This window comes from Delphinus delphis, chromosome 13 (assembly GCF_949987515.2).
Source record: "Delphinus delphis chromosome 13, mDelDel1.2, whole genome shotgun sequence".
NCBI lineage: Eukaryota > Metazoa > Chordata > Mammalia > Artiodactyla > Delphinidae > Delphinus > Delphinus delphis.
Window position 1 is genome coordinate 37446729 of NC_082695.1, and position 221801 is coordinate 37668529.

Below are 221801 nucleotides of genomic sequence, written 5' to 3' on the forward strand. Positions count from 1 at the left end.
ATTCGAGCCTTTGGCCCCTTGCATTTTAACAGCCTGGTGTGGCCTTTTCCAGTTAAGGTGAACACACTTTAGAGTGTCCATCACTTTTCAAGATTTCTGGAAAGGAAAGGCTCCTGCCAGTGCTGCAACATTCATTGGTGCAGGTTTTGCTTTGCAGAAAGGCTCCCAGAAGGGCTGAGCTGACTGGAGGGGTCACCTTTTTATAACTTACACAAAGGCACCTCTGTGGACCCGCTATGGCCATGACCTTGCTGTGACTTGTGGCCGACTAGAGCCAAAATCAGAACAACAAAAAAAAAAGATCCAGCAGACAAAATGCTAAGTCTGATGAATTTTCACTTTTCAACCCGGAGTGTGGCTTGGTATAGGCCACGGTTAAGTAGGTTCACGCTGCACTCCCTTTCAGTGTTGTTAGAGAGGCTGCTTGAAATCAGATTAGGTGGTGGCGAGAAACCCAGGTGAAAAGTGTGCTGCAGTCACCAAGCTCTCTCCCAGAGACTGCAGGCATTCGGAAAAAAGAATGAGTACTTTGATTTTGTTTTTTGACCAAGGCTTTTTTTGGAGGGGTTGCACGCATGCCGTTTGCTTCCAGAAACTAACAAGCCACATGTTCCCCATTAGTTACATGTGGCCACTCTTTCCCAAACACTTTCTCTTTGGGCTCCTCACCAAAGAAGGAGAAGCATTCATTGTGACTGGGGCTGGGAAGTGACAAGAGAGCTCCGTGGAGGCTGACACGGGTGTCACCTCCATTTGTGAAGCTGGTAGCAAAGTCATCAAACCCAGCCGGGACCGGCTCCTTGGCCGTGTGCTCAGGGTTGCATAGGACCTGTAAATTGCATGGTAATGGCCGGCGCCTCAGCAGGAATAGACATGTGCTTTGAGTTTTCCCAATGAGTCAGACGCACGCCGCGAGATAAATGCTGATTGCAAGCAGATGTGACGTGCGCTTTTTAAGAGGGACGGGCAGAGGGGGATCGTGTATTGGCATCTTCCACACTCTTTGAGATGACGGACTGACACTTAATGGAGTCTGGTCCCTTAACAAGAAACATTGCGTGGTGGGTGATTTCCCCCCCTCCACCTCCCACCCCCGACACCCTTCTTTCTTCCGTAAGAGGAATCTACATTTTAAGCCTTAAATGTAAACGTGTTCTGGCTCCAATTTGTCGGCTGACTCTAATCGCCTCGGAACTTACATAAACTCTAGGTGAGTAATTTCCCCAAGTACGGTGCCCCCCTTGGAATGTGTGTGCTGTGAACTCAGATTAAACTTTTAACCTCACATTTTTCTGGGAAGGATTATTATCCGTGTTTTTACTGTTTGAAAAAAAGACAATCAGAAACTCAAAAATGTCTAGTGTTCTTTCTGTGGTTGAGTTGGTACACCTCTCACGAGCCTGCCCTTTGTGTTGTGTGTGCCGAGAGATCGTGGACACCCTTGGCCCCTAAAATTGGGGATGAGACGGCCTGTTGTGGCAGAATTGAGACTGTAAGGCACGGACACTCTCGCCTTCCTTGGGACACTCCCAACTGAACTGTGAACTGTTTGTAGGGCCCTGTGCCCTCCCACCTCAACTGCAGAAATCCCGAGTGTCTTTCTGCTGATGCACGCCATGTCCTGTTGCCAAGTGACCTACATAACACGTTCGTCAGCAGAGCAGGAGGTCTGAGTCTTAGGTTTCTGCTGCATTTTTCCACACTTGGCTTTCAATCACCTCATCTCCTTCCAGCAACTGGGTCAGTGCTAGGCTCTCCCAGAGTGTTTGTCGAACCAGTACCAGACGCCAAGCTTGAAGATACAGCATCTCTTTACAACCTTAGTCCCTTACTCGTTAATCACTTGCTGGGTCCATCAACTAAGTCTGTTAGCCCTTTAATGCCAGAGTTTTTTGGACTGAGTTGGCATCAACGTGGAAACAAATGGACTGGCTTCTTCTCCCAGGAGCTTCTGGTTATTTGTACTTGCTTTTTGTTGGATGCCTAAAAAGAGGCAGCTGGTATGGTGTCCTGGGAGGAACGGTGGGCTGGGGGTCCAGTATTGGTTCTGCCGCCTTGGTCTGTGTGGCCTTGGTCAAGTCATTGTATCTGACAGGGCTTCAGCTTGTGCATTTGTAAAATGGAGGCGTTGGATTCAGTGGTCTTCCTGTTGAAACAGTAATAATCCCATTAGTTTTATTGGCAGATTTCGAAGGAAAGCAAACACCAAAGCAAGAGGCAAAAATGGGAAACCTTCAAGGTAGAAAGTAACTGCTTGTCGTATTGAACATTGCTGTGCAAGGCCCTTTTAATATGTCGCGATGCAGCATTCTGCTGAGAACACTGTGATGCTCTTTTCATGTTCTATTTCATCATCCTAAGAATATTCTGGATTCTTGAGCAAACGAGAAACACTATTCTGGCACTGGAAGAACAAAGGGAGGCTGGAGAAGCATCGTTTCCACCCCAGTGTTTGGAAAATTGATTGAGTAATTGGTTTCTGGTGTTAACTTTCCTTTGCACTCATATGCATAGATATTTGCCCCCAGGATACCAGGCTGCCTCCCATCCCCCTTCCTGGGCCTCTGTCCTCTGGCCTCTAGAATCACAAACCAGAATCAGCTGCACTTTTTTCTGTTTCTGGCTTCCCATGATTGCTGTTTTGGTGTTAGCCTCACCAATGGCAAACAGCTGAAACTGACCAAGTAGCAAATGCCATAGGTGGTAGTGGGGCGGGGCGGTGGGAGCATCCAGGTATTGCCGTCTCTAGAAGAGAGTTGGAGGATTGGGGTCTGCTCTGAGGACTGGTACCCCACCTTCTGGAAGACGGCATCACCTGCACTTGTGCTTCTAGCAGCCACCACCAGGTTGTGAATGTTGAAATGCATTTTGTTATCAACCTTGGTAACAAACATCAGAAGGGTCCCACGTGCTGGTGCTGGAACAGGAGCTCTCATTTACTCATTAATTTTACCAACGTTTGTGGAGGACCTGTTGTACATCTGGAACTTTGTATCTGGAGATACAAAGACAAGTGCAAATGGCATTGCCTTCCAGGGGTTTATGATCTAGCAAAGGACAGAGGGGTGTACCTGGTCTACTGTATAATGTATGTGATAAGCTGATGGTGTGGATGAAAAGCTGGGCAGGAACAGAGATGGGGACTCTTGCGTTCTGCCAGGCTTTTGGTTGACTGAGAGACAGGCAGAGGGTATTCCAGGCAGGGGAACCTACATAGGCAGGTGTAGAACAACACGAAAGAGCACAGCACCGTGAAGGCGTGACGTGGCTCAGTGTGACTGGAGCACAGATTCAAGGTAAAAAGTGGCCAAAGACAAGGCCGGAAAGGCAGATTGGGATCTAGAAGAGGCTTATGCAGGGCCAATGAGTTCCATACACATTTGTTCTCAAAAAGATTCGGGGCGGTTTACCCCAACACACACTACATAGAAAAGAAATTAAAGTGTAGGGAATATAAGGGATGAAAAATAATATAAGACCATGAACAGTTAGTTCATATAGAGTTTATGTACCGTTAGTTGTTAGGGGTTGGACAAAAATTGACTCTGAGCTTCCTAGATGCCAAAGCAAAAAGGGAACTGTGAACTTTGCTATACCCATATGAGAAAAAGCCAGTTGCTCAAAAGAAACAGGCTTTTGCTGGAACTAAGAGCCAAGGGAAATTTCTCCATTGATTCTCATCGAAGGCTCAGTGTGGGGACACAGTGGAAATATCTTCCCTGCACTAGCAATTTTTATAGGACTGTTTCTTGTAATGTCCCTCAATGCAAGCCAATGGCATACTGCCAAAGTGTAATTCAGTAAAACCAGCTGAACACAGGGCCAGAACGATTCAGCCTAAGCCTGCAGCTTTTCCGTGGTTTGGCTTGGTGTGCGGATACAATTTAGGGTATCTAGAGAAATAGAAGTTCTTCATATCTTTTAGGCAATCATCCATGAACATTATTTCTTACAATGGGGCTCTTAAAGAGTATTGGACGGCAGGCAGTGAACTTGAGCTTCCATTCATTGGCAGAGACCTCAAGAACAAAAGAATTTGAACTTTGGGTTATGTAACAAAGAAAAACAATATTTTTCCAAAGATGTTTAATCATGGAAGGAAAGTAATTGGTTATCCTGGACTAATAGTTGGCTCGGCTCCAACTGACCTGGAATTGAGGCTGGGTTGCTAAGTCGAGTTCCCTGACCTGCCGGCATGTGTATTGCTGTGAATCTAGGTTGAAGGTGGTAGCATAAAAAGTCCTCACAGAAGTAAAGCTGTGGGTTGAGCATCTTTTGAGATTTGGTTCTTTTCCTTAGCAGCTAAAGTAATTGTGTGAAGTGCAAACCTAGGTTCAAGAGGCTGATGCATGTGTGTGTGTTATGTGTGTTGCTGCGGTCTCAGAAGGCCTGTGGCATTCACCGAATAGCATCTAAGGTAAAAGTGTAAATTTTGCCGAACATAAATCAATCCCAAATATTTATACAACATGGTACAACTCGTAAAATGTATTCCCATTGTTCCCATCCAGTATCTAAGTTGAATTGCATACAAACCTTGAGCAGGCCTGGTATGATTATCCCATCAGACAGATGTGAAAACAGAGGCTTGATCAAGTTGGCATGGATGCGAGGTGGGAGAATCAGGATCGTAACCCAGGTCTTTCGATTTAAGTATAGTTATTGTTCTACCTTCCCAGGCCCAACTGACTTACCCAAAGGACCAGTGAACTGTAGGTTACGATGACCACGCTCAGCAGCCACCAGGCTAGAGTAGCGCCTGTTGGGAAAAATTCCAAACACTGTAGGGTTGGAAGGCTCACTGCAGTTAACTCAGAAAAAATTTCAACTCCTTAGGCCGGAATGCTAAAGGGAGGCATCTGTTCATGGGAGGATGAACACTCTCTAGTTCCTGGACCCCACGCATGGCCCCAGGTATACACTGGTCAGAGACAATGCAAGGATCTGTTCTTTCACCCTTCTATTTACCAAACATACATACATGTTGCCATACATGAGTGTGTGGATGGTGTAATGCAAGAGTAGCTTCAAACATTGGAGAAACTTTAAATAATCTTACCTATTGGTATTCAGTGATCAAATCTTCTCAAAGCTAACTCATTGTAAATATGAGTTTGAACTTGAACTCTGTATGTGGTAATAATTGCTTTTCAGAGTACTCTACTTAAGTGGAAGCGTTGCCACCTCTTTTCTACTTATTCATTGAACATCTAAAGAGCTAACTCGTATCTAGTTACTTTGGTGTTACTTTTGTGGATATAGACTGTTTTCACTTGATTCTCCCTGAAAATACAAAGAGGGGGTGAAATTCAGACATCAACGCCACTGCTGATACAATGCACTAAATTGTAAGCTAGGGTCCCAAAAGACAGCATTCTCCTCCGGATCAGCAAAATTACTTATAACTAGAGAGCCACAAGCACGCAAAAGGATGATTTCAGTATAGCACCAAATATCCCCAGTTTATAGTCAGGGAGGAGATTCCAGATCTCAGAATGGTGGGCAGACCTGGTAACTCAACACATGTTATGTATTCACTAAAAAACCGAGACGCTTTTGATGCAGTTACTTGCCAAAGGTTCCCAAAAGCAACCCATCCCCAAACTGATCAGGATGAAATGTTCCAGAATGTTCTTCCCTGTTCTCTGTTAGGGCACACACATTACCACTCATCTCTTTCCAGGTGGCATCTGCACACTCTCCCAAAATGAGAGGATACGTCATCTCCTGAGTCTCTTTCAGTTCAAAACTTGAGAGTTTACTGGTTCTACAAGACGAAGGCAGCTACACACCAAAGAGCCTGCTTCTCTCCAGCCTCCCAAATTGTTAGAGTTTATGTTAATTCAGTGGAAACAAAAGCCTTTGACAGCCAAACTTGAGACTGCTTTGGGAAATCCATTGTTTAGAAATGGCTTTGCGATACAACTGGAAATTCAGGTTAAAAAAGAAAGAAGAACAAAAGAAAAAAAGAGTGGAACCAGTTCCCTGTCAACACAGCTCCCTGCACGGTTGGTTACTTCCTGACAAATACCAGTTTGCTGCTGTGGGGACAATGTGTGTCCCACCAGTGTAGCAGCAAGGGGTGTCCAGGTGCCTTCTCTGACCTGCTGCTAAACAGTGACAAAAGCATTAGGAAAGCAGAGCCTTCTTCACTCTCAGGGATTATAGCACATGTGCCAAAGGAGTCCTTGCCTCTGTTATCGTTTTCATCTTTGACCACAGAAAAGAGTCATTTGCTGAATGATCCTTAGTGCCAGGAAATAGATAATGGAACGTCTCCAAAAACCTCTGGGTCCCAGAGAGTAGTTTCTGCTTCAAAAAATTCCAATTCAAGTTTCTCATCTTGCTTCTTGTTCAAAAATAGCTCACAGGGGGAAAGGTGTAGGCCATCTCTGCTTCCATAACAAACCACGGTTTGGGTAACAGGACTCGCTTCCCTTCCCAGATTTTGGGAGCATCTGAGGCCTGCTCTTGGAGAATGCAGATGTGATTGAGAGCAGTGTCTCCCCCTGCTGGGCAAAGCACTTCCGGGTCCTGGAAACTGCCACAGGTTGAGGTGGCACCTGTGAAACAAGAGTCTGGCAGTGTGTTCGCGCAGTGTTTTGTTTTCTTTTGTTTTTATTTGTGCTTTTAGTGTTAAAGAAAAAAATTCTGTTGGGAGCTTATCTTTGATCTTTCACTTAGAACAAAAGCCACTCATCAGAAAGCTATAGATGAGGTTTGTGGATACCATGGCGGAAAATGAATTCCCATTTGTGGCCTGATCTGTGAGTGGGATACGAGATTTCCACATCCACTGGCCAGGCTCGGGGATTAGCAATTTTTCAGAAGTACCACGCCAAGTTTCCAGCTCCATTCTTCAGGCTTGAGTCTGTGGGTGGCACTGAGTGAGTTTGATTCTCTCCGGGAGTAGGGTGAGGGAAGGGGAGGATTATTCTGAATTAGTGGAGGAAGACCAGGGATGACTTTATTTGTGACTTGTGGTTGGATTTAAGAAACTCAAAGGGTGCTTTAGGACCTACAGCGCTCTCATTTTAAAAATTGGCTGTATAGTTTTCTGTAGCATGGCTCTGTGTGTGTACGGGTGGGGTGTGTGTGAAATAGATATATGTATCTTGCTTTTCAAACATTCTTTCCCAATTCTCCTTAAAATAAGTTCCTTTCCAAAGTTATATTGGCTGAAAGTGTATCAGTATAAATTCAATGATAACAGTAAGCTCATCTTTTCAATTGTTAATACTCTTAGGAGAGTTGTGGTGAGTTGGTCTGTCTTCACACTAAATTGTGAATAATGTGATCATGTTGCTTTCCTTCTAACGCCTGGCTTACACGCTGTCCAGGAGAGGGAGTGTATGTTGTCAGATGAAGAGGTACTTGGAGCGAGGAATTTCCAGTAGCTGGCAGGCACATGAGCCTATGAGGACTTCATAGGCAGAAAGGGTGCTCAGAAGAAAGAAGGGCAATGCAGAGATACAGGCAGGAGGCCTCCAAAGATAAACTTCTACTCTGTTGAAAATGTGAACAAAGCTGACCCTGGTTTGGGGAGGGAAGGTGTGTGCTCTCCCAAGGGTTCTTCGACCAAACAGAAAGGGAGATAAAGGTAGGTGAGAATCTTATAAGCACAGTCAGTTACGGCAACTGCTCCCGTTCAGATTTCCCTGGGAAACAGATATTGTGGCAAAAGCTAGTTTTCATGTCACGTTAATTAGTTGCCAGGAATACCTTCAGTTGTTTCCCCAGCACAGCCCTGTTTAGTCCATGTTTCTGACATACCGGCTGTCTCGGATATGAGTGGCCACAGGTAGTTAATGAAATGACTTCAGCGTATTTAAACGGACGTTTACAAACTTCGCTGGGTGTGTGGTTGACATCTGGGGAAACCCACACACATACAAAAACTTTGAGTGACTCTCTCTATAAAGAGGCCGGTGGGTGATTGTGCGCTCCCACTTGGAAGCCACGTGTGCATGCACAGTAATGGTGGCGCCATGCTAATTAAGACTAATGGCCGAAAGAGCCATTGCCGATGATCCAATTAGGCGGATGGAGTTAGAGATTACACAGATAACTCTAAGACATCAGTCTAGTTCAATTTTACAAGGCCTATATTTAAAATGAGGTGGTATTTGACTATAATAAAATAGTATAATAGTCGTTTACTAGGTCTTGCCGTTGTGGAAGCTGAGGGCTACTAACAGCCTTAAAAGTTACCGTTTAAGCTGGATTTTTTGGTTTCAAGGACTAATTATGTTGATGGCTTATTACCAAGTTCTTTTTGTTCCTTATGCCTCCTGCTGTCCAGTTGAGACTGTTTTACAGTTCATTAGACCCTTGACTAGAAGGTAGAATGGAAGAAGATAAAATTCACATCCTTCTGCCTAGCAGCAGATCTGGTACGCTATTTTGTGGAGAAGATACTGAACCTGTTGATGAAAACAGACCTTTGTGTTCCCGTGGATTAAATTTTCCTTTGATTTCCCCGGATTCCTGATGTTGGAGAGAGCTAATAATTAGCTGAACTGATTATTTCTTGGTAGGGTAAAAAGTAAAGTCAGCAGGCTTCTGCTTTATATAACATTAATTTTGTCACATGTAAGGAAAAACACTGATAAACCCAACAAGATAGTGAAGCTTTTAAAAATTACACATGGTTTGTACTGTGGTTATACTCATCAAACTGAGCTTTGCTTAACTCTGTAAACGTTGTCAACAAAGAGTCTGAAATTTCCCAGAGCACATTATTTTTAATAATATCACACTCCAGTGTGACATGGAAAAACATCGCCAAGAGATTGCTCTATGGCATAGAAGCCTTCAAACATTTAAGTAGGGAGAGACAAATCACAGTGTTTTACTGGTGGAAATTTCCTCATGAGGCTTAGACTATGAGCAGAAGTTTCTCTGCCTCTTACCATTAAGCATGGATTTGGGGGAGAAAGAGGGGGTAAGAGGATGAAAAAGAGCCAGGAAGGGTGCTGGAGCCTCAGTTCACTGCTTTTTCGAAGGCACCCCTTCTAGTCACTGCTACACGATCAATTCCTCAATGTGCTCTTTAGTTTCATTTCCTGATACAAGAGAACACCAGCTTAAAGCAGGATATACTTTATCCCTCTTGGAAAAAGAAATAACAAATCATTAAGGCCACAGCTCACAGGGGCCCAAGTTTATTGGCAATAAAATGCAGCTGTGCTGACAACACTACCAATTAATCTGCCAAAAGCAAGCATGTCACTGTTAGAAAACAGAGCAGGAGGCATCCAGGGATCTATATAAAGCGTAGACACCAATCTTAAACAACAGGGGCAGCAATGTGGCACCCACCCTGCAGCAGATGGAGTAAGTTCTGCATTCTTTGTCCAAGAAAACTCCTTACTATGTAGAAAAAACCCCCAGCCTGAGTCAGGTATACACCTGGCCTCTTCCCGAGGCACTGGGTCCCTCAAAGGTGCTGGTAGGAACAGAAAAAAATATTGGGGAGTTAAATTTTTTGAGCACCTTGGGCATTTTCAGTTATGTTATTTCACTCAGTCTTCACAATTACACTGCTGAGGAAGTATAAGCATCTTAGTGTCCACAGGTGAGGAAACTGAGGCACGGAGTTTCTCAATTCAGGTCTCCCTGGTTCCCTTATCCATTCTTCTCCCATGACAACGTGTATTTACAGATGAACCATCAAGAAATGCTTGATCTAGACCTGGCTGCCATGAGTTCATGGTGTGACTTTGGGTAAGTCTCATAACTTCCCTGAGCCTCAGGTTTGTATCTGAAAAATAAGAGGTTATTGTTCCAAAACTATACATGCTCTTACCATACGAGCCAGCAATCACACTCCTTGGTATTTACCCAAAGGAATTGAAAACCTGCATCTGTGTCCACACAAAAGCCTGCACACAGATGTTTATATCAGCTTTATTCATAATTGCCAAAACTTGGAAGCAACCAAGTTGCCCTTCAGTAGGCGAATGGATAAATAAACTGTGGTACCAGCAGATGATGGAATATTATTCACCACTAAAAAGAAATGAGCTATTAAGTCATGAAAAGACATGGATGAAGCTTAAATGCACATTAAGTGAAAGGAGCCAATGAGAAAAGACTACATACTTTATGATTCCAACCATATGACATTCTGGAAAAGGCAAAACTATGGAGATAGTAAAAAGATCAGATGTTGCCAGGGGATATGGGGGAGGGAGGGACGAACAGGCAGAGCAGAGGATTTTTAGGGCAGTGAAACTACTGTGTGTGATACCATTATGATGGCTACGGGTCATTATACATTTGTCCAAACCCACAGAATATACAACCCCAAGAATGAACTCTAATGTGAACTATGGACTTTGGGTGATGATGTGTCAATGCGGGTTTGTCAGTTGTAAGAAATGTACCATCTGGTGGGGGCTGTTGATAATGGGGGAGGCTGTGCATGTGGAGGGGTGGGCAGGAAGTACGTGGAAAATCTCTATCTTCCCTTCACTGTGAACTTAAAACTACTCTAAAACATGAAGTCTTAATTTTAAACAAATTTAAATGAAAGGATAGAAACTCAAAGGTCTTACTGAAGTGCTTCTCCAACTTTAATGAGCATGGGAATCACCTGTGGATCTTGTTAAAATGCAGATTCTGACTCAGCAGGTCTGGGAGAGGCCTGAGGGTCTGCATCTAACAAGCCTCAGGTGATGCTGATGCTGGTGTAGGAATGGAGGTCATAGAGCATCATCACCCTGGGATTCCAAGATGGCAGCCACCACGTCTTCCACTCATCGCTGCAGGCTTGCGTTTTGGTAGGTGCCTTGCATACTTGGTTTTCAATAGTGTTAGAGACGTTGGATCTGCTTAGTAGAGTAAGTGGCTCAAAGTAAGGGAAGTTTTTAACTTTAGCTGCTCAGTGATTCTGCAGTTCCCTGAAGGCTCCATCCTTCAAGGGCCAAACCAGAGCCTGGCCTTCTCCTCTACCCCCACCCCACCCCACCCCATGGCAGAGTCCCTGATAATCCTTTCTCCACAGTGGGCTTATTCACCCTACCTCTATCTAGCCACAGCTCAGTCTGATTGACATGTTCCAGAATGAGACCAACCTTAAAGGACACCTGGTAAATACCATTAAGAAGCACCTTACTCTTCCAAAGATTTTATTTATTTTTGCAGTTTAAATCACATCCTCCCCATGTACACTGTGACATGTAAAGTTTCTTCCTCCATTCTGACACCCCTCTTTGTTCTGGTAACCAATACAGCACTTTATTAGCCGTCTATGATGGCTTCATGCATTTTTTCCTTGTGCAGTGGTAGTTACTGCTCTTAGGAATGGTTGCAGAGGCCAGAGGCCAGATTTTCATAATCTCTATGGGGAAACATAGTCATAAACTCAAGACAAAAATATGGCATGAATTCAAAACTTTTTCTTTCTGTCGTTTTTTTAAATCCCATTTTAAACCACTTGTTTAGAGTTGGATCTAATTAGAGTATTTCAGAAATAAGGGCTTACTGTGTTGAACCTATAAAGAAGCGGCTACGATTTTTTTAACCTGATCTTTTCTTATAATGCCCAAAAGGACAACACTATGTATTTTGTACCACTGTCAAGGGACAAAGACAGCTCCAAATATTTGACCTAGATAAACAGATTACCATTCATTTCATCTGAAAATATAGGGATAATTAACTTGGACAACCATATAAACAGCAGGGGTCTCCTCCTGAGTGTCTGCCTTCTTAAATCAGCAGATAGCCTCCCAGAGGGCTGCCACAGCGGGGCCATTCAGCTGCCTCTTTTATTGCTCTATTTCCCATTGTTCTAATGAACTGTATGGTATTGTGGAAAGAACTTCTGGGCATTTCAGTCTTCTGGGGTTTATTCGTAAGTCCCAGTCCACTCATGTTTATCCATTTGGTAAGGTTTATAATGGATTTGTTCTCCTGAGTTAAACAAAATTTTTTTTCTTCACTGTGCAAAGTTGTGATTTAGTCCATTATTAGTCACTGAGCCCTTGGAATCAAAGACATCTGGAATCACAGAGTTACAGCGGACCCGAAGGGTCACGTGGTCTAATCCCCTGTCCGATGCCTGATTTCCCTGTAGATTCCCTGCCCTGTGGGCTTCACCATAGTCTGTGTTCGAACCTGTTCAGCCACAGGTTATAAGTTAGTCTTTGCAGAGTTTTCATACGAAAGTTCTTCCGAGATGGAGCTGAAATCCATTTCTCTCTAGTTCCCACCCTTTGATATCAATGCAGAGAAAACAGAACAGGATGGTTTCCTCTTACACCTGACAGGGCCTCAGGGAGTTTAAGTACGGGTTATACTCCCGAGTCGCCTGTCTCTCTTTCCTTTGCCAGTTGTCCTTATGTCAGAGATCAGACGCTTCACCATCCTGGTCACTCTTTGAACAGGCTCCTACCTCACCAACCTTCCTCAGGTTCGTGGCTCAGAACTAGTACCTTCCTCCAGGTTGGAATGGGACTGGCCTTCTGGAACAGTTGTTCTCAACCTTGGCTGCGTGTTGGAATCACCTGGACGGTGCCTGCGCCCCACATTTGGAGATGCTGATTTCATTGACCTGGGGTGTGGCCTGAGCACCAAGATTTGTATAAACTTCTGGGGAAATACCAAATGTAGCTGAGGTTGGGGACGAGTATTCTAAAGTCTTTACCAATCAGAGGCATTGCTGGCCGCCCAGGCTAAGTGTGGAGAAGGGATGAGAATGGGAGAGGGTGTTAGAGTCGAGGAGGGGCTACAGCCTATTGTTGAATTGGTAGGTCTCTCCGTAAGCTGGAACTCATACTTGTTTCTTGGGTTTTAGATTCTCATCTTGAAGTTTTTTACATTGATACAAAACCAATATAATCATAACTTAAGTTTCACAGCTGAGCTAGCTGAGCTCATGTTTTTGTGTTTCATGTCTTATTTATCGTGTTTCTGGCACATATTTTATTTCGCTCTCTGGGATACTGTGATGAGACATTTGGGGGGTTGGGATGTGGGGAGATATACGTCTCCCTCCTGAGAGATCACTCCCCTCCATCACACTACATTATGACACTTGAGCTGTACCAGATCACTAACTCAAGGTGAATTTGCTATGCACTTTAACTCCTAGGTTTTTTTTACTTCTAAACCATTACCCCCCATCTTTTTCTGATAAATGCTTTTTGTTTTTAAATTTAAAAATTCACCTTTAATATTGATAAAGGCTAGGTGGGAGGATATGGCTTAGGTGTGCCACAGCAGTGAGCTTCCCAATCCTGGACTCCAGAATTAGCTGGACTTTCCTGTGAAGTTACAGGAAGTGCTGCAAAACCACAGACTTCCCATGTGGGGACTGCCATGTAAAACCTGCAGCATGGAGGCACAGACCAGAAAGTGTGTTCTCTGCAGATACCTCCAAAGAGGAATTGCATTTGGAAAGGAGAGAAGAAGAGGAAACTACAATACATTGACTTAATATGTGCCACATTCACTGTATTCATTGGCAATGCATGGTCTCCTTTAACCTATACAATAATCCTGTGATGTGCATGTAATTACGCCCATTTTACAGATGAGGAAAATGGGGGCTCAGAGGGACTTAAGCACTAATCAATGGGGTGTCAGGATGAAAGTGAGAGTCATGCCCTTTCCACCACACCATCTTGCTGGGGTAAGGAAGGCCCTACATCCTACTGCATTTCATCGTGTTGGGTTTGCTCCAGAGTTCCAGTCTTTCAGTCATTCTGAATCCTCTTTCTTTGTGTTGTGCACTTGCTACGTTCAGAAAACCTACTCCATTGTGATGAGATGAAGAACTCTTAGAAGACACTCATCCTGTCTTTGAGCAATTTGCTCTGTAAAGTAGTAAGTCAGACAATATGCTTGTGAAACTAATTGATCCTATATTCTTGACCCTGTGCATGAAAAGTAGAAAGGAAAAGGGATTTTTTCCCCCGAGTGTGTCTGAATGATTTACCTAGGTAGTCCCCAACTTGGAACAGGAAAGGTGATTTGCAAGGCAGATGTTTGATCATTTAAAGATATATTTTGCTCTAGAAATAATATTTTCTCTTCTGGCCATCTGCATTGCCTCTTTAAACTGTGGTATATCATATGTGGTGATGAAAATGCTATTCCACCTCCATCATGAGTATACTGCCGATTATTATATTCCTGTCTCCCGCATGTTGGCAAGTAGCTTTTTTCAGATCCCTAGACGATCACAGACCTGGTATGCTTGTTAAACATGCCCAGTAATGAGTTCTTGACATTCATAAATCCAGCAATTATTTTCCTGATGAGAGGTGAAGTGTTTTAATACAATGCAGAACCAAATTTCAGAACTGCAGAACATTTGAGATTTAGATACCCCTTTTTCCTCTGTCAGTTTCACGCCAGACTTATTGACAATTAAGGGTTTTTTAAATTTTATTTTATTTTATTTATTTATTTATTTTGCGGTACGCGGGCCTCTCACTGTTGTGGCCTCTCCCGTTGTGGAGCACAGGCTTCAGACGCGCAGGCTCAGCGGCCATGGCTCACGGGCCCAGCCGCTCCGTGGCATGTGGGATCTTCCCGGACCGGAGCACGAACCCATGTCCCCTGCATCGGCAGGCGGACTCTCAACCACTGCACCACCAGGGAAGCCCGACAATTAAGGTTTTGGAGCAGAATTATGTCTCAGTACGATGGACTATTTAAAAAATTCCTTCATACGTAAATACCCACTTCTGCGCTTTTCCACGTGTGCTTTGGAATGCGAGAGGTCCCTTCCTGCACTTACCTGCCTTTCTCTGAGGCTGTTTCCACTGGCTTTGACATTTATTAAAGTCTCAACTGCTTATCCCAGCAACTTTGACATTGGGTGGCTCTTTGGGAAAGGGCTAATTAAAAATGGAATCAAGATTGATGGAAATAGGGGACTTCCCTGGTGGTCCAGTGGTTAAGACTCCGAGCTTCCAATGCAGGGGCCACGGGTTCCATCTCTGGTTGGGGAACTAAGATCCCACATGCTGTGCAGTGTGGCCAAAAAAAAAAAAAAAAAATTGATATAATAAATGGCTCTTTACGTAGGGTGACTTGATAAGCGCCATTTTCCCAGGAAGCTGGAAGGGGACCAGGTGTGAGACTCTGCACAAGACCCTGTACCTCCCCCTCTCTGCTGTCACTCACTCTTATCTGCTCTCCTCTCTCAGACAGTGTAGACTCTGCCTGAGTTGAAGCTAAGGCCTGTGCATATGAGGTCTCTAAGCACTTGAAGCCATTCATTTCCAAGTTGTTAGACTTGATTTCTGATAGACCACTTATGCCATTCCATCAATCCATCCCAACTCTGGGGCCCTGGTCGGAAACTTCATGGCAGGGTCCTAACTAAAACCCACAACCCTGGAGATGCAGGGGATGATGGCTGTGTGGGTGTATGTGTATGTGAAACTAAATGTGTATACATGTAGAATCCAAATGAATGCGACACGAACAGTTGGCATACATCTGGGGCATTTCCTGTGGGCTAGACACTGGTGACAAAAGAATGAAAAGATACAGCTCTTGTCTGTATTACAGTGAAAGATCGTTCTCGTAATGGGGTGGCTCTTCAGTGCAGTGGAGTCCAGGAGAGGGAACCCAGGAAGTCAGGCTGCACAGAGGAGCTAGAGTTTTGAGATGGGTTACAAAGGGAGAGTAAAATCTAGGTAGGCAAGCAAGCAGGGAAAGGGGTTCCAGGCAGGGGAAAACGCGTGTACCAGGGAAGTGTGAGACAGTATAACGTGCTCTGGAAAACGCAAATACTCTGTGAATTCTGAGCCGAGAATGCAGGAAGAAGACAAAGGGGAAGAGGTGGGTGGGGTCCCACCTTGGAAGCCTTGGGTGCCATGCCATGGCGTTTGTTTCATACACTAGGCAGTGGGAAGCTCCTGAAAATTTTCAGGCTGGGGAAAAGATACGGCCAGACGTGTGGGCCTCAGAGCTGAGGCACATACACTAAAAATAATCCCAAATCAGAGGGAAGTAGGATTTTTTCTTCATCATTGGAAAAATACGTCAATAAAGCTCTTACCTCAGCTTTGGGGAGAAATCTTTGCTTTTCCTCCGGAAATACAGCTTCGTCTTCTCCTTTGTGGTTTCTGTGCTGGTGCTTTCTTAATCTGGCCTTGCAAGCGAAGCTGCCAGATGGCTCCCGTCCCGTGAGCTGTCCCGGGCACGCTCGCACGTCCGGGTTGATGGATGACCTTCTCCCTTGTCTGTCTGACCTTTGCATCCCTGCCTTCCCCACTGTGCGGCTCTGTGCTCACTCGGTCGGACCATCCTGCATAGAGATTCGTGAGCTCCCATAAGAGCAGACCACTCCTCTTAAATCACTTGTCAGAGGCCCTGAGAGGCTGCTGCATAGTGGGACATTAGGAACAGTTTGAGTATTTTGAACTTTGACCTGAATGAGCTGTGATTGCTCTGAAGTGGGGTCTTTCTCTTCTGCTGTTTGTTCTTTTCTTCTTTCTTTTCCCCTCCGGTTTTCCCCCTCTGTTTCCTTCGCTTTTCCAAAATGTGTAGGTTGCATGGACCTGGTCAGGAGTCAGTGAGCCCTTCTGCTTGTTACAACTTTTTCTGACGAAAATCTAGTGTTGCGATAAAAGGGTTGAGCGATCCATCCAGCCCTTGTCTCGCAAACAAAGGGAGTTGTTGGAAACCGTCCTACACTTTTCCAATGTCCCATTCAACCCTCAGCCAAGGGCAGGCAGGCTGCTTTCTGACAGTTTGGATGTAAGGTTCTCAAGGGCACGGGTGGGAAGAAAGAACCGGGAGGAAGAAGCACAACTGCTATAAAAATGGAAGGGACAGCAGGGGAGAGCGTGCACGGGGCCAGGGGAGAAAGGTGAGAATGGAGAGGGTAACAATCTGGGAGTGAAAAGGAAAAGGGGAAATCACTTGGGAAGAAGCGCACGGTGTCAGGAGGGTGGAGAAAAGGCAAGACAAACGTGGTTCTCTTGGCACATCCTCTGGCCCTGAGAATGGCCCCGTGGAGAGCAGTACAGACTGCCACATGGAGGGAGCCGCTCACGTCCGACTTTGATACTAGTTGCCAGGACCTCAGCGTAAGCTCCTGGAGGGTGGGCACCAGGTGTCCTCATTCTCTCTCCCTCACCGGCCACACCCTGCAGGACCCCATGTTGGTCAACCCATGGAAGGGCCTGCAGCAATCGCACCTGAGTGTTTGGTTCACAAAACATTGCACTTGGGGTTTTTACCCAGTTTCACAGGAATGGAAGGATATCCTCCGAGCCCTGGCACCTGTCCTTACGGCTACTTTCCTTAAACAGAGGAGCAACTTAAAATGGCTATCCGCCTGTCTGCTTTCATAACAGCTTTTATTTTTAATTCACAACTGGGGCAGATAGTCCATCTTCTGATGTCCCATCAGCTCTGTGTGGCCAGGCTACCGTGGAGCAGGGCACCCTCCAGGAAAAGCGCCAGGCAGTGAAAGCTCTGAGTGAACAGTGGAAAGTGTGTTGGCTGCTCTGGGATATTCCACCCAGAGGTAATTGCTGTGGTGTTTTGTAAACGTCTCTCTCCGGACGCAGGCGGGGCAGATACTTAGCTGGGAGTGCCGTGGGGTATCCCTGCTCATTGATTAGTGCTCATGCCAGGGCATTTATCAAATATTTGGAATATCACCTGGATGTGGAGTTCAGGCTGAAGATGTGCACTTCCTCTATTGGTTGAGCTGGTATTTGGGCTGTGGGATGTTTTAACATTGAATTAAACTACAGCCCTCTCAGTGGGGAAGGAGTACAGGCCCCACCCACTCACCCACCTTCCCCACCCTGACTCCTCGCCAGGCTGGAGCCCAGGAATAAGGGCTTAGATGTGCCAGCTTGTGGTGCCCCTTTGAATCCACGCCCCTTGTGCTGCTCACCGGCTTCCCTCGCTTTCATCATTCTCGAAGGCAAGTGCTCCAAGTTCAGGCTCTGAATAGACAGAGGATTAAAGGCTTTTGAAATCAAAACTAGGTCTTCAAAGCTGCCGGCAATGGCCAAGGAACTCCCCTCGAGCATGGGTCCCAAACCCAGCCCAGCCCACAGTTCCCAAATGCTGTGGGAAGCTCATTTCCTTTGTGCCGCAAGGCCTGTGCTGTCCGTGGGTCTCAGACTCAAATGCGGCAGGGCACGCGTTGCTGGAGGGAGGTGGCTTCCCTGCAGCTGGAGACCCTGCAGGATACAGGGTGTGTGCCTGTTACCTGGGATCCCCAGCACACCCTGTTGGTCCAGCCAGGGGATCCAAACATGCGGGACATCTGGTTCTAATTCACATGGGTTCTTTATGAGTTTGGGTCACTGGCCCAAATGATGGGCATCAGACCCCTTGGACTGACCTGTGCCGTGTGCTGGTTGCTCTCCTGCCATCTGGAAGCCATCAGTGTTGAGACGGTTTCAGCCGCTTGCTGTGCACTTGTGTTGCAGGAGGCGCAGCCCAGCATGGCCCTGGTTCCTAGGAGTCAGGAGCCCTTTGCTTCCTTTCGGATTTCCAGTGTCAACCCCAGCGAAGCCCTGCGCTGCAGGCTGCCATCAGGTCCCCTTCTCTCCCTTCCCTTTCCTCTTATTTCGGACCTCGAGAGCAGTGACACTTGCAGGGGGACCCTGGCATCTCTCCCCATTCCTTTTCTTGCCCACTTTGCAGTTTTGAAAGGAAGGGGGTGCAGATAAGTCACTTTTTTTTTTTTTTCTTTGTTTTGCGGTACGCGGGCCTCTCACTGTTGTGGCCTCTCCCGTTGCGGAGCACAGGCTCCGGACGCGCAGGCTCAGCAGCCATGGCTCACGGGCCCAGCTGCTCCGCGGCATGTGGGATCCTCTCGGACCGGGGCACGAACCCATGTCCCCTGCATTGGCAGGTGGAATCTCAACCACTGCGCCACCAGGGAAGCCCTAAATTCTTTTTTTTTTTAAGTCACTTTTTTAAAAGCCCCCAGGAAAGGAGTTGTACTTCACATTGTGTGCATTTTGTAAAAGGAATGTCTCAGAGGAATCGGGACTCAATCCTGTCACCATTTAAAGTCATGATAATAACTGCATCCTAATAATAGCTGCCAGTGGTACTGGATAACGTGCCAGGAGCTGCAGTTGCCTTACTTTCATCCTCGTAATAGCCCTGTGCGGACGGGGACACTGAGTCTCAGAGTTAAGCAGCTAATAAAGGAAGATTGGATTCTACCCAAGGTCTTTGCCGTTCCAGAGCCCACACCCTCTTGTGCTACAAGCTCGTGCCCTGTTTAGGCCCAGGTAGGGTGGAAGCCCCGGGGTGACAGAGGAGCAGAGGAGGAACGAACATCTGCAGGTCACACTAGATAGTCCAGTCATGGGTTTTTCTAAGGAAGCAAAATGATCTTTTGAAAGGAAACTCATACAGTCTGTCAGCTTCTTGCCAACTCCACTACAGTACAACCTGCCAAAAACAGCCAAACCTTGTTTTGGGTATGAAAGCAGCTGTTATAATAAACTCCTCTGCTCTACCTCTTTTTCCTGTTATGGTGGAATGACTGTTTAAAGTAAATGTCTCCAATACGCGGATTTTCTGGGGTCATGAAAACATTTTTTAATTGGCAGGTTCTGCTACATTTTTTGGTGAGGTTAGGAAGTAAACAGAATGCCACATGCCATTTCAGATCCATGCAGTAGAAATGTCTCTGGATTCTGGAAACTTGATTCCCTACCACCCACCCCCTTGGGCTAGAGCCTTCTCAGGCTTGGCCCTTGCTCCAGAATGAATGGATTTCTGCCTGTCTTCTATCCCAGGACTCCCAAAGCAGATGGAGGGAAATGAGTACACAGAACATAGAGTCAGATCTGGGTTTGAATCCTGGTTCTGCCAGCCACTAGCATGCAAAGTTATTCTGAGCCTCAGCCTCTTATATCTGTAAATTGGCTATTACAATACCAACTACTCATTAGGTGTGTCATGGAGTTTAAAACAAACATCAAAATAATAGCAAACAGTTACATAATTCTTATTATATGCCCTGTGCTTTTCAGGTGTTTTATGTGTCTTAACTCATTTAATCTTCTCAATAACCCCGTGCAGTAGGCACTGTGCTGGCCATATTCTAGCCATAGAGAAGTGAGTGCAGCTCACAAAATCTCCCTCTGCATGAAACTTACATTCTTGTTGGGGGAGGCCAAAAGATAAGTAAATTAGATCGTGTGTTAAATGGTGATGAGTGCTATAGAGAAAAATAAAACAGGAAAGGGGGATGGGGGAGCTGTAATTTTCAAAAGGTTGATCAGGGAAAGCCTCTCTAACAAGGTGACATTTGAGTAAAGACCTGTAAAGAGTAAGAGAGAGAGAGAGAGAGCTGTGAGGGTATATGAGGGATAGAGTCTGAAGCAGAGGAAACAGCAAGTGCAAAGGCCCTGGGGCCATGTGTCTGGTGTGTTCAAGGCACAGCAAGGAGGCCAATGTGGCTAGAGCAGAAGGCGTGATCCGCAGAGTAGATGAGGTCAGAGAGAGAAGGTTTGGGGAGAAGATAGGCTTTGTGGGTCTCAGCTCTTTATCTCAGTGAGATGAGAAGCTACCAGAAGAACTTGAGCAGAGGGGAGACATGATCAAGAGGAAGCCAGATGTGTAGAAAGGACATTTCTGATTCATTTACTACAGCTGCTGCTCCTGCTGTTGGTTCCCATAAGGACAGTTGCCAACTTTTTGAGACTTTAAGTAGGACATTGCTTAATGGGACATCTGGGCCTCCACTGTCAACATTGTACATGTTGATTTTTTAACAACAGATGAACACTCCCCAACTTCCCCTGTATCTGTGTCCAGCCTCCTCCCCTCTTCTGAATGATTCTGTCCTTTGCTGTCTCTTTGTATTGGGTTGTCTTGATGATGCTATTTAAGTGGCTTCATAGACAACTGTGGTCCACACTCGTGATTCATAATGTGTTGCTGTGTTGAATTAGTTATTGGGACCAGGGACTCGCAGATAAATATTGCTTGGGCCTGGCAATCAAGAGAATCAGCAGGGAGGAAGGGTGAAGGAGGAGATGTTTGTCAATGGAATTTCCCCTCCATCCTGTTCCATGGGGGAACAGACGTGTGTCCGAGTGACAACTTGTACCCTTGCATTCCTGTGGGAAAGGATTCTGACATCCTCATACATCCTATGAGAGGTCAGGCATCACAAGTTCTGAGCCCCAGGTCTGTGAGTGGCATCTGGAGCTCATGGATCTCCTGAAATCATGTCCAAATGGATGTCTGTGTACATTTTTCTGGGGACAGGTCATAGCGCTCAGTTGCGTGTTCATTGAATGGCTTCGTCACAACTGTAAGCCACATTTGCAACCTTGGATAACCTATGTGCGAGCGTGTGAAAATGTACATGTTTTATAAAGGGATTTAAAGGGAACTTTTAGTTCTGTAATATTAAGAATCTGTAATGTCTATATTTGACAAATATTGCTGATAGTGTTCCCAAGATAGATAAATTATGGTCCCTGAGAAGGTGTGGAATGTATTTTTGAGGACCTCAAGGTGTACTACCACTCAAGGTCTGTTCTGCCTCCTTGCTCAGTGACTAAGTCACCAGGAATTCACCCGCTGTATTAGATCATTTGTTCTCATATGCTCATCATTGCCTTTGAAACACCTCCAATTCTAGCAATGCTTTACAGACACGCACATGAGCCAAGTGCTTTGAAACAACATCCTAGGCCTGAGGTATTTAGAAGCCCCCTGCCACGTCCCCTCGGGTCCTTGGTGGAACAGGGCCCACACGCTAGATGAGGTCCAGGCTCAGAAGGGGAACAGAGAGGGACTTAACAGGGAGACTTCGGGACTTCGCCGCAGCACCATGGTAGAAATACACGTTCCCAGTCACGTGGGTACGTACTGGCCTCTTTTGCCGCTGGAGGCAGGGCACGCACCCGGTGTGTCTGTTGTCTGATGCTCACCTGCAGGTATGCCGTGAAGCACACCTGGCGGAGATGGTGGGGGCGGGGCGTCCTGGGCGCTAGAGTCCTGCCCCGCTAATCAGTTCCTCCCAGTTCAGGGAAGCCCTCAAGGGTTTCTTAGCTGGGACTTAGGGAAGTCAACAAAAGGATTGTCGAGAATGACTGATCCCAGGCCCTGGAATGCAAACCCCGCACAGTTGGTGGTACTTAATTATACCAAAAAACTACAAAGGACATACAGTGGGTTTTGATATCAGGTTCCAGTTCTCCTCACTAAGGACCCAGTAGAAACCCTTCATCGGTGTGGCTAAGGAAATAGTCCCAGTCCTGTCTGAATCCGGCCTGTGTGTCCACACTGCCTCCCCCACTGTTCCTCTCACTGGTTGTCTGCTCCTCCCATCAGGGTCAGAAGCATCGACATGCCCCCTGACTGATCTCTGTGCAGGGGGAAACGGGGACCGTCGGAAACACACATAGAGGTTTCACATTTTTCATCAAGACGGGAATTGAGAAAAACTATGAAAACTACCCTGGATTCAGTCTGTGTGACTTTCCACCACTGTCACCAACGTTTCAGTTTTGTCCTGGTCACGGGGAAGCCGTGGTCTGGGCTCCTCTCTAACTCGAATGGACTGTTAAGAGGTAAACTGAGGCATATTAAGAATTTGAAGAGTTTATTTGAACAAAAATCGATTCTACCTGGATGGCACCAAACCGGAAGTGGTTGGAGCATCCTGCCCGACAGGAGCTGGGGCCAGACTTACAAGGAAAAGGTGCCGAAGCAAAGATAGGAAATTATCGATCGGCTGTAGCTTAAAGCCTAGTTGGCTGTTTGTGGTTGGTTGTCTTTGGGTTTAGATTTCGTAACCTTGAGGCATTTCAGGTTCAGGTTTTGGTTTGCTTCCATAGGCCTTGCCGGGATTAGAGCCATCTCAGTCTGATGGCCTCCTTGTTTCATTAATTTAACAATATCAGTCTCTCAGAGGGATTCATTAGGCTTTGCAACAGAGCTGTAATCTGTTTCCTTTAAAGACGGGAGGAGGTTTAAACTGTTAGGCCAGACCCTTTTTCTGCTAGAAGATCAGACATCCATTTTGGATCCCCTATTCATGAGACATCAATACACTTCCTGTGTCACAGCATCAAACGTCCCCCTTGGCAGGAAGTAGTTGGAGGTGTTCCCTTGAATCACATACTGCTCGACCTTGCGTGAATTCTATTACCTGGTGTCAGTACCTTACAAAATGATGTTGGTAGGAAACTATTTTGTACCAACTTCTGCACCAACTTAAGGGGTTGAATAGCCTGCTCACAGCTGTGGCTCAGTGATCTCAACACTGTGGTGCTTGACTTAAAGGAGACAGTGCTGATCTCTTCAGTTTATTACCTGTTTTGTGTTTTAAGAGAGTTCATGGAGGGAGGGGAGTTGAGGTTGTAGAAGGACTCTGAAATACATCTACTAAAGGGGGATGCTTTCATTGTCTGGACATAGTGCGCCCAAGTGGGGTACATCTGACGGGGGGAGCCCCATTGTTTGGTTCCCAGTTTTCGTGCCACATGATGTACTTGGCTGTGGGGAAGGGTGGGAGGAGAAGGGGAGTGAAGTCTCGCCCTGCTCTGAGGACCAGGTGCAGCTATAAAACCTTAGTATTGGAAGCAGATTGGCCCTTTGGTAAATAAGAATCACCATATTTTAACAGTGGATACTAGATTGGCACTCATTTCTCTGCCTGACATACTGGTTTGATTTTGCCCTAGATGTCCAAGTAATTAACAAGACTGTTGGGCAAATATTCGTTTCATGTTCTAGTTTGTTTTTCCTTCACTCTCTAGAGCCTGCTCTTCATTACTAACAGCAATAATCTGTATCATCTCTGTGTCCCAGCAAGTGAAGCACAGACACTCCACCTCAGGGTTTCCCAGCTCGCTGGGACACAAATGACTTGATGGTAGGAACCTTCCTTGCAGTGTATTTCGTGAAGCCTGTTGTTGCTTACTTTCATTTCCCTGTTGCCACAGCTGTCCCCTTTCTCCTGTTCTGACTAGATAATCACAAGCTTTGCTCTTTTCCTCAAAAAAGAAATCTTGTTTCCGTCCCCTACTCTGTGATCCTTTCCATCCCACCCTGAGCCTGTACAGCAGAAGTCACTGAAAAAAGGGCCCTTCCCAGAGCCCCAGGGCCCGCCTGGAGCCCCTGACTTTTCCAGTTCCATTTGGATAAAAATTTCTCTTAGATGATTTGTGCCCAATTTGGGATGTGTGTCTGGCAAGTAAGCAGGGATGGAAACAAACTCAAAGCCAGGAAGATTTACTCCTATACAACCGTCCTATAGATAAAATTTAGTAAATATACAATCACACAGTCATTTAGGGCGCTGTATACCCTAATGAATTAGTGCTTCTCATTTTATAAGCACTGTCATAACCACGGTTGTAAGTGGGATGTTTCCTTTTACTGTGGTGTATGTTTCTTTGCTTTTCTAGGTGTTGTTTATAAGGTGTTGTTTCCTCTAAGTGCTGTATAAAGGGACGCATTGTTTCAGGGAAACCAGTAGGTTGTATTTACAGGTGGCTGGTTGTCTTTACTAGCTTTGCTGCTATAACACAACTGCTTTCCAGCAGGAAGGAACATTGCAAAGTAGCTGGAGCTATTAAGTCCAGACTTCATCTGATTCCTCATTTAGGAACAGACGTTTTGTGAATCACTGAATCTTTCTTTTTCAGTTCCTCTCCAGGGCCATGCATAATGTGAAGTTAATGAACTAGTGCTCTCTTTGTGTTCACCAGATGACACTGCTGGCCCGTCATCCCTAGGACCTGAGCTTCAAGTGGCTTTTCCAACAGTAGGGTTGGGAAGCTTTGCTTCCCCAAGAAGGAAGAGCCCTGCTCAGGCCCCATTCTAGATGGGGTATGTGTCCTTGGTCTGCCAAGCTGAGCCCATCCTTGGCATCCCATTGTGTAGTGGCCACCCAAGACAGCTACATCTTCTTAACCAAGAGGGACTGTTTTGCCACAGAGATTTTAAAGAATAATAAGCAGTGAACTCACACTGTGTTCTAAACTATATACAGATTTCTAGGAGTTCATGTAAACCAGTAGAGTTGCATATTAGAAATATAATATATGAATGACTCCCTGGTGGGTGATCCTGATATTAATTCCAAATTCCAGATTCGCGGGGGTGGTGGAGAAAACCCTGAGCTAGGTGTGGATTGGACAGTATTGTGAAGCACTTGTCCAAAGCCTCTTCTTTCAGCCTGTTTAACCAGTTTACAGCCATAGTTAGAAGCTGTTTAGCCATTTGGGCAATAAAATTCATTTCTTTGAGCATGAAATACAATTAAGTGATTTTACCCTAAGAATTTCATATTGTATGAAATTATGTATATATTTTCTGCATCTCTGATATCCGTTGAATAATGGACCAGAGCTGATGCAGCCCTGACCAAACTTTGCAGTTCTCTGCTCTAAGAGGTCAAGTTCAGAAGGCACCCGGCCTCCACTCTGAGTGGCTCAGCTGGTGTATCTGTAATGTTCTCCTCTTTCTGTTTCTGGGTCCATTTGTTGCTGTCGCAGACATTTGTGCATCTTAAAAATGTACAGAAGTTTCATGCTCTTTGGACTCTTGGATTTTTTTCTGCCTAGCAGGTGGGGTTTTAATTCCTGCATGATGTTAGGAGACCAGGAGAATATCTTCCAGACTCTGAGGGTTGTCATTCGAAATCCCTTCCTCCACATGAGAAAGAAATTAGTTTTTAGGGTGGCTGGTCAGAGTCAAGTCAGGTCAAACTTGTGTCCCTGGTATGAAGTTAACAGACATGTGGGAATTGAACCCTAAAATAAACATTGTCAGTTTCACTGAGAAACATTGTCAGTTTCACTGAATTTCATAATATCTCACTGACATCATGTCCCACTGATATGATGAATTTGTAATTTATGAACTTTCCATGCAAGTTTTAAATGCAAAACTTCTAATGTGCACAAGTCACCAATAGGAGCATGTGCGCTATCCCTACTGCCTTGAGGGGAGAGAAGGAACAACGGTCCAATACAGACTCCACCATGTCCAGCTTGACAGGGCCAGTGATCCTGAACTTCTCATGCGATTCTATGGACAGACCAGTTGTTTCACTTGTTTAAATGTGATGGGTCAGCTGCACCAGGTTGAACAGCATGCTGGCCAACTTTAACAACCAGTTCTCCAGGAGGCCAAAGCCCTGATTTGTAGCATTTGCTGATTTCTGTGGTGTAAATACTCCCAGCATGACCAGCTTCAAGCTGTCAACTAAAGTCTCAGAACACAGGGTGTGAAGAGATAAGAACATTTGGCTGGGGCTTCCCTGGTGGCTCAGTGGTTAAGAATCTGCCTGCCAATGCAGGGGACGTGGGTTCAAGTCCCCCGGTCTGGGACGATCCCTTATGCCGTGGAGCAACTAAGCCCATGTGCCACAATTATTGAGTCTGTGCTCTAGAGCCCGCGAGCCACAACTACTGAAGCCTGCGGGCCTAGAGCCTGTGCTCCGCAACAAGAGAAGCCACTGCAGTGAGAAGCCTGTGCACTGCAAGGAAGAGTAGCCCCCGCTCACCGCAGCTAGAGAAAGCCCGAGCACAGCAACGAAGACCCAACAGAGCTAAACATAAATAAATAAAGAAAGAAAATTTATTTTAAAAAAAAACCACTTGGCTGTCACCAGTCAGTGTAAGCTGGCTCCAGCACACCCCTGAGAAATGATGGGAAATCGTGAATTTGAATTTTGCCTTAGAAATCCTTTCTTTAAAAACATCTCTACCGTCTGAAGAAAGTCACTGTGTGTGTGCGTGTGTGTACATACAAATGTAGGTACCTACCTGTCTTTTCATCTAGTTATTTCAGTTTTACACAATTTTCTAAATTTAACACTCATTTATGAACTCTTTACATAGGCATGGAAATGATAATAAGCATATACTTTCCCCAATAAGTTTACCTTTTTTTTTAACATCTTTATTGGAGTATAATTGTTCTAAAATGGTGTGTTAGTTTCTGCTGTATAACAAAGTGAATCAGCTATACATATACATACATCCCTATATCCCCTCCCTCTTGCATCTCCCTCCCACCCTCCCTATCCCACCCCTCCAGGTGGAAACAAAGCACCAAGCTGATCTCCCTGTGCTATGCAGCTGCTTCCCACTAGCTATCTGTTTTACATATAGTAGTGTATATATGTCCATGCCACTCTCTCACTTCGTCCCAGCTTATCTTTCCCCCTCCCTGTGTCCTCAAGTCCATTCTCTACGTCTGCGCCTTTATTCCTGTCCTGCCCCTAGGTTCTTCAGAAGCTTTTTTTTTTTTTTAGATTCCATATATATGTGTTAGCATACAGCATTTGTTTTCCACATTCTGACTTACTTCACTTTGTATGACAGGACTCTAAGTCCATCCACCTCACTACAAATAACTAAATTTCATTTCTTTTTATGGCTGAGTAACATTCCATTGTATATATGTGCCACATCTTCTTTATGCATTCATCTGTTGATGGACACTTAGGTTGCTTCCATGTCCTAGCTATTGTAAATAGAGCTGCAATGAACATTGTGGTTCATGACTCTTTTTGAATTATGGTTTTCTAAGGGTATATGCCCAGTAGTGGGATTGCTGGGTCATATGGTACTTCTATTTTTAGTTTTTTAAGGAACATCCATACTGTTCTCCATAGTTGCTATATCAATTTACATTCCCACCAACAATGCAAGAGGATTCCCTTTTCTCCACACGCTCTCCAGCATTTATTGTTTGTATATTTTTTGATGATGGCCATTCTAACTGGTGTGAGGTGATACCTCACTGTAGTTTTGACTTGCATTTCTCTAATGATTAGTGATGTTGAGCATTCTTTCATGTGTTTGTTGGCAACCTGTATATCTTCTTTGGAGAAATGTCTGTTTAGGTCTTCTGCCCATTTTTGGATTGGGTTGTTTGTTTTTTTGATATTGAGTTGCGTGAGCTGCTTGTAAATTTTGGAGAGTAATCCTTTGTCAGTTGCCTCATTTGCAAATATTTTCTCCCATTCTGAGGGTTGTCTTTTCGTCTTGTTTGTGGTTTCCTTTGCTGTGCAAAAGGTTTTAAGTTTCATTAGGTCCCATTTGTTTATTTTTGTTTTTATTTCCATTGCTCTAGGAGGTGGGTCAAAAAGGATCTTGCTGTGATTTATGTCATAGAGTGTTCTTCCTATGTTTTCCTCTAAGAGTTTTATAGTGCCTGGCCTTACATTTAGGTCTTTAATCCATTTTGAGTTTATTTTTGTGTATGGTATTAGGGAGTGTTCTAATTTCATTCTCTTACATGTAGCTGTCCAGTTTTCCCAGCACCACTTATTGAAGAGGCTGTATTTTCTCCATTGTATATTCTTGCCTCCTTTATCAAAGATAAGGTGACCATATGTACGTGGGTTTATCTCTGGGCTTTCTATCCTTTTCCATTGATCTGTATTTCTGTTTTTGTGCCAGTACCATACTGTTTTGATTACCATAGCTTTGTAGTATAGTCTGAAGTTCAGGAACCTGATTCCTCCAGCTCCGTTTTTCTTTCTCAAGATTGCTTTGGGGCTTCCCTGGTGGTGCAGTGGTTGAGAGTCTGCCTGCCGAAGCAGGGGATACGGGTTCGTGCCCCAGTCCAGGAGGACCCCACATGCCACGTAGAGGCTGGGCCCGTGAGCCATGGCCGCTGAGCCTGAGCATCCGGAGCCTCTGCTCTGCAACGGGAGAGGCCACAACAGTGAGGGGCCCGCATACCACAAGAAAAAAAAAATTGCTTCGGCTATTCAGGGTCTTTTGTGTTTCCATACAAATTGTGAAGTTTTTTGTTTTAGTTCTCTGAAAAATGCCATTGGTAGTTTGATAGGGATTGCACTGAATCTGTAGATTGCTTTGGGTAGTATAGTCCTTTTCACAGTGTAGATTCTTCCAATCCAAGAACATGGTATATCTCTCCATCTATTTGTATCATCTTTAATTTCTTTCATCAGTGTCTTATAGTTTTCTGTGTACAGGTCTTTTGTCTCCTTAGGTAGGTTTATTCCTAGGTATTTTATTCTTTTTGTTGCAGTGGTAAATGGGAGTGTTTCCTTATTTCTCTTTCAGATTTTTCATCATTAGTGTATAGGAATGCAAGAGATTTCTGTGCATTAATTTTGTATCCTGCTACTTTACCAAATTCATTGATTAGCTCTAGTAGTTTTCTGGTAGCATCTTTAGGATTCTCTATGTATAGTATCATGTCATCTGCGAACAGTGACAGTTTTACTTCTTTTCTGATTTGGATTCATTTTATTTCTTTTTCTTCTCTGATTGCTGTGGCTAAGACTTCCAAAACTGTGTTGAATAATAGTGGTGAGAGTGGGCACCTTGTCTTGTTCCTGATCTTAGAGGAAATAGTTTCAGTTTTTCACCATTGAGAACGATGTTGGCTGTGGGTTTATCATATATGGCCTTTATTATGTTGAGGTAAGTTCCCTCTAGGCCTGCTTTCTGGAGGGTTTTTCTCATAAATGGGTGTTGAATTTTGTCAAAAGCTTTTTCTGCGTCTATTGAGATGATCATATGGTTTTTCTCCTTCAGTTTGTTAATATGGGTTATCACACTGATTGATTTGAGTATATTGAAGAATCCTTGCATTCCTGGGGTAAACCCACTTGATCATGGTGTATGATCCTTTTGATGTGTTGTTGAATTCTGTTTGCTAGTATTTTGTTGAGGATATTTGCATCAGTGTTCGTCATTGATATTGGCCTGTAGCTTATTTTGTGGCATCTTTGTCTGGTTTTGGTATCAGGGTGATAGTCGCCTGGTAGAAGGAGTTTGGGAGTGTTCCTTCCTCTGCTATATTTTAGAAGAGTTTGAGAAGAATAGGTGTTAGCTTTTCTCTAAATGTTTGACAGAATTCGCCTGTGAAGCCATCTGGCCCTGGGCTTTGTTTGTTGGAAGATTTTTAATCACAGTTTGAATTTCAGTGCTTGTGATTGGTCTGTTTATATTTTCCATTTCTTCCTGGTTCAGTCTCGGAACGTTGTGCTTTTCTAAGAATTTGTCCATTTCTTCCAGGTTGTCCATTTTATGGCATATAGTTGCTTGTAGTAATCTCTCATGATCCGTTGTATTTCTGCAGTGGCAGTTGTTACTTCTCCTTTTTCATTTCTAATTCTATTGATTTGAGTCTTCTCCCTTTTTTTCTTGGTTAGTCTGGCTAATGGTTTATCAATTTTGTTTATCTTCTTAAAGAACCAGATTTTAGTTTTATTGATCTTTGCCACTGTTTCCTTCATATCTTTTTCATTTATTTCTGATCGGATCTTTATGATTTCTTTCCTTCTGCTCACGCTGGAGTTTTTTGTTCTTCTTTCTCTAATTTGCTTAGATGTACGGTTAGGTTGTTTATTTGAGATGTTTCTTGTTTCTTGAGGTAGGATTTTATTTCTATAAACTTCCCTCTTAGAACTGCTTTTGCTGCATCCCATAGGTTTTGGGTCGTCATGTTTTCATTGTCATTTGTTTCTAGGTATTTTTTGATTTCCTCTTTGATTTCTTTAGTGATCTCTTGGTTATTTAGTAGTGTATTGTTTAGCCTCCATGTGTTTGTATTTTTTTTACAGATTTTTTCCTGTAATTGATATCTAGTCTCATAGCGTTGTGGTAGGGAAAGATACTTGATATGATTTCAATTTTCTTAAATTTACCAAGGCTTGATTTGTGACCTAAGATATAATCTATCCTGGAGAATGTTCCATGAGGACTTGAGAAGAAAATGCATTCTGTTGTTTTTGGATGGAATGTCCTATAAATATCAATTAAGTGCATCTTGTTTAATGTGTCATTTAAAGCTTGTGTTTCCTTATTTATTTTCATTTTGGATGATCTGTCCATTGGTGCAAGTGTGGTGTTAAAGTTCCCTACTATTATTGTGTTACTATCGATTTCCCCTTTTATGGTTGTTAGCATTTCCCTTATGTACTGAGGTGCTCCCATGTTGGGTGCATAAATATTTACAATTGTTTTATCTTCTTCTTGGATTCATCCCTTGATCATTCTGTAGTGTCCTTCTTTGTCTCTTGTAATAGTCTTTATTTTAAAGTTTATTTTGTCTGATATGAGAATTGCTACTCCAGCTTTCTTTTGATTTTCATTTGTGTGGAATATCTTTTTCTATCCCCTCACTTTCAGTCTGTGTGTGTCTCTAGGTCTGAAGTGGGTCTCTTGTAGATAGCGTATTTATGGGTCCTGTTTTTATATTCATTCAGTCAGTCTGTGTGTTTTGGTTGGAGCATTTAATCCATTTACATTTAAGGTAGTTATTGATATGTATATTCCTATTACCATTTTCTTAATTGTTTGGGGTTTGTTATTGTAAGTCTCTTCCTCCTCTTGTGTTTCCTGCCTAGAGAAGTTCTTTAGCATTTGCTGTAGAGCTGTTTGGTGGTGCTGAATTCTCTTAGCTTTTGCTTGTCTGTAAAGGTTTTAATTTCTCCGTTGAATCTGCATGAGATCCTTGCTGGGTAGAGTAATCTTGGTTGTAGTTTTTTCCCTTTCATCACTTTAAATATGTCCTGCCACTCTGTTCTGGCTTGCAAAGTTTCTGCTGAAAGATCAGCTGTTAACCTTATGGGGATTCCCTTGTATGTTATTTGTTGTTTTTCCCTTGCTGCTTTTAATATTTTTTCTTTGTATTTAATTTTTGATAGTTTAATATGTGTCTTGGCATGTTTCTCCTTGGATTTATCCTGTGTGGGACTCTCTGCACTTCCTGGACTTGAGTGACTCTTTCCTTACCCATATTAGGGAAGCTTTCAACTGTAATCTGTTCACATATTTTCTCAGTCCCTTTTTCTCTTCCTCTTCTGGGACCCCTATAATTCAAATGTTGATGCGTTTAGTGTTGTCCCAGAGGTCTCTGAGATTGTCCTCAATTCTTTTCATTCTTTTTTCTTTATTCTGCTCTGTGGTAGTTATTTCCACTATTTTATCTTCCAGGTCACTTATCCATTTTTCTGCCTCAGTTATTCTGCTATTGATTCCTTTTAGAGAATTTTTAATTTCATTTATTGTGTTGTTCATCATTGTTTGTCTGCTCTTTAGTTCTTCTACGTCCTTGTTAAACATTTCTTGTATTTTCTCTATTTCCAAGATTTTGGATCGTCTTTACTATCATTACTCTAAATTCTTTTTCAGTTAGACTGCCTATTTCCTCTTTGCTTGGTCTGGTGGGTTTTTACCTTGCTCCTTCATCTGCTGTGTATTTCTCTGTCTTCTCATTTTGCTTAACTTACTGTGTTTGGGGTCTCCGTTTTGCAGGCTGCAGGTTCGTAGTTCCCGTTGTTTTTCGTGTCTACTCCCAGTGGCTAAGGTTGGTTCAGTGTGTTGTGTAGGCTTCCTGGTGGAGGGGACTGGTCCCTGTGTTCTGGTGGTTGAGGCTGGATCTTGTCTTTCTGGTGTGCAGGACCACGTCCTGTGGTGTGTTTTGGTGTGTCTGTGACCTTATTATGATTTTAGGCAGCCTCTCTGCTAATGGGTGGGTTTGTGTTCCTGTCTTCCTAGTTGTTTGGCATAGGGTGTCCAGCACTGTAGCTTGCTGGTCGTTGAGTGGAGCTGGGTGCTGGCGTTGAGATGGAGATCTCTGGGAGAGCTCTCGCCGTTTGATGTTATGTGTGGCCAGGAGGTCTCTGGTGGTCCAGTGTCCTTAACTCGGCTCTCCTACCTCAGAGGCTCAGGCCTGACACCCGGCCAGAGCACCAAGACCCTGTCAGCCACACAGCTCAGAAGAAAAGGGAGAAAAAAAGGGAATGAAAGAAAAAAAATAAAGTTATTAAAATAGAAAAAAATTATTAAATATAAAAAAAATTTAAAAAGAGAGAAAGAAGAGAGCAAGCAAACCAAAAAACAAATCCATCAATGATAATAAGTGCTAACAACTATACTGAGAAAAAAAAAAAGGAGAGTCAGACCCTAGGACAAATGGCAAAAGCAAAGCTATACAGGCAAAATCACACAAAGAAGCATACACATACACACTCACAAAAAGAGAAAGAAGGGAAAAAAAATTTATATATATAAAAAAATTTTTAAAGGAAGAGAGCAACCCAATCAACAAACAAATCTACCAATGATAATAAGCTCTAAATACTAAACTAAGATAAACATAAAACCAGAAACAAATTAGATGCAGAAAGTAAACCCCAAGTCTGTAGTTGCTCCCAAAGTCCACTGCCTCAATTTTGGGATGATTCGTTGTGTATTCAGGTGTTCCACAGTTGCAGGGTACATCATGTTGACTGTGGAGATTTTTTTTTTTTTTTTTTTTTTTTTTGCGGCACGCGGGCCCCTCACTGTTGTGGCCTCTCCCGTTGTGGAGCACAGGCTCCAGACGCGCAGGCTCAGCGGCCATGGCTCACGGGCCCACCTGCTCCGCGGCATGTGGGATCCTCCCGGACCGGGGCACGAACCTGTGTCCGCTGCATCGGCAGGCGGACTCTCAACCACTGCGCCACCAGGGAAGCCCGACTGTGGATATTTAATCTGCTGCTCCTGAGGCTGCCGGGAGAGATTTCCCTTTCTCTTCTTTGTTCGCACAGCTCCAGGGGTTCAGCTTTGGATTTGGCCCCGCCTCTGCATGTAGGTCGCCTGAGGGCGTCTGTTCTTTGCTCAGACAGGACGGGGTTAAAGGAGCAGCTGATTTGGGGGCTCTGGCTCACTCAGGTGGGGGGAGGGAGGGGTACAGATGTGGGGCGAGCCTGCGGCGGCAGAGGCCTGTGTGATGTTGCACCACCCTGAGGAGCGCCGTGCGTTCTCCCGGGCAAGTTGTTCCTGGATCATGGGACCCTGGCAGTGGCGGGCTGCACAGGCTCCCGGGAGGGTGGTGTGGATAGTGACCTGTGCTTGTACACAGGCTTCTTGGTGGCGGCAGCAGCAGCCTTAGCGTCTCATGCCCGTCTCTGGTGTCTGCACTGATAGCCGCGGCTCATGCCCGTCTCTGGAGCTCGTTTAGGCGGTGCTCTGAATCCCCTCTCCTCGCGCACCCCGAAACAATGGTCTCTTGCCTCTTCGGCAACTCCAGACTTTTTCCTGGACTCCCTCCCGGCTAGCTGTGGCGCACTAGCCCCTTCAGGCTGTGTTCACACAGCCAACCCCAGTCCTCTCCCTGGGATCCGACCTCTGATGCCCGAGCCTCAGCTCCCAGCCCCCACCCGCCCCGGCAGGTGAGCAGACAAGCCTCTCGGGCTGGTGAGTGCTGGTCGGCAGTGATCCTCTGTGCGGGAATCTCTCCGCTTTGCCCTCCGCACGCCTATTGCTGTGCTCTCTGAGGCTTACCCCTTGCCCACCCCCCATCTCCACCAGAGAAGGGGCTTTCTAGTGTGTGGAAACCTTTCCTCCTTCACAGCTCCCTCCCACTGGTGCAGGTCCCATCCCTACCCTTTTGTCTCTGTTTATTCTTTTTTGTTTTGCCCTACCCAGGTACGTGGGGAGTTTCTTGCCTTTTGGGAAGTCTGAGGTGTTCTGCCAGCGTTCAGTAGGTGTTCTGTAGGGGTTGTTCCACATGTAGATGTAGTTTTGATGTGTTTGTGGGGAGGAAGGTGATCTCCACGTCTTGCTCCTCTGCCATCTTGAAGCCGCTCTTCTACTTTACTTTTAATTATAATTGGTTGCCTGCCTTCTGACTTGTTGGTGTAGTGATTTTCCACATATTTTTCAGTTTCATTCCTTTGACCTCTACAGCCAGGGCTGTCTGCTCCATGAAAAGATTTCTTCCTCTTTCTGTCCTTTGTCCAGTTTTAATAACAAGTGTGAATACCAAGCTGGTGAACAGATGCTCTTCACTGAATCTGGGGGCCACACCCCCTTCACCCCCGATCCCATGGTCTATAAAATAGAGCCTTCTCATTTTCCTCATTATTTTTACCAGCTTTTTTTCCCCCCTCAACTGAGTCATTTCAAATCGACTTCTCATCGAGGTTCAGAACGGAGGTTACCTTCACCACAGAATAGATAATTACTTTAAAGCGCCAACAGGAAAATCTGTCACCTCATCTGGCTCACTTTTCCCTTAATTTTAGTGTCCTCAACTATCATCTTCACTTGAAGAAAGTAAAAAACATATTCATACAGGAATGAGGAGTTTCTGTCAGGCTGATTGATATTTTCACTTCCATTTAGGTCCTTTTTTTTTTTTTTTTTTCCATCAAAACACTCATTTTTTGGTTTAAAAAAAGTCAAGTAGATATGTGAGAGATAGTGGGTTGTCTTTTTTTTTCTTTTCCACCAGCACCTGCTCCAAAGCATAATTTCCACATGCCCCAACGCTGCCTCAGTGATCGACAACAAATACGCTATCATTAACTGAGACTTGCCCGCTCAGTTCAGCTGCCCTAAAATGACACTTTTTAAAGCAAGCACCTCGAGGCAAATGTTGGACTGTGGGTTTGCTTTCTCACCTCTGCCCTGTCAGGTTTAGTTCTGTGAGAGCTGTAGCCCTGCGGCTGGGAAGGGTCTCTGGGAACAGCTTGCATTTCTCTGGTTAGTAAATCCCACCGCACACCCCTTCCCCAGTGGTGAAAAGAAAATGCTTCCTTTCTAGCTGTGCGTTCCTGAGTGTTTGGTTGGAAGGTGTCCTGTATGTCTGTGTTTTGACTGTCAGGCCCTGAGCTGAATGCCTCTCTCAGGACGTCTACACCCTGGCCTGCAGGACACTGAGCTCAGCGTGTCACCCATCACCCAGGAGGCTGGACACAGAGTGGGAGAGAAGGTTGTGAAGTCCCCACACCTGGCGCTGCTGCCAGTTTGTTTGACTAGTAGGATTGGCTGAGGGGGTGACAGAGCCCGTCTGCCCGTGGCGGGCTCTACACTCCAGGCCCATATTCGTGAATCTGCAGGGCGTACAGGGTATGAGAGGGGTCTGGTTTGTTCAGAGAAATGCAAAAGCAGCACAGCAGAACAATTACATTCCCATACCATGGTCATAGCCAGGGAGATGGCATTTAAATTACTTGAAAACCGTACAAGTGAGCCTAATAGATTTATGCAACGTGAACCTCAGAGGAGCCGAAGGGGTCCAGGCCCAGCTGGGCTCGGGGCGAGGCTTATTAGAAGAGGGTTCATCCAGGAGGAAATTTGTGAGGAAATTAAACAGCTTTTAATAGAAGTCATTTGGTAGAGAGAAGAGTGCTGCAGGGAGAAGGGGGGCGAATCTCAAGACGTAGAGAGGAGACAGGCAGACGATGAGGCTGCGCCATGAGGTCCCCGCCCAGCCCCCCAGGCTCCTTCAAGCTTTGGCCCCGATGTTATTCCCCGAAGCCTTCTCTGACCACTTGCTTACACTGCCGTCCACCTCCTCTCCCACGTTCCCTTTGTCCAGTCCTTGCTTTATTTTTCTCCATAGCCTTTAGCACCTTCCAACATATTAAAATATCCTCCCACCGGAATGTACATTCCATAAGGACAGAGATTGTTGTCTGTTTTGTTCACCGTCTACCCAGCGCCTGGTACAGACTAGGTGCTCCATCCTTGTTTCTTGAATAAATGGGATGTAGCGAGAAAGAAGTATGGTGGGCTATGTTTTGGGGTCTAAAGAACTTTGGCAGAGAATCCGGAGACCTGAGTCCTCAAGCCCAGGACAGCCTGGAGGGCAGAGAAGTTCATTGGACTGTAGTTTCCTCACTGGTAAGATGGATACTGGCTGAGGTGACTGCTGAAGTCCTCAGGCTGTGAGGTTCTGAGGACTTGAGTGGTCAGAGGATGCTAGGTGGTGGGCTTCTTGGTATGTACTTTGAGCCACCTGGAGCTGTTACTGTGGCAGTGGATTTCTGAACCATGGGGTCAAGCTGGTATTTGTAAAAAGAATTGTTTTTTTCCAAAGTACTCCAGGCAGGTTTTTTTTTGGGGCGGGGGCGTGTATTGGGTCTTCATTGCTGCACGCGGGCTTTCTCTAGTTGCAGCGAGCGGGGGCTACTCTTCGTTGAGGTGCGTGGGTTTCTTACTGTGGTGGCTTCTCTTGTTGCAGAGCACAGGTTCCAGGTGTGCAGACTTCAGTAGTTGTGGCATGTGGGCTCAGTAGTTGTGGTGCACGGGCCTAGTTGCTCCGTGGCATGTGGGATCTTCCCGGACCAGGGATCAAATCCGTGTCCCCTGCATTGGCAGGTGGATTCTTTTTTTTTTTTTTTTTTTTTTTTGCGGTACGCAGCCCTCTCACTGTTGTGGCCTCTCCCGTTGCGGAGCACAGGCTCCAGACGCGCAGGCTCAGCGGCCATGGCTCACGGGCCCAGCCACTCCACGGCATGTGGGATCTTCCCGGACTGGGGCACGAACCCGCATCCCCTGCATCGGCAGGCGGACTCTCAACCACTGCGCCACCAGGGAAGCCCGGCAGGTGGATTCTTAACCACTGTGCCACCAGGGAAGTCCCCAGGGAGGTTTTTTTAAAAAGGGGGTTAAGAGGCTAGATAAATTTTTATTACCACTCAATAAATCCTTCTTTTACCTGCTTCCTTTCCACTAACTTTTCTCTCCCAACTCCTGCAGGCTTGAACCACCAACAATTATTTGGGTCCACAGATGAGTGCACCATTGACTTCTGAGGCTCCTATTTCAGTGAACTAGAACTTCAGAAGAAAACTCAGTAGGGGCAACCAACTTGTTTTGGTTTCAAGCTCAAAGCCCTTACATATCTCAGTTTGCCTTGAAATTATAAAGCTACCTTCTCTTCCCAGGCCACCCCATCCCAGAAATTTCACCACCATTGGGGGATGATTCCCCTGAGGGGCTAACAGGCCTTACCAGCCAAACCTCCAAGCCAGTTGTGACCTCTCACAGAGATAATGAGGATTTATTTAGGGTGGAATTAACTTGCTGCTCAAGTATGTCATCACAGAATAGGAAGAGAAATTACAGCCTGTAGAAACCTCAGGCCTGTAATAGTTAACTTCCTGGAGACTAAATTTTCCTGCTGATTTCTGAGAAAGGCTTATCTGTCAACATTTGAAAGGATGTTTCTGCATTCCTGTATTTTGACAGAACACTTCTACAAGTCTAACCTGTCCACCTTCTACAGTTTATCTCATTAGGCATCCTTCTCCTTGCTTTGTTTTGCTTTCCACCTCTGAAGGTCAACAAGCTTAGGGAAGCAACTTGTGATCATCTGGGTTCAGCTCCCAGCTCAGCCACTCACTAGCTTGGGTGCTCAACCTCTCTGACCCCCACTTTCCTAAAAATCTATAAAATCAGGGTCAGAAGTCCTACTTGGCAGGGTTATTAAAGGGACTGTAAGTAGCTGGGCAGGGGGACGTGGTACACATCAGGTACTCAAGACTGGCCACCATCCTTACCAATTCCTCTTCGAGTTTGCAGCAATAGCAAACTCTCATTCACTAAACAAATATCTCGTGGCTTTCCTCCAAATACCTGTGCAGTCTAAGTGTCCAGCTCAATTATACGACAGACTCTTGATGGTCCAAGCTGGAGCCAGATTTTCATGTGTCCTTTTAATTAAAAGATTCAGCGCCTAATCACAGAAGGACATTGTTTGGTGGTGCCGATAATGAAGTTAGTCAGGGCTGCTGAAGTGTATCGTTAGGATGGTTGACCGTTCACTCTGTGCCCATGGAATAAAATGAATAGGAAGAGAGCCAGGAGGAAGGGGCCAGCCAGGAGGGACATACGTAAGAGATGTGATGGACGAACTCCTCCAGGACCTAGGATTCCGCTCCTCAGAACTGAAGGCATTTGTGTACAGTTCATATAATAAAGGATTTCCTATTATAAAAACCACAAAGAGAAAGTAATGGCGTTCTTTTGAGACACCATATGATCTGGCAGACGTTATATATTCTGAGTGGCATCATTATCTGTCTTTTGCCTCTCACAATTCTTTTTTAGCAGGCAGCGTATACATTATACATTTTAAACCAATAATAAATATAGATTTTTACATGAAAACCAAACCAGAACTGGCTGCCTCTTTTAATATATACGTGAAAAATTTTTAACGAAAGAAACTATACCTTTGGTAAATGTACAGAATATTAATATAAGCTCAGGATGAATGCTGAAGAGTTCAAATTCATAAAACTCTTCTAAATCATTTTTCTGGTTTGAATGCATCTTTATGAATATAGCGATGCTGTGAGGCTGCATTTATTTTGCACAGAAAGTGATTTTATTTTTAATTCTTGTCCTCTTTCTGTTACCATGATTCTCTACATTATTTAAGGAACTTGGCATAATAAGTTGTCCAGGGCTGGGATTTGTGTTTGGGGAACTAAATACTCATTAATACTTTTTAAAAAATACTACGTAAATCCATATACCATCATTTAGTAAATAGCCTTTATAATAAGGAGAAACTAATTATTTGTGGGATAAAGTGTTTTACGTATTTAACTTCTGTTCTAGTGATGTTGCACAACATCCAAATAACTAACTAGGATGTTAACTCTTACTGTTTTGTTGCTTTTGAGGGCATTTTAATGATAGGAATGTATTTGAATCATCAGTTTTACCGTTAGAGCCAAATCATTCTCATGGGCTTATGGGAATATATGCCACCAGGCAGTAGATTAATAACTATTAAAAAACCACATGAAAAGGTCACTGCAAAACTCAGATCAAAACCTGTGGTCTTCTGGATTTTGCAGTCTACCAGCTTTTTGAAGCTTCTCTAGGGTAACATGATCTTTATGGCAACACCACTGAGCTCTGGACATTTATGATAATGAAGACAGCCCGAAAGTGCCGTGCACTCGCCCACAGCGCCAGCCTTCACTGAAGGAGGAAGGGCGCTGATCAGCACGCATCCATGTTAACAGAGAGCCCTCTTTTGGTGATGGTAGAAAAATATGATAGCGAAGGAGACTCTTGTTTTCCAAAATGATTGGCAAAACAGACTGTATTGGGGCCAGGACCACAGAGCGTGGGAGGGCTCTTTATGGAGAACCACAGCAGAAAGGAATTCTCTTTGCTGGTGAATTTTTCTGGCCTTCTGCACTGTCATTCCTGCAGCGTTTCTCACTTATTCTCTCCAACTAGCTCACCATACCCTGATCGGCGGCCGCACTGACCCCCGTCTTCTTACTTAAAACGTGTTATTGGAAGCAGGGCAACACAGGGAACTTTGAGTTTGCACACTGGGGATGGGACCAAATTATCAGCCTATTCTGAACTTCGTAGAATACTCAAGGAGTTAACCAGAGTGATTCTGGCTTCCTTTGGCCTCCCCAGTGTTTTTTGTATAATAAAGACTTGGACACTGGAAAATGCATTCAGAACACAAGCCAAGCATTGAGTTCAGTGGGGATAGAGCAGGAGGGGTAACCCATGGGAGGGCATGGGTCCTGCAGGCACGTTCTGCCTGTGGCCTGCTGAATTGTAGATGTGCCGTTTGGGCCAGGTTTTGTGATAAGCTGGCTCTCTCGGTGGGGAGGGGCAAACTGCTTCACTTCCTGACCTAGAATCTCTTATCTGCAGCCTTGCAGATCCATTCCCTGCCCTTCCTACCGGCCCCTCGCAATGGGAACAGAGTCCCCCGTCTCTGGAAAGTAATGCTAAGAAAACAAACACTACAAAGGCTGGTAACAGGGGGATGTCTCTCTTGAATGTTTTTTGTGACCATCTAGGTTCAAGGAGGAGGGGGTCCCCCAGCTACGTGAGCCAGCAGGGTCTCTTTGTAGTAGGCATCTGTATGTTTGGCCAGATGTCCTCCCAGTGGAGGGCAGAGAGGGAAAGATAAAACAGAATTCTTATGAAAAATAAGTCTTGGGAGGAGGGAGAAAAAACAAGACGGAGAAATTGTGTCAAGTAGGACGGGAGGCCAGGCGGTGTCATCTGACATTGATTAAATGCTGATAGAGCAACGAGAGATGCGTGTCACTAGGAAGTGACCCTTGTTCTTCAGCATGTGAAGCAGTGACAACTGTCTGGGAGCAGATCTGCTTGAAGACCACATGCAGAAGATGTCCAGTGGCAAACACAGCGCCAGCACGCATGGTGAGAAGGGGAGGAAAGGACCCCTGCACTGGACGTCAGGGCACGTTCCTTCTGATTCTGCTTTACCTCGCCGGCCTCACTGTCTACATCAGTAACACAATGATGCTTGGCCGGATGACCTCTAAGCAATGCTCTAGCCCCAAATTCTGTTATCTATCATCATCTGCCCTCTGACCAAATCTTCTGAGGCTCTTCTAATGGAATGAAAGAAATAGCCCTGGAGAGGCATAAAGAGTTCACCCACCACAGTCCTAAAATCCAAAAGGAATGAAACCCTCCATCAACTATAAAAGTGTCATCCAATCTTTGCACAGCATCCCTGGGTCTATCCTCCTTCTGTGTTTTACAATTACCACCAAAGCAAGTTAATTGCTTTCTGAACATGAGATGTGGCATATCTCTGGGTCTACCTGTGCTTCCCCCACTCCCAATTCCAAAAATATGCTCACTCTAACTGGATATAAGGGGTCTTTGTTTCATTTTAAACTGCCAGATTATAGAGAGCTTACGAGCAGGTGTGTGTGTGTGTGTGTGTGTGTGTGCGCGCGCGCGCGTGTGTGTGCGTGCGTGTGCGTGCACGCACGCATCCTTTAGTTAAGGGTGAACGATTGAAAGTTTTCTTTGTTTTTGTTTTTTTCTTTTTGGCATCATCATGAGGTCAGCAGTATTTTGTTACAGGGTGAGGCTGGATTCCAGTGGGAATGGAAGAGGAATCTTCCACTGAGATCAGAAGATCTCACACTAGGATGGTGGCAGTGGAAATGGATAGGAAAGCTTGACCAGAGAGGCACCGTGGCGTAGGGGAGAGTTCATGGCGTTTGGAGTTAGACAGGCCCAGGTTCGAATCCTGGCTCTGATGTCTATGGGATGTCATTTCAGCTCTCACTACCATGCCATCTTGAAGCATTATTATATGAAGTAAAGGTGATGTAAAGTACCTATGTTAGAGTCTGACACGGTGTAGGCAGTAAGCGAACATCAGTAAACTGTGGATGAGATGATCATGACAAAAATATCCGCAGGAAGATTAGCAGGGTCTGATGACCTGTTGAGTTAGAGAATAAGTATAAGAGAAGACTTCAAGGTGTCTGAGTTTGACCACCTGGGGGATTGGGATGGTAGGAGTATTTAGGTTGGATGGAAATAAAAAAGTTGGGTGAAAGCTGGAGATCTGGCTTGGCAGGGCTAGTACCAAGGTCAGTTTTGGACACGAGCGATGGCACTGAAACATCCAGGTGGCAGTGGAAGGAGGAGGATGGAAAGGAAAAGGAGTCAAAGAAGTGAGAAAACTGCGATGCTGCGAAGCTGATTAACTCTAGGTCTGTTTGATCAGTAAGTCTGACTTTACAGCTTTACCTTCAAGGAATTGGCTAACCAAGGTTGATCCAGCATATGACCATCTTCTAAAACAAACCGTAGCTCCTCAAAATGTGTTCCTCCAACGAAGCATCTCCTGGACCTTTTTAGAAATACAGAATTTTAGCTCCTGCTTCAGACCTGCTGAATCAGGATCTGCATTTCAAAAATGTGATTTGTAAGCACTTGACGGTTTGAGAAGCACTGTTCTAAAGCATGGCGGCCAGACCAGCAGCATCACAGCCCCTGGGAACTTGTTAGAAATCCAGATTCTCAGGTGCCTTCTCAGACTTCCTGAATTAGAAAGGCTGTGTTTCAACAAGCCTTTCGAGTGAATCCAGTGCACCGTGGAGTTTGAGAATCATTGCTCTAAGTCATGGAACAGACAGATTGAGCCCCCTCTCCTTGGGTGTATAGCCCAGAACACTGGAGAGATTGGTTAAACCCTGAAACTTAATTTGAGTCATTGTTCTATGCTGTTTCTCTCATCATTTTGCATTAAACACAGCTGAAGAACTCTTTTCACCGAAGAAGGGCACAATGCGTAAAATTACAAACCAAAGGAGAGAAACTTCAGCTGTGGCTTAATCTTCACAATTTACCCATCAAAAGTTATTGAGCACAATCATAGAAGATCAGTCCTTTATATGCTATTGCTCCTGGGAGACGCTATTAGTAAGACACACATAGGGAAAGGAAGACTCTCGCGATACTCCTTACAATGTGATTTTCACATTAAAATGTCAAGAGTCTGTGTCTTCTGTGTTTCTCATCAGTCCGATGGCAAGTTCCTTTTTAATGGGTTAGTTTCTGGAGTCACTTGCAGAAGTGTTGGTGGTTTACCACTTAGACTAGAATGTTTCTCAAAAAGTTCAGCTGTGAGCACTAAAAATTTACCTCCTCTCATCAAAAATGTCTGGTTTTTCTGGTTGTTCCCTAGTTGTTATTTAAATCACTGTGATAACTTAAATAAGGGTCAGTGTCTGTTTTCTGTATATATGTAATGTACAAAGATGGTTATATATGGAGCATTTTAATCATAAAATTACCTATATTTTCTGCTATAGGTTATAGTACAGTATAGCTAGGGGCATGCTGGTAAAGCAATTGAGGGTGTGGGAGGGCATCATTTGTAGTGTTTGCCAATTTCCATGGTGTAAATACTCCTCCAGGGTTGATTTCAAGCTGCCAACTGTTTAACAACCGGTTCCCAAAATTCCTACAAATTTGACAATTGACTCTTGCAAGCCAGTAGGAACTAGCTCGAGCACACCAATGAAACAAACATCAAGGGACAAGTCACAATTTTTTTTTTTTTTTTTTTTTGCTGTGCGTGGTTCTCTCACTGTTGTGCCCTCTCCCGTTGCGGAGCACAGGCTCTGGACGCACAGGCTCAGCGGCCATGGCTCACAGGCCCAGCCGCTCCGTGGCATGTGGGATCTTCCCGGACTGGGGCACGAACCCGTGTCCCCTGCATTGGCAGGCAGACTCTCAATCACTGCGCCACCAGGGAAGCCCCAGTCACAATTTTTTTGTTGTTGTTGCTGGTTGTGTCTGAATTACTGTAGGTCCAATAATGGCTGACACAAGTAGATTTGGGTGTTTTAAATCTCTTGTCATGTAGAGATCTTTATTGAAATTATAATTATCATAATGGAATGTGATCTTGAAACTGTTCTATGAGACAAAGTTCTCTATTTTCAAGTCATTAAATACGTTTATAATAATATAATGGCGAGATTTAAAGTGCTTGTGTTGTTCAAGTATGTTTAATTTTAAAATACCACTCATCCTATAAGAGGGCATGTGTAAAAACTACATTCTGAGTTATGGTATTTGAACCAAAATGCAAAAAGATACTTTTGAAATGTGTTTTTGGTTACTATTATTAAGATTTGACTTTTCTTACAGGTATTCAGGAAGGAACACAATGTACCAAATGTAAAAATAACTGGGCACTGAAGTTTTCTATCATATTGTTATACATTTTGTGTGCCTTGTTAACAATCACAGTAGCCATTTTGGGATACAAAGGTAAGTACTCTTTCCTTTTTCCTTCCAAACAGCAAGTTTTCTTTCATTAATTTAAGCCTGAAAAAACAAGGACATTGGCAAGTGTGAAGTATTTCATTAATATAACTCTTGCCAACAAAACTTAAACATCTTAAGCTCCATCTTTGTGTCTTGAGCTTCTTGTAGCTGTGGGACCTGAAAGGAGAGAAGTAGCAATTCCTTTTGAGTCATTTCAACCATAATCATGGTCCTCTATGAGTTATAAATTTTTTTCCTCTTTGTTGCTTTTTCCTACTTATTTCCAAATACTCCCTCTTCCTCTATCTTCTTCCATCTTATCTCTAAGAGGCCCCACGAAAACCCTGGAGTCAGCACATGGGAAAACTGTATTGACAGAGGATAAGACCTCCAAGAGATATGACTTACTTCACCTAGGAACTGGCCAATTAATTCCCTTTTGTTTCTCTTCAGCACCTTTACTGTGGTCACTGTTTATATACCCCCATAAAAATACCACCCTGTAGAAATTAAACACAGAGGCGGCACCACCACCTCAACGGTACTTTATGGCACATCAGGCATTCTTTCAACATGTCTGGTTTAAGGTCAGTGGAGGATTTTTGCCTGAATCCTCCAGATCTGCAAAGTGGGTTGGTCCCCTCCCACCCCCCGTTCCAGACACCGCAGGTAGAAGGCGCCCTGATTCAGAATCACAAACTACATAAACCCTTTTATAGGAAACAGCCATGGGGGACTCTCCTGGTGGCGCAGTGGTTAAGAATACGCCTGCCAATGCAGGGGACACAGGTTCGAGACCTGGTCCGGGAAGATCCCACATGCTGTGGAGCAACTAAACCCGTGTGCCACAACTACTGAGCCTGCGCTCTAGAGCCTGTGAGGAGCCCGTGCACCGCAAGCTCGCTGCAACTAGAGAAAGCCTGTGTGCAGCAACGAAGACCCAACACAGCCCTAAATAAGTTTATTTATTTATTTATTTATTTATCTAAAAAAAAAAAGAAAAGAAAACAGCCATGGAAGCCTCACAGAGACATGCGAGATAGATGTGATGTCTGGTTTCAGCAAGAGGCAGACATGGGGTCTGTTGATCTTCGCTCTGCCTTCCCTCGGCACTGATAGATTAACAGTGGAGAATTCCCACATGTTCCCTTCTCTGTTCCTTGCCCCATAGACTTGACCTGGGGACAGAAGGATGCAAGGTGAATTCCCTCCAGCTTGTAACTCCTCCCACTGCTCTCCCAGCGTTTATCGGTTTCCTGAGAAAACAATGTACTGGAATAAGAATGGGCTTTGGAGCCAGACGGTCCCGGTCCAGTTCTTGAGTCCACCATTTGTAATGCAATCGTGAATGTTTATTAAGTGCTCGCTGGCGTGCCGGGCATCACGCTAAATCCTCTGCATGGCTGTGTAACCTGGGAATGAATCATAACCCCTTGGTGTTTCTGATTTCTCATCTGTAAAATGGCAATAGTAATGCCACTCTTCAAGGTGATGGCGATGAGCAAAGATGATGTAACTGAGCCACCTGTCCTAAGGTTGGTCCCAGTAGCGAGTGGCTGAATCTCTCTGTTCTTTGCTTCTTCATAACTGCGTTTTTACAGCTCTAGCTATGAGAATGGCAAAACATGTTAAAAAATACTCAGTATAGTCAGGGCTTGTTAAGTCCACTTTTAAGGCTATTTCCATGGAAAATTGTGTGCATCCTGCAGTGGGCTGACTGATGAACTTGGGCAATGGAAGTTTGGAAAATTACCAGGTCATTCTATCCATTTGCGATGAGTTAATCTAACCTAGGATTAACAGAGCAAGTGTTAAGAAAGGCTATTAAATCATGGCGGGGCTGGACAGAGGGAGGCGGGGGAGGAAACTTAGTGGGGAAAAGGAAGGTGTTTTATGTCCCAGGTAATTCAGCCTGGTTGTCTTCTTTCACTGGGTCATTTAGGTCATTACTCACTTGACAACTTTTCCTAGTGAACTCAGATAAAGGAGATGCTTGAAATCAAACAGTCATTTAATAGGTATCTTTAGGGCTCAGCACTATGTGATATGAAAGTAAACAGAGATGAGAAAGGTTTGAAGAAATAGCTCTGTATGGTATTTTGGCATTTTTACCTCTGCAAAAAGATATGGTCTAGGATCTTTATGCCTTAAGAATTATACAGAAAGATACAAAATAGGGGGCTTTGTTTATTTTTAAAGTACAGATATTTCCTCCATTTTTATGACAGTAGAAAGCCCTTCTCGGCTCTGGCATATTTGTGTGGGCTGGTCCATTCACCCGGAACACCTTTTCCCTGTTCTCCACCTTTCTCTGTATGACTTTCTCTTCTTTCCCTTCATGTCTCCCTCAGACACATGTACCGCAAGAAGCCCCTGAAAGCTGAGCTGGGTGCCCTCCTGCTGGTCCCCATGGCATCCTTTTTTACTCTTAGCCCCTGTCGCACTATATCGTTATGGCCAATGGGTCTGTCTCACCACCCAAACTGTAAGCTCCACGAAGACAAGAGACTCTCTTTTATTTATCATATCTCCCACTAGCATCTGGCTCATAGTACGTAATAGTTACCCAATAAAGTTTACTAAATGAATTAATGAGAAGATGGATGGATAATTGGATGGTTGAATTGTAGATTAGGGCCGACTTCTATAAAGGCAGTCAATCAATGCCCAGGGACCTCTAAGCCAATTGCTGCGACTCAAGGCCCTACCTAGAAGCTTAAAATCCTGAAGATTACTTGGCCTGCTCTGGGGTGTATCTCGCCAGGATGAAGGGCGAAGAGATTGAGGGAGTGAGACAAGTTGGAGTCCCCTCTTTTCCTCCTTCAGGGTCCCCATCCCTCAGGCTTCTAATGACAAAAATAAGGTAACACAACATGCAATTTTTGTCTTTAAACACAGCCTTAATGAGCTAAAATGCTGATATTTTCCAGATGTGTTTTCCCTTTACTTGAACAGTGATTCCTCTTTCTTGCTGATAAGACTCTGGTGACCCAACATGGTAAGAGGCAGAAAGATAAGTTCTCCCTTCACACATCTCCCTTTGAAGTCTGGAGGAACTCGCTCCACTTAAAAAAAAAAAAAAAAAAAAGGGAAGAAAGAAACAAAAAAGAATATTCAGTGAAAAAGAGGTTTCTCTGGAGGAGAAGTTGGAAGGAAGTGAAATAGAAACTCCTTTATCAGAGTTTGCAAAGGCAATTCCATGGTATTTTCCTCAAAACTGTTCTTTACTTCTCCTTTTATGTCACTTATGCAGCTACAGTTAGGATGTAACTTAAGCTCCTTCCAGAGAATTTGCTGATCAAGTCAGAGGATTGCTGAGTCACCCAGACAGGTCAGTACACTGGCTGTGACAATGAGGCATGTCAGCCACTTTACAGAAAGCACATTCTCAGACAGTTACAGCTTGGTGCACCCTCTGTCCTGGACTCTTTATCATCGGTCAGTGAAGCTTCCATGACAGAAGCCACCTCCTAAATTCAGTGGGTCATTTTTCCTCCAGAACATTCCCTGAACAGGAAAATCCTAGTCTGTGGTCCTGCCCAGCAGGCATCTACCTTAAGGGAATTAGGATGAAGATGAAAGACAGACATCTGAATCTTTTTCAGTAAGAACCTCCTCTGATGCAACATTCCTAGTCATAAATGTCTGCCTTGCTGCTCGGCTCTGCCAAGGTGGCAGTTGCAGCTGGATAAGTAGGCTTTCAGATGTGCATCAGATCACACTGTGTAGCTGTTGTCAGAATCCACGATAACACCCTATAACCAGATCTTCTGTATTTTTGTAATGAAATATGAAATAGTGTTCAAGGTAGAAATGTCTTTATTACATCACGAAGGAGCATAACTGGTATTACTGGGAAGTCCCAGGTACCAGCAGGGGGCGTGTTTCTCAGGACCACAGTCAGGCTGGTACAGACCCTCGTGAGCACCCGGCAGGAGCTCTGTGCTCTGCTCTTGTTCCCTGTCCCCAAGGCCTGGGCCATGAGCTACGTCTCTTGGATCCTCCATGTCCAGCTCTGGGCCACAAACCTGGCAGATACTTGGTAAACATCTGAGGTTGATGACTGTAAAGGGAAGATAAAGAAGACATAGTCCTTCCCCTGAAGGGACTTTTCTTGGAAGAAACCATATTTAGGAAAAAGAAATACTGGATGAAAGGCAATGTGGAATTATAGAGCAAGCATGGATTTTAGAGTTAGATCTCCTGGCCTGGTATCCCACTTAGTCACTTATAAGCTGTGTGAGGGACTTCCCTGGTGGTCCAATGTTTAAGACCCCGCACTTACACTGCAGGGGGCGTGGGTTCAATCCCTGGTCAGGGAACTAAGATCCTGCATGCCGTGTGGCCAAAAAAATAATAAACATTTTAAAATTAAAAAAGTAAAGTGTAGATTTTTACCCCCCCCAAAATTAAAAATAATAAGCTTTGTCACTCTGGACAAGTTACTGAACATCTCTGAGCCTCAATTTTTTTTCATCTGTATAACAGCAGTCATAAGGATTAACTGCAGTGACGATGCAGTGCACCTTGCAAAGAGCAGGCAATCCACAGAGGCTGTTTTTATTGCCATTCAGATAAAGGGTCCATTGGTGTGGAATCAGATCATCAGGCAAGGCTTAGCACGATGGGCTGGTGAGATTCGGAGTAGACCTTAAAGGACGGTGGAATCCAGACGAGGGAGAAGGAGGTTAGTGGCCCAGGCCAAGGCATGATACCAACATGCTTTTATAGAAAAGGTATTATTGTCAGATGATCCTAGAGAATTGAGTTTTGGGTACTTAAAGAAGGGCAACACTTCAGATATGACACCTAAAGCAATGATACTTTGAAGAAAAAATCTGTCAAGAAACACTTTCCAATAAAGGGGAGCCTGTGAAAAAACAGACTGCTCGTGACCCTTCTGTGTTTCATGTTTGTTTTCCTCATATGAGAACAATCTACAAACTGAGGTCTCCCTCCAAAGATGGGGAGTTTCCAGGGTCAGAGAGGATGGTCTGCCACTATTTTCCAGAGAATTTGTGCTAATGAGTTAAGAGTAAAAAAAAAACAGCGAAAATGCTATGTGCTATTACAGCAAGTGTTACTTCTGGATCCCCATCAGTCTAGTATTTTAAAGCAGTTAGCAAGCTGCCAGTTTTGCAGCCCTCAAGTTTGCAGCTTTATACCCAGATCCTGTGTTTTTAAACACAGACACACAGGCAGTGGTGCAGGTAACCAATTCATAATCCTTGTGGGCGGGGCAAAGAGTTTCCTAGCACCAAGGAGAAACCTAACAGGTTTTTGGGTTTTTTTCATGAACGTATTTATTCCTTTTACTCTATACAAACCTGAATTAGCTGTCTATGACAGTTCTGTGTTTTTAAAAAGTAAAATGGAAGAAAAATTAGAGAGGGTAGAAAATGACTGCCTGTCAGCATATTCAGAGGTTTCTTTGGCTTCCAGGAAAAAAGGTCAGGACTTAAGATCCTGTATGTGGTTTGAGGACAGACTGAGGCATGTGTTTGATTTGAGGATCAAAACTGAACCTAAACTTGTAAACATTCGTTGTTTTTTTTTTTTTAAAGGGTAGCTTTGCTAAAATGTAGATGAAACATTTTGTTCTTCCCATTTTCCAGGGATTTAGGAATGTGCATGCGCATCAGACAACCCTCAGATTATTATAACTATACCTCTGTGTTTATATAGTCATCTTAAAAAAACGATAATTATTCAACTAAATGCCATACTCATTGCCAGTGTCGAGGCCTCCCTGCATTGGTTGGTTTATACGTTTGTTTGCATAACCTCTAGCTCAGTCGATTTTTTCCACAGGCCTCAGCAGCCAGCAGGCAGATTCTCATTTATTTAAATAAACGGTGTAATGAATAAGTATGTGATGAATACCTACTACGCGCCACACACTGAGCTAAGAGCTGGAGATAAAACCAACACAAATTGTCCTGCCCTAAAGGGTCCTAGAGTAGAGAAACCATGACAACACAGTGACGAGAGTCCTATAATCGGGAGAGAGACCCCTGCAACATAAACTTCAGCAAAGATTTCCCACAGGACGTGACCAGCTGAGTCTTGAAGAGCAAGGAGGGCTTAGCTTGGGGAAGAGGCCAGGGAAGAACATTCTAGGTGGGGAGAAGCATGCACGGAAAGGCTTGGGGGAGAAAGAGCGTTTGGTGCAAAGCACATATTTCATTATGATCAGACTATATAGAAGCTTGAGATAGAGCACGACGAGCTTCTCCAGCTTCTCCACGCGTGGGAACATACTTCTGCTTCCTGATGGGAGCCTGGAGAATCTTCTCATGCAGTCCCACGTGGGTGGAACGCTTGCTGAATAAAATAGACTGGGTCCATTGGCTGATAAGTAGTATATAAAACATATTCATGCTTAAAAAATTAGTCATTATTTTTTAAAAAGCTATCAATACCAAGAGGGACAGTCAGACTTGATCCCAAGCTGCTAGAGGTTGGATCTCACAGGAGTTACTTCTGGAGGGATATACTCTTATTTGACATTTATTTTTTATTTTTATTTTTTCACTTAGTACACTTTATTTTTTTCTATCTTTATTTTTTTATTGAAGTATAGTTGATTTTCAGGTGTACAACATAGTGACTCAATTTTTTTATAGGTTATACTCCTTTTAAAGTTATTACAAAATAATGGCTGTATTTCCCTGTGCTGTACAACATATCCTTGTTACTTATTTACTTTATACATAGTTTGTATCTCTTAATCCCTATCTTGCCCCTCTCCCCTCCCGTCTCCCCACTGGTAAACATTAGTTCTCTATACCTGTGAGTCTGTTTCTGTTTTGTATATATATATTCGTTTGTTTTATTTTTTTAGATTCCACATATAGGTGATGTACAGTATTTGTCTTTCTCTGTCTGACTTATTTCACTAAACACGATAGCCCTCGGGTCCCTCCATGTTGTTGCAAATAGCAGAATTTCATTCTTTTTTTATGGATGAGTCATATTCCATTGTATATATATGTATATATATATAGAGATAGATATATATATATACACACACATACCACATCTTCTTTAGCCATTCTTTTGTTGTTGGTCACTTAGGTTGATTCCATATCTTGGCTATTGTAAAATAATGCTGTTGTGAACATTGGGATGCATGTATCTTTTCGAATTAGTGTTTTCATTTTCTTCATATATATACCCAGCAGTGGAATCACTGGACACATGGTAGTTCTGTTTTTAGTGTTTTGAGGAACCTCGTTACTGTTTTTCATAGTAGCTGCACCAATTTGCACTTTCACCAAGAGTGTAGTAGGGTTCCCTTTTCTCCATATCCTTGCCAACATTTGTTATTTGTAGACTTTGAGGATAGCCATTCTGACAGGTTTACACCTGTCAAGGTGTAAATGAGATATGAGATATCAAGGGGATATCTCATTGTGGTTTTGATTTGCATTTCTCTGATGATTAACGATGTTGAGCATTTTTTTCACATACCTGTTGGCCATCTGCATATCTTCTTTGGAAAAATGTCTGTTCAGATCTTCTGCCTGGTTTTTTTTTTGTTTGATTGGTTGGTTGGATTTTTTTTTGGTGGTGGTGGGGATCTCCTGGAAGATGAGTTACAATGACATGGCTTGAGTTGTAAGGAACAAGAGACAGTTGTTGAAATGCGTCCATTCCAGATGAATAGGGAAACACTGAAGTCTCAAGAAATGTTGCATTGAAAGGATGAGAAGAAAAAGATGCTGAAATCAGAGAGAAGGTACACCATGTCTTGAAGTTCTGTGGTTTATAGCCTCAAAGATAGAAAAGTAGAGTAAAATTGGGTGATGCTGATTTCAAAAGGAGGAAAGGGTTAAAAGATATTTCAAAGATAAGGATCAAGATGTGCCAGAGGTAAACAATTATGTCAATACCTACAGTGCCCACTAGGGAGGACCTCCAGGGAAGTGGTGTTATTGGGAAGGAATCAGGTTTTCATTTATATGAATAGGTACAATATTAGAGAAGGTAGAAGATGAAAGAGATTATGACATAGGATGGATCACTGTTAGGGAGAGTAAGAGTTTTCTTCTTTATAGACTAGAGTTTAGTGACCTGGATATTTTTATTCCAATAATACGAAAGATGAAGGCTGGTATAAAGAGAAGGAAATAGATAAAAGTGAGTCTGACACTGCAACTTTGGAATTCAGGGAGGCATCGAGGATGCCATAAATCAATTTAAAAAAAGATATATATATATGTGTGTGTGTATACATATATGTTGCATATTCATTCTCTATTTTAAATTACAATAAAGTATAATTAAGTAAGTTTGGTGTTTATATAATAAATCTGCCCGTTTTTTTTTTAAATTTATTATTATTATTTTTTTTTGCAGTACACGGGCCTCTCACTGTTGTGGCCTCTCCTGTTGCGGAGCACAGGCTCCAGACGCGCACGCTCAGCGGCCATGGCTCACGGGCCCAGCCACTCCGTGGCATGTGGGATCTTCCCGGACCGGGGCGTGAACCCGTGTCCCCTGCATCAGCAGGCGGACTCTCAACCACTGCGCCACCAGGGAAGCCCAATCTGCCCGTTTTTTAATTGGCATGTTTGTTTTATTGATATTGAGCTGCATGAGCTGTTTATATATTTTGGATATTAACCCCTATGGGTCATATCATTTCCAAATATTTTCTCTCATTCAGTATGTTGTCTTTTCATTTTGTCACTGGTTTCCTTTGCTGTGCTAAAGCTTTTAAGTTTAATTAGGTCCCATTTGTTTATTTTTGCTGTTGTTTCTTTTGCCTTAGGAGACAATTCCCAGACATTTTAGAATGGTACATTTAAATTCATAACCATGGACAATTACTGCCTTCTGAGAACGAATAATGACAGTGGCTTTAACACTGCATCACTAACTTTCCCTATCATGTACAATCAGGAAAATGCTGGGAAAAAAGTCTTCTTAGTCAATTATTATTTGGAAACCCACTTAGGCATCTTCTTGGGAACCGATAAAGATTCACTTGTCACTACGGAGAAGCAGATTTTCAGGCCTCAGTGATGAACTCATGACAGAGAGTAGCAAACACCCTTGACTTTGCATCCCTTTTACAACAACTTTATGTATAGACTTGAGCTAGATTTTCTTTGCCATGGAATCTCCTTCCATATAATCGAGTTATACCTACCAGGAATGGTAGGGAGTCTGATAAGTGACAAAATATTGTGTTATGCCTCCACCTATGGAAGTTAATATAAAAAATAACACAGATTGAGGATTTCTATAATACAAAAAATATTTAATGAGTTCCATACAATTTCTAAAATCTCCAAGCCAATACAGAATCCTGAGAACAGCTTTTAAGAACATACAGTTCTCAACCAAGTAAACTACCACCAGGGTTTATGACAAGTACGTTACTTATTTTTCTAAAAGAATGGCTTTTTCCCTATATTTGATTTCTTTTATACTCTTTTTCTTTCACTCTGTTTCCTTTATTCTGTAATGAAATGCTCTCTTGTTGAAACTGAAAGATAAAATATGGGCAGGTGTGTGTATTAATCCATTGATTTCCAAATCTTAGTTGTAGAGAAAATGGACAGTGTTACAGGTGGCATGGAGACATCTCGCCAAACCTATGATGACAAGCTCACAGCAGTGGAAAGCGACCTGAAAAAATTAGGTAATCTGCAATGAGAGTAAACTATTAAGTTGAATCCCCTAACTCAACTCTATGTAAATGACCACAGCTTTTTAGAATGACATGGCTCTAAATTCACATTCACCCAGAAAGGCTTTAAACTTTCATGTTGTGTGTTGAATCTTTCCTCATGATTTAATTCAAAGACTTTAAAATTTTAAAGTTAAGGACCAATTTTGGAGTTGAATTCCGCTCCCCAGAAAACACTATTGTGTGCCACATAAAACCTGAAGACCAATCCTGATCAAAAAGAACCACAAATACCCTTTATTAAAAGCTCTTTTATGAAATACTCAGTAAATTCCTATTTGAAATATTTTAAACTTCATAAAAAATTGTAGAGATTAATTAAAAAAATAAAAGATACCAGCCTATTCTTATCCTGTGATTTTTTTCAATTTTTTAAAAAGGAATTTTGATGAATTAAACAGAAGGTTATTGCCTTCTTGACGTCCTTCCCAGTGCTCTAGAATCAGGAAAATTCCCCCTCCTTTGAGATAAGTGTTCACCCAAGTTAGTCTGTCCTAGTACTCAGTAGCCTTTCCAATTTCTGAGGACCCAGTTTTAAGAGAGAGATGGATTTTACTACTGCAGTGCAGTCTGCATATCCCACAAATTTTATGTATGAAATAGAGCACATCCCAGTTAGGTCTCTGGGATCTGTGACCTCACCTGAACACTTCTCCATCCCACCAATCTGAGTAACACACGTGTCTTATTCCAGGGGACCAAACTGGGAAGAAAGCTCTCAGCACCAACTCAGAACTCTCCACCTTCAGGTCAGACATTCTGGATCTGCGTCAGCAACTTCGTGAGATTACAGAAAAGACTAGCAAGAACAGAGATACGCTGGAGAAGTTACAGGTGAGCGGGGATGCGCTGGTGGACCAGCAGAGTCAACTGAAAGAAACTTTGGAGAATAACTCCTTCCTCATCACCACTGTAAACAAAACCCTCCAGGCATATAACGGCTATGTCACAAATCTGCAGCAAGACACGAGTGTGCTTCAGGGCAACCTGCAGAGCCAGATGTATTCTCACAACGTGGTCATCATGAACCTCAACAACCTGAACCTGACCCAGGTGCAGCAAAGGAACCTCATCACAAATCTGCAGCGCTCTTTGGATGACACAAGCCAGGCAATCCAGCGAATCAAGAATGACTTCCAGAACCTGCAGCAGGTTTTCCTTCAAGCCAAGAAGGACACGGATTGGCTGAAGGAGAAAGTGCAGAGCCTGCAGACGCTGGCTGCCAATAACTCTGCCTTGACCAAAGCCAACAATGACACCCTGGAGGACATGAACAGCCAGCTCAGCTCCTTTGCAGGGCAGATGGACAACATCACTACGGCCTCCCAAGCCAATGAGCAGAACCTGAAAGATCTGCAGGATGTACACAGGGATGCAGAGAACAGAACGGCTGTCAAGTTCAGCCAGCTGGAGGAGCGCTTCCAGCTCTTTGAGACCGACATTGTGAACATCATTAGCAACATTAGCTACACGGCCCACTACCTACGGACACTGACCAGCAACCTGAATGAAGTCAGGACCACGTGCACGGATACGCTGACCAAACACACGGATGATCTGACCTCCTTGAATAACACACTGGCCAACATCCGTTTGGATTCTGTTTCTCTCAGGATGCAACAAGATTTGATGAGGTCGAGGTTGGACACTGAAGTGGCCAACTTATCAGTGATTATGGAAGAAATGAAGCTGGTGGACTCCAAGCATGGTCAGCTCATCAAGAATTTTACAATACTACAAGGTAAGAGAAAATTCTGAATTTGTGTTTGTATTAGTTATCTATGGCTGTGGAACAGGTGACCCTAAAACTCGGCAATTTAACACAATAAGCATGTATTATCTCGTAGTTTCTATGGATCAGGGATTCGGGAGCAGCTTAGCTTAGCTAGATGGTTAGTAACTCTCATGAGGTTGTGGTTAAGATATTGGCCAGGGCTGCAGTCTTCTGAAGCCTTAACTGGGGCTGAGGATCTGCCTCCAAGATGCTCATTCACATGGCTCTTGGCTTGTCAGCTGTTGGCAGGAGGCCTCGTTTCCTCACCATGTGAAATTGCTTGAGTGTTCTCACAACATGGCAGCTGGCTGCCTCCAGAGCAAGTGATCCAAGAGAAACAGAAAGAAGGAAGCCACGATGCCTTCTGTGACCTAGCCTCAAAAGTCACATACCATCACTTCCACCACATTCTCTAATTTAGAAACAAGTCACTAAGTCCATCCCACACCCAAGGGGGAAGGGAATTAAGCTCCATTTCTTGAAAGGAAGCAGAAATAACTAAGAATTTGTGGACCGTGCTCAAATGTGTTCCATTAAATATTTGTGGGATGAAAGATTGGTTAACTTGGATTTTCTTAGTGCCTAGCTATTTCAGTGCCATTATAAATCAGACTCCTTTGGAAGGAAGATTAATTCTTTTAGATCATGGAGTTACCATTAAGAGATTCCTACTTCTAAGTGTCACGAGCAGATGGATGGTTGGCCATTACAGTAACTGTTAACACCACAGAGGAGGGGCATAATGGACTTACATAAAAATCTGAGTTTTGCTCTCAACCAGATCATCCCTGTAAATTGAAAGTCTTTGGATTAGATTAAGCCTACTTCTGAAGATTTGCAGCAACCATATATTAATAGTATTTTCAGTCATAACTATTTTCACAGGGTTTAAATTGAAAGTACTGAGTGGAAGATGCTGTGCTCGGCACTCTGGGGTGTACAAAGAAGACCAGAAGGTCTTTGCCCTCACGTAGCTTAAAATCAAGAGAATTTTAGGGCAAAAAGAGACTGGCTATAAGCAAAAGTAATCCTGATTTTCAAAAAAAGGGGATAAAGGTAGAGTCTACACACTGTGTAGAATGGGGAATTTGTCTTCAAGCCCAAGAAAAATTTGAGAAGAGATTATAAAAAGGATAATTTTTGAGTTTTCAGGAATGCAATAATCATCAGAATGAATTCACTAAGAAGAAGCCTGGTGAACCTAATCTTATTTCCTCACGTTAACAGAGTTAGTATATTGTTTAAACTAGGAGAATGAAAAATAGCATATCTGGATTTCACCAAGGCACTTGGCAGTGATACCCTTGAACAAGATGGAGCACTCAGTGCTGGTTTATAGCCCAGTTAGATGGGTTTGTTGGTTGTATTCATTTTCTGTGCTGCATAGCAAATTACTAAAAACTCAGCAGCTTAAAACACCCACTTCTCATCTCACAGTTTCTGTGGTCAGGAATCTGGGCACAGCTCAGGTGCGTCCTTTGCTCAGGGTTTCACCCAGCTGCAGTCTCAGCGAGGAGCTGTGGTTTCATCAGAGTCTTGACTGCAGAAAGACTCATTTCCACACTCCTTCATGTTCTTGGCAGACTTCATCTGCTTGGACTGGAAGATCGGCTGTCAGGTCCTAAAGGCCACCCCCAGTCCTTTGCCATGTGACCATCTCAAAACATTACAGCTTCTTCAAAGCCAGCAAGGGAGTCTCTCTCACTCTAGTTGGCAAAGACAGAGTCTTATATAATGTAACCTAGTCAAGGGAGTGACATCCCATCGCCTTTGCCATATTCTATTGGTTAGAAGCAAGTTAGAGGTTCCATACTTAAGGGAAGGGGATTATACGAGGGCATGAGTCATTGGGAGTCACCCTGGGGTGTGACTGCCATACTATTGAATGACTGAGTATAAAGAGTGGTAGTTCATGAGCCCCTCTGAGCCTGGAGGCATATCTGGGTGGCAGATGGCAGGGACCTGCTCAACAGCTTTGCAGGGACTCGCTTGAGGACGTGGATGACCTGGTCATCCAATACTTGTGTGACATGAAACTGTATATACTGTTTAATGGGTGATAGAATCATAATCCAAAATGATCTGCAGGGGCTGGCATAGTAAAGAGATGCCAACAAAGTGAAATAAATAGGGAAGACCTATAGGACCTGCTCGTACATAGAAAAGACCAAATACTAGTGTTGATGGGAGGGCATGGCTTGGAGGAAGTGTGCAGGAAAAGCGTGGGGATTTTAGTTGACTGTAAGCAACTAAATGTGTCTTCCAGGGAAGTTAATGTGATCTTTGACCGTATTAATAAAAATATGATTTCCAAAATGAGGGAGGTGATATCTTACTCCCTTCAGCATGGCAAAACCACTCCTGGAGGATACTGCGTATGTTGGGGAGCCCCTTTCAACAGGGGCACTCACAGACCATCATGCTTGGAAAAATATGACCAGGATGATGGGGTCTAGAAACGATGTGCTGTGAGGAAGGACTGAAGGACCTGGGAACTTTAACCTGTAGGAGAGACAGCTTAGTGGGGAATAAGACAGCTGTTTACAACTATTCAAAAGGCCAGCATGTGGAGGAGATTTTAAATGACATCGGAGGTGCTCCAGAGGGTGAAACAAAAGACTAATGGGTACTCATTAAAGGAAAATAAATTTTGGTTTTTGCGGTACGCGGGCCTCTCACTGCTGTGGCCTCTCCCATTGCGGAGCACAGGCTCTGGACGCGCAGGCTCAGCAGCCAGGGCTCACGGGCCCAGCCGCTCCGTGGCATGTGGGATCTTCCCGGACCGGGGCACGAACCCGTGTCCCCTGCATCGGCAGGCAGACTCTCAACCACTGCGCCACCAGGGAAGCCCAAATTTTGGTTTTATATAATGTTCCTTATAAAAATTGGTGTTGCCTGAGACTATAATGGGTTTCCTGAACCATAGGCATGCCCCAACTCTAGAAAGGTTGGACAGTGCCTGTCAGAGTATTGTAGGTACGAATGATACTCTGAATAAAGAGGTGGGCTTTCAAATGACCAGAAGGTTCTTCAGTGCTTGATTTATTTTTTTCCCTATTCTTCCTCAACCTAAATTCAGAATGAGGGCAGATCTCAGCAGACGTGCAACCTCAGAAAATAAGAGCTTTCTCATTGTCTCTTGTTATACCTTAGGCAGGTTGTTATACCTTAGGCAGTCCTATCATGGTATTCTGGATATTTTCCAGCTATAAATTTCATAGTTTTATTATTCCATGGGTTTAATTGTTAACTTCTCTTGTACAAGGAAACTTCTGACATATTTAGTTTACAGACAGTGCGGCTTAACAGCTAAGGAAGGGTATGAAAAGCTCATGGTTGAAGATTCAGAGCCCGGCTTTAACTTCGTTAATGTTTCCATTGTTCTGATTATTTTTATCAGCTGCTACTGAGCGTGAGAGGAATGAGGGCTTTTCATGAACCATCCTGGTGAGTCCTAACACCCACTCTGTATGGCAGGTACTCAGAAAATCATCACCTGTTTATAGATGAGGAAACTAAGGCATTGAGAGGTTTAAGGAACTTCCTTAAATTTACAGAAATGATAAGTAGCTAAACAGGATCTGAGCCCAGTGTGTCTAGTGCAAAGCCCATGGTGCGAACCCCATTGATAATCACAGCAAGTGCACGCCCCCCTCCCAGCCATCCCGAGGGAGCCTGTGAGGGCAGGGAGATGGGATTTCATTCTAAGTGTGAAGGGGAGTTTTAAGGAAGGTGGTGACATACCTGATTTATATTTTTAAATATAAAAATATTTATGTTTTTAAATATAAAAATATTTACGTTTTTAAATACAAAAATAAATGTTCTCTGGAGGGAGAACAGATTCTGGGGGAGTGAGCCTGGAGGCAGGGGTCCAGTGAGGGGCAGTGGACCAGTCATGGGTGACGTGGGATGGATGGTAGCAGTGGAGATGACAGAAGTGGGTCTCCTCAGTCAGGAGGAATCATGGAGGTAGAATCAAGGACAGCCCTGCCCTTCCCTGGACAACAGGCCGTGCCCACCGGGGTGAGGAATTCCCGGGCTGGAGGGGCTGTGCAGTTTGGAGTCTGTGCCAATCCCATCTTGACTACGTTTGGTGCACAGGACACTGGATTTCCCTCCCCGAAGTGTCCCAAGCCCAAAGGGGCAGCCAAGAGGCACCAGTACATCTTAGGAGTCGGGGTGCTGTGGACAGAAACTGAACACGGGGTTAGGGGCTGCTGCCTGCAGGTGGACGAGGCTCACGGATGCATCAGCCATGGAGGGCAGGGGAAAGGGAGGAATGGGTGTCCCCTAAGTGTTTGGCTTGAGCACCTAGGCGGATGGCAGTACCAACCAGGAGATGCAGAAAGGGAGGTCTGTTTAGACGTATTAAGTGGGAGATGTCTCTTAGGGTGAGGTTCCTGGCTCAGTGTCTCTGAAAGGCCTCAGAGTTTGGTTTCTGAATGGTATTTTCTTTTTTTCATATGCTTTCCCATTTACATTTATCCTTGGTCTTCTCATTACCTGCACTTTCTGTGAGTTGACCTGAGAAACTTCTCAAGCCAAGCCACCCCCTTTCTATTCAATGTGTTCAACTTCCTCCAGGACGGGAATGCCCACCGGCGATTCCAAGAGAACCAGAGACTGGGGGAAGACCCCCACTTCCAAATGCAAGCGTCTCCTCCCCCCCTGCATCTCTAGCGCCTTTCCTCGTTCTCTGTACGCACATCCCACCCCTGAGGATGAGGGACAGATGGGATAAAACAGGAAGGAGCAGGATGGGATTAACACTGGCTTATGCTGGGTTTGCCTCTGCAAGATTCAGAATACGCTGATGCTTTCCAGGAAATTCTTGGTGACGTGCACTTCAAGAACCCTAATGCTTCTGGGACATTTCAGCCACAAGAGACACTTGCCTCATTAGGAAGTGAAAGCTGAAGCTGACTGATTAGATGGCACTGAAGCCAGATGATAATGTGGAACTAGATATTAAGTCATATGTTGAATCCTGATAACAATTATCTCTACATCCGTAAACCCCCAAACCTTAAGAAAGCCTTATTTTTTTTGTTACCAATAATGTAATGCTTTTTATCCTAATTAGGCACATGGAGGACTTCATACTCATAACACACACTCTTGGGTGGCAAGTTCACCTCACATCCTGAGCTATTCTCTGCAAGCCATGCAGGTGTAAGTCACATCCTCCTAGTGCAGTAGACAGTTCCCTGCACCTGCTGTTCTGAGAGAAGCACAAGGTTTAGTGGGTGAGAACAAAAGCTCTAGAGCCTGATAGCCCTGGATACGAGTACCAACTTCCTTAGCCTCTCTGTGCCTCGGTTTTCCCATCTGCATCTACCTTTTAGAGTTATAAGGACTTAATGAGATAATGTAAATAAAATAGTGCAGTGGCTGGCAGGGGGTTAGCTAATATTCATACCCAAGAGTGAGTTTGTTCAGTTCCTATCCAAGACTTCCCTCCACTGGAGCCCCAGCCAGTACATCGCTGTGGAAAACAACAGCTTCATGTGCACAAGGACTATAGTTGTACCATGTGGGTCCAAACTACTTAACTGCTGGCTTCCTGGTGCCCAGCCCAGGAGAGGAATCACACTCGGTGCTGCCGACCCCTGGCTTTCACTCATTTTTTTAATCCACTTTTTTTAAAAATAAATTATTATCATTATTATTATTTTTGCGGTATGCGGGCCTCTCACTGTTGCGGCCTTTCCCGTTGCGGAGCACAGGCTCCCGACGCGCAGGCTCAGCGGCCATGGCTCACGGGCCCAGCCGCTCTGCGGCCTGTGGGATCCTCCCGGACCGGGGCACGAACCCGTGTCCCCCGCATCGGCAGGCGGACTCTCAACCACTGCGCCACCAGGGAAGCCCCTAAATAAATTATTTTATTTTATTTTATTTATTTTTGGCTGCGTTGGGTCTTTGTTGCAGTGCACGGGCTTTCTCTAGTTGTGGCGAGCGGGGGCTACTCTTCGTTGAGGTGTGCGGGCTTCTCATTGCGGTGGCTTCTCGTTGCGGAGCACAGGCTCTAGGCGCGCAGGCTTCAGTAGTTGTGGCATGTGGGCTCAGTAGTTGTGGCGCACAGGCTTAGTTGCTCCATGGCATGTGGAATCTTCTGGGACCAGGGCTCGAACCCGTGTCCCCTGCATTGGCAGGCGGATTCCAAACCACTGTGCCACCAGGGAAGTCCCTAATGGACTTTTATTGAGTGTCTGCAACATGCCAGTCATGCCAGTGAGCACTTGGATAAGTTGTCTCTGTTCATTGTTATAGCTCCTTAAGGTAGGAATCGTCAGCATCCCCATTTGCAGGGAGGGGGGCTGAGGCACGGAGAGCCTGCGTAACTAATCCAAGATCAAGCAGCTAGTCAGTGGTAGGTAGTGCTAAACTCGGGTCTGTCTGGTCCCTTAACCCATGCTTCCACACGGTACCCTGCTGCCCTCACATGATTCAGGAGAAAGATGGCATGTTTGGGGAGGTTGAATACACGAGAGTTTACCTTCAGGAGAGCTATCAGTTAAGGCTTCAGTGAGAGACTGACATTTGATCTGGACCTTGAAAGATGCACGGGAAGGCTGGACAGCACACATAGCAGAACAGGGCGTGGAGCAAAGTGGATCAGGCATGAGGCCTCGATTCCTCTCACTGTCGACCCCACCCCCTCTTGATACTCTTCCCCAAACAAGACCACTTGTCTGGGGAGCCCTGAGAGTAGGCAACTCAAAGGCATCGATGTAGACCGTGGCCAGTTGGTGAGAAACAGTGGTTTAAGTATATCCTTCTCTGTGGAGAGAGAGCTTCCATGGCTTTCCAGAAGCCTGACTGTCTTGAACATGAGGTCAAGAATCAAATTCTTCTTCAAAATGATTGCCAAAAAATATCTCTTAAATTTCCTTTTAATTTGTATATTCCTTTTCACCTAAGTGAAGCAGGACCACTTTTTCATATGTGGGTGTTAAATAAATGTTTGATTAATTTCATTGCATGCGAAGTAGATTTTTTTAATAAGAAGAAAAATATGTCAGATTATATTACTGTTTTCTTCTGTCTTCCAACCCAACCACTCGTAGTTCTAAAACAGTCTCTCCAAGATGTTGAATGGCAGTAAGAATTAAAGTGGTTTCTCTACTTTCTGCTAGGCACCAGCAGTTTTGTTGGAAAACGAATTGGAAAGTTATCTCTGGCATAGGACACAGGGCTGGGCCCTTCTCAAGGCCTGCAGTTTGGTTGTTAAAGCAGAAATGGCACAGTGATTTAGTCTTCTGTCCTCTTTGGAGCTGCTTGTTTAGGGGATTCGTGTGTTCAAGGCTCTGGGCTCTGGAGCCTGGGAACCTGGGGAGAAGGTTTTGCTGGCAGTGTAAACACGGTTGCTCCAAGTTCTGGTGTCGGTTATATACAGGCATTTCTGGAGCCTTTGGTGGCTTTATCAGCAACATAGGTATCCTGGCATTTCAGAATCCCAGGCCAGCCACCCACTTGGCCTTGGAAGCAAATCTCCAGTTTGCTCTTCTGTATGAGACATCATGTCTGCCTCACATGTAGTGTTACATTTTCTTGAGTCTGAATTCAAATTGTTATCACATGAGCTCATAAATACCTCCCTCATCATTTATCTCAGTGTTCTCAGTTTTAAGGCACTATGGATGGCTTATATTTTATTTCATTTTATTTTCACTTCAGTAGCCGCCTCATAAAAGATTCAAGTAATACCTAAAAGCCTGGGATCATCTAGATGCCAAAAGCAGTACCAGCATCCCAGGGCCTAGAGGAAGATATACTCATGGCATTAACGATCAGCTTTGTAGGGGAATCCAGTGCTGACTTCTGAAATGGTTTTAGCTCTTTTTCTTAGTGATTTTTATTTATTTATTTTTTTTTTATTTATTTTTTTGCAGTACGCGGGCCTCTCACTGTTGTGGCCTCTCCCGTTGCGGAGCACAGGCTCCGGACGCACAGGCTCAGCGGCCATGGCTCACGGGCCCAGCCGCTCACGGGCATGTGGGATCTTCCTGGACCGGGGCACGAACCCGTGTCCCCTGCATCGGCAGGCGGACTCTCAACCACTGCGCCACTAGGAAAGCCCTCTTAGTGATTTTTAAAAAGAAATGATTAGCAAATATCTATGTCTTAAGGAGCAAAGTACCGTCTTAATGAGCCAAGTATATGAATGAATGAATCCCCTAGGTATGGGACACACAGAATACGTTTTCACATAGCCCAGCGTCTGTAAGCAGAGCGCCAGCCTCCTGCTCTAGCTCTGCGGATGGGGCAGCTGGGGATGAAGACATGCGTTGATAATAGTGTGCTTGCTAGGAGTTTATCCACAGCCATGAATATAAAACTTTATCTTAAAGAGAGAGACAGATAAACTATTTATGATGGATGTAGTTAGTGCTTCATATGAAAATTTCAGTTTTTATGCTAATCCAGCTAGGAAATCCATCACAAGTAGGATTTTAGACTTTATCAAAGGCAAAATCTTGCATCTTCTCCCAGTGTCTTATTCCCTTCCTTCTCAAGATCTGGAAATTAGCATCTGTTGGTATTTTGTGTTGACTGTGGGATCCGTGTTTTTATGCTGTTCTTAAAATAAGCCACGATTCTATGTGGAGAAGGTAGGGCCATTCAAGCACAACTTCGGTTCAGAGGGAAACAGCTGAATACGATAAACTACCCGACCCCAGAAAGAAAGAAGATTCACGAAAAGCTGTCACCCCAGGTAAGGGAGGTCTTGGATTCACGTGAGGAGGCAAAGAGAGAGTTGTATGTCTTTGGAATTCTGTTGGAAACCAGAGGAGGGTGTTCTGGAACAAATACAAGTCCCTGTCACGGGTCTGTCAGAACATTCAGAACAGGGAGACAGGCCCCAGAATGGGCACTATTTCACGGCTGCAAGTGAACTCATTTCCCGTAACTTGCAAGTATAGCACCAACCCCAGACGTGAGTGATCAAGAAACTGATTATTGGTAAATCCACGAAGAGGATAAGGACAAAGAATTTCTAAAGCACTTGAATTTCCCAACAGACCTTCCTCATTATTTGGATTTCTTAAGGCTAAACGTAGAACATAAACCAAACAAAAGTAGCTGAGGGGAAAAAAAAAAGTTACTTTTATTTTTGCCCTTATTCTAAATAAATTAGATTATTGTTTGTTTGTTTTGGCCTATTGTCAGTATTGTTCCACTAGAATCTTCCATAATGCTACATCTGTTGTGGAGGAACACACATGCCACCTTACCCACTAATAATCTGTAAGACACTATTTCTCAACTACACAAAGTTATTTTTTTTATGAGTGAGAGCCCTTTTTATTTTTTAAATATTATTTCTTAAAATTTATTTTTGGCTGCGTTGGGTCTTCGTTGCTGTGCGTGGGCTTTCTTTAGTTGCGGTGAGCAAGGGCTACTCTTTGTTGTGGTACACGGGCTTCTCATGGCGGTGGCTTCTCCTGTTGTGGAACACGGGCTCTAGGCATGCAGGCTTCAGTAGTTGCAGCATGTGGGCTCAGTAGTTGCGACGCATGGGCTCTAGGGTGCACGGGCTTGAGTAGTTACGGCACGTAGGCTTCAGTAGTTGTGGTGCACAGGCTCTAGAGCTCAGGCTCAGTAGTTGTGGTGCACAGGCTTATTTGCTCTGCGGCATGTGGGATCTTCCCAGACCAGGGATCGAACCCATGTCCCCTGCATTGGCAGGCGGATTCTTAACCACTGTGCCACCAGGGAAGCCTCTAAGTTATTTTTTTTAAAGGAGACTGATCTGGCAATGAAAACCCACCCTCCGTGTCTTTACTAAGTGGCTTGGCTGTTTAATAAGCCTCATCAAGTTAAACAGAAAAAAAAAATCAGATTGTGGATAAAAGACCACTAGATCAATTCTGAAGTGTGAGTAGAGTCAGGAAAGACATCTCCCCTTGGTGATTCCATACTGGCAGCCAGGGTAGACCTGATATGTAGATTGAGTGGAGCTGTACTTCTTGGAATGAGGTGAGGGACACCAGGCAGGACACCGTTCCCCCAAAATCTCTCCCTTTTGGTCTCTGCTGGGGCCCATAATGTTGGCATTAGTGCACTGGGCTGTGATGCACATTGGTTTGATAAACACTTGCTGGATAATGACTATGGCCTATAATCTAGCTGCTAGATGGGGAAGGATCCTCGAAGAATAAACAAGGACTAAAAAATCATAAAAGAGGAAAAACTTCCATCTGGAGTGACCTGGAAGGATTACATGGTGGGTGAACAGGAAGTCTCCAGATGGATATGGGCAGAGAAAATTCTAAGAGAAGAAATTTGCATAAGTGCAGGGGAGGATGGAATAAACACATGTGAGACCAGGTCATGAAAGCCTTGACATCAGGTGATCAAGAAGGGGCTGAATATTCTGGAGCAGGTGGAGACCAGAGTTACGTGTAAAGAAGGCGAAAGATGCAGAGTGGGATGAATGGAGAGGAATCAGAGGTAGGAAGAGCAGTTAAGAGGTAACTGTAAAAATCTACCAGAAAGCCAGAGAGGGGCAGGAGGGAGAGAGGAAGAGAGAGAAGACTCACACTAGGATGGTGATGAGATGGTTGTGATGATGCAGTGGGATAAGGGATGGCGGGAGGAGGACGTGAACAGCAGAGATGACAAGGTCAGTGTAAACACACCAGGTTGGGGGTGCTGGCGGGACATCCCAGAGAAGATAGACCATCCGACTATGAGATGGAGATAAGGACCCAGAGCCCAGGGGAGCTGATGGTAGAGAGGAGTCAACAGGAGCTGGTGGAGAGGAGTCAATGAAATGGGTTCAGGGAGAGGGTGCTTCATCCCAAAGCCTCCCACTTATGGGGTAGATAACCCTAGAAAGAACGCACTGAAGCCAGTGCTAGCCATTGGCATAAACTCGCTTACAGCTCCGTAGAGGGTCCTGCCAGTAAGTCCAGGGGCAATGTCATGGGTAGCCTCAAGTAAGGAGAGCTGAGTCCAGGACCTAGGCTCCTGCTAAGGGACGGCAGAGACGGCAGGCTGGACTTGGCCATGGATGGTGTGTGGGCGCAGTGATGTCCATTAGGGCCTGGGATGGGAGGGTGCAGAGATTCCCCCTACTGAGGTGGGAAAGGCTGCTTCACTGTTCCATCCCGACCAGCCGGTGGGGTGTGCTGGTGCAGGGGAATAGGAAAAACTGTGGGAGTGCAGAGTCCCACCAACCCAGCCTTTCCCCCGCACCTGCGCCCTTCCAGCCTCAAAGGCTCTCTGCTTCTGTCCAAAGAATGGGTGTGAAGCTCTTACACTTGTTCACGAAGAATAGTGAGATCTCAAACTCTAAGATTCCAGGCAGCAGAATATTTGAGCACAGCGCCCTCCACGATGCATCCATTTCAACACGAGAAGCCCTGAATTCCTGTCCCAGCTCCTCTCCCAGACGGTGACTGTCCGTGTCTTACTCCCCTGGGTAGATCTGTCCTGAGTCACTAAGTAACCTTGAACAAAGAGCTTGGTGTCTGTGGCCCTGCGTGTCCTCAGATGTGCTGTGGGAATTCTCTGTCATAGACGAAGGTCAGGTGACATAATGTATGTGAAAGTACCTCACACTGTCATTCTCTATACAAATCCTTGTTGTGATGTATTTGTGTGACATCCCTGTTACCTTACCTACCCCTGAGAACTCAGAGAAAACAAAACAATCCCATGTTATGTGAACTTGCTTTTGGAACGAGAAGGGATGAACAGGTATTTGCCTTCTTCTCCCAACCTTTTTTAGGGGGAACTGCTTTTTCCTCCTTTGGTGGAAAATGGTGTCTTTTTTTCTCCCTTGCCAATTAGATGGTCCACCTCTTTTTTTCTCTAGTCCACCTTCCCTATTTGTATCATTAGATTCTCTGGAAAAAATGAAACTGATCCTCCTTAGCTCTGGCCCCGAGAGCACTTCTCATGGAGACCGCCCGTCCCTGCACGCTGGTGCACGCTGAGGCTGAGCCCTGAGGACAGCAGTGTGCCCGCAGCACCGCTGAAGGGGACAGGAGCGTCAGTGGAGGAGCAGAGAGGAGAGGCCGGGGCGGTGTGGTGCAGGAATTACAGGATAGGGCCCGCAACGCTCGATGGCATCTTTTTGGTCTAATTCTAAACCCCTTCTCCCCCACCTTATGCGGTGCTTGTCATATAACAGGTAGTTCATAAATATTCATCACATCAGTGGAAAGAGGAGGAAATAAGAGGGAGGGCATCCCGATCTCAACCCGCACGCGATCTCAACCCACACAGCCTTCCTGCTAGTGACAAAATGGTCCCAGATGACCAGAGGCATCCTGGATTTCACTTTTATGCCTTTTGTCTTTTTTTTCTTTTAGGTCCTCCTGGCCCCAGGGGTCCGAAAGGTGACAGAGGACAGCAGGGACCCCCGGGTCCCACTGGCAACAAGGGACAGAAAGGAGAGAAGGGGGAGCCTGGCCCTCCCGGCCCGGCCGGTGAGAGGGGCCCGATCGGGCCGGTCGGCCCCCCTGGAGAGCGTGGCGGCAAAGGCTCCAAAGGCCTGCAGGGCCCCAAAGGCTCCCGCGGGTCCCCCGGGAAGCCCGGCCCTCAGGGCCCCAGTGGGGACCCAGGCCCCACCGGCCCACCAGGCAAGGACGGACTCCCGGGCCCCCAGGGCCCCCCCGGCTTCCAGGGACTGCAGGGCACCGTGGGGGAGCCTGGGGTGCCCGGGCCAAGGGGTCTGCCGGGCTTGCCTGGGGTGCCGGGCATGCCGGGTCCCAAGGGCCCCCCCGGTCCCCCGGGCCCATCAGGGGCGGCGGTGCCCCTGGCCCTGCAGAGCGAGCCAACTGCAGCACCCGAGGCCAACGGTAAGTCTGAGCCCCTCGTACCCGGGGATGGGTGCCCCCCCCATGTGCGCCCCCCACACCGCATTTTATTGGCAGTGAAGGCATCGCACAGGGTGGCCTCCGCCCCCGCTGCTCCCACGGCCCCGTGCCAGGCGGTGGTGCTCAGGCACTTGTGTTTCTCTCTAAACAGCACCAGGCCCTCCAGCACTTGTTTATAATTAGCTGAGTCGGGTCCTCGGGGACAAACTGGTTCCAAACATTTCCTTCAGGAAAGTCCGAGGCTGGCCACCCCGGACCCGTCCCTGTCCTCATTTTATGCCCTTCACCTGGGGATGGATGACCCGTGGCTAACGTGCAGATGGAACTTTCTGTTCCTGAAGCCAGATCGTATTTCTTTTTGAGAAGATGTTATGGCGCCTTCTCGTCCTTTGATAGTGAAACCTTTAGTCAAACCCTGAGTGTTGGGTCTGCAACCTTTGACCCACACCCGATTCCACTTGGTTTCCTTTAGTCCAGCTCAGTCATGTTTGTTCCGTGAGCCTAGTTCTAGTTCTGGGCTCTCCCAGCCACTTGTTTACAGGTTCCACGTGATTCCAGACTGACGTTGAACATCTGTGCCTGTGCTGCTTTTTGTTGCTCTGTCTGTTATTTCTGTCATTGTAAAGACGAATCCAGACACAGAGGAACAAAGGCTCAGGGTAGATATTTTCCAAATTACGTAGTTTTAACTACTGTGTATTCTGCAGGCCACTTTCCTGGACTAGTCTTTGCTCCCAGCATGTCCCCAAACGTCAGTCACTGGCTTGGCACATGGACGTGGGGAAGCAGGGCCATAGCTGTGCCTCTTAAACACAGCTGAGGAAAGGCATAGTGCTTTCTGTGTGTGTGTGTGTGTGTGTGTGTGTGTGTGTGTGTGTGTGTGTGTGTGTGTGTGTGTGTTTTAATCAATGCTTTTATACTTTGCCTTCCTAGGCTGCCCGCCTCACTGGAAGAACTTCACAGACAAATGCTACTATTTTTCGGTTGAAAAAGAAATTTTTGAGGATGCAAAACTTTCCTGTGAAGACAAGTCTTCACATCTCATATTCATAAACACAAGAGAGGAACAGGTATGTTTGCAGCATACTTATAGTTGGGGAAAACTGTAATTTAAGGATCGTGACACCTGGAAAGTACGTGCTTACTGAGGATTCAAAGATATCAAGAATTCATAGTCACGTAAACACAGAAGGCTGCCTTACGGAGATTCGGGCTATTTATCCAGTGACAAGAAGCATTCATGGCATGGGAATTAGGTCCTTATGCTTCCACCTGGAAGGCCTTGCTTTATCAAGCCTGGAGGTGTGTGGCTTTTACCGGTGGCCATTGAAAGAGCCGTAAGCCTGGCAGGCCAGCACCAGGCCCCTGTGGAGAGAGAGGCAGAGAGGCCTAAGCACCATAGGGGTGGGGAGGGATGCGAGGGACCAGACGTGTGGCCTCGGCACAGTCAGGAAGAGCAGAGGCGGCCCTGGGGCAGAGCCCTCACACGATAACAATGGTGACCACTCACTAGGCCCCTACTGTGTGCCAGGCACTGTATGAGGCATTATCTCTTATAAACCTCACCACATCCCTAGAGCTTATGTGTAATGTTACCCCCATCTAACAGATAAGAAAACTGAGGCCCCGCAAAGTTTAGATGATGAATACATGATGAGACAAGTAAATGCAGAGCTGAGATTGAAACTGAGGTCCAACTAGCAACAATACCAATGCTCTTTCTTTAATGCCACACTATCCCAGTGGCCTCCTTCCTTTTCCTTAAGTGTCTCTGGCAGACATGACCCTACAAACAGATGCTTCTGCAGTAACTGACTGGGAATGAGCATCCATAGGACAGCAGTCAGGTTCCTAGGCTTCAGAACACACACACCTGGGCCTGATCCCAGCTCAGCCACTTGTCATCTGTCTTAGGTTGGTGGTTGTAATGGCTCAAAGACACGTTGTATGTGACACACTGGACGTGGGACCTGGCCCAGAGGAAGTGCTCAGTGTTGCTGTGGCTGTTACTGTTATTTGAACATGGGAGGGAGGGGTGGTGGAAGGGGGTGGAGCCTGGTGGAATTCATCGAGTGATCTGGATACTTTAAGGGAGAAACAGCGTCACTTAAATATTGCTTATAAGCTTATAAGAGGAAAAAACGTCAAAGCCCCCAAAACAGTGCAAGACAAGTGCAGTCACGAGAGGACAGCAAAAGCAGTGCACAAATTCTGACAAACATCCTTTTTTTTGTGTTTTTTGAGACAGCTTTATCTTATTCAAATCTCATATGCTTCTCTGTTAAAGTCTGATAAACATCCTCTTATAAAGTGTCCTTCTTTTCTAAACATTGAGGGGAAAGTCCCCCAAACATCTGTTCAAGAAATAGTAATGTACCGTTTCTGATTTATTTTTCAGCAATGGATCAAAAAGCAGATGGTAGGGAGAGAGAACTACTGGATCGGCCTCACAGACTCAGAGCAGGAAAACGAATGGAAGTGGCTGGATGGGACATCTCTAGAGTATAAGTGAGTCTCAGAAACTTCCAGATTGCTGGTCAGGCTCTCACTGGTCTATGTTTTCACCTCTTGCCAGACTGACTTCCTACAGTTTCTTCCTGAACGACCTTGTGTCCTACACGTTCCTCAAACTGAGGCTCCAGGTACCAGCTGCATGTTTATATCCATGTAGGGAAATTATGGTTGAGAATCAATATGCTGTAAAAATAGGGGTTTTCTTTTTTCTTTTCATGGAGTGAATATTTTTTCATTTCTATAAAAACAAACAAAACAACAAACAAAATAAACCACCAGACTCATAAAACCACCCAGGATGGCACTTGTGGCCGAGCGTGCTCTTTAAATGCTGCCGTGAAGGCCAAAGAAGCCCCAGGCTCCCCAGCATGGTCCGAGCTCACCAGCCATGTTTCTGACGAGAGCCGGGCACTCCCTTCAGGATGACGCCATCGACGCCCTGACCCCCTCTGTGCTTCTGGCCAGAGTGTGGGGATGAACTACAGGTTGATGACTGTCCTACACACAGAAAGTTCAAGTACACCACAAATGAAGGTGTTTGTGGGATGACCATGTCCTGCCGGCTTGAAGAGTCTCTCTAAGTCCGATGTGACCTGAGTTCTATAAAGGCAGCAACAGAGAAGAGAAGCACTTCACAGAACCTTCTCGGAGCTCCTAGGGGCACAGACATCTCTATGAGCCTCATCCGACCCCGGTGTCCACTCCTGCCCTAATCCTACCCCATGGTCTGAAGAGGACTAAATTGTGCCCACTTAAATTTCACCTCTTTATCCTACTCCTGGTTTGCCTCTAATGGATGTGAAAATATGCGACACACACTGTACCAAATGGAGCAGAACTTATAAAAACCCACCTTTCCTTTGCTGGAGACAGAGAAGGCAGGCCCCGCAGAGGTTCAAGCAGGCGTGTGGGCATCTCGGCTTCAGGACCATGTCCCGAGCGTGGAGGAGCCACAGCATCCTTGGCACCGGGAGAGGAGAAAGCGAGGGTGTTTCAGGTCCAAGACAGCATCACGGGCATCGAGGCTGGAGCAGTAGAGGTCAAGGACAGGGAACAGGGGTTAGAGGGGATGGAGGGGCCAGAGAGAGTTCCTGTGCCTGTCTGTGCATGGGGGTAGACAGACAGGCTTCTTTATACTTTCAAATCCTCCATGTGAAAAGCATGATTAGAGGATATAGGTGGAAACCAGAATAAGGCCATTTATTTTATTTAAAAAACTTTTACTTAAAAATTGTGGTAAAATATATATAACGTAACAATTACCATTTAAACCATTTTTAAGTGTAGATTCCAGTGTCAACTACATCTACATTGTTGTGTAAACTTCACCACCATCCATCTGCAGAATTTTTTCATCTTCCCAAACTGAAACCCTGTCCACGTTAAATAATAACTCTCTATTCCCCCCAGCCTGTAGTACCTACCCTTCTACTTTCTGTCTCTATGAATTTGACTCCTTTAAGTCACTCATGTATGTGGAATCATTCAGTATTTGTCCTTTTGTCACTGGCTTATTTGACTGAGCATAATGTCTTCGTGGTTCATCCATGCTGTAGCACGTGTCAGAATTTCTTTCCTCTTCAAGGCTCACTAATATTCTATTGTATGGATGGACCACAGTTTGTTTATGCATTCATCCATGGATGGACATGTGGGTTGCTTCCAACTTTTGGCTACTGTGAATAATGCTGCTATGAACACAGATGTGTAAATGTGGGAATTCAGTTTTCAGCACAATCCTAGACCTCATTCCATGTGACCCTTATCACCCCCATGGGAGAGGTGGAAATGATCAGCCTAGAATGGACCTGACCCCCGAGGTGGGGTCACATAGCCAGGCACTGGGTCTATGGTCTTACCATTGTGGGGGGTTTGGGGGGAGTGTTTAGAGAAAGACAGTATGTTTATTTTTTATTTTGGCTGTGGGTTGTAGTTGCGGTATGCAGGTTTTCGGGATCTTTCATTGTGGCACGCAGGCTCTTTGTTGTGTGGCGCAGGCTTCTCTCTAGTTGTGGCGTGCGGGTTTCTTTTCTCTCTCTAGTTGTGGTGCGTGGGCTCCAGAACACATGGGCTCCATAGTTGCGGCATGTGGGCTCTCTAGCTGAGGTGTGCGAGCTCAGTAGTTGTGGCGCACAGGCTTAGTTGCCCCGTGGCATGTGGATCTTAGTTCCCTGACCAGGGATCGAACCCGTGTCCCCTGCATTGGCAGGCAGATTGTTTACCACTGGACCACCAGGGAAGTCCCGACAATATATGTTTTTGCTCCTGCAGCCCATCACAAGTGCTGTGCTGGAGCGCACGCTGGAAATTTTGGGTCCATAGCTAGGTTCATCCTACTACAAGGGAGTTCTGGGTGGGGGCTGGCAAAGGCCATTTCTTTTAAAAGAACGACCAAACTTCAAGGTGGAACATTTGAAGATTTTAGGTCTGCTCCAAAGGTGAGCCCCAGACTGCCCCCAGGGCAAATGGATACCTGCCTCCTGGCTCAGCAGACATCCTGTCTGCTCCCTGCGCACCTGTCCTTGTGGAGACGAAGCCACACCACACCCTGGCACTCGGGAATTTGGCCGCCAGCCCGAGGAGGGCATCCAGCACAGCAGATATATGCTTCAGGAGAGTCAAAACAGTTGTGAGAGTTGTCACCTAAAATCGGACCAGTGGTGGGGGGGACTGAAAGACTGAAGGGCTGACTCGTGTTGCCAAGATTTTAGTTGCCCAACTAAGGACATGGGTTTTAAAAATCACCTATCAACGGGGACTTCCCTGGCGGTCCAGTGGTTAAGACTCCACACTTCCAGTGCAGGGGGGCACGGCTTCGATCCCTGGTCAGGGAACTAGGATCCCACATGCTACACAGCACAGGCAAAAAAAAAAAAAATCACCTATCAACAAATCTCAGCACGAAAACAACAAGAATAAAACCAAGAAAAGGCAGTTGGCCATCACACGTACACACAGAGTTGTCCTCATTTTTCTCTTTTCACCACAGACCTGTGAGAACTTCATTCTTGCCCAGCACCAGTCCTCTGACTGGACATTGGGATCCACTGGCCCACAGTCCCATGATAACATTCAGTGAATTATCCTGGAGTGTCCACCATGACCCAGCCTCTGTGCTGGTTTGGAGGATGTTTTCTGGAGTTTGGGGCACAATACGAGCGAGAGTTACTGTTCTTCTACTCATGTAAAAACAGTCTGATTTCCAGGACCCTGTCACAATCAAGAAGACAGACACTCTGACCCTAAATGTGGATACAGTGAAGAGCGGGGCTTCAAAGGAGGTTTGAAAGCTCTCCTCTCAGTAATTAATAGAACAAGTATTGAAGAGATAGAAAAACCAAGAGGGATATAGCAGACACTATCAACTAACTTGACTTCATTGATATTTATGGGACTTTTCACCCAACAACTACAAATACACATTCTTTTCAAGTGCGTATGGTATGTTCACCAGGATCAACTATGGGCTGGGTCATCAAACAAGTCTCCATAAATTTAAAAGCGCTGGAATTATGTAGTGTATGTTCTCTCACCAAAACAAAATTGAATTAGAAATCAATAACAAAAAGATATCTGTAAAATCACCAAATATTTGGAAATTAAAGACACACTTCTAAATAACCCATGGAGCAAAGGAGAAACCACAAAGGAAATTTGCAAATGTTTCAAAGACAAAACATATCAAAATCTGTGAGATGCAGCTAAAACAGTATATAGAGGGGCATTTACAGATTTAAAATGCTTATATTAGAAAAATACTTTAAAGTTGAAAATTAATGATCTAAGCTTCTACTTTATGAGGGTAGAATAAGAAATGCAAATTAATCCCAAAGGAAGCAAAAGGAAGGAAATAATAATGACTGGAAAGCAATGAAATAGAAAACTGACAAACCAGGGAGAAGACCAGTGAAATAAGGAGCATGTCAAAGCTGGTCTTTCTACTCTTGATGGAATAAATGTCAGTGTGTCATTTGGCAAAGGTCATCACTGTCAGTGGAGACTGCCTGGAAGGCACAGGGCAGTCAAACACACATGGGATGGAGACTCTGCCCACTTGCTCAAAGCAGAACTGTAAGGGAGCCTTTGAAGGCCTTTCCTGCCCACCCTGCTTGCAGTTGCCCACCTTAGATCACCAGAGATGTGCTGCGCTTCCTGAGAGTCTCCCAAAACACACTTGAAGCTCCTCTCTTCCTCTTGTCCACTTCTTGGTCCCCTGCACAGGATATCATTTAACGGGAGCATGCTGTCAAGTTACGAGTAACAGCTTTCATCTCTGCACTGCAAAGACAAAACATGGGTTGCCCTTCTGTCCACACAGATGGCTACACGTAATATTATATACTACATTTTTAGAATATAGAACCGTAGAATGGTAAGGACCAGAAGGGAACCTTTGGCGTCATCTACTTCAATACTCACTCGCTCTGGTCATGCCTCATGTTTGTATCAGTGGCACTGGCTTTGGCCACTAGAGAGAAATCTTCCACTGTTCAGACCTCTATAGCGGGAGAAAATTCTACAGCAAAGAAACACTTCTCACTACTAAGATTTTCCTGTTTTGAGGCCAGGCTCTTACCAGCAGAAGTTTCTTGGCCATGAAGGCTCAGTCAATCTTGTGGTTGATGAGAAATACGAAGTTGTGAGAGTTGGAAGGGGCTGTTCCCAAAATTGAGAGTTTGTGCTCTACCTCCATTAGTATAAACCCAGAATCCTGGGGGTTGTTTCACACCCACTGGCTGAGGTGCTTGCGATGATTCCAGCTCCCTGGAAGAGGGAGTCCCGATGCTTCCATGGTCCCCAGTGTACTCAAAATACAGTGTCCAAGTACATACACACGTTGCTACCCAACCACTTCTGTGACGTGTATGTTATAATGTGGCATTCAAGGATCTGGCGCCCAGGTTTCAGCCATTCTTCTTTCCAGAATCTACCTATGAATGAGGTTTAGGCAACATTTAAGCTGAAATTCTTCTCCAAAATATATACATTCTATTTATCTGACACGTTCTGCTCTATTACAAGCATGCAGACTGGGGGGATTTGCCACAAATCATTCCATGTGATTTTAGCTTTTCCAAAGAGATGCTGTGAGACTTAGTCTTTGAGACAAATTCCTCCTGCAGCCTGGCTTCAGGCTACTCCACCGCACATCCATGCTGGTCCCACCTGAGTCACTCCACTCACAGCCACCTTCTACCTTTAGTCCTGAAGGATTGCTTTAAGCACTGCATGTGAAGAATTCCAGTGACCTGGAAAAAAACGAACGGAGGATGGTGATAAAGACAATCTCCTTTCTTATCAAGCAGTTCTCTTTTTGTCTCATCTGTAAATCCCTTTTATCTACTCAAAAGGGCAAGGAAATACAAGGGGAAAATATTAAACAGATCTTCTATCAGAATTCCTATTTATGCAATTTCCCAACTAACTGGGAGATAAAGAATATTAAATGTCCTGTCAGTATGCATCGAGAATCACAATCTCAAATTTGATAAACAAAATTGGAATGGAACCCCCTCGTATAACTACAGAAATGAGCAATGTGTACACCAACAACATCAAACTGCCCAGGCATTGTTGACATTTCCGGGGGGGTCCTTCGAGGTGGAAACACACACACAAAAAAGCTTGCCTGAAAGTTTCCTTCATCTTCATCTCTTTCTGTCATCACTGTGACAGTCTGAGGGTTTTACCTCATTTGTTTCTTGCCTGCGATATAATTTCTGAGAGGGCTGGGACTCTATTCTCCACAGTGCCGTGTTGCCATCAGCTAGCATTATTTATCCCTGGCACATAGCTGGTGCTCTGTGAATATCTGTCGAATGAATGAGTTAACAAATGACTATTTCTGACTTCCACCTGAGTATCGTCCCACATTTACTCTCATCAGTTGATGGTTTCATCTAAATTATCTCTTCATCACTAGATTTATTTAAGTGAGTTCACTTCATTTTATAAAACATCGCAAAATATACAGTTGGCTTGGGGGAGTCCATGCTACCTTGTTACATCCTTTAACTGTAAATTTCAACTCTCCTTTCCCATCGCCCTGATTTTTGCTGGTCTTGTCATCGAAAGAAGTAGGACAACATGGGCTCTGTCCCCAGGTGACCCTGGTAAGAGCCTGGCCTCAGAAAAGGAAAATCTTAGTAGTGAGAAGTGTTTCTTTGCTGTAGAACTTTCTCCTGCTATCAGGGTCTGTACAGTGGAAGATTTCTCTCTAGCGGCCAAAGCCGCAGCCACTCTGATACGAACATGAAGCATGGACCAGAGTGAGTTATTATTAGATGATGCTGGTTGGGTAATGAGTCATCGTTTATGGGAAGCACTTCCTGCTGCAGATGTTTTTTCGGACCCTCCGCACGAGGCAAGCTTGTCCTCTTAGGAGGTAACCACAAGCTTCTGTGCAAAGACCTGGTTCTCGGAGAAGACGTAGTCTTTCAAGTTTTGAGTCTTGGAAGCACATCTAATTTATTGCTTGGAAATAGAGTCAGAAACAGCAAACGTTGGCAAAGGGGTGCTTTAAGCAGCAGCATGCAAGTTAAGCCCCAAATGAGCTCATCCTAAAGAAAACTTGTTTTAAAGACTTTAATCTCTCTCCCAAAAAAGGCAGTGAGATGTATTAAGTCATTTTCAGTAAGAATAAATTACTATTTCTTTCTATAGCAATTAACTATCTACAACTTAGCCAGAAAACCATAACCAAGTGTTTATAATTGTAGGTTCTTGTAAGTGTATATCAAGCGTCTTTCACTCTCTCTGCCTGACTCTGACTTGTTAGAGACAAGATATCAGAACGTACGAGGTTCCCTCTGGGTTCTTCCAAGAATGTGTGTGTGTGTGTGTGTGTGTTCCTCAGAATGCATACACATTCACACACACATATACACCCACGTGCCCAGCAGTCAGCATTCCAGTGCACGTTAGAAAGCTGTCATTCATCTAACTGTGTTGGAGACAGATTTACTCTCTCAGCAATGTGATGAAGCAGCTCAGTGAGCTGATTGCACTGTGGCAATGATAACAAGCCTGCAGGGAGATGCTGCATAACACAGTGCTCTGCAAAACAGCTGCTTATTCTGAATCCAAGTGTGCACAGCTTTTTAAACAGTGCATTTTCATTCCCAGACAAATGACAGGCCTTGGTTTTGTTTTTTACATTTCTCTGCTGCTCTTGGGTAAAGAAAACTTCTCTGTGACTTTGCAAATAATACTTGATTTCTGTTTTCTTAAAAGAAATTGGAAAGCTGGACAGCCAGATAACTGGAGTCATGGCCATGGGCCTGGAGAAGACTGTGCTGGGCTGATTTATGCTGGGCAGTGGAACGACTTCCAATGTGAGGACATCAATAACTTCATTTGCGAAAAAGACAGGGAGACAGGTAAGCAGCAGAGGGGATTTAAGAGAGAGCCGCTGAGCTTATATCTTATTAAAGGGCAAGAGGTGATGAGTATAAGGGATCTGAATGTAGGCTCGGTAATCGGGTTCCAGTCCTGGTTCTGCCATTTACTAGCTGGGCAAGCTATTAACCTCAGGGAAATAATAATATCTTCTTAATGGGGTTGTTGTGAGGACTTAAATAAGTTAATAAATGTGCCTAATGTAGAGGAAGTACTCAATAAATATTAGACTAAAAGGCCTAGGTCATTACCTTATAATATTGTCAGTCAATTGTTATTTAACATATGGCACCAGTGTTAAGTCTTTTTCATAGAGTTCCAGGCACGGATAATTCAGGTGGCCAAGCATTCAATTCCACATGTATTTATTGAGCATTTACTATGGGCCAGATGCTGTGCTAGATAATGTAGGGATATAGTTTCCCCACCTCCTTATAAGCTCATAAGCCTAAGAGGCATTTGGAGATTCTTTTTTTCATTTCAAAAGGTACTTATGTAAAGCTTCATTAAATACATGACCCTCTTCAGGACATAGCATCTTAGTTTTCTTCATCAGAACTACATTTGAAAGTTTGTGGTGGGGGAAGGAGGAAATGGGGGTGAATGGTAATAGGTATGGGTTTCTTTTAGGGGTGATGAACATGTTCTAAAATATTAGATAGTTCTAAACTCTACAACCTTGTGAATATTATGTAATTCTATCTCATAAAGTCTTTCTTTTGAAAGTTGGTGGGAGACCTTGAAGGGCAGGCACTATCTTTGTGCTCTCCCTCTGCTGTGCTCCACAGCACCAGTATCACCTCAAGGGGAGCTTCTACACACGTCTGATGCCCAGTGTTTTGCAGCTGCCACCCAGGGAACACCCCTGGATCTCCTGGCTCTAGTGGCCAGTGAGCTTGCATTCCTGGGTCCCATGAGACTATAACAAACAAATCATTCTTGGCCAGCTGCTCTCCCCAGGGGACTGTGCAGACAGCAAACTGAATCATACCCCCAGTATTTCTGTGAAAGAGGCCTATTTGCTTGTCCTGGAGCTTCAGCAAGAGGGGTAGGCTTCTGGTTTGGCTCATCTAGGGACCTACTGAGGTGCCCTCCAGGGACAAAGGCTGGTGGATGCCATCTTTGTGACCTCCCTCTGCCTCGTGACAGGGTGCAGGTAGCTCCCAGGATGGAGCTTGTACACTTGTCTGGCACCCTGATTTTTGCAACAACTGTGCAGGAGACACTTCTAGGTCACCCAGTTCTGGTGGCCAGTGGGACATACCTTTCAGTCCCATAAGACTATAAATATTTGCATATTTTAAAAGCTGCTGCCTGAAGGTCTAGTTTCTAATCAGCAAGACTCTAGTTGCTGACTGAGATCCTCCCCTTTGGGGCACTGACAAGTCTTGGCACACTCAAATGCTAGGAGCCACTAAAAATAAAAAAGGCTGCTTGAACAATCACAGTGGTTTGAAGGACAAGCAAGAGCTAGGGCAGGACTGAAAGATAAGGTTCATTCCTACAAGATGCCACTCCCTCAAGACTGGGAAAGAGGGTTGTTTTATCTAGTTTGACAACACAGAGAGTCAAGCAAAATGAAGAAAGATACATATGTTCTGAATGAAAGAACAAGATAAAACCTTATAAAAAGTCCTTAATGGAGATAAGTGATGTACCTATTAAAAAGTTCAAAATAATAGTTATAAAGATGCTCACACTGAACTCAGGAGAAGAATAGATGAACACAGTTAGAACTTCAATAAAGAGATAGAAAATATAAGAAAGTACCAAATAGAAGTTACAGAGCTGAAGAATACAATAACTGAACTGGAAAATATATACTAGTAGGGTTCAGTAGCAGACTAGATGAAGCAGAAGAAAGGATCAGTGAGCTCAAAAGCAGGGCAGTGGAACACACCCAGTGGAGAAGCAAAAAGAAAAAAGAATGAAAAAACGTGAAGATAGTTTAAGGTACTTATGAGACAACGTGAGGTGGTCCAACATTCACATTATAGGGGCCCAGAAGGAGAAGAGAGGGGTAAAGGGGCAGAAACTTCTTGAAGAAATAATGGCTGAAAACTTCCCCAACCTTGGGAAGGAAACAGACATCCAAACCCAGGAAACCCAGAGTTCCAAATAGGAGGAACCCAAAGAGACCCACACCAAGACACATTACAATTAAAATGTCAGAAGTTAAAGACAAGGAGAGAATCTTAAAAGCAGCAAGAGAAAAATAACTTGTTACATACAAGGGAACCCCTATGGACTGTCAGCTGATTTTTCAGCAGAAACTTGGCAAGCCAAAAGGGAGTGGAATGGTTTTATTAAAAGTGTTCAAAGAAAAAACCTTGCAGTTAAGAATACTCTACCCAGCAAAGTTATCCTTCAGAATTGAAAGAGAGAGAGAGTTTTCCAGACAAGCAAAACCTAAAGGAGTTCACCACCACTAGACCAGCCTTACAAGAAATGTTAAAGAGGCTTCTTTACACTGAAAAGAAAGGGTGCTAATTAAAAACAGGGAAACATATGAAAGTATAAATCTCACTGGTAAAGGTCAAAATATATTTACCTTTACATATATATAGTAAAATTCAGAATACTCTAATGTTGTAAAGGTAGTGGATTAACACTTATAAAGCTAGTATAAAGGTTAAGAGACAAAAGTAATAAAAATAACTATAACTACAATGATTTGTTAAGGGATACACAAGATTAAAAGATATAAATTGTGACATCAAAAACATAAAATGGTGTGGGGGCAGGGAGTAAAAACACAGAGTTTTAGAATGCATTCAAACTTGAGCTGTTATTAAAATAGACTATTATAAATATAAATTGTTATATGTAAGCCTCATGATAACCACAATGCAAAAACCTATAGTAGATATATAAAAGATAAATAGAAAGGAATCTAAGCCTACCACTACAGAAAATCATCAAGTCACAAAGGAAGAGAGCAAGAGAAGAAGAAACAGAGGAACTACAAAACAGCCAGAAAACAATTAACAAAATGGCAAGTAATACATATCTTTTAATAATTATTTTAAACATAAATGGACTACATTCTCCAGTCAAAAGACATAGAATGGCTGAATGGATAAAAATACAAGACCCGTCTATATGCTGCCTACAAGAGACTCACTTCAGATGAAGGATACACACAGACTGAAAGTGAAGATGTAAAAAGATATCCCATGCAAACGGAAACACAAAGAAAGATGGGGTAGCTATATTTATATCAGACATAATAGGCTTTAAAACAAAGACTGGAATAAGAGACAAAGAAGGTCATTACATAGTGATAAAGGAATCAATCCAACAAGAGTATATAACATTTGTAAATATTTATGCACCCAACATAGGAGCACCTAAGTAAAAAAAAGCAAATATCGACAGACCTAAAGGGAGAAATAGACAGCAGTACAGTATTAGTACCCCACTTTCATCAGTGAATAGATCATCCAGACCAAAAAATCAATAAGGAAACATTGGCCTTAAATGGCACATTAGATCAGGTGGACCTAACTGATAGAAAAAATCCCATCCAAAAGCAACAGAATACACATTCTTCTCAAGTGTACATGGAACATTCTCCAGAATATATCATGTTAGGCCACAAAAAAAAAGTCTCAATAAATTTAAGAAGATTGATTTCTAGCCTCATACCATTGTGACTGGAAAAGATGCTTGATATGGCTTCAATCACAAGAAGAAAACTGGAAAAATCACAAATATAAGGAGATTAAACAGCATGCTACTGAACAACCAGTGGGTCAAGGAAGAAATCAAAAAGGAAGTAAAAAATATAGTGAGACAAATGAAAATGCAACATACCAAGACTTATGGGATGTAGCAAAGCAGTTCCAGGAGGGAGGTTCATAGCAATACATCCTATATCAAGAAAAAAAGATCTCAGATAACCTAACCTTACCCCTCAAGGAACTAGACAAAGAACAAATGAAGCCCAAAGTTAGTTGAAGGAAGGAAATAAAGATCAGAGTGGAAATAAATGAAATAGAGACTAAAAAGATAATAGAAAAGATTAATGATAGAGCTGGTATTTGAAAGATAAACAAAATCAACAAACTTTTAGCTAGATTTACCAAGAAAAAAATATGGGCTCAAATATATGCAATCAGAAATGAGAGAGGAGACACTGTAACCGGTATCACAGAAATACAAAGATCACTATGAACAATTATACACCAACAAATTGGACAATCTATGAGAAATAAATTCCTAGAAACATACCATCTACAAAGAAATGAATCATGAAGAAATAAAAAAATCTGAACAGACCAATTACTAGTAAAGAGATTGAATAAGTAATCAAAAACCTCCCAATAAACAAAAGTCCAGGGCCAGATGGCTTCATTAGTGAATTCTACCAAACGTTTAAAGAAAAATTAATACCAATCCTTCTCAAACTCTTCCAAAAAATAGAAGAGGAGGAAACACTTCCAAACTCATTTTATGAGGCCAGCATTACCCTGATACCAAAGCCAGACAAGGACACTACAAGAAAAGAAAATTACAGGCCAATATCCTTGATGAACTATAGATGTAAAAATCCTCAACAAAATATTAGCAAACTGAATTCAACAATACAGTAAAAGAATTACATGCCATGATCAAGTGGGATTTATTTCAGGGATATAAGGATGGTTTAACATCCATAAATCAATCAATGAGATACACTACATTAACAGAATGAAAGAAAAAAATCATATATCATCTCAATAGATGCAGAAAAGCATTTGACAAAATTCAGTGTTCATTTATGATAAAAAAAAAAAACCACTCTCAAATGGATTCCCTGTAGAGGGAAACTCTCTATAGAGGGTCTGTGACAAGCCCACAACTAACATCATACTCAATGGTGAAAAGCTGAATACTTTTGTTCTAAGATCAGGAACAAGACAAGGATGCCCACTCTCACCACTTTTATTCAGCATAGTATTGGAAATCCTAGCCAGAGCAATTAGGCAAAAAAAAAAAAAGGCATCCAAATCAGAAAGGAAGAAGTAAAACTGTCGCTATTTGCAGGTAACATGATATTTTATATATAGAAAACCCTAATGGCTCCACCAAAAAAAAAAAATGTTAGAACTAATAAATGAATTCTGTAAAGTCGCAGGACACAAAAATCAATGTACAAAAATATGTTGTGTTTCCATACACTATAACAAACGATCAGAAAGAGAAATTAGGGAAACAATACCATTTGCAGTTGCATCAAAAAGGAAAAAAATACCTAGGAATAAATTTACCCAAGGAGGTGAAAGACCTATACACTGAAAACTATAAGACATTGATGAAAGAAACTGAAGAAGACCCAAATAAATAGAAAGATATTCTGTGTTCATGGATTGGAAGAATATTGTTAAAATGTCCATACTATCCAAAGCAATCTACAGATCCAATGCAATCCTTAGAAAAATTCCTATGGCATTTTTCACAGAAATAGAACAAACAATCCTAAAATTTGTATGGACCATGAAAGACCCCAAATAGCCAAAGTAATCTTGAGAACGAAGAGCAAAGCTAGACACAGTCCCTGATTTCAAACTATATTACAAAGCTACAGGGATCAATACAGTGTGGTAGTGGCATAAAAACAGATACATAGATCAGTGAAACAGAATATATATAACCCAGAAATAAATCCATGCATATGGATTATTGGTCAACTAACTTATGATAAAGGAGCCAAGAATATACAGTGGGGAGAGGACAATCTCTTCAATAAATGCTGTTGAGAAAACTGGACAGCCACATGCAAAAGAATGAAACTGGACCGCTCTCTTATACCATACACAAAAATAAGCTCAAAATGGGTGAAAGACTCAAATGTAAGACCTGAAACCATAAAATTCCTGGAAGAAAACATAGGTGATAATCTCCTTGATATTGATCTTGGCAATGATTTTTTGGATCTGACAAACAAAAGCAAAAATAAGCAAGTGTGACTACATCAAACCATAAAGCTTCTGCAAAGCAAAGAAAACCATCAACAAATGAAAAGTCGGCTTACTGAATGGGAAAAAATATCTGCAAATCATAGAACTGATAAGGTGCTAATATCCCAAATATATGAAAAATTCACACAACTCAATAGCAAAACACCAAACAATCCCATTGAAAAATGGTCATAAAATCTGAACAGACATTTTTCCAAAGAAGACATACAGACGGCCAACAGGTACATGAAAAGCTGCTCAACATCCCTAATCATCAAGGAAATGCAAACCACAATGAGATATCACCTCACACCTGTCAAAATGGTCATTATAGAAAAGACAAGAAATAACAAGTGTTGGTGAGGATGTGGAGAAAAGGGAACACTTATGCACTGTTGGTGGGAATGTAAATTGGTGCAGCCACTATGGAAAAACAGTATAGAGGTTCCTCAAAAAATTAAAAATATAATAGAACTACCATATGATCCAGCAATTCCACTTCTAGGTATTCATCTGAAGAAACAAAAACATTGACTTGAAAAGATATATGTACCCTTATGTTCATTAGAGCATTATTTACAATATGGAAGCAGTCTAAGGGTCCATCAATAGATGAATGGGTAAAGAAAATGCAGTATATAAATACAATGGAATATTATTATTCAGCCATAAAAAAGAATGAAATATTGCCATTTGTGACAACATGGATTAACCTTGAGGGCATTATGCTAAGTGAAATAAGTCAGAGACAGACACCATATGATCGCACTTATATGGAACCTTATAAAAAAAAAATGGAACTCATAGATACAGAAAACAGGTGGTTGCCAGAGGCGGAGAGTGGTGGGGTGTACAAAATGGGTGAAGGGGCTCAAAAGGTATAAACATCTAGTTATAAAATAAATAAGGCATGGTAATGTAATGTCATGTACAGCATGGTGACTATAGTTAATAATCCTGTTATATATCTGAAAGTTGCTAAAAGAGTAAATCTTAAAAATTCTCATCACAACAACAACAACAAAACTATAACTACATGTGGTAGTGGACGTTAACTAGACTTACCGTGGTGATCATTTTGCAATATATACAAATTTGGAATCATGTACACTTGAAACTAACATGTTATATGTCAATTTTATCTCAATTTTTAAAAACAAAGTTGATGACAAAAATATATTTTGCTCAAATTATTTTTGACAGTAACTGGGGCACAAATTATGCATTTATCCATTCAACAGTCATGTATTGAAAACCTCTAGTGTGTCAAGCACTCGTCCAAGTGCTAGAGGTCTCCAGACACGTAAGGAACTCCCATCCTGGTCAGTTTCAGGAAAAGAACACAAATATCTCAACAAGAGATTACAGTAGAGGGTGACAAGTGACCCAGATTTGTCATTTGTTAGCCTTCTTTGGCCATTTGGGATTTGAGTTGGGACTAGGATTCCCCAAAATAGGCTCTTTCAAAGTGAATTTTACCTTTTATTTAATCTGAGTAAGAATTTCTAGGCATTTATTTGAAAAAATAATTATTGAACGATGTATTTGGAATGTTTCCTATAAAAACACGTTCCTTTTTTGAATTATACATTAACATTGTTCTTTAAGAAAAACTAACACCCATCCTTTTTCCTTTCTTTTAGTACCATCACCTGCATTATAATGGACTGTGATATAATAATAAGAACAAATTTTCGGACAGTTCTCAAAGGCAAAAGATACTTCTTCCTCATTGCATCACCTTCTCACCAGATTGAAAAAAAGCACTGAAAACCAATTACTGAAAAAATTGACAGCCAACGTTCTTTACCATCTGCCATTACTTAAGGACTTGGGAACGAAAGTGTTCCCCCAGTATGATACATTGATTTTCAGTATGCAAATGGACTGAATCACATAGATTTTTCTCAGCCAGTAATCGTACAGTTATGCAAATCATGTCTTCCAGAGTATGGAATGCTCCAATCAGAAAAAAGATTATCATTGGTTGTTGAGCTTTAGGAAGAACTGAAAACGTATACTGTGTAAACAGTACCTTACATTTCTAAAATCCCACATGTAGGAAAAATATGCAGACATACAGATATATAGGTCAACTTTTAGTAACAATATGAAATATACTTAAAGAGCTTTTAAAACTTTGTATTTTTGTACAAAATATTTGCCTTTTTACAATTTTTTTCTTTTTTTTTTTTTGTTATTTTACCATTATAGTACATGAAGCCAAAGAAAACAATAATGGTACTAATAAAAACTCATAGGGTTTCTTGTCAGATTTAATTCTACACAGTGGCAAAGAATTTTTTTCAGTTGTGGTTTAAAAAAATAATTAAATATGTGTGTATATGTGTATTTTTTAATGTATCATTTCCTCAGAGGAATCAATCACTTGAAATGTCTAAGAAGTGTCCTTGCAGATTTTGCCAGTGTAGGTCAAGCCTGAGCATATGTGTGGCTCAGTCAAGTGGGCCATGCATCAAGCCCATCACCAGCCGAGACTCTTGCTGTGTGTCTGCCAGGCTCAGAGGAAGTGGTCAACTCAGGATGTGCTTTTACTTCATTTTGGCGGAGTCAGGGGTGGTGGAGAGGCATCTGTTGGGAAGGGCAGAGCACCTGAATCTGGCTATCTAGAAGGTCCTGTTTTATGGCTGAGGTATGAATATACTTGGTATCAGACCCATACCAGAGCTGATATTAAATGTCAGGAAAGTATGGCATCACATCGGCCAAAGGCAGAGATGCTAGAAAGATGGGGACAGCTATACACTACCTGGAAAGTTTATGTTTTCTTCAGTCAGATTCCAAAAAATCCATAATTCCAAGGCACATGCATGATGAAATGCAAGAATAAAATCTTGGCCACTATGTTGAACTCTTGCAAAGAACCTTTTGTCTGAGCCCATCTACCTTCTACTCCTTGACTTTCCATTGAAAAGTCTAACATGAAATGTGCTGAAAACAGGCTTAGATGTAACTGATGCTCAAAGGTAAGATTTCCATCCAACAGATTCCCTCTCCTCTCCTCCCAAGGAGCTCCCCAGCAGTGCTGCTACCTATCCCACATACAATGGTAAAAGAATAAAGACAGAGTTTGATTTTCACACCTGCAGCTGTGTGGACTGTGTTGTCTTGCCCTGGTCACTGTTCATGCCATCTCTGCAGCCCAGGAATGGTCACCTCCTCAGCACCTTTATGCCCTGCTGTCCTGTCCATGTAGTCTGGTCGGGCTGGTAGGACCCGCTGTCATCTGGGCCCTATGACACAAGACAGGCACTGGACTCTGGTACCTCTTCAGGCTCAAGACCTTCTATAGACTAAACTCTATCCTCTTTTTCATCCTCTTCTGGTTTCTTAGGTGTCAATTAAGATTCATGTTCAGAAGCAACTTGAACGTCTGATGCCATGCTCAGAAGAGAATGGTGCTGGCTCCCACAGCTGAGGGTGTTCCTAATAACAACTTACCCAGTGCTTATCATTTGTCAGGCTTCAAGCAGATGATCTCATGTCATCCTCCCAACAGCCCTAAAAAGTAGGCCTTACTACTCTCCCCATCTTATAGAGGGGAGCACTCAGGGAGGTGATGTCATTTCCTGGGTCACATCATCACCAAGGAATGAGGCAGGATTCAGACTCGAGCTTTGAAAATGTTCTAATTTTCTTTAGGAAGCAGGGTTCGTCTTAACACAGTAAAATCAGATGAAAATCACACATTACCAGATGCCTCATGTACTCCTCTGTATATTTAGCTATTTATACACCATGTTTCTATTCACCTACTCACCACTGATGCCCTTCTGGGAGGAGAGTTTTGGTAAAATGTCATGAGGTCCTCAAGCACTTGAGTTGCTATGAGAAGATGGAAACTTTTTCTTTTTAAATGACTCTTGAAAGAATGAGTGCACAACCAGAAAGAAAAAAACCCTTTCTTTTCCTCTTCATGAGCAGCGTTCACCAGGTCTTCCCATATCCTTCCAATTTTAGCAGTTAGAGTTTAAAGCAGACAACAAATAGTAAGACCTGCTCCCATTTTAAAAATCAGATGTTTAAGGAAATAGAAAGCTACATAAGTCATATATCCCTGGGACTTCCCTGGTGGTGCAGTGGTTAAGAATCTGCCTGCCAATGCAGGGGACATGGGTTCGAGCCCTGGTCTGGGAAGATCCCACATGCTGCAGAGCAACTAAGCCCGTGCGCCACAACTATTGAGCCTGCGTTCTAGAGCCCATGAGCCACAACTACCGAAGCCCTCGCACCTACAGCCTGTGCCCCGAAACAAGAGAAGCCACTGCAATGAGAAGCCCGTGCACCACAACGAAGAGTAGCCCCCGCTCACTGAAACTAGAGAAAGCCTGCACACAGCAATGAAGACCCAACGCAGCCAATCAAACAATCAATCATATATCCCTATATAAATCAGGTAACAATATTAAGCATGTGTATATTGCCTCAGATGACAAAACTGATCTCTTGAAAAATGAAGTATGTTAACTCATTCATGGCTCAAAGAAGTCCAATAATAATCATAAAAGTTTAAATATATTTAGCACTTTCACATACATTACCTCTTCCAACCTTGGTGCAAAACCTTTCTCTCTACTTTAGGAATGAGGACACTGAGGCTAATTTGAAGACTTGCCCGTTGCCCACATCACTGTCATGCAAATCTGATCAGGTTCCTCCTTCTTATGTCCCTAAGTCTAAGTCCATTCTAACCCTTACCCCCAGTTTAAAATCTTCTGAGTTGCCTGCAGGACATACATGCAGGGGAGATAAGGGCCTTGTGACCAGGTCCTCAGCTGCACCTCCAGCCTCCCCTCCAGCTGCAACCCTGCCCTCCCTTGCCATGTGCCAGAACAGCCTTGCAAGCCACCTGCAATTTCCTCCATGCTCTTTCTTACCCCCATACTTTACCTGAACTTCCCTTCCCTACCTTTGTTACCTGGAAAGTACCTCCTTTAAGATACAGCTCAAGCATCACTTCTAGCCCAAATCCTTTCAAAACAAATGCACCCTGAAGGAAGAGCTGATTCTTCCATGCCAAACGCTACACACAAGTGCTCCGGATAACATGGAGGAAAACCCACACACTGTGTTAGATGATCTACAGATTAGCTGAGAGGCCTAAATATTACTGAATTAAAAAGAGAAAGGTGGGCTTCCCTGGTGGCGCAGCGGTTGGGAATCCGCCTGCCAATGTAGGGTACACGGGTTTGAGCCCTGGTCCGGGAAGACCCCACATGCTGTGGAGCAACTAAGCCCGTGTGCCACAACTACTGAGACTGTGCTCTAGAGCCCACAAGCCACAACTACTGAGCTCACGTGCCACAACTACTGAAGCCCACGCGCCTAGAGCCCGTGCTCTGCAACAAGAGAAGCCACCACGATGAGAAGCCCGTGCACCTCAATGAAGAGTAGCCCCTGCTCACCGCAACCAGAGAAAAAACCCGCATGCAGCGACGAAGACCCAATGCAGCCTAAATAAATAAATAAATAAATTTATAAAAAAAAAGAAAGAAGAGAAAGGTGAATATGGCCAGTCAGCAATGAAATCTTAAGAGAACTGATGAATGGGAGAAGCCAAGCAGGAGAAATGAAGCAATTCACGTTGATAACAACTGGTTACTGTAAATCCACTATATTGGCTATATATGTAATATACATATTATGAATGGAATATTGAGTGAAAAGAATCAACTGGCAAAGCAGATTCATTCTATTTATCAAAATATGGCCCTGAGTCAGGGAAAAGCTTTAGAAACCTTTTCTAAATGGCTGTGTAATGAAATATCTCTTTTCTGTTATACTCAACAGTTTTAGAAGTATAGGTGAACTTTTGCCATTTTTTAGAAGGTATTTCTCTGTACCATAGCTCCATTTTCCTGGAAAGCATCCCGTAATGGCATGGCATCACACTTATTTTATAAATCACAGAGCAGATGTTAAAGAGATTCCACTCCACCCGTTCATGCTTTTTCCTCTCCTCCTAGATACACTTGTTCAAATAAGTACATAGCATGCCCAGGTTACACCAGGTGGGCAGAAGTCCAAAGAAAAGCAGGCTTAAGAAAACCAACTTTAATTCTCCAGAAGCAGAGCCCCTGGTTTTCAAACTTTTCAATGAATGAGTCTATGAATGAACTCATTCCAGCCCTGCCTGCCATAGGCAGGGTTGTATCCCAGCCTCCAGCTTTCCTCCAAGGACTTATTAGGTAAAACAGGGATCACCCGTACAACTTGCTTGGGAGTCAGCTGCCAGCAAGGAGACTCCCACCAACAACTCAACCAGGCAGGTCATTAAATGGGCTTTAACAAAAGGGTTAGTCCTCTTGGCCAGAGATGGAGAATTGTCCTTTGGCCAGTCTTCCAACCGTTGGTGCCAGAGTTTGGTGTATTCTTTAATCATCACTCATTGCCGTGATCCACTAAATAATGCCTGCAAGCTTCAGGGAATTATGAGATTCTTAAAAGCAGTTGCTGTGCCTGAGAGCAGAGGAGCTAGGCCAGGTTTGACATAAACCAGCACAAAGTGCCAGCTCTAGAGTAGCTATAATAACACCTACTATCTCCAATTACCATACGAGGAAATTGAAGATCAGACAGGTTAAATAATTTTCCAAGAACTGGGATTTGAACCCATGGCCACCTAGCTTCCACCCCGCCACGCTGTCTCCTATGATCCAACAGTAACCTTCCTGAGAGTCTGGGCTTTCTGGGTTGTATTTTGTTCTTTGCCACAAGAAATCAGTCAAGGCACCAGGTCTCTCTAACAGAAGCAGGGAGATAATGGAGGAATCGTGATTCGTGCTCTTTACATAAAAGTACTAGACCAATCTCTTTGTTATCAATGAGCGAAGAGGCAAAAGTCCACTTGGCGCCCATGCCATGGATGTCCAAAGAGGTCCAGTTTGGAGAAACCACCGTAGATTCTAGAGTAACTGGACGTCTCACAGGGTTCTCTGATATAATTAGTGTCAAATGAAAGGAGACAGGCTTGGGAGCCAAATAGACCCAGGTTTGAATCCTCCTCTCTACTTCCTGCTTGTGAGGCATATTCAAACAAGCGACAAATAGCTCTCTCCCCGCACCTCTCTTTCCCACCAGGCCCTCTGCTCATGGACAGAGCCAGCACTGGTCCAGAACTGGTTCAGAACTGGTATTGCTTGTCCTGTTATCATTAGGGTGAATTTGCATTGACAATTAGCTCACTGATCATGCCTTTCAAAATACTAGACAGGAGTGACATGGAGAAAAATTTAAATTGTGATCATCTCTTCTCTCTTAGTCCAGTAAGTTCTGAAAAAAATTAATTGGTATCTCTCTCTGTGTTATCCCTTCAATTAGGTATAAGAGTAGAGGTTCCTATCAGTTTGTATTAATTACAGATTTGGCTGCTGAAGTGAAGACCCAAAACAATGCCAGCCTAAATCTCCTCTATCTAACTATATGAACATAAGCAGCCCAGGGAGCCACCCTCCTACTATATTCCTCTTCTGCCATCCTGAAGCCATTGCCCGCACTCGCAGGGTCCAAGAGGGCTCAGCACTGCACCCACATTCCAGGAAGCACGCTCGAGGGAGAGGTGGAGAGAGAATTGCATCCCTTTAAGGCAGAAATTGCAGACATCATTTCCACTCACATCTCTTTAGCCAGAACTTAGTCAAATAGCCTCATTTGAGGAGTCTGGGAAATATTGGCTTTAGCCGTGAAATACAGTCACATGCCAAGCTAAAAATTCTATTATGATAAAAGGAAAGGAGTATGGCTATGGGTGGGAAGCAGTATAAATAGTAGTTGCACCTTCCAAACCCACCCACACCAATTCCCCTCCTGTACAACATACAGGTGACCCTTGAACAACGCAGGTTTGAACTGCATGGGTCCACTTATACGTGGATTTTTTCAATAAATACATACTACAGTACTATACGATCCACAGTTGGTTGAATCCGCAGACGCAGACCACAGATATGGAGGAACCAAATGGCATATATGGAGGGAGGACCACAAGTTATGTGTAAAGGGTCAGTGCCCCTAACCTGACCCTTTGTTGAAGGGTCAACTGTATTTTCTAACTTGCCTTCCTGTGGAGACTCTGGTGGATTGAATTACTGGCTCCAATTCTCCATACCTCCCTGCATCCACCCATTTGTAATTCCCCTCTCTGGGAGGAGGGTACCTTCCTGCCCCTTTGACTTGGGCTCAGCCAGGTGACTTGCTTCGGCCAATATTGGTGGATGTGATGTGACCAAAGGCTTGAGAAATCCTAGGGTGACTGTGCTTGCCCTCTTGTACATCTGCCATTGCCTTGAGGAGGGCTTCCTCTAGGTAGCTGCTGCCCCTGTGGCCGGGGCTCTAGAATGAACACACATGGCGCAAAGCTGCCCCAGCCAAGACAGACCTGCAGCAAGAAGCAGAGCCAGCCCAACTTTCAGAGCCTGCAGCAGAGCCACTGGGCCACCCCACAGACCTGTGAGAATAAACACCTAATGCGATATATATTCCATTGAGATTTGGGGGCTGTTTATTATACAGCATTACTGGAATAAGAGCTAACTGATACAAGTCCTTCAGCTCTAACCCAGCAGCTCTCTATGTGGTTATTTTCTATTTGTCCCTCCAGATCCCTTCTCCACCATTCTCTGGGTTTTGGAAGGTAGATCTTTATGGGCTCCATTGGCTCTTGGCTTCCAGGTGGTTCCAGTCTGAGGGTGCCATCTTTTTCTTATTGGACCCTGACTGACACCCCTCCTACCTGTACCCCACGTCCACTTCCTGGGCCTTTGCTCATCAAATCCCTGGCCTCTACCTGCCACTTAGTGTGTGCCCCCCTCCTCTTCATGGGTCCAAACATGACTCCCCTTTCGAGGACACCCTCTCTTTCAAGGCACTTCCTCAAAAGTCTGAAGCCCCCAGTGAGCTCGCTCTTTCCTTAATTCCCCCAAGACCCACCACCTGTACCACATCACCAATACTTTGTTTCATACAGCAGTCTGTAAACTGTGCTCTGGGGAGCCCAGGGATCCTGTGAAGGGGCCACAGTGGATGGAAGGAGGGTATCTGCACAGCAAATGTAGCTCCAGATCACTATCCGGATGGCTACATATGACTTTCTGCTCCACACAAATCCCACTGGAAGCATCTCTCCTGGAACTTCAACCAAACTCTAAAAGGCCAACTAAAGGAAAGCTGAAGGTCAGACAGGATATGGGAGACGCTGGCTGAACTCAGCTGCATGAGGCAGCTCCAGGTCCCGCTTACTGAGACCTCGGAGGAAAGGGGCACAAGAGGAACAGCACGGAAGCCTGATGCTGTGGGAAATCCTGCTCAAACAGACAAAAAGCAAGAAAGAGTCCCAGTGGACTTGCTAACATGCTCTTAAAAATCTATAATCCTGCCTCCGCCAAAAGATTTCCTAGCCCCAACCTTCCGCCATGATGTTCATAGATAGTAAATGAATAATGATTTTTCTCGTGCTTAATCAGCATATACAATGATCATGGACATTGTAGACACACACTACCTTGTTATTGATGGTAATAACAACTTATTTCTAAACAACTATTTGCCTTGCCTCCATTTGGACAATACTGTGTGAAAATAAGCTCTTTTTACTCCAAAAGTATAGTTTGGAGTCCACTTCATAAAATAGTCTGGATTTCAAGTCCTATAAGATGCCACTTAATTGACACTCTGCCAAGAAATAATCAGTTTATACCAGAACTTCACCTATTTCAACCCTATAACCTACAACTTCACTGGGTGAAGTATACCAAGAGGCCTAAATCAACAGGCACAAGGAATAATGACCTTCACACAGAGCCTGGCATTTCTCAGAAAGAAAAAAAAAGCCCCCCAAAATTAAATGATGGATAGATAGATGGAAGGAAGGAGGGAGGGAGGAAGAAAGATAGGAGACAGAAACATAGACACATAGATGCATAGAATGGAAGAGAAAAAGAAAGAGGGTCAGCCAGGAGAAAGCTGTTACCATTTTTTTTTTTTTTACCCCAGAGTCCATTTGAAAGAGTTCTTTCGGCGGAAAAAGCACTGCCTTAAAGTCCACTGAAGTCCTGAAGTCCTCCGCCTGCCCCCCCAGGCAGGTGAAACCTGAGTTTAAGATGATGACAGCTTAGGAGCAGCCAGCGGCACTGCACATACTCTTCTGAAGGCATGAAAAACTCATCTGCTCAAGATCATTGGTGCTCACTTTTCAACTCTGTGACCACAGTGTTTTGAAATCATAGAGCCCCAGCATTACCTTTTCCTGTTTTCGTCTTCCATCGCAGGCAACAGGATCATATGCACTGCATTCTTCCACAGTCTGCAGTAAGAACTGGCAGCTTGGTCAGCTGGCCCTGGCATTTGGGGTTGCTGCTTCCCACCTCCCGTGGGGACTGTTTTCCTCCCTAATTCAGCTCGCTGACACGCACCCTACCACAACGGGCACCTCCTGAGGCCAGAGCAGGGGAGGCCAGGAACCCAGCATGTTACCCAAATACAGGGTGGGGTTGAACCTATCCAGGAGCAGACCTGCCAGAGACAGGCTGCTCCCAGCAACCGGAAACCCCCGCAGGAAGGCACTGGGCACCACTGAAAAGTAGGCAGGGCTGATCTGTCTGAACATTCGCATGAACTCTGGATTCTCATCCTTCCCTGTCTAGCCCTGTTGCTATTTTTGAGAAATAATCTCCTACTTAGTATTAGAGATTATATAAGAAAATACCACTTCTCATAAGAAAATAAACCAGTCCCCAAGATTAGCACTTGAAGGATAACATCCTGGACCACACAGCCTGATGTGTCCCTAAGCTTCACGTTCTCCTGGGGCCTCATGGATCCCTGCTGTCATCACAGCAGGAGGGGGACACTGCTCTGTCAACGCTCGCATCCAAGCATTGACCAAACCCCTCCCTTTCATTCTCTAGGTTAGAAGCTCTGGAGAAGGCTTACAGTCAGGGCTAGAGCACAATAAAAGATAAACAGTCACAGAGAGCATCCAGTTGCTAGACAAGCAGAGCTTGCCAGCCACAGAGGATTCCAGGGAGGAGAGGTCTCACCTGGACTGCTCCTTTCCTCACTCCAGGGTGCCGCCTGACATCACCTTGAAAACCCCCTGTCCAGAAGCACCTTTTAGGCATCTAGACCCCCGAAGTGCCCCTCTCCTGCCTACAGATCCATGGGTCCACCCTGGAGACACCTGTCTCTAGTTATTCACACGACACAGATCTCAACTTTCAGAAAAGATCCAGTCTCACCCTACAGGGTCTGCACCAGAATAACCAAATCTCAATAATAAAAACCCAATGCCACTAATACAAGAAACAGAGGAAGGGACAGGGAGGGAGACAAACCTCGGTAGAAAGGCTGGGAAGGTGATACTTCACCCAAAGAAATGTGTCTCCAAAGGTGGACTCTTAGTAATTGTGGGGAGGAATCTGTGGATAGGAGGTAAAAGGGGGGATGACATTTATAAGGGGGGATGACATTTATAAGCGGGGATGACATTTATAAGTGGACCATTTTTTCCTTATCTTTATAGACGTTACTTTCTTAGAGCAGTTTTAGATTTAGGGAAAAATTGATCAGAAAGTTCAGCCAGTTCCCACACATCTCCTCCCAGTTGCAACTGCACAGGTGGAATGAAGGAGAGTGAGGCCCTTGGCCTTGGGAACTTGGCTGTCACAAGGCATTTAGGAGGCAGTTCCAGAAAAAAAAAAAAAAAGATAAAATCTGTCCTCCGAGACAAGGCAGAAGCCAGCCCTCCCAGGGTGAGATAACGAAGACTGCATGCTTAGCACCCAGCTCGGGGGGCTTGCAAACTGACACTACCTATTTCGAAAACCTTGCAAAATTAAAAAGAGAGTTCCTCTATGGATGGCAATTGTTAGCCTGTCTTCAGAGCAGGAGCCGTTTCAGCTCTTCTCTTTTGTGGGAATTTTGGGGAATACAGGAAATTGGGGGCACCCTGACGTCCTTACTCAAACCCCTTTACCACTCACCCGAACACCCTCTTTTTCCCATTTTCTGCAAATTGGCACCATTCTCTCCCCAGGCATCTTATGCGATGGCCGAGCACTGTATATCCTTGCTGACGTTCTAGTCTTCAGAACCTCCTCCTATAGGACACCCAGGATAAAATGTTCAAGGATACACCACTCCCTGGAGCTCCTCAAAATCAGCAGTACCACAGTTGTGCATCTGGCCTCAGGATCAAGCCTTGAGATCTGTCTCTTCTCCCCCTTATTAATTTATTCCATCATTTATTCATTTATATCATATGTGTATGGACTCAATCCCCCTAGGGTCTTTGTAGTCTGTGCGTCAAGACTCCCAATAAATTACTGAATGTCCTCGCCAGCACTATATTTCGAAGAGATTTCAGGAGGAAGGGGGCAGAGTGGTTTGTGTCTTTCCACGCGTATTCTAGACAAGGAGTCAGCGTGCGATAGTCTGTGGGCCAAATACAGCCCCCTGTGTGTTTTTATAAATAAAGTTTTATTGGAACACAGCTGTGCTCATTGTTTAAGCACTGTCCATGGCTGCTCTTGAACTGCAACGGCAGAGTTGAACAGTTGCGATAGAGACCAGATAGCCTATAACGCTGACATGTCCTATCTGTTCCTTTACAGAAAAATTTTGCCAACCCCTATACTAGATGGTAATAATTTATCTTTCTGTAGTGCTTAGGAAGTGTTTCACACATATAATTTTATTTCAGACAAACATCTCAGTGGATTAGGATACTTTATCACTTATAGTATCATTGCGCTGCTATGACATTTCCTACTTTACAAAATGAGGAAGCTGAGGCTGAAGGTGTTAATGGACTGGGCACTGAGTAGCAGAGGGGTCCTCAAACTCAGCACTGTTTCCATCCCACTCTCCCACCACTGTGTCTACAATACCAATATCCTTAATGTGACCTGATAAGAGTCTGAAGGGCACACAGAATCATCTTAAGGAGCTTTAAAAGCAGGGTAGCACTTTCGACAACCTCTCTTGTAAGAGGTCACCAATAATGATAGCAACTGGAAAAGGCAAAATGATAGAGACAGTAAAAAGATCAGTGGTTGCTAGGAGGGAGGGGAGAGAATGGAAAAACCTGACAAGTGCTACCTTAGCCAGGTGACCAAAGCCAACATTAACAGTCATAATTCATGTGGATGGCCTGTACTCTTGATATGATGTAATGAAAATGGCACTTTATCCTTTGGTCTGTCTCCCAAAAGCCCATAAAGTCAGTCTATTCATGCAGAAAACAACGGACACATTCCTATGGAAGGATATCCTACAAAATATCTGACTGGTACTCCTAAAAACTGTCAAGGCCATCAAAAACAAACAAGGAACAAAAAACAGTCAAAGCCAAGGAGAGCCTATGGAGACCTGACAATTCCATGTTATGTCGTATCTTGAATGGGATCCTGAGACAGAAAAAGGACATTAGGTCAAAATTAAGGGCATCTGAGTAAAGTATCGACTTTGGTTAATAATAATGAACCAATATTGGTTCACTGATTGTAACACATGTACCATACTAATGTAAGATGTTAAGATAAAGGAAACTGGGTGCAGGGTATAAGGGAATCCTCTGTACTATCTACTCAATTTTTTTGTAGTAAGTCAGAAAGAGAAAGACAAATACCGTATGCTAACACATATATATGGAATCTAAGGGGAAAAAATGTCATGAAGAACCTAGGGGTAAGATGGGAATAAAGACACAGACCTACTAGAGAATGGACTTGAGGATATGGGGAGGGGGAAGGGTAAGCTGTGACAAAGTGAGAGAGTGGCATGGACATATATACACTACCAAACGTAAAACAGATAGCTAGTGGGAAGCAGCCGCATAGCATAGGGAGATAGCTTGGTGCTTTGTGACCACCTAGAGGGGTGGGATAGGGAGGGTGGGAGGGAGGGAGATGCAAGAGGGAAGAGATATGGGAACATATGTATATGTATAACTGATTCACTTTGTTATAAAGCAGAAACTAACACACCATTGTAAAGCAATTATACTACAATAAAGATGTAAAAAATAAATAAATAAAAACCAAGGGAACTTTTTGGCCAACCCAATAAAATAAATAAATAAAAAATAAAGTGTATTTTTTTTTAAAAGTTGCTAAATTAGATACAAAGCTATACTAACAGGGCAATAACAACTCCTGGGCATATATCCAGAGAAAACCATAATTCTAAAAGATACATGCACCTCAATGTTCACTGCAGCACTATTTACAACAGGTAAGACATGGAAGCAACCTAAATGTCCATCGACAGAGGAATAAATAAAGAAGATGTGGTATATATATACAATGGAACATTACTCAGCCATAAAAAAGAATGAAATAATGTCATTTGCAGCAACATGGATGGACACAGAGGTTATTATACTAAGTGAAGCGAGTCAGACAGAAAGACAAATATCATGTGATATCACTTATATGTGGAATCTAAAAAATGATACAAATAAACTTATTTACAAAACAGAAACAGACTCACAGACTTAGAAAACAAATTTATGGTTACCAAAGGTGAAAGGTGGGGGGAGGGATAAATTAGGAGGTTGGGATTAACATACACACACTACTATATATAAAACAGATGATCAATAAGGACCTACTGTATAGCCCAGGGAACTCTACTCAATACTCTGTAATAACTTACATAGGAAAAGAATCTGAAAAAGAATAGATATATGTATATGTATAACTGAATCACTTTGCTGTGCACCTGAAACTAACACAACATTGTAAATCAACTATACTCCAATATAAAATAAAAATTAAAAAAAGAATTACAAAGTGAAAAAATAAAAATAAATTTTATTTTAGTTGCTAAATTAGATACAAAGCTACACTAACAGGACAATAGGGCCATAACCTTTGGAGTTATCTCTTCAGCCAGACAGAAATCATCTGCTCCTCTACTGGTCAAAAATCACTGGCAGCTTATCAATTATCTTCATTAACATCCAGCTTTACAGCGTTTGAGCCATTAAGTTGCCGAAGTTTCATTCATTTTTAGTGTCCCCATAGTTTTGTCTTTTCCAGAATGCCATATAGTTGGGATCATACAGTATGTAACCTTTTCTTATTGGCTTCTTTCAATTACTATTTATCATATTACTAATAAAGAGTAATATGCATTTAAGCTTCTTCTATGTCTTTTCATGGCTTAATAGCTCATTTCTTTTTAGTGCTGAATAATATTCCATTGCCTGGCTATACCACAGTTTACCCATTCACCTACTAAAGGACATCTTGGTTGCTTCCAAGTTTTAGCAATTATGAACAAAGCTGCTATAAACATCTGTGTGTAGGGTTTTGAGTGGACATAAGTTTTCAGTTCCTTTGGGTAAATACCAAGGAGCATGATTGCTGTATCATATGGTAAGAGTATGTTTAGCTTTGTAAGAGACTGTTTTCCAAAGTAGCTGTACCATTTTGCATTCTCACCAGCAATGTATGATCCTGTTGCTCCACATCCTTGTCAGCATTTGGTGTTTTCAGTGTTCTGGACTTTGGCTATTCTAAAAGGTGTATAGTGGTTAATCTTTGTTATTTAACTGAAATATTTAGTCCACTAACAAGTAATGTGATTGTCGTGTATTTGGATTTAAATCAAGCATCACGGGTTTTGTGTCTCACTTTCTCATGTTCCCTTTCTCCCCTTTCCTGTCTTCTTTTGGATCAAATATTGTTTTGCCCCCTTCTCTACTTTTTGTTTTTCTATTTAGACATTATTTTGACATTATGTTAGTGGTTATGTTAGCTTAGAAAATATAATATTCTTTTTGACTTTTTGAGTACAATTTATTCAATCTATTAAAAAAAGTTCACCCCTTTCTCCCACCCCCACCCCCTACCCCTTGCAATCACCAACATGTTCTCTGTATCTATGAGCTCAGTTTTTTGGGTTTTGTTGTTTTTCTTCAAGATTCCACATAAAAGAGAGATCATATAGTATTTGTCTTTCGCTGTCTGACTTATTTCACTTAGCATTAATGCCCTCAAAGTCCATCCATGTTGTCACAAATGGCAAGATTTCATTCTTTTTTAAGGCTGAATAATATTCCACTGTGTATATATACCAAAATTTCTTTATCCATTCATCCATCAATGAACACTTAGGCTGTTTCCATATCTTGGCTATTGTGAATAATGCTGCAATAAACACGGGTGCTGCATACAGCTTTTCAAATTAGGGTTTTGTTTTCCTCAGAAAAATATCCAGAAATGGAATTGCTAGATCATATGATAGTTCTATTTTTAATTTAAGCCACCTCCATATTGTTCTCCATAGTGGTTGCACCCATTAACATTCACACAGACAATGCACAAGGGTTCCCTTTTCTTCACATTCTCATCAACATTTGTTATTTCTTATCTTTTTGATAAGTCATTCTGACAGCTGTGAAGTGATATCTCATTGTGGTTTTGATGTGCATTTTCCTGGCGATTAGTGATGTTGAACATCTTTTCATGTACTTGCTGGCCATTCATGTTTTCTTTGGAAAAATGTTTATTCAGATCCTCTGCCTATTTTTTAATCAGATTTTTTTTGGCTATTGAGTTATATGAGTTCTTTGTATATTTGGGATATTAGCCCTTTATCAGATCTATGATTTGCAATCATTTTCTCCCATTCAGTAGGTTGCCTTTTCATTTTGTTGCCTTTTCATTTCTGCTGGGCAGAAGTTTTTAGTTTTATATAGTTCGACTTGTTTATTTTTGCTTGTTGCTTTTGGTGTCAGATTACCAAAAATCATTGCCAAGGCCTATGTCAAAGAGCCTACCGCCTCTGTTTTCTTCCAGGGGTTTTATGGTTTCAGGTCTTAACATTCAAGGCTTTACTCTCATAACTCATAACGCTTATACTGTTTTCTTCACTACTAGCTAGACCCAGGATTCTTAATTGGTAGGTCACATATAGTACAGTGGCATCTCACAAATCCATTGCTAACATGTGGCCAAATATTGATCAACATATAAATTTCATTTTGGGCACAACTACAATACTTACTGTTACAGAGTTGTTCAAAAAATGAAACACAGAGGTGACAAGGCTGTGAAAAGCAATATAGAGCTATGTGGAACTTACTGTAAGGCGGTAAAGCATAAATTTTTATCAGGCTAGTACCAAAGGCAAATGTTATGCTAATTTAACCATGTGAGTAAAAGGCCAGGGCAGTAAAAAGGTCTTCTGAAACAACAACACGGCCTGAAAAGCTGCCAGGTGAATGAGGCAATGACTGTGGATGCTTTCATAACACCTTGAGAAAGTGTTAAACCCGAACAGTGGCTGCATGGTAATTTATTGCTTACTTGTTTACTGTTGTTCTGAGTATTTCAATCTCTTCACAAATGTCACCAAAATTCTAGCATACGAGAATGGACTAGAAATGTAAGAGCTGAGAATCAGTGAGCCAGGCTGTAAAATGTCAGAACTAAGAGAAAGCAAAAAAGATGCGAATAGAGTGAAAGACTGATAGATTTCTGACCCTATCTGCAGAGCCTCTGCTTTTGGCATTGGGCACTAGGCAAAAACACCTCCAAGTCCTTCCAGGCCTACGATTACATCTCAAGAAGATAGCTCATTTGTTGGAGAATTCATCTCTCACCAACCAATCCCAGGAGAGAGAGATGAAGGGGTGGAGGGGAAGCAATTTTTCATAGAGCTGAGCCTTAGACCACTGTCAACGCTGTAATTATATTACACTTGCCACTTATTTTGGTAATTTATCGGGGTAAGGTACATGGGATAATTTTAAAACTAAATTCATTCAGTCACTTTCAAAAACATTCAACTGGCTTATGTGTGGAGCAATAAAGTGTGAAAGTGACACAGCATCCAAATTATAGCCATGTGTGACTTGGCTTTTTTATTTGGGGGAAAGAAAATGGTCAAGCCTTAAGGATCGTGTTTCTCTCTGTCGCTCTGACTCTGAGGAATAATGAGTTCCTGCTGGCGACACAGTGGCTTGGGGAGGCAAGCACAGAGGGGCTTTGGTGCACTTCCAAAGCTGTGTGTGAGCCTTCAACATGAGACCCTGGTTCGGCGGGAGGAACAGTGAGTGAACCCTGCTGAACAGGGGCTGGGGGTGTCACGTGTTAACATACAGACCTTCCCTGAGATCCCTAAGCACTTCTCAAATGTGAATTAACTTGAGCATCCTTACCACAGAGCACAAGGCACAGTTATTCATTCATACATTCATCAAAGATTCATATAGTCAACCTCTTAGGACCTCTCTACTATGTTCTAGATCCTGTGCCAGATGCTAGGGATCTTTCTTGAGTTCCCTGGAAAGCAGATCCCAAGATAAAGCCTTCATTTACCTCCTCCACCAGCCATTCTAGATTTCACTCACCTTTGGCCAGTACTCCAGACAGCTGAGGCTTCCTGCCTGATGGGCTGACCCAGAACCTCAGCCCTGAGTCCTCAGCTGCCTTGGCCTCATCAAGCCATAGCTGTTGAAGTTGCCCACTTACTGTTATTGCTGGCATGGAAGCACCGAGAGACACCCAAGTGAGTCCTCTGGGCTCCACTCAACTCCTCCATGCTTTCATTATGTAGGAGCAATCCTATGCCTCATGGTAATTAGGGTCAATTTTGCCCACCAAGGGGATAATTCTTTTCTTTGCCAGTTCTTCCACTGACATGAGGAGCCTAAAATGACCTGACATAGTCACAGTGTCAAGTTCAACTGCTGCCTGGTGTTCCCCTTGTGGAAACCAGAACCTTTAAAATGGCAGAGTCTAAAGTTGCAAGCTTGATAAGCAGTGATCCTGAGAGGATCCACACCCATTTCTATCCCTTGGTTCCTGTACCTGTGAATTCTAGTTATTGGGAGCATAGCACTATAGCCACTGACTTAGTGGATATACTGCACCCTGGAGGACAGCACCCTAACTCTGCAGGTTATTGCTCCAAGGCTAGAACCCTAGCTGAGCCTTCAACAGTCTTTGCACTCTCCCATTAGGCTAGCTACTTCTGGTTGATCAGATCTCTGGGGAGACCAGTAGATCTCGTGTTCATGTGCCCTTTGCCACAATGCTGTGCAGGATGCCATTTTTAATAGATCAGGAATTCTGTGAGCCCTTGGGTGGTGATATTAATAGAGACATGTGGGTAGGGTGGGTATATCAATTCTGGAAAGGACAAATTGAAATTGACATCATTCTGCTATCAAGTGGGTGGTCTGGTCTCCCCAAGGCTCATCACTAGCTGTCCACATCCACAAGATGAGACATCTTGTCTACCTTGTGGTTGAGAGCTCCCTCTGCAGTGGGGGTTCTCTGGTGGGCATTAATGTAGGATACAAAGATACACATACTCTGTGCCCACAACCATAGATACATCCTCATGCCTCTTCCCCAGATTTCCTCACCATGGACCTTCCAATTTTGTTCCTTCTGGGCCCCGACCAAGCAGTCAAGCCATTCACTCTTGTCCAAGAATTCCTATCAATCTGTATCTCAGGGTACTTCTCCTTCTTTATAAAGTGAGCCTTTATAAGGCCACCCTGAGAGGGGGTACAACATGGCAGCAGTCCATCTCTAGCCAGCACCAAGATCCCATGATCTTTCTTTCCACTGTGCTGGTAAATGGATAGCAGGTGGCTGGTTAAGTTTCCCACTGTGGTAGGTTCAGGGCAGGGATGTGATATGAGTGAGGCTCTTTGGTGCTTAAGTCTGTGCTTCTCCTTGGCACCCCACTCTGCCAAACCAGAGAGCAGTGCTAGGATGGAGAATACATAGTTTCTCCTATAAGTTCTTTGCCCAGTGGGTGGTCACTACTACTCTAGCGACTGGCCAGAACATGACACCCTCTACAGAGCAGGTCAGAAAAACATCCGTGTGCCAGCTCCCACTCTGCCCAGTTTTGGAGGGTACACTTTACACTGTGGCTGTTATTACCAGTTTGAATGCCATTGCTGTAGAAAAATGAAAAACCGCAATTTGGTTTGGGCCAATCCTGGCTCACAAATTGTGTTCCAGCCAGCTGAGAGATTGGTATTTCTAGGAGAATAGAAAAGTTAAGAAATCTGCAAGAGGTCTGCCTTGTGTTGATTTTTCCAGGGACTCAGAAGTTACTGGATGCTTCAAAGTATTGAGTGACTAATTTTCTTTCCTTTTTTCTAAAATCTAACATGGTTAAGCATTTATTTCCTGAAAACCTGCCAAAAGAGTAATTTTTTTCAGAGTTGGAATATTGTTTTAAAATGTAAAATGAAGTCCTGATAGCAAAAATTATCAATGTAGCTTGAATCTACCTATGGCAACTTAAGAAGTATTGCCTTCGTTTCGTTTCAGGTTTGAGGAGTTTAAAGGAGAGAGAGAAAGAGAGTAACTTCCAAATGTTTCTGAAGTGCTTATTTTTCTCTACGATTCAGGCTTGCTTATTGTATAAGAATGGTCAACCCAGGGCTGTGGGCAACTCCAGGTAAAAATGTGCCTACAATTTGTTTTTAGTTGTGTTATTACACCTTTCAAGCCAAGGTTGCAGGTTGGCAGTGCCCTGAAGAAGGCAGAGAACTGGACAGCACCCACATCTCCCATTAGGGAGGCCTCCAGACAGAGCCTGGAGCAGAGCCACGCTGAAATTGACCCAAGCCAGGCCTTCCTGGGCTGCCCAGAATCGGAGTAGCACCCTCAGGATGAGCCCACTTGAGCCCACTCTGCATAGGCCGTTCTAGGGGCATACACAGATTTGCCCAATGGGTGTTTTTTTGTATCCTAAGAAGTGTCTCTGTCAAATTCATAATTTAGATTGGAGGTTGGTGATCAAATACTATGGAAACTACTACCTGGTTTTGCCATTTAGTGAAGGGGTGGGCCTTTCATTCTAGAAAGTGCTCATTGAAAGTAAGGTATTTTGTTTCAAGAAGTAGATACACAGTTAATCTGGAATTTTAAAATATTTTCCCAAAATAACAATAAACCTTGTTTTCAATGAAACCGTTTAAGTGCCTTGTGTATGATGATATTCCTTTGATTAGCCCATTATTTATGGGCTGTTGGAAGACCAACCTTTCACTTTACAAATTGCCAGTGGATCGTTTGGGAAAGGAACCAAAGGGTCAGGAAGAGCTCTTTATCCCACTAATGCAGACACACACACAGCATGACCCAGATATAAAAAGGGGCCAGCACTGCTAGCAGATGCCATTCATGGTTGAGCTGAGGAGACTGCTGCCTGGAAGCTCTCATAAAGAAGAAAATGATAGAGAGGTGGGAGGAAACACTGCCCAGGGTGAAACACCATGGGGAAGACCAGAAGGATCTGGGAGGGGTCTGGCTTTATGAAAAAACAAGATATAAAAGGATCCCATTTTTCTAGTTTCTGCCCCACCCTCTCCCTCCTGAAAATCTGAATCCAAATAGACAACGTATTTGACTGCAAATATCCACCCTTTCCATGTACTCCATCATGGTTAGAGTTATGAGAAGAGTATATTAATTTGGATAACACTAGCTGCTATAATAAACAGCCCCTCAAAAAATGTACAATGGCTCAAAGACTACAGGAGTTTCTTTTTTTCCCAGAACTCAGTGTGAAGGAGATATTGTTTGGCAGGTCTCCTCCACATGGCAATTCAGGAACCAGGCTCCATCCATTTTGTGGCTGTGTCATCTCCTATGGCCTCGTCATCTTCTACATCAAGACACTGAGGAGGGCACTTAAAAAACCTGCCTTTTAGAAACTCTAGCTCAAAAGTGACGTGTAAAGCTTCTCACAAACCATTGGTTAGAACTTCATTGCATTGTATGCCTACTTGCAAGGGTGCAAGGAATGTAGTATAGCTGCCTGCCCAAAGAAAAAGAAGAAATGGATTCTTTTTGGTGAATGGCTAACCATCTGCTTGGAAGCAGATAAACCCTTTATTCATTTTTTCATGAGTGCCTTCTGCTGTGCACTGCAGGGTGAGTGGCAAGTAAACAGTTAAATGAAGTGGTGTTTGAGTGACTACTGAGATCAGAGTAATAATTATCATAAACTTATTGAGAACTTATTATGTGCACCATTCTAAGTTATTTACATGTTATCTTATTTAATCCTCAAAGTTTTGTGTACTTTTACAGATGAGGAAACAGGCACAGACTTACTGAAAGTCACATAGCTGGTGGGTGGCAAGGCAGGAATCTGAATCCAGATTTCTCATTCTTTTTTTTTTTTTTTTTTTTTTTTTTTTTTGCAGTACGCGGGCCTCTCACTGTTGTGGCCTCTCCCGTTGCGGAGCACAGGCTCCGGACGCGCAGGCTCAGCGGCCATGGCTCACGGGTCCAGCCGCTCCGCGGCATGTGGGATCTTCCTGGACCGGGGCACGAACCCATGTCCCCTGCATCGGCAGGCAGACTCTCAACCACTGTGCCACCAGGGAAGCCCCCAGAGTGTAGCTTTTAATCACAATTTTTGTTCATGCACACGGAAACCAGCTTTTAGAATTTTGTAACCCAAAGGTCAGTATGACATAGTGTAGTGTATTTCAAACTGGATTCCTGGATGGGGTCCATTGAGTTCAATGGGACAATTTTTTAAGTTTGGAGTTCCCAGTGTAATGATAACCTTTAAAAAAAATACCATGGGGGGTATGAATCTCAATCTGCAAATTTAAGCAGGGAAAAATATATTACTTAATTCTCTATAATTAAACTTAATTTCTAACTCTGAGTCTACCATTCCACCAGGAGCACAAACAACTTAACTTCAGGTCTCCTTGCTCCCCTCACCCCACATCTCCAGGGCTTTGTCTCAACTCTGTGACTTTTCACAGAGCCCCAAACACCAAATCATGGGGGCCTGTGCGGGAGCAAGGACTTATGTCCAAACAAGTAGCCACTGAGATGCGTCCCTCAGTATCATGTCAGTGCCTCCCACTGGCCAAATCCAAGCAGAAGCCAAAAGACGAGAGGGATCAGTGATACAATTCATAACGAGCAGCCTCCAAGGGCACAGATCAGGCTGGAGAAGAGTGGAGAGTGGATCTGAGGGTACGGATGGAGGATAAGCAGCACACTGAGGAAAAGTAGACCCAAAAGGGGCTCTGTCACCTGGAGGCTTAGGGAACACAAACCAAGAAAGCTTACAGACAGTCTGCTTCTCCGACCCGCCAGACCCCTCCCATGAGGTCCTTGGCATAGAATCCAAGTACCTGCTGGAATAGTCAGGACAGGAAGAAAGGGAAGGGCTGGAGAGGGAAAGCACAGAGAGAAATCAACAAATAATGCCTCAAAATATTATCTCAGCAATATAAGCACACTGTGAACCATCTGGACGACCATCGAACAATCTATTATCACCATAAGATCTCAGAAACTGCCCTTACAGGTAATAATGTATTGGCCTCAAGTGTTTTTTGTTCATTAACTCTTCCATCCAATAAACATTTATTGAGCACCTACTATGTGACAGGCACTGTTCTAGACACCAAGAATACACCAGTGAAAAAGGCAGGCCCACCCTCGAGGAGTGGACATAGTTCTATTTTTATTGTCATGATTGATTTTTTATTGTAATGAAACAAGAACAGAGGTGGATTTCATAATGAAATAATCATTTGGGTCAAGCAAAGGTTAAATCATATCACGATGTGCTGTAAAAATCTCAGATTTTCACAGTAGTTCAAAGAGTTAAGCGGTAATGTGAAATGGAATCATCATACAGCAGACAGAAATGCCGAAGTGAAAAAAAACTGCACTATGAGAATCAATATTGTATTTATATTGCAAGCCTCAATTTTATTTTAACAAAATTACATTATCTATTATTTATGTCATTTGAAGTTTTGTTTCTATTTAATTTGTATATTTGCTTTTAGTCCTGTAGTTACATAAATGCCATATACATGAACTGTATTTAGTTTTATGTTTGTTCACTTAAGAAACACAAAATAACTTTAATCATTACGAGGGGTCTGTGGAAATGTTTTCCTTTTTAAAAAGAGGTCTATTCTTCATTTAAATTTGGGAAACCCTGGGGGAGCGGGGTTATGATAATGCATGTGAAAGAGTTGTCTGGCACTTAGCATATCCTCAGTAAATACTAATTCCCTTCCTTTTCTCATAATACTTTTTCAAGATGAGTGATAAAAATAAATTACTTGAAATGGGAAACTAATAAGGCCATATCTTTAAAGAATTCCTTGCTCTCAAGAAAATGGAACCATAATTTGCCAGGAAATTTCCAGAGTCTCAGCAACTAGAAAACTGTACAAGATGCACATTTAAGAAAAAAAAAAAAAAAGAGGAAGAAGCCATTGCGAAATAAGAAAGGCAATGCTCATGGTACAAATCTAAGTGAAAATCTAGCTCCCAATATTTGAGAAAGAAATGAAAAGGCATGCTGGAGATATAATCCCTCAAAGTTTCTGTTCCCAGGTAGCATGCTCAAAATAGCCATTAGCTACCTTATGGAAAGAATTTTAAGAAAGGAGTGTTGCTTCCTCCTGATTTGCCCATTCTGAGCACACAAGTCCTCCCTGTAGTTTGGGTAGGAGTTGTTTTCCCTCACTTTCAAGGCCCTTTTGGTTCCTGTATTTGCAAAGGCTCAGAGTTCATTTCAGGTCTAGCCTTTAAACACAGCTGCCCATTTGATTTGTTCACCCGAGTAATATCTTTTTCTATTCTCTTAGCCCTGCAACTCCACCTTGGGAGCTCCTTCTTGAAACTTCAGTTACTGCTCAATCAGTACTCTCCCTCTCCTGGTAATTATATCTCGGGGTCAAAGGAGATGGACTTATTTTGCTCCCTTATTTTGAACACATTTCCTTGCTGGGGTGCAAGCTACAAGTGGATTTCCACACGTTCTTTTCTGAAGAACCAGAGCAATGGTTCTTCCAGAGTAACATCAGCAGTTAACTCCCAAATCCTCTGCCGTACTCCCTCATGTAAATGCTAAGAAAAACTACTCTGTCCTCAGAGCAGGGGCCCTGAACACAGTTGAATAGATCGGGGAGGGTCAACCACAGCAGTGATGACTAAGCTGAGCTTTAAACAAGAAGGATTCGACTAGTTAGAGCAGGGAAGAAAGGCATTCTGGAAGAAGCAGAAATGTACGCGAAAGTTATTAGACATAAAAAGAACTGAGAGTAGCTCAGTCTGACTGCAGAGTATGTGGTTATGAGGCGAGACAAGAGAAATGCAATATATAATTATGACTTTAGAATCAAAAACACTCAAGTCCAAATCCTAGTCGTGTAAAGAATTTTTTTAAATTCTGAGTCTTGTTTTCCTCGTTTGCATACAATATCTCAAAAAGTAAGGAATCAATGAGATCATGTATATAAAGTATAAAAGACAATGATGGCATACAATGTGTGCTTAGCATACAGTAACTTATTATGAATAGGAATATATCAATATATAAGGCTGATGGATTGGGCAGGGCCATGCTATGAATACCTTTGAATGTGGAGCTCATTTAACTAGGTCTTGAAAGCTATTTGGAGCCACTGAAGGAATGGATTGATCAGATTTCTATTTTCATGAAGGCAGATATTCAAGTACAAGGCAGTGTGCTAATCACTGTGGGAGAGATGTTTGAACAAAAATGCTATCTTAGACACCCCCTCTATGATTCATTGCCATCAACCACTGACGATTTAGTGTGGGTCTGGTGCTGACATCAAAACAGGAACCTTTTCACGACTTTCCATTTACGAAGTGGGAGGAAGGAAGCTAGAGTCAGGCAAAAAAACATTTTAGTGGAAAGTCTAACCAGAACCAAGTGGCAGAGGCCTCTTCTAGCCCTGAGGGCAAAGTGCTTTGTTTTCCTCTAAGAGCTACGAATAAAAATAGCACATGCTAGAGTGAAGGTCACAAAACCTCATGGAATAGTCATAACTTAGTAATTCCCCCTGGTGTAGGTCTGTATCACTTGTTTTTTAAACTGACATAAACAGCCATTAGAGGAGTTCCTTGAAAGAAAAAAACCCCAAAGTCCAGCTGAGCCTTCCTGACTTCTGTAATGTGGATGGACCTGCTGAGCTGCTCAGAACTAAGGAAGTATTCTAACACAGCACTATAAGTATATACCATTTTCTGTAGTAATAACGTACTTACAATTGGCATTGACTAAGGCCGTTAAGGTCAGTACTACCAGAATCCACTTCAGATAGGAACACATCTAAATAGAAAAAGTTCACTTTTCTGTCTCTTCGTCTTTCTACTTTAGAGGAGATATTTCCATGCAAATGCTGACCTCTCCTGGTAAGAAACTTTAGTAAGTTACTTACTAAACTACTTCTTTAAAGTTACTTTAAAGAAGGTATCATTCCAATGGAATTTAAGATAATTTGCGTTATGGATAGGAAAGGCAAAGTTAAATGATCCTATTTTATTTATTTATTTTTCTTGCATTATGCGGGCCTCTCACTATTGTGGCCTCTCCCGTTGTGGAGCACAGGCTCCGGACGCGAAGGCCCAGAGGCCATGGCTCACGGCTCATGGTTCATGGCTCCGCAGCATGTGGGATCTTCCGGGACCGGGGCACGAACCCGTGTCCCCTGCATCGGCAGGTGGACTCTCAACCACTGCGCCACCAGGGAAGCCCTAAATGATCCTATTTTAATGGAAAAAACAACTTCACCCACAAAATGCTTTTCCCTTGGCAGTCCCAGAACTTTCTCTCTTTCCTCCAAAGACTTTCTCATTTTGCTTATTACATCCCTATTGAAAATTATAAAAGTCAAACATGATCACTCCAACCAAAGAGATTTATTCACACTGAAACAAATACATCTAGCTCTTTCATTTTCTCTGCCTTACACTCAGCAAATGAATATTTTAATATTTATTCACCAATTCATTGATTGACTTGGTGTTTCCAATTCTGTGGCGTTACCAACAGTACCAAAATAAGCATTTGTGTACATGTCTCTTTGTATACATCTTATCAATGTAAGAAATCCTCTTGTGTTTATACCTAGAGAATTGTTGGATTGAAGGGTATTACACCTTCAACCTTATAAATGCCAAATTCTCTTCCAAAATGGCTGTACCAGATTACATTTCCATTAGCTGGCCCCACCTCCTCACGAACATGCCTCAGGCTTTTTTTTTTTTTTTTCTATTTTTTTTGGCCGCGCAGCACGGCATGAGGGATCTTAGTTCCCCGACCAGGGATCGAACCCGTGCCCCCTGCAGTGGAAGCACGGTGTCTTAACCACTGGACCGCCAGGGGAGTCCCACATCAGGCTTTTAAACTCATGCCAATCTCACAGATGAGAAAACAATATCTCAGTATTGTTTTATGCATTTCCCTGATTACTCAGGGAGCTAAGCATCTTTTCATATTTCCTCTTCTGTATGAATTTACTGTTTATGTCTTTTGCCGTTTTTAACTTGTTTGCCTTTTTATTGATTTGTAAAAGTTTTTAATATATTCTAGACACTAATCACTGGTTATAAGAGTCGCAAATATCTTCCACCACTCTTAAGCCCATCTTTCCATTTTTACTATCTTGTCTTCTTAGTGAGCTGAAGTTAATTTTAATGTAGACAAAATTGTCCATTTTTCCTTTATGTTTTATGCTTTTTGTATTTTGTTTGAGATATCCCTCCCTACTCCATGGTAATTGGATATGCTTTAAATAATTTAATTTTGTATTTCAGACTGTGTCATTAATCCACCTGAAATTTTTTTGTGTGATATGAGGGATCTTTTTTTTTCCCCATGTGTGGATAACCAATTGTCCTAGAATGATTTATCATATAATCTCCCATTTTCTTCTTGACTCTTAGTCACAATGTCTTCAAATGTGATACAATGAAACATAGATAAAATTTCTTCATATGTGTGGGTCTGTTTGGGGGCTCCTTATTTTCTTTCATTAGTCAATTTTTCTTTCCCTTAACCATTAGTATGGCATCTTGTTATGATTCTAATAAGCATATATCTAGTAGGGCAAGTTTTAATTTTTTCCAGTGTTATTGAGGTATAATTGACAAATAAAAGTTGTGTATTTTAAGGTGTACAACATGGTTTTGATAAATGATTACCACAATCAAGCTAATTAACATACCTATCACCTCACCTAGTTACCTTTTTTGTGATTGATGAGAACACCTAAGATCTATTCTCTTAGCAAATGTCAACTGTAAAATACAGTATTAACTATAGTCACTGAGCTGTACATTAGATCCTCCCCTTCTCTTTTCATTTCCTACAGTCCATCTGTTAGCTCTGTGTCTGTGTGTTGGCCTCATTTTCTCTTTCTGAAGATGGGCTTTCTCCAAGTTTTAAGGAAGACGGCAGCATTAGCTCAATATTCACCATGGCTCCTGTGGTAACAGAGAATCGGGCTGGGCAGCCAGCATCACTAATGGATATTATCCTACTTGCTGTTCAGCATCCAAATACTCTTTCCAGTTGAAGGGAAATCCCAAAATAGGGCTCTGCAGCTCACTACAGAAGCTGAAGGTGAGGAGGGACAGGTATAACTCTTCCTGTTCCCTGGAAGCTAGAGCACAAGCACGAGACCTGAGTATAGCCAATCAGATACTGTCAGCCATGAACTTGAATCTCGAGGAAGACGTGCAAAGGTCTGAGAGCTGGAGATGATGCAGGACAGCTGCAGTGGCATGGTGTGGTGGTCAATGTTCAGTGACGCGGTGACAAGTGCCCAGGGGTTGCCGAATCCAGGAGCAGAGCCAAGCCATAGAAATGGTGTTGGTGGGGCATCTTAAGACTGAAGCTATGTCTTGCTTCCACTGAGGCCTGCCCAAGCTTTATCTCCAGCCTTTTACTAATATGAGCTTCCCGATACCCTCCCAATAACTTACTTTTCAAAATACTAACCAGAGCAGGTTTCTATTGTTTTATGAAAGAGAAACTCTCACTAGTACGACAGCCATATTGTCCAGCTGCAGAAGAAAAATTTCAAAGACTTACGGCTGGCCAGGCCTGGTCCTATGCCCACAACTGTTCATCTGTTACAAGAATGGGGCAAAGGTGGTGGGAATGGCAAGCGAGGAGTGGGAAACGTGCTGAGCACCCCTGCAACAGTGATTAGGACTGAACAATCTTGACCTTCATTTATAAACATTTGTAAACATACAGAAGGAAAAATCACCAGTCATATGAATGTCTTTCTTGCCTTCCTCTGCCAAATCCCACCCTCACAAATATACAGCTCATTCCTTTCCATTCTTTAAGCTTTAGCTTAAATATCATTTCTTCAGAGAGGTCTTTTCTGGCAACTCAAAAGTTAAATACTGCTGGAGCATCCCCTGCCTCAGTCTCTCATTCCTTTGGTTTTGAGGGACCTTGGGGCTACGTTACTTAAGCACTCTTCACCTCAGGTTCTTCTGTAAACCGGGAATAATAAAGAGTACCTACCTCACAAGGTTGCTGGGAAGGCTAAATAGTTCATACATGTAAAGCACTAAGAATTCAAGCACACAAGGGCATTCAATATACGCTACTGTTTCCTTCATAGCATTTCTCACAGTGAAATTCTTTTATGTTTTTCTTTACTTTTAAAAAAATCTTTTCTCCCATAGAATAAAAACTCCATGAGGACAGTTAACTCTTCTGTTTTGTTCAAAGTGCCAGGTTCATCCATATATACATACACACACACACACACACACAACTAATATATATATTAGTTGAGAATAAACAAATGAAGAAAATATTATATCAAAAACTTAGGAGAGTGTGGTGGCCATGAAAATGCTCCCCTCAGACCATTTGCTGTGGGAAATATAGTTGACTGACAGCCTCACTGCTGCCTGCTGGGTCCACCACACCTGCACTGAGGCCAGGCTTTCTGAGGGTGGCTCTAAGTAAATGACTGAGCATGGCAGAGGTAACCAGGGCAGGTCCATTCGGGCAAACTGCCAGACCCTTCCTACAAGAAGTTTGGCCTGACATCTCCCCACTGGCAAAGTCAAGCCTTTCCTGGAACTGCACTTCACTTCTTCCCTCCCTCTCTCTTTGCACAGGTGTCAGCCCTGCACTGTGGTCTGCAAGCTCTCACTGCCTGCTCCTGGTTCTTGCTCCCTCCCTAATAAATCTCTTGCACATCTAATAAAATGTTGGCATCTGCTTCATGGTAGACCCAAACTAACACACTCAGGACTTGCAGAAGCAAACCCCGAGGGGAAAATTTGTGAATAAATGATTAAGGTGCTCTCAGGAGAAACCAGTAAGGGAGAGAAACAGGATAGGAAAGGGATACAAGCCAAGTGATGGGTCAATTTCAGTCAAAATCTCTGCCTAACCTTTCAGGGAAGCTGGGCTCACCAGGGTAAGAATCACCCACTATTCAATTTCTAACCTTAAATTATGTTCATCTATGTGGTCCAATCAAGCTCACCAAACAGGATTTCACAACATATACTAGATAATGATATATACAGTATTACAATAAAATAACAATACTGCATATATAGTCCAATAATATTGTTCTTGTGTTTAGCAAATAGTAGGCACTCAATAAATACATATTGAATGAATAGCACAATATTTACAATATAAAATGCTTGAAAATTGCCACCACCCTATAAAAAAGACAGCACCCACACAGTTTTCACGCAATTTCTCTTTTTCCACAAAAATGTAACTCCCAAAATACACACGAAGTGCCAAACTTCTCCCATTCTTCTTCTCAGCGACATTCCTCTCCCAATGCAGGAGTCTCATTCTTTTTGCTCAACTTTGCCTCTCAAACATCAGTTCTCTGTCAATATAATTCTTTCAATCCACTTAAATTACCTAGGGAGAGGAAGGGAAAGAGGGCTAGGGCCCAGAACCCAAACCGGCAAAGGCCGCAATCCAACATGCTAACACGGCTGACTTGTGAGCATGGAACAAAGTTTCCTTGGCCTGGGCTAGAGGATAAAGACCAGAACGAAAGCAGACTAAGCTGCCTCCCTGGTCCTCTTCTCCTAGATCTCACCACACCAATGATAACTTGAATCCAAATGAGACATACCAAGGAAAAGAAGAGGAATAAAGATGTGAATGCTTAGAATCCATCCAAACCATCCATCCTAGAATTTCCCATGGAGGTGTTTCCTAACAGAGAGGCATTCCCTGGTCCATCTTACCTCACTAGCGTAGAAGGAAGGAGAGGTGCTCAATAAACGTAGGTGAGGAATTTACATGCTATTGGATGTCTGCCCTTGGAATGTTATTATTACATACTTCTTTAAACACTTATGTTAGGAATGACAATATGATCCTCACCCTTATCTAATTATAAGGAAATAATTTATGAGCCATTAACTAGGCCCATGGCTTCATAAGGATTCATAAGTTAAGACTCGAGAAAAATATAGGCTTTGGGATTACAGCTAAGGGTTCAAATCCCAAACCTAGCTTCCTCTAGCCATGTGACCTAGGACAGATGAACCTGCTTCCTCACTGATGTGTATAACTATGTACAATGTTGTTGTAAGGAGTAGGAATAATACAAGAAAAGTGTCTGGCTCATAGGAGGTACTCAATAAAACTTGACTATTATGACAGTATGACAGTGTAGAGCTAAAAAATTGAAATCAAAACCCATGGGTAGTCTCATGTTGCCAGTTACCTCTATCAAGAACCCTAACTCTTTGAGTTTGCTTCCTCATGTGTAAAGTGAGCATAATCGCTGTTACTCATCTCAAAATATCATTTAAAAGATCAAATGTCTTACTACACGTTAAGTGCTTTGGGAATTATAAGGCATTTATTAACATGATCTAAATGCTAACACATTTCTATCGTAGTGAGTTTTGATGCACAACTTTTTTAAATGCATCACCTACTTCCTTGCCTTACTGAATATCACTTCACCTCGAGATCTCAAGATCATACTGATGGCTGTGACGTTTTTGCCCTTTTTAAGTTATCTAGCATCAGACTGCTGTTTTTACATAGATTTTTTCCTAATTGTGGTAAAGTATAAATAAAATTTAGCATTTTAACCATTTTTAAGTGTACAATTCAGTGTCATTAAGTACACTTACAGTGCTGTGCAAACGCCACCCATATCCATCTCCTGAACTTTTCATCGTCCCAATCTGAAATCCGTACACATTAAACAGCAACTCCCCATTATCCCCTGATGTTTGCTGCTTTTTTTTCCTACTGTTTATCTGGCGTTTGTTCACTCATTAGCAACAACAGCTCATTTCTCTCCTTCCCACAAAATATACTGCTGGCTATAACTTGGGAGGAACCGCAAATGCCATTTTTAAACCAGTAACATTCTTTGGCCTGAAACACGAATACGATCTGGTTCCAACCCAGTTTTTCAACTCTATTTCTATTCAGAATCCAAAGTTTAAGTCAAAGTCAACAACTACCTTTCACTGTGCTTTCTTCTTTCCACACCTCTGCTCACACCTTCTTCACCCTTTGGAATGTCTTTCCTATTCACCCCTTCACACTCTGACCTGTCTATTGGAATCCTTCAGGGCCCAGCTCATATTCTCTCTTTTCCACAAAGGCTCCTTGACCACCTCATATGGTCCCTCTCTCCTTTGATCTCTTACAGCAGCTATGATGCAAATTACTCATGATCAAAATTGTACACTGCAGTTGTTTCATTTATGTCGACCTGAGCTCCTCAAAACAGCAATTAAGCTATATTATTTTGTTCATTCAATCATATGTCCATATATTTATTACTCATTCAACAAATACTGTCCACTGTGTATAAAGTGCCCAGCAAATGTGTGAATAAACACAATTCTAAGTCACTAGACTTTGATGGATGATTCAATAAACTCAAGCTCTTCTTCTGTTTGGATTTTGTAAAAAATAATTTTATTTACCTCTTGGGTCTTAGTTGTGCTCCACACAGTTAATAATCATCTATAGTATAATAATAATCCTAATACATCAGCTACCTATCAAATCAGTTAAAACCTGTTTATTTTGGCAATTTGGAAATTTACGTTGCACAATCAAACCTGAATGATTCTGTTGATTCTAAAAAGCCTTCAACGCTCCAGGTAGCCAGCACTGTTCACAATTCCCACTTAGGGACAAGATTATGCAAAGCTGTCTTTTTGTTAGTGTCCTGTATTCTCGCTGGATATCAACGAAGGGAAAAAGGTAAAGCGCGTCTAGCTTTCTTCATTTAGGTACACATGGAGGTGAATAAGAGCTGGTAGGAAGTGTTTGGGTCAGTGCTTCTGACCAGTGCATAATTCCAACTGAAAAGTTACTGCCACTTGGCTTCTCGTTGGCCAAGGTAGGAAACTGCAAGGTTTTGCAGCTGGTGCCTCCAACCCTTGACCCGGCGCCACGCGCTATCCAATCAGCGCCGAGTACTGCGTTCCTCCAAGATCTTCCTCTTTCAGTATAGCCCTCTATGTGCCAGCAAAGTTAACGAATCCCCAAACATTCATGATAATACTTGCATTGCTATACAAGCCACACGCGCATTCATGACTTCACTGACGCTCCTCCACAGCCCAAGGATATAAGCATTATTTCTATTACTCAGAAGAGGAGGCTGCTCCTGAGCTACAGGGCCCATGAACTGTAGGGCAGAAACGCAAATCCGGAGCTGGGACCACTCCTCGAAAAGGACTTTGGTCCGGCGGTGCACGGCCACCGCCGACACTTCCCCAGCCTGGAGCTTTCCCGGATAACCCACCTGCCTTGGATTCTCCGGCGGCGGTTACCTTCCCTCGCGGCCCATTGAGCCGTAACCAGCCGCCTTTCACCAGCCTTCCCCAAAACAGGAAAACCACCGCCAAAGTGCGCGTCCCGGCCTGCAACCCGCAGCGCTTACAGGACAAGGCCACACATCTACCATCACCCCAAGGGTTACCCACGAACCCGAATCGGGCTTTGAGCGGCTGACTCCGGCTCCCAGCGCCAGCCCGTCCTCGGTCACCACAGACGCTCCCACCCCCCACCGGGCCCGCCCCTGCGCTCACAGGCCGCTCTAGCCGCGCACCGAGCCGGCAATCTCTTCGCTCCCGCCCTGACGTCATCGGCGGGCGCCGCGGCGCGGTGGCGGGCACGCGCGGCCGAGAAGATGTCTCCTACGCCGCCGCTCTTCACTTTGCCCGAAGCGCGGACGCGGTTTACGGTGAGCGGAAGGGGGGTGGGTGCGGCCCTGGCTCAGCGCTATTTTTTGCCCTCCTCTCCCTGAAATTACTCGAATTTTGCTCTGGGGTAAAGCGGGGACAGAGGCGTGTGCGCCGCGGCGACGGGCTCCCGGCCTCGTCGTGGGCTGGGAAGTGGCAAAGGCGCATTACCTGTCTCTTTCGCGCGTCCTCTGCGGTACGCCTCCACCTTCCCGCCAGCTGGTCCCAGGACCCCGCGTTCTGGGCGTGTCTGCGCCCTGCGTGGAGGGGTCATCCGCAGACTACCTCTGTCCGGGTCCAGCTCCTCTGCAGTGCTCTCTCAGCTGGTCAGGTGTCTCCAGAACTGGAAGGGGGCTGCTGAAGGGGGAGGGCGGGACTGACTTTAGCCCAGAGATTTGGCTCCCGCCCCGCCTCCTAAGCTGCCAGGTGGTTGTTCTGGCCGCTTATTCACCGCCCTTTAATCCTCCGTATCTCATTCGTAAGAGATCGATGAGGAAGGTCCTAAGTGGGACAGGACAAACAGGTCAGCTTGGAAAGGGTTGTCAGCTGTCATTTTATTCTTACACATTGGGGAACAGTAGTTTAAGCATTTGGGAAACACTTTACAGAGCGTTTTCTTGTTAGCTTGTTTAACTCTTAGAATAGCACTGTAAGGAGGCTGTTTTATTATCCCTGGTAGATGAGATAGAAACTGAGTTAAGTTTAACTCTAACTCCAAAAGTTAAATGATTTACTTTACTGTTTTCTCTGACTTAAGACCCAGTATTCTTTTTATGTTGCCCATCACTAAATTGTTTGACTGTATTTTTCCCTAGTGCTCTGAAATTCTGCCAGGAGTAACTTAGGAATATCCAATATTGGTCCTGGAGGGGACCATTTAATGGGAGCTCATCTAGCCCAGTGCTTCTCAAGCTTGAGCATGAGGTGAGATCTCCTGGAGATCTTGTTAAATGTAGATTCTGGTTCAGTAGGTCTGGAATGGGGTCTGAGATTCTGCAGTTCTAACAAGTTCTCAGGTGATGCCACTGCTGCTGATGGTAGTAACAACCCTCATATTTAACTCGTGAGGAAAATGAAGCACAGAGGTAAGGGGGTATGCCCAAGATTACACAGCCTATTCACAGGCAGAGTCAGGAATGGACTTTTCCAGTATAAATGTAACTCCTGTGAGGTAACATTGATTTTCCAAGTGTATGTGAATTTTCACAGAATGAATGACTTGGCAATATTTTTGTCTTTCAATTATGACTGCTTTAAGACAACCAGCAGGTTTACTACTTTAAGACAATCAGTGTTTACTTGGTGTCAGGGGCTGTGCTGTGCAAGCTACCTAGACGAGGTAGAACTTTTTTTTTTTTTTCCGAGGTAGGACTTTTGATGGGTCTTGAAGAATGGATAGAATTTGCGTGACCACGTGGGAGGAATAATGGGAATGAATACACTAGAGTGAGCTTGATAGAAAATGATGGGAAAATGGCTAGACCCTAGTGGAGAGTATGTGTTAGGGGGTACTGGGAAATGAGGTTGCATAGCTTGAGGGGGATAACATTATCAAGGACGTTTAGAGGAAGCTACGAAATAAGGAGCCACTTAGAGATTTTGTTTTTTAAAAGCAGGATACTCTCATGAATGGGATATTTAAAAAGAAAGGAGGAGGGAAAATTGGAATAAGAAAGTCTAGCTGGGGAGCTCTTGCAAGGCTTAAAGTGATGAGTCTATATCAGTAAGTGGCATTTGAATAAGAATTACTGATAGAATGACTCATAGGTAATTTTTCCCAGGTATAAACATTTTTTAGTTAGACATACTATTGATGAGTGATATGTTTTTCAGTAAATAATAAGCAGAAATCTTTCCACTTATTTGCTATTTTTATTTTTCTAGAAATCTACCAGAGAGGCCCTGAACAACAAAAATATCAAGCCCTTGTTGAATACCTTCAGCCAGTTGCCTGGAAGGTAAGGCGTTGATATCCATGAAATAGGCTCGCTGAAATCTTTATACTTACCCTGAGCTGCTTTAAAAATGCAGGTGTTTTTTGTTTTTAATAGTGAAAATGAAAAAAAATGTACCCTTGACCAAGCTTTTAGAGGTGTTGTAGAAGAAGAAATTGTAAGTATGTTTTTCCTTTATTTATCGTTAGAATTTTGCTGGCAAATTAATATTATTTTTAAATTTGCTTTTATCCTTAGAATAGATATTTAAACATGACTATTTTTTCTAGAGTGAACGTGCTACTTTGTGAAACCTAACTTGGTCGTAGTTAGTATAGGAGTTGTGTAAGGATTAAGGGTTTTAATAGCACAGTTTGACTTGTTTAAGGGTTTGGTTTAATAAATGAATAGAGCCCTCTGCAAGTGAATATGTATAAGAAAATTTGATAAGAGGTCTTCCTGAGCAAAAACTGTAATTTGAAGGTGAGCCCTCTCGCTTTGCTGTATAAACAGTGACACATCTTGTAGTGGCATAAAAGGTCTAGTCCAAGGATGTTCAGCATGGGAGCTGGGATTCCATGCCCTCATTTTCCTATGGCATCCCCTTATCAGTTCACCTGCAAAAATAACAATAGCCTATCCAACTTCAGTAGAGAAATTTAATCTAAACATGAAAAATCTGAATTTATTTACCATTAGTGGAGCACCCAAATGAAAGGAAAAGTTTCAATAGTTTATTCTTGGTTTAGCAAAGCTTAGATCTCAAGAAGCTAGACCCTTTTCCCGTGGCCATAAAACAGTGTCCCTTTCTTTTGGACAATTCTATGTCAAATTCATTCTTTCCTCTTCTTCAGACCTAGTCACTTACCTGTTGTCAGGTATTGGGCAAGTTACTTTGCTTTTCTGAGCCTCAATTTCATTTGTAAGAGGGGAAATACCATGTTTTCATGGTGGTTGTGTGAAACGGCACTTAATGTACACTCAATAAATGCTGGATTTTATGATGTTATCAAACCTAAGCACCACCTCTCTTCTATTAAAACCCTCCCTCAGACATATTGATGCACCAGTACAATTAATTCCCCTGGCCCTGCCATTGAGTGAGTTATGGCCTCAGCACATGTGTAGTTGATTAGCTTATAGCCTTAATCATGCTAATGTAAGGATCTTCCTAAGACTTGGATTTTAAGTGAATCACCTGCTGTTTAATTATTTGATATACTTCTACCGTTAGGGTTATTACTGTTCATTTCTTAAATTTTCATCTTAGAAAGTAATCTTATCTTCTGTGAGAAATATCTTTATCCAGTGTTTATGATAATCAACTTAGTGTCAGAGGATATGTTTTTCTTATTATCAAATTAGTCTTAAGTCTGGCTCCTAAATTAAGTTGTTTTCTCCTTTGTTGGTAGATAAATCATTCATCATGTGAAAACGTTTTAGCTGTTATTTCTCTTGCTATTGGGGGAGTTACTGAAGGTAAGTATGGGTTTGTTTTGTCTTTTTTAAAAGCAATCTTGGGCGTGACATGTTTTATTTAAAACTTATTCTCCCCATACCTAATTGATTTTGTTCATTTTTAAAATTCTGCCTACCCCCTTTGCCAAGAAGTCCCATGGAAATTAGCTCACAGGTATTTCTTGTCACTAGTGTATACAGTGCACACTTTGGCACTTTCTTTGTTCTCCACTTGTTCTGTTCATCAGGTAAATATTTATTGAGCATCTACTATGTGCCTGGTACTGAACTAGGAATTGGGAGATTCATTGGTAAATAAAACATATTCGCTGCCTGTAAGGAGCCTAGTGGCTAATGGAGGAAACACGTCTAAATGTCTTACTGGGGCGGGGGGTGAAGTAGGAATGAAGTATGGTTGAAGTGATTCTCTAAACTTCAGAGTCTGAAGGAATCAGGATGGTCTTAGAAAGGAAACTGTAACATAAGAGCTGGGATGTGAGGGATGAGTAATTTGTCAGGCAGAAACAGAAGGATATAGCTATATAAAGACCTGGTTCAGCATGACTAAAAAAAATGTAGAGAAGAATGGTGAGAGGATGATGAGCATGGTGAAGAAAAGAAGCAGGAGGGGTAGGTTAGGGCTATTTGTAAAGGGCTTTGTGTGCCATGCTAAAGAGGACCTATGGAAGAGCCATTGGATTGGGAGAAACTGCTGGCAGGAAAACTAGGTAGAGGACAATTAAAATGGGGCAGTGGCAGTAGGGGATAGTTTCAAGAGACTTTTATTTATTTTTATTTATTTATTTATTTTTAGTTATTTTTATTTAGTTATTTTTGGCTGCGTTGGGTCTTCGTTGCTACGCGTGGGCTTTTCTCTAGTTGTGGAGAGCAGGGGCTACTCTTCGTTGCAGTGCACAGGCTTATTGCAGTGGCTTCTCTTGTTGTGGAGCCCGGGCTCCAGGCACGCAGGCTTCAGTAGTTGTGGCACACAGGCTTAGTTGCTCTGTGGCATGTGGGATCTTCCTGGACCAGGACTCGAACCCATGTCCCCTGCATTGGCAGGTGGATTATTAACCACTGCGCCACCAGGGAAGCCCCTCGAATGAGATTGCCAGGCTTTAGCTTTGTTTTACTGAATCAGAATCTTTGAGAGTGGAATTTAGGTAATTTTCTATAGTTATTAATGTGAGTTAACTTTTGCCAAAGTATACTTCTGCTAAGGGCAGGGAGTATGTCTCTCAAATCTCTTGGATATACAGGACATAAAAGTATCACAAATCTAAGTGTTAAAGGACTTTAGAGGTCATATGGTCCAATCTTGTCTCTGACCTATCCTGTCTCCCCTCAGTAAAGTCCTTGGCAGGTGGTCATCCAGCCTCTACTCCCATTGATGGAGCTCACTATTTGATTTCTGTTAGATAGTTCTGATGGTGCGATTTCCCCTTTGTATTGAGTTGAAATTTGCTGCTTTATGCCTCCCTGGTTCTAGGCAGTATCCCTCACATCACATTCCAGATATGATCTTACCAGTGCAGAGTAGAGCTGGAAATACTACTTCCTGTTTCTGAAGATACTGTGTTAATGCAGTAATTTGGGCTAATAGTACCCACTCAGTACTTTTTTTTTTTTTTTTTTTTTTTACATATCATGCTGAAGTGTCTACTTTTCCTAAACACTTAACAAGTGTTAGTATCTATTACGTAAAAATAGAAGGAAGAATGAGCAGGGAGGTAAAAGTACTTTTAGCTAGCCTAGGTGACCTTAAAGTCTTTAATTTATTGCTTTACTTTAGTAAGATTGAATTTAGAAATAAACAACTTTTTATTTTACCTTTTTTCCCTTGAAACAATGGTATTATTGTAAAAGTTTAATGAGTTGAAATCAGTATCAAATCTTTTTTTTTTTTTAGAAACAAATATTTATTTTGCCACTTCAGAAGGTTTTTGAAAGCTTTAGGAAGAGTGGAAGAACAGAATTTTCAGTTTGAAGTTCATTTACCTTTTTTTTTTTTTAACATCTTTATTGGAGTATAATTGTTTTACAATGATGTTTTGTTATCTTTTTTGAAGTAGTTCTTTCAAATCACAGACAACTTAAATTTTAGCAATAGTACAGAACATTTGGAAATGAGAAGGGAACATACTGGTCCTAATTCTTCCACTTTAAAAAAAACTACCATTTATTTTGGTATATGGTTTTAGTTTCTCTGGTCTTTTTAAAAGATTTTATTGTGATAACCATAATACCCATACAGTTTTGAACCCTGCCTTTTTCACTTGACATTATATCATAAACATTTTCCAAGTTATTATAGTCGTCATAACCATCTTTTTTAATTGGCTGCATTATATTCTTTTGAATAGCTTAGTGGTGAAGAAAACAGACTGTGGAGCCAGACTGCCTGGGTTCGTATCCCAGCTCTACCACTTACTGGCTCTGTGATCTTGGGCAAGTTATTTAACTTCTCTGTGTCTCAGTTTTCCCATTCTATAAACTGGAGATAATGTTATCTACCTCATAGGGTTATAAGGATTACATGTGTTAGTATATGTAAAGCACTTAGTGTGCCTGACATATAGTAAATGCTCTAGAAGTGTTATCAAGAATGATTATCATCATCACATACCAAAACTTACTTAAGTATATCCTGTTTGGGGACTTGAGGTTGCTTCTGTTTCTTGTCTTTCACAGCCTTGTTAGGATTGACAAAGTATACCTCTAATATTTTCTTTAAAATTATTTTGCATGGGCTGTTTTACTCAACAGTATTTTAAACTTTTTAATTGGCTTGTGCTCCACTTGAAGGTATTTGTACAGCATCTACACCTTTTGTATTGTTGGGAGATGTTTTGGATTGCCTTCCTTTGGATCAGTGTGACACGATATTCACTTTTGTGGAAAAAAATGTTGCTACTTGGAAATCAGTAAGTGCCTTAGTTTCTTTTTCTGCTAATATTATCTTTCTATAGATCCAGAGTTCTGAGGGTAGTTTTTGTTGTTGTTGTTGTTTTTGTTTGTTTTTTGCTTATATTTCTAATATTGCTGATTGCCAAAAAGTTTGTCCGTATGAGAATTGTATATTCTGCTCTCTTGGAAAAGCCAAGTAAAAGTTATATGGAGAAAAAAATGGAAGTACAAAATTTGAGTAGATACAATTAACTTGAAAACACACACTTTTACATGTTTAAAAATTACTTAGAATTGTGTTTTGTTATATATTTGAAAATATTTTTATTTCATTAAAATTGTTATTTGCTTGAAAAAAGTGAAAGTGGCATAGTAGATTCTCAGTGCATAGTAGTGTTCTTTAAAATTTTACTTCCTGTGACTTACTACTGAAGGATGTGCAACAACTTCAGAACAATAGTAATAATTTCTGTCTTAATTTCAGAATACATTCTATTCTGCTGGGAAAAATTATTTACTACGTATGTGCAATGGTAAGTAATTCAACAGTAAATGATTGTTTTTTAAAAAGTAAATGTGGCCAGGAAAACAGGTGGTGGAATTAAACACAGGTGGTAAAATTTTTAAAGTAGATTGTATCTTCATTTTTAAATAGCAGTCTGACTTATTAAAACTGATCATTTGCTTTAAATTAAACTATTCCTGTTCTGGGTATAAACTTAATGAAAACCAAAAAAATTTAGTAAAGCTTGTCTTACCCATGCTAAACTTGTTTAGTTTTATTCCTAATTTTCTAGCGCTTTTTTGTGACAATAGTTTCTACCCCCATTTTGAGAACTACTGCTTTAGGAAAATACTTTTGACAAACTGGTTAAGAAACTTAGGTATGGTTGTAATAAACATAGAATGATCTCACCTGTGTAACCTTCGTTTCCATGTGTTGTTAGATCTCTTACGAAGATTATCAAAATCCCAGAATACAGTCTTCTGTGGACGAATTCAGCTCTTTTTGGCCAGACTTTTCCCTTTATCTGAGAAGTCAGGTAAGCTTTTGTACATAAAATGCTTTGCAGGAAAATCTTTACCAGATTAGAATCTACTATGATGATAAAAAAGAAAAATGGTTCTAAAAAGTTGAAAACATAGGAAATTCCCACTTTATTTTACTTATAAGTAGTTATACCTGTCCCAGTGTATGGTACAGGTAACCCTTAAATAAAGTCATTGATTCCTTTTTTTCTATATCTGCAAGCCTGTTTGTTTGTCTCTCTTTTTTTAATATTTATTTATTTATTTTGGTTGCACCGGGTCTTAGTTGCGGCACGCAGGATCTTTGTTATGGCATGCAGGATCTTTAGTTGCAGCATGTGGACTTCTTAGTTGCAGCATGTGGACTCTTAGTTGCAGCATGCAGCTCCCAGTTGCGGCATGCATGCGGGATCTAGTTCCCCAACCAGGGATCGAACCTGGGCCCCCTGCATTGGGAGCACAGAGTCTTACTCACTGGACCACCAGGGAAGTCCCTAAAGTTATTGATTCTTTAAGTTCAAAGTTTATTAATAATGTACAGTTGAATCACACTGAAATATGCAGCTGTGAATCATGTTTTTATTTCATTTCCTAATGTATGCCTATTTTTCTGTTTTTTTTCCTTCAGTCACTACTGTTCAGCCACATTGACTTTGTTTGTTTCTTTTATCATTTATTATTGTGAAATATAATGGTAATATGAAAAGTGCATAAAGTAAATATAGTATAATAATTATGAAGCAAATACTTGTGTAACCACTGTCCAGGTCCAGAAATGGAACACTGCCCACCACAAGGCTCTCTAGAGCCCACCACAAACTGTTCAAATACGCCAGATTTTAATCTCTTTGCTTCAGTCTTCCCTTCCTTAGTATCAGGCTAATATACCGCCTACTTCATATGTTGTTGTAAGGATTAAGTGAATTAAAATATGTGAAGAGCTTACAACAGTGCCTGCATATGGTAAGACCTATAGTGTATGTTAGCAGTTGTTTTACATGTGGCTTTCTTTGTGTCCTGCTAGATCTATGTTTTTTTTCTTTCCTCTTATTTAATGTGGTCAGGATTAATTTTGATTTATCAGTGTATTTACCACTTGTATTTCTGACCTTCTGTTTCCCCCTTTAGACTTTACTTTAGTGCAGATTTGTGTTTTCTTTGAAAATTTTTATTTCTTTACTCTTGAAGAATGGTTTCAATAGATAGAAGATTGTAGGTTGGCACTGGATATAGGATTTCATTTAGTGGGAGATAATCATTACTTTGCCTTCTAGCTTCTATAGATAAGGCAAATGTCAGTCTAACTCCTTTGAAGATAATCTAGTTTTTTTTTTTCTCTCTATCTGCTCTTAAGGTTTTATTTTTCTTTGGGTTTTTTGTTTGTTATTTGTTTGGGTTATTTTGTTTGTTTTTCAGTTTTATATGATGTATCTAAGCATGGATTTTTAAAATTTATCATTCTTCAAATTTGTGGGCATCTCGAATTTATGGATTGGTTGTCCTTCATCCAGTTTGTAGAAATTTAAGTTGTTATTTCTTCAAATATTATATATGCTTCTTTCTCTTTTCCTCTTTTTGGAACTCTAGTAGACATCCTATATCTTCTCACTGTATCCTGTCTCTTACACTTTCTACATTTTTCATCTCTTTGTTGCTCTCCATCACATTCTGCATAATTTCTTTAGAAATTTTTTCCAGTTCACTACTTCTCTCTTCAGCTATGAATAATCTGCTGCTAAATGAGCTCTTAATTTCAGTAATTGTATTTTTTCATTCCTAGAAAGTCTTTTTTAAGTCTGCTGTGTCACTTTTTTAGTTTCTTATTCCCTGCTGATATTTTCAAACTTGTTTTTTAATTTTCTAACGAGGGTAAGCATTGTTATTTTTATGTGTCTGATAATTCCAGTGTCTTAAGTCTTTGTGGGTATGTCTCTAGTGTCTGTTTCTACTGTTTCTCACTGATTGTATCTTACCCCTTTGTGTTTCTGGTTAGTGTTTGATGTTATATTTGAGAAGATATTTGAGGGAATAATTTTGACACCTAGGTTAGATACCTTTCTCCAGATAAGAGTTTTCATTACTCCTGCCAGGCACCCTTACAAGGGTGCTACTACTAGTCCAAGATTACCTTAATCTAGCCCAGCTCAAGGCCTGTGATTCCTTAGATAATCGATAAGACTTGGCACTGGACTGCAATTTGGTTGATCCCTACCTGAGGACGTAGGTCCCAGTCTAGAAGAAGGTTGGGGTAGGATTAGTTTCCCCACCTTCCTTGGACTCAGAGATTTATTTTTATCATCCTCACTTCAGGAAGCTGCTAAAAGAGTAGCTCAGTTTTGCAGCCGATTCTTCCTGTTTGGCAGATATCCTCAAGACAGAAGTGGCTTTGAGTGCTGATGATGCATTGCTTATCTTTCTTGCCTTCTTGATTTTTGCCATATATTCCTCACTGAATGTCAGCTCTTTACTATTTTTAAGAAAACAATTTTCTGTTTCTTTGCCTAAAACAATGCTGTGAACATGGTTTATGCTCTGTAAGTATTCATAGAATTAATGTAATTTATCCAAGTTTTCAGTTGTCCTTAGAGGGTTAATCTGAATTAATTAATTAGCTAATTAATTAGCCTTCCATTACTGGAAGCTCAGCTTTTTATATTTTTTAACAGCTTTATTGAGATGTAAATTCACATACCATACAATTCACCATTGAAAATGTACAGTTTACTGTTTTTTAGTATATTCACAGGGTTGTGCAGTCATCATTGCAGTCTAATTTTAGAACATTTTAACTTCTAAAAGGAACCCTGCACCCATTAACTGTCACTCTCCACTTACCTCCATCCTTACCCTGTCTCCCAGGCCCTAAACAACCATTAATCTACTTATTGGTCTCTATGGACTTTCCTATTCTGGACATTTTAAAAATGGAGTAATAAGATATGTGGTCTTTTGTGACTGGCTTTTTTTTTTTTAACATCTTTATTGGAGTATAATTGCTTTACAATGTTGTGTTAGTTTCTGCTGTGTAACAAGGTGAATCAGCTATACGTATACATATACCCCCATGTCTCCTCCCTCTTAAGCCTCCCTCCCACCCTCCGTATCCCACCCCTCTAGGTGGTCACAGAGCACCGAGCTGATCTCCCTGGGCTACGCAGCTGCTTCCCACTAGCTATCTGTTTTACATTTGGTAGTGTATATATGTCAGTGCTACTCTCTCACTTCATGTGACTGGCTTTTTAAACTTAGCTTAATACTTTCAAGGTTCATCTGTGTTGTATGTATCAGTAGTTCATTCCTTTTTATGGCTGAATGATATTCTCTATATGGATATACCACATTTTGTCCATTCATCAGTTAATGGACATTTGTTTCTGCTTTTTGGCTATTGTAAATAATGCTGCTGTGAACATTTGTGTACAAGTTTTATGTGGATGTATGTTTTCACTTCTCTTGGCCATATACATAGGATGGAATTGATGGGTCATATGGTAACTGTTTTAATTTCTCCTGGATAGATATCTAAGAGTAGAATTACTGGGTCATATGATAACTCTGTATTTAAGTTCTTTTTTTTTTTAATTGGGGTATAGTTGTTTTACAATGTTGTGTTAGTTTCTACTGTACAGCAAAGTGAAGTAGAGTTCCCTGTGCTATACAGAAGGTTTTCATTAGTTATCTATTTTATATGTATTAGTGTATATATGTCAATAATCCCAATCTCTCAATTCATCCCACCCAACGTTTTCCCCGCTTCGTGTCTATATGTTTGTTCTCTACATCTGTGTCTCTATTTCTGCCTTGCAAACTGGTTCATCTGTACCATTTTTCTAGATTCCACATACATGTGTTCACATACGATGTTTGTTTTTCTCTTTCTGACTTAACTTCACTCTGTATGACAGTCTCTGGGTCCATCCATGTCTCTACAAATGATGTATTTAAGTTCTTGAGGAACTACCAAACTGTTTCCCAAAGAGGCTGCATCATTTTATCATTGATGCAAGTGCGTTCCAGTTTCCCCGCATCCTTGCTAACACTGACTGTTTATTGTCTTTTTTATTATAGCCATCCTAGGGAGTGTACAGTGGTATCTCATGGTTTGGGTTTGCATTTTTGTAATGACTAAAGATGTTAAGCATCTTTTCATGTGCTTACTGATCATTTGCATGTCTTCCTTAAAGAAATCGTCTATTAAGATTCTTTGCCCATTTTAAAAATTGGGTTATTTGTCTTTTTATTACTTAGTTGTACAAGTTCTTATTATATTCTGGATACTAGACCCTTATCAGATAAATAATTTGTAAATATTTTCTCCCATTCTGTGGATTTCCTTTTCACTTTCTTGATCGTGTTGTTTGCAGCAAAAAAGTTTCAAATTTTGATGAAGTTTAATATATCTATTTTTTCTTTTGTTGCTGGTGCTCTTGGTGTCATATCTAAGAAACTGTTGTCTAACCCAGCAGTCCCTGACCTTTTTGGCACCAGGGACTGGTTTCGTGAAAGACAGTTTTTCCACGGACTGGTTCAGGCGATGATTCTAGCGATGGGGAGCGGCAGGTGAAGCTTCAATCACTCCCCTGCTGTTCACCTCCTGCTGTGTGACCGGGTTCCTAACAGGCCGCTGACCGCTACTGGTCCACGGCCTGGGGGTTGGGGACCCCTGGCCTAACCCAGAGTCACAAAGATTTACATCTGTGTTTTCTTCTAAGAGTTTTAGCTCTTACATTTAGGTATATGATCCATTTTGAGTTAATTTTTGTATGTGGTGTGAGGTGGGGTTCTAATTTCATTCTTTTTATATGTGGCTACCCAGTTGTCCCAGCACCATTTGTTGAAAAAACTATTCTTTTCCCACTGAATTGGCATCTTGCCTTCTTTTTACCTTCAAAATATCAAGATCAATTGAACCTTAGGACCTTGGCACTCATTCTGCTGTCTGTAATCCTTTTGTTTGTTATTGTCACATTACTGACTTTTGCTGTCACTCAATCTCGGTTTAAATTTTACTACCTTAGAGAGGCTGTCGTTGAGCATCTAATCTAAACCTGCCACCACAGTAACCCATTATCACCACCTGATTTCAAATCTCTTCTTAGAATTTAGCACCACCTGGCATTTTCAGTGTGTTTGTGTTGTTCACCTCTGTATTTTCTGTGCCTAGTAACTTCTAATACCAGATATCTAGGCACTATTTAAATATTTGATGAATGAAATTCTATCTCTTTGTGAAATGAAGTGCCCCTTCATAAGTATCCTGTGATTTCTTTTTCTGGAATTTACAGAAAACATAAAAACAAGGTTTCAATTCTCAGCCATTCTTTAGTCCTTCCTGTTGATCTCTAGCCTCCACTCTCATTTTTAAAAAAACATTTTAACCTCTTTTTCAATATGCTACATTCCTAGATTGACAAGACATAGAGAAATCACTTTTTTCTTATTAACTAGTTGAAAGACTAACAATAATTGCTAAAGGTAGCTTTAAACTATATATATATCTTTTAATAAATTATATTTTTAAATTTAATTTTTAAATTATAAAATTACCCAACCTTGTTTCAGAAAATTTGGAAAATGAAGGGAAAAAAAAATCATAATCAATCCTGTCACCCTAACATAAGCTAGGTTGGCATTTGGGGATATCTTCTTGCAGTATTTTTTCTTCTTTTTTTACATTTGATTGCATAAGATTCACTAGAGTATATCGCAAGACCTTCAGAAAGCTGTCTTCACATGTAATTTACCCATTAAATTTAGTAAAGTATGACTGAGATTTTTAACCTTAGAATTATGGCATGTGCTTTGTTGAGTAATAAACAGAAAATGGACAAAGATATTTTAAGTAGTCAATGCTAAATGGTCAGCCAGGTTCATTCACTAGCTTAATGACGTCATCTAGCATACTAGCTTTTAAAAAAAACTTCTTGTTTTAAAATAACTTTAGACATGAAGAGTTGCAAAGATAGTATAGAGTACCCAAATAGCTTCACCTAATGTTAACCTCTTACATGCCATGGTACAGTTATCAAAACTAAGAAATCAACATTGGTGCAGCACTGTTAGCTACAGACTTTATTTGGATTTTACCAGTTTTATCAGTACTTTCTTTTTTAAGGATCCAATCTGGGATCCTGTATTACTTAGTTGTGATGTCACTTTAATCTCCCCAATCTACCCAGTCAGTGACAGTTCTCAGTCTTTGCTATTTTTTCATGACCTTGACAGTTTTGAAGAGCACTGGTCAGATAATTCGTAGAATGCCCTCCAATTCATGTTTGTGTGATGTTTTTCATAATTAGATTGAGGTTATAGTTTTGGGGAAGAAGACCACAGAGGTGATGGGCCCTCCTCAGTGCATCGTTTCAACATGGTATTGATGTGTCTTTTTACTGGGGGTGTTATCTTTCATCACTTATTTAAGATATTATCCTTGATCACCATATTTCTCTACTACAAAGTTACTATTTTCCCCTTTGTAATTAATAAATATTTGGAGGGAGATACTTCGAGGCTATGCAGATACTTTTTCTCCTTAGACCTTTGCCGGCTGAGTTTAGTACTGTTCATCAGTGGATCTTGCCTGCAGTGATTATTATTAGGTTGTCCTGGTGGTGATTTTCTATTCCTTTCATTCCTTCTACGTTTATGAATTGGGAGTCTTCTCTAAAGGTGAGTTGTCTTCGGAATTCCCGGGCGGTCCAGTGGTTAAGACTCTGCGTTTCCAATGCAGGGGGCCTGGGTTTGATCCCTGGTCAGGGAACTAAGATCCTACAAGCCTCGCAGTGCAGCCAAAAAAAAAAAGAAAAGAAGAGTTGTCTCTTCTCCTTTGTTTACTTGTAATTCAGTCATCTATTTCAGTGTGAACTCATGGATATTTATTTTATATGGGTTATAATCTCATAATATCATTATTTACTTTGTTGCTCAAATTATTATAGTTTTCCCCATTGGGAGCTCTTTCATGTAGGCGAGGATAGTCCAGGCACATCTTGTATTTTCCCTGCCCAACCCCTGGAATCAGCCACTTCTCCAAAGAGCCTGATTTGTTTTACTTAAAAATGGTGTTTAGAAGACAAGATCTGGGACCTAGATAATGCTATTTGTTACTAAAATATCACTACTTCTAAGCCCTCTCAGTAGACAGAGCTTGGAAAGATACATATGTATACTAACATGTATTTCTGTATCTGTATTTCTGTATCTGTCTACATTTTTTTTAATGACCAACAACAAAAACAATGTTATCATAGTGACTGATAACTTGTGAGTCTAATCTAGCACCAATAGATCTGCTTATTTATAACTTCTTTCCCTGACAGCGAGAAACCTGGCCCTCACTAACTATATTTCCTATAAATATTGTTATACATTCACACTTTTTGAATAATACAATTTCTATTTGTGCTTCAGCAAAATTATAAATTACTACATATTGCATTCTGTAAAATTGTTCTAGAATATTCATAAATAACAAGGATCAATATATCTGTCACAGTGTATACAGAATTCAGCATACTCTAAAGGCACCTTAAAAGAAATGAATTTTAGAAAGAATTTGAAAATCAAGTGTGATGTTATTCTGACTTGATCTTTTGCTTAATTATGGATTTATCATTTTATGTATTTTGGTTATATGACAACAAAGTTATACTCTTAAACAAGTTTAGGTGTTTGATGGATTTGCTTTGAAAATCTTTTTTTTTTTTAATAGGTCTTAACTTGCAGAGTCAGTTTAATCTGGAAAATGTCACTGTTTTCAATACCAATGAGCAGGAAAGCACATTGGGTCAAAAGGTGAGGCTGATATGAAATCTAACATAACATATTTTGTTATTGAGATAACGCAGATGAATGGGTCTTCTAAATCAAAAATTTTAAAAACCTTTGTTTTCAATTTATAGAAATAATATGTATTCTGTGTAGAAAAAAATGCAAACAAAATAGAAATATTTAAAATAAAAAGTACAGCTACCCCATAATCCAAGGCCCCAAAGATAACCACTCTTAACATTCTTTTTTTGTCCTTACAGGACTTTCTGTGTATATGTAGTTTTATTCCAAAATTGAGGTCATACAATACATACTGTTCTGAAAATCACTTTCTTCTTTTAACAGTATGAAATGGTTGCATTTCTGCATCAGTACATTTAGATTTGTTTCTGTGTTTTAATGTCTCATGATAAGTCTTTGGATATATCACAGTCTCCTGTTACTGAGCATTTAGATAATCTCTAATAGTGAAAACTTGTTAACAACATTATAGTAAATAGTATTTTGTATATCATTGCTAAATTATGCCTGTGTCTCCTTAGGGTAAATTTTGATAGGTGAAATTTCTGTGTCAAAATAAATGCATATATATCAAATTTTGATAACTGTTGCCCGGGTACTTCTCAAAAAAGTTGTACCCATTTATACCACCCCCAGTGGCACATAGAGAATGCCTTCCCATTTCCCCACAGCCTCACGCCAACATGGGGAATTACCAGTTTTTAAAAATTTTTGCTTAATTGATACATACTTGAAAGGTAAGTCGTCTTTGTTTTAACTTACATTTCTTTGATTATTAATGAAGTCGAGGCACTTACTGCATATTCATTGGAATTTATTTTTCTTCTGTGCTGATTAGAAACAATGAGGAAGAGAATTGCCTATTCATGACATTTGCCCATTTTACTGCTGAAACGTCTTTTACTGTTGATGTGTAGAAACTCATTATATAGAATATTATTAATTCATTCCTACTGTGTGTTGATACATTTTTTTCCTCAGTTTATGGTTTTTCTTGTAACTTTATAGTTTTCTATATGGAGCTATTAAATTTGGATATAGTAATATTAACATTTGTTGGTCTTTTGTTTTAGTGTTTCTAGCCTTGTGTCATACTGAAGGCTTCCACTCCACAGGAGTATGTAATTCTTTGTTTTCTTCTGGTGCTTTTATGATTTTATTTTTTCTTTTAAATCTTTTACCCAGCAGGAAGGTTGGGGTTTGGAGTAAGTTGAGTTATAATTTAATTTTTTCTAAATGGTGAGCCAGTTATCTCAGAACCATTTGTTAAGTAATCCATCATTTGCCCACTGATTTTTTCAAAAGGACATCAGCAAGATCAACTTTATTTTTAAAGATTATTTATTTATTTATCTGTCTATTTATTTATTGGTGCGTTGGGTCTTCGTTGCTGTGCATGGGCTTTCTCTAGTTGCGGCGAGTCGGGGCCACTCTTCATTGTGGTGCGCGGGCTTCTCATTGCGGTGGCTTCTCTTGTTGCAGAGCATGGGCTCTAGGCACACAGGCTTCAGTAGTTGTGGCTCACGGGTTCTAGAGCGCAGGCTCAGTAGTTGTGGTGCACAGGCTTAGGTTTCTCCACAGCATGTGGGATCTTCCCAGGCCAAGGCTCGAACCCATGTCCCCCTGCATTGGCAGGCAGATTCTTAATCACTGTGCCACCGGGGACACCCCCTAAAGATTATTTTTGAAGTGTCCAGAAGACAGTCCAGAGCTGGCAAATTTTTGGACATTCAGCACCTGCTCTTCATTTAAGAGCAAGTTATAAAGTTTAAAAAATTATTAATTAGATGTAACTAATATTTCACTGTAAATTAATCAGAGTACTTTACTTAATTTATCCCTTAAATTGTAATCATTGTCAATTTGGAAATGATATTGACTTTAAGATTTTTCAAAATCTGCCTTTCCCTTTTATGTATCTTTTAGGTATTTCTTGGACTATTCTATGTAAACTTGTTATTTTAAAGTGGGGGGGGTGGGATGAATTGGAAGATTGGGATTGACATATATACACTATACTATGTATAAAAGAGATAACTGATGAGAACCTACTGTATAGCACAGCGAACTCTACTCAGTGTTCTGTGGTAATCTAAAAGGAGAGGAAATCCAAAAACGAGGGGATATATGTATACGTATAGCTGATTCATTTTGCTTTACAGTAGAAACTAACACAACATCATAAAGCAACTATACTCCAATAAAAATTAATTATTAAAAAAATTTTTTTTCAATATGGAGCTGTACACCCAGCATATCCTAAAGTGTTCCCAGATAATAAGTGTTATGTGTACAGGCGGGGGAAGATTTTCAAGGTCAAATTAAAGTTGGGGATAAAAACTACTTAAATCGCTTTGAGTTATTTACTGTGGTTCTTGGAATCCTTAGTGTACTAATGATCTTCTCACTTTTTGTATACTATGTTTCCAAATCATATTTTGCCATAGATTCTCTATTCCCAGAGAGAATGTACTGAATGTGTTAGGAAAAGTACTGGTTTAAAACTTTGCACTACGTTTTTTGTTGTTGTTATTGTTTTTAATGAATAGGTATTTATATTCTTTTATTATTTATTTATTTATATAAATATTTAATATTTATTTATTTAATATTTATTTTGGCTGCAACTGTTCTTAGTTGCGGCATGCGGGATCTTAGTTGCAGCATGCAGACTCTTAGTTGCGGCATGCATGTGGGATCTAGTTTCCTGACCAGGGATCGAACCTGGGCCCTCTGCATTAGGAGTGCAGAGTCTTACCCACTGGACCACCAGGGAGGTCCTTGCACCATGTCTTCATGGCTATCTTATATTATTGTCATACCGCTCTTGAGTTCTCGGATCCCTGTCATATAGAATTCTCCTCTGCTTGACAACTGCTTCATGACAGGATGTACGTTCTTTTAATTTAGCACATGGAGGACAGAGAAGAAGGAATGGATGTGGAAGAAGGTGAAATGGGGGATGATGAAGCTCCAACAACTTGGTGAGTGTTTAGAAGTTCAGATTTCTTGATTTACAAAGATAATACCTTATGACTTATCAGGTACTAAGGTGAGAACGTAGACAGGGAGGAAGGAGATCATGCTTATAGATTTCTTTTGTTTGTAACTTTAATGTATATCACTTAAAATTACAACTCAAAATCACTAATGGGCTGTATCAGTTGGTTTCTAAATTGTGTGCAGGCAGTCCGTTGTTTAGGTGTAACCTACCTTATATATATTCATAACGTTTGAAAAGCCAACCACAGGCAACCTACGCACTCCTTCCCTTCTCCCTTCCATTTCATTTTGAGATCATGGTGCTGTGTGGATCACTAAACCTACTTCCTGTTTCCCATATAAAATTACAGTCTTACTTGGAATATTTGTATGGGCATGAAGCTTAGCACAGATGCTAACTGTAATCCATAGGTTCAACTTGTTAAGGTTTATTTGGAAAGAGTGGAGTAAGATAGTATACGTATACATATAGCTGATTCACTTTGTTATATAGCAGAAACTAACACAACACTGTAAAGCAATTATACTCCAATAAAGATGTTTAAAAAAAATATGTATTGACACTGAAGATTTGTAACATAGCCGAATTAGAAATTGAATTAGTAACGCCATTTTTGTAATACTAAGTTGGTATTTATCTAATGTGTTTGTTTCATACTAGGTCTTAGTGTGTTGGTTAAGATATAATGCCTAGGGCTTTTACCATTAGAGTCAAGTTAACATTAGCTTAAACAACATAGAAATTGATTTCTTTCTCATGTAAAAGTCTGAAGACAGGTGTTCAGAAGACAGGTGTTCAGGGCTGATGCAGTAGCACTCTTCAGGGAGATTGTCTAGGGACCCATGTTCCTTCTAACTTCTTGTTCCACCATGCCTTGGTATTTGCTCTTTTTCATATAGTCCAGGATGGTTCATCATCATATCTGCATTCTAGCCAGCAAAAAGGGAAAATGGTAAAACATAGCCCATATGAGACATATGACTTCCGCTCCCCACTGACTGGCCAGAATTTAATCACATGGCCACACCTAGTGCAGGAGAGGTTGGGAAAGAGAGCCTTAAATTCTGAATGTATCCAGCCAAAATTCAGGGGTTCCACCACTGAAGATAAAGAGGGAATAGGGGTCTATGAACCCCCTGAAATTATTTATAGACGTTTATATAAATATTTATGAATTTGTGTACTTTTCTGGGGAAAGAAGCCATGGCTTTCATTACCTTTTTCAGAGGATATGTGACCCAAGAAAAGTCAAAGCATTTAGATATTTCTAAAAGAACTTAAATGATTTATTTAATGTAACATTTATTTTATCAGCTCCATTCCAATTGATTACAACCTGTACCGAAAATTTTGGTCACTTCAGGATTACTTTAGGAACCCTGTGCAATGCTATGAGAAAATTTCATGGAAAACTTTTCTCAAGGTGAGTTGCCAATTACAGACTACCAAAAGCCCAATATTTTATAGCTAATGGCAGAGTCAGAACTTGACTCTTGTCCAGCATACTTTTCACTATATAGTTCTACCTCTTATGTTTTTATACCTATTTCATAATATAGAAGCTAAATTGTAAATTAATATATAAACAATTGATTTTGAGAGTAGTTTATAAATGACTTGAGGATTAAAATTTAGTAATTACAGCCTTGGTTTTTTTTTTTTTAACATAGTGAGTATTGTCAATTGATGAACTTTTGCAGAATACATCCTGCCTTTGCACAAAATTATTTCAGCTATCCTTTAAGAATAGGACTCTGCATACTATGGCTTTGGACTACATCCAGCCTACTGCCTACTTTTGCGGACAAAGTTAATTTTGTCACACAGCGACACCAATCATTTACGTGTTATCTGTGGTTGTTTTTGTGCTATAATGGCTGACTTGAGTAGTTGTGATTGAGACCATATGAGCCATATAGTCTAAAATATTTACTATCTGACTGTTTACAGGAAAAGTTTACTAACCTCTTTATTATAAGAATCCTCTGTATTTCTTTTTCTTGGCTCCTTAAAGGTCAGTTTGTCCTTTTTGTTGTAATCAAAATCTAAAGTTAATAGGTAGCTCTTAAAAGTAGCGTGGTGTGTTTTCTGTGTTACTTTTTAAAGTTTTTATTTTATATGAAGTATCTTTTTTTTCCCCATAACTATCCAAATTCAGATTAAGTGGTAAGTGAGAAATCATCTGGAATTGTTCCTCAACTGGATAGGCTTTGACATCATTTTTTTATTTGGTCACAGTGTTTAGCACAAGAAATGCTTGAGAGTTCCATTGCTGATTAAACAGCTACTTTTACTGGTAAATTTCTGTATACTCGCAAAGCATTCCTTTCTCTGTTTGCCACTTACACAAACTGCATAAGAAATCACATTTTTCCAGAAGTAGAGAGTTTATTCCTACTTTTACAGTAACCATGATATCTCACAAAAAATAGTTTTACCCTCATTTTGCTGTCATAATTTTTCTTGTTTAGTGTGCCTTAAGGATGCATATACGATTAACTGGGAATAAATTGTACATTATTTTGATAAAGAAAAGCACTAAACAAATGATTGGGCAACAATGCCAAATAAAACTAATTGATATTTTTACTTCGCAGTATTCTGAAGAAGTTCTAGCTGTTTTTAAGAGTTATAAATTAGATGATACTCAGGCCTCAAGGAAAAAGATGGAAGAATTGAAAACAGGAGGAGAGCATGTATATTTTGCAAAGTTTTTAACAAGTGAAAAGGTATAAATCTTTCTTTTTCACTAAGCATAGTAAGAAATGTTTTTATTTTTGTCTTCTCTATTTAGCTGATATCCTTTTAAGTTAAATACAGTAGAAAAATTTCTTACTTTATTTTTGGTTAAAACTGACAAATGTTAGTTTGAGAGTCCTATTTCTTCTTGTAGAAGTAAGACTAATTTAATTTCAAAGGTGAAAAGTTGTTCTGCATTGTCTGTTTTGTAGATTTACTTTGGATTAAATACATTTTAGTTACTTTCAAGTACATATATTCTGAACCTCAAGTTAGGATTTCATTTGCATTTATGAAAATATTTTGTATAGTTTGCCATTTAGGTACAAATAAGGGGTTTTAAAATTCCCTGTTAATCTTATTTACACAGTTTAATAAGTAATAAGTAAATTTTGTTCAAATACAATGCTAAGGCATTATGGAAGTTTCTAGTCAAGATGGCACATTGAGTTTGTGTTTCGATTCACTCCCTTTGCTCCAAACACATAGCAATGACAGGTAAAATATAAAAAGAGAAAACCAAAAAGACAAAGCTGGGCTTCCAGAGACAAGATAAATATCTTCACAGACCAGAACTGCCAAGTAATAAGTGAAAATGAAGCCTTGGGCCTGCTGACTGTATATTCCAAGCAGGTGGTGGCAACCAGGAGCTTGGCTACAAGTGAGACCAGATCCATGTGGGACCAGGAGCCAGAGCCATATTCACTGCTTGAAGCCAGAGACTGAGGTAGAACTTAACCCACTTTTGAAAAGAAGCTAAGGTAGATATTACCAGTCTTCTGCCAAAGGCTGTGGTTTCATAGCAAGTTGTGGGTCTAGGGATAACAAAGGCACAACTTTGTGTCCTCTGCTTGCTCTATGACCAGATATGAGATATCCCCAGTATACTCATGAAACAGCTGTTCCAAAAAGTCATCATGAGACTGTTTTCTAGACTTGGGCCCATGGACCTGGTGAAAGAAAGCACAAAACTACTAGATAGAAAAAGGTATACACAGAGATAAAGAAGAAGAAATAAGCAACAATCCCAAAACAAAAGCCTTCCATTCAAAACTTTCTGATAAATTAAAATTCCGAAATCCAGTGCTAAGAAAGATCACCAACAAGGGATGATCTTTGTTTATTTTAGATACATAGCCTGACCAAGACTTTAAAATATATATGTTTTGGATAATCAAAGAGATAATTGATAGTACAGCCTCTATGGAGAGTAAGAAATTGTGAAACTGAAACATTTCAGTTGAAATGAAATAGGAAAGTTTAATATGACAACTAATTGGGATTCTTGAAAATGAAAATATATGATCATTGAAACCAAAGCACAGCACATAGAATTAAACTATAGTTTGGACATAGATGACAAGAGTACTAATGATGAGAAGTTCACCCAGAACACAGCACAGAGACAGATTTTTTTGGTCAACCTGAAAGCAGTTAAGAGCCATGGAAGATAGATTGAGAAATTCTAGCATATATCTAAGTAGGATTGCCAAAGAACAAAATGGAGAGAATACTGGAGAAACTAAAGGACTGAAGGAAGTCCCAAGTTCTCAGATTAAAAGTGTGCTACAACTACCAAGCAGGATAAAGAAAGGTGAATCCATACTTCAGTACATTATGCTGTAACTGCAGGTATAGAGAAAAAACCTTAAAAGCCACCAAAGAGGGGAGGAAAAAAACACAAATATACTGGAAAGGAACAGATTTCTAACAGTTATCAATAATAGATACCAGAAAACAGTGGAGAAATATGTCTGAGAAAAAACTATCAGTCCAGAATTTCATACCCAGCTAAATGCACTCAAGACTAGAGGAAATAAAGACATTTTCATTCTAAGACCAGGAAAGCATACCACTCTAAGACCATCATTGTGAAAAACTACTAAAGGATGATCTTCAGGAAGAAGGAAAATGAATCCATAAGAAAGGAGTGGAATACAGAAAGCAATTGTGAGCACAGAAATTGAAAAATATTTCAGTTTACTATTGACTAAAAACAAAAAAGTCATAATAACTGATTTTTTAAAAAATTTTAATGTAGTATGTAAACTAGATAACAATAAGAATCAGAGAGGGGAAAACAGATGTTTAGTGAGTAATTTAAGCATATGCTACAGTCCTTGTAATCCTCAGGAGGAGAAAAGGAATGCTGAATAACTTTAGACATTATTATATTAAAAGGGAAACCACCAAAGGAAAAACATCCTGTAGCTCTCAAATGGCAAGGGGTTAAAAAAGGGGACAAGAAGGAATATAGACTACTTTATAAATCCAACAGATGGCAGGAAGGGAGGAAAAAAAGAGAGAAGGGTAGGTAAGTCCAAATATATCAGTAATGACTGCATAAACTGATTTAATTTACCTAATAGAGATTATCACATTGGATTTTTTTTAAATCCAGATATATTTATTAATTTAAATGAAACAGACATATAAAACTCTTTGGTTGAATAAAGAATTCAAAATTTTATTTTACCATATGTAGAAAGGGAAGAAAATTCCAAAGCCTCCTCTAATTTAACAAAGAAGCTTCCCAAAGATATATACCTTTCAGAAAGCTTGAGATATCAATTTAAATAATATTATCAGGGCAAAACAGTTAAAAAATACAACAACCAGTAAGAGTTGTATGCTTTTAGCAGTTAAAGGTCACATTTCTCAGGACATGACAACTATTTGAAAACCCTGGATATCTTAAAAGATTTTTTTTTTTTGGACAGTTGACATTTCCAAGGACATTTTAGAAAGCAGCAGGATTATACATTTTCAGAGACATCTCCACATTGGAATGTAAAATCAGTGCTTTTGTATTGATCTCCATTCACCACTTTATCAGAACTGGTCCCTGAATATTGTCTCCCTTACTGACTCTTTGTGAGCTTTGTTTCACCAGCAATGCAGACAGCATGAGCTTTCAGGGTTAAGCACTGGAATTCCATTAGGTAACGTTTTGATAGAGGGAAAAGCAGGTTTTAGAAGCTTAAAACTTTACAATATGGGAAAGAAAAAAGGCACAGAGAATTGCAACAAAGAATGTAAGGCATGTGATGTTTTGCATCTTCACTTCCATTTGTTGCCTCTTAAGCAGTAACTTTATCTTAAATTTCAACCTATAAAAGAACCCTTCCTGTGCAATCTTCGTATTTTTCGTATGTATTTCCAATGTTTATTACTCAGCATCCAAGTGAAAATATTTGTAATGCACCACCTATAGCACCATTTGATAAGTTTTACTGCTTCACTAAAAGGAGCCTTCTAGCATTTCTGTAACACCTTACATGATGTTTTACATCCCAGGATTTCTGAAAAGGCCATCCCACCTAAGTATGTGCCAATCTAATGTTACTTTCTTCTGGTTGTAGATTTGGTAAAGGACAGAAACACTCTTGATTTTTCAGGGATATATTTCTTGCCAGTGAGAGCTAGCTTAAGTGAAATCAAAAGCCATTTAATTATTTAGAGTATAATTCTATAGCCCATCGTTTCAGTGGTGAGCAGGTTTAGGAGAGTGGTCTTGTCATTACAAGGTTAGGTCTTTCATCACTCAAATAGAGCATATAGCCTCATTTGATGGCCGTGTTATTACCCAGAACCCTTGTGTTTTGCTTACATGAATGTGGTCAAACTTTTTCTTAGGAGAGTTTTCCTTATATCATTCTTAGGAAGGATGATATAACCTTTCTAGTTAGAGACAGGCCAATCATGTAGCAGCTTCAGGTAGGCACAGATTTTACAGATAAAATAGATATGTTTCTAACTTATCATACCTTCTTTCTTAAAGGTGGAAGTTTCCACTAGAAACTCATGCCTAGGGTATGATTGTAAACACTAATTTCCAACAATATAGTTCCCTTGTTAACGTAGCAAAATAATCCCTGGATTATTATTTTTAGTGGAGAACTGCCGGTTCCTTAAGTTTAGTCCAGAGTCATACTCAGAAATTTTAAGGGAGGATTTCACCTCTAATTGTCCAGTTTATCATACTGTGTGAAGGGCACTGTACTATTATAGGAATTTCTCCCTCAGTACTGTGTAGCATGTAAAAGTAGCACCAGCATTTTAAAACAAAATTCCAAGTATCATGAGTGTTAGCATGATGGTTAAAGGAATGTATTTTTATATCTTTGAGTCCTTACAGAAAAAAGCCCAGCCAGTAACTAGGTATGAGCTTCAGGGTTACCCAGTTCTTCAGAATACCGACTCCTTTTCCCCTTACAGTTGAGACTCAGTGACCTAATGAAAAAGATCCGGGGGAATACTCCAGAGCTATCAGTTACCAGAGTGGTTGCCCCACAGTCACACACTAGTGTGGTCATTAGGCCATTCTTGTTCATGGAGGTAAGAGAAATAACAATTCTTCCCAGACTCTGCATTGTATGAAGAGCTCTCAAATAAGAACTTTTAGTCACTTAAAAAAAAAAAGTTCCTGGCAGAAAGAAGCTATCAGTACAGCCTTAAATTTTTCATACTTTCTCTATCAATTTGAGAGATAGCCAAGGCTGAGTGTTTATGTAGTGTAGGCAAAGACAGGTCTCATCTTTTATGAGACACACTACAACCTGAGACCCTCCTATAGACAGACAGGCAGGCTAACCACTTCCCTATAATTTCCTTTAGTTTCATCAGTTGTCTCATATGGGGCTCCCTTTAAACAGGTCTGGGAGGTTTTTGGACAACTCTGGAACACCACTTGAGTTTTCCTTGTCTGCAGCCAGAGAAAGAGCCAGCCCTCCAAATAGTTCCAGGAGTGTACCATGAGGTTCCTGGAATTTATCAGAAATTTAAGTAGAAACTAAATCATTGATCCCTGTGCCCCCAGAGAAAAAAAAGTTATAGCAAAAAGCTGTTAAATGGGTGGTGCTGACATTTTCTTATAGGTCCAAGATGGAAGGCCTTACACTTTAAAAATCATATAAGCACTCAGCAGTTCTCAATAAGAACGGAGCAATGTTTTCCACTGATGAACCTTGATGTAAATCAGTTGTTAGACTTTACGTCTTGACACCATCCATCTGAGTTAACTGGTTGGGCTTCTCACAACTGTGATTAGAATATTTGACACACTTGATCCAGGCTTTGAAGTAATCTAACACAACATTATCTAGCACATCAGTGTTGGCCCTTGGGCGGCCACTGGGGAAGTATCAGAAATTTAGTTGGCCTACCATTAATATTTCACAAGGAGAGAAACCAAATCTTCTGTTTACTATAGATCTCATTGTCATATGAGCTGTAGGCAATGTGTCTAACCACTATAGTTGAAATATATACAAACTCTTGGGTTAGTTTATTTTTCAGAATTCTCTTTTGATGTTTGACTTTCTCTGCTGAATTCCAGTTCTATGGCATGAAGGCATTGATGAATCGTTAGGGTTTTACAAACTGCAGTTTGTTTGAAGACTTTTGCTGACACTCATGTCAGTTTTAACATATGGGTGTACTTCCACTCATCTGAAAAGGTAAACACAATTACTAAAGTTTTACATGCATAAAATCAATCTGAAATGGTCTGCAAGGTGGGAGGCATGAGCTGCTCTCTTTATTGTGACACTCCTGTACTCTGTGGGCCTGACACAGGGCAGCTCCATAAATACCATTGAACATATTGGAAAGTTTAGAGCATACTCATCATTCTTTATTATTTTTAGAATCCCTTCTGTGTGTGAGTCAATCCATAGTTATGCAAGCAAGATAAGAGTAAATTCTTTGGTGATGCCAAGCAGCTATTTAGGAAAGACTAAAGATAGGGTTAAAAAAATACCCTGCCAGTGTAGACTGGATTTGGAGCCTAGTTCTGAAGAAGGACAAAGTATTTTATGTCACGTGTGTAGGTCACAAATAAAGTGAGAGGTAAAAATTACCACTTTAAATGCATTAATGAAAAATTTAAGAGTGACAAATTGAGAATTCAGGAAGCTAAAAAAGATACGGAATAAACCTCAAGAGAGAAGTAAGTAATAATAATAGCACAAATTAATGAAATAGAACAAAGAAACTATAGAACATATCAGGAAAACCGAAGGCTTTGAAAAGAAAAATTTTATAAAAAGAATTTTTGTAGAAGTTCTTGTAGAACAGGCCTAAGGAAAAAAGTGAAAACGTACCAATAAACAAAATAGGAGTAATTGGAAATACAGAGACAGTAAAATGTGTAAGAGACTATATTTAAATCTAATGAAATAGTAATTCTGTAGAAAAACTTAATTACCAAAATGGATTCACAAAGAAATTAAAAGCCTGAATAAACATATAACTATTAAAGAAATAGTAATCAAAGTGACACCTTTCAAATGACATCTGTCCCAGATTTTTTTAGGTACGTATTATCAGCACTTCAAGGAATAGAGGAAAAGCAACCAAGGTCCTTATATGAGATTAAATGTAACTTTTAAATAAAACCCCAATAAGGCCAGAACAAGAAAAAAAGTATATATATCAATTTCACTTACGAATAGAGATGAAAAATATATTGTAGAAACTCACAAATCAATTTTTTAAATTGATGGTAGCTATTTTTAAAAAATAGAGACTAGGGGCTTCCCTGGTGGCGCAGTGGTTAAGAATCCGCCTGTCAGTGCAGGGGACACGGGTTCAAGCCCTGGTCCGGGAAGATCCCACATGCCGTGGAACAACAAAGCCTGTGAGCCACAACTACTGAGCCCATGTGCCACAACTCCTGAGCCCGTGTGCCACAACTGTAGCCTGCATGCCTAGAGCCTGTGCTCCGCAACAAACAGAAGCCACCACAATGAGAAGCCCGCACACAGCAACGAAGACCCAATGCAGCCAGTAAATAAATAGATAAATAAATTTAATAAAATAAATAAAAAATAGAGACTAATATTTAATAATATTTATCATTTAAGTCTCTAAATAATAGACTTAATATTTATTAATATTTTAATAATCCCAGGATTGTATGATTCAATACCAGAAAGATTAATACGAAATTAACAGATTAATGGTTTTTAAATAAAAACTATGACCATCTCAGATGCCAAGAAAATTATTTCAATACAATCTAATACTCATTACAAAACCAAATCAGAAGTAGAAGGGAATTTTCTCTAACTTGATTAAGGGGATTGACAAAAACCCTATAACAAGCGTCATATGTAATGATCAAACTTTCAAAAGTATTCTCAGTAATTTCAAGACCAAGACACGGATATCTACCAACCATATTTCTGTTCAACGCTGTAATGGAGGACCTACATTTCAATAAGAGAAAACAAAACAGAAATGGGAGTTATATGTATTGGAGAGAAAAGACTGAACTGTCTCTAATTGAAGGCAATATAATTGTCTACAGAGAAAATCCAAGAGAACCAACAAACTTTGAATTAAGGAGGCTTCAGCAAAGTTACAAAAGAAACATCAATAGTGTTCCTATAAGTAACTGGTTACAAAATGTTATTTAAAACAGCAATGAAAACTAATACCTATGAGTAATCTTCATGGATAAAATTATAAAAATAAAGAGATATGACTACATTTATAGATAGGAAGACCCAGTGCAACTTCTCCCCAAATGTGTCCATAAATTCAGTGTATTTTAAATCAAATCCAAACAGGCTTTTTGAGGGAACTTGAATAGTTGATCTTAAAGTTTTTATGGAAAAGCAAAAAGCCAGGAGTAACTAAGCCAAGAGTAACTACTTCCTCCTAAGAAGGAACAGTTGCCCTATCAGATATAGATACTAAGACCTATAAAGCTCTAGTAATTAAAACAGTAAGTATTAGTACAGGTATAAAGAAGAAAAAGGAACTAGGACTAGACAAAGTGAAAAGACAAGCCACAAAGTAGGAGAAGATATTCACCATCTCCAGAACTGAGGAAGATTAGTATTTTGAATATACCGTTGACAAAAAGACAATCAGATGGAAAACTGGAAAGATGGTATGAACAGGTAATTTACAGATGTAGAAACCTGAATAGCTAATGAGCTTATAAAAGATGCTAAATGTCACTAGTAGCCAAAGAAATTAAAATGATGAGATAATCACTTCACATTTGTCAAACTGACCAAAATTAAATATCCTAACAATAAATGAAATGTATTGGCAAAAGTGTGGGGAAAGGAGAACTTTAACACACTGCTGGTTGAAGTATAAATTGATACAGCCACTTTGCAGAGTAATTTTATAATAAAGAGCAAAGTTAAAACTTCTAAGATGTGGGCCCTGGAGAATCACACATATGCACAAGGAAATATATGACTCATTGTAACTTAGGTGTTTGCGAGTGAAAGTGTAGAAACGACCTAAATGTTCATAAGCAGGAGACTGGGTGGGTGGTAAAATATGGTAAATTTACACCATCGATTTCTATAAAGCACTGAAAATGGATGACTTAGGATGGGGGTTGGCACATTACTTACTGCCTATTTCTGTAAATGAGTTTATTGGCTCACAGCCATGCTCACTCCTTTACGTGTCGTCTGTGGCTGCTTCTGCATGGCAACAGAGATAAGTAGTCGGGACGAGGACTGTATGACCACAAAGCCTAAAGTAATTTACTGACCCTTAACAGAAATTTGCCAACCCCTAAACTCCAGCTACATGTATCAAGTTGTGTAAATGTCAAACATAATATATGAAAGATAGCTTATTGCAGAATAATGTGTGTAGTATAGAGTTTGAAAACATGCAAAATACCTTGATATTTATAGATGCCTCTATATGTATAATAGTGTAAAATATGCATTAGAATCAGCAACACTGAATACATGGTAGTGCTTTCCGTAGTGGAGGGAGCTTATAGAGGGGCTTCAACAGTTTTGATAATATTCTATTTCTTTAAGAAATGTGGAACAAGTAAAAATGTTAGGATTTGATAAGTAACTGGATCGTGAGACATGAATGTTGTATTAACTGTACCTTTCTGAACTTTAAAAAATACTCCACAATTTGAAAATTGGATATTTTCATCTGATGTGTTAATAATCACAAATTAGTAAGAATTTAATTAATGAGAATGCTCTTAATATTTTGTTTTTTAGTAAAGATTTTTTAAGCATTTTGTGTTAAAGTAACAGAAATGGAAGATTTCATACTTCAGTTTAATTTTTCCAGAGCATTGTTTTGCTTTTAAATTTTTTTATTATGAAAAGTTTCAAATGTGCAGAAAGGAATATTGTTTGTATGTACGATTTATTGACAGAAAGGCACATAAGAATAACTAAGAAGAGTAGCCTGAGCCTTTTTAGGTTTAGAATAATAATCAGGAAGGCTGAGGCCTGAGCTAAGAGGTGTAGTAAAAGCTAAGGACAATAAAAGGCCCTTTGTTCACAAAACAAAGACAGCAAAGAAATATTTGACCCAATGCATGATGTAAATGGTGTAATTTTTAAAATAACCAAAGAAAAGCAGGACTAGAAAAAATATATTATTGAAGAAAGAATACAACACCTCTTACTAACTAGCTGTGTAACCTTGCAGGGGTCATTTTAACTTGTCAGGGCCTCATTTTCTTAAGGATAGTGTGATGCAGTTAGTTTAAATGATCAAACTAGTCCCCTCCCACCTGTGATTCAATGTCTTCTTGACTCTTGTTTTCAATCCATTGTTTCTATCAAAAAAAATTATCATCCAACATAAAAAATAAATGTGGAATAGGGGACTTAAAGCTCAAGGTAGATGAAAAGTTCATAAACAGCACCTATTTCTTCAAGCCAGGAGTTCCTGTCTTCACTGTAAGCTAAACGCCTCAGGGTCTTCAAACTGGCCAGTCTTTTACTTGCCTCAGTCTTTGTACCTCCTGTTTCTTTCTTCTATACACTCCAACTTTAGGTTTGCTCCTGTGGCTCATGGTTGCTGCTTTTTCCAGGAAGTATTCCTGGAGTAGTTTAGGCAAATAGATGGATGGTGGAGCCTCTCAGTGAATTAGCCAACACCGGAGAAAAGCAGACTTTGTTGAGGAAATTGGTGTGTTTTATTTTGGACAGGAAATCTGATCAAGTGTCAGTGGGACATTCAAATAGAGATATGTAGTAGCTTCTTGAGCACACAGATCTGGAGATGAGGAGCGAGATCTAGGTTGAGAGTATAGATTTGGTATATAGTTTGGTTAGCAGCTTGTACGTGGTAATTAAAGAGGAGAGTGTAGACTGGAAAGAAAAGAAAGCATCAAACCAAATCCTGAAGAAAATCAGCATTTGAGGGAGAAGGAAAAGAGAAGGAGAGAAGAAGATAGAAGAGTAGCCAGTGAAATTGGAGGAGAACTAGAAAAATATGACCCCATGGAAGCCAAGCATATTGAGTAGGATGAGGACTGTGAAGAGTGCTCATTCGATTTAATAACAAGTAAGTCATCGGTGGTCTTGGCAAAACACTTCCCGTGGATTGGTGACCCAGAACACCACTGGTTGAGGCAGGTTGAGGGGAGGATTGGAAACAGTGAATGTAGCCAGTTCTTACAAGAAGCTTTGCTATTCAGGAAGGATAAGGTGAAGCTGTAGAATCTTTTTGAGAGAAGTTATTAAATGCTAATGGAAAGGAGCTTGGAAAGAAGAAAGGGTTGAAGATAAGGCACCAGGGTGGTTAACTGATGGGATGTCCAGATAGAAGGATCACCTTCAGCGAAGATCCTGAAGATGTTGTGGCAGAGGAGATGAGGCGAATGAGGATGTGGGTGCAGTTGAAACTTCCATTTTAATGAGTTTTTCTCCTCGTTGAAGGTAGAGGGAATTATCTACTGAGAGCGAGAGGGGTAGTAAGTAGTGTTCTGGTAAGTACAAGGGATTTGAAATAGTTGCTATGGAGAATAGGAGGGAGAACAGCCTTGGAGAATAAAGATTGCTGATTAGAGACAAGGGAGAATTCTAAGTTGGAGACAGTAACATAGCAGTGGTACCATTTGCGTAGCTGTGTGATTTGTTTTTTTGTTCTGTTTTTTTTTTTTTTTGCGGTACGCGGGCCTCTCACCGTTGTGGCCTCTCCCGTTGTGGAGCGCAGGCTCCGGACGCGCAGCCTCAGCGGCCATGGCTCACGGGCCCAGCCGCTCCGTGGCATGTGGGATCTTCCCAGACCGGGGCACGAACCTGTGTCCCCTGCATCAGCAGGCGGACTCTCAACCACTGCGCCACCAGGGAAGCCCTGATTTGTATTTTTTTCCAAGCAGCTCCACCTGTGGCTAGATGGGAAGCCTTAGTGTTAGGATAGAGAAGGTGACTAACAGTTGGTTTGCTCCAAGTTGCCCTTTTGCTCAGTAGATGTGACAGAAGTATGGGATTTCTGTTAAGGAAGTTGGCAAGAAAGTTGTTGAAGAGATAGACCACGTAGTCTAAAACAGGGGTCGGCTGACTACAGGCCAAATGTGGCCCACTGCCTGTCTTGTGTTTTTATACATTTTAAATGTTTACATAAGTACTTACATAATATCCATAATATGCCTCTTGGCTCACATAGCCTAAAATATTTAGTCTCTGGCCCTCTAAGAAAACGTTTCCTGACCTTTACCTAGACTAAAATAGGATTATAGTAAAAACAGGATGGGACTTACAGATAGCCAGAAAATAGAGGGTCCAAGGAACTTAAGGTCTCAGTAAAGTCCAAATATTAGGTACAATGGGACAACTGAGTGGGAAGGATAGGAGGTTGAAGTGAGACTCTTGTGAGTTAGATTTCAGAGTTGGGGCAGCTGCAAGTGACAACCAGGTCCAGCTGTGGCCATGGTAGTCGGGGACCAAAGTAGAGGGGCTGTGACTGTCAGTGGAGTTGAGGTCAGGGAACTGAGAGCCCAAGCGGAGATATAAAGTCATCCAGGAGTGGAGGAAAGGGAGATTGGGAGCGTGCCATTCAGCCTGCCAATTTGGGATGGTTAATACAGTAACAGAATCAGATCCTTAAATCAGATCTCTAAAGGCGAGGGAACCCCCACTGGAAGGCCAATCGTATGTTTAAAATTAAAAGAAAAAAGGGCATGGCATTTGCTTGAACAAGAACCACCCTTGTGGAAGAAGTGGCTGGTGAGTAAATGGCTAATGAACGTTAGGCTGCTGCATGACCAGGTCACCCAGGATGGCTGTTCTCTTGCTCTCTGTACATCCCCTGCCGACCAGTGCCTGCTTCACCCACACCCTGCTCACATGACTGCCCTTCTACATACCTGCCCCAGGCCCCAGCTGGTGATCTAATCTTTAGGTCAGAAGATCTCCACCAGGAGAGCTTACCTAAGGGGCAGTGAGGGGCATGCGCCTCTGCTAGTTTCCCTGGTAACCGATGACATCAATTCCCGCTATAACTGGTAATCTCCCCCCTCCCTCCTGGGGAGCGAAGACTGCTGCCTCGTCCTGCCCACCGTCTGCCACACATGGTGGGGTGTCACTCCAGGCCTCGCTTTCAAACCTGTAAGCTTCCGCGTCCGTTAAACCATTGATGTCTCTGTTGCTGACTCCGGCTCTGCTGTCTTGAGGCTGGGCAAGTACAGGGCTTCCAGGCCTGTGGGGTGCAGCCCAACTGCTGTGTTAGTAGATGAAAGCATAGCGTGTGATGCGTTGCCCAAGGAACTTGGGACCTGGTACTGGAAATTGGTTCCTAGGGCTGTCAGGTGTGTCTCACTGTTATTCATTTAGAAGAAGGAGGCCTCCATTGTTGCTTTAGGTCTGGAGGGCAGAACAGCACAAACAGGGTTTGTGGACATAGACATAGCTTTCCCTCAGCACGTGGGACAGAATCAGAATGACGCCTTCATCACTGCGGTCATTCTTACAGCAAGACCAGCTAGGTGGCAGTGTTGTTGAAGAGCTTCCTCATAAATGACCTTCAAGTCCTTTCTAATCCAAATTCTGTGATAATACAGGTGTGATACAATTTTTTCTAAAATATAAGAACAATCCATTTAATTTATGGATGACTTTTCACCTCTGATTCTTCTCATTTGCTTGTTATTGAGCACCCACCCTGTTGCAGGCACTTCCTAGGACTACAGAAAAGAGCGACGTCCCTCAGTATTGTTTACCCACAGGGACCTCTTCTGTAGCCGTTATTTCTTTATATGTGGGAAAGTGACAGCCATACTTTTACTTTTTTATATTTCCGCTTTTATCCTGACCTCAGGACCCCAGGTATAACATTGCTATCCACCAACATAAATACCTCATGGCATAAAATGGTTAAGAAAGCTAAATAAAGCTTTGCTACTCTGTCCTGGGGCTTGTACAGTAACGCCTCACATGTAGTGAGTTCTCAGCACGTGTTTTTTGAATTGAAATCTTCCATTTCTGTAATAGCATCACTCGCACCTTTAGGTAGAACTTGAATTTAATGTGGTGGTTTGTGTGTGTGCTTGTTTTTCGAGTAGCTGATGGATTTACAACTGAGCGACAGTAACTTTCGTCGACACATCCTGTTGCAGTATCTCATTTTATTCCAGTATCTCAAGGGGCAGGTCAAATTTAAAAGGTAAGTTAATATGGGTAGTAAATGGTTTATAAACAGCAGCAAAGAGAATGCTTACTGATGTATATTTTTATGTAGCGGGCTCATTTTGTGTGGAAGGCTCACCTCCCTGAAACATTTCATTTGCAGCAATATTAGATAATCAGGGGCTTTTGTTAGCTTAACAAGATGCTACGGTATTTGTTTTAGAGAAAAGGCATTGACTGTATCTGCTGCCAGTGTCTTTCTTGCTGAGAGCCTGGCATCCTGGGAGTTCTCAGTTGTCTTGGTGGGTGGTGATTTCCGTCATTCCTCACCTCACTCAGACCTTCTCCAAACCTGATTTGCAAACTCAGCCAATAATACTTTTTTCTCCAGGTGTGGGACTATCTAGGACATTAGAACTGAAAAAAATTAGGTAAAGCTTTGAAGCACGGAGGAGTTCTAGTTTCTTTGGGATTTCAGAAAACCTAATCAGGACCTCCGCTGTCAGTCTGAATACCTCCACCTGTAGGGCGGACTAGTCCCTCTTGTCCCACCTAAAACTGAAGCAGAGCTCCGTTACTGGATGGTATCGGAAGTTTGCAGAGCAGTGTTGTATTAGTTGTAAAGAATGTGGCTTTCTACCTTCTGGTTTTGAATCCCACTTTCATCACCCACTAGCTGCAATTCAGCTTTCAGACTTGTAATTTTAAGATAACACATAGCAAACACTCAAAAATGCTATTTGTTATCCTTCTATCTGTTGTGGAGGTTTGGTATAGCATAGTAGAAATTGGAGGCAGACCTGGGTTTGAATGCACGCTTTATGGCTTGAGCCTCTGTAGTCTGTTTAATATATGCACATGTCCTTGTTTTGAGAATTAAATGAATAATGTGTGTAAATCCTGGCACATGGCAGTCTATCAATATTCGTTGGATGGCTATAAACTATAGAGCACCTAGTACATAGTGAGAGCTGAATTGATGGCAGCTGTTAACAATTTGGGTCTGCCTTCAGCCTTCTCTAGAGTTTTGGGGGTTTTATTCATTGTATCTTGAATGCGTTTTAAAGGAACATAGTGTGACTTATTTGAATGTGCATCTTGGAGAGGAGTACGTTAACATTTTCTCTGAGGCTATTATCCCACATTGAACTTATTTTAGGAAACATTCATTGCTTTGTTCAGTGTTTCTTCAAGATGGTACATAAGCCTTAAAATTGAATATACAATTCTTGTAACTCAAGCATGCTTTTATTGCTTTGTTTCCTAGTTCAAACTATGTTTTAACTGATGAGCAATCACTCTGGATTGAAGATACTACAAAATCAGTTTATCAAGTAAGTTCATCACGCAACAAACCCATGATTGAACAAAATGAAAATTTAGAATTTTCTTTGTTTCAGCCCCAAATAGGAAAATAAGGATAAAGTTAAGCTCAGGTACAAGACCACAAACACTTCTTGGTTCTCTGCCTACAAACCACTCCTATGATGCAGAAAGTTGTTGAAAGCTTAGTATATTCTTTCTAATCACAGCTACTATCTGAAAACCCCCCTGATGGAGAAAGATTTTCAAAGATGGTAGAGGTATGTGTTTTATATTTACATAGTCTTCTTAGCACCCAGTAGAGTTTCAAAGTCTTCATTATGGAAATGTAATTTCTTTGTTTTTCCCAGCATATATTAAACACTGAAGAAAACTGGAACTCATGGAAAAATGAAGGCTGCCCAAGTTTTGTGAAAGAAAGGTAAATATATACTCCTCTCAAGCAATATGAGAAAGGCTTTCAGAATACAGTTTGGTATGACTATTTTACATTATGTACAGATATGTGTAAATGTATTTCATATAAAAAATGTAAATTGTATTCCATAAAAATTACAACCATTTTGATATATTTCTATTTGACATTTTTATCTCAAATTTCTTGCCATTAACTTCTCAGAACAAACTGATCTGTTATTAATTATTGGGAAAAAAATGCTGTGTACCCACTCCTTGTAATTTGTCCCCTGGTGTGGCCTTTTTGTCTTCTCTCTGATGAATGTAATAATATGAAACTTTCATATGAAGCTTTTTTAGGAAGAAAACAGTAACTAAATTTTCTTTTACATTAAACATTTGAAATTCCAGTATGTTTTGTTCACCACAGAACATCAGATACCAAGCCGACAAGAGTAGTACGGAAGAGAACGGCTCCAGAGGACTTCCTAGGGAAAGGACCCAACAAAAAAATTCTGATGGGAAAGTAGGTTAACCTGTCTCATAGGTGGGATGTTATCATAGAGGCTTTTATATTGTGAAAATATTACTGTAAGAACTCCCAAGGTTTTGTGTTTTTCCAGTTTTTTGTGTGTTTGGTATGTACACAGATGACTAAAGCAAACCACACCCTATCAATCTGTAGGGTCCATCATGGATTCATGCATTGAGACAAAACTTAGTTTTTTGTCTCCTGCTTCCAAAATCCATGGCTCTAGGTTCTGCCATTTTTTCCATGTCACAGACAATACAATTGCTGTTAGATTGATCCAGCTTATTTCTAGTTGTTGCATGGTACTATAATCCTTTCATTTCTTTTACCTTCTAGTTAACTATTCATCGCGTTATACTGCACTTGAATATTTTTAGAAAATAGTAGTGGTTATCATTATCATTAAAGGGAGCTCAGCTCAGCGCTCTGTTATGACCTAGATGGGTGGGATGGGGGGGATGGGAGGGAGAGCCAAGAGGGAGGGGATATAGGTATACATATACGATTCACTTCATTGTACAGCAGAAACTAACACAACATTGTAAGGCAATTTTACTCCAACAAAAAAAAAAGAGAAAAAATCATTAAATATATGCTTATATAGAAAATTTGCTAAATGATTAAAACTCATCACCACCCCAAAATCCACTATTTAAGTATTTTTATAGTTTTAAGGTAGAAGAGAATGGTGTCCATAGAAAAATGTATTTATCTTTGTGTCTGTCTGTTTTGCAGTGAGGAGTTAACAAGGCTTTGGAATCTCTGTCCTGATAATATGGAAGCCTGTAAATCAGAGACAAGGCAGGTTTAAAATGTTTCATATGAAGTATTGCTTTTCTCAAATGTTAAACTAGAGTAGAATTTTGTCAGCTATAAGCAGAACTCAAAAGAAATTTTAAAGTTTACTGTGGTTGACTTTGGCCCAGTAGAATATAGCTTTCCATAAAACACCTAGAAGTACTGATAAAATAATTATAGAAATCACAAAAAATAAAGATTTGCAAAAGAAGGGGGAAGTAAAAACCAAAGTAAGAACTAATGCTGCCGGTTGCTTCTAGCTGGGGAGCAGTGCAAGTGATTCCCACATTGGGGAACCAGAGAACTTGGGTTTTAACGGCCACAAAAGGACAGAAAGTAAAGCCTTAGGACTGTACAAATATGTAACTGAGTTTCCCCCAAGGAAAGCTGAGGCCCTCAGTGCACACTATCTGTAAAGAAAAGGACACGGCGGGAGGAGGAGGGACTTGCTCACTGGCACAGGAAGCAAGGAGCTCATCCATTTCTACCTGAGATGTGGAGGAAAAGGAAAAAGTATTCCCTGAGAAATTATAACCACAGGTCTGCTGTCATGCCGTCTTAGAGTTTATACTACCAGCAGTATAAAGGAACGACCCTTAAGCTAAGAGGGTGAACTAAAAAGTCCCAGGCTGACAGAAAGCTTGTGGTGGGGTAGGGTGGCCACACCTTCAACCTAAGCCACACAAGGATTCTACAGGTAAGTCTGAAGATAAACTCACCATCCAAACTTAAGAAAACAATCTACCATGACTAAGAATCAGCAGACAGAAGAAGCAACTAAAAGGAACATGGCACTCTCAAAAAGGACCAGGCAAATTAGAAAAAACAAGTACTTCTTGTAGCAATAAGAAAATATAGCCATTTTGTACAACACAAGGAATAGAACCAATATTCTGTAATAACTGTAAATAAGAACAGACATGATCCTCACTAGTTATTTTTTTAATGCCCAGGGAATATATGCCAACTTTGGAGGAATTCTTTGAAGAAGCCATTGAACAGGCAGACCCTGAAAATATGGTTGAAAATGAATTCAAGTAAGTAATGTTTCTCATGAACTAATTTCCCTAATATCTCTTAAGAACTGTATGTATACTAGAATGCTTATCAAGGCAGACAGTTGAGAGCATAGTACTTTTTCTTTCAGCTGCGTTTATGTGCCAGCTTCACATTACTGCACGTCTTGATTTCAGTGACCATTCCCATCGACTAACAAGCATGACTTAGAGTCACGCTTGTGTCAGAAAAGTAGAAAAATCCCCCTTGAGCCCACCTCTATCACCTCTTTTCTCTGTTCCCCTTCAAATCACAGTATGTCCAACAGTGGTTGATAATTACTGCCTTCATTTCCTCAGCTCCTGTTCTCTGGGTCAGCCCATGCCTGTCTCCCCATCACTCCACTGAAATAGCTCTGATCATTTTTTGACCTCTCAGCAGCATTCTCCAGTTGATCTCTCCCTGCTTAGATAATGTTTTCTTCCCTTGACACCCATCTAACTGCACTCTCCTCCTGTTTTTCCCTTAGCCTCACTGTCTCAGTCTCCATTGCTGGCTCTCCATCTAACTCAAATTTTGTAGTAACTTCAGGAGTCAGTCTTAGCTGTATCTTCCAGGTGACACCACACAGCCCCGTGGTTTTAAATAGGCATTATGGCATCGTGATCCGAGGGCAAGGGCCCTCTCATCAGCCTGCCTAGGTCAGTCCTGGGACTCTACCACTTACTGGCTAGGCTTCTAAGGGCTAATTTAAACCCTTCTTTGCTTTGTTTCGTTATCTGTTAAACAGTAATAGTACCCATCTCACAGGGTTCTTCTGAGCATTAAATAAGATGGTTCACGTTGAACCACGCACTGCCTAGCGGTAGTTTTTCAGGTGCCAAGACTGTCTCAGAGGTAATGAGGCTCATTTATGAGCAGTGACTAATAAACTAGATTGCTACTCTAAGAACTTGTGGGGACTTCCAAGTCACTTACAAAAACTCTTAAGTGGAACAAATCTGTGCTCTGGATTCTCTGTAGCTTGCCTGTTTCCAAAACATTATCTTTAGAGTTTCTCACGTTTTTCTTACCTTACTGTGTACCACCTATATTAAGGAACAGTTCGTGGATTCTGTTCTTGGTATCACTGCTTATGGTGTTGGCTACTGGATGTGTCCCTTTTAGTTTGGAGTAATTTTTATTCACTGAGGTTGATATTCAGCAAATTAAAGTTTAGATGTTATATAAATTTTTTAAAAAACAGATAAATTAACATGATGAAAACGGTTGGGTTTATAAAATATTCTGAAACTCACACCTGCAGATGGCATTGCCTGTTTGGATATCAAGTCTACTGAACATAGTGAACCTATGAGTATTTTTCTCTCTAAATGACCAGGGGGATGATCTGTCCTGCACACACAGCATCTAGCCAGTCCTGGACACATACTAATTGACTTAACTTAAAATGTATGTAAACTTTTTAAATTTAAAAACTGTTTGCTCTATATGAACCTGCCTCTTTGGACTCTGTTGGTTTCCATTTATAAGTGAACTGCTCACTGAGAGGTTCTTTAGGGCTGTGATCAGAATGAGAAGAACGGTGCCTTCAGCTACTGACCTGGGAGTATAGAATTTTGCCTGGTGAACTACATTAACTAGAAGGGAATATAGAAATAAAGAAGTATAAATTACAAGACTGATATCTCTTTTTATAGGGCTGTGAACAATTCTAATTATGGTTGGAGAGCCCTGAGACTGTTAGCACGGAGAAGCCCTCACTTCTTTCAGCCAACCAACCAGCAGTTTAAAAGTTTGCCAGAATATCTCGAAAACATGGTAATAAAGCTAGCCAAGGAATTACCAGTAAGTAACACATCAGTTTTTACATCCTTTAGTTCGCGTTACCTTCTTTTTTTAAACTGCTATTGCTGTTTGAGCTAAGAGCTGAATTTAGCCTTTATCATGTGGGGAAAAAAAAAATCCATAAACCCCCTTGTTTAGAATGAGAAAAAAATGCATTTGAGTATACATTTATAGGAAGTACATAAATAGATAAAGTAACTTTATATAAAAATTAACTTATTATACTTTAACTTATTTTTTCTGTGTGCCAATGCATTATATTTTATCAAAGGTAGGGCCCATGGGGTAGTGTGGTAGGCAGCTTGGCCTATCTTTCTGCTCTTTTCCAATACAATATGGTAATAACTATACTGTATGCATAAATCTGAATAAAATTACTCAAAAAAAGTGTTAAGGACATGGCTGCTCCCCCAGTCTTCCCTAGACCATTGTTACCATATGCTGAGTACTTGCAAGTCATCTTACCATACTTCTTACTGGCTCCCTTCTTCCCAGGTTGGAATAAGAGTCTTTCCAACCTTCAGTCTTCCCCGCCCACCCCTCCTTCTCCAGGTTAACACTGTCCCACTGCGATCCTTACCTGACATTCACATTTAACACTCTCAAGGGTAAAGTTCTGGGCCCCGTAATTGGAATCTCGTACCTAAATAGAAAGTATGCCCAGTTATCTGATTTTAGAAGTTGGCATTCTTTTAAAACATTCTTTTACTCATTTTAGCCTCCTTCTGAAGAAATAAAAACAGGTGAGGATGAAGATGAGGAAGATAATGATGCTTTACTGAAGGAAAATGAAAGTAAGAATTGAATTTTCTTGGCTATTTTACAAAATTGGAAAAGATTGGGGTTCTTTGTTGAGAGGTACGTTATTTGATCTACTTCTCAACTTCTACCATCTTTCTCAGCTGTTTCTTATAGTGAGGAATCTAAAACATTGCTTGATAATAACTTTTAAAATAGTACCTTTTATACAGTAAAATTTGGAAGTGTTGGGAAGAAAAGTACTTACATTTGAAGGCAACTCATACCTCTGTTAATTCTTGGGGTTTAGATTGAGGGCCACTGGTTTCAGAAGCCTTCCTAATTATAATAGAGGCAACAGCTTTAGCTTTGATTGAGTCCCTAATGATCATAAGAATGGTAATTCAACCCGTGGAGAGTACAAAAAGGAACTGTTTTACTTTTAAAATAAAGCTTATTAAAGGTGACTAATATCTCAGTGGCCCCATATTCCGTTTTATATTTTGAATCGTACACATCCTCGTACTTTGTTCATAATTTATGTTTCCTGTGTTTTCTAGGTCCTGATGTTCGGCGAGACAAACCTGTAACAGGGGACCAAATAGAGGTATTTGCCAACAAACTGGGTGAACAATGGAAGATTCTGGCCCCCTACTTGGAAATGAAAGACTCAGAAATTAGACAGATTGAGTGTGACAGTGAAGACATGAAGATGAGAGCTAAGCAGCTGCTAGTCGCCTGGCAGGATCAGGAGGGAGTGCACGCGACACCTGAGAACCTGATCAATGCACTCAACAAGTCTGGGTTAAGTGACCTTGCAGAAAGTCTAACTAATGACAATGAGACAAATAGTTAGCTTTTTTTTTTTATTATTAAAACTGTGATAAGCTTTTGTTACCAAGCAGCATTTGATAAGAGGTTCACTGGTTTTGGTAAACAATAAACATTTTTATAACAGTTGTACAGTTGGCTGGTGCTCCAAGAACAACAGAACGCATGGTGGCTCTTGATGACTGACCTCAGGGTCTGGGGGGACAAGGTGGTAGGTTGGGAAATGGCCAAAGTAAAGTGACCTCAAGGTCACATAATATTTTTGTTAATTAAACATTTATAAAGTCAGTAAGCAATATTTAGGGGCATGGTGTTTCCTAAGATACACTATGCCAAACTGGTTTCCTGCATTCCATTAGCAGTTACAGAATTTAACTTGCTATCCTGAACATCCCACAGTAATACTTTCTGAAACTATATGACTGCTCTAGTCTCATCTATGCTTTAAAGCAGAGGATCAGCAAACAATGGTCTGTTTGTCACCTCTTTTTATAAGTAAAATTTTAATGGTACACAGCCATGCTGATTCTTTTAAGTACTGTCTATGGCTCCTTTCATGCTACAACAGCAAAGTTACATAGTTGCAACAAAGACTTATGGTCTGCAAAGCTTAAAACATTTTTAAAATACCTGGCCCATGGCAGAAAATATTCTCCAACCCTCAACTTTAAAAGAAATGGGGTGAAGTCTAAAACGTAGTTCATTTAGCCTTAGAGAACTTATTTTAAGCTCTCAAGTCATTAAAATAGGGGTACATACCTCAGGGATTGTTGTGAAGTTCAAATGAGATGTATGTGAAAGCATCCTACAAACAGCAAAGCACTATGTAGTCATCATGGCTGGAGACAGTTTCCATTCCCACGTAAGTTACCCTTTAGGGCGCTACGGTCATTGTTTTGAATCTGGAAGGAGGGCTAAGTGCCTGTCACTAAAAATATTCTTGCTGGGGCTTCACCTCACTAGTCCAACAGTGATCCAGCACAGCTCTAATATCAAAAGGGCCTCAGTGCGAGGGGCACAGCACATAAGGCACGCTCAGGAATCAATCAAGACATTTTCTTGCTTATTCTCTTTTCAAAGATCTTATATGAAAGGCTGAATTCTAAAATAGCCTAAATAGTTTAAAACAACACTAGTATAAGTCCGATTTCTTATACTTTATAATGCTTTTCTGGATCAAATAAAATGAAGTGTTTTGTAATGACAGTTAAGGAATTATAATTTAAAATGCTAATTCCATACAAGGCTTATATACTTTGTTCTAACCCTACCTGATCTAGTAGCTACAGCATCCTCCAAATCATAAAATCTGAATTCTAATTCCTAAATTGTTGTCCTCAAAATTGTTCAGAACAAAATTAGTGAATAAAAAAACTTCACAAATTTACAAGCATCACACCAATATATAAAAGAATCATTACAATTCTTACGGTCTCATCCTCCCTATTCTATTCTATACCACCTCCAAGGCAAAAGGAGTACTGATTGCCAATTATTAAAGCTTAGCTGGAGAAGCTATTTACAAATAAATTTTCCTGAAATGCTTATTTTATCCCCTAGTGTTCTTAGATTATATTACATTGTTCAAACTTGAGAGGAAATGGCCATTATTCTCTAAGAATCTTATAGTTATCACTACTATGCTCTGCAGAGCATTAAAACAGCATAAGCAAAGATGAGATTTCACGATAATCCCCAAAACTTTATTATAAATATCTAACTCAAAGGAAATCAGACAAGTCAGCTGATATTCTATCCTTTTGCAACCAAGCAAGGCTCCTAAAACAAAAATGAATTGACTAGAGTATTAAAATGGAAGAAACATACCATATATTGAGATATCTCATACTCTGGTATTTCTACCATCACTTTAAAAATCATTGGTACTAAATTTTGATAGACATTAAGAATTTGGGAGTTGACAGGGGAGTAGAAATAAACACCCAACTGAGCCAAGGAACAGATCTGATAACATGGTTGCATTCAGCATCCAAAGAACTCCATTACTTTTACAACTCTATTCCTTTTTAAACAGAATATTATGCTAGCAGGCAAAGACTATTTTTAAATGGATGCTTAAGAGCATAGTTAAACTAACCATCTGCAGAAACTAATAGTAGTAAACATATCTGAACTTCAGCCAAGCTCCAACACTCAACAGACAAAAGACTTGAGGTCAAACGCTGTTAGTCCCTCTTTGTTTTGTTTTTTTATTAAATATCCTAATTTTCTAAAAATAAGCAACCGGAGCTTGTCAACATTATTTTTAAGGTTGATTACTACAAAACCATTGCAAAGTTAAATGTACAAACCTAGTACATCAGAGACACAGTAATAAATGTATAATCAAATGTACTATTATTGATCACAATTTATTTTAAAGTCATGAGAAGCCAGCAACAGTCAGGCTGGACAAATACTTGATTGTACCCATGTTTCCATGGGATGGGGACAGCAGCACTGAGTTACACAATGAGATCAACACTTAACTTCCTTTCCACCGTCCTGGCAAAATTTTTGTTAGATAATGCAAAGGATGGGCAGCTACTGAATCACTGGTGGTTTGAACCATGCAAAAACAACAAATAATAGAGTAATAGGTGTGCAATAAACATCTGATTGCTGAATCTTGGGCTGAAAAAGACAGGAAGAAAAATTATCACAGAAGGTAATGGTTGAAAGGCATTTCAACTCATAATTTTTAAAAATTAATCCAAGAAATAAGCTTTTTAAAAACGTCTTCCTGTCACTTTTATATAGGGCAGCACAGTCCAAAGGCAATTTTCTCTTTTCTGTTATTTTTTAGGTCGATAACACAGAGTGGTCTGCTTCTGCCCTCTTTTGTTCCACATGAGGGGAAACATGTAAAACCACCTAAAAATCTTCCTTTAAAGCTCTGGGTTATAGAAATGATCAACAAACAACATTTATTTCACACCTAAGCATAAATAGCTAAAATGAAGATTACTGTTCACTTTCCTCTTCCATTATTTCAATTCTGCGAGGCCCATAGAGTAGAACATAAGCTATATGCCAGTCTCCACCACCAGAAAGCCTCAAGATATCCTCTGGTGTCACGATGCTGACCTTATCATCATCAAACTTAATCCATTCATCTAAAGTGCAAAAGAGAAGAATGAAATTAATCTCATATATGATTTTTTCAGAGTTCCATTGCAAAAGAGGTACTGAGTAATTTTATGTACAGTAGTATTCCATCTGCCATACCAACAGTTCTCAAAGAGTGGTCCAGGGACTACTCAGGTTCAAGATCTTTTCAGGGGTTCCATGAAGGTTACAACCATTTTTATAACACTCCTAAAGCATTATTTCCCTTTTCCCCCTCATTCTGTGAAGTGTGCTTTGGAATTCTCCAGAGGTTACACAATGTGTGATAAAGCAGCAGACTGAAGGCAAAAACAGGAGAATCCAGCTGTCTCCTATTAAGCCTAACAAAACAGACTTAGAAAAATGTAAATCAATATCATTTTTTGCCTTTTTTTGTTCTGGAAAAGATTGTAATTTTTATTTTGAAAATGTTATTTATGTTAATATGTAATGACTTCATTACTGTCAGTTTTAAAAGAATTAACTTTTCAGTTTTAATTTCTATTATAGTAAATATTAAGAGATAATCCTCATAAACAGAAGCTCTCTGGGATCCTCAATAATTTAAGAATGCAAAAGGAGTTCTGAGATCAAAAAGTTTGAGAACAAATGTGCTAAAAATCTAAACAACTTATCAAAATAGTATGGAACAATTAAAAAAAAAACAGAATCTTTACCTTGTTTCCTTTTCACCCATGATACATAATGACCTGAAGAGCTAGATCTTCCCTGATGTGTTAGCACTGCTTGTAAGTCATAGTATCCACAATTATTGGAGCCAATGTCTAAAGAAAGATGTAAACCCAATAATATTAGAAATGAACAGATATGTGCTTTCTCAAGCTAAGTAACAAGCAAGAACAACTCAAGTTTAGCCTAGAGAAGTACTTTATTGTTAAAATCCAATAAGATACTACTGTCCAATTAAAGGTTCATGAAAGATGTTTTAAGCAGTATGCTACCATTCATAGAACATATATTCACTAAAAAGTGATTTTTTTACTATCTCATACTAGAGTAAATTATAAGAAACAACTTTTTTTTAAAGCACAGTACCTGAAAAAAACAGATATGTGGAAAGACAGTAATTTTACCTTAAAAAAAAAAACACTACACACAGTAAAAGTCAACTGAAATGAAGATTTCACTTACCATCAGCAAAAGAAAAGGGTTCATACTTAACTTCTTTTGGGGGACTACTCTTTTTGTCACTCTGAGGGAAAAAAATTTTAATTTTAAGTTTTCATGATATTGGAAATAAAATTTATATTCTCAATGAGTATCCATCTCCACAAATATTTACTGTCTATAATGCAAATCACCAAGGCAAGACAAAGAAAAAATATGATCTGCCTTACAAATTGCTCAAATGATACAGTTACAGTTAACATAAAGCTGTAAACCCAAAAGTCCTACTCTTTAACAACATACAGTCTCATATGTATAGTAGGAGATCCTGATTACAGAACCAACTTCAAACCACTAAACCTAGAGCACACCAGTGAATACAGAGTACAAGTAAACACTGCTCTAGGGTAAAAAAAGAAAACCCAATTCTGCAACTTTTCCAGAATACTATCAAACCATATAGGTGAAGATAAAAGAAAACCTGCCTCAAAAAAACAAGTCGAATTACTGCAATTAATATTATATCTACTAAGCCACGGCCACCTGCCACTTCAGCTCAAATGAACTAAAATATTTAATTCAGCAAATATTTACCTAAATTAAGAGGCATGATTTACAACTTTAAACAAGGGTACTTCAGTGGGAACTCTCTTGCCTCAACCCATTTCAGTGTGTAATACAAAAACAACTAAGCAGGGGCTTCCCTGGTCACGCAGTGGTTAACAATCTGCCTGCCAATGCAGGGGACACAGGTTCGAGCCCTGGCCCAGGAAGATCCCACATGCCGTGGAGCAACTAAGCCCGTGAGCCACAACTACTGAGCCTTCACTCTAGGGTCTGCGATCCACAACTACTGAAGCCCACGTGCCTAGAGCCCGTGCTCCACAGCAAGAGAAGCCACCACAATGAGAAGCCCGCGCGCCGCAGAGAAGAGTAGCCCCTGCTCGCCACAACTAGAGAAAGCCCGCGTGCAGCAACAAAGACCCCAACACAGCCAAAAATAAATAAAATTTAAAAAAAAAAAACTTACTTAGGCATATGGACACAAAGTTCTTGAAGACTATAATGATAATGAAGACAATGCAAGCAGTTTAAAAGATAGCTAAAGTAACAAGAAGCCAAAGGATCTTACAACAAAGAAAGGCAATTAGGTCAACCATTCCTTTATATATTTTTAACACCTAGAGCAACCCAAAAAAGGCTATACAAAGAAACACATTAAAAAACATTACACATGAGTTTCCCTGGTGGTGCAGTGGTTGGGAATCCGCCTGCCAATGCAGGGGACATGGTTTTGAGCCCTGGTCCGTGAGGATCCCACATGATGTGGAGCAACTAAGCCCATGTGCCACAACTACTGAGCCTACGCTCTAGAGCCCGCGAGCCACAACTGCTGAGCCCGTGCACCACAACTACTGAAGCGCGAAAGCCGTAGAGCCCACGCTCCACGACGAGAGGCCACTGCAGTGAGAAGCCCGCGCACCATAGCAAGGAGTGGCCCCTGCTTGCCGCAACTAGGGGGAGCCTGTGTGCAGCAACAAAGACCCAATGCAGCCAAAAATAAAATAAATTTTTTAAAAACCAAATTTTTCAAAAAAAATTATACATAAACTAGAATTCTAAAAAATGTTCATGTAACCTACAAGAAGGGAAAACAGAAACAAAAATCAGAACAAACAGCAAAATATAAAATAGATTCAAACACTAACATATTAAGAATTACATGAAATATAAATGGTCTAAATGTACCAATAAAAAGACAGAGGTTAACACAGGATTAAAAAACATGACCCAACTATATGCTGTCTATAAAAAACTACCTTCAAATATAGCATGGGCAAATTTAAAGTAAAAGAATGGAAAAAGGTGTATCATGCAAACATTAACAAAAAGAAAGCAGCAGAGGCAATATTAATATCAGATAAAGTAGACTACAGAACAAAGAAAATGACCACAAACTGAGATGGACACTGCATAATAATCAAAGAATCACTCCACCAAGAAGACAGAGCAATCCTAAATGTGTATGCACCAAATAACAGTTACAAAACATGAAAAGCAAAAAGCTAACAGAACTGAATTAATGGAGAAACATACAAATCCACAATTTTAGTTGAAGATTTCACTACTCCTCTTTCAACAGCTGACAGAAAAACAGGAAGGTTACAGGAAAAAGCAACAACACCATCAACCAACTGGATCTAATCAACATCACATAATACTCCACTCAACAACCGTAAAATACACATTCTTTTCAAGTGCCCATGGAACATTTACCAAGATAGATCACATCCTGAGCCATAAAGCAAACCTCAACAAATTTAAAGGAATTTAAATCACATGAGGGTGTTTTCTCACCACAATCGACTCAAACTAGAATCAGTAACAAAAAGATAACAGGAAATTTTCCAAACACTTGTATATTAAACAAGACATTTCTAAATGATCCAAGGTCAAAGAGAAGTCTCAAATTTTTTAAAAATACAAGAAACATAATGAAAATGGAAATGCAATACAACAATTTGTAGGACACAATCTGAAAGCACTGCTAAGAGGAAATTTACAACACTAAATGCACACATCAGAAAACAGGAAGTCTGAAATAAAAGATCTAAGTTCCCACACCATAAGGACCTAGAAAAAGAGGAGGAAAATAAACCCAAAGCAAGCAGAAAACAAGAAATAATAAGAGTAAAAATCAATAAAACGAGATGCAGAAAAATAGAGAAAAATCAATGAAACGAAATGCTAGTTCTCTGAAAAGAGCAATAAAATTGACAATCCTCTAGCAAGACTGACAAAGAGAAAAAAAATAGACACAAATTTACAATATCAGGAATGAAACAGGGGACAGATATCGCTACACACCGTGCTAACATCAGAATAATCATCATCCTAGGAACAACTCTGCACACATAAAATTGACAAGCTAGATGAAATGGATCAATTCCACGAAACGGCAAACTACCAAAACATACCCAATATGAAATAAATTTGAATAGCCCATAACTATAAAGTTGAATTTTTAATTTAAAGACTCCTGAAAAAGGGCTTCCCTTGGTGGCACAGTGGTTGAGAGTCCTCCTGCCGATGCAGGGGACACGGGTTCGTGCCCCAGCCTGGGAAGATCCCACATGCCACGGAGCAGCTAGGCCCATGAGCCATGGCCGCTGAGCCTGCGCATCCGGAGCCTGTGCTCTGCAATGGGAGAGACCACAACAGTGAGAGACGCGCGTACCACAAAAAAAAAAAAAAAAAAAAAAAAAAAAAAAAACAACTCCTGAAAAAGAACTCTGCAGGCCAAGACTGTCTGACCAAGACAATCCTACCAAACGTTTAAAAGAGAACTAACACCAATTCTACACAATCTCTTTCAAAAAAAATAAGAGAAAAAAACAGCTAATAAACCAATTCAGGAGAGTAGAGGATGTAAGATCAATATACAAAGATCAACTGCAATGTATGCAAAAATGAAATTTTTAAAAACTCTGCCATTTACAAAAACATCAAAAAGAATAAAATAGTCACAAATAAATTTAACCAAAGTACAAGAAGTGGACTTTCCTGGTGGCTCAGTGGTTAACAATCTGCCTGCCAATGCAGGGGACACGGATTCGAGCCCTAGTGTGGGAGGATCTCACATGCCGTGGAGCAACTAGGCCCGTGCGCCACAACTACTGAGCCTGCACTCCGGAGCCCGCGAGCCACAACTACTGAAGCCCGCACGCCGCAACTACTGAGCCTGTGAGCCACAACTGCTGAAGCCTGCACACCTAGAGCCCATGCTCCGCAACAAGAAAAGTCACCACAACGAGAAGCCCGCACGCACACCACAAAAAGAAGAGCCCCCAGTCACCGCGCGCGACCAGAGAAAGCCTGCACCAGCAACAAAGACCCAACACAGCCAAAAATTAATTAATTTTTTTTTAAAAAAGAACGGGGTAGGGGGAAAGGAGAGTGGATTTGGCTACAAAGGGACAGCATGAGGGATCGTTGTGGTAGAGGAAATGTACTGCATCTAGACTACATCAAAGTCAGTATCCTGGTTGTGATATTGTATTACAGCTTTGCAAGATGTTACCACTAGGAGAAACTGGGTAAAAGGTACTCTATTATTTCTTATAACTTCATGTGATTCTACAATTATCTCAAAATAAAGTTTAATTTTTTTAAAATTGCTTTTAACACACACACACAGTAACCTGCAGAAGAATTTAATTTTAAAATTTGCTATATAATATCACACTGGAAATATTCCTATTTACCAGGAAATATCTTTTTCCTTTTGAAGAAAATCCAACATATAATTCAGCTGTCCCTTCTCTGAATTTAAAATATACAATTTATTAAATATATAAAGTTGCTAAGGTTATAATTTTAACAGTTATAGGTGCTTGTTAAAAGATATGACTTAAGTTGTCACAGTGGGCATAATGAAGCAATATTCGATAACACTAACTCCATTTTAAAAAATGGAGATGCCTTACAAGGAAAATAATAAAATACTCTGAATTTTACAAGGCAAGATTTTACGTGAAGTGCTTTGAGGAAATAAATATTGATATAAAAGGAATATAAGCTGAAGATTTTTATGGGAAAAGAAAATATTAAGTTTATTCTACCATGAAGGACCCATTTAGCATAGCTAGAGTTCTTTTTCTTATGCTAAAACACACCTAAAACTTTAAGGGCTTGCACCAATATCTGCAAGATTTGTATATATGCTAAACACAGGTTCATCCATTTTTACTAACAGGTTAACAATATAAAATGAATACTGGACACGGATTAAAGATAAACATATTAAGATTAGAAAATGACCAATAAGAACCTACTGTCTTTGGCTGATGATTTACTTTTTTATCTTCCAGATCCTTGAATTTTGATCGAAAAGAAATCATTTTCTCTTGAAGTTCTGGTGTACACAGTTCGTACACATCCAACATAAGAGGAAATTTAACATCCTATATACAAACCAAAAGAAAAAGGGTAAACAGACTTATAAAGGTAGTTATTTAAAATATTTATCACACTTTTTTAAGTACTGCTTTCATATTCAAATAAAGTTGAAAATAAGAACTGTAAAAATCACGTGGAAATCTAAGCATTTGAAAATATGTTTATTTTCAATCTTGTCCTAACTTTTTTTTTTTTTTTTTTTGCGGTACGCAGGCCTCTCACTGTTGTGGCCTCTCCCGTTGCGGAGCACAGGCTCCGGACGCGCAGGCTCAGCAGCCATGGCTCACGGGCCTAGCCGCTCTGTGGTATGCGGGATCCTCCCGGACCAGGGCACGAACCCGTGTCCCCTGCACCAGCAGGCGGACTCTCAACCAGTGCGCTACCAGGGAAGCCCGTGGTCCTAACTTTAAGATAAAAAATTTTTTAACTTTTCCATTAAACATTTTAACCCATGAAACTGGCCGCAGAGGAGTTACCAAAAATTTAAACAACAGGGACTTCCCTGGTGGCCCAGTGGTTAAGAATCCACCTCCCAATACAGGGGACACGGTTCAATCCCTGGTCAGGGAACTAAGATCCCATATACCAAGGAGCAACTAAGCCTGCGTGCTCTAGAGCCCACGCACAACTAGATAGCCCATGTGCCGCAACTACTGAGCCCGTGTGCTCTGGAGCCCCACACACCACAACTAGAGAGCCCACATGCTGCAATTACTGAGTCTGTGCACTCTGCAGCCCGTGCGCCACAACTAGAGAGCCTGAGTGCTGCAACTACTGAGCCCACATGCTCTAGGGCCCATGTGCCACTAGAGAGAAGCCCGCATGCTGCAAAGAGCCCATGCGCCACAACAAAAGATCCCGCATGCTGCAATGAAGATCCCGTGTGCTGCAACTAAGACCCAATGCAGCCAAATAAGTTTTTTTTTTAATTTAAACAATTAAAGAAGCATTTCAGAAATACTAGACTAGCAGATATTTCAACTACATTTAACCTGTTCCTATGACCCTAAGTATATCTGAAAATGTATTATAAATTTCAGCTCAAGAGGCTAAAATTACATATACCTCTCCCAAGGATCAGACGCTATGGATGCACAGCAGAGCTACAGTTCAACAAAACAGATAAATCATAAGGTTAGCTCTGACGTCAAACGATTACAATTTAAGTATTCCTTGGGCACCAGTAATTTAACACTCTCCTTTCACCTGGAAGAAAGGAACCGCCTAGAATAGAGTGTGTTATATTGCCCCTTACCCCACTCCCGTCCCCAAACCTACTGGACCAGTATCTCTGGAACTGAGGATCTGGTCTAGGGCAATATTTCTGGGGAATGGATGGCATCCATCAGAATTACCTGGGAATCTTTTGAAAAATGTAAGACCTACTAAGGCCCCACTTAATCAGATGCTTGGTGGCAGTTGAGGGGCAGGCGTGTGTATGATTTAAAATAAAAAGGACAATAGATAATTCCAATATATATTCTTGATTAAGAACCACTTGTCTAATGTTAATAACTTCCCTATTTATAGTATTTTAAAGTGAGTTTACCCCTAAAAGAATAAAAAAACCTATTGTAAGTTATGAATTACCTTCAAAGAATTACAATAATTCATTATAGTAAAGTTCATTACTAACCTTAAGAACTTTGGCATTCACAGATTCCTTCTCTTTATAAAAAAATCGAACCATCTGAATAGTCAAGTAAGCAGGCAACCGGCTGATCTTGGACTGAGGAGAAAAAGTGGAAAGAAATTCTGTAACATACAAATACCATGCAAATTTTTAATTCCTCAGTTTGGTAAGAACAAAGACTGGGTAACATTAAATAGCTGGAAACCCTTCTAGTAAATGGAACTGGATTCCAAAACTTACAGATTTGATGTACAAAGCATTTCTTTGCAATGTTGGAGACTGTTTGGTGATTTCTTCCTGAAGTCGCTAAAAAAGAACATAACAGAAGTCCAAACATTAAAGAATTTTCTTCTGCAATACAGTTATATCTTTAATTCTTTTAAAAATTATCAGCACTACTAATTAATAGACAACACACAGGACGTCAACGGATTTATACCCCTGAGAAATAATTTGAATGAAGACAATGTGGGAAGGCTTTTAGATATGGTTCAGTTCTTAAAAGGCATCAATTTTTACTGGCATGAACTCCTCAGAATGTAAATAATATTTGAAGTCTTTTAATTATGACCCAAATGCTCAGATTCTGAGAGTTTATACTGTATTTTATACAACCTAAGGAAGCCTTTCATGGTATTCCTCTACTTATGGATCAACAGAATATTCATATTAGAAGAAAATTAAGAGAATGCAGATAACCCTGTTCTTTACGCTTTATTTAGCAAAGCCTTCCAGAACAAATCAGTTATTGCTAAATCTGAGAAAAGTCGTAACACAGAAAACCTCTGTTAATCTAATAAATGTGGGAAAGCCTTTAGCCATTATATCTTATAACCATCATGTCTGCCATTCCACTCCTTACAGCCTGTGTGACACTGAGCAAGACAGTTATCCCTCTGGGCATCATCTGTAAATGGTGCATGGTCTGTAAATGGTGCTAACAGCATTTAACGTGACAGTGCTATTGTTAGAATTACATGAGTTTGTACATGGAGAAAACTTGGAGAACTATTTGGTATATATTCTATGTTCAACAAGCATGTTATACTTGTATAAAAATTGTTTCAGGTTTGATATTTTTAAATTACTAATTACAAAAGAAAGCACCATGGAGTAGCTTTTTAACATTTAACCAAGTTTATCTGACAACAAAGAGGTAAAGAAATGTGGAGCAAAATTACTCAAAAATAAAACGAATGATGATAAGAAATCTAAAAAATTACCAAGACAACAAATACAACATCGCATTAATACATGTTGTTAAAGAAAGAATACATGGTACAATGTTACTCATCAGGTAAGCTACATATCATTATCATCAATTCATGATCATCTAGAAGTTCCAGGTATACTTAGTTTTCCTGGAATTTTATAAAGTTACGAAGAATACACCCTGGAGAGTCCCTGCCAAAACATTCTATACCACACTCTCCAATTAACATTTACAGCACGTTTTGATGCCCCAAAACTTGCATCATAATTTTTTATAGGACTTAGGGCGGTAAGCTAGTATCTGTATGCTTTTATTTTTACTTTTTTTTTAACATCTTTATTGCAGTATACAATGGTGTGTTAGTTTCTGCTTATAATAAAGTGAATCAGCTATACATATACATATATCTCCATATCTCCTCCCTCTTGCATCTCCCTCCCATCCTCCCTATGCCACCCCTCTAGGTGGTCACAAAGCACCGAGCTTAACTCCCTGTGCCGTGTGACTGCTTCCCACTAGCTATATATTTTACATTTGGTAGTGTATATGTCCATGCCACTCTCTCACTTCTTCCCAGCTTACCCTTCCCCTTCACCTTGTCCTCAAGTCCATTCTCTACGTCTGCATCTTCATTCCTGTCCTGCCCCTAGGTTCTTCAGAACCATTTTTTTTTCCCTTAGATTCCATATATATGTGTTAGCATATGGTATTTGTTTTTCTCTTTCTGACTCACTTCACTCTGTATGACAGATTCTAGGTCCATCCACCTCACTACAAATAACTCAATTTCGTTTCTTTTTATGTCTGAGTAATATTCCATTGTATATATGTGCCACATCTTCTTTATCCAGTCATCTGTCGATGGACACTTAGGTTGCTTCCATGTCCTGGCTATTGTAAATAGAGCTGCAATGAACATTGTGGTACATGACCCTTTTTGAATTATGGTTTTCTCAGGGTATATGCCCAGTAGTGAGACTGCTGGGTGGTATGGTAACTCTGTTTTTAGTTTTTTAAGGAACCTCCATATGGTTCTCCATAGTGGCTGTATCAATTTACATTCCCACCAACAGTGCAAGAGGGCTCCCTTTTCTCCACACCCTCTCCAGCATTTATTGTTTGTACGTTTTTTGATGATGGGCATTCTGACTTATAATGAGGTGATACCTCATTGTAGTTGTGATTTACATTTCTCTAATGATTAGTGATGTTGAGCATCCTTTCATGTGTTTGTTGGCAGTCTGTATATCTTCTTTGGAGAAATGTTTATTTAGGTCTTCTGCCCATTTTTGGATTGGGTTGTTTGTTTTTTTGTTATTGAGCTGCATGAGCTACTTGTCAATTTTGGAGATTAATCCTTTGTCAGTTGCTTCATTTGCACATATTTTCTCCCATTCTGAGGGTTGTCTTTTCATCTTGTTTATGTTTCCTTTTGCTGTGCAAAAGCTTTTAAGTTTCATTAGTTCCCATTTGTTTTTGTTTTTATTCCCATTTCTCTAGGAGGTGGGTCAAAAAGGATCTTGCTGTGATTTATGTCAAAGAGTGTTCTGCCTATATTTTCCTCTAAGAGTTTTATAGTGTCTAGCCTTACATTTAGGTTTTTAATCCATTTTGAGTTTATTGTTGTGTATGGTGTTAGGGAGTGTTCTAATTTCATTCTTTTACATGTAGCTGTCCAGTTTTCCCAGCACCACTTATTGAAGAGGCTGTCTTTTCTCCATTGTATATTCTTGTCTCTTATCAAAGATAAGGTGACCATATGTGTGTGGGTTTATCTCTGGGCTTTCTATCCTGTTCCATTGATCTATCTTTCTGTTTTTGTGCCAGTACCAAACTGTCTTGATTACTGTAGCTTTGTAGTATAGTCTGAAGTCCAGGAGCCTGATTCCTCCAGCTCCCTTTTTCTTTCTCAAGATTGCTTTGGCTATTTGGCGTCTTTTGTGTTTCCATACAAATTGTGAAACTTTTTGTTCTAGTTCTGTGAAAAATGCCATTGGCACTTTGATAGGGATTGCACTGAATCTGTAGATTGCTTTGGGTAGTACAGTCATTTGCACAATGTTGATTCTTCCAATCCAAGAACATGGTATATCTCTCCATCTGTTAGTATCATCTTTAATTTCTTTCATCAGTGTCTTATAGTTTTCTGTGTACAGGTCTTTTGTCTCCTTAGGTAGGTTTATTCCTAGGTATTTTATTCTTTTTGTTGCAATGATAAATGGGAGTGTTCCCTTAATTTCTCTTTCAGATTTTTCATCATGTGTATAGGAATGCAAGAGATTTCTGTGCACTAATCTTGTATCCTACTACTTTTACCAAATTCATTGATTAGTTCTAGCAGTTTTCTGGTAGCATCTTTAGGATTATCTATGTATAGTATCATGTCTTCTGCAAATAGTGGCAGCTTTACTTCTTCTTTTCCGATTTGGATTCCTCTTATTTCTTTTTCTTCTCTGATTGCTGTGGCTAAAACTCCCAAAACTATGTTGAATAACAGTGGTGAGAGTGGACAACCTTGTCTTGTTCCTGATCTTAGAGGAAATGGTTTCAGTTTTTCACCATTGAGAACGATGTTGGCTGTGGGTTTGTCATGTATGTTCTTTATTATGTTGAGGTAAGTTCCCTCTATGCCTACTTTCTGAAGGGTTTATATCATAAATGGGTACTGAATTTTGGGGAAAGCTTTTTCTGCATCTAGAGAGATGATCATATGGTTTTTCTCCTTCAATTTGTTAATATGGTTTATCACATTGATTTGCATATATTTACGTATGCTTTTCAAGTGAACTTCTCTTAAAAGCCATTATGCCTCACCACACCTCTTCCCTCAGTTATCACAGGGCAAAGAATAGCACTATTTATCTATCTGTTTCTTATAGAAACATTTACCAATACTTCCCCTAACCAATCTTACCCCAAACTGTAAATGAGAGCTCCCTGACAACAAATAATCTTGTTTTCAATGTAATCCCTGCCCCAATTCACTGCCCATCATTCAAGAGATGTACATATTCCCCCAAACCATATCAAATAAATGTTAGGCAAGCAAAATTGTTCTTTTTTATCAATCTGCTCATTAGGGTGGATTCTTTAGTATGGCACTGGGGAAACAGTACTAACTGAATAATAAGACAAGCAAGTTTTATTTCTGGCTCTGCCACAAACCAATTAAGTCACTTAAATTCTAGGGCCTCAACTTTAATACTAGTGCAATGGCAGAATGACTACATGCCCGTATTTGCTCAGTACAACCCCAGTTTTTACCTCACAATTATTAATATATCCTCATTATAATACCCTCAGAGGCCTCCTTCGAGCCTCTGGCCACAACATTTTTGTCAACCAATCAATACACAACCTTGTTTTATGTGTGTTTCTGCTATTTAATGACACCTTAACATACACTGAACTCACAGTCAAGTAAACTATAACTCATCCCTGAATGAAGCTTATCTAACAAAGGTTATTTTCTCCTTAAGGCACATCACAGCCTTCTTGCACTTAGAACACCAGACAGCACTTCAGCATTATGCCTGAAGGCCATTATAAACAGCAAGATCACCAACAAAAAGCACAAAAATGCAAGAAATGTGGCATTAAAATTACTGCAAAAAGGGTACTTGTTTATAGTATGAGCACTGAAACAAGAAGGCAGAGCGGGCTTCCCTGGTGGCGCAGTGGTTGAGAGTCCGCCTGCCGATGCAGGGGACACAGGTTCGTGTCCCGGTCCGGGAAGATCTCACATGCCGCGGAGTGGCTGGGCCCGTGAGCCATGGCCGCTGAGCCTGCGCGTCCAGAGCCTGTGCTCCGCAATGGGAGATGCCACAACAGTGAGAGGCCCGTGTAGCGCAAAAAAACAAAAGGCAGAGCATCACCTTTGGGGACCTCAGGTGAAACAGTGTGAGTCAGGCAACTCAAAATTTTTGTCACCCTGTGCATATCTACAAATGACCATGAAAGCACCATGAGTACTGATGTTGGGGTTACAAATACATTTTAGCAAGTAGGTGTATTTGCAAATACAGAATCTACGAACAATGGGGAGGAACTGCAATTGTCCTTACCAACTTAAGTCCTGTAAAAAGATACTTGACTTCTTGATTGATAAAACAGCTAAGCTGAAGCTGACTTTCCTTTCCTTTACTGACTTCTTCTTCTTCAGATTCTGTACATTTCATGCTTTGAAAAATAAGATAAGGAATTTTCCAATAGGCATTCAATTTGTTATATAATCTTGAATAAGTTATCCTAATGCTATTAAAATTAATAGCATCATTCACTGGTATTTAAAACATTTCCAGTCTTCCAATAGAGATTCATTTTAATATACTTAAAAATGCTCATTCACTTACCAACAGTACGGATTAATGAATGTGTGTAAAAGGATAAACTCTCAACAAATTTAAGTTGGTATTTATAGTCTTAAAATGGTCTTAATAACCCAACGATAGATAAATCTTTTTCTAAGTTTCCACCCATGATGTAGAAAATAGTATTCTCCTAAATTCATGTTTTATTAATTATATCAATCTCATGTATATAATTTAGCTGATTTATCCCATTTCATAATTAAAAATTAATTCTCTATGAGGTGAATTAATGAGGTATTCTGCTAAAGGTGTTCTTAGGAAAAAATATGAATGTCCTTAAAGAGTACATTTATCTAAACTTCAAGAGCACTCCAAAGGGTGTATTTTTCCAAATTCCTAATTTCCATATTTTTTAAGCATAAAAACCTCTGAAGAATTTTCCTTCATATCCCACCCACCACTCCAGCAGGCAACAACGCTATTTATACCAATTCACTTCTAAGTTACGATTACAGTCATACTAATCTTGGCTCATAAGGATACGTAGTTTCAAATTCAACTCCGAAGAACTGATCAATTAAACTTTTCTTTTTAGAAGGTGTCACTGCTGGTACAGATGAAGAATCTGTCTGCAAAAGTTAAGATGAAATAAAAATTCCAACTTTACTTCATATGGATATTAATGTACATTGGCTCCCACACAATCCAGTTTAGTAACACACATTTAGACTTTTTAAAATGTAATCCCTTTCTGTAAAATTCTTCTACTGATCAAAAAATATTACCAAAAAATTACAGATGCTCAATAATCTCAATTGATTAAATTTAGCAAATAATTCATTGAATTCAAGCATCAAATGCAAGCTGTCAAGTTCCAACTACAGATTCAGCATCTAAAGTATTCAAGTACATGTCTACCTATTAAGATGAACTGACTTTAGGGTGGGGGTGGGATAGAGAATCAAAGTCTATATTCACAAATGTATTTCAATTACCTCTTTAACAGTATCATCCTCTATAGCTTCCAATTTCTGTTGCAATACTCGCATCATTTGTATCCAACATTCATTAGCATCCTGTAATTTAAAAAGTGACACAGTAAGTAATCCTGGCTATTACAGTGTTTGATCTATAAAATGCTTCCAAAGTAATTACTGTTTCCTTAGAGAAGGGGAAGGAAGTTTTTTTCTTAAAAAATATTAAGCCAAATTAAATATTATATGATCTTCAAAACAATGAAGAATTCCAGAACAGTTTATTCATTCATTCAAGAGATGTTTCGTGAATTCATCATTATGCTAAACACTATTCTAGACACTAGGAATACACAACAGTCAACAAAACAGAAAAAGTTCTAATGGGGAACATAAACAAAATATAACAAATTCAAGTGAAGAGAGGGTTATGAAGGAAAAAAAAGCAATATGGGAGCAGAAAGTGATTAGGGGATTGTCAACAAACACATGAAGGATACTCAACATCACTAATCATTGGAGAAATGAAAATCAAAACTACAATGAGGGGCTTCCATGGTGGCGCAGTGGTTGCGAGTCCACCTGCCGATGCAGGGGACACAGGTTCGTGCCCCAGTCCGGGAAGATCCCACATGCCGCAGAGCGGCTGGGCCCGTGAGCCATGGTCACTGAGCCTGCACGTCTGGAGCATGTGCTCCATAACGGGAGAGGCCACAACAGTGAGAGGCCTGCGTACCGCAAAAAAAAAAAAAAAAAAAAAAAACTACAATGAGGTATCACCTCACACTGGTCAGAATGGCCATCGTCGAAAAATCTACAAACAATAAATGCTGGAGAGAGTGTGGAGAAAACGGAAACCTCTTGCACTGTTGGTGGGAATGTAAATTGATACAGCCACTATGGAGAACAGTATGGAGGTTCCTTAAAAAACTACAAATAGAACTACCATACGACCCAGCAATCTCACTACTGGGCATATACCCTGAGAAAACCATAATTCAAAAAGAGACATGTACCACAGTGTTCACTGCAGCTCTATTTACAATAGCCAGGACATGGAAGCAACCTAAGTGTCCATCGACAGATGAATGGATAAAGAAGATGTGGCACATATATACAATGGAATATTACTCAGCCATAAAAAGAAACGAAATTGAGTTATTTGTAGTGAGGTGGATGGACCTAGAATCTGTCATACAGAGTGAAGTAAGTCAGAAAGAGAAAAACAAATACCATATGCTAACACATATACATGGAATCTTAAAAAAAAAAAAAAAGGTTCTGAAGAACCTAGGGGCAGGACATGAACAAAGATGCAGATGTAGAGAATGGACTTGAGGACAAGGGGAGGGGGATGGGTAAGCTGGGACGAAGTCAGACAGTGGCATGGACATATATACACTACTAAATGTAAAACAGATAGCTAGTGGGAAGCAACTGCATAGCACAGGGAGATCAGCTTGGTGCTTTGTTTCCACCTAGAGGGGTGGGATAGGGAGGATGGGAGGGAGATGCAAGAGGGAGGAGATATGGGAATATATGTATATGTATAGCTGATTCACGTTGTTATAAAGCAGAAACTAACACACCATTGTAAAGCAATTATACTCCAATAAAGATGTTAAAAAAAAAAAAAGAAAGTGATTAGGGGAAGGGAAGTGTGCTGTTTCAATAGGACTGTCAAGGAAAGCCTCTGATGCCTTGACATTTGAGCCATGACACCTGAATGAGGTGAGGAAGCAAGCCATGCACCTGGGAGCCAAAGGAACAAGAGCAAAGGCCCTACCGAAAGAGGATACTTGGGGGGTTTTTTAAAAATAGCAAGGAAGTCAGTGTATCTGGAGAGAATTGAGCAAGGGGAAGAGTAGCACATGATAAGCTCAGAGAGGTAGCGAGGAGCTAGACTGTTTAGGACTGAGACAGAAAGTCACTAGGAGGTACTGAACAAGGAAACCAGCATAATCTTATTTACATTTTTAAAAGGACTCTGGGGCTGTATAGAGAAACACCACAAAAGGCAGAAGCAAGATGATCAGTTAACAGACTACTGCACCTCTCCAGGCAAGAGATAATGGTGGTGTGAACTACAGAGGACTGATTATTTGTATTTCCAAATATAATCCAGTAAGTGTAGGACGCCTAAATTTTACATTTACAAAATAAAAACCACAGAACCTTGCCCTGATTACCTGTTGAAGATATTGTCCTTGTTCGCCCTTCTCTGCAAACTGTGGAAAAGCCATGTGCAAAAACTGCAGTAGAATAATAGGTGGAATACTAGAAGAAGTTTTATCCATGGAATCAAACAAATCTCTAAGGGCTTAAAAACAAAGCAAATACTTCCTTAGTAAAATAGTGACATATTTAATACATGCTACTGTAAATTAATTCTCAATTAATACCAAGAAATGCCTATTATTTTTAAGTATATGTATTCCTTTTGCAATTGTTGGATCCCTAATAAGAAAATAATTTGTTTTTAAATCTTAACTCACCAGAAGACTTTACAATACAATCACTAGATATAAACAATGTCTCTCTCTCTCCTTGACAGCCTTTGTCTTCCCTAATAAAGCAAGGTATATTCATTTAATACAGACAACACATAACTTCTGTCTAGGAATCACAGAGGCATGATGTTACAGTTCCGCCATTATCAGGACGTCAGGTAACCACTCCCAGCCCTCCTCCCTTTAAGCCCACACTTGGTTCCCGTGTACTGAACTCCTGAGTATTGAAATCTGGAGTATGTTTAAATGAAGTATGTTATCCTCTCTCAACATGACCATAAATCCCATGATGGTCATAAACTCAACCCTGCTCTTGAGTTCAGAATACTTTTTTCTCTGTTGACTCCCTAGCTATCACACCTTGCCCTTACTTCATGTATAGCAAAACTCTAATCTAGCTTATCTTGCCTTGTTTTGTTAACTAAAATGTGAAATGTTATCATTAGTATACAGACTATTTAGCATAGCAAATACTAAAATATAACATCTCAGCACAAAGTAAGTACTCAATGAAATGTTCCTGAATAAAACTACTAAACACAATGTTTAAAAAATATTTTAGGAGGTAGAGCTGAAATTATGCATCCCTACTAAGCTAATAATTTTTAAAATAAAAAAAGCCTAAATTGTAATAACACTTTAAAGGATACACTTCTCAAAAAAAAAAAAAAAAAGAAAAACAAGAAAAAAACCCAGATGATTTAATATATACCATGAACAGAGCATCTCAAATACTTCATTAGTTTGAAAGAAAAAGGTCAAAAGACACACTATACATTAAGAGACTAATGAGACATAACAACATAACTAAGTGCAATGTGTGATCCTAAATTGGCTCCTGAAGCAAAAAAGAAAAACAACTTTATAATGGGCAGTACAGGGTTAATTGGCAAAATTTAATCAAGTCAGTATTACGAGTTAACATCAGTGTTAAACTCCCAGACTTTGAAAAATAACCATCTTGTGGCCATGAATGTCCTTATTCTCAGGAAATACATACTGAGGTATTCAGGAACAAAAAACAGGATGTCTGCAACTTATTCTCAAATGGTTCAGAAAAAAAGAACATGCATTACACAGAATGATGAACCAGATGTGACAAAAAGTTAGTAACTGGTGAATTCTTGCAACTTTTCTGTGAATTGAAATTTATTTCAAAATAAAAACTTAAAAAATCAAGAAGCAAAAAGTAAAGAACGGTATTTTTCATCCCATAAATACTGCAAACCTCCTGTAAGACTCTGGAGAAGCTGTTGAAATTCTGAGCAACTCTTAGATACGTAAGTTACAAGATGAACTAGATATATGATCACATTTTCCCAGTAAAAACTTCATTTCAGGGGGCTTCCCTGGTGGCGCAGTGGTTGAGAATCTGCCTGCTAATGCAGGGGACATGGGTTCGAGCCCTGGTCTGGGAGGATCCCACATGCCGCAGGGCAACTAGGTCCGTGAGCCACAACTACTGAGCCTGCGTGTCGGGAGCCTGTGCTCCGCAACAAGAGAGGCTGCGAGAGTGAGAGGCCCGCGCACCGCGATGAAGAGTGGCCCCCACTTGCCACAACTAGAGAAAGCCCTCGCACAGAAATGAAGACCCAACACAGCAAAATTAAATAAATAAATTAATAAACTCCTACCCCCAACATCTTCAAAAAAGAAAACAAAACATTTCAACAAATGAATCTACTTTCAGGGAAAAAGGTTAGAGGAAAATCTCACTAATTCCAAATGATGCAAAGAAACCTACTGTTTATAGTATTACAAATTAATGATTGACCACAATGAGATACCATTTCACACCCCTAGAATGGCGATAATCAAAGACATTCAATACCTAGTGTCAGTGAGGATACAAAGAAATCAGAATCTTCATACATGCTGGGAGGAATATAAGATGATGCAGCTGCTTTGGAAAACAGTCTGGCAGTTCCTCACATAGTTACCATGTGACCCAACAATTCCTCTCCTAGACATATACCCAAGAGAAATGAAAACATATGTCCACACAGACTTGTACACAAATGTTTAGCAATATTTATATTGGTCAAAAAGTGGAAACTACCCAAATGTCTTATCAATGATGAAAGGATAAATGAAATGTGATATATCCAATACAATGGAATCTTACTCAGCAATAAAAAGGAATGAAGTACTGATACATGTTTACGATGTGGCTGAACCTCAAAAACATTCTAAGTGAAAGAAGCCATCAAAACAGACCATGTATTGTACAATTCCATTTATATCAACATTCTAGAATTGGCAAATCCGCAGACTGACAGTAGATTACTGGTTGCACAGGGCTGGTAGTAGTGACAGGAAACAGGGTGACTGCTGTTACAGGATTTATTTTCTAGTGATGAAAATATTCTAAATTTGATTGTGGTGATGACTGCATAACTCTATGAGTAAACTAAAAAACAGTGAATTGTATAATTTAAATGGGTGAATAGTACGGTATGTGAATTATCTCTCAATAAAGACATTACAGGGCTTCCCTGGTGGCGCAGTGGCTGGAGTCTGCCTGCCGATGCAGGGGACACGGGTTCATGCCCCGGTCTGGGAAGATCCCACATGCTGTGGAGCGGCTGGGCCTGTGAGCCATGGCCGCTGAGCCTGCGCGTCCGGAGCCTGTGCTCTGCAGCAGGAGAGGCCACAACAGTGAGAGGCCCACGTACCGCCAAAAAAAAAAAAAAAAAAGTCCCAAGTTGTTTAATGTAAGTGTAAGTACTCTAATTTTAATGAGGTGATGTTTTAAAAATACATTTTGAAAACAGAAAGATACTAAAAAAACTGTGAGTGAAAAATGACGTTTATTGAATACCATACTCCCTCTTGAAAAGTAGTATATTTAAGATACCCACCTGCAGTAATATACTGTGCTGAAGCCATTTCCCCTGAAGCTCTCAAGGCACCTGCATACCTAGGAACATTAAGACAGAATTAAATATTCACTTTATTCTGAAATTCAAATGGGAAGAAATTAGTTCAAAGGACTTATTATGAAACCCTCAACTACAAGTTTCTCTGAGTTGTTCCCACCATTTTTTCTTCTCTTCTGGTCTTGTTCCTTTAAGAATTACATGGGCAAAAAAGGACTGCTAAGAAAAAATGGAAATTAGATGAATGAAGCCTACTTTAAATTCTTTCCTCTTGTCTAACTCATCTATAACATTTTCTAAAAATTGTGTAAACAAAAAAGTACATATAGCTGACTCACTTTGTTATACAGCAGAAACACAACATTATAAAGCAATTATACTCCACTAAAGATGTTAAAAAAAATAAAATTAAAAAGCACATATTTAATATCCATTATTACAAAGAAAATAAAATATAATTTCAGAAATGAAGAAAAAATCATTAGATCAAAAACATTAGATCAGGGCTTCCCTGTTGGCGCAGTGGTTGAGAGTCTGCCTGCCAATGCAGGGGACACGGGTTCGTGCCCCGGTCTGGAAAGATCCTACATGCCGCGGAGCAGCTGGGCCCGTGAGCCACGGCCACTGAGCCTGCGCATCCGGAGCCTGTGCTCCGCAACGGGAGAGGCCACAACAGTGTACCCGTGTACCGCAAAAACAACAAAAACAAAAACACAAACAAACAAAAAAAATTAAATCAAAATCAATAAATCTATATTCAGCACTAACTTCCTACACAACACTAAATAAGTCACTTAAATTTCAAGTCAGTTTTCTCACCTATAAAATGAAGGGTTCCTATTAAATGATTTCTAAATTCACTTTTATGATTCTCAGTTAATTTACAGCAGTACAAAGGACTGGCCACCCTAAAGGAAATACCCAAACCACTGTAGTTACTTATACAATGTTTTACGACAAAGGATCAAAAATTATCATTCAGGTAAAAACACCGGGCAATGGGAAAGATCCCACAAAACTAATATAAGATCAGTGTTTACTTGGGGGAGATGGGCAGTTGACTGGGAAAAGGTACAATAAAACGTCCTGGGATGATGAAAATGTTCTATATATCTGATTGTAAAATGAGTTACAGAGAATTTGCATTTGTCAAAACTGATCACACTGAACACATAAGATGCATACATTTCACTAGACGTAAATTATATTCCAATTTAAAAAAAAGGGGACTTCCGTGGTGGCACAGTGGTTAAGCATCTGCCTGCCAATTCAGGGGACATGGGTTCGATCCCTGGTCCAGGAAGATCCCACATGCCGCAGAGCAACTAAGCCCATGTGCCACAACTACTGAGCCTGTGCGCTGCAACTACTGAGCCTGTGCTCTGCAACAAAACAAGCCACTGCAATAAGAAGCCCACACACTGCGATGAAGAGTAGCGCCCGCTCACCGCTAGAGAAAGCCTGTGGAGCAACGAAGACCCAATGCAGCCAAGAAAGAAAAAAAAAACTCTGTGCTTATGTAAGTGAATGAAAGAGGTCACAGAAAATATTATGTTAAATTATACTCAATGGAATAATTTTCTTTCTTTTTTTCAATTGTTTAGATCTTTTGGAAACTCTTGCAACTAAAAAATTCTTAATTTTTCAATATACAATAATGCATGTTGTCTAAATTATGTATGTTCATTTAAAAAATAAAAATCATATGGGCTTCCCTGGTGGCGCAGTGGTTGAGAGTCCGCCTGCCGATGCAGGGGACACGGGTTTGTGCCCTGGTCCATGAAGATCCCACATGCCGCGGAGCGGCTGGGCCCGTGAGCCATGGCCGCTGAGCCTGCGCGTCCGGAGCCTGTGCTCCACAACGGGAGAGGCCACAACAGTGAGAGGCCCGTGTACCGCCAAAAAAAAAAAGAAATCATAATAGTTTCCCTGTCAGACAGTTTAGCAACTTTTTAAAGGGCACTTCTGAAGTTAAAACAAAGTACTCATAAAGTAGATGCATCCCATCTACTGTATGTAATTACATAACTGCCACTGTTATGAATTTACATCTAGTTACAGGGTAACATGAGTAGGTAACTATTACTACGTTTATGACAAAAGCTGCATTAATGAATTATCAATTTTTTTTTATTATCTGAGAACAGAAAAATCATAGCTAATTTAATACCATCCCCCTAAAACTCTCAATATTATACCAAGAAAACTTGTAAGTCCTAATTAAGATAAAACCATCCAATAAGCCAAACATTCATAATGAACTTCACAAAGAAAAAACTGCTAGAAAAGAGGAGGAATTGACAGGGGTACTAAGAGTTTTAACAGATACAAATACTGAGAGGTTTTTCAGACAAAAGAACCAATAGAGTACCTTTCATAATCTTTGCAAATAAATAAAAATTAAATAATGATATAGAAAATCTGAATGTAATTAATAAACTTAGGGCTTCCCTGGTGGCGCAGTGGTTGAGAGCCCACCTGCCGATGCAGGGGACACAGGTTCGTGCTCCAGTCTGGGAAGATCCCACATGCTGTGGAGCGGCTGGACCTGTGAGCCATGGCCGCTGAGCCTGCGCGCTGAGCCTGTGCTCCGCGGCGGTAAAGGCCACAACAGTGAGAGGCCCGCGTACCGCAAAAAAAACAAAAAGAAACCAAAAAAAACAAATAAACTTAATGCCTATTATACTTTATCACCTACAAAAAGAGGATGTCTTGACTTTTCTATCATCTGTGAAATATTTACAACATTCAGTCACAGATCAGATCAACCCAAACATTCACTGACAGAAAAATGAATAATTATTTGGTAGTATATACATACAATGGTGTACCCTACAGCAGGGGTCCCCAACCCCCGGGACACTAAATGGTACTAGTATGTAGCCTCTTAGGAGCCTAGCCGCACAGCAGGAGGTGAGCAGCAGGCAAGGGAGAGAAGCTTCATCTGTATTTACAGCTGCTCCCCATCGCTCGCGTCACTGCCTGAGCTCCGCTTCCTGTCAGATCATCGGCCTCATTAGATTCTCATAGGAGTGCAAACTCTACTGTGAACTGCGCATGTGAGGGACCTAGGTTGCTTGCTCCTTATGAGAATTTAATGCCTGATGATCTGAGGTGGAGCTGAGGCAGTGATGGGGAGTGGCTACAAATACAGATTATCATTAGCAGAGAGGTTTGACTGCACAGAGACCATAATAAACCAACTGCTTGCAGACTCATATCAAAACCCCATCAGTGAGTGGCAAGTGAAAACCAGCTCAGGGCTCCCACTGATTCTGCATTATGGTGAGTTGTGTAATTATTTCATTATATATTATAATGTAATAATAACAGAAATAAAGTGCACAATAAATGTAATGCTCTGAATCATCCCGAAACCATTCCCCCCCACCCCCACACTGGTCCATGAAAACACTGTCTTCCATGAAACCAGTCCCCGCTGCCAAAATGCTGGGGACCACTGCCCTACAGCATGAACATGAATGAACACACACACAACATGGAAAAGCCAAATATAACGAGCCTGACTCAAATGAACATAATCTGTATGTTTCTGTTCATGAAGAGTTCGAAATAAGCAAAATTACTCAAAATTAGAAGTCAGGTGAGTATAACAACTTTGCAAAGAAGGGTGGGGGCAGTGGATAGGAAGGGATTGGTGAGGGGATTTTTGGAGTGCTAACAGAGTTCTGTTGATCCCCATCAGTTACAGGAACGTGTTCACTCTGGGATAATTCATTTGTATATGTTTCTATATAATTCAATAATTAAAAGCAAACTTTGGTTTTGCACAGCAAAGGAAACCATAAACAAAGCGAAAAGACAACAGGAGAAAATATTTGCAAATGATGCAACAGACAAGGGCTTAATTTCCAAAATATACGAACAGCTCATACAGCTCAACAACGAAAAAACAAACAAGCCAATCCAAAAATGGGCAGGGACTTCTCTGGTGGTCCAGTGGGTAAGCCTGCACACTCCCAATGCAGGGGGCCTGGGTTTGACCCCTGATTAGGGAACTAGATCCCACATGCATGCCGCAACTAAACAGTCCACATGCTGCAACTAAGAAGCCCGCGTGCAGCAACTAGGAAGTCCAGATGCCACAACTAAGGATTCCGCATGCCGCAACAAAGATCCTGCATGCTGCAACTAAGACCCAATGCAGCAAAAACTAAATAGTATAAATAATAATAAATTTTTTTAAAATAATAATACCTTTAAAAAAAGTCTACAAATAACAAATGCTGGAGAGGGTATGGAGAAAAGGGAACCCTCCTTACACAGTTGGTGGGAATATAAGCTGGTGCAGCCACTGTGGAAAACAGTATGGATGTTCCTCAGAAAAGTAAAAATAGAATTACCATATGATCCAGCAATTCTACTCCTGGACATATATCTGGACAAAACTATAATTCAAAAAGATACATACACCCCTATGTTCATAGCAGCACTGTTCACAATAGCCAAGACATGGAAACAACCTAAATGTTCATCGACAGCTGAATGGATAAAGAAGATGTGGCACATACATACAATGGAACACTACTCAGTCATAAAAAAAGAAAGAAATAATGCCATTTGCAGCAACATGGATACAACTAGAGACTGTCATACTAAGTGAAGTAAGTCAGAAACAGAAAGCCAAATACCATATGATATCACTTATATGTGGAATCTAAAATATGACACAAATGAACCTATCCCAGAAACAGAATCATGGACATAGAGAACAGACTGGTGGCTGCCAAGGGGGCGGGGGTTGGGGGGGGGGGAGTGGGAGGTTGCGGTTATCAGATGTAAGCTTTTATATACAGAATGGATAAAACAAGGTCCTACTGTATAACACAGAGAACTATATTCAATATCCTGTGATAAACCATAACGGAAAAGAATATTAAAAAACCAGAATATATGTATGTATAACCAAATCCCTTTGCTGGACAGCAGTAATTAACACAACACTGTAAATCAACTATACTTCAATAAAAAAAGCAAAAAACAAAAAACTTGGGGCAAAAGGAAAAGATAAGAATTTATAACTTATTTTTTAAATATTTATTTATTTTGACTACACCAGGTCTTAGTTGTGGCGTACGTGATCTTTAGTTGTGGCATGTGGGCTGCTTAGTTGCGGCAAGTGGACTACTTAATTGCAGCATGCAAACTCTTACTTGTGGCATGCATGTGGGATCTAGTTCCCCAACCAGGGATCGAACCTGGGCCCCCTGCATTGGGAGCACAGTGTCTTACCCACTGGACCACCAGGCAAGTCCCTTTTATAACATTTTTTAAAAAACATCTGAGCAATCTCATCTAATGAATAGAAAACAAGCAAAATCTCAGAATTAAATACTTTCATTCCTACATGAGAATAAATTAATGATCCAAGCATGCAACTTAAAAAATAATATAACAAGCCTAAGGAAAACAGAAATAAAACATTAATACAAACAAAAGTAGAACGAATCAGACAACTGAAAGAACTGAGTGAATAAATCTAATAGCTGATTCTGTGAAAAATACACAAACCTCTGGCAAGGTAATCAAAAGAGAAAAAGTAACTAATACGAAATAAAAATGGAGAAAAAAATAGATCCCAAAACAGAGTAACTCATATGCTAAAATAGTTTAAAGACATAGGGACAAATTCGTAGGAAAAAATAAATTACCAAAACTGACTCAAAAAGACACAGAAAATGGACATTTAAAATGCCCCAAAAAGGGCTTCCCTGGTGGCGCAGTGGTGGAGAATCCGCCTGCCAATGCAGGGGACACGGGTTCGAGCCCTGGTCCAGGAGGATCCCACATGCCACAGAGCAACTAAGTCCATACGTCACAACTACTGACCCTGCGCTGTAGAGCCTGTGAGCCACAGCTACTGAGCCCATGTGCTGCAACTACTGAAGCTTGCATGCCTAGAGTCCGTGCTCTGCAGCAAGAGAAGCCAACACAATGAGAAGCCCGTGCACCGCAACGAAGAGTAGCTCCCACTCGCCACAACTAGAGAAAAGCCCATGCGCAGCAGTGAAGAACCAACACAGCCAAAAATAAATTTATAAAAATAAATAAAATGCCCCCAAAAAAGCTGGGTCCAGCCAATTTTATTCTATCAATTCTAAGTTCTATCAAGAATAGATCATTCCTCTACAAATTTGAAAATGAAAGTAAAATAGCAGTCTAGTAATTGCTAATGAAAAGACTATTTTGTACTTACTAAGAGTTGGCTTGCCAGTCTCCAATAAGACACAAATACTGTCATGTGATACTGTATTTTACAAGTAACATAGAATTTTCAAGAGTAATTTTTATTATATACACTTTTCACTTTAGGTTCTAAATTTAGAACTCCCGCATTAAGATGAGGTTCCACTGTTGGGCAGCATCAAGCAAACCAGATTTTATCTGCAGGTATTGTTCTTGGCCCTCACTGCTTCTCTTCAGCTAATCCAGCCTGTTTCTCTTAAATGCGTTTTCTTTCTACTCTTCATCAGTATACATCCCACTCTCCAGAACCTGCCATACATTTGAGGATGAACTTCAGCATCTCCAACAGTAAAGCATCTTTCATGGAATTGTTCTCTTTTCTTTCATTCCTATTTTATCAGTTAGTGTCATTTTCCCAAAGACATACAACCCCATCCACATCATTCTGTATCGATTAAGTTAGTAAGTACAGGGACTTCCACCCTCTTACAACAACTTAGAATTCAAAATAGTTTACCTGGTTTCAAGAAAAATGGAAGCAACAAGATGAAATCTCCCTGCTTATAAAAAACTCAGAGAAGTTAACTCCAAAACATGAAAGAGAGCTCTCCTTGACGTAGAGGCTATAATAAGGAATCCCAGATGAAAAAAGTAAAGAGGAAGTCTTGGAAATAAGGCAAATCTGTCCCAACTAGCCACCCTCTATGACAGGGAGCTGCCCCAGCAAGCTACTCATTCAGATAATTTGCACTTGGGACACAAGAGAATACACTGCATAAGATAAGTACACCATCTTCAAAGAAATGAAGATCTATATATCCAAAGAGAACAAAGTTAAAGGACCAAACAGGAAAAAAAAAAAACCTTTAAATAAGAATACTTTGGAGCCTCAGAGAAATAAAAGCAGGAATCATATCCAAAACTTAAGAAAGGGAGATTTTATTAAAAAGAAGGTTGTGATAAATGAGCAGTTGTGAAACAAAGCTAACGTACAAATCAGTGAAATGTAAAACAGAACTGAGGCATTCTCCTAGAACACAGCACATAAAAATAAAAGTGCAGAGGAAAAAAAGACATTAGCAACAGATCCAAGAACCCCAATATTTAGAATATAAGAGGAAGGTAAAATAGAAGAGAAGCAATATCTGAAGAAATAATGGCTAAGAATGTCCCAGAGTTTAGGACAACAGTCCTCAGACTAAAAGCACCCACTGAGGGCTAAATGAGATAAATAAAAGAAAACCCACACTTAGGACTGTTGGAAAACGTTGAAAACAAAAATAAAGAGAAAACCCTAAAAGTTACTGACAAAAGATTAAGAATAGAGATTGATATCAGACCTCTCATCAGTAACCATGGGCACACTACAACAGTGGGGAAATAACTATGAATCTCTGAGGAAAAATAACTGACTTTAACGTTTCCCAGCAAAGCTGTTCTGAAACAGTACCCGTTTACTTGGTAGTCTTCCTCCATCAGACCTCCATCAGACCTCCAGTGCTCTGTCTTATGCACTGGCAGTATATTAGTGGCAATCTAGGCAACTTCATGTAAATACCTGACAAGTGTTCACTTCAGAGAAATTCGGAAAACCTTCAGTTACTCTCAGGTTTCTGCATGTCCCTTCTCTCTCCTCTCTACTGCTCAATTTTATCAAAGCATTTCACAAGCCAGTAGGGGAGAAAAAACCACACAGCATTCATAAAGCTAAGAATCCAAACTGTAGTTCAGAATTCCACCACATATTAATAACTGGCAATGTATGAATCAAAACAGATGTAATAAATGTAGTCAGAATTAAATTACATATTTTTTAAAGTTACACATTTATACTCACTGAAGAGAAGGGACCCTCATTTTATAGACTATTTGATATGTTCTCAAAACATGGATAACTGTTTACTGTAAATACAATAGTATAAAAACAAAGTTCTATTTCTTTTAAAAACCGTTACTCACTGGTATAAGGATAAACATACAACGTATGTGTTTCTAGACTAGAATCGAGAATCCAATCTTACTTTTTATTACATACATTATGGTCAATTAATTTTCAAAAAAGGTGCTAAGACAATTCAACAGGAAAGACTAGTCTTCTCAACAAATGGTACTGAAAGAACTAGACATCCGCATGCAAAAGAATGGGGAAAACTACCTCCCACCATACAAAAAAATCACCTAAAAATGGATCATAGACCTAAATGTAAGAGCTAAAACTATATAACTCATAAAAAAATTTTATGACCTAGAAATTAGGCAATGGTTTCTTACATATGACACCAAGAAAAAAAATTCAACTACATCAAAATTTAAATTTTCTGTGCTACAAGAATGCGGTCGAGAAAGTGAAAAGACAACTCACAAAATGGAAGAAAATATTCGCAAATTACCTGAAAAAGGACTTGTACCCAGAATATATGAAGAACACTTACAACTGAATAATAAAAAGACAAACCATTTAAAGCATAGGAAAAGGATATGCTGATCAGACATTTCTACAAAGATATACAAATGGCCAATAAGCACATGAAAAGATGCTCAACATCATTAGTCACTAGGTAAATACAAATGAGGGCCACAGTGAGATACCATTTCACCCTTAGGATGGCTATAATCAAAGACAGAGTCCCAAGATGGCAGCCACCATGAAGATGACTGCATAGATGTCAATGTTACATCTGAAGATCAACAAAAGATAAATGTGCACAGAATACAAGTAGAATCACAGTTAAAGGAAGAAACAGAATTAAAAAAGAAACAACTCCAAAATTTAGGAGATGCTTGTGAGGATATCACACTTGCAGATGACAACTGCTTAATGATATCTCATCAGATTAGTGATGTTTTCATTAGCCATTCTCAAGAAGAAACTTCAAGAAATGTTAGAAGAAGCAAAGAAAAATTTCCAAAAAGAAACTGATACCTTAGAATCCAGAGTGGAATCAATGCAGCAGGTGTTAGCAGATTTGAAAGTTTAGTTATATGCAAAACTGGAGAACAGCATAAACCTTGAAGCAGGAGAACGCTAAACATTTTACAATACTTTTAAAATGTTGCTCAACAGAGGTTACCATGTGACCGAGCAACCCACCCATAATCAAGAGAAATGAAAACAACTCATCTGCACAAAAACTTGTGCTTGAGTGTTCATAGCAGCATTATTCATAATAGCTAAAATATGGAAACAATCCAAATGTCCATCAACTGATGGATAAACAAAACATAGTATATCCATACAATGGAATATTATTCATCCATACAAAGGAATGAAGTATTGAATCATGCTACAACATGGATGAACGTAGAAAACATTATGCTAAGTAAAAGAAGCCAGTCAGCAAAAAGACCACGTACTGTATGATCCCATTAATATGAAATGTCCAGAATAGGCAAATCTGTAAGACAAAAAGTAGATTAATGGTTGCCTAGGGCTGGAGGTGGGAAAGGTATAAGGAGCGACTGCTAATGAGTATGAGGTTTCTTCTTGGGGGGCAGGGGAATATTCTGAAATTAGACCATGGTGATGGTTGCACAACCTTGTGAATATAATAAAGACCATCTAATTGAACATGTTAAAAGGGTGAATTGTACGATAAATGGATTATATCACGATAAAGCTGCTAATATATATATATATATATATATATATATATATATGACATAAAACAATCTCTCTTCTGTCTTACCTTTTAAGGGCATCTTTGAGTTCAGGTACAGAACGAATACACTGAACTGTAGCATTCATGTAACAAGTGTTACCAAGGTTTGTCAATCCACATGGTAATTCCATCTGATAAGGAAAAGGATTAAATCATTTTTAAAAGATGACACAGCATATATAAATCACTAAACACACTGAAGCAAATACAATTTACCAACTCATACCAATTTATTCTACCTTAACAATGTTTTATTTCCCTAACAAAAAATTTTACTTGCATCATGCGGACAATCATCCTGTTTTAATTCCCTTCTTAAAAATAAGAAAACAATCATATCAGTTCTGCCTCATCTGCAGGTTTATCACTGGAAGAGGGTAACAAAATATATACAGAAACACTTCAAAAAAATGAATGGTACTATATAAATGCTGGGTAGTAAAAATAATAATAATATTTGACAAGTGTGTGTTGGCCAGTTTCTAAACCAACACTGCATTTAAATTAAGGATAAACTGTATATTTTCAACATGGAAGGTTTTAAGAATTTAAATATCCCAGCATTTAAACTATTTAACTTCTTTGAGCCTGTTTTCCCATAAAATAACAGTAAACATTTAAATAGCACTATCTGCCAGACACATATTTATTACAGATATTCACTGACTTTATAATGAATTATTCAATTAAAATAGGATTCCTTGAGCCAATTTCAAAGATAAAACTTTTATTTACTGCTAATAACATCTATCTTAATATTGATTAAATCTTCAAAACATGTAGATGCTTTCTGAAAGGCATCTTACTAACTGTATTTCTTAAAAGTAGTGATCAAATATATAAAATGTGGTATGTCTTACAGCAGATGCTAACTGTTCTTCTGTCATGTCTTCTACGAAGACAGTTTTAGCTGAGGGTTCCTCAGGAAGAGCATCTGCTGACCCCATCATTAGTAAAGTCATTCCCTGTGTAAAAAAAAATTAATTTCATGAAAATGCTGAAAAGTTGATCACGTTTATGTGCAATGAAAGAAGCCAGACACAGAAAAACACATGTTGCATGCTTCTATTTGCTAGAAAAGGTAAATCTAGAGAGACACAAAGTAGATTAGTGGTTGCTAGAAATGAAGGTGAGAATAGGGAGTGTCTTTAAATGGGAACTCATTTCTTTCTGGGGTGATGAAAATATTCCAAAATGAGACTGTGGTGAAGGTTACACAACTCTGTAAATACATTAAAGATCACTGAACTGTTAAAAAAAAAAAAAAAAAGTACTAGGGTGGCTGCCTCAGGCCACAGGTCATCTGCTTATCTGAAAAGGGGTATAAGGAAACTTCTTAGAATAGTGGAACTTCTTTATCTTGACTGTGGTAGTGGTTTCATGACTGTATAAAGTTAACCAAATCCATCAAACTCTCACACTAAAGTAGGTGAATCTTACTCTCTATATACTATACGTCAATAAAGCTAACAGAAAAAACACAGTCACAAAGAAAGCTGAGAATGTTTTCAATATTGGAAAGGAGAGAATTCTTCAAATGATCATTAATATTTTGTGGCATCATTTCTCCCCATAACACACTAAGCACTGATAAGATTCTTTCTATGAAAGTCTACTGTGAAATGTAACCATTATTTACATTTGAATAGAAATATTTTGAAAGCATTGAAATCTCCATTATTAGAAAATATCAAACCAAACATATAAATTAGTTCAAAATATCTAATTTTATAATTCTACACATTATTAACTTAAGGGAATACTTATATTCAGTACAGATACACCATTCCATACAATAGAAGAACAATAGAGACACTGTCACCTTAAGTCTCATAATCCTGAAATGTGAACATCTTATTCAATATCTTTCTGGAAGACAAAAACATCTGAGACAAAGACAGAGGGTAGAGAGGTTTAAAAGAAAAAAAAAGGCCAGAAGGAGAAATTTTTTTTAAAAAAAGGACAATAAAATAAAAATATCTAGACGAAGATTAAAATTAGTAAATTAATAAGGTCACCAAACTCATAGTCTTATGGGTACCTATGTTCAAATCCAACAATCTTCATTCTATCACCTATTATTTTTATTTAAACTTTCTATAAGATAATAGCAAAGCAGTACTAAGCTATCACTAAAGAATCTTTCTTAAAAGACAACTGTCGGGCTTCCCTGGTGGCGCAGGGGTTAAGAATCCACCTGCCAATGCAGGGGACAAGGATTCGAGCCCTGGTCTGGGAAGATCCCATATGCCCCAGAGCAACCAACACTGTGTGCCACAACTACTGAGCCTGCGCTCTAGAACCTGTAAGCCACAACTACTGAGTCCATGTGTCACAACTACTGAAGCCCGTGTGCCTAGAGCCTGTGCTCCGCAACAAGAGAAGCCACCGCAGTGAGAAGCCCGCGCACTGCAACGAAGAGTAGCCCCCACTTGCCACAACTACAGAAAAGCCCGCACGCAGCAACAAAGACCCAACACAGCCAAAAATAAAATAAATACATTAAAAAAAAAAAAGACAACTGTCTCAGGAAAACCAAATATCTGAGGAATATACTAGCAACAGTCAGTTAGAAAATACAACAGAAAAGAAAGAATACCAACAAATATCTAAGAGTAAACATAACAAGAAATATGTAATACTTTAATAAGAAAACTATAAAGCTTTACTTAGGGATATTAAAAAACACCTAAAGAAACTGAAAGACACGAAAGATTTCTGGAATAGAAAAATTATGTAAAGATGTGATTCCAAACTATCATATAAATTTAACAAAATTCCTTTCTGAAACTTTACAAAATGTTTCATTCATGTAGCAAATTCATACCCATGACAACAGCTAAGAAATTTCTGAAAAAGAAGAAAGACTAAAAACAACAATACCTTTAAAATTATTAAGAAAATAGATTACAAAATGAAGAATGCTGAGGACAATAATTTAGAAAAAAAATACTTTGAGTTCTCCACCTCATGATATGCCACACCCAAAATGAATTAGAAACTGAAGATTTAAACGTAAATAAAATGAAACAAATAATTACAAAACATTTGTTTATTTTCTAAAAAGTCTTACTGTTTTTGGAAGATTTTCTAAAATTGACATAAAAGATGAAAGGACTCATGTCTCTAGTCTATAACTATATAAATCTTAAAAACTTGCCCATTACCACAATCAAAATTTTAAAGGACAAACTTAAAAAAAAAATCACTATATATAGGCACAATAGAAAAACAGGCAATAGAGATAAGTAGAAAGCCAACAAAAAAGGCTTAAAATTAAATTAAATATGCTTCCACCTTAAGAAGCTAGCAGAAGTATATATTAAAATCAAAGTAAAAGGAGGAAATGAAGCAAAGAGGGGAAATCAATAAAATAATAAATAAACAAGCAAAAGTTAACTCTTTGTACTGGGGAGAAAAAAGTATCAATGAAACTTTACAACCTCTGCCTAGATGATAAAGACAATAAGCAAGAAATCACAATTTGCTAATACGGGGGCTGGGGGAGGGGTGGAACGACAGAACTACAGATTCTAGAATCTGTAGGATATCCTGTAAGAATGTAGTATGACAATCAATCCAACAATTTAAGCTAAACAGACCAATTCCTTAAAAGACACTACCAAAACCGGTGTAAAGAAAATATAACATCTGAATAATCCTACATTTACTAGACTCTAAATTCTGAATTAAAAGTCTTCCCACCAAGAAAGCTCCAAGCCCAGAGAACTTCACTAGAGAATTCTATGAGACACTATATGTGTGTGTGTGTGTGTGTGTGTGTGTGTGTATATATATATATATATATATAAACTCTTTCAGAAAAGAGGAGAGGTATGAATGCTTCATAACTCATTTTATACGGTCAGCATTACACTGATAGCAAAAATCAAACAAAGACAGTTCAAGAAAACTACAAACCATCTCTCACAAAAAAGAGACACAAAAATACTTAACAAAATACTACCAATAGAATCCACATTATATAAAAAGGAAAATATATAATGACCAAGTGGTTTACTATTTCGAAAAAGGCAGTGTAGTTCATCACACTGAGATTAAAGGATTTAAAAAGAAAAATTTCAATATATATAGAAAAAGTATTTGCCAAAACTCAACTCCCATTCATGATAACTCTCAGCAAACTAGAAATAGAAGAGAACTTTCCTCAACCTGATGAACATCTGTAAAAAACCTGTAAAATTCTACAATGGGCAAAACTACCCTATATATGTGTAGCTGTAGTCTCAAAAAAGAGGAAAGAGAAGGACAGAAAAAATAAAGAAATAGCTAAAGATTTTCTAAATTTAATAAAAACTATAAACACACAGATCCAAGAGGTTTAAGCAGAATAAACATAAAGAAAACCTGACCAAAACAAATTGCTGAAAACCAATAATGAGAAAAATCTCAAAAGCACCCAGGGAAAAAAGGACACATTACATGCAGAGGAACAATGATAAGAATGACAGCAACTGTACAAATGAGAAGACATCTTTCAAGTATTGAAAGAGTGTTAATCTAGAATTTAATACCAATCAAAAATGTTTTTCAAAAATGAAATGAAACCAAGAGCTTTTCAGAAAAACAAAAGCAGAGAAAACTCATAGATAGGCTCTGCAAAAAATGTAAAAAGGAAGTTCTCCAGGCAGAAGAAAATGATACCAGATGGCAATTTGGATCTGGATCCAAAGGAAGAGCACCAGAAATGGTAAATATGGGTTTTCTACGTTTTTTAATCTCTTTAAAGGATAAATGACTATTTAAAGCAAAAGTAGCAATGTAGAAAGTAAAAATAATAGCAATGTAGTATGGAGTTTCTAACAGGTAGAAGTAAACTATATATATGTATGACAACAACAGCACAAAGCAGGGAAATGGAAATACACTGTTGTAATAGTCTTATACTATGCCTGAAATCACTCGTTATAGATACATAATATAAACCCTACAACAGCAATTCAGAAACATCAAACATCATCATAGGACCCTTTAATACCAACAGTTGGCAAACTTTTCCTATTAAAGGCCATATAATAAATATTTTAGAATTTCTGGGCCACATACCATCTTTGTTGCAACCCCACCCTTTGTTTTCAACCCCACCCCTTTAAAAATATAAATATCATTCCTAACTTGCAGGCCTTACAAAAACAGGCTGCAGGCCAGATTTGGCTCAGAGTTCACAGTTTGATGACTCCTGCTTCACATTCTTAAAAATTGAGAACTTCTGTTATGTAGTTCTCAATATTTACCGTATTAGAAATTAAAACTGAGAAATTTTAATAATATTCATTCAAAAACAATAAACCCACTTAAAGATAATTAACATTTTATGAAAGATAATTATATTCTCAAAACAAAACTAGTGAAGACTGATATTGTTCTACATTTTTTCAAATGTCTTTAATGTTTGACTTAAGAGAAAACAGTGGATTTTCATATTTGTTTCTGTATTCAATCTGCTGCAGTATCACATGTCCCACAACCTCTGAAAAATTACTGTACATAATCAACAATAGAAAAGGCAAATAAAATCTTAATGTCAACATGAAAATACATTTTTTAAATATGAAAACAGTTTTGATCTCAAGGATTCCTTGAAAGAGTCCTGGGTACTGCCTGGAGTTCCCGGGATACACTCAGAGAACTGTTACCCTAGAGAAATCATTAAAACTCTGGGAATGGAGGGGAGAATGGAAAATGACTGTTAATGAACACAGGGTTTCTTTTTGGATAATGATATGTTTTAAAACTAGACAGTGCTGATGGTTGCACAACTCTATGAATATAGCAGAACACACTGAAATGAACATTTTAAAGCGCTGAATTTCATAGTCAGTGAATTTTCTCAGAAAACTTATTATAAAAGCATAAATAACAAAAGAGAGATAAAGCAAAGTCAGAGATAAACACAAAATTAAAAATAATCGAAAAGAAGGCAGCAAAAGAACAATGAGACAGAAAACAAATAGCAAGATGGTAAATTAAACCCAAACATGTAGATAATAACACTGAACATAAGTGGTCTAAAGGTTCCAATTACAAAGCAGAGATTGTAAGACTGGATAAAAAAGCAAGACCCAAGTATATGCTAACCTAAAAAAATCCATTTTAAACAAAGACACAGATGTATTAAAAGCAAAAGGATGGGAAAATACATGAAACGCAAACAATAATTAAAAGAAATATGGTGTAGCTTTATTAAAATCAAAGTAAAACTGAGAGCAAAGAATATTACCAAGGATAAAGAGGGACAGTTCACTGTGATGAAAGGTCAATTCATCAAGATTTAACAATCCTATATATGCATGCACCTAATAACAGAACTTGAAAATACACAAAACAAAACTGATACAACTGAAAGGAGACATAATCAAATCCACAATAATAGTTAGAGATTACAACACGCTTGATAAAAGAAGTAGACAGGGCTTCCCTGGTGGCGTGGTGGTTAAGAATCTGCCTGCCAATGCAGGGGACACGGGTTCGAGCCCTGTTCCAGGAAGATCCCACATGCAGCAGAGCAACTAAGCCCGTGCGCCACAACTACTGAGCCTGTGCTCTAGAGCCTGTGAGCCACGACTACTGAAGCCCACGTGCCTAGAGCCTGTGCTCCGCAACAAGAGAAGCCACCACAATGAGGAGCCCACGCACCACAACAAAGAGTAGCCTCTGCTCACCACAACTAGGGAAAGCCCGCACCCAGCAACGAAGACCCAACGCAGCCAAAAATAAATAAATAAAATAATTCAAAAAAAAAAAGGTAATGGGTTTGCTATTGCTACTTTTAAATGAATAATATGTTTAATTTCTCAGCCTTAATTTCAAATACAATAAATATCGACATAACCCATATATATGAAATTCTTTGGGGTTAAAAAATAATTTTTGAGGGCTTCCCTGATGGCGCAGTGGTTGGGGGTCCATCTGCCGATGCAGGGGACATGGGTTCGTGCCCCGGTCTGGGAGGATCCCGCATGCCGCGGAGTGGCTGGGCCCGTGAGTCATGGCCGCTGAGCCTGCGCTCCGCAACGGGAGAGGCCGCAACAGTGAGAGGCCCGTGATTCATGGCCGCTGAGCCTGCGCATCCGGAGCCTGTGCTCCGCAGCGGGAGAGGCTGCAACAGTGAGAGGCCCGCGTACCGCAAAAAAAACACAATAATTTTTGAGAGTGTAAAGAGGTCACAAAGACCAAGAAATCTAAGAACTGCACATGCCAAAAATGCAAGGTTTAATAGTTAAAAATCACTGAGACTAGCCAGATTACCAGAATAAAAGAGAAAAATCATATGATCCTTTTAATCAGCAGAAAAGTACTTAAAATTCAAGAGCCATTCATAACTTAAAAGGTCTTAGTGAACTAGGAAATGACAAAGATGTCCACTCCCATCACTTTCTATTCAATGCTGTATTAGAAGTCCTAGCCAGTAAAGTAAGGCAAAAAAAGAAGTAACAGCCGTAAAGACTGGAAAGGGAAAAGTAAAACTGCCTCTATTTGCAAAGAGCATGCTTACTTACATAGAAAACCCCATGGAATCTACAAAAAAACTACTGGAACTAGAAAGTGAATTTGGCAAGGTCACAGGTTAAAAATAAACTGTATTTTTTTTTTTTTTTTTTTTTGCGGTACGCGGGCCTCTCACTGTTGTGGCCTCTCCCGTTGCGGAGCACAGGCTCCGGACGCGCAGGCTCAGTGGCCATGGCTCATGGGTCCATCTGCTCCGCGGCATGTGGGATCTTCCCAGACCGGGGCACGAACCCGTGTCCCCTGCATCGGCAGGCGGACTCTCAACCACTGCACCACCGGGGAAGCCCTATAAACTGTATTTTTATAATCTAGCCATGAACATTGGAAAACAATTTTTTTTTTAAAGTATCATTAAATAGCCAAGAAATGTTAAGTTCCAGAATCTAACAAAAATCGTGCAAGCTCTCTACACTGAAAAATTATAGAACTGAGCTAAGAGAAATGGAGAAGTACACCTTATTTAAGGATTTCAGTACTCAATACCTTTAAGATGTTCATTCTCCCCAAACTGAACTACAGATTCAATGCAACCTAAACAAAATTCCAGGAGTCCGTTTGCTGGAATTGACTAATTCTAAAATTATAAGGAAATGCAAGGGAGTTAAAATATTCTTGAGGAAACAGAAAAAGTTGGAGAACTTACATTATCTTATTTCAAGACTTATTATAAAGCTTTAGTAATCAAGACCATGTAGTACTAGTATAAGGTTAATCAAATATATCAATGAAACAAGAGTCCAAAAATAAACCAACAAATGATTTTCAAGAAAGACTCTGACATAAATCAATGAGAAAAGGAAAATATTTTCAACAGATAGTGCTGGAACAACTGGATATACAGACAGAAATAAAGGCATTTGGAATACATTTTGTGTAATAATTAGGGAACTGCATTATAACTAGTGTTCTTAAGATAATACTTACATTTTTTATTTTGATGTTTCCCCAATCATCATCCTGTTTTAAAGACAAATAATAAACATTTAACCACCCCCATATAATCCAAACATAATCTAAAAATCAACTAATTTTATATTTCTACTTCAAAATAGAAATTGTCTATATGCAGATTTTGCTTAAAATTACTGTAATCAAAAGTATTTTTTAAAAAACAAAAAACAAATGCAGTCCTAAAACTAGTAAGTCTAACAATTGTTCAAACTACATAAGATACAATCTAAAAGGCAGTAAACTTGGCAGCACCAAAAGTACTGAAACACTTGACTGATGACAGATGCTAATTTTTTGCATATTTGGAACCAGCAGAGCTAATAACTAGCGTATGTTTGACAAGAATAAAGAATAACTTCAGAAATGAAATAAGGTCTACATAATTAGGGTGATTATATAATCACCCAAATCAAGAGACTCTTGAGAATCAAAGTGCTACTAAAAATTATACCAGGAGAGTAAACAAGACTACCCAAGGCAAACTAACCCTTAATAGTATTTGCTGCATCCACAAATGTTTCTCAAGTCCTACATTTCACATCTATGAATCAATTAACAAATACTTTGACTTCAGTATGTTCAATTTAAATCAAGTTTTTTTGGAAATGCCATGATTGGTCCACAGATATTTTGGCAGCTAAAAGCCCTTCCCTTCAGGGGATGGTCAGTTCCATATCACTCCTTCCTTTTTACTGAAGGTACCAGGCACTCAATACACCTCCCTTTGGTGGTGCCACTATTTCTTTTTGGGCATCCTGCTTCAAAGTAGAACAGTAAGTTTCTAAATGCCCTTCTCAGTTTAAGGGCTATTACTGCTAATCATAAGGAATGATAATTATAAATGTCTCCTCAAATAATGCCTCCTCCTACTTATCCAAGGTCACACAAAGCTGGGAAATGAACCCAGATCTGCTTGACTTGTAAATCACATGTTCTTTTGGTGCCTTACTATATGTTACTTAAGCCTCTCTGATGCTCAGTAAAATATGTAAAATACATTTACTTTCCTCATTTTTAATATACATACATTTGACAATTACAGAAAACAAAAACCTGGCACAGAGTAAGTATTCAGTAAGTGGTAGCTATTAGTCATAGTTTCATTTAATTCACATTTTTCTGTAACTCTCCACAGTATACCACCAGTACACAGTTCAGCACAAATTACGTTACCAAGTTCACTAATGACCAGAAGCTCATACTGCAACTTGAGGGGAAACAATGTTTCTTCACCAATATCTGTTTTACGGCCCAGCTAACAGGGGTAGCCAATCCTTATCTCTAAAGTTAATTAGAGCTCTTTAGCATTTCACATCTAACTCTTGAAGAAAGTGTATTTTAAAAACTATACTTATGGGCTTCCCTGGTGGCGCAGTGGTTGGGAGTCCGCCTGCCAATGCAGGGGACACGGGTTCGTGCCCCGGTCCGGGAAGATCCCACGTGCCGTGGAGCGGCTGGGACCGTGAGCCGTGGCCGCTGGGCCTGCGCGTCCGGAGCCTGTGCTCCGCAGCAGGAGAGGCCACGGCAGTGAGAGGCCCGCGTACCACAAAAAAAAAAAAAAACGTATATAGTATTACAAACAATAATAAAGAAAATACCTTCACATCTTTTCTGTGGCCCTTCATCAATGATACTGGTAAGCTTGGACTCTTAACTGTAATCAATGTGATCCTTCCAAGGGAACTAATGGAAAACTTAAATTCCCTCTCTTTTAAACAAAAATTCCTTTCCTCCCATCTCCAGGCAGATGTTAGATAGTGATTACTTCTAAGAGAAAGGGGCTCCTTTTAATGGTAGGATGCAAGAAAGGCCAAAGGAAAAACTAACAGTTTTCTAGTATTCCAGAACCAGGGCCTTAGTAAATTTGGTACATTCGCATGTATATACAAAAACACATTGTGTAGTAGCCTTTAAAAAATAAATTTACCATACTGTTCCACATTTTTAACAGAGATAAAATTTCTAACCCCATAACTGAAAATTACTAAGGAAATACAAATAGACTTTTTTAGTCTATACAAAATGAAATACTTTTAACACACATTCATAAGAAAAAAATTCAAACACAGATAAATGGAAAGTGCCCCAATCCCCTGACCTCCAGAGATAATCACTGATAAAATGCATTTTAAAATCAAAATTTTAATGATGCTTTATAATATAGTGTTTTGAAATGGCTACAATGTTCCTTCCTTAAACTAACATGAATAAGAGTTTTAATACCACAGACTATATACTCTCACCAAATAAAAAATACCTTAAATGCTGCATTTTCTGGTGCTAGTTATTTTCACTAGTACATAATGAAAATCTGGACTAAATTTTACCTTCAATGTTCCTCCTTTCACCATAACCTTCTGTCTGGCCGGCTGGACTCCAGTCAGTGCAAAAAGCTGAGCCTTGAACACCATCGGAGGTTCATCAGTATTCAGTTCTACACCTTCAAATTTCTCCTTTCCCCATTTCACAGTAACTGCAAACAAACCATAATTTGTTTTTTAATTTACAAAATAACAAGACTTAAGATTTAGAAGATCCTTAGGGAACTATTAGGCTAGTTCTTAAAAGCCAAACTATGTCATTAATCTTTTTACACACCTAAGGCCTACCAAATCAGGGATGAAGTGAATGCAACAGATCTTGGATAAAATTTAACTGGATCTAATCCAACTTCTCATTTGATAAATAAGGAAATTGAGACTTAAAAGAAGCTGATTGATTAATGTCACAAAACCAGTCAGTAAATATACAGGGCTTCTGAATCCTACTCCAATAGTATCTGCAAAATATGACCACACTGAAACACTTCCCAAAATAAAGTTCACAGACTTCAGAATGTGTTTATTTAAACAATCATTAAAATCAGTTGAATATTACATACTGCTGAAATAGAGAGGGGAAAGAAAGGCTAGAGTATTTTGAGAAGAAAAAATATTCTTGGGAAAATAAAGCACACTGAAAACAGGTTAAGGAATATAGATCCCGGATTATAGGAAGAAAGGTGTAGAAGAACTGAAAGGTCTGCCTCCTGAGCAAGAGGTGGTCAAATATTAAGAAGAATCCAAAAATATAGCTAAATTATTAAAAATTATAGAAATCCTACTTCACAGCCATTCAGATGGCTACAACAACAAAACCACAGAAGATAACAAGTGTTGGCAGGGATGTGGGGAAATTGGAACACTTGTGCATTGCTCTGGGAATATAAAAATGGTACCGCCACTGTGACAGAAAGTATGGTGGTTCCTCAAAAATCAGGCATAGAATTACTACTATGTGATCCAGCAATTCCATTTCTAGGTATATACCCAAAAGTATGGCAACCAGGGAATCAAACTGATATTTGTATACCCATGTTCCTAGCAGCATTATTTCACAATAGCCTAGAAATGGGAGCAACCCAAGTGCCCATCAACAGTGGAATATATATACAATGGACATTAATCAGCCTTAAAAAAATAATGAAATTCTGACACATTCTACCACATGGATGAACCTTGGAGACATTATGCTAAGTGACACAAGCCAGTCACAAAAGGACAAATACTGTATGATTCTACTTATGTGAGGTACCTAGAGTGGTCAAATTCCTAGAGACAGAAAGAAGAATGGGGGTTGCCTGGAGGCTGGGGGAAATGGAAACAGGGGTACAGAGTTTCATTTTAGGAACGGGAAGAATTTCTAGAGGTGGGTGGTGATGATGGCTGCAGAGCAATCTGAATGTACTCAATGTTAAAAACTGTGCACTTAAAACTGTTTAAAACTACACTTTATGTTACATATATTTTACCACAATAAAAAAATTTCAATCTTATAAAATAGCTAACTTTTGAAATATGTTAACATAAACAAACTAGGGAATTCCCTGGCGGTCCAGTGGTTAGGACTCCATGCTTTCACTGCCCAGGGCCCGGTTTCAATCCCTGGTCAGGGAACTAAGATCCCACAAGCCATACAGCACAGTCAAAAATAAATAAATAAACAAACAAACAAACTCACTCACTCAAGGATGTACACAGTTTTTTCCACTGAAAACTTTATACCTACTCAAAATGAGAATCCCATAATTAATAGTTGTCTAATTTCTCTGATTACTAAAATCAGAATATAAAAAAGTGACCCTGACTCCAAATCCCTATTCTTTCACTAGTTCAATTAACGTGTTAGTGTTCATTCAATGATAAGCCCAGTAACAAGGATTAGGGAGACTCTCTGTGAACTCACAGTTTAATAAAGGAGAGAGGGAAAAAGGTTAAAATAATTAACAATACAATATAAATATTACAAATGCTAGAGGAGCACAGTGGAATGCTTCATGAGGGAGGAAGGATTCTCTGGAGAAAGTGTTAACTGTGAGTTACCACTATCAACTTTGAGTCTCAAAGAAAAAATCAGGTGTTAGAGAATAAGAATAAAAGCATTCTTGGAAAAGACACTCAAAAGCATAAAGCAGCATGGTGTCCTCTGAGATACAAGTAATTCCCAGAGTGAAGGGGAAGCAGCTGAAAAAGGAGAAACTGACCAAAGATCAAATCAGGGAAGATAACATAAGTCACGTTAAAACATACAGGCTTTAGGTTGTACAAAATGTGCAGCCCCTGAAAGGTTTTCATAAAGGCCACTTTGGTCTGGTTTGAACATTAGAACACTCTAGCAGCAGCAGAGAAAATACTGGTTTGAAGGGGGAACGACTACAATCATTGAGACAAACCAGAAACATATAACAATAGTACAAACAAAAGAGGGAGGACTAAATCAAAACTGTATTAGAAATAATGAAGACGAATCTGAAATTTATTTAGCTGTGTCACCATGGGCAAGTTAAACTTTTTGCTTACCCATAAACCAGGGGTTCCCAACCCCAAGGCCACGGACCATACCACACCATGGCCTGTTAGGAACCGGGCCGCACAGCAGGAGGTGAGCAGCAGGTGAGGGAAAGAAGCTTCTTCTGTATTTACAGCCGCTCCCCACGGCTTGCGTTACCGCCTGAGCTCCACCTCCTGTCAGATCAGTGGCAGCATTAGATTCTCATAGGAGCACAAACCCTACAGTGAACTACGCATGCGTGGGATCTAGGTTGCACGCTCATTATGAGAATCTAATGCCTGATGATCTGAGGTGGAGCTGAGACAGTGATGCTACCGCTGGGGAGCGGCTGCAAATACAGATTATCATTAGCAGACAGATCTGACTGCACAGAGACCATAATAAATCAACTGCTTGCAGACTCATATCAAAACCCTATCAGTGAGTGGGAAGTGAAAACAAGCTCAGGGCTCCCACTGATTCTGCATTATGGAGAGTTGTATAATTATTTCGTTATATATTACAATGTAGTAATAATAGAAATAAAGTGCACAATAAATGTAATGTGCTTGAATCATCCCGAAACCATTCCTCCCCAACCCCTCCCCGGGACTGTGGAAAAACTGTCTTCCACGACTGGTCTCTGGTGCCAAAAAGGTTGAGGACCGCTGCCATAAAGGAGAATTATACTAGTACCACGGGACTATGTTGAAAATTAAAACAAAGCAACATGTATAAAAAACATTAGCTTTGGGCTTCCCTGGTGGTGCAGTGGTTGAGAGTCCGCCTGACGATGCAGGGGACACGGGTTCGTGCCCCAGTCCGGGAAGATCCCACATGCCGCGGAGTGGCTGGGCCCGTGAGCCATGGCCGCTGAGCCTGCGCGTCCGGAGCCTGTGCTCCGCAACGGGAGAGGCCACAACAGTGAGAGGCCCGCGTACCGCAAAAAAAAAAAAAAAAAAAAAAAAAAACATTAGCTTTGTACCAGACAAAAAAGTGTTCGCTAATTTTTACAGCACTTCTTCTTAAACACGTAAGTGTCTGGACGTTTAATTTTCTATCAAAACTTATGACAGTACTTAAGATGTTCTTGTTTTAATACAGGGCTTTTTGCAGAATCTGAAAATACAGATTCTCAATATGGAGATGTCAAAGGAAGAAACCTTAGAAATCTACTTCAATTCCCTCATTTTGGAAATGAGGAAAAGATCTGATTAAATATTTAAGATGGAACTCAATTTCTAAGAAAGTTTGGTGAGTACAGGCATTTTTTGAGGGGAACAAACTACCTGTGTGTGCTTAAGTATTAGCATACACAGGTATTTACCGCCGTTACTTCATTAATGCCACTTAAATTCTATACTGCATAAACAGAATATTTCAAGTACCATTCTACTGTTCCATTGTTGCGGCCTTAGAAAAAGAGGTTGAGCAATCATTATTAAAGCATTTGGGGACACACAGTTTTGAAAGCATTAGCCTGCTGTGGCCCCCTTTGCCTGGCAAAGCAATAAAGCTATTCTTTTATACTTCACCCAAAAAAACAAACAAAAAATCATTATTAAAGCATTCAAGATTCTAGAACATCGAGAATCCATGTCGAGTTTAAACATTATTTTGTTTGATGTCATTCTTTGAAAACGCTGAATCTTCAATAAAGGAATTATGATACAGTGTCAAGGATGGCCAATGAATCACACATCCATAGCCAACTGGAGCCACCACATACACTTTAGGGGCCATTTTGAATTACACTAGGAGACAGCAAGGTCCATTAACTCGGTAAAAACATGATCCCTGGCCAACCCCTCGGACTGCCATCACGCAAAAAAACCCTGTCAAACGCCAATCAAAAGGAAATGATACCCGCGACCATTTGCATTCCTTTACCTCTCAAAGCTAACACTGTGCTTCGGACACAGAAACACAAAACAGTGTCTGATGAAATGAAAATGAAGCAAAAAGCTCGCAATCTGCCTCGGGATAAAAATGAAATTGGTACAAACGGGGTGGTGGCAGCAAGGGGTAAGCGAAGGGAGGCTATGGAGGGAAACCCCCAGAACGAGGAAGGAAGGAAGGCTTAACCTCACATCTCTGGTCCCTCCATCACTCCCTTACCGAGGCTTCCCCTCCTGGCCGCTCCCTTCCACGGCTACGGCTACCACTGAAGAGGTTCAGGAAATGCCACTGCACCTCCAGCCTGGTCCCTGCTGCCCCGGGACACAACCTCACCCTACCCCGCACGCGAGGACAGAGACAGAACTATTCTGCAGAGTCACCACTCGGAGGGGCGGACGCTCGCTGCTTCCCCACCTCCCCTCCGGCTCCCACCCCACGCACGCGGTGGCCCAGGAGGGGCACGGCTCCCTCGCGTTGCAGGGCCCGGAACTCGCAGGGAGAGAGAAAGGGGCCAGGGTCCCCTCCACGCCGCGGAATCCCCGCCCCGTGCTCAGCGGGGCACCCGCCCTGCAGGCCAGGCCTACACAGAGGCCTAGCCCCGGGCGGGACTGCGGAGCACGAGACGAGGAGGGCGCTCACCGGAGTAGAGCGGCATGGCAGGGCGCGCTAGGAGGCGGCGGTGGCGCAGGAAGGCTGGGCCTGCAAGAGCAGCGAAAGGAAAGGGCCGCAAAGAAGCTGTGGCGGCGGCCGAGGCGGAGGCGCGGTAGTGGCGGCAGACTCAGTGCGACAAGAGCCTCATTCAAACCGGCCACTGGCGATGACGCAGCAACACGCCGTCCGCCGGCCGAGCCACAGGGCGTCTGAGGGGAGGAAGCGAGGCGGGGCCTGCGGGTGGAGAGACAAGGGAGGTGGGAGCGGCCGGGTGCCCGGGGCCCCTGCGCTTCACAGGTGCGCGCCTGCGCACTGCACCCCGTCTGCGCCTACCGGCTCCCAGCCCCGCCCCGCCCCGCCCCGCCCGGCTGCAGACATAGCGGGAACCTAGTGTCCCAGCCGCAGCTTCTTAGGAGATCGTTCACCCGTTTCCAAACCGTGGGGCAGTACGAGCTGGGGTTTTATTCTCTCTGTTAATGAAGGCTGGAGAAGAGCCTTGCTCCGCCCCTCAACTTGGTCTACTTATTAATGAAAATGTCTAGGCCTCCCATTCAGGATTTTGCAACAAAAATAAACATCAAAATGATCTGAATATTTCAGAGATAGGTCTGTCTTGGTTGTAATGTATTACTGCTGTTTCTAACACCTGTTCGTACCCTAGGTTGGCTCTAGTAAAGGAGTAGATAACAGCGCCCTTGACTGCCCCGTGGAAGTTACATGCAGCCCTCCACTTAATTGTTTTGGACCTGTTTCCTCAGCCTGGTAAATGAAGAAGATAGACTGGAAGGTTTCTGAGGCCTTTTTCAAACTCTAAATTGTCACGGCTGACATCAGTTTAAAACTTTCTAGATGAGTTAGAAAGGAAATAGAACCTGTAAATGAACGAAGGAATTCCGAAAACGTGGAAATTAAAATTGAGGTGCTTTCTTGCCTAATATAGAGGTTTTATAATGATCACCTATACTGCAAACGAGGAGTTGAAACTGTCCCTATTTCAAAATTAAATTGTCCATATTTTAAAACAGTGCAGCCCATAGGAGAGTGAGTTTTATCAGTCTACATCAGGAGTCTTACTCACCCTTCCCTACTTCATTATTCAAGGCCTATCATAAAAATATGATCCAAAATGTGACCAAAATAACACAAAGATACGCAGAACGTTATTTAAAGTAATATGTGTAATATTAAGTGGAAAGAGTATATTGGATTTATTGAGTATATCGGATTTATGCAGTACATAAAACCATTGTTCATAGATTCAGACTTCTTAAAAAAATTTTAACATCTTTATTAGAGTATAATTGCTTTACAATCGTCAGTTTCTGCTTTATAACAAAGTGAATCAGTTACGCATATACGTATGTCCCCATATCTCTTCCCTCTTGCATCTCCCTCCCTCCCACCCTCCCTGTCCCACCCCAGACTTCTTTTTTTAATTGAAGTATAGTTGATTTAAAAGTTGTGTTAGGGACTTCCCTGGTAGCGCAGTGGTTAAGAATCTGCCCGACAATGCAGGGAACGTGGGTTCGATCCCTGTTGTGGGAAGATCTCACATGCCACAGAGCAACTAAGCCAGTGTGCCACAACTACTGAGCCTGCACTCTAGAGCCTGCACTCTAGAGCCTGCGTGCCACAACTACTGAGCCCACATGCCTAGAGCCTGTGCTCCGCAACAAAGAGAAGCCACCACAGTGAGAAGCCTGCGCACTGCAACAAAGAGTAGCCCCTGCTCGCCACAACTAGAGAAAGACCGCGCGCAGCAGCAAAGACCCAACACAGCCGCAAAGACCCAACACAGCCAAAAATAAATAAATAAATATTAAAAAATAAAAGTTGTGTTAGTTTCAGGTGTACAGAAAAGTGATTCTATATATTCTATATTATATATATATATATATTAGAATATATATATACTTTTTCAGATTCTTTTCCAGTGTAGATTACAAGGTATTGAATATACTTCTCTGTACTATACAGTGAGTCCTTTTTGTTTATTTTATGAATAGTAGTATCTGTTCATCTCAAACTCCTACCCTCCCCCCACTTTCCCCTTTGGTAACCATTATTTGTTTTCTATGTCTGAGTCTATTTCTGTTTTGTAAATAAGTTCACTTGTATCATTTTTAAAGATTCCACTTATAAATGATATCATATGATATTTGTCTTTCTCTGACTTACTTCACTTAGTGTAATAAACTCTAGGTTCATCCATGTTGCTGCAAATGGCATTATTTCATTCTATTTTATGGCTGAGTAGTATTCCATTGTATATGTATACCACATCTTCTTTATCCATTCATCCGTTGATGGATATATAGGTTGCTACCATGTCTTGGTTATTGTAAATAGTGCTGCTATGAATATGGTGCATGTATTATCTTTTTCTCCAGATATATGCCCAGGAGTGGGATTGCATGATCATACAGTAAGTCTATTTTTAGCTTTTTAAGGAACCTCCATACTCTTCTCCATAGACTGCACCAATTTACACTCCCACCAACAGTGCAGGAGGGTTCTCTTTTCTTTACACCCTCTTTAGCATTTATTATTTGCAGAATTTTTGATGATGGCCATTCTGAGCATCATGAGGGAATACCTCATTGCAGTTTTGATTTGTATTTCTCTAATAATTAGTGATGTTGAGCATCTTTTCATGTGCCTGTTGGCCATCTGTATGTCTTCTTTGGAGAAATGTCTATTTAGGTCTTTTGCCCATTTTTTGATTGAGTTGTATTTTTGATATTGAGCTGTATGCGCTGTTTGTGTATTTTGGAAATTAATCCCTTGTCGGTAACATCATTTGCAAATATTTTCTCCTATTCTGTAGGTTTTCTTTGTGGTTTGTTTGTGGTTTCCTTTGCTGTGCAAAAGCTTTTAAGCTTAATTAGGTCTCATTTATTTCCATTACTCTAGGAGACAGATCCAAAAAACTATTGATGGGATTTATGTCAAAGAGCATTCTGCCTATGCCTTCCTTTAGGAGTTTTATAGTATCTGGTGATTTTAAAAAGCAATTTTTTTTAACTTTTTCTTTCTGATATTTCATTGTTAGTGTAAAGAAATGCAAAAGATTTCTGTATGTTAATCTTGTATCCTGCTACCTTGCTGAATTCATTTATCATTTCTAATAGTTTTTGTGTGGAATCTTTAGGGTTCTCTGTATAGAGTATCATGTCATCGCATATAATGACAATTTTACCTCTCTCTTTCTATTGGATGCCTTTTATTTTTCTTCTCGGTTTCCTGTGGCTAGGATTTCCAATACTATGTTGAATAGAAGTGGTGAGAGTAGGCACCCTTGTCTTGTCCCAGAATTTAGCAGGAAGGCTTTCAGCTTTTCACCGTTGAGTATTTTGTTGGCTGTGAGTTTGTCATAAATTGCTTTTATTATGCTGAGATTTGTTCCCTCTATACCAAATTTGGTGATTTTTAATCATGAATGGATGTTGAATTTTTATCAAATGCTTTTTCTGCATCTATTGAGATGATCATGTGGCTTTTGTATTTTCTTTTGTTGATGTGCTGTAACTCATTGATTGATTTGTGTATACTGAACCATCCCTGTGACCCTGGGATGAATCCAGCTTGATTGGGGGTATGACCCTTTCCATGTGTTGTTGGATTTGGTTTGTGATTCAGACTTGTTTTGAATCTCATTACTAGCTGTGTAACCTCTGAGCCTCAGTTCCCTGATCTATAAAATGGAGATAAAATGTCTACATTATAGGATTGTTGCGAGGATGAAATAAGATCCTGTATAGAAGATACTTAGCACAGGGCATTGCACATAGTGTACAATAAATGATAGCTATTTCAGATTACACAATAAAAACTTGAGAGGGGGTCTTCCCTGGTGGCGCAGTGGTTGGGAGTCCGCCTGCCGATGCAGGGGACACGGGTTCGTGCCCTGGTCCGTGAAGATCCCACATGCCGCGGAGCGGCTGGGCCTGTGAGCCATGGCCGCTGAGCCTGTGCGTCCGGAGCCTGTGCTCCGCAACGGGAGAGGCCACAACGGTGAGAGGCTCGCGTACAGGAAAAAAAAAAAAAAAATACTTGAGAGGGATTTTGTAGGGTGTGGCTCGAGTAGAGGACTATGGGTAGCTTTATTTTCTACTTTCCAAATGTTCAGTAATATAGTTCTATAAAATATATCTTTAAAAATATACTGGATAGGTCCTCAGTGGGCAACTCTTTGCTGCCCTGTGAAGTTGACAGTAAGGGAGGCCTAAAGATGGAAGGATGCCAGTGCTTATCATATACTGTCTCTCATCGCACCCTGTGCTTTCCCTCTAGTAACTTTCATCATTCTATTTCTTTAACGTCTGTATTCCCTCGACCAAACTATAAACAGGAATTGTGGCTATCTGGCAGGTACTCTAGAATTACTTGACGCTGTGAGAACTGGAATGTGAGAGAAAACTATTTTGAGCTTACTCATTGTGTACATGACCAGGGAGTCTTCTAGACTAACTTTGTTTTCAACATACACACCCCCAACTTTTGGTACAACTATCTTCTAGCCTCATTGGGGGATCTGGGAATTTGAATTGAAGACAAATGGGGCACAGTGAGGATGTGGAACAGTGCTAGCACTGAAAGGAAGCATAAAATGAAATCTGCATGGCTGGTCTCCCTGGACGTCAGCAAGAGTTGTAGAGAGCAGCAACCTCGCCCCATGTCTCATACATTGCTAAGCCCTGGTCTGCAGGTGTCTAATGGAGAGAATCTTCTGCTTAGGATTGACTTCTTTAAATAATGAATATATTGGTACTATCTTAACCTGCATGTTTATAAATAAATAAACAAGGTCTCTAAAAGGTGGCCAAATACCAGAAAGGTTTTTAGCTGGTGAACCACCTATGGTTTATTGCTTAGAATGCCCCCTCCTTATCTGGCCAACAGAAATCCTATGCATCTTTCAAGTCTCCATTTAATGCTAACTCCTTCGTATAAACTTCAAGCCTACTTCTATAATTACCCCTTTCTTTCAAGTAGCAGCATCGTAGTTGTTTGCTCCTTTTATTCAACAAGTATGTATTGAGTGCAAGACACTCACTGTAGAAGCCGTAGGTACAAAGATGAATGAAACAAAGGCTCTCCCCTCCTAAGACTGAGAATCTACTAGGAATATTGAAATATGCACACATTAACTATATGGCTTTCTGAATTCATCAGAGCTCTTGGCTGTAAACAATAGAAACCTGAGAGAAGGAGTTAATTGCTAAGACAGGGTAAACTGACAGAATCAATAGGAAAACCTGTGAAACAGGTCTAGATAATGGATAGGAACCCAGTGACATGGGCAGTGGGAAACATAGGCCAGGTCATGTCACAGAAATAGTCTGGCCACTGCTGCCACCACCTCCATGACTAACTTCTAATTCCAAGTCTACCTCACTCTCTCAAAATTCCACGTCCTGAGCAAGAACATATAATCGACCAAGGATGAGGAAAAGAATGCCTGGCTCCACCTCCCAGACACATCAGGGTGTGGGGCATGGGCTGCCCAAAACCAAAGAGCTATGTATTTAGTTCCTATCACTGCTGTAACAAATTACCACACATTTAGTAGCTTAAAACAAAACAACAACACAAAAACAAACAAAAAACCAAGAAAACCCCAGAACACAAATTTATCATCTTAACAGTTCTGGCAGACAGAAGTCCACGAATGGTCCTAACCTTATGGTATTAGCAAGACGGCACTCTTTCTGGAGGCTCTAGGGAAAAATCCATTCCTTACCTTTCCCAGGTTCTAGAGGCTGCCCGCATTCCTTGTCTCACGGCTCTGCTCCAGCAAAGGCATCACTCCAACCTCAGCTTCCATCCTCCCAGCAACTCTACTGACTCAGCTCCTCTGCCTCCCTCTTTATAAAGACCCTTGTGGTTACATTGGCCTCACCTGGCTAACCCAGGATAATTTCATTTAACGTCCCTAGAGTAATCATATCTGCAAAGCCCCTTTTGGCATATAAAGTAACATATTCACAGGTTTAGGAAATTAGGACACAGACATCTTTGGGGGAGCATTACACTGTCTACCACAAGCTTCCCCCATCCTAAGAAGAAAACCAGCAAATATGCAGTACACTTTCTTATAGCATCTATAATTTTAATATTCCTCTATCTTTTCCCCTCTACTAAATTATAAACACTTGGAGGGAAAAAGCCCAGCCTTAAATAATTTGAAAACATGTATATTCATATTCAAATTATTTATATAATATATATAACATATATATTCCCAAATCATATAGATATGGGAGGAGCAATTGCTCTGCTTCACGAGGTCTTCATCAAAGATCAACATTCTTTCCATAAAGTTCCTCTGCCAGCCCCTAAAGCAGAGCTTCTCAAAGTTTAATGTGAATGTGAATCACCTGGGATCTTGTTAAAATGCAGCTTCTAATTCAGTAGGTCTTGGATGAAGTCTAAGATACTAACAAGCTCTCAGGAAATCACTCTTTTGAGCAGCAAAGCAGTAAAGAACCTGTCTTTTTCTATTTGGTCGAAGATGGGTTGCAGACACATTTGGGTTTACAGCACACAGGAAGAACCTAATGGGGAAAAGTACAGGGCAGCAATTTCCTTTTAAGCAAGAGTAAGGGGAGCGATGTGCACAAACCACGTCCATTCACATTTCGCTGGTGAAAACAATTATATAGCCAAGCTGCGTGGAAGTCTGGGAAATGTAGTCTCTCTCAGGGCCAAGACCCAGCACGGAGGGTATCTGATATATTTGCTGAATAGTGGATTTTTGGTGTTGTTGATAGGAATTCAGAGTAGAAAGAAACAGAAGCAAATGGGAAGCAGTTGGGGGCAGGAAGGTTTTAGAGAGACAGAAAAAAGCAAAACATCATAGCAATCAAATTCATTAATTCAACAATTATTTATTGTCGACTCATGGACCCTGCACTGCAGGAGCTCATAATCTATCAGAAAATGTAGGAAAAAATTATTAAAATAAGTAATAACTATGCATGTGGAGGACAGGAAGGAGACTAGCTAGAATAGTGCAGAGGACACATGTGCAGCGCTGTGGCAATAGATAATGTAGGGTGGGTGATATAGGACGCAATTAGAGAGAGCCTGCGTGCCAGGATAAAAAGTTTAGTCTTAGCTAAGTGGGGTTTTCTATCTTCTTAAAGTCTCTAGTCATCACAAACAAGAAGAGTAATACTGAAATTTCTTCCACGTAATCTCTTACTCCAAAGTGAAGATCTAACCTACATCAAGAATTCTTTTATAGGGATCCCTTTCAGTCAAGACAGAAAGACCACATTAATGTTCTCTACTTTTTTTTTCCTACAGTGAGAAAAAGGATAATTTGCATATCATGTAATTTGGAGCAACATTTTTGGAACACTCAAGCAGAAAATTTAAATGGAGAACTGGGTGGTAGTAGCAGAAATATTGGTTTAAAATCTGCTTGCTCATGTGCTCTCAAGTGAGTTCTCAGTGCGACAGAATGCTCTGTCAAAAAAATAGCAGTGGTGTTGTTTTCCTCCTGGCAACTCACCCGAGAGCCATAGCAACAAAACTAGAAATTTCTTTCCTCCTAGAAACCCACACACATTTTAACAAAAATTGGTGGTGGGTAGTGTGTTTGGGAGGGAAACAGGAGGGAAAAAGTGCAGCCACTTCCCAAAGAAAGTCTTTTAATCACATGTATTTTGATTCCCAATTTACTTCTTATCCTCACATTCAGATTCCTTTGATTCCACAAAAAAGTTGACCATGTGTATGCTAAAATTTCTTATAGTAATTACTCCCATGTTATTTTTCACCATACACCTATTTATCAAATCCATTTTCTGGTTGTTATTCAGTTTTTTAAAGATTATAAAATTTGCCAAAATTTCCAGGTTTTCCCTATAGAGAACCAGCGCAACCAGCAGCTATAAGGAACATCTGTTGCTTTTGCCTCTTGCGTTTTTGCAAAAGAGCAGCCTGATTTTCCCTTTGCAAACCAACCCTTCCTCTTCCTCTCTCAATGTACAAGGTTTGTGTGGGTCTGACCTCACATGTAACCAATCAGAACACTGCTTCCCTTGAAGCCAAGCAGGACCCTGCAAGGGCTTCCTGGGGACAGGTCCCCCACTTACGTCCCCCACCTCGTTTGTTAAAAAGCTTTAGCCTCCTAGGTCTTCCACGAGTTCCAAAGAGCAAATTTAATCAGAGGAGTAAGAAAATGCAGAAACATAGGAAAACAGCCACGCAAGACAAAATAATAATAATTTAGCTATAAAACAAAGTCAAGGACCTTTAGTTCCTCCTCAAGGGCTCTAGACAATATCCTGAGCCATATCCTTGATCTGTTTTGCAGATACGAAAACCCTCGCCAGGTGGAGGAAGTTAACTGCATGACGACCCCAGGCCAATTAGAACCAGAAGGTTGATGGAGATTCCCCAAACATCACCCTGTTACCTCACCATCAACCCATCAGAGAATTGTGCACAAGCCGATCACATACCCTGAGACTCTCTCCCTCACTTTGTCTTCAAAGTCCCTTTCCTGAAAGCCATCAGAAGTTCGGGGCTTTTGAGCATGACCTGCCTGTTCTCCTTGCTTGGCCCTGCAATAACTGTTGTACTTGCCTTCCTTACAACCCTGTGTCAGTAGATTGGCTTTGCTGTGTATGGGGCAAGGGGACCCAAGTTTGGTTTGGTAACACCCTCTGCCCACAGGAATAGGCTCAAGGATAGACATATGATGCAAGCAGTGAGAAGATTTCCCCAGATCCTAGGAATGATTAGGCTTTTGGCTGAGACTGCTACATTTCTAGAATGTAAGCCTGGTGCTTCAGTGACTTGAGACTATGTGAGGAGGCCCACCCAGAGGAAACAGCTGGAGATACAAGGATCCTGACGACATCATTCGAGCCCCTGGATTCAAGCTCAGAGCCAACTTTTCTCCTAAACTTTATAATTGCACGAGTCAATAAATTTCCTCTTCTTTAGTCAGTTTGAGTTGGGTTTTCCATTTGCAACCAGAAGATTCTGTATACAAAAGCATATGTTGTAAAGTGATATCCAAACATGAGTTCCATCTTTACATTTTTTCCTACACGTTTAAGTGTTTTCTGTAATCATGTTCGTGTATTGAATAACATGTACTCGATTAAAAAGCATATCATTTTAATAACTCAGGTTTGAAAATGAAACTATATGTGGTAGAAGCAGCATTCAATTATGAGCTGGGAGACATGGGTTCTATCCTGTTTTGTGTCTAATTGCAATTTAGGACATGGACATGTTACAATTTCCTCCCTGAGTACTGATACAATAAGTAGCTTGAGTTGGACTATCTCTAAAATCACTTCCAACTTTAAAATTCTGTCACTCTAAGAAATATAGCTTGGAAGGGGAAAATGGAAAAGATTACATTAAATTGGCAGAAACAGATAAAAATCATACCACTTTTCTTTCAGTAAGATGGGGTATTGAGGTGCTCATGTGTAAAAACCTTGATTTGTTGGTCAAAGAAAAAGGAAATAATTGTGGTAGGAAACATTATTGTTCCCCCAATTTCCTGTCCTTCCCAATCATATGATTATGTATCCTCCTCTCCTTGATGGCAGGTTTGGCCTATGACTTACTTTGGCCATGAGATATTAATGAGTGACATGTGTTGCATCTAGGCCAAAGCATTAAGATTTAGCTCATGGGTCACCATGTTCTCTTTTCCTTTGCCATGATGGTCAGTGATGTTCCTGAGAGAGGCTGCTATGGAGTCCCAGAGTGAATAGGATGTGGAACAAAGCTGCAGCTGACCCATGGTGGACAGGTCATGTTAGGGAGAAATAAACCTTTGTTTTTGTAAGCCCCTGAGATTTGGGGAATTGTGTGATAATCTAGCCTCTCTTGCTAATGCTGTAATGGTGACTAAGCAAAATTTTTTTGAGCAACCTCCATACTGTCTTCTATAGTGGCTGTACTAATTTACATTTGCACAGTGTACAAAAGTTCCCTTTTCTCCACATCTTTGCCAACACTGATCTTTTTTTGTTTTGTTATTTTTTTTGATGTAAGGGATAAATAATGCTTTTTTTAAATTGAATGAAAGGTTCTTTAAATTCTATAGTGCTTTACAATTTTCAAAAGTTTCATACACACAGTCAAAATGGCCATCATCAAAAAGTCTACAAACAATAAATGCTGGAGAGGGTGTGGAGAAAAGAGAACCCTCCCACACTGTTGGTGGGAATGTAAACTGGTACAGCCACTATGGAGAACAGTATGGAGGTTCCTTAAAAACTATTAAAAATAGAGCTACCATATGATCCAGCAATCCCACTCCTGGGCATATATCTGGAGAAAATCATAATTCGAAAAGATATAATGAACCCAATGTTCATTGCAGTACCATATACAATAGCCAAGACACGGAAGCAACCTAAATGTCCATCGACAGATAAATGGATAAAGAAATGGTATATATATACAATGGAATATTATTCAGCCATAAAAAAGAATGAAATAATGCTATTTGCAGCAACATGGATGGACCTAGAAATTATCATACAAAGTGAAGTCAGACAGAGAAAGATAAATATCCTATGTATCACTCATACATGGAATCTAATTTTTAAAAAATAATACAAATGAGCATATTTACAAAAGTTTACAAAACAGACGTACAGATTTTGGAAACAAACATGGTTACTAAAGGGGAAACGTAGTGGGGAGGGATAAATAAGGAGCTTCAGATTAACATATACACACACTACTATATATAAAATAGATAACCAACAAGGACCTACTGTAAAACACAGGGAACTCTACTCAATTTTCTGTAATAACTTATATGGGTAAAGAATCTGAAAAAGAATATATGTATGTGTGTAACTGAGTCACTCTGCTGTACACCCGAAGCTAACACAACATTGTAAATCAACTATACTCCAATAAAAAAAAAAAGTTTCACACAGATGATTTTGTATAATCCCATAACCCTTTATTTCCCCTTACTCCTATATCGCTCTTCCCCGCTTCCCTCTCCCCACTGGTAACCACCAGTTTGTTCTCTGCATCTGTGAGTCTGCTTCTGTTTTATTTACTAGTTTATTGTATTTTTTAGATTCCACAAATCTTTTGGGGTTTTTTTTTGATATGGCAATTCAAACAGGTATGACGTGATATCTCACTGTAATTTTAATTTCCCTGAGGATTAGTGATGTTGAGTATCTCTTCATACACCTGTTGGCCATTTGTATATCGTCTTTGGAGAAATGTCTATTCAGGTCCTTTGCCCAACTTTAAATCAGGTTATCTGTTTTTGGTTTTTGCTATTGAGTTGTAGGATTTCCTTACAGTTTTTGAACATTAACCCTTTATCAGATATATGGTTTGCGAATATTTTCTTTTATTCCACAGCTTGCCTTTCACTGTTTCCTTTCCTGTGCTGAAGTTTTAGTTTGATGTAATTCCATTTGCCTGTTTTTGCTTTTGTTGCCTGTGCTTTTGGTGTTATATCCAAGAAATCATTGCCACGGCCAATGTCAAGAAGCTTTTACCCTATGTTGTCATCTAGGAGTCTGAGTTTTAGTTCTTACACTTAAGACTTTAATCCGAGTTGATTTTTGTGTAAGTTGAGGGTCCATTTTCATTCTTTTGTATGTGGGTATCCAGTTTTCCCAACACCATTTATTGACATGACAATCCTTTCCCCACTGTGTAAATGTTAAAGTCAAAACAATGAAACTTCAAGAAGCTAACGCAGAATTATCTTCACGACCCGGGGAATAGGAGAGAGTTCTTAAATAGAATACAAAAAGCACTAACTATAAAGGAGATCAATAAATTTGACTTTGCTAAAATTAAGACTTTTGCTCATTAAACGATACCATAGAGTAATAAAGTGTAGTAGCACAATATATTATGTCCTTCACAACTAACTAATTTTTAAAGACATTGTCTTTATTCATCCTACTAGCTGCTAGTAGCTGTGTTTTCTTTCTGAGGAGAAAGAACTGTAGAAGTGCTGGAATACCAAAAATAAAAATTAAAAAGCTCAAACCAGCAACCCAGTAAGAATCAACAAACTAATTTATGTAAATACCAAATTTAGTTATTACAAAACTTCTAGTGATATGAAAAAAACACATACTTTATCAATTAGAGTTTGATTGCCATGTTTAAATTATTTCACTTATTGATATTTCTTTAAACGAAGGATGGAGAGATTATTTTAAGCTGAAACCCCAAATAATGACAAGTGACCCATCGTTGTTTTGAGCTTGTGAATCATGACAACGGCTGTTTTCTTTCTAGCCCATAATCCCTGACCTCAACCCAAGCTCTCAGGAGTGGTGGGTGGGCAGGCTTGAGGCTTAATCTCATTCTACACTCTGTGTCTTCCTGTAATCAAGAGGATAGAAAGCTAAAAGCTCCATTTCCCAGACTTTCTTACAGCTAGAATTCTGAATGTGATGTATTTTGGTTGAGCAGATGCACCTATAGAAGGCAGAGGAGAGATGGAGGGTATGCTAATGCCAGCAGATAGGGAGGCTCATGAAAAGGATTTTTCTGAGGTATTACTGACAGGGACCCCAGTGTTTAGAAACAAGGTTCCTAAATGGTAAGAGAATGAAACACAGCATCTAACATGGTGTGGACACGTTAGATGACACTATCCTGATGCTTGCCACGTTGGTATACTTTGGGATTGAGTGGTTTCCTGAACTTAGAATAGAAGCAGCTCTGTTGGGGACGTCCCTGGCGGTCCAGTGGTTAAGACTTCGCCTTCCAATGCAGGTGTATGGGTTCGATCCCTGGTCAGGGAGCTAAGATCCCATATACCTCACCGCCAAAACACCAAAACATAAAACAGAAGCAATATTGTAACAAATTCAATAAAGATTTTAAAAATAGTCCACATGGAAAAAAAAAAAAAAGCAGCAGCAGCTCTCTTGGTTGACCTGGTTTTGCAATGTGGCATTTGAAGTCATTCCTTAAAGTTCTGTCAGTTCTCAACAATTTTATGCTCAAGTTAATATTTTGTTAAAAAAAAAAAAAGTACTCTCTTGCTCAAATAAATTAACTCTGTTCTCTGAACTTTACTGGACCTTAATATATTAGACCTTAATACATTAGGGTAATGGTGATGGTTCTGAGGCGGTAGTAAGGACACTGTCCAGAACTGTGAAGGGTCTGAGGTTTCACCCTACTTGCAAGCTACAAGTTA

At 40.8% G+C, this 221801-nt stretch overlaps 3 protein-coding genes, 1 long non-coding RNA gene and 1 other non-coding gene across 8 annotated transcripts; 2 read left to right on the forward strand and 3 right to left on the reverse strand.

Annotated features, from left to right (window-relative positions):
• Positions 1-43937: 43937 nt before the first annotated feature.
• COLEC12 (collectin subfamily member 12) lies at positions 43938-87567 on the forward strand. Its single transcript, XM_060028760.1, has 8 exons — positions 43938-44300; positions 53851-53949; positions 54692-55738; positions 68098-68586; positions 69538-69674; positions 71003-71112; positions 78352-78497; positions 86102-87567. The coding sequence occupies exons 2-8, from the start codon at positions 53862-53864 to the stop codon at positions 86119-86121; spliced, it is 2037 nt and encodes a 678-aa protein (XP_059884743.1). The 5' UTR covers positions 43938-44300; positions 53851-53861; the 3' UTR covers positions 86122-87567.
• Positions 45219-118944, reverse strand: LOC132436173 (uncharacterized). 2 transcript variants are annotated; one of them, XR_009521722.1, is made up of 5 exons: positions 118676-118944; positions 75695-76367; positions 75242-75396; positions 71972-72143; positions 45219-45475 (listed from the first exon to the last, which is right to left on the reverse strand). It is a non-coding gene; the product is annotated as an uncharacterized lncRNA (long non-coding RNA). The 2 variants fall into 2 exon arrangements; XR_009521723.1 differs by lacking the exon at positions 45219-45475 and adding an exon at positions 71229-71356 and having other exon boundaries at positions 118676-118942.
• Positions 118418-160323, forward strand: THOC1 (THO complex subunit 1). The gene is made up of 21 exons (XM_060028761.1): positions 118418-118506; positions 120389-120462; positions 120556-120616; positions 121851-121917; positions 124702-124820; positions 125288-125336; positions 125751-125846; positions 133544-133626; positions 136534-136607; positions 137942-138050; positions 139225-139356; positions 152670-152770; positions 154001-154067; positions 154266-154316; positions 154407-154477; positions 154883-154978; positions 155720-155785; positions 156736-156819; positions 158479-158626; positions 159345-159420; positions 159925-160323. The coding sequence occupies exons 1-21, from the start codon at positions 118453-118455 to the stop codon at positions 160218-160220; spliced, it is 1974 nt and encodes a 657-aa protein (XP_059884744.1). The 5' UTR covers positions 118418-118452; the 3' UTR covers positions 160221-160323.
• On the reverse strand, positions 136327-136399 carry TRNAR-CCU (transfer RNA arginine (anticodon CCU)). Its single transcript has one exon. It is a non-coding gene; the product is annotated as a tRNA-Arg (tRNA).
• Positions 160324-161586: 1263 nt separating the features above from the next.
• On the reverse strand, positions 161587-208806 carry USP14 (ubiquitin specific peptidase 14). 3 transcript variants are annotated; one of them, XM_060028764.1, is made up of 18 exons: positions 208604-208806; positions 206095-206259; positions 203584-203729; positions 201230-201262; positions 193636-193740; positions 192803-192906; positions 182892-182950; positions 179710-179840; positions 177542-177622; positions 177090-177175; positions 176301-176415; positions 171264-171329; positions 171027-171119; positions 169267-169395; positions 164456-164516; positions 163981-164088; positions 163134-163311; positions 161587-162829 (listed from the first exon to the last, which is right to left on the reverse strand). In XM_060028764.1, the coding sequence occupies exons 1-17, from the start codon at positions 208617-208619 to the stop codon at positions 163160-163162; spliced, it is 1650 nt and encodes a 549-aa protein (XP_059884747.1). In that variant the 5' UTR covers positions 208620-208806; the 3' UTR covers positions 161587-162829; positions 163134-163159. The 3 variants fall into 3 exon arrangements, with proteins under 3 accessions (XP_059884747.1, XP_059884745.1, XP_059884748.1); XM_060028762.1 differs by having other exon boundaries at positions 161587-163311; XM_060028765.1 differs by lacking the exon at positions 206095-206259 and having other exon boundaries at positions 161587-163311; positions 208604-208804.
• Positions 208807-221801: the final 12995 nt, after the last annotated feature.

What these genes read in the sequence shown, in the direction of transcription:
- USP14 (XM_060028764.1), bottom strand. An exon ending in AAGAACAGTTAGCATCTGCT is followed by an intron (nt 192,907 to 193,635) that starts GTAAGACATACC and finishes TTTCCTTATCAG; the next exon opens with ATGGAATTACCATGTGGATT. An exon ending in ATGCTTTGTACATCAAATCT is followed by an intron (nt 171,120 to 171,263) that starts GTAAGTTTTGGA and finishes TTTTCTCCTCAG; the next exon opens with TCCAAGATCAGCCGGTTGCC.
- COLEC12 (XM_060028760.1), top strand. Translation starts at nt 53,862, where the DNA reads ATGGACAGTGTTACAGGTGGCATGGAGACATCTCGCCAAACCTATGAT. An exon ending in TGCAGCACCCGAGGCCAACG is followed by an intron (nt 68,587 to 69,537) that starts GTAAGTCTGAGC and finishes TTGCCTTCCTAG; the next exon opens with GCTGCCCGCCTCACTGGAAG. An exon ending in GGGACATCTCTAGAGTATAA is followed by an intron (nt 71,113 to 78,351) that starts GTGAGTCTCAGA and finishes TTTTCTTAAAAG; the next exon opens with AAATTGGAAAGCTGGACAGC.
- THOC1 (XM_060028761.1), top strand. Translation starts at nt 118,453, where the DNA reads ATGTCTCCTACGCCGCCGCTCTTCACTTTGCCCGAAGCGCGGACGCGG. An exon ending in TTCAGCCAGTTGCCTGGAAG is followed by an intron (nt 120,463 to 120,555) that starts GTAAGGCGTTGA and finishes TGTTTTTAATAG; the next exon opens with TGAAAATGAAAAAAAATGTA. An exon ending in AAAAAAATTCTGATGGGAAA is followed by an intron (nt 154,979 to 155,719) that starts GTAGGTTAACCT and finishes TCTGTTTTGCAG; the next exon opens with TGAGGAGTTAACAAGGCTTT.